The sequence below is a fragment of the Melozone crissalis genome, unplaced genomic scaffold (assembly GCF_028551555.1).
Source record: "Melozone crissalis strain CALT ecotype California unplaced genomic scaffold, PUWL_Pcris_2 ptg000004l_1, whole genome shotgun sequence".
In the NCBI taxonomy this organism is placed as follows: Eukaryota; Metazoa; Chordata; class Aves; order Passeriformes; family Passerellidae; genus Melozone; species Melozone crissalis.
In genome coordinates, this window is record NW_026535782.1 from 35,922,322 (window position 1) to 36,190,123 (window position 267,802).

The 267,802-nt window shown below is 41.1% G+C and overlaps 6 protein-coding genes across 8 annotated transcripts; 4 read left to right on the forward strand and 2 right to left on the reverse strand.

Moving 5' to 3' along the window:
• Window positions 1-15,731: 15,731 nt before the first annotated feature.
• NUDT4 (nudix hydrolase 4) lies at window positions 15,732-42,650 on the forward strand. 2 transcript variants are annotated; one of them, XM_054274621.1, is made up of 5 exons: window positions 15,732-16,015; window positions 29,548-29,658; window positions 35,540-35,584; window positions 38,001-38,088; window positions 39,126-42,650. In XM_054274621.1, exons 1-5 carry the CDS (start codon window positions 15,917-15,919, stop codon window positions 39,326-39,328), a joined length of 546 nt encoding a protein of 181 aa, XP_054130596.1. In that variant the 5' UTR covers window positions 15,732-15,916; the 3' UTR covers window positions 39,329-42,650. The 2 variants fall into 2 exon arrangements, with proteins under 2 accessions (XP_054130596.1, XP_054130604.1); XM_054274629.1 differs by having other exon boundaries at window positions 15,735-16,015; window positions 38,004-38,088.
• A 5,214-nt stretch (window positions 42,651-47,864) lies between these two features.
• UBE2N (ubiquitin conjugating enzyme E2 N) lies at window positions 47,865-67,145 on the reverse strand. The gene is made up of 4 exons (XM_054278385.1): window positions 67,081-67,145; window positions 49,503-49,749; window positions 49,180-49,320; window positions 47,865-48,549 (listed from the first exon to the last, which is right to left on the reverse strand). The coding sequence occupies exons 1-4, from the start codon at window positions 67,108-67,110 to the stop codon at window positions 48,509-48,511; spliced, it is 459 nt and encodes a 152-aa protein (XP_054134360.1). The 5' UTR covers window positions 67,111-67,145; the 3' UTR covers window positions 47,865-48,508.
• Window positions 67,146-76,404: 9,259 nt separating this feature from the next.
• On the forward strand, window positions 76,405-82,190 carry MRPL42 (mitochondrial ribosomal protein L42). The gene is made up of 5 exons (XM_054271840.1): window positions 76,405-76,553; window positions 78,338-78,401; window positions 79,311-79,395; window positions 80,653-80,816; window positions 82,060-82,190. The coding sequence occupies exons 1-5, from the start codon at window positions 76,472-76,474 to the stop codon at window positions 82,103-82,105; spliced, it is 441 nt and encodes a 146-aa protein (XP_054127815.1). The 5' UTR covers window positions 76,405-76,471; the 3' UTR covers window positions 82,106-82,190.
• Window positions 82,191-86,521: 4,331 nt separating this feature from the next.
• On the reverse strand, window positions 86,522-100,426 carry LOC128938972 (uncharacterized). The gene is made up of 4 exons (XM_054279654.1): window positions 99,931-100,426; window positions 95,106-95,221; window positions 90,881-90,973; window positions 86,522-88,997 (listed from the first exon to the last, which is right to left on the reverse strand). Exons 1-4 carry the CDS (start codon window positions 100,424-100,426, stop codon window positions 88,974-88,976), a joined length of 729 nt encoding a protein of 242 aa, XP_054135629.1. The 3' UTR covers window positions 86,522-88,973.
• Window positions 100,425-102,794, forward strand: SOCS2 (suppressor of cytokine signaling 2). Its single transcript, XM_054277701.1, has 2 exons — window positions 100,425-100,569; window positions 101,467-102,794. Exons 1-2 carry the CDS (start codon window positions 100,425-100,427, stop codon window positions 101,913-101,915), a joined length of 594 nt encoding a protein of 197 aa, XP_054133676.1. The 3' UTR covers window positions 101,916-102,794.
• A 10,664-nt stretch (window positions 102,795-113,458) lies between these two features.
• Window positions 113,459-194,186, forward strand: CRADD (CASP2 and RIPK1 domain containing adaptor with death domain). Of its 2 annotated transcripts, none has more exons than XM_054279043.1 (3): window positions 113,459-113,555; window positions 116,746-117,051; window positions 189,410-194,186. In XM_054279043.1, exons 2-3 carry the CDS (start codon window positions 116,754-116,756, stop codon window positions 189,703-189,705), a joined length of 594 nt encoding a protein of 197 aa, XP_054135018.1. In that variant the 5' UTR covers window positions 113,459-113,555; window positions 116,746-116,753; the 3' UTR covers window positions 189,706-194,186. The 2 variants fall into 2 exon arrangements, with proteins under 2 accessions (XP_054135018.1, XP_054135026.1); XM_054279051.1 differs by lacking the exon at window positions 189,410-194,186 and adding an exon at window positions 129,872-130,682.
• Window positions 194,187-267,802: the final 73,616 nt, after the last annotated feature.

Here is a 267,802-nt window from a genome sequence, read left to right on the forward strand (position 1 = left end):
AAACATGCCACCACAAAAATTCTGGATTAAAAAACCTTTTTTTTTTTTTTTTATTAGGGTAGAGGAGGACATTTAGATTTAATTGCACACAAATATAAAATAAACCAAGAAACAAGCAGCTTTCTAAAATACGACTGCAAAATGCATGCTGCTGGTTGCAGAAAGGACTATCTTCTTCAGTTTAAAAGTGAGAAACAATATATATCATACACTAACACATCTGTGGCTGATACAGAATTAAAAAAAAAAAAGATAGATGGCACACAGAAACTAAGGAGTCTTTGCTGTGGGTTACTGTCAATGGAAAGCTCAGCTTGACTGTCACAAAGAAGAAGCTGTCAGCAAACTCATCACTGCTCATGGCCAGAAGGCTGACTAGCATTGTTCAAACAATGGGTGGGACCAACATGAGAAAGGAAATGGAACCCAAAACGTGCTGTTTGATTCCATCCCATCCATGGTTCCTCCCAGTAACATTGTTCTGCAGCCTAGCCAGAAGCCAAACCCACATAAGCAGTGCCTTAAATCACCCAATTCCTATTGATTTCAATGGGAATCACGCTCCTAAATGCCTTTGTCAGTCTCAGCTTTACTGGTGTTGCCCTCCAACAGCAGTGAGAAGCTTTTATACTACCCTGTTACTGCTTCAACACCTTTCCAGGGAAAAGGAAGAAAAATACATGCATGTCTAAGGCATGATTCATGTCAGTTTTGCAAGGAGATAACCACCCAGCCAGCACAAAAAGAGACATCAGGAAGCATATCATTATGTATGGCTTTCAACAGTAAGTGACAGCAGTGGCTGGCTACCACTATATCAGCATACATTTTCCAGAAACTCTGACAGCATAGTCAAATCTTATGGAAATTCCTAATCGCCTCTTACTTTCACACATCTTTAACAATCAGATTTAAGACTGGGCTACTGTGTTATATTTAATAGCTATTTTACATGTAAAATGTTGGGCATAGTTATCTTGAACTGAAACTGTCAAGCAGTTTCATTGCACCAGTTTATAATACCACAAGGAAATGTGTATTTAAGGGGTGACTCTCTTTAGAGTTATGTTCTGTTGGTGTTCTATCCCCCTTATGAGAGATGACTGAAGAAAAAAGAAAAATTACATATGGCAGCTATTGCCAAAGTAAACACATCTTGTTCTGAAAACCTGCATGCTCCTCAGTTACTTTAAGAGTAAAAAGAGCTTTTAAAAAAATCAATTCCATTTATTGCCTCCTGGGTTTTGATTTTTTGTTTTTATTTTTTTTTCTGGCAATGAGACGTTGTTGGCATTACAAAGATCTGACATTCATTAAAAAAAAAAAGCAGCTGTGCTGGAAATCATGAATGTCAAAGAAAATTGAGAATGCTAGCACATGCTGAGTCTTATTCTCCAGCATATTAACAGAAATGCATTCCAAACAAGGTTTTATCCTCAGAAGCCCTGACCAGGGGTAGAAATCCTTCTTGCTATGGAAAAAAGAGATAAATGCACAAAATGATAGTCATTATTTATATTACTTTTAATGCTTAAAGTCTTAAATGGTTCATGGACACATCTCCACAGACATCACTTATTTTTGCATGCCATGTGTCATCACAGGCTGTCAGCAGTGACAGCTGACTGACAGTTTATCTCCTTTTGCATAAATGAGACATTGCTAGTGGTCAGACTGTCCTGCTTCCAATGGGAAAAAAAAAATCAGGAAAAAAAATATTTCTTTCTAGAACAAGGACTTGAAAAAGTAGGACTTAAAATGTCATCTGGTCCACTGCTCTACTCCAAGGCAGGACTGCTAGGGTTTAAACAGTATTCTGACATTTTTTGACTCCATATCTAGAATAGGCTACATCTGATTACAAGAAGATACAAATGAAATCAAACCTCCCCATCCCAGAAGAGGCTTCTACAAAGTTATGGAAAAAAATATGGAGACTGATACTCTAGGAGTTGCACTTTAATTACGTGTTCTGATTTCTGGCAGGCTGTTGTAAGCTGAGAGTTGTGCCTTGAAAGTGATGCTTTAAGTTTGAAAATTCCTGGACACAGGAATGCCTAGGTCAGCAGTCCTTGCCATTGGCTTACAACGATTTGCTACACTGTTAGCACATCAGAACAGTAACCAACCATTGTCTAAAAAAAAATACAGAGAATTATCACATTCATTTTCTTCATTTGTAAGAAATTTTGTACCAACATACTGATATGACTGGCTTGCAGGTGAGCAAGTAGTCCTTTCTCACCAGTGAATAATAAGAATTAATGTATAAACTATCAGGTGATAGAAGTGTCATCTAAGTACATGAATGTTTTGTGTTCCTCCTGAAGACAATGTGATTTTAAGCCTGTTTTCATAAGATGCCTTGAATAAACTTATTTCCCTTCTGGAGATATTTATATTTCCTAACTGCAATCTTACCAATTACTTCTATGTAATAAAAGTCTCAGACTGTAAAAAAAGATAAAGATAAGCACATTTTCAGAGTTGTTCTCCTGTTTAGTCATCACATTTTGGAACAAAATGTTGGCTCTTGGTTAAAAAGGAAATATCAGAAATACCGTATGCAATGAGGTTCCCAAAATGGTAGCTGGTAGCTGCAGCAAAGTGCTTTCACTGATGCAAAAAAAAAAATGTTAATCCACATGGGCAGATTAAGTACCATTTTTATTAACTGCAGCTAGTATGCACCATAAAATCATATTTGTTATCTTTTTTTATTTTTGTCATTCATATCTGCCTTACCCTTTTTTCATACCTGCCTTTCCCTTTCATTTCCATTCTTTTTTTTTGATGCTCATTCTTGTTGTTTTAGTTCTCAGAAATTCTTTCTATCATTTCACTTCAGTTTCAGTTCAGTCCAGAACTCACTGCTTGCATGTTCTCAAACAACAACCATTGTGTTCTTGAAAAGAGCTGAGGAGCAAAAGCAAGAAAACAAAACAAACAAAACAAAACCCCACAAGCTAATTTGCAACTATTTGAGTTTCACAAAGAGGGCAATTTGAAATGTTTACACTGCAGGAAGAGGGAGACTTTTTAAAGGAAAGTTTAAAATTTTTGTATACCATTTCAAAACAAAGTAAGAATTACTAGCTTTACTTTACTCTTGCAAAATAGTTCTCTAGTATTTACAGAGGCCAGTCTGGCCTAGATTACCGTTTGAAAATATTCCTTGTTCATAAAATCAGTATGGCAGCTAATCTGAGTCTACTTACATGACTCTTGATGAGTCATATAAGTTACTACTTAAGTCATTTTGATGCTCATTTCTGCACAAGATTGTCATTAAAGTCATAGAAATAATGCTGTTAGATAAGCCAGTGATCCAGTTGTTTCCAGAAGCACTTGTAAAAAAGAAAATCCTTCAAAGGATGTTATAAGAAACCCTAATGTAACAAATTCTAGAACTGTCTGCCCATGTGAGAATTTTTTTTTAATTACAGGAAATTAATTATTTTTACATCAAATGCTCAGACTTTATTTCAGTTATCCCAAGTTTCTACTTCCATATCCATATAGCAAAACATAGTATCAGAGACAGATGTGAGAATGTTGAGAATGTAAAATTTAATTTTACTTGAACTTTTATAAGACATCCACATTTACCTTACTAAGTGAAAATTGTTCAGAAATACAGATATAGAGATCATTTGAGTAGTATAAAACAGTGCAACATGTGGGAAAACCGCCATGGGCCAAATCCTGCAGGTTTTCAATTATGAAAATGAAAAATACAGAAAATACAGGACTGATTTATTTTTTTAGTAGGAGGTGAGGAGGGGAAAAGAATATTGAAGGCTTTTATGTGTGACAAGACACAAAATCCACAGTATTACTACCTACATCCATTTAATCTCTCTTAGGAGTCTTCTACTCCCTTAAAAATGCATACTGAAAATACTACTCCACATACTACCACAAATATAATTAGCACATACTATCAGATAAATATTTTATCTAACACCAGTAAAGAGTAATTACAGCATTGTCACCAAATTATAGAAAGTCACCAAGAGATACAATAGGAGATGAGAGCAGAGAGTAGATCATACTTCCCATCTCTGGACTGTGCACACAATCAATAATCAGCTTGGCTAAAATTCTTAGTGGGAAGAATTAACACAACAGATTTATACTAAGGCATACAGCTCACCAAAATGAGGCACAGGAGAAAGAAAACAACCATTTGATCACTTCTGCCTTTTTCAGTCAGAATTCAGCCTCCCATGCTCTGCAATGCCTTTACAACATCCACCAAATGTCTTGGAAGATCTCCTAAAGGGCAATGGACACCATTAACTCTGATCATCCGTCCCAGGAAAGGCGTTTCCACAGATTATCCTATCTCATCCTGTATGTTTTTCTACAGTGGAATAACTCAGACATAATATTATATTTCAAGAGAATATGTTTCAAGACTTACAATCTGTGTGAAGGAAAAACACTTGTACATCTTTTACAAGCTCATTCAGGCTATTCAGTAAAGCTGTTTGAAACTGAAGAGCAATGGAAGCCTCAAAAAAAGTGAAATGTAAACAAAATGCAAATGAAATACTAGACATCTAAATCAATTAGCATCTTCCTGACTTTTGGTTTGGGTTTTTGTTTTTGTGGTTTTGTTGTTATTGTTATTACTGTTGTCTGTTGGATTACAGTCAACTACAATAAAAGGTGAAGCAATCTTTGAGGAGACCAGCCCATCCACACAGCAGAAGAGTCATAACTGCCCTTCTATTAGGAATGGTTATGCTCACACAACTTCCTTGTTGCCAAGATAACCTTATCACTGTAGAAATAGGCATAAAGGGAAGAAAGAAGAGCAGAAAAGGAACCGGGAAACAGAGCATTCTTTAAAAGCAAGCATTCAGCTGTGTATCTCTCTGCCCTTAATAAAAATGCATTGCCCCTTCAGCACACCCAGGAAGAGTCACCCATTTCCTGGACAACCCTGTATACCTACTGTCAGGTTGGCTCCACACATTGCCTTACATGTTTCTGAGCACATTCTTTTCCCCACACTCACTCAATCACACCCTCTTCCTCCTCTAGTACTCTTCAGCTTTTACAGCACAAATATATTACTCACAAAGCTGAGTTTCAAGTTATGTCAGATATGGATGTATGAATGAGGAAGGTCAGTGTGTTAAGAAGTTTCTTCTTGTGGTTGCAGAAAGAAAATGTGGAGTATGCACTGGTTAGCAGCCAATGAAGTAGAGACATCCAATGGTTCAGATGAAAAGTCAAACATGAAAGAACATCCAGTTTGAGTTTCTATTATACCACATTGAACAGGTGCTCCAGAGTTCTTATGATGAAATAGCATTTTTAAGTAGCTGGATTCATAAAGTATTACTCAAAAAGAAAATATATGAAAGTATAGTTTCTTTATATCATTTTACATTTAAAATGAGGTAATACACTGTACATCCAGTTGAAGCTCATCATGTGGAAAATGCTCAATAGCTATAGACATGAAAGATGTCTTAAAATATCTGCCAAGGCAGAAAAATTATGGTCACATCTGTAGAAGTTTACAATCCTTAACATAACAATGAATTTTACAGTACCTTTAGAAATTATTCTACTGAAGCAGTTTCTCTGAATGAATCAAAATCATTGTAACAGGAAAAACAGTGAAAGAACCAATCTTACCTTAAAATAAACTACCATTTCTGTATAATGCACACAACACAGTATTTAAAAGCTGTTGAGAATGGGAAATGTCAGCATCAATTTTAAATTTTTATAATAAAGTACTTGCACTACATGTTCATTCTTTGTTATTTGCACTTTATTATATAAGAGGCCTGTACATTGAGTTCAACTGGGGACAAACTGAGTGGCAGACATTACTTCATAGTTAAAAGGGACTGCTCCAGTGTCATTGAACAACGAAAGCATGCCACTGCAGTCAACACAAAACAATTCATATCCAATTATTACTTATTTTCCAAGGTCTAGAATGAAATGGTTTTAAGATCTCTAATACTAGGGCAACACTACACATCAAACTCACAACAGTCTTACCTAGCATAATACCAATTCCACAACTGGATCAATTCAGGTCCCTTTCACATACATGAAAGGCCCAAAAGACTTTACAGACCTTTGACAAAGTCCACCTGGCAGCAGCTTTGATATAAATACTACATAAAACTGATACAGAGGATAACACTTCCCAAGGTAAAAGAAAAGATAAAAGGAAAAAACTTTGAGGTAATCAGAGAAAAGCAGAAAAGGAAAGAGAGGTAAAATCTAAAAAGCACATGCTCAGCATTTATATTACAGAATTTTAATTCATGTGGTCAGTTTTTATTTATTTTAGTGGACTTTGTTTGGTGCCACTTACAATGCATCTCTAGAAATTATCTGCACTTTTAGTCCTACTATCAAGGGAAAAACATTTGCAAAAATTCCAAGTATTCAATTGCAAAATCTGGTTTCAGCCACATTTCAAGGCAAGTATCTTGAGTCTAATAGATGATTTCAAAAGACATGTCACCACTTCAAATAGCAACAAATTTGCAGCTGCAAATACAACTGATCTTTTAGCATTTCCATAATCAGGATACGACTTGTGAAGTCTATGCCTTCAAACCAATCTAAACTAGATTTGTCCTCAGTCAAATTCTAAATCCTATTTCCAACTTCATTTAAACCACAATATCTTCATTTCCTTTAAAACTCAAATTGACAAGATCTGCAGTAAAGCACTGTCCTTGGTGGATCATTCTTACAAGCCTCCTGCTAATACGAGCAATCCATGGGATCCTTGGTGTTTCTCTAGGATTAGTGTTCATCATTCAGGCAGAAGGAAAGAGTGACAAACACCAAACTACATAAATCAGGTCTATAACTGTTATTAGGAAAAAAAAAAAAGAAAAGCTTGTTTGTGACATCTTTTACGCTTCCAGTAATGCATTGCTATTGCCAGAATTTTCTTTCCTATACAAAGATACCTTATCTAAACTCGTAAAAATAGTAACAGTAAGGTTCAGGAAATAATAGAAAAAAAATCATAAGAAAATTCACCTTTTTCCATCCTGTGAGAAATGTTAAAACTGGCTACTAAAATTAGAATAAAGATGTACCCTAAACCCTTATCCCAGAGTTTTCATTTATATACATGTAATTTACGGAGATAGACTGTCTTTTAAGAAATTTTACTTTTTTTTTTCACCTACCCTTTTTCCGCAGTGAAAATATTAAGTACTCATTCAGAAGAATAATTTTTAATTTAATCAGAAATTTCACTAATTTATTACTACTTTATCCAAGAAAAAGTAATATTAAAATTTACGTTAAATGGAAAATGAAGCTTTATAAAGTCAAATTTTAATTTAAATATGCATAACACTGCTAAAACGTTGTAAGCTCTACACTCCACTTGACCTGTTGAGAATGAGATGAACTCAGCAGCATCCCTGAAAACTCACATGCACAGTCACATAAGTAAGGGAGCATTGAGATAAAGCTGAAAACAATATTTTAGGAAATCTTGATAAAGATAGAGCTACAATGTCATAATGTAAGTCAACTAAGATTACATGAACAGTTCTATGTAATACAGAGAGTGAAGTAACCTTACAAAGCTTGCACAAGCATGATGGAAGGATGGAATTTGTTGCATTAGTTATTTAATTTAATAGGACAACAAATGAAGTAATACAGCAAAGGTAGAATCTTTTTTAAAAAGCAGACTTCAGGCAAGGCTATAATCTGAAGAGGCATTGTCTATCAATATGAACAACAGGCAGACCAGATAAATCCTAAAACAATAACAAACGTTTTCTTCCTGAGAAACACTTATTACCAGAATAGAAAACATTTTTATTCTATGGAAGAATCTAAAACAGCTGGATTTCATCCCAAATCAAGAAAATAGGGAACTTTATTAAAACAATGGACAAATCAATTCCTACTGTAGTTCATCTTTACAAGTAGTAACAATAGAACAGGTATTAATTTACAGCATACTTACAGTAAATACCACTGCCATCAATATTTTAACAGCTGTTACCTAGACAATAGTAAAATCTGAGCCCCATTGCACTGAAAGATGTGAAGCTGTTAACAGACAGCTCAATGACAAGTTGAATTACAGAATCAAACACCCCCAATCTTTGATTTGAAATTGTCCACATTTATTGTTTCTTAGGACAAAGTTCAGTAACCATTTACTCAGCTTCTACTGGAAACAAACAGCAATTATTATAAAGTAGTAACTAAAGCCTGATATGCTAACTTTGGAGAAACTCCAGCAGGAAAACTTGATTTTATTCTGTGCATAAGTGCATTTTTTTTTCTTCTATCTTCCTAAAATTTGGAAAATTGAAATTATTATTAAGCAAAATTCTATAATTGGTGAATGCTTCTCAAGACTACTGACACTCAAGTAATGGACATTTTCATACTACTTGTATGAGAGGAAAAATATTTACAAAAAGGAACAAGTTTGAATAGATAGTTATCAAAATATGCAATTTAAATAATTTAAATTTAAATAAATATAAACATTTAAATAATTCATGTGGATTGTGTAATAAAGGAAAGCACTCAGTGCACGTGTCAGAGTAGCAACTAGAAAATCCCGACTTGGCTTTTCCTAATTTGGAGTTTACTGGGTCTTAGTGCTCCAACCATCTGACCATCCTGATGATCTTTCTCAAGCACAGATTCTATCTCACGGGTACTGGAAAGTTTTCTGGATACAATCTGTCAAGATAAATACAATTCTTCAGTAAAATTGAAGTTGAAGCTGGCTAGCTCTAATAACATATTCATGTTTGAATCCATCCCCCATACCAATACCATTTTATTGTGGCCATACACAGAAAACATGTTCCACCTGCTCAGAAGTTGAGCAACAGAACCCAAAGCATATGGAAATCACTAGGCTAAAATCCAGAGCCACCAGAGTGACTTCCTACTGCTACCAACATGTACATTTATATGCAAATCTTCCATTTGCCCACAGACTGTCCTTGCATGATTTTCTGTGCACAAAAACAAACCAGGCACACATCTGTGCCTTTGACCTCAGCAGAGCCCTCAGGCACAGCTTAAATGCTACCTTCTGCTGGCCTCCTTATACCAGAAGGTTCAACTCTTAAATTGCAAACAGCTCTGCTGCATATATTTAGCAACAGTAGCCAAACCACAGTCTGAAACAAAAGCACTGAAATATAAGTGATAACACCAGGCCCCAGTGCAATTTGGTTCCAAAGCCAGTAACACATTTAGTCATCAACATTCCCGTAGAAACAGAGCAATGAGCAGCTTGCACGTCTGGATGTTTTCAAGAAGCCCATAATCAATCTTAAGAGTCTTGTAATGGGTCATAAAATGACTAACTATGATTAAAATTTGTGGGTTACCTATTATAAATCTGCTCCACCCATACTGCTGTACGTATCTATCAGCATTTTGGAGTATTTTTTAACCTAAATGATTCTATGATTTTATTATCATCTACTCTCTTTTAAAGGGAGCTTGCAACACAAAACACTAAGCCTGACTAAATGTATAAGGGTCAACAACCCTTAGAATTAAGTCTAAACCCTTGTGGATTTAAATCCTCAGATGAAAACATGGAGAGGAGCACTCACGGTTTTTTACTGCCCTCTCTGCCACCACACCTTTGCAGTAATCACTTTTTCCATTTACCTTTGAAATTCTACCAGATATAAGAGCAAAATTTAATAAGTGTTTACTGCTCATGTGGAATTACCTTTAGTAATTATCTCAAGTATTTCTTCAACTCACAGGTACACAAAATAACTTCCACTGCTATTTAGCACATTTCCTCATAAAACACACCTTGGTCAAGCCCCCAGTGTTTCTGCCACAAATTACATTTTTCTACAGTCAAAAAAGATGTGCATTGTCATTCAAACTCTTCTGCTAGATTTATGTAAAGTCATATCAGAAACAGACAGGGTCAAATAGTCAGTAACCTGGCTACACAAACATAACAAAAAAACATAATAAACAAATAACCTGTTCTATGAGACTTGAGTGCCAAGTCTAGCCAAGAAGACTTTTGTTAGATTAGGAAAGAAGATTGCGTAAATGACATTCTATTCTTCCATTTTTGATGCACTGATAATAATACAGCAACCCTTTTATTATTAACCTGGCTTCTAGTAAGTAGGTTCTGCCAGAAAGAGCTGCATGGTTTTGATGTAAGGCCACTATAAACTCTTTCCCTCAGCCCATGGCTGGAAAGCACACTGCACAGATTTAGCCAAACAGAACATGTGTCCATCTCTTGGCAACTCAGTTCATGGTCCAATTTCCTCTGTACATTAAACCAGGACACTGGAGCAGCTGGTATTTATTACAGGCTTGCTGCTGCTCTGGGATTGATAACATCTTAACCACAGGTAGACCTCCAAAACTATCTGGGTATTTTCATAGCTTTGAATAAGTGAAGTCCTAGCTTTCCAATAAGCCAAACTCCTCAAAACCTATACAAATTTTACCCTTTTCCTTTTCTATCCAGGAAACTGAATGAGGATCAACAAAGAACCCCATACTATCACAATCTTCATGGAGCCACACTTCTCATTTTCTTTGCACTTAAATCAGGATTTCATTGCTATCACTTAAAGGCATAACTTTATCACTGAACAAGCCTGTAAGTCATATAGTCTCTCCAAACTACACCCACTTGCACTATAAGTAGTCTACTACCAGAATTAAATCAAAACTTGAATTTTAAAAGTGTTATGGCAATGAGTTCATAACTAAAGAGGAGAAAATAATAAGGACCCTATTGTGAAATGCATTTTTCACGGGAGGAACATTTATGACTTTAAAACTAAACAACAGGAGATTCAATTAACAAAGCTTTATGGCCTTAGGAGCTTAACCCCAAATCTAAAATTACATAATCTCACAGAAAATCTGAAATACCTAACAGTGATCTTAATTTCTACTTATTTATTTCATGGAATTTGGACAAATCCTTTAGATTTTGTATTGTCTCTATGAGGAAAATAAAATAATTTTGTATTACTTCAAAAAAATCTTCAGGTACTTTGAATGAAGTTGAGTATTGTCAAAACAACCTTATTACAGAAGCCAAATAATATATGCTAAACAGTTCATAAAGTAGTACTTTTTCTATTTTACTAAAAGCTCAATTTTAAGCAAATCCAAATCAATCAGAATTCACTGAACACACAAAAAAAAAGCACAAAAAATAGGCAGCTCTCTAAATATATAAAAAATAAACATGCTCAGATGTCTACATTCGAATGAACATAATTGCATTTGATTCCCCCTTTCAATTAAATGGTGACTATTATTCATCCCCATTCATAAGCATTTGATATTAATCCCTATCTTTACTGGCAGGGTCACTTTTACCAGACATCAAAGCAGTGCAAACTATACTTTTTGATAAAAGTCAAGATTATAAAGCTGGACTGGCAGACAGTAACAGTGTAATTGCATGCAGTTCATACCTGTTGTTCAGCAGCAATAAACAAAAGAAAAAAAAATTTTTAGCATCTGTAGCAGTGGTCCAGATTCACCTGAAAATTAGGGAGCCCTGTGGATGGAGAATGCAACTCCTGTTATAATGAGCATGTATGTGTACTCGCCTCAAAGTGCAGCTGAAACAGCCAGGTGACAATCTGGCTCTGAGGGAAAAGATAATGTGGGACTTACTACACAAAACCTTTTTTATGCAGCAGAATGATTTAGAAATATGTAAGTGCTCCATTTTTCAAAGTTCTTCCTGTTCAGTGTTTACCAGAAGAGAGTGCATGTATGAATTGGCAAGCCTTTTGCATATTTTTTGGCACTTAAAATTATTTTAAGACTAATGCTGGCATTTTCATAACTGCTAAATCATTAAAAAGATAATATTTTAAGTCTGCAGGGAAGCTAGCTTGGCACAGTTCTCACTTGCTCGCTTACCTAAAGTAATTTTTTTCCTGCCAAATATCTAAAATCCCAGAAGGATCACTACTCCTTCCTATTGTATCTTGGTGGAGTAAATCAACTTAAATAAGAACTAACCCAATGAATCCTTACATTTTCCATAAACCAGATGTTCTCGTATTGAGACATGTTCAAGACTTTTTTTCTAGTTTGGGGAAAGCTGCTCACCAGTGTGGCAGTCAGGCTAACCTTTCCAGCCTCAGCACTGCAGTTATTGCAGCTTCTGCTGAAATGATGACAAGGCTGCAGCTCCAGGCAGCCTTTCACCTGGCCTCAGAGCAGCTGGATGAGGACCCATCATTCCAAATGCCCAGGCTATGCAGCACTAGAGGGATGCATTCCTAAGACACTGTTTGCTCCTGAACTTCGGGGGTTCTGTGCTGGTTTAGCTGTTGAATAACAAAAAAATGCTATAAATGTGGCAGAGCAAATGATCACCTAGAATAATAACTAAAGACAATGGTTTCCCTAACATAAAGTCATTAATTGGATGTGCTATTTGAAGAGGTGACAAAAAAATCTGAGGTATCTGTTCCTCTCCAGAGCAAATATTAAGCAGAGCACTAAAAGTACCTCCAAAGCAAATATTTCTTTTTTATTAACCATAATAAACTAAGAGTGGCAAAGAAAGTCACATAAAACTCGCCAGAACATAGTTATTGAACATTGCAGTTTCTAATCTCAGCAATAAATGTAGGTCAAGGGAACTGGAAAATCTAATTACTCTGTAAATTTTTAAACCTGTTTCTTTCCTCTCAAGGAAAAGAAAATTGTTCCTTTGCATTTAAGCAGACTTCACTTCAAAGTGTAACTACAGCTAGGTGATAAATAATTTTTGCCTGAATGTAGAGGTTTTTGAACCTCCTTCTTTGCACCTTGGGTTGTATCCTCAGGTCTGGTTCACACTTGTCCTCAAGGTATCACCACTTACTTCACAATTACTAGAGGTAAACCACAAAATCCAGAGACACTCATCAGAAAAAAAGCAGACAAAAAACCCCCATATTTGATTAAAATACATCTTTGGTACCACACTGCAGCAGCTCCTTTCAGCATTATATCCCATTTGATACCCACAATTCATGCTCTGCCTTAAGAAAATACAAAGCAATGCATTGTTACAAATCTATTATGAATATAAGTATCTGGTAGCATTGTAAATATCAATTATTCACTGATTATACGACTTTTTCACACAGTTGATTCTGATTTCAGTGTATACACAGACTATATTACTTGGATTTACAAGAAAAAAGAAAGAATTGAAAAAAACACAAAAACTTCGAAGATTCAACCCTCCTGATGACTAAAAACCAAGGATTGTTTAAGGATCACATTTCCAAACAAAAAAAAAAGGTCATTTCAGCCACTTCAGATGAACTCACAGCACAATGAATCTCAGCTTTTCTCTCTCAAAACAAAAAACAAAACCAAAATAAAACAAACAAACAGAAAGATTAGAAGCTGTAACTACAGCCAGCCACTAATGGGCTCGTCTCACAGAGCTCTGCCTTCCAGCCCTTACCTCTGCAATACGTGACAAGGAAACCAGGAGTTTCACAAGAGACAGATTTGTGTGTTGTGTTCTGATTTGGCAGCCAAATGTTTTGTTTGTTTTTGGGGGCTGGGAGGGGTGAGCTGTACAGACGTGGAAAACCTGGCCTAAGGTCATCTGATCTTTGGACAGTGCTCTCATTAAGTATAAATCCTATTTTTGAACCTCTTCCAAATCCATGAGAGGCAAAGTCTCCCAAACAAACAAAACAAAAAACAACAACAAAAAAAAGTTAATTCAGAAAGATCCTTGTGGAAGACTAAAAATGGGTTTGTATTGAAAGGTAAACCCTGAAACACTAGCTCAAGGAACCACCCAAACCAAAATGAGTTCTACCCTGGTCTGGTTTAAAAAGCAAAAGAATGACAAGATTTTTTTTTTGCTTTATGTACTTGATGAATGACATCTACCTGGTTTATAGAGATGTAAGATGAGTCTTTTAAACTACACAAGAATTCAGCAGACTACACCACACTCCCTGTGCTGTATCATGGACAAATTTATGAATACAAGCATCAAAAGCATTCCTCAGTATTCTGAAAGCCTTCCAGTATTAACTTGGTAACCTTTGAACTAAAAATTTCAGACACTAATTAGGTATTGGTCCTTCCCTCATTATTTACAAAAAAAAAAAAAAAAAAGAACTTACAAAGAATTTATCCTGACTGGAGATCCATTAAATTGCTAAAATCATATGTAGCCTGAGGCCTGACTGGTAACAAGCAGCAATAAATGAGACCTGGATCTGCACTGAACGAACAGAAAAGGAAGAAATCTTATCTGCCAGTCCATTTGCTAAGCGGCAAAAGTGGCAAATTGGCAGAGGCCTTCTTAAACATATATGTTTATACAAGTAACTAATGCGGAAAAGCAAATTAAATATGGAGTTTCTTAATCTCTTGGTGTTTGACTTTACAGCTTATTATAACTTTGGCAGAATAGTATAACTCATTACAATTGTGCTTTCTTTCCTTCAGCTTTCATGGTTCTGAAGCGTGATGTCACACTGATTCATTGCACTTCATATTTTGGAGAAGAGAAGGTCCAAATTTCACTAAGGACCAGAGCAACCAGTGATGACAACCCAATCTTCCTTCAATACATGCCATAAACAGCATACAAAAAGTCTGACTTGTTACAGATCAACAAAACTGTTAAAAAAATAATACTAGGGTGAAAAAAATAGGTGTTCTGTAACACCAAGAACCAAGCAGAATAGAAGTTTAAAGCACATTGCTCCACCCTAGAAGCAGAAGAGAGCCTGCTGAACAGCAAAAAGGTTCAGTTGAAGGAAAAAGTTTATGGAACACTTGAGATGGGAAATTTTTACAATCACACCACTAAAATAAGGACACACAACCTTCTGTCGGCCAACACAGCTGAGTAATCTTCCATGCGCGACCACTGAAGGCATTGATGACTTCTTGCAGTTGTCAGCAATCCGAGACATTGAAAGGAGTAGCGTTTTCTTGTTTTGATTTTGGATGGGTTTTGCGAGTTGGTTGGGGGATTTTTATGACAACAGTCTGACGATAATAAAAGTATGAAGCCAGTAGACTTCGTCCTAGCCTACTGGCACCATTGGGGAGGCCTTTTGTCCATCCTGAGCTCGCAAATAATATAATAGAAACGAAACCAAACCAGCCTGAGCTGCCCGCACCCTGCGTAGAGCATGTTTTCCAAAAACAAGTTATTTCCAAAAGGGGTTAACTTACAGCGGCAAAGCTACACTCTTGTTACAGCACCCGAGCCATGTGCATACCCCATGTACGCTCAGGGAACGCCGCCCCGTCTCGCACACCTACGGCGGGCTCGGTGCCACGGCGGCTGCCGGCACAGACCGCGGCCCTCCCGCGCCCCGCAGCCGCACCGGGCACCGGCCCAGCGGCCCTGGAGCGGCGCCTGCCCCGGCCCCACGGGGCCCGCCCGCTGTCGGGACCCACCCGCTGCCCCGGCCCGCACAGCGCCCGGCCCGCACAGCCCGCCCGCTGCCCCGGCCCGCACAGCGCCCGCCCCAGGACGCCGATCGCGCCCGCCGTGACCGGCGCTTCGCCTCCCGCGGCCCCGCCCCGCCCCGCCCGGCGCCTGCGCGGAGCGGCGCGGCGGGCGCAGGAATGCGCGTTACGGTTAAATAGTGGGGGCGCAGGGGCGGCCGCCGCGGGCGGGCGGCGGCGGCTCGGGGCGCCGGGAGAGCCTCCATGGCGCGGCGCAGCTCCCGGGGCGGCGGCACCAGCGGCAGAGGCGGCGCGGCGCTGTTGTGACAGCGGCTGGGACTGGCCTTCCTCCAGCCCCGCTCCCGAGCGGGGGCCCCGCGCCGGTGTCCCAGGGGCGCGGCGGCGGCGCTCACAGAGAGGAGCCGTGGCGGCGGCAGCGGCGGCCGGGGGCAGCCCGCGTGTCACCGCCTCTATGATGAAATTCAAGCCGAACCAGACTCGGACGTACGACCGGGAGGGCTACAAGAAGCGGGCGGCGTGCCTGTGCTTCCGCAGCGAGCGGGAGGACGAGGTGAGCCCGCCGAGCACGTGGGGCGGGGGGCGCCGGGCCCGGCCCGGCCGAGGATCCCGTCCCGCCGGCCCCGCCGCCGCATCCCTTTGTCTGGCCGCGGGGCGCGGGCGCCTCCCGGGGGACGCCCCCAGCGCCCACGGTCGTGCCGGGGCTGCCGGCACCCCGAGAGCCGGCAGGGGCGGCATGGCGGGGCTGCGGCCGGCCGGGGCCGGTGGCGGGCGGCCCCCGGGCCATGCCGGTCCGAGCGGGCCGGGGGCGGGGCGGGCGCGCCTCTCGCCCACCATCTTGGGGCGGTGGGGTGCGCGCCCACGTGCGCGGCGCCGCCTTTGTGCGCGGCCCCGGCCCCCGCGGCGGGGAGAGGAGAGCAGGGAGGGAAGGAAGGGAGGGGGGCGCTGAGCTCTCCGGGCGGGGCGGGATGGGCCAGGACGCCGGCTGGAACTCCAGGGTTATCGTCTGTGCGCCCGTGACACGCGGAAAGCCGGTTAATGTATAATGGCGCGTGGAGGGCAGGGCTGGTGTGTCATCCTAAGGCGAACCTCCTGCCCCTCCTGCTTGGGTGCGATAAAAAAACCCTGCGCTTGGAACACCTGGTTTTCCCACGGAGAGAGTAAAATGGGGCTTAGAAATATTTTTGTGAACGGGCTCGGGAGAGTTGTTGCTGCGGCTATGGTTGTAGCGGGTGGCGCTCCCCCGGAATTTTGCGTTGCAGCAGAGTCGGGAGGTGGCAACAAAGTTGTCCCGTGTTCCGAGCCAAGGTCAATGGCACTGCCCGTTATCTGCGAGCTCGCTGATGCTTTCATTGCACAATGCTTTTTAGATGGTCTCGGGCTGGACGCGTACCCTTTTGCGACTTCTCTTTTCATTTTCTTGTTTAGTAGCCATGATATAGCTATAAAGGTTAGTGTTTAGAGGCTTTTCCTGCCTTTATCTAGATGCTGGAAGATGCTGGTGCCCTTCCCAAGCTGTCAGTACAGCGAATGTCTTCCTTACAAATCTACTAAGTAAATACAATGCAGTGGGAAGAGGCCTGATCAAAAAATGCAGGCACTTTGGTTTTTATAAATATAACCTTGGGACCGTGCTGATGAGTTTTTACTAGTGTGAGGGAGAAAGGCACCCAGCAGGAGTCTTGCAAGGTCTTGTTATGGGTTACAGCTTTTCTTTGGTCTCTGACATTCCAACATACTTCACCATTTATGTGACTTTAATATGAATTTTTGGATGCAACTCCAGACTTATTTGGAGTTTGTACACTTGAGCCACTGTTACAACTTTTTGCACCAATTGTAGTTGGAAATTCATGGTTAGGGTCACCTTTATCAGTGATTTGTGTTCATTCTTCATTTCCTGATACAACTTCTTGTCATTCTCTTTCAGTCTTGCATCCAATGAGATCACTGGCTGCTTCAGAATACTGCTTGTGTATAATAACATCCTTTGAGGCTAAGGATGGTAGTAACAGCTTGGCTGGGCTGTGTGAGAAGAGTGGGTGCTGACCATTATTGCACTGCAGTTCCTTGTGTATTCTGGATGGAGTACTGGTATTGCTGGCATGAGGCTGGGCCTTGGCATCATGCAGGTAGACATACTTGAGGATGAGGTGAATGGGAGAGCATCAGATCGGATTTAGGACATAGATTTTGTCTGTGGAAACAGTTAAAATTGCTTTCTGACAAGTTATTTCCAGGAAAGCAGTGCCAACGGCTTGAACTTGCTTAGGAGCTGTTTCCCCAGTGCCAGCTTCCTCTGTGTCAGTACAGAATCTATTCATTACAAGTTTGATGCCTGACTGCTGTTTGTGGTTAGCTTCAATCATGAGCCATGTTCCCCAAACTGGGTGTTTGAGGCTTGCTTCTGTTTTCTTGAACACTTGTCCAGATGATTTCTCTGTTGGTCTATTCCATGTAAATGTCTTCAGTGTTTCTTTTCTAAGTCTTCAGAGGTTGCACCATCAGTTTTCAGCCAAGCTACACCTCCAGGGTGTTTAAGTGTAGGGTAACTTCTGCAGGAAAGGAACACAAGCATGGTATCTCAGTGGCTGGAGAAGAAGGGAACAGGAGACTCCTGCAGAAGTTATTGGGAGGTGGAGGGGAACTACAGGATAGAATAGTTTTCATAGTTATTTTGATTTACAGGATAAGCAAAGAGTTGCTTGACACTGGAGTTGAGAAAATAGAACCAGCAACTGAAAACAATTTTTAGCAATACATTTCCTTTTAGGACTCTTAAAAGCAAAAAATCCAAATCTCAACTTTTTTTTTTCTAGAGATACTGTCTGCAAGACTAAATTTGGTCTATTTTTCATCTGATTAGGTTCTCTCTGGAGGAATGAGTATCTATAGCAATCTTGTGATACAAATCTTAGAATTAACCTTTCTTTCTACTTCCATTCTGACTGTCCAAAAGGCTTGTCCCTAGCCTGTTATAGCTGAGCTTAAGTTTTTTTTTTTCCTCCTTTCTTGCACTTAGTTTTCTGACATATCTGTAGAGAGCATTCATTCCTTTCTTAGCATTTTTTATGAACTTTAAGACTTAAATCATCTTTTCTTAGAAACAGTTTTCTCTTTTGGTCATCATGGTAGCTCTTACATCTCCTTCCATTTGGAAAATGTATTTTTTAATGGGGGTGACACTTGTGGTTGCTTTAGATGGGATCATGCTGAGCTGTGTAAAAGGTTACTAACACTTCTCTAGCTATACCAGAAAAAATGTTGTAATAGCGCCCATCTCTACATGACTGTAAAGCTGTTGTGTAGTCATCTTGTGTTTTCTGGTGATATCTAAGTCTCTTACTTGTTGCCACCTCATGAACTCTAAACTTGTACCAGAAATCCACAGCAGTGTTCTCACCTGAGGTGATCCTTCTTCTGCAACTTCATGTGATGTGCCCTGTTGATATCATGACTTCTGGATGCTTTCTTGACTAAAGTCTCAGGCATGTTCAGTAACAGCTTTGTGTGCCCATTGACAAAAACTGGGCAAGTCACTAAAACAGTTAATATCTCTACTGTTCATCTAGCAAAGTCTGCTTGTTATGGCTTCCTGGTTGATTTCTTATCCATACTGCTCTTCTTTTGCTGCCTGTGCAGCCTCGTTGATGTTGATGTTACAGCTGAGTTTTAGGCACAGTGAAGTAACATGTCAATGGAAAAAGACTGGCCAAACCCATCCCTTACACTTCATTATACCTCTGTTTATTTTATTACTATTATTACACAACTGTTTATGTTGAGTTTCAGTTTGCTTCTTTATTTCTCAATTTGGAACATAGGTGTGCTGTAGAATACTGCTGAGGCAAAACTCAGCCTGGTGGTTCCTCCAAGTTCCTATTCCCCAGCTCCAGCCCCCTGTCCAGTTTGGCTTACTGCTGGACTTGCCACTCCTTGCTGCCAGGCTTAAAATTGTTGAGTCAGTTCTCCTGAGTGTTACAGGCTGCAAACTGGGCTTCCCTGCAGTCCTGCCACCTGTCAAAAGCTGCTGCTTTGAGAGCTGATGTTGAAGCTGAAAACCCGGACCCGAGATGACTGATGGTTGTTCAGCTGCACCACTGTGAAAATCATGTTTCTTCATCTGGAAGTGCCTCCACACAGAATGATTTAGTGCTATACAGCCCGTTTTGGTTTAGATTTAGTTTCCTTCATGTCTGTCATAGTGTATGATTTAAAAAGAAAAATCCTTTAAAAAGGAGAAAACCGAAATCGCCAAGTAAAGTGCCCAGTACTTTAACACCCAGAAAACCTTTGGGTTCTTTGGGTGTTAAAGGAGGTGGTCTCCTGGACTACTGCCATTAAAGTGTTGCCTGTTTTGGTCTTAGCACTATCATTTGGGCTGAAGAGAGAGCAAAATGGCTGGATAGGAGCTGAAGTGCTGCTTCCTTTTGTTCTGTAAGGAAATAAACGAGTAATTGCAGGGACTGTCTGCCCTTAGGAAGAAAAAACATCCTGGAAATGAAGCAGGAGAAATCCCAAAAAAAAGAAACCAGGCTGTGTGGGCATGCAGTGTGGGGGGGGTGCAGCCTTTCTGCATTGAACAAACAAGAAGCTGGTAGGTGTGTGCAAAAAGCTGATGGCATTCAGCAGGCAGGGATGGGCTGGCAGATTGGGCTGGGAGGAAATGCAAGTTTCTCTTAAGCAACTAGGAGAGGATGGCAGCTCTAGAATAAGCCTGCAGGAGAGCCCTCTTGAAGGGCTTCCACAGGCTGGAATTGTTTAGACATTCAGTGTACTGCAAACAGTGGTTTTACATAAAAACCCTCCTGTCTTAGGGTCTGCACAGAAGGTATGCAAGGGGATTCTTACTTTTCAATGCAGAGAACAAGGCATGCCTTTAAAGCAGCAGGAGCAAATAGTAATAAACATAATTTTTGTAGCAACTTGAGTAACTGAAATAATTTTAAAACCTAATTTTTTTTCCATCAACTACATCTTATACAAATAAATGAGTAGTTATTTTTAAGTATCTTGAATATAAACTTTGAGTACATTCTAATTACTTTGGCATCTGTAAGAGTGCTTTATGTAATCAAATATGGTACTGAAAGCCTTAGTTTAGTGTTCAGTCAGCAGTTGCTAGTGGCAGACCTAAAATAGTTTCATATGCAAAAAAAGTCTTCAAGCTTTTCAATTTTTAATTTTGAATTTGTTGTTCAGCCTTGTACATGAGATGAAAACAGATGGGAAGGTGGTTTTTTTTAATATTGAGACAGTGAGGAAAAATGTATTGTTACACACTTACAGGAAACGTAGAAAATTTTTTCCCCTCTGTAGCAGGGCATACACTTGTATGCAGTCAACTGTCAACTATTTATCTTGTGTCCTTGAGTTAAAAATTATAAGTTCCTAGTGTTATAGCTCCTTTTTGGTCTGATTTAATAACTTTATTTATTTGCTTGTAGAATGTCAAGATAGTTTAAGCATGGGTTTCTTATATCTTGTTATGATGGTCATAGTTTAATCATTTTAAAAGGTAGTGTTCTTTAGTTTTGTACAGATGTTGCTTTATATTAGCAATGGTTTTATTAAAGAAAAAAGCAAAATGTTATTTCTTTGTGCATTGGTTTAAATGGTCTGAAAGCCAGAAGGACCTTTTGTTATGCAACCTGATCCATAAAACCAGAGCCCAGAAGTATCACATAGCTACCCTGGCAAAATGGAGTGTTCGAGGAATTATTGTAATTAAACTTGCAGAGTCATGAAAGATATTCCATACTTGACATGGAATTTTTCATTTGGTTTCTTTATCCTTCAGCGTAGAGCTCTCAGGTGTCAACATGCAAATAATATGTGCTTTCAAATAACTTGGGGTATGACCATGGCACCTCATTTAACCCATACATAGTGGTATGGGTTACCTACCTTGTGTTATGAATGGTCTGATAGAATATAGACATATTTTAAATGACAGACAATACACATTTCACTGTGGACTTCAAGCACACTGTGGCTTTTATTTTCTCTGTTTCATGTCCCTGCCCTGCTAATGGACAGGAAGAGTAATTAACATAGGGTGATTGCTGCCTTAGCTTTTCCTCAGCATTTTCTTGACACTTGGATATTATCAGCCAGGTTGGATGAACAACCTGTTCTAGTGGAAGGTGTTCCTGTCTGTGTCAGGGGGGCTGGAGCTACCACATGATCTTTAAAGGTCCCTTTCAGTCCAAACCATTCTATGAATCTATGATCTGCATGCTGTAGAAAAGGGTATAGCTTGAAAAATCAAGACCTATAAACAGCTTCCAAAATGGCTCTTTATGATGTGTCTACAGAGGCAGTATTTGCTTATAGTGTATCCCTGCAGGCTCATATGGGGTTAAAGCTTGTGTTAATGTTAAGAAAAATTGAATGTTGTCAGGTAACCAACTCTGGATACAAGACACTGGTGTTTATTATGTCCACAGCAAAGCAGCTCTCTGCAGGTGTGGCATACACACTGTTTTCATGCTGGAATATTTTTCCACAAATTCCAACTACTTGCCAGCAGTGGAAGCCTGCAGGTTTAGTGAGGCTGTGGGAATTCAACTGTCCACCATGGCAAAAATCTTCAGTCTTCACTCATAAGTCTTCAGATACTGACGTCAGTCAACAATGATGGGGTTTTTTTTATTTTGAAATCTCAATTTTTTTTTTTCTATACCTGTGGTATTACTTTTCTATGCCATATGGATATGTTTAATGGGGTTGATAGTTGCTTGAAGAGGGCTGGGCTGAGGGGAGAAGGAAATATGGCTGAGGGGAGAAGGAAATATACATCAGGCTAAGATGTCCTGTAACAAAGCACTTTTTACCCTGTTTTGAAGATGATGTCTTTTTGAGCCAGTTATATTTATGTTAAGATACGAGAAAAAATATCCTTTTAGCTTACTTGCGCCATCCTAAGTCTGCTTAGGATTTAAACTGGTGGCAGAGTTTCTATTTGAGTTGCTTCAGTTAACTCACTGGGGCTCAAAACTTCCAAGTTACTGTGAAATAGCACTGGCAGACTTCTTCAGAAACGCATTAATATCATAGCTAGATATATATATGCCTATTTACATACACATATATGCATTCTTATCTCTAGCTAGAGTTTGTACACATGTTTTTTTAGACATCTTTTGTAGATATGTGAGTTCACAGACCATAGGTTGATGTGTATTTTTTTCCCAGTCTTGTTTGTAGAACTTTTGAAAAGCTTACTTTAATTTGTTGGCTTTTTGACCTAGTGCTTAAGCACTTCGGTGAAACCAGTTCTACAAATGTAAATACTTCAAAACAAACGTTAGTCTTCAAAGATGTATCTCAAAGATAGAAAAGGCTAAAAGGTAACTGGTACTTGTCAAGAAATAACCTTGTCAAATCTTTACCTGCAGCTGAGCAGCTCTCAAAGGCTTGGAGCTCCTGTTTCTGACAAGTGCTTGGAAGCTGATCCCTCAGTCAAACAGATTATGTTGCTGAGTAACCAGCAAAGCCCAGCTCCCCTGCTTGAGATTAGGACGTGGTTTCAAGTTAAAAAGAAATGGGCTGCAATATTAATTTAGCTCTTCCCCTGCTACCTCGAATTGTGGCTTTTCCCTTGGTCTGCATTAGCAAGCATAAGGGAGGAAGGTTGTTGGGTATAGAAGATTGGGGAACTGGCCCAGTGTGAGAAGTAAAGCTCTTGCTCAGTAAAAAGTAAAACTTTTATATAGGTACTTGTGGGAAGTTTCTTATTTGTTTGCAGGGGTTTTTTTCATTATTTCCTTTTGTCATATGTCTGGGTGCAAGATCTGCACCCTTCATCACACTGTGAGACCTGACACATCTGTTTTTCCAAAGCATGCTAAAGCTTAGGGGGAGATGGAGTGCTACAGGTGACTTGAGTCACTTTATGTGAGGAAATGTGTTCTGACTGGCATGCCATAGTAGTACAGTGCTGTTCTATTCCTGATATGAACACTTCAGCCAAAGAACAAATGAAGTATATTAAATAGCCAGAGGAGGACACTAAAATTCTGTGTCACTGTAACATGTTAACCAAATATTTGCGTTTAATATGAAATAAATTTTTATTAAATATTACAGCTGTAATTGCAAGTCAAAGCAAAACTTCTGAAAAAAAGCTGACACATCTCTCCTTATTGCTATATAGCCTTAAAGTTAAAAAGTCTCAAAGGAAAAATAGTTTTCAGATCTAATTCTGTAGTATTATATAATTATACCCATATTTCTTTACCATTCATCTTCAGAATGGAGGAAAAGTAGCACTGACTGATATCCAGGTGCTGTGTTGCTGCTTTGAAAAGGGATATTCAAGTATAGTTGGGAGGATATTTCAGACTTTAATATATTGTGTAGACAGAACCCAGATTTCTGAGATGCATTCAAGATTTGTGCCCAAATTAATGAGCATTAGGATTAATGTACTGCTAGTTAGCCATTCCTCTGCTGTTGTGCTAGCTCCTGTTCAGTGAGGCTGAATCATCTTTTATAGCCTCTGTCATAGCTGGGGACTGCTTTTCAGTCTGTGGCCTTTAAAGTACTTTAGTACAGGCTCTTGAATTAGTACAGGCTCATTTGGAATTGGGAGGCTGCAGTGGTGCCTTCCTGCCCCAGTTTGTGCAGCACTGCCCCTTGAACAGCTGTGTCCTGATGGGTGTTGTGTGGGCAGGCTGGACAAAGCTTTCATGGGGAATCTACTTTTCATCCAGATCAGCTTCCTATAAACTCATTATCCCAGTGTTAGGGGGAAAGTAAAGGTGTTGCAGTCTTGACTTTAATTAGCTCTTAAAATGCTGTCCAGTCTGATCCTGTGGTTTTGTTATTGCTTTACAATAACTTTGCACATGTCATTTCTCCATGTTTAAAAAATAAAGTAATTTTGAAAATTCTGGCAGTAACAAATGAGGACTAAAAGCAGTCACTCTCCTGAGAATCTTTTCAGGAAGGCAAATGTTCCTTACTAAATGCTGCCTGTGTAGCATTGCTATGCCAAGGTTTAAAGCTGCATTTTCCAACCTCATTGCCAAAAGGCAATGGCATTCTAGGACAAGGATACCACATTAACCTATAGGGGAACTGCAAAACTGTTTCATAACTACTAAAATGAGGCTGTGATTCTTGAAATAGAGGAAAAAAGTGTTAGATAAAGGAAATCTCTTTAATTACAGTAGCAGATTGATACATGCTCTCTGAAATGTGTGCTTCTGCCTAAAAATTTTTACAGTTAAATCTGCAAATATGATCCAGTGTTTGTAAGAGATGCTTTTCATTGCTTCTCAATAGTGTTCCTGTGTTGCAGCATTCAAAGTTGTCCCCTAGTGCTTTTAAGGAAGGTCCTGAGGTGAAAACAATTGGAAGTTGAAAATTTTAGGGAATAATAAAGCACTTACTGTTTGTATTCTTCCCTGAGCATCTGCTTAAGGCTGGTTTTAAACAAATCTTAGGGCTTGACTGACCCTTTTGGCTGTATTAGGATTAAACCATCTTTCTGACTCTTTCAGTTGCCTGTGACTTAAGCAGACCAACCATGTAGGCTGAGTTTCCATATTGAGTGTGTTAAATTATATTAACTCCATCAGAGTGGGTCCTGTCTTTTTTCTCCAAGTAGGCTTGGATGTTTTATCCTCTTAATGTTTCTGATGCCTATGAAAATGTGCAATACATCTTAACAGCATTTGGCACTGTTTTGTACCTGAGAGGTACCTTTTAATGCCTTACTGATCTTTTCTATGCTCTGACCTGTTTAAATCTTCTGAAATGATTTGTGTGTGCTCGCCTTTGTAGAGTTTGGGAGCTGAATCCTTTGTCTTCCTCACACCTGTCTTCTGAGCAGTACGCCTGGGCAGTGTGATGTTCTTTGCAGCTGAGTCACAAACGCTCAGCAGTCTTTTGGGAGTGAGGGGTTGATTCCTTTTCTCTTGGGCATTGCTCCTTCTAACTGCCAGCTTTGCTATAAAGAAGGGCAGACTTGACTCCATCAGGTAATTCCAACATTAAGCTGGACAGCTACTGGAGTAGTGGGAGCCATGAAAATGAGGTGTGCAGTGGGAAAGACAGGAATAGATGGGATTAGGCTGGGAATAGAGAATTTTGACATCTGATGACAAATAATTATTGTAAAATTGGAATGGTATATTTTCAACTTCAAGTTGGGGATCACTTTGTTTTGAAGTCTAAAAAATCCAGCTGTGAGGGGGTCTGCTCTAGCTAATTTAAACTTCAGTCTTGGTTTTTTAATGTAAATTGGTTTTTAATACAATTATTTTGGTAAAGTACAATGTCCTTCAGTTAAGAAAGGTAGAAAGCAATGATATAAACTTAAACCAGTTTCTACCTCTCTAGAGCTTAATATGAAAAAAATAAAGATTAATATCTGTGGTTTATAAAGATTTATGACTGTGGTTATAATTTATATTACTCTGAGCTGTTACCATTTTGGTCTTCTGAAATACGGGGCTACTAACTGTTTCATGAGTGGTTTTGACTTGAGAACACTAAAAAGGCCAAAACTTCAGCATCTTTAGAAATTTTCAGTTGTTTGTCTGCAAGCGTAGCATTTATAGTGACCAAGTCCCATGATGCCACCTGCCCTGTAATAACCTTTTTGGTTAACCATATTATGGTTATGTGTATTGATAGGTGCTTATTACAAGCAGGCTGGCTAGCAGTTTCTCCTCCTCACTACACTCAAAGGTCATTTCTATTCCTGGACTTGGAAGTGAGGTGAAACTTGGCTGGTAACACTTAATGGAAGAATTTTTCCTTTTGTTTCCTCTTAGCTGAACTTTGCAGCTTTACTTCTTCACTTGGCAGCATTACAGCATCTTTACCTTAGTCTTTGGAGTAAGATAAGCTCAGCTGTATAACTAGACAAGCATTGCACTGCAGTACTCTGTACCTTTTTTGAACAAGAGTCATCGACAGTAAGTCTTAGTCAGAGACATGGGAAAGGCAATGACCACTAGTAAGTAATGCAACTCAAATCGTAGCCCTTTTTCTGCATCTGGGGATACAGGACACAGACTTCTTTGCATAGGAAGTACTTTTGCTTTTTTTCTTCTGAGCCTAATGGGGTTTTGGTGTAAAATTTGGTGTGCATAAACCAGGAAAAAATACAGGTGTGTGAGATTCTGCAGTCTTTTCTTTTCCAGTAGACTATTGTAATCTGCTTGACCATGAGCCTCCTCAGAAAAGACTGGATTGTCCAGGCAACCTAGATCATATTTCTCCTAGTTTGATTATCTTCTATTAAGGGAAGGTGAATTGCTGCATTTTTGCTGCTGATTTTTGCACTTCTCTTGGCATGTGAGTGCAGTGTCAACCAACCACAGCTTTTTGGTGTCTTCATAGTTAAATCACATTTGTATTTACACTCTCATCATTAAATACTGGGAGATGTATCTTCTGGCCACTTACAGATGGAAATACCTCAAAACTATATGGAATGAAAAACAGCATAGAAAAAAAACCCAAAAACATGGAAGACTGCTTGATGCTATACTGGAAAAGTCTGTGGAATGCTTTTCAGCCTTACCACACAATCCTGCAGCTGCTAGCTATCAGGTCTTGTTGTTTGTGGAATCTGATTAGCACCAAGTGTGTTTTTGATAGCATTACCCCAGCATGGATGCCTCATGACCTAGTGGCTTCGTATATTAATGGTAAAAAAATTGTGCATCTGAGGATCTCAGTGATATATTTTAGTGATCTCTTGGATTCAGACTGTAAAAGCAGTGGGATCATAGGAGAATAAAGCATAGAGGAAAAGATGTCTGAGAAAATGCTTCAGTTCCAGGCTTATAGGTTTGGATGGTTGCTAAAATTAATTCCCAGGCTGTAACACTTGCGAGTTTATTGTATATGTAGCTGTAAACCCTATCTACAAGAGTTGATGTATTTTAATGTTGATTACTTGCTAGATGTGTTTGTTTCTGCTTTTTAAGAGGGTAATTTAAAGCTAATATATGTACAAGCCCAGCTTAATAGTCTATTGATCTGATTAGCAGTAGTCAACTACTAAATATAAAGGTGTAAAAAATCCTGGCTTTACACTACACTGCCAGAATGAGCAACCTGATTTATCCCATAGTAATAATTAAGAGTTTTATGTTTAGCCTTAACTAAGCAATGAATGCTGATTTTAAATTGTTCTACCAAGCTGGGAATGATTTAATGATAATCATCCTTTTGTTTATTATTGTTGCTAGCTTTCATGTGACTGGATTGAGTGTTAGTTTCATCAGCAGAAAATTATCTTTACTGCTTATATCTGGAACTCAGAAGTGAATTCATAACTTGATTTTTACAACTGCTTTTTAAGCACTGCTTAAAGTGGTTCTTTGTAGTGATATAGGTGCTCTGCTAAGTGTTCAAAAACATTTTCTAAAATTACTTTCAGTAGAGCTGTATACGCTTTGTGAATCTTTTGTTAATGTCAGAGGATCCTAGGAAACTAAAACCTTTGGCTGTAAAAATCAAGTTGAGATGCATTTGAGTCTAACCTTATTGCTTTTGTGAATATTCTTAGGTTTTTAGGTAGCTGAGTAAAGTACTTGAGTTGACTGAAAACATGAACTTTTAGATCAGATGCTAAGAATGCTTCTGTACTAAATGATGTCTCTCCTGTATTCCTTAGCATAGGAAAAAGCTTTTGGGGAAATTAGTCCTACCCTAAAGGATTCTCCACTGTACTAATCTTGACTGCACACAAGATAAACATTGCAGGACAGTATCTGTCAGAGAAGGCTCTTCCAGGTGCACCTCAGTATGCACACACATCATTGCATGCACAAAGTATGCAGCCATCTGAATTACACTCCCAGTTCCTGTAGGTGAACCTACAACCTATTTCCCTGAGTGCCAAAGGGACATGGTGTAAGTGGTAATCATCTCCCTGTTACTCTCATCAGAGTCATTTTCCTATTTAAGCCAACAGGGGTAAGTTTGAAGTCCGTAAAGATGAGGGCTGGGACGGTCACTTAAGTTGTCTGGCACCAGTTAAAACTCTAACCTTTAGACTTGAGGTTCTTGTTCTAGTCTTTTAATTGCTTTTCAGGATTTGAGCACTGACCCTGCCCTTTTACTCCCCACAGTTGTCCTTTGACTTCAGGGTAGGGTTCATGTAAGCAATGCTTAGAATAGAAAGTCTTTTACTACACAGATGACTGAGTATGTCTTGGTACCTGGGACGTGTCTCAAATATAAGTTAAACTGCTTATCTCCAAGGGGTCCTGAATCAAGGTCTTATCTTCATAAACTTCTACTGCAAAATTACTCCAAATACAAGGTATCATAGTTTGTTGGACAGGTAGCTGACATCTTTCTGCTCTGAATATTATGAAGTGCAGGTCCTACAGACAGGGAGTTTTAAATTGGTGTGTATCAATGACAGAACCAGGTTAGAGTCAAATTAAGTGAAATTAAAGCATCTTGGGGAAAAAAATGTTAAATTTAGAAATCAAATTCAATGTGTTGTGCTTTTTCCTCTTACATAAATGTTTAAAAGAAACAAAATTGGAAAAGGGCCAATGAAGTACTCTTGCTGTATCTTAGTTATGCAATAATGTAAGCATGTCATGCTAACATAACACTTCAGTAAGTAAAAAGAAGCTTGTTTCTGTCTAAAAATGAGAAATATTTTCAAAGGTCTATTTTTAGCCAGAAGATGCCATTCCAGAAGAATTAGTTTAACTTCTCTGTGATGAAAATGTCTTAATTTTCACACTTTGCCATCTCTATGATTTGAAGACTTAGGTCTGGAAAATATTGTTATTAGATTTTTGTTGTATGCCTTCACTCCTGTGCACATTATTCTGTATTTTCCACATCGTGTCTAAGCATCCAATGAAAGCATTTGTACAAAGAGATCACAATAACATTGTCTTGACTTAGTTTCATAAAACAGATCAGATGTTAATTGTTTTCCTCTTTTTCCAACTCCTGCTTGCCTGTTATGTTTTCTTTCTGAAGCCTGTAATCCATCTGGCTAGGTGAATAAATGCCTTGCTGGAAAAGCAGGTAATAGTGAGATTCTTGACTTGCAAGCTGTATTTAACAGTCCCTTGCAATTCTTTCCAGGTGCTGTTGGTAAGCAGTAGCCGATACCCAGATCAGTGGATTGTGCCAGGCGGAGGAATGGAACCAGAGGAAGAGCCGGGGGGAGCAGCTGTGAGAGAGGTCTATGAAGAGGTAACAAAAACCAAACAAAGCAAAAAATCCAGCTGATCTGTGCTGCTGTTGTCTTCAGATGGGAACCAAGAAGGAAGAGGGTATTACCTCCTTTATCCAGTACTTGACAGACCTTTGTGGCTATGAAATTCAAAGAGCTGCAGTTCTGTGTGTTAGAATTGGGGTATAGTGTGGTGAGGTGAACTAATCAATTTAGCTTCTTCTTTCATTTCACAGCTAAATTTCTGTCTGCCTTTACAAACAAGTACTGGAAGTAAAACTGTGACTTTATGCCAAATGGCATGTTATAGTGTTGTAACATTTCTCTGTGTGTGAAGAAAATGTTTGACTTGCAGCTCTTTTAAAACAGAGTGAAGGTAAACTAACCATTAACATGTAGCTGCATAAGAACAAGAAATCAGCAAACCTTTGAGGACATTTCAAATTAAACAGATTAGAAACTGATCTATCTGAGCAGCTGAGAATTCATATGTTTATGGCTGCCTATCTATAAAGAAAGCACTATGGTTATAGTCTGCCTTTCTATCTCTACCCCTATGACCAGGCAAAGCAGAGCTTAAATCATGATGAATTCATGCAGTTTCCCTATACTACAACACTTTAGTTTCAAATTCAGAATTCTGGGGTTTCATTTGCTGTTTATTTTTCCTAGGAAAATTGTGAAAAATATTAAGTGTTTCTTTAATATCTTAACAGCCATGTCTAAACCAAATAAAACTGCAAGAAAAATCAAAATATCAGACTTTGAAATAGAAGGTATATGATTTTTTTATAAATTGGATGCATTCTGGTAAGTGAGTGAACTGTAGGATTTCAACTAGACTTAACCAGTTTTCTCATCCCATTTTGCTATGGCTAATATTGTTGCTGATTAGTATTTGTAATGATTTTTTCTATTAGCTATACTATTTGATGGTTCATCTTGCTTACCCTTAAGACTGGTTCTGTTGTGATGTTGAGGCTTAGGAACTTGATGTAGATGTGACTTGCACCAAGCAGTGCCTGCTATTCAGTGCCAAAATGAGATCTTCTGTGAGCTGTGACTCAGTGACCCTTCTCCCATTTTCCTTGGGGAACAGACTGGTTCATTACTGGCTGCTCTCAGCAGCCTTCCTGCAGCAAGGTTCAAGCATGAATAAACCTCACTGAACCAAAGGTGTTTGTTCCAGGCTGGAGGAGCTCATCTTGACCCACACAAGACATACTCAGCCACAGGATACAGTCCATTTGAAAGGAGCAAAGAGTTTGGGTTCTAGCAATGAGTCAGCAAAGATTTAGGCTTCCAAGCTGTAGTAACACCTCTGGGGAGAGTCTTGTCTTCCCACTGTCACAAGTTCCATGGGTAGGATTAAAAAGCCCAGTCCTCTGCTCAGTATCCTTAGGAATGGTGGTAATTATAATTGCTGATCTGACTTACAGTCCAAGGTGAAGGATAGTAAAGTGTCATCTCCATGTTAAATTAAAGCTGATTAAACTGTAGTCATATGTTTGGGGTTTTTTCTTTGGTGGTAAAGAATGGATGATATTGAAGGGACTGTGCTTTTTGTGGTGTTTTGGAGTACAATATAAAATTCCAGCCGTGTTCTGCTTTGAGCTGTGCTTGCAAGTGCATGAAGAGTTTTCACAGACTAGGGGCTTTAATAAGCAAAAACAATTTGGTTACACTTGTTCTACTCCCTTAGAATTCCTGGGGTATGATAGCTTGTATAGTTGATCAGACTTAAAAGCTCATACCATAAAGTAAAATGTTCTTCAGCTACTGGCTAAGTCTTATATGCTTCCATGAGATTGCCAAGTGCCATTTTTAAAGAAAAAAGAATGGTATTTAGGGGTTTGAGCCATGGAAATTCATACTGACCTTTCTAAAGGTGGATGTCCTTTCTATTTTTATACTAAGGTCAATGTCACCTGGCAGGCTGGTTACAGTACAGTGAACTGTTAAGAGTTTTGTGAATGAATAAACTTCAAAGAAAGCACAGTGGTGCTGGTTTGAAATGTGTTTCTTCAGTATTGGGTCGTGCACAAACTAAGCATGATTCAGTATTTCTATTAATTTATTAAAATGGATAAATTCATAGTGGGAGTTATAACAGCATTTTTTTATGGTAGAAGTGTTGATAGCCCACTGGCTTAAATACCCTCACTTCAACACCAACAGTAGTGTATTGAGAATGTTTTACAACTCAGAGATCTCTGTAATGTACATGCATGGCAGTTGTTTCATTGTCTGCCTGTGTACATGACTCCAGGGGTTTTTTACTCTTCAATTCTGTTTGTGTTAGTGATAATGATTAGTTAGTGTTAGTGTTTCATTAGTTAGATAGTTAGTGTTTCATTTAAGGTTGTCTGACATTTCACAGGTTACTGGAAATTGACAGTTACCTTAATTATTTAGATGAAATAAACTTTTGCAAACCTGCAAGCAGAATACCAAAATGAAGTTACAGAATAAAGCAATCCCAGAAAGGTATTGAACCTTATCAAAATGAGGAGCTACTCCATTAATGAATTTGGAACTTTGTCTTTAATTGCATAGCATGAAAGTTTAAAATAAGTTGTCTGCAAAATGCACTGTTCAAAGAAAAATGACACAAATGAGTGGCAAGCCGATGATGCCCAGCCTTGTAAATGGAGATGTTCTGTGAACTGTGAACCACTCCCTTTTCTGGCTCCATCTCACAAAAAAGAGACTCTTGCTTTGTTTGCTTTAGTAGTGTATTGAAAGGCCTATGAGAAAATATGCAGCTTCCCTCAGCCCTGTGTGGATATAGTTTCTGAGAAGAAGAGGATGATCCTGAAGATCATTTGCTGCAACTGTGAAAATGACAGTAATATCATCTAAGACTTCTCACAGGAAAAGAGGAATTAGCTCCAATGAGCATCTAATATTTGAAAAATGACAGGGTGCTACAGACTAGAAGTAGTTAGACACTGCAGAAATAAATAAAGCACACCCTCAGCTGAAAGAGTAGGGCAGATGTAGTCAAGCATTTTGTTTTGTAAAAGTATGCAAAAATGGGGCAGGAGTAGTCTTGCCACCATCTCTTCCGGAGTGTAGCCGATAAAATGGCATCAATACTATCCTGCAAATGCCAGAGTTAAAAATAACCCAAATCTTTCAGATCTTCAGCAACTTTCTGCCCCGGTAGCTGTTAGCTTAGCCGTGGAACTGCAGCGTGGCTCTGGCTCCATCTGCAGGGCACAGGCGAGTCTGGCGCTCCTCTGAGGCCGCAGTGCCTCCGCAGCCCAGCAGGAGTGACCTCGGGCACATGATCGTGGCATGCAGTGCTGGATTCTCTCTCTTGTGGCCGAGTTAGACTAATGCTAAAATATACGCATAAGATTCGGATCTGAGGTCCTATTTGCAGAGCACTCAGACTTCCTTAGAGAATTGTTCTGGGCAATATAGCAATTAATTCAACAGCTTGTCTGTCAGAAGAAAACTGGGGTTTTTCAGGCTTTTTTCCCAAACTTTCGACGGCCTTACACTTACAGAAGCCTATAGGATTCTGTTTACATGAAGAACCATATTTTAAGAGCCATGGAAGTATGTTTTTATGAGAGGCAAAATGGTTCAAAGTCTAGAATTTAACCACTGTATTGGATTAGAAGCTTACCATTGAGAAAGGGAGAACTGCTTTTGATGTTCTGGGGATAAAGCTGAATTATTTCTTGGTCCTCTAGCATTTAAATTTGACACATTTTGAAGCACATTACAAAAAGAACTTGAAGGAAATATTCTTGTTAGTAAAAGCACTTAAAAGATGACTGTCAAATTCAAGGTACTTCTTCAACTATGAAGATTATTCTGTTGAATAATGTTTTTGGGAAAAAAATCACAAGACTTTGAATTATTATTCAGTTGAATATTATTTTCAGGAAAAAATCACAAGCCCTTGAATTACTACCTTTTTGCACTTCTGAGTGTAGAGATTTTCTAAATATACTGCTGTCTGCAGGGATGATGCTACATTTTGGAAACATGTCTATTTGAGAGTAACTAGGCATCAGTTATAGTAACCACATTTACATAGCAACATCTGGTTGCACCAAAGCTTCACTTCAAGCTTTGGGGAGTTGTTACACATGATCTAATGGAGTGCTTCTAATAGTTTCATTCAGAATTACTCAGCTAAGTGTATTTGTTTAAACCATTGATTTGCTTGGAGGGAGAAAAGAGAAAGTGTTAAGTAAATTCCACTTAGAGTTACATTGATAAATTCACATTGTGACTGTGGGATACCAGTAAGTTGACAAAAGTCCTCTATGAAAGCTATTCAGTATCAGTAAACCTAGCTGCTCATGGTGGTGTTGCCATGTGTTAAATATTAGTTGTCAGACTCTCACTTGAAGTGATACTGTAATGCTGAGGAAATTAGGACTGATCAGTAAAAAACATTTCTTCAGCATGTTGCTTTTCAGAAATAAGTGCTTTTTCATTACCCAGTATAAAGCACAAGCAATCTCTAGTGCCTCTTGTGGCATACCTTACTCTTTCAGCCCAAAACAAGGGCTTGTCACTTTCCTAATTAATGTGCTGCTTAATCACTTATCTATCAGGTCCAGTTGTTTATTTTGGCTTTATGAGCTCTAACAGGTATCTTGGCCATCACAGCTGACAAACAGAATATTGCATGTAGTTTTGCATTAACTTTTGCTCTAGCTCTTGCTCTAGATAAGCAAAATGCCTTGATAATTTTGCAGAGGTTATGATTGGGCTTTCTTCATCCAAATGGCTTAATAAATAACACCAGCCGTCTGCTTTCTTTAAAAAGGCAGTCACAGAAAACATTCACTTGTAAGACTTGGATTAGACTTATTGCTAAAGCCTGTCAGAGTTACTCATTAAAATGTAATGAAGATCCATATGGTCCTTTATATAAAGACATAAGACATCAATAACTGTCTTTAGTTAAGGCTGGAAGCAAAGACTGAAAACTAGAAAATGTCATCTTAGCACTAAGAAGCCCTATTTTAAATATTGGTTGTATAACAAGACAAAAACAATCTAAATATTGTCTGTCAGTAGGCAACATATGCCTTTATGTGTCAGGCATATGGACTGAGTTTTGTTTAGAATTAGTGGAGGATCGTAAGCCATGTCCCTTGGAAGAGGCATGATATATTACTTTTGGAAAAGCAAACCTCAGAGTCTTAGTAGAAAGTAATGACCACCTTATCTGAATTGATAAAAATCACAAAGCATAGGCTGATACAGGGATTATTTTAAAATATTGGAATAAAAGTCTGAATTGAAAGCGTTTTGTAATCGTACTAGCTAGAAAGAGTTCAAAACTGCAGAGAATTTGGGATGTAAATTTGGGGCTTAGATTACATGACAAAAGCTACTTGAGGTATGAAAACTAGCACACACGAAGTCATTATGCTGCAAAATCCATGCAACAACCTACAGTTGAATTTATTATTGTATTTTTAAAACTTGTGCTTAAATTTCTGTGTAAAATAGCACTGGAGTTTTAATGATTGCTTCTTTCAGATTAATTCTAATACTATTTGAAATTATTTTGTCCTTTCTCCTTTCCTAGATTATTTCAGTATTGGGTATGATTTATCTATTTAATAAAATACAGTACATTAAGAATGTGGGAAGTAATACAGGATTTTGGTCTGGATGGAAACCTTGAAGGATTTATGGATTCTTTGATCCACTCATTAAGACAAGCTTTTGTACTCTAATACTCAGTCTAAAACTAGAATCTCCAAAATTAGTGCAGTAGTATCTAATTAAAACTTAAGTTAAAACTCTTACTTAAATAACCCTAATAAGGAGGAGTATGCTAATGTAGGATGATGGTACAGATGCTTTATATTTTCTTATATTAATACCAAATGCTAACACTTTTTCTTGTTTGTTTTGTAGGCTGGAGTAAAGGGAAAGCTAGGCAGACTACTTGGGATATTTGAGGTGAGCTATTTCCTTTGAGTTCTAAAAGCAATGGCTGCTTTGTGAAAACTGATAAGCTGCAACATCACACTTAAGTTCATAAGTATTACCTACCTATAATTCTGCAGTGTTGCTGGACCTGCTGCATTAGACAGGACTTTAGGTGTTACATGATCTGTGAAGATTTGAATAGGAAGAGTTCAAGGTACTTATCCCAGTTTCACAGAATATTCTCTGTTGGAAGGGAACCCCAAAGATCACAGTGTCCAGCTTTTAAGTGCATGTCTTGTACAGGGATCAAACCCACCAATGTGGTGTTATCCAGCACCAAGCTCTCACCAGCTGAGCTACTCTCAGGTCATTTCGGACCTCTACTGGAAAGATTAAATTAGTACTTATGGAGAAAAAAAAATCCCTAAAAACCAAACCAGTCATAAAGTTAGGATTTCTGAACCATTACACCAGCCTCTTCTGAGGCACTCTTTTGACTTTTCCTCCCTGGTTAGATTTTCCTGAAGTAATTTGTCAACTTTCACACATGTAAATTGATGAGTCAGGATATGAATTCTCTTTATGGCTTTAATCTGCTAAAAAAAGGCCAAGGCTTTGGACAACAGATATATCAAACCTTTAGCAAACTATGTGGTTCAAAACATCTATTTGATGGTATAAACATCAGACTCTGAAGTACCAACAGTGCAAGGACACATGCTGGCTAGAATTCTATTTTAGTCCTGCTCGAGTTCTAGACCAGAACAGACTGTAGTTTAAATAGTCTTCAGCTCCTGATACATCCAGTTGTTACTATGTTGTGCTGTATATCAAGTCCCTTAGTCTCAGTGAGGTACAAATCTTCACCCAGCTTTTATAGGCAGTGTATTCCTGACAGGGATTTCCTGTGTGAGGTATTACTTAGTCATGTGTCCCAGGGTGTGAAGTATGGAAGCCATGACACAATTAGAGGAGCTCCTGAAGCTTTGTAGTTTTTCTGATATGTTTTGGGTTTGAGTTGAACTGGATGGTCCCACACATTAAGAACTTGGCTGTTTTAACTCTGCTGGTCAGTCTACAAAAGTTTTCTCCATTTCTCAGCTCAGACCAAAAAGCCCAGGATAAGCTGTCACTTTGTTGGCTGCAAAGCATGCTGATTCCTTGATAGTTCAGGTATATGTTCTTCTGAAGCCATTTAAAATTGGTTGTAACTTTTCTAGGTTACTTCTAACTTAAATCAAGGCCCTACTTTAATTTCCCAACAGGCTCCCACAAACTGTTGTTAATACCATTGAGGGGGCCACATCTTGTGACTTGGGGATGAAACTAAGAGAAGATGGAAATAAATGCTGCTGCTGAGTCCTCTTATTCTAGAACTACAGCCAGAAAGGATATGTGTTATAAATAAATGTATCTCATTTAATGGTGATACTGACAAAGAACTGGAGAATTTTTATTTCCTAGTAAAGCGCATCAGTTCAAAACTATTTTAAGCTTGTATGAAATAAAGTTAAGTGGGAAAGGTTATTTGCACAAGGATGCAGTCATATGTTAGGGCAGCTAGGCCATAACATCTCTTGGTTCTTAGTACAGTTGTAATTGCAGATGGTCCTGGTTTTATTAGGAGCTCAGTTATTCTCCAAGGGGAAGGATGGTCTAATGGGCTGGCTAACACCTCAAACACTGCCGCTGGCCTGCTTTGGAGTAGCAGGGAGCAATGTCTCTGCCAACCTCCCATGGGCTGGCTGCAGCATAGGGGCCTTGCCCTGAGCAGACAGCTCTGTGAGACTGTGTTTAACCTGCCCTGTGCAAAACACCTGCCTTTGAAACACATGGTGAGTGCTGCCATGGTGGCAAACCTGCTGAATGAGCAGATGGCAATGATTTTTGCATTTGGCATGACTGCAAGCGTAGGCTATTTAATTTGCTGCACTCACAGAGTGAAACTTTACAGCCAGCATTGTGTAGATGACATGGCCACATGATGCAGTGGCTCCATCTTGAAAAAAGTGCTTGGGTTTTTTTAAATGAACTTTCATCCACGAAATGTGTTGTGGAAACAGTTTTAGCAAATGTGGAGTACGGTGGTAATTTACAACATGTGTAAAAGATAAGTACTAGTAATTATCCAGGGCAGTACTAGTGGATAATGCTAATATTTAGCTGGATGACACTTTGGTCAGAACTTCACAATCTTCAAAATTGTTAGTGTTGTCTTTGGTTTGGCTCAGTTTTTTCAGTCTAGTACAAGAAAATAGCTGTTTCAAATAAAACTTTTGTTTTCCCATTATTTTGGGTCTCATCAGTACAGATGTTTGTTTAGTGAAAATAAAAGTCAGGCTTGCTGGCACCTATCCTTTAGAGGTAAGCAATTTCTATCTTGTAGTTGTGGTAAGTCTGTAAGTTACTTAGATGAAAATTTAAACTTGTCCTTCTCATATTCAAGCAGAACCAGGATCGGAAGCATAGGACGTACGTTTATGTTCTTACTGTGACAGAAATACTGGAAGACTGGGAGGATTCAGTTAATATAGGTAAACTAATTATCTGTCCTTATGTGCTACACTTGAAAATGTTGTGAGCAAACTCTTCATTTTTCTTAAGCAGTTTGTTTAATTCAGGGGTAATACTAATTCTGTTCTTGAAAAATTCAAGGCATGTGGTTCTTGTATACTTTAATACATAACTAGGGTTGCTTCCAACATAGTGTTACTCTTATTCTTAGAATACTCTAATTGTTATAACATTATGCCAAAATAAATATTGTAATTTTTAGAGGCCAAATACTATACTGCCAAATTGTTTTTTCCATAAAAAGTAGAATGTTTTACTGTCTGATACTCTAGGGTGTTTTTGAAAGTGTCCTTGATCTTAAATAAGTGGTTTATGTATATTCAAGCAGAGTATATGTAATGCTGTAAAACCAAAAAAAAAAAAAAATAGAATTCCTTCCATTTTAACAAGACCATCATTGACCTGGCTATATGTATTTTCAGAGAATTTGGATTTTAAAGGACCAGCTTGTAAAAGTTAAGATGGTCTTAAGTGATCTTAGTAAACTCTTGAAACTTACATAAACATGTCTGATACAAGGTATACTATTTTTTAAAACTCACACCTAACCTAAGCAACTCCATATGTGGATGCATATGGAGACTTTGAGTATGGAACATGGCTTTTGAAATCAGACCAAGCCATTCTCATGCATGCATGTTCAGTCTCAAGATTGGTTTTCTGCTGGGCACAACAATGTAGGATGGCAGTATCTAGTAATTTAAATAACATCACACTTTCCTCTAATGACCAGCTGGGGCTTTTGGAGCATATAAAGAGTCATATGAGTTTCTGTCCACTATCTGCTTCAAGAGAGTTACCTGAAATTCCTTCTTATGAATTGCATTTCAGTAAGCCTGAGTGAATCTCTTGGGTTAATCAGTTCTTTCAAGGTCTTTTTGTTCATTCTTTTGCCTGACAACTTCAACTTCCAAAGAACTGAGAAAAAGTGAATAACTAGATAGCAACTAATAGTGCTGTGAGCATTTTATAACTCTGTTCTTTCTTGTGGATTCAGGAAGGAAAAGAGAATGGTTTAAAGTAGAAGATGCAATCAAGGTCCTTCAGTGTCACAAGCCTGTTCATGCAGAATACTTGGAAAAACTGAAACTGAGCTGTTCACCCACTAATGGAAACTCTGTGGTTCCCCCTCTTCCAGATAATAACTCCTTATATGTCACTTCTGCACAGACTTCTGGGTTGCCCTCTACTGTGAGATAAACATTTGGATTACCTTTTTATTTGTGTCATCACAACAGGAGACATCTGTGATCACATGTAGGCATCTGTGTAACTGTCAGTTCTAAGTGAAATATGTGAATGTGTCATAATGTCAAATTTATTTGAACATGTTTTTCTTTCAACAGTGTAAAGTAGTATTTCAGCAAACCAAAGCCATATAGGGATTTTTTAAGATGCCTTACTAGGCCATTAAAAAAAAAAACTTGACTATATAAATTTATAAATTTGCATATCTGCTAAAATAAAATATGCATCTCAGTGGTGTTCAGCTTATTTAAAACTTGTGAGTTTTAGTCAGTAGTTAAAGCTTGAGCAGATAGTCTAATACTAAACTCTTATTTGGTATCCACAGCTGAAGTGCTAAGACTTTGAGCTGGCAGTATTTGGGTAAATGAATGTGTTGAAGGCAGAGGTGCACAAGGGTGACTACAATAAAGCACTAAACCACGTTCAGCCTGTCAAGAGCAAAGGATACCAACACTAAGCACTGCTTGCCTCAATTATCCAAAAGGTTGCCTTGTCCTATGCAATCTTCATGTAACATAAAACTAGGGCAAGAACAACAACTTTGTCTTGCAGCTACCAAAACTATCCGCTAGACTGTAGTTTCATCACTTGGTCAGCTGGTGAACTGTCAGAAGATTTGTGTGAAAAGCATTGTAGATCTTTCTTCCCTCTTTCTTTTCCTTCTAACCTTGATCCATGTTTCGTTCATGGTGTGGTTACACTGCAGGTTCCAAAAACTTCTTTCTTCAATTAGAAACATCTCATATAGTGTTCCTGCAGTCTGTTGCAATTTAAAAATGTTTGGAGGAATGTAAGATTTAACCAGGAGCACCCTGAGGTTGCAGAGGTGTCTCTTAGCAAGCATGTGTTGAGGTGCCTTGCCCTGCAGGAGCCAGGAGTGCTGCCCGCAGTGCTTGGGACAGGAGTGTTGACAGCTACTACACCAGGAGAGAAAAAATACTCCTTTGTCCTATTAGAAGGAGTGCTGAAACCCCAGTTTTAAGTTAATTCTTAAATCCTTCAGTTCTACTGTTTGAACATCAATTTCTTTAGATTCTTCAAATAAAAGCTGGCCTCTTGGTAAAAATATAGTTGAAATAAATGAGGTACAGCTGACAACCTCCCTGTTCTAATTATTTCTCCTGCTTTTCATCCAAGAAGATGAAAACTAAATCCACTGTTGGTCTTAATGTTTTTACCATAGGATTACTCTCTCTGTATGTGTGTGTGTGCATGGTTTCTTCTACAAGAACACAATCTAATTCACATGAACATCCTACTTCTGAATTTTTTCTAGGATTTAAACCCAACTGTACCTCCTTTATATCCAGCCAAAACAGGTCGAGGTAGACCACTACCTCACACGTGAAGTTTATTCTGGGTAAAGCTCATTCTCTTATACAACATTTGAACCTTTGTAAATAGTCCAACTAGTAAATAGTGAGTGTAAAATGGAAAATAAATGTAATTTAAACCTTTTGTTACTCAATACACAAATGGTTAACTTCTACTTTTTTAACACAAATTGTGTAAAATGCTGCTATGAATTTTTTTGTGCTGTTACACTTTTTTAGGAAAAAAAATGTTGTTGCCACAAGTTACTCCTAGAAAAACAATCTTGTGCCATATGTAAATGCAGTGAAACTAGGGAGATAGATGATCTGATCTCTTAATGCTGCTCTCTTTGAAGAGGCATAAATACTACTGACAAGAGGCATGAGCCACAGAGCTGAAGGCTTCTGAAACAGTGGGTAGGACACTGCTTTCCATCCCTCTTAGCTCCTAGTCCAGGTCACTTCCAGAACTGGAAAGAACACACAAGTGTTCAGGTGCACCTACAGGTGGAAGCATTGCCAACAGCTTGTCCATCCTTTCATGAGGTGCGAGGCCAGGGAAGGAGCGTTGCTGTTTCGGTAGTGCACACAGGGGAATCCCTATTTTACACTGACCCTCTTCCAGACTGGCACACCATTTGTTCAGCTCGCTACTTTAAACTGTTCTGCCAGGTGAAACAGGAGAAGGAGGGGTTGAGCATAATGAATGTCATATCTTTATTAAAATAATACTCATGGTGTGGAAGGGTACCTCTGGCTCCAAAGCTGCCTTTAAAAGAATGAATCATTTAGCTCCCTTTTTTGATCGCTTTAATGCTCACTTTTTTTGTTCAGTAGTTATTTTAACACTTTAAATTGAGCAAACTTGTATAGGTTTTCTTGTAACAAGATTATATCAAATCCATGAAAGCTAAAACAGAATCCAGAGTTTGAGGTTTTTATTCATTTAAGAAAACGCTCTGTCTCCATTTCAGATTCTTGGAATGAAATCAATCCAAGCTTGTATGAGATTTAGTGGTAATGCATGATCTTATTTTGTAACTCTTGAATTATGTATTTGATAATAATGTAAAATGTACAGTATTGCTGTTGCTAACAAACTCAGAGTTGATTGCCTATAAATATTTTTGGTCACACACATTTGAGCTGTTCAGTAGTGCCAGACAGATTTTTTTTAAACAGCGTTTGTTGTACAAATCTCTTCAGTCTCTATGCAACCTTCAGAATGAAGTTCTATTGCTTTGACTTCTACTCCCTTTCAAAGAGAAATGTTTTGTGAATTGCAGACGTAAACTGAAGACATTTCAGTTTTGCTACAGGGAACAACTGCAGTAAAGGGACAGCAGTATGGCTTCAGTACTAATGAAATCTGACACGGAACTCCAACAGAAAGAGCTGTAAAAATGGGAATAGGTAGGCTATAATTTTTCTACTACCAATCAATTTGAATGTTAGCATTTTGTTTTTACATGAATCTCTCTTTGATGGGCCAAACCTATTTCAAACAAAGCAAATTTGAGATTTCTCTCATGCCAAAAAATTCTGTACAATGTATCCAATTTGGTTCTCCAGAAGAAAAAGGGAAGAGACAGGTTGTCATCTGCAGTTGTTGAAGTCTACTTTGTACTGCTGCTTTTCCTGGCTGATGGTTTTGAGATTCTCATCAGTTACATTATGGTGGTATCAAAGAAAAAGAGCCTTAAAGTTTAAAATCTCATGGAGACAGAATTAAGCAAAATGGACATGCTTTTAAACACAAGAAATCTGAGGTATTGCAGAGAGGCTGTTCAAGTGAAAAATCTTATTTTGGTGCTTACTGCACCCCTGGCTTAGCCTAGCATTGTTCTGTTAACAATGTGCTGTGAAAAGAAACATGAGGGGCAGACACTTGGTTTACTTACCAGCATGGTTTGTGAAGTGAAAACTGAAAGGAAGGGAGGGGGGGTGGGAAGGGAATTAAGTTGTACACATTTTGACCTGCTTGCATGGATTTTCTTTAAAGATTGATGTAAGAATTTTGACTTTTTATATTTGAGAAATACCAGAATAAAATCTAAATTAGTCCTGTGGATGATGTAGTCATTCCATTGCAAACACTGCACCAGAAGTGATTGTGTGAAAGGCTTCAACCCCATCTAAACTACATTTAAGTTTCATCTAATGTTTCCTACTTCTTGCCTTGTCCCTGCACTCAAGCTTTACCAAGCTCCTTGTTCCAAAGAATCATTTCTCCTTAACTTGACATGACACTCCCCTTAGCACACATATCCAGTGCCTGTCCCAACTTGAAAACTGAAAACTGGTGGCAGTGCTCAGCCTGCTGCTGGAGCCCTCCCTCCCCTTACCTTGTTCTTTGAACCTGCAATCCTCCACGCTGGGAGGCTGGTGAGCAGCTCCTGTGTTTGCCCCTGTCAGTATGACTTGTGACAAGCAATTACCACAGCTCCCTCTTCAGCTTAAGGAGTTGTGCCATAGTCCTGTCTGGCTCCTATCACTGGATCTCCAAGGCATCCAGTGACATGTAAGACTCAAGGCAGAAGTGTGACAAAGCACGCACACGGCAAGTAAGGCAAGAGTGACTGACTTTCCCAAGACTTGGAGAGATTGTAAGAATCTTCAATATTGAACTGAAAAAGGGGTTTTTTTAAACTTAGCCTCTTTTAATACTCTTAGGGTCTCAGTACTGCTGTGGCATTAGGCAAGGCACTGCCTCCTTGGCTCAAGTGACGAACAGCACCACATCCCCATTAGGACAATGCTCCACATAAGGAACGGTGCCACCTCTTAACCTGCAGACTCAGCAATCACAGGCATTTTCTGCTTGTGACAGTCTGATTGCTATGTGTTATGCACCACCACCCCAAACAATGCTCTCAGACAATTTCCTTCCCTTAAATAAGCATGAAATACTGTTCAAATAGCCATTTTAGGAAGGCAGGAGGCCACTGAATGTGGCTGTTGTGTGATCAGCTGCTGCTTGCCTCACAGCCCACACTGCTTTCAGCAGCTCAGTGGTAGTAGCGCTGGTTCCCAGCAGCTTTCCCTCATTTTACCACCAGTTCTGATGGATGGGCAGTATGAAGAAGCATTACAGCCATGTATGATGCTGGCCAAACACCATCAGCTTGTGCACTTACCCTGCTGTTGGCTTACCTGTGGCCTAGTGCCCATAACATCCAGACAAATTTTGTAACAAGGTTCTTGTCCTAAGGGCCTTTTTGCTGTCATTCAACTGCTTCACTCTCCTAAATATTTCCTTTCCTGCTTTCTGGCTGTGACACTAATGCAACCTGTCTTTGAATAAGGTAGACGAACATCCACAGCAACTGAAGCAAGAAAAAACACCATTAGAATCACCTTATTGTGTCTTGTGAGATTAGTCTGCCCTTGATAATTGAGCATGGGACCACAGACATTCTTCCATAAATTTACCAGGACCCAGCCTAAGCCTTCAGATTAACCTGGAAGAACACTGTATGACTCATGAGTAGCTGATGGGAAAATGACAGCAGGTATTCAGGCTGAGACAAGCACACCCACTACAGCAAGCAACAACTGAACATCACACATGGAATGTTTCAGATTTATAAATGACCTTTCAAGCCTTAGTAGGCAGCTTAGGTAGGAAGGTTCAGATTAGGCCTGAACCAAAAATACTCCTTCACTCTAGCTCTAAAGGCAAGAACCCAGCTTACAGGAGTATCTGGAGCAACCTTGCACAAGTACTTCAGTCAGAGATGATTTTATGTGAAATAATTTATCTTCCTAAAAAATGAACTAACAAAAATGCTTCTGTTACATGTCACACTTGCATCCATCTCTTACCATGCAGTGTGGAGGTACCTGTGGTTTCTAATTCTCCTCCAGATAGAGAACTCGGTCTCGGTCAGTGATGAGCTGACCAAGAGTGACAGCTCTGCAGCAACTAACTGAGCTGCCCAGGTGTGTCCTCTTGGGGTACAATTCCCTTCCCTAACCCAGGTCAGCCAGTGGGTAGTTCCCCTGAGCACTTCACTGGAGCAGCCTTTCCCCAGACATACTCTACTTGCTCACCTAACCCTTATCTAAGACTTGAGGGGAGTTCATGAAAGCAAACACCACAGATAAGGCAGTCAAGCTGCTTGATGCCTCTTTTCTAATGCACTTCAGTGCAACATAATTAAATATTTGCTTTAAAAGAATCCTGCACACTTCCACGGAAAAGGCTGCAATAAACTGTACAAACTCCACTCCAGCAGGCATGTGATAATTAACCTTGTTAATAATGCAACACAGCCATGCTCATAATGCAACACAGTTCAGCAAAGCTCAATACATTTATCAATGTGATTGCACTAGAAACTGTCCAAACTTGCAAGTAAGTAGGAAAGCCTTGTACTAAACCAGACAGATTTGAACAAGCAGTCAAAACCCCAAAAAACAACAAAAGACCCCACACACTCCTAAACAAAACAAAATCAAACAAACAAAAAAGGGGGGGAAGCAGGGGAGGGACTCAACACATCCTCTGGGCTGTGTACCAGAGCAGTCTCCTCTGAGGATTTCTAGGACAGAAGTGCTGCTCTTCTCTCTACAATGTGAGGGGAAGCCACAAGCAATTGAAAAGTTGTAAGAGTAGTTAAAGGTTATCTTTCTTATTTTACCAGATGTTAAGAACTCTTAGGAAACTTGTTGAACACTGATGGCAGCCCACTGCAGTTAAATGAAGCTCAGTGCCTAAGTAATGAATAATCACTCTTCCTTTTATTTCAGTGTCATATCACATTACAGTCAAGACATGTTATTGACAAAACCTACCAGACATTTTATTTTAAACTTCAAAAAAAAAACCCCAAAAAAACAAAAAACCCAACCCAAGAAGAAATGTATATAAATAGAGATGTCACAATTTCTGATGTCACTAGTCCATTAAGATGGTCCACAATAGTCTCAATGTGTTAGAAATACAATTACTTGAAAGCTATCAAAGCAATGTTTCACTTGGTTTAGACTTAAGTCAGCTAAGATACAAAACACCTGTTCCATCAGTTCCCAATAATCATATACTTCATACCCATGACAGAACATGGCTACATGTGAAGAGACCACCACTGAATATTTATGCAAAACCAAAAGTCTTCCTCTTAATCTACAGGAAACTACTGCAAAAGTATTTTGCATGTGTGGTTATAGAGGCCCACATGATAATCCAGGCTCAACAGCTGCACAGTTACTACCCAAACACTGACACATAAAATGCAATGTCATCACTCTTGCTCAGGATTTTAGGACATTTGACACATAGCACCAGTAATGGTAGAGGAAACCCATTTATTTTAAAGTTGCTGTAAATTGATTCAATAGACACATACTAAAAATGGAGATAAAACTAACATTCCCTAAAAGACAGCTGCATTTGCTTATCAGCTGCAATGGTAGGTGGAAGAGAGATAACTGAGTTTCACATAGTTAAGCAGGTGTATATTCCCAGTTGCTGAGGAAAAGCTTTTATCTTACTGGCTTCAAAGAACTTAGCCTGTCACACATTCCTTGACACAAGCTGGATCATTCCCAGCTTGACTCTATACAGGGCTCTTAGAGGTTTAAAAGTAAAGTATTATTTAATATACATTATCTGGGTCTGGATTCATTCTGCCTATGAAAATGAAACTGTTTTAAGTGCCAGCTCAGGTCTTGTTTCTCTGCTGAAGGGAGGGAAAGCCACTCTCAAAGAGGATGCTTAGGTGGGTCTGACTGTCCTCTGGGGGTGCCACCAGCCCTTAGACTAGAGACAGAGCTGAGGAAAGCTGCATATGTAGTGTAAGATAAAGCATTAAGAGGTAGGTGAAGTGAATCCAGAGTCTACAGCACAGCTCACTTATTCTCAGCTGCCTGCCACAGAAGTTATCTGTGCTAGCAGCAGATCCAGGACATAGCCCAGCCAGCCCCAAACAGACATTTGTAAGAAGAGAGGGTTAATGGTGCTTACCCACTCTGAAGAACATGCTACAAGCCCCGGACCAACTTTGGTTTACATTCAACACAGAAAGTACTTTTAAAACAGTTTTTTTTATGACTCAGTTTGGTGAAAAAGTTGAATTCTGAACCATTCTTCAACCATGTTGGAGAGAACTTCGAGGGACAATAGCAGTTACTAACCACTGAAAGCACTGTCTGCTGGAAAACATAGTTTTAATAGATATGCTTCATCTTACATAAGAGCACAATAAATACACCACATTCTATAGAAATCTCAGATGATACTAGAGGAAGAAGAGGTGAAAGAGGGAGAATACCAACAGACTACACAATCATGCCCCTGGATTGCATAACAAAATACTCCCTTACTGCAACCACTACAAGATGTCATTTATGCATTTCAGGTTGGCCTTGCCAAAAGCTTTCAAGCTTTTTGGTTGCGTGGTTGGTTGGTTTTGTGAGGGAGAGGGCTTGGGGAAAAGAAGAGAACAGAGATACAAGAAATGAAGGGAAGCAATTAGATGGGTTCCCAGAAGAGATACTGCACTTCTAGACAGGATGCATACACAAAAACAAGGACAAGAAGGAATTTTTTCATCACTTTCCTTCCCTCCAATAGAGAAGCTTTGTTGCTATCTAAGCTGACCAGTTGCTCAAGCAAGTAGCTTAATAAGGCTTGTAGAGAGAAACCAGTGGTATGAGTTGCTAGCTGTAAGGGGCTAAGCAGACATCAGTCAATGCATAAGCTGGCTCTAACAGTGGTTCTACCCACTGGAATTTCAAGTTAATAGAGAGCAGGAATTAAAGAAGTTAGAAAACCGTGCTGCTATGCAGATACTCATAAATAGTGCTGCTGTTTGCTCTCCACCTCCTAATTCATTCTGGTTTTGTCCATGAAAACACACATCGACGCATTGCTAAAATTAAGGTTACAACTGTTCCATCCGAGACTTGTTTCTAAAAGTCACTCCAAATGCAATTTCATATTAAATTGGCCATGTAAGGTCACCCACATAACACAAACTAATAAAAAAGTCAGGAAACAGATGAAGAAAAACAAATAAAAACCCACAAAAAATCCCTTGTGAATTCCCCTTCTTTACTGTTAAATCCGTCAGATTGGTGAAGAAAAATTGTCAATTCTGGACTCAATTTTTTTAAATACGATTGTCACAGAGAAATGAAAACACAGCAAAATAAACTATACAAAGGCAAAGTAGAATAACAAAAAATATTTTACTAAAACATAAGATTTACAGGAGATTTTCCAGACAAGCCATACAAAATGGTCACAAGCTTTTTCTTGGAGGGATTTTTCTACACTTGACAGCAGAATCACTATAGTATTAGTGAAGGTGATGGATGTTTAATGTTCCCGTTTTTTGTTCAAACAATGAAGCTTGTCCATCTACAGCGTCTAAGTTAGACTGGGCTAGAGGGTATATTCTAAAATATAACTGGTTAGCTGCTTTTACCAATGCAATTAGCATCACCAGAAAAAGGGAGGAGGAGCCCACAAAATTAAAACAAAAAGCCCCGCAGCTAACCCTGCCTACCTTCATTCACAGTGCTTATACTTAAACCATGACGGGAAAAATGATTAAAAGCAGAGATGTGCTGCTGCTTTCAAACAATTTCACAACAATCCAGATGATACTTCTAGCCTCTGCTCATGCGGTACAATAGTGAATTAGGACAAGACACAGATTTGCTAATGTGCATTTAATCACCAAAGGACTGAAGATGTCTGGGCTTTTATTCTGTAATGTTTCTAAGACTGTGTCCATTAAATGCAAACAAAAAAAGGAAGAGGTCTTGGCAGAACAGGAGAAGTGATGCACACTTGATGTTCGAAGCGCATTTAAATATTATTCATGGCATATAGCCTAGTCCATGCTCTGGCTGTAAAGAAAAAGAAACATATTTTAGAAAAGATGCAGTTTTCAAGCTTGATTAAAGTAATTTTAAATTCATATTCTTAAAGATCTCTTTTACAACACTGCTGCAAGCACACAAAAGGTATCAGTTCTGAGATTTTTAAGTGCAATTTTGAATTCCAGCAGCTGTCAACTTTTATGTATTATAGAAGCAGTCTGACAGTAGTGGATTCAAAAGTGAAGAGGCATAACATAGCAACTCTTGCTTTCCACTATAGCCTGCAACAGATGCAATGTAGAGATGTACTTTCCAGAACCTGTTAATCCATTCCTTAAGCCATAGAGGACAAGCAGTAGAATGCTCCTTCATTTTACCAAAACTCCAAATTAGACAGACTACCAAATTAGGACCATTAGACAGACTAGCATATTAGGACCATCAAAATCCAAGATCAAACAGATCAAGAGAGTTTCTTCTTCTATCAGGCCTCACAGACTTAAAAATAGACCACTGCAGGCACATTCAGGGCACCTGGACTATGACTGTATGTAGTAATGTTTTGTTTCTTCAAGTTGCAGACATAAAACTAGAGGTCAGGCTTTACACACCATTCCTAAACCTAGAGGAAAAAAAAAAAGTTAGAAGATACATCACCTGTTTCTATGGCTTGGGCTTCATTGGTCTTCCATTGCTCAGCTACATCATTTGCTAGTGGATCATCTGGATTGGGAGCACTTAACAAAGCCTGGATTGATAGCAGAACTGTACGAATCTGCAAAGCTGGGGACCATTTATCTGAAGAAACATTTATAGCACTATGAAACACCATATTCACCACAGTCTACAGAAATAGCAAGTTTTTCCAGATTAAAGAAGAAGCAAGATATTCTTTAAACACAAGAAAACTCTTTTTAGGGTCAACTTACAAACATCTGTATTTAATATGGTAAGAAGAAAGAAAACATAGTACCACTTACCTTTCAAAATATCTAAACATATTCTTCCCAGCTTGTCTACATTAGGATGGTAAATTTTGGTCATGAAACGTACTTTAGGAGCTGCCATTGGATATTCTTCTGGAAGGAATAGTTCAAGTTTAAATGTCCCACCCTCAAAGGGGGAATCCTGTGGACCTGCAATGACCACATGAAAATAGCGTGCGTTGCTTTCATCTGGCTCTGCTTTTATCCCAGGGACTGGCTCTGCCAGCAAGCGCTGGGTTTCCTACAAGAAAAGGAGAAAATGAAACAAATAAAACCCATTTAAAATAAACATAGAAACCGTAAGACCCGTATAAACCATTTAAAAGCAACAAGCATTCATTTAGCCTATATTCACAGAAACTGTGTTACGTTCCTCAAAGTCAAAGAACATCTGCAGAAAGGAGATGAGGCAGGGGTACACTGGTACCCATCTCCTCTCAAATCCTCACCTGCTGTGTTTCTGTAACACACAGTAATAGATAACTCAGCTGCCTCGATTTTCTTAACTTTTGACTGAACCATTGCCAAGCTGCTGTGTTTTTCTCAATATACTTAAAAGCACTTTAAAGAATACCACAATTAAAACACCAAAAGCATTTCCCATTCTACCTTAAATAAAAACTCCCAGAAGTGAAAAGCCAAAGGGATTAATCACTCACAGAAAGTGTTCAAGGCTTACTCTTAACAAGAGTGGACTGGTTTATTAAGCTGAACATTTGTACTGGAATCAGATCCAACTTTGAAGAATTTAAAGTGCTACTCTTCTGCAACACTAAAGGTGTATTTTAAGGATGTTTTATATATTTAGACATATAGATGCATAAATAGCTTTGGTGTGAGCACGTTCAGCCTACATATAACCATGTTTACAGTCACCCTAACAGACAGTAGAAGACAGTCAAGATGTTCTGTAAACAGCAAAACAAGGAAGGCCAGTCTCCTACAGGGACCTGGTTTCTTTGTTGCTCCATTCTTCTGCCAAGCCTACCTCAGGCACCAAGCTGTGAGCACAGCTAAGAGCTGCCCACCCAGCTAATGCGCTGAGCAGACACACCAAGGCAGGTACATCCTCCTTTCCTCTGCTGCCTGCCTTCACAAGCCTTATGGACACCATTCCAGCTCTTATGAAAAAAAGACCCCAAGGCCAAAATGGGCAAAAGGACACTAGGCAGGGACAAAAAACTCCTGCTAACGCCTCATTTCCTCACACAATTTTAGTCCCATTTCCTCTTTCCTTCTAAGAGTGCTTTTACTGTGTACACTTAATTTTTTCACCATCTTTCTGTGTTGGCTTTCACAAAGAAAAATCATCCTGTTTCTACTGACAGAAGATGTCAACTTGTAGGTGTAACATTATTTTATTATTTCAGTTTTATAGCATATTTATTCCACATGTCTACAACAGCACTTCCAAGGATGGGGCATGCACAATTTCTCTGCACAACCTGTTCCACTACCTCACCACCCCCACAGTAAAGAATTTCTTCTTAACATCATATCTAAACCCACTCTCAGTTTGGAGCCATTTCTCTTGTCCTGTCAGTATGCACACCCTCATAGTCAGCCTCTCTCCAATACAGTAAGTCTCTATACAAGCACAAAGCACACAGATTACCTCTACTTAGCTAAATAAATTCTTCAAACCTAGCTGCACTGCTGCATTACTCTTGCAGAAATAAGTGTACACAGCATTAAGTGATATGGCTGTCCTGATGCAGTTAAATAACAACTTATTTTACAAAAACTGATCAATACATAAAGAAGTAAAGTCATTGGTAATTAATTCCAAAATCCAATTACTCATCTCTGAATTGTCAAGGTCCTACAAATTATAACATAAAATTTATTACTATGTATATTTGCAAACCTAAAACTAAATATAACTGGTGTGCTTCCTTGTTGCAACTACATATTGTCTACTTATCTGCATAGACATTAGATGACACTTACCTCACTAGAAGGCCATCCAAGCCTCTTAGAGATGTCTACATTTACTTCTGTGAGTATATTTACATTATAAACATAACTTTATAACTTACTCATTAGTATTCTGCTGGCTATTTACTTGTATACTAATTGAGTAGAAAAGCAGTCATAACAAATTCTGATAGTTTACATTCAATGGTATGAAAAGTCAGTAAGAAGCTACAGATAACCCCTGAAATGCATAAACCATTTTCAGTTTGTTTCAGCAGGCTGTCAGTATGAGTCCTGCCTCAGGTAAATGGGACAGTTTGGGTTTCTGCCTGTGAAAGACCATATACTGGTTGGACAGCTCTGGCAGAGGAAAGTGCCTTATGCTAAAATAAACTAATGTGAGCCAACTGAAAACCTAAAAATGAGGAACTTACAGGAAAGACCAATTTTTAAACTTTTTCACAGCTGGACTTTGCCAGAGATGTGTTTGTAAGGAAACCGTGGCTTTGGTTCTGATGGGCACGCTCAAAGACTATTTTTTAATATTAAGGATAACACACTTTAATAGCTGGGCTGATCTCAGCAGTCCCCAGCTCCCCCTCAGTCACCCCAGTCCCCAGACTGCATCCCTAGTTATGCCAGGATGCTGACTGTAACTAACTGGGAGCCAATCCTGGCTTAAAACAGCCCAGAAGCAGCAGCTCTCTGGCAGCAGCATCAGCACTTCTACCTGCCAGCAGATCCGAGGGAGCAGTCCCGGCTGCGAGCTGCACGTTCTGCCGCTAAAAACCACTTGTCAGAAAACAATGGGAGAGCCCAGAGATGAGAAAAACAATTCCTTCAGTGCAGGCACCCCATAATACCTAAGGGGCCGTACCACTGTGAGCATGTCACCCTGCTCAGAAAGCCCTTCATGCCTCCACATTCTGTCACTGTGGTCACCTCGCTATAAACACCCCAGAAAAAAGGGTTGCCAAAAAGAGTGTTTGCGCTGCATACAGCCACCCGAGTACTGAGCCTCCTCTGAGCCCACAGGGGAACATTAATATTAGATGAAAATTCCAAAGAGCACACCTTGCTTCCTGCACTGCACACAGAGCTCCGTCACTATCAGTGTCATTGAAGCTGTTTCCAAACACAAATGAGGATGAACACCTGTGAGGGAGCTGGCTGACACTCATCTCTCACACCTGCCAGGCTCCGCTGCAGCAGAGAGCAAGCACCAGGCTAAACTTCTCCAAAACACTCAAAATGAAAGGCCATGATCCCATGAACACACATCACTGCCTTTGTGCAAAAGCTTCAGAAAACACTTTTGTGCACAAGCTTCAGAAAACAGCTTTTTAGAGCTGTATAACACAGACAAGCTTGTTAGACTGCAATGAACACAGCAAAAATGCTGTTTATTGAATGTGCAATGTTTGTACTTAAATACATCAATACGTCCTAAATTCTGACAATAAATGACGGGTTTGTCCTGCAATTATGAAGACATTAACAATAATATCTTAAATATATTTGAGAGGACATCATGGAAAAGGAACAGAAAGGGAGAAATTAATCAAAAAGTTGCATTGTAAGGTCTAAGCATATAAAATGCTTAAATATACAACTAGGCCCAATTCTGAAGTGATTACAGGGACTCAATTTCCACATTTTAGGGCAAGACAGACAGTTGCAGACATGCTGATACTAAAATAAATTTGATTTGCCATAAAACTTGCAAAAATAAGTCATATTTGAGAAAAAAATGTGAGTATACAGGCAAAGTTATGCACCTGGTCACAACATACAATTTTAATTCTTTTAAGTGTACATTACCAATTAAAAACCCTAAATAAACAAAACAAAAAGAAACACAAAAAAAAGGCCACTGCAAAAAATAACCACCTACCACCCTGTACATCACCCACGAGAGAATGATGAGAGGTGGACAAAACAAGGAAATATTGAACTACACATTGATCTTATTCTCTAATTCCCAGAGGACGGCTACCCAATGAAAATAAGTATCCCAAACACATTTAAAGAAATAAATAAATGCTTAATTTCTTTTAATGAAACTTTTAATTTACCACCTTTATTAACTCATCAGGACAACTGAACACATGCAATACTTGACTTCCCACTTTTTTTAGGTATACTTTCTTTACTTACACTTTTTTAACTGAGGAAGTGAGTTTTATGCACTCTGTTACTTCCTCTTTTTCCCCCAAAACTGCCTTTAGCCCCCTTGTCCAATTTCAACTGTTCTGTATGTTTTGTAAGCTGTCAATGGCTAAGGATAACCAAGCTCAGTGCTACTGGAGAGGAAGACATGAACAGCTCCAGCACTACCACTGCTGTTTGGCCAATTTATTCCAACCAAGTATAACCCTTGCCCAGCAAAAATCTCTGACAATAAGGATAAAAAGAGCTGAAACACACAAATACAAACATGCTAAAAAGGACAAATATAAATTCAGAGAAAAGTGGGTTTTGCAGTTCTGCTGCTCACAAAAAATGTTTTTACAACAGAACAGTTAATTTTGTCTCCAACAAGAATACAAACTCCCATCGAGTTCCAGAATTGTATTGTGTAGTGGTTTTTATTAGCTCTCCTCTAGCATACTGAAGTTTCACAGAAGATATTTCAGCACATATTTCGAAAGCTCTAGAGCCTTCAGTGAAGTTTCCCATGCTGTCATAGGCAATTATCTGTCATACTCTGCAATGTTTTTAGATTGACATTTCTTCTCACTCCTGTATTTACTCCACTTTTTCCAATTCCAAGTAATGTAACAATTTCTATTGACTAAAATAAATTAATAAACCCAAAAAGATACATGCCAGTCCATACTTGAAAAAAACCACATCTGACAACCACAACTGCTTATGCCTCCCCCCTCTTTATGCCTTCCCTTTTTTATTTTTAATTAAGTGGTTAGAAAACACAGAAGTGTTGAAGGTGTTTTGACAAGCAAAAGCAAAGCTTTCCTTATTAACACAGGCGGCCTGAAGCAGAGTGACAGATGATACTGATGGCACAGATGGTGTAGCTGACATTCTGCACAGCTATTCTTCTATGAAGACATTAAATTGAAAACTAATTATACCTGAGGGGGAAGAAACCCTCAACCTGTTTTCACAGTACCATGTGAGGATAGGAAGTCGCAGGAAGAGAGAGCATTTGATCTTTAGAAGAGACCAGCAGAGCAGGAGGCAGGGGTGAGGGCTTTTGAGCTTGCCAAGACTAAGAAAAGCCACACAATGAGGAGAGATGGATCTGCAGGAGAGTTGGTTTCATTCATTCTTTGAGCTATTGCTTGGTTATTCTGCTTTCAGTCAAAGGGGGAAAAATGTTACTGAAAAGCAAACATAACTACCAGGATTCTCCTTGTTCATACATACAGTGTAAAACAGAGCACTTCTTTAAGGAACTAAAGGCAACAGCCTAGAAGATGCTTCCATACAGACATACAGGAAAATCAACTGCTAATGAACATGGAGGTATGAGCAAGCATACAAAGGAGGAATCCATTACAAATATACTATTTCAATCACTTCAGCCTTGTAGAAGTGTTTACAAAAGCCTCAAGCTGTCAAGGCCTTAGTCAAAACAACTAAAAAGATTTCTGTGTGCTACCCTTTTGAAAAACAAAAAGCTACTTCACAAGTCTTGCTTGCTATCAACAGACTAAGGCAGGACCAAACAAATAACTACAAATAGATAGTGCCAAAATACAAAAGCAGCAAATACCAGAATCAGAAGACTCACGTATGCAAGTAATTGCAAAAAACCCCCAAAGGTTATTTCTTACCTACCAGAGTCACTGCAGCTGAACTGTAAAGCTTCTCTGTCTGACAGAGACCACTACAGTACTGAAGGAACAAATTGTGGCATGGCATTAGACAATTTTACAAGCTTCTTCATTGCTTTTTAGAAAGGAGAACTATTTTTTGCTTGGAAAAATAGTGCAATTCTGTTCCCTGTGCTATGGCAATAGTTAACCAACACAAATTTTACACTGCCTGCCAAGCGACGTGGCTAAAACAGTTAGGAACAAATCAATATTGAACACCCACAAAATATGTGACCTTTAAGGCTACTGTGTGAATGCCACTAGAATTTAAGAGAAGTCTGCCTGTGAAGTCAGCACAAACTAGATCAGAGAAGAAATCCAAGCTCCATATCTCTAGACAAATGTGCTTGGCCTAGTAATTCAGCTACCTGCATTTCATTTCCCTGATACTCCAGTTTTTTTATTTCACACTCAATATTACTGCTATGCAGATTACTTTAATAAATAAAACATGTTGCTTATTAGTCCACTAATACTATGGTCTCAGTGAGTGTTACAATTGAAGGAACACACTATTTTACAGAATGGTCTTCTGGTCCACATTATCCTTTGATACCAACTGTGAAATCACCTAGTGAGCTTTGTAAAATCCATTAGAACACAGGTAGCTTAGAGAAATCATACCACCTTACAGGGTCTGAATATTCTAAGGCGATAAAAGATCAGCCACTGCAGAAAGGAAAGAAAAAAACCAAATTTGTGGTGCTCTTCCAGTTCAGCCTATTATGCACTTTCACTTTTGCCTATATAGCTATCTCTTGACTTCATGGTCTAACATAGCAAGTGCCCAATCTGAAAGAAAAGAAAAGAAAGGGGAAAAGTCATTCAAGAGAGAAGAGTCCCTGATGCAGTGCACCAGATGTTCCATGCAAACAGCTGTGCCAATAAAAAGCAGGGGGCAAACACATGCTCTCAGAAGGATGGGAGACGATTCCTTTTGCTGAAAGGGCTGCTTTAGAGAGCTGGGACTGCAGTGTAACCACAGCAGGACACCAGCGTAACAGATTACTATTCTGTAACCAACCTAAAAAGGAAATGCAGAGCCTTCCCTCCTCATTCCAAAGAAAGAAGCTTAACTACCAACTAGGCTAATTTCAGTAACAGATGGTAAACTACTAAATTAAAAGTCTTCACCCATCTATAAAAGTCTTAAACACCAAAGACTCTGCATATCTATAACAGTTATCAAAGAACCTTTAATAACACTAAGACTACAGAAATGCATCTTTATGGCTAGCAACTTTATGCTAGTACCTTAAAAAGAAATAATATCATTCAGAGGCTGACATATCTGTGATAAAATTATTCTGAAACTTCAAAACACAAAACATTACTAAAGGTCTCTTACATAAAGAGAAAACACTGCAGGTCTTAAAGCTATTAAATATCTGAAATGGCACAACACCACATCATTATACAAAGTCTCAGGGGAATGATTCTTTATTCATATTTTCAGTAACACATTTACTAGCTCAATTCTCTAAGCAGTAGTCAAGCAATTTTCCTTCCGTATCACACTCCTACAACTTTGTCAGGCCAAGGCAAGGCACAAGTCCTGTTTAATCTATGTCAGACACTGAGAAAGTGTAGGCAGAATCTACCCTTACTTGTAGGTTCAGCTAACTCTCTCTAATCTGAACAGATCAGGGAATACAGATGATGGATGTGAACTTAATCTACAACAGGAATTACAGCTTAAGTATGAGTGTCTATTGCTGCCAACCTGCCAGAAATTACCATTCTGCAAATCTACTGAGAAAGCACACCCTGACAGCATTCCCAATGCAACTCAGGAAAAGTGAGCTAGGTCTTCTTAACTAGATCTTTAATCTGAAAAATGCTGATTGACAACATAAACACTCTGCTGCCATCCAGCAGAGGACAGAAACTTCCAATAGAAACCATGGAACAGCTGGCACTGGCTGTGGATAAAAGCATCTCCCACCAGTACAAATTAAAAAAATCTGCACACCCCTTGACAAGTTTCTTCCACAGGTGCTACAGGAGAAGGTCTCCAAACAGCCAGCTACCAAACTTTTAGGTAACCCTGGCCATTTACAAAGGGAACAACAGGATGCAATGCAACACTGTAGGAATAATCCCAAAATGGCGAAAAAGAAGCGTTACTTGCAAAATTAAAAAGGCACCCCAACTGAGAGAAATCCACATCAGCTTACAACATTTTTTTTTTTGATTTGGTATGATCTAATTCAACTGCATTACCAATTGAGGACTTGTACAGGCTGTATGTATCAAGCTGCTGGCAGCAGAGGGGCTCCAGGGGTGACCTCAGTGAGGAGAGGCCAGGAGCTGTACCTCACCAGACACAGCCAGCTCCAAAAACATGCCAAAGGACACGGGTGAATCCATCAGCCAAGCTGGTGGCACACCTGGGAAAATGTACTTAAGAAAGGACAGAAAACAGCACCACACAGAGAGAACAGCAAGGGGTAAAAAAAAAAAAAAAGCGTGCAAAACTAATGTGAACAAGAAGGTCACAGAAGGACAGTAAGGACAAGCTCCAGGCACGGGTGCAAAGATTCCCTGCAGCCCATGAAGGATCACAGTGGAGCACACATCCACATTGTATCCCATGGAGTGGATGAGCATGAGCTCCAGAGCACAGGAAAAGTGCAGAGAGGAAGAACAGCAGAGAGGAGCTGCTGTGGACTAACCATAAACCCCCATTCTCCACTCCCTTGCATCCATCAGGGACAGGCAAGTTGGGGAGCAAGGAGTGAAGGACTGAAGCTGAGTACTGGAAAAAGGTGGCAAAGCTGCTGTTTTAATTTTGTCTTTGTTTCTCATCATCCAATTCTATCTTACCTGGAAGCAAATTAATTCATTAATGTGTCCCAAGTGGAACCTGTTTTGCCATGATGATTATCAGTAAACGATCTCTCTTTGTCTTGTTTCCTTCTTATTTTTTCCCCCCTGCCTAGTGGAGGTGGGGAGAGAGCATGGCTGGGTGAGCACCTGGCCAAGCTCAGCCCACCTCACCATAAACCACACAGTACTTTTTAATCTGTGTTTGAGATGTTGTATCCAGAACCACTTTTAGAGAGAATGCAGTAGGCAGTTTCACCTCCACAGATGATACCGAAAATTAAAAATTTTTGAGAAAGAGATGACAGACTTAAAATTAAAACCACTAGCTCCATTTCCTGCTACAGTTGAAATAATAACACTTATCACTTGCAGGATATCACACATAACAATTTATGTGGGAGAAAATGTGATGAGGAAAAAGAGAGATCTTTCAGTTTAACTGATTGCTCATCAGTTATTTCAGTATTTGCTTCCTAAGGGAGATCAGACATTTGCTGCCAAATCCTCCAGGAAGACTTCTAAAACAGATGAAAAGACACTACCAATAGCAAAAATCAAAGAGTTGTTTTTTTTTTTTAATTACACCTAAGTTCCACTATTTTTTAGTCATTGAGAGTGAAGTCCTTTGCTTCATTCTTCACTGGCTGTTGAGTTTACAATTAAGTCAAATTGCCTTTCTACCCACCATTTCAGCATGGTTCTCAGTTCTTCTTGATTAACTTCACTCACATCTGTAACTACCTCCACCATTTCTTTTCCTCACAAAATGCAAGTGTGCCCAAATGGGAAGCTTTAATTTCTCAGCAGCAGTGCTAATTTGAACAGTCATCATTCCACATACTCCCCTCATCAGCCCAAATGTTTGCAAAGTCAAATAACAGATGAGATCACAGAACTGATTTGGTTTAAGAAACAACCTTTACTGCAGAGTTCTGAGCCAAATCAGTTCCTCAGCCTAAGTTCACCTGAGTGGCACAAAAATTTTTGTGCCAGCATAGTCCAAGCTAAATCTGTTCATACAGTAAGGCTGTTCAATCTGAATCAGAATCACAGAACAGCCTGGGTTGGAAAGGACCTTAAAGACCACCTAGTGCAATTCTCTTGCCATGTGCAGGGACACCTCCCACTAGGTCAGATTGCTCAGAGCCCCATCCAACCTGGCCTTTAACACTTCCAGGGATGGAACATCCACAGCTTCACTGACCAACCTGTTCCAGTGCCTCACCACCCTCACAGTAAAGAATTTCTTCCTTACATCCAATCTAAACCTGCCCTCTTGCAGTTTGAATCCACTCCCCTTGTCCTATCCCTCTATGCCCTTGTAGAAGTCCTTCTCCAGATCTTTTGTAGGCCTACTTTGGGTACTGGGAGGCTGCTACAAGAATGAGCCAGATTGATCACTTCACAAACTTCTGGTTAAGCAACTTCACTAAGTGGTAACTTCTTCACTTTGTGCAGCTCTCTGCAAAAAACAGAAGTACAATAACCAACTGCAGAATTTCAACTGAGACTACACACTCAGAGTAGAGTTATTGTAAGAGAATACATTTCTTTCATACTTTCATTCTGATCACAGGTAACCCTTGCCAGTTACCAGTGTCATTACCTTCCAACTACATCCAACAGTCCAGATTCATTTTGGGGTATGAAATAGAGACTTAAGGCTTTAGTTAAAGCACTATATTGGCACAGTGACAAGTTATAATTACTTGCCAAATGACAATTCTTTCCTGTTTGACTGCGATAAAGGGGAAGATCACATTGATCTCCTTCACTGGGGAGTGATAAATTGCACACAAGAAGGTAAAAAAGCATGCATATTTTTGCTTTGATTTTTGAGGGGGAGGCAATAAGAAAAAGTGAAACTTATCAGTCAAAACTGTCTTTTACATATAGGGATAAAGCTGCCTCAGAAAACTACAAAGATTTAATTCAAAACTTAATATTGCATTACATCACATTTTGGCACAAATTCTTCCAGGGTCTATCAATTCATTAGCTACAGCTATGCAAAGAACCGGCTGTAACCAGCATTACTGAAATCAAATTGGTTACCTAAGCAGATGTCATATTGTCAGGGAGATTTAAGAATGTTTACATTAAAATTATGTAACTGTAAAAAAATTTCATTGAAGAAAATCTTCTGAAAATAACATTACCTTTTAGGACAAGGAAAAAAAGAGTTAGCAGCAAAGCCCATTAAACTGTAAAGCAAGGGACAAACATCATAAATAGGAGGCTACACTTTGGTTCACAAAAGCCAGCCTCCACATGAATTCTCTCCCCTGCCATACAATCCCCAAGAGTCAGCATTCCACATGCCCCCACTTCCTGTCCTCATTACTGACTACTGTCTCTTGTACATTAATGCTTCTACCACCCTGTAGATTCCCAGACTCTATCACTAGCCCCAACTGTATCCAACACCACCTCCCCAAAAAAGGCAAGGAAACATGTTCAAAGTGTCAACATGTCAAAAGCATCAGCTATAAAAAAAAAAAAAAAAAAGTAAAACAGTGGTACAGTAGATTCAGAAAACATTATCCAGTATTCGACATACAGACAGTTGTCCAACAAATTGATACTGCAGCTCTGCTAAGCAAGCACTGTGAATGAACTCTGGATTGCTCACAATCCTCTCACACACTTCTGGCTCTCTAAATCCCATCACCGCTCAATTTTAACCACTGCAAAACCACTTGCAATGAGATGAACACAAATGTATTCTAAGTAACAGTGCCTTCCCAGAAGAAAAAGAGAAAAAATCCCCAGAATCTACCCACTCTTGGAAGAAGACCTTGTAGCCAAGCAGCAACATGAAGAGGGGCATTTTAAGGTCAGCAGCACCTCTCCCGAGAATGACCTCATTCTCGAGTTTTCCACGGCAGATTACAGGATTTTGGAACTGTGAATCTGAGGTCCTATGCAAATTCCTAAAGGATTATCCATGTGATAGCACAGACAGAGCTTTTCACAGTGCATCTCCAGCTATTGTAAAGTAAAGCAGAAGTGAATTCACTAAGCTAAGAGTGTAAACCACTCCTGCAGTTATCCTGATGGAGCACATTTGCTCTGGAGGCCTGCATTCATATACAGTGCAGAGTCAACAATCAGAGTGTGGTTAGTGCACACAGTAACTCAGACTGAGCTTCTGCCCAAACGCTGTCTATACTGGGTGTGCATGGCAAGGGCCCGCCAGTGGGACAGGCCCACTGAGGTGCTTCTGTGAGAAGCTGCCAGAAGCTTCTGCCCTCATGCCCAACAGAGCCAGTAGCAGCCAGCTCCAAGACAGACAGACCTGCCCCTGGCCAAGGCTGAGCCCATCAGCAATGGTGGTAGCACCTCTGAGGTAATAATATATTTAAGAAAGGGAAAAAAACCCACAACCTGGGCAGCAGGACAAAGAAAAGAGATTATGTGAGAACAAAACTCTGCAGAACCAAGGTCAGTGCAGAAGGAGGGGGAGGAGGTGCTCCAGGTATGGGGGCAGAGACTCCCCTGCAGCCCATGGATGGCCCCGTGCTGGAGCACGTGGATGTGCCCATAGGATACTGTGACCCCATGGGAAGCCTACAGCAGAGCAAGCTCCTGGCAGGTCGTGGTGAGAGAGAAGGCCATGCTGGAGCAGGTTTGCCGGCACAAGGTGTGACCCATGTGAACTTGTGACCCACACTGAAGCACCCTGTTCCTGAAGGACCGCACCCTGTGGACAGGGCCCACAGTGCAGGAGTTCACAAAGACTGTAGCCTGTGGGAAGGACTCATGTTGGGAGAAGTTCATGGAGGGACCCCATGCTGGAGCAAGCAGACTACAGAGAGTTCTGCCCCTAAGGAGGACGGAGTAACAGTGAAAACGTGTATGCACTCAACACAACCCCCACTTCCCATTCCCCTGCACTGCTGAGGGGTAGGAGAGAGGAAAATCAGGAATGAAGTTGAGCCCAGGAAGAAGGGTGAGGTGGGGGAAAAGCTGTTTTAATATTTAGGTTTCATTTCTCATTAATCTACTAGGTTTTGATAGGTAATAAATGATATTAATTTCCCCAAGTCATGTCTGTTCTGCCCATGACTGCAATGGGTGAATGATCCCTCCCTGTGATTCTCCTGACCCAGGAACCTTTGGCTGTACTTTCTCTCCCCAGCTCAGATGAGGGGAGGGATAGAGTGGTGTCCAGCCAGGGTCAATCCACCACACCATCTATGCAAAATTTGCATCTTGCTTCTCACTATTAATTCACCAGTCATAAGTAACTTAAAAAAATGTGATTTTGTTTTGTACTATTACACAAAACAAATTTTGATGATACTCTGAAAGCCATCTAAACATTAACAGACATACTACAGTATAAAATAACTGCAGGCAAATGTAAAGCAATAAGAACCCATTGGTTTACTATAGGTTTGTGCCTTAAAGTTGCTCAAAATGGTCCAAACAGGATTATTGCCTCTGTCTGGGTTATTTGCTGGGATTTTCCTCAGTTTTTATTCTACAGAGTCTACTGAAATCTTCTTTAAGGAAAAGGCTGTGAAAAGTTACCAGTGTCCTCTGGAAGATCTGTTATTAAGACACCACACTTTCTTTTTAGACTAGACCTAACTGGAAGGTTTTCTCATCCTCTGGGTGTGAGCCTTTTTCTCAGCTTCCCTCCCCTGCCTGCACAAAGCACCTGTCCTGCCAAGCTGCAGCTCCCAGTACCTGCCTGCACGCTCCTCCCACTATCCCAGCCAGCCCGGACCGCATCGGCCACCTGGCAAGAAGACTCGGGGAGGGCTGCAAAACAGCACCTGTACCATCTTTCTGCACCTGGGGGGGAGGAGGGGGAGACAGGAGCAGGGAGAAAATGGTTTTAAGAAAGGTACAAAAACACCTCTGAAATTGCCAAAATTTTCACTCTTCTATCAAATTTTAAACACCAGATTCAAATGGCATACAAGATGCAAAGAGACATTACATTCTCTGATAAATGTCAAGGAACAGCATTCTTCAGAAGTAATGTTTTCTGTGCCTAACCACCATCCAAAGAAACACCAAACACCACAAAAAGGTATTAGGTTTACCTCAAGTCTTTGTTTTTTTTTTTTTTATTCAGGAAATAAAAAAGTGGTCAGACATGTCACAGAAATTAAAAAGTAGCAGTGACTTAAATTTTCATGTGGAGACAGAAGTCCATGCCTCAAAAATCCAAAGCTTTCAAGAAAAAGTAAGAAACTTCAAGTTGGCTGCCAGTAACACTTTTAAAGAACTTCTAGAAAGTTCCAGTTGCAGACTAAATGCCTGATTTATACAGGAAAAAAACCTCAAATATATAAGGCTGATTATATTGGCCTCTACTATAGAATGCTCTAAGAGCCTAGCATCACACACACCAAGAGAATCTCCATAAAAGCTCCCAGAAATTTTACATTTTGAAGCAGCATTTTGTAGCTAGCAATCCAAATGTTCTCAGAGTTTCAAAAAATAAAAAGCAAGCAGGAGTTCACTGCAGATAATGGAAATAGCTTCACACAGTAAATAGCAAGGAATGCATATCTCCGACAACACCACAGTATTGTGCAGGGGAGGAAATCAAAGCCTCTGTAATTTAACGCTGATAAATTCATTAGGAAAAAAAAAAATCTGAAGTAGCCTCAGCTACTGCTTCAGATGGTTACTTCATGCTAGGAGCAGCTGCACTGATTGTAACAGAAGAGTTAATAACAACTGGCTACAGTCAACTTAGAGACCTGTGCATCAAATCATGAATGATGAGATCACTGCAGCAATGAAAACAGCAGAGAAAAAAGCCCTTTAAAAGATGATATGGGACAGTATTATCCATTCCATTCACATACTCTGACTGCACTTGACACAGCAACGAGGTGGATTGAATGTCAGCCAAGAAAAAAATTCAGATGCAATTCAATTCCTTACTCGACTGGAGGTACGTGACTTTGCAACATGGGAAAGAATCAATGTAATAAGTGCTTGAAAGTAAAAGTCACTGGGCTTATTTATTGTCTGTTGCAAAGGCTCACCTTTTAATACTGGAAATAGTCACTTTTTGGAAAGAAGTTTACAGCATAAAAACCACACATCTGTGACATGTGCCAATAACACATTTTAATTTTATCTTACATTAATAGGTTTTTTTGGTCAAGATGATTCTCATAGGACCCTCGGCGTTGAACTACTGAAGAAAACAAAAATACCTCTTGTCTATTCACAAGACACAAGGTTTTCCAATTCTGATTACATCTTCAAAGATTCAAAACTACATCAGTCTTCTACTCACCATCTGTAACATGCTAACAGTCATAATTCTAAAGCAAGTAATCTTTTGAACTTACAGACCATTCCCACACATGCTTTATTAAAGTCCATTTCTAAGTAATCTGAGGACAGCAAATTGGGAATAATTCTGTATCTTCTGCAACAACTGCTTTACAACACCCCTACTGTCACCTTTTCATTGACTTTGAAGAAAGTATTGGAAACATAAACAGAGCTCTTGTCACTGCAAGGAAAGCTCCTCTCTCCTCCTGGGCTGGAGGACAGCCTGCGCAGAGCAGAGGCGCAGGCTGAGGAGCACAGGGCTGCAAGTCAACCTGAGCCCGGCCATCTGCCAGCAGTCGCTCAAGACAGGGAATGCCAACTGCTTCTGGAGCGGCCAGCCAGGCTCAGGCCTTCATCACAGCCCAAATACACTCTCCTAGCCCCAAGCAGCCATCCATGGTCTCTCCTGGATGACAACACAAAGGGGGCATGTGGCAAAAAGGGAGAAAGGTCTTTTCCTAAAAGTATCTACGCCATTTCATTATCATTAAATTTACTACTGCACGTAGCATGAAGATTTAATTTTCTTTAATGCAGTGATTTTACCGTTACTCAGCTATTTCCTATCTCTCTCTTCCATTTCTTTCCCTTATCTTTCAAATTCTCACTAGCAACTGAGTCCACTCCCTCCTCTCCCTCTAAGACATCCAGAATAGGAAATTTAACATTAAAGTCAAAATTGGCATGACAATCCTCACTGAAGACTCCTGAAGACTTTAGCAGGCATATTTCTGGGACTGCACCTCTGCAGCTGTGATATTTCCAGATATGACTTTGCACATTTTTGAGGCTGTAGTAACTAGTCAGACTCAAGTCCTAGATCATAGGCACATGTGGCAACCTAAGGCACGCACACAGCCCAGGAGCTGAAGAGCTGATCATCTAACACAACCAAGCCAAGATTTAATAACTCTAGGCTGGCTGCAGACAACTCCAATGCACACATGGAAATACCCAACCCATCATATGTCTAAGGGGGATCCTTCATAGAAAATCTGGAGTTTCTAGGACTCTTTTTAGCCCTTCATCTTTCTTCTTCAAGAGGCAAAGAAACAGTCCCACACATCTTTGAAGTGAATTGTGTAAATTGTGCCAGCGTTTTTTTCTAGAAAAGCATAAAGAAAACAAAAGTACCAAGAAAAAAATTTACGCACCAGCAGAAGTAGGTGCACTTCTCGACTGTATTCTGGGGAGGTGTCAAGAGCAATGAAAATTTAACGCAGACACCAGCCTCATGACTGAGCTCTTACTGCAACCCTGTGATAAACACCAGTTCCACTGTATTATGAATCACTGCTCCCTATCACACCTGAAATACATTCAGATTAGCATGCTGTGCACTCAGGCAGCTGGCTAGGTGTCAAAATCACTAAGATTGGCCTTCTTTAATTTTACTACTTACAATTCTAAGCACTAATCGTAGTTTAGCTCTGTTCCACAGAAGATAAATGCTACTTCTGCCTTATTTTACCTCATCATGTCTATCAGTTACTTGATAACTTGAGTTTTAGACGAAATAACTGTATTTTTTTATCCACTATTTAACACTTAATAAATTCATTTATTTACAATGGTTACCAACCGAGAGAGCTCCCCAGTGTTAAAAACTAACATCCACTCACTGTAACAAGTTATGAGGATGCTGTCATTTCCTGTGAGGGCTAACAAACCTTACTGGAATCGTCTAATAACTTTTGTAAAGAGAATGATCACCCATTCGAGGGCTTGCTTTCGCACCATTACAAATCGAGTAGGAGACAGCAGCACAGCAGGAGCACCCACGTGAGCTACAGGAGCGAGCTATGTTTTCATAGCTTGCAAGACAGCTACCTGTATCTCCAATAAGTGACCCCAAATTACTTATGCCTTAAGCTGGAACTGAATTCGGAGGATCTGCTGAAAGTACCCCAAAGTTAAGAACCCTTGCAAAGCTGGGCAAATCAAAGTGGAAACATGATACCGAAAGGCCAGCACGGCACGTTAATGGGTAAGGGCCCACAGCTCCGAGCAAGTGCAGCAGTAACCAGGCTGTCCCCAGCGTGTACCACCGGTGCCCATGTCCCTGTGGCCCAGGCTCACTGCTCGCCGTGCCTTGTCCCTCAGCGCACAGGAGGAAGCCAAGCACGGCGCCACCGCCGCCCTCCCCCGGCCCAAACCCGCCGAGAGCAGCGCGGGGAAGTCGGGGGCTGGCGGAAGCCCCGGTGAGAAGCCGCAGGGCGGGCAGAATGGAAGGGGGTGTGCCCGGTGTCTTTCGAGCTCCAGACCCCGGGGGGTGCGCAGATACCAGCGCCCAGCAGCACCGGGGGCCGAGAGGCGCCGCCGCCGCCCGGGCGGTCGCCGCAAAGGGCGCGGGCCCGCGCCCGCCGGGAGGGCCCGGCCGCTCCCGCCGCCCGCGCACGCCGACACAGCGGGCGGGGGGCCCCAGCGGCGGCGGCGGGAAGCGGCGGGGGCGCGGGCGGGGCGGCAGCGAGGCGCCCCTCGCCCGGCAGGGGCGGGAGGAGGCCGGGGAGGCGGCCCTGCCCTAGCGCGGCCCTGCTCCCGGGCACCGGAAGCGGCGGCCGGCGCGGCGCAGCGCTGCCCCGAGCGCGGGAGCCCAGCCCGGCCCGGCGCGCCCGGCGCTCCCGGCGGGGCATGGCGGAGCGGCGCGCGGCGGGCCGGGCGCGCGGCCGTACCTTGATGATCCTGCGGGGCAGCCCGGCCATCTTGTCTCGTCGGTGCAGGCTCGGGGCGCGCGCACGGCCGGAAAGACCCGCGGCGCGCTTCCTGCGGCACCGCCCTGCGCGCGTGACGCCGGGAAATGTAGGATAAAGGGATCGGCGCGCGGGATCAGCGCCCGGTGCGGCGCAATGGAACCGGCGTCAGGGGCTGTGTGTGCGCTGTCAGCGCCAAACGGCTGCCGGGCCCTGACTGTTAGCTGCCGTGAGACTCCCTGAACCTGCCTCAAGGGTAGCTTAGAACACCAGCACCTAAAGGACAAGGCGCTCCTGATAGAGTCCAGCAAAGGGCTACAAAGGCAATGAGGGGTCTGGCACGTCTCTCTAACGAGGAGAGACTGAGGGAGCTGGGCCTGTTCAGTCTAGAGAGGAAAAGGCTGAGAAGGGATCTCATCAATACATAAAAATATTTCAAGGGTGGGTTTCAAGAGAATAGAGCCAGACTTTTCAGTGGTGCCCGGCAACTGGACAAAGAGCAATGGCCATAAAATAAAACACAAGAAGTTCCATCTCAGCATGAGGAAGAACTTGAGGTAGAGGGTGGTAGAGCACTGGAACAGGCTGCCCGGGGAGGTTGTGGAGTCTCCTCTCTGGAGACATTGAAAATCCACCTGGACACGTTCCTGTGTCATCTGCTCCTGGTGACCCTGCCTTGGCAAGGAGAGTTGGAAATAGGATCTTCCAGCCCTAACAATTCTGTGATCTTTGTCTCAATAACACCTGATTAGTGAACCTCCTTCCTTTTCAATAGAAAGAGGAATATTGTAAACGTTGGAGTATAACTACTGCATGAGCATACTAGGACATTACTACAGCTTCATAGTAATAGTAACGTCAAAGAATGTGCATCATTATTTATGGGAAATAAAAGCACAGAAAATTGAACTAATTTCCCATAGATTACTAAGCAGGCCAGCAGCACAGCCAGGAAAAGAACCCTATGTGCATAGGATTCCCTGTCAAGTGTTTTCTTCCAGTTTGAAACAGGACATAATTTCTGTGTACTCTGGTAGAAAGTAAAGTTCTCTGGCAATGGCAATTCTAGGAGTAAGAGTCCCTGACTCCAACCCTTATTTAGATATCAAAGCATCTTCACTGGGCCATACCCTCAAGACAAAAGTAATTGGAAAATTATGTATTTTCTTACAGTGCATGCTAAATTACTTCTCTTTCTTTGTTTCTGCCTTCACCCCCTTTTTTTTTCTCTTTTACACTTCTCACAGAAGATTGTCCATTCAAGGACTGGCATACATGGAAGAAAACACGGGCCAAAAGTTCCTTGAAAGTCTGTGAGACACAACAACAGAGTGAAGCACAGTTGGCTCAAATAAATGCTCATCAGTCTTGAATTCAGTTGGTCCCTTTCAAGAGTCGTAGACCAGGAACCTTGCATCAGTCAGAAGCTGCAGCAAGTCAATCTGGCTTATTATGTTTAGACATCTTTTGTTGCACAACAAGTGGTCTGTCACATCCTGGGAGTTTTCATTATACCTCTCCTTCTGGCTTCTTTTATGAAAGGGCTTTTGAAGTTCACTTGATCAGGAGATGGCAGTAAACAAAAACATTGATTTCTGTTGTTATATCTACAAAGATTTAGATTGTTCCCCTAAGCCATTTTAGCTCCCAGAAGGACTGCTGCAGAGATCCCTGAGTACCCATATTGGGCTGAAAAAGCCATTCAAACTGGCTACTCCAGAATACCAACTGTAGACTGTCACCTGTAGTCCCCATTCAAATGGGCATTCATTCATTCCTATAGCCCAACTCCAGCAAGGCCTGCCTCCACAGTGGTTGTTGTGTGTGTAGTTTCTTGTCAAGGGCACACCACTTTTTATTTGCATTGCTGCTGCCTTCCTCCTATGCCACACACTGCTGTTCCCTCAGCTCACACCATGAGCGCACCTAAGATGAGCTGATCAAAAGCACAAATGGTTCCTCGGTGAGCTGCTGTGAACCACAGGCAGCCACACAGCTGTACAGGTGAGGCATAAAAAAGGACAAGAACTCATGCCTGAGGGTGTGAGGAAGGGACACTCTATAGTTCCCTGCATTAGGGGTAGTTTGAAACCATGTACTTGAAGTTATGTTAAACCAAACAACTGAGTCAATCTCTTAAAAAGAGGATTTCTTTCTTCCCCTCCCATCTCACTCCTACCTTCCTTCCTTCCACATGGCATTTTCCCCACTGTTCATTCTGCTGAGCTGATGCAGTACACTAACTTGGCAGAAAAACAGCCATTCAGTCTAGCCTCATGCTGGACTGGTGAATTGGTTAGTCTTACAGGGGGGTCTGGCAAGCCCCAGACAACAAAAGGTAGTGGGAGTGAAATTGTACCTGTAGTGTCCATGACTAATTAACTCAGCTTTGGATGCCCCTCAGCCTTTTGGAGAAGCTGCAGGCAGCAGTGAGGTCCTGCTGCCTTTCCCTGCCCTGTATTCCTGATCCACTCTTGTCATTGTGTCTAGTGTGGCATAAGGGGTTGTTGTTGGGGTTTGGTTTTTTTTTTGGGCTAAGTTACCCTTCTGACCAGCTCACTGAGGCATCAGAGCTGGCACAAGAGAAGCAGCAGGAAGCAGAGTAACATGGTGCAGGTGTAGGACCATCCCCTCCTGCAGCAGTGACCTGTTCTGTTGGCTGATCTTGGCCCACTGCACAGGCCAGGATGGAGAGCACAGTACTCCTCCCACAAATCTGTGATTATCACACCATTGCTGGGATTACAGTGGTTCCAAGAACAAAGCTAGGCAACCCCCTTACTCACCAACAATGCTACTAGGGTTGTACAATGCTACTATAGGCAGGGAAGGTAAGAAGTAATTGCAATTAGGCAATTAATACACCCTGAACAATTCAATACAGCTGCTGACCATCTTCCTGTGACAGCTTCTGCTGTCATCGAATTACCATCGAATTATTCACTGAGTGGGTGCATCCAGGCCAGCTGAGCCTGTGGCTGACTAATCTTATTTTCTCCTCCTAGCCCTCTTTGCAATCTTACGGAAGTTTTACTGTAATTACAGCTCTCTTTCAAACCCCAGATTCTTTATTTTTGCATAAAAGCATTTCTATATTTTTACCAAGCATTGTAGAAAATCTGTTCTACAGCAAAAACCAGATGGATGTATTACAGAAGCAGAATGAATATTCACAGTAATATCCAAATTTTATATTAAAAATGCTCAGTAAATCCCAGAGTAATGTCACAAGAGTTGCTATGATGCCCATGTACAAAGGGGGAAACTAAGACACAGAAGTGCAGTGTTTTTCATTTAGCAGTAACTTAAAGTGTCATTGGACAATTTCAGAATTATCTGAACTGGCAGGACTGGGTGAAACTGTACTGAGAGAAGGAAAAAACCCCACCAGTTATACGTTTTACCAACTTACAACATCAAAATGGGATGCTACGAGTAGGAGACTTCATTGTAGCAAATAATTTTTGATTTTCGTTAAGTGGCTGCTTGAGTAGAGACAGTGTTGTTTCCTTGAACTATGGTAATCAACACAAATTATTTAGGCTGCATATGACTGCTGAGGCACTGTAGTCTTGTCATCTGTTATTTACAGTTGCAGCTTCCTCCTTATCAGTAACAGAATGGAGCAGTGATGAGATGGTGTGAGATATGCTAAAGAATAAGGAGGGCCTACTGACATAAGCCTTGATGTTTACTCTGGGTGTTTACAGACTGGCTTAAAATAGAAATCTGTCTGTCTACAACATAACTTGAGAAAAATTGAGAATTAAGACCATAACTAAACTACAGTGTCTCATTAGAAATTTGATTTCTACATTTACAGGATATCCTCATAGAAATTAAGAGACAGCATTTCAGGAGTGGAGACCCATCCCCCATTGTTAAGACACGACCTTTGCAATGAAACACATCCATCCCTTCACAAATTCAGGTCCACTTCTAAGTATGATTGTGCAGTACCTTGCCAGTTTAAGAGGAAATAAAGGAAGCCAAATGCTTATTCCTAGGAATATTTTGAAACCTTGTGGTTTCTATGAAAACAATAAATGTGTATTATATTCAGTTTGCCAATGATCTAGCCTGAATGGTTTTCCTAAGAAGCAATTTCCTAAATATGTCACTGCAGCAAAAGAGCTGGAACAGCCAGGTCCTAATTTTCCATTTCTCAGAAGGGCTGTCTGTGTGTGTGTGTGTGCAACTGCTCACACAAAACCCACGCCAGTGCAGATGATATCTCTGATTTATAACTTGTTCATCTAAAACAGAGCCAACCAACATAGTGCTGCCTTCATCACTACATAGCATCTGCAGCCTAACTATAGCTCAACCATCTGATCAGCTGGAGATTTCCTGGAGAAGTTTGTAATTGACTGTTGGAGTAAGAGCAGGTTGATGGTTTATCTTCAGTAAGAGAGCAACCTAGAAACAAAACTTCCCAGGTTTCCAGAGACAGGAAGTCCCAGAGGTCTGGAACTCAGCAGCAGTGCCTCCATCGTATCTCCAGAGGAAACAGAAAGAACAATCTTCCTGCTGAGTGAATACAGACTGAGCGACTCTCCCCTTTGCTGTCTACAAGCTGCTGAGGCAGGCAAGGGCCTTGGCAGTTATTAATAACCCCATCTCCAGACATGCTGGGGAAGTGTGCAGTCACGCTTCTGAGCTGTCCTTAAGCAATTCCCATCTCCCTTTGGAAAGCTGTAATCTGTCAGAACATGCTGCTAAGAATACACTTGCAGAACATTATGCGTCAGGGAGGGGGTAGACCTCATCTACTATCTCCTAAATATCTTTTTATAGAAACTACCTAAAAATAGCCTGGAAGCCTAACAGGGTATGTGGTTCAGCTTTTAAAAAAATAAAAATAAAAGTTCTGTGGTACTTTCAATTGCAACTTTTCAGAAGTAGGATTTAAGTTACAAGATTTGTCATTACACAGATGTTCTAAAAGCGCACATTGCCAGAATAAGAACCTTACAGAAAAAAGTATGTCATTCAAAACAAGCAGTACAGACTGTAGCTTCAAATTAAAGCTTTTGTTGATCTTTACCATCTCGTTAATGAATTAGCTTCTTAGCCATTAACAACTCAATGCCACCGGCCTATAATATCCCACCATTAGGAGACTTGTTGGTCACATTCATCAGGAACATTGGAAACTCTACTTTTTCAAACTCGTGTCTGAGGAGAGCACACGTATCTGCAAGTGTGTGTCTGTATGCAGTCCTCAGGAAGTACAAATGGCACTGAAGAGTAAAATATTGTCTTTATTAAAGCAAAAAAATTGATGTAGGAAACAGTAATGTAGGAGCACCACAGAAGTCTTGTATTGTAATCATGACTGGTATACTCAAGCATATCAAGTTTTAGTATTTTGTATTGGGAGACAATTTCTAAGGGGCTAGGGAGGTTTTTAATTTTTTTTAAGAAGGTACAGCTCCATATAGAAAAGATTTTTAAAAAGTGTCTTGCACTGGAGAAAGAAACAGGTGAAATTTACAGTGGTCTTCAGTTGTGAAGGGAGTTAATTTCAAGTTTTCCAGTGCACAGCAAAGGATTTTTGTCTCCTGCATGATTGAACAATGTCCTTTTGAGAAAACAACTAAGAATCAGAGTTGTCAACCACAGTCATCATCATCCCTGAGTTTAGGCAATCTTTTAAAGAAGCTATGACAATTAAATCATAAGCATCTTCAAGAAAAGTCAGAGAAGCCTTAATTTTACTTAGCATTTCCTAGGAAGGAAATGAAGGCTTAATGTACTTTTCAGAGGTTCACACACAAACACTCACAAGTAGCACACATTGCATTTGAATACAGGTGTGTCACACTGCAGCTGACCAGAAGAAAGTGGAGAATCCTGAGCAGTTCCCATCCTGAAAATACTGAAATAACTCTGTTTACCCCCACTATGCTTATGGACAAAATATTCCTGAAGCTCACTCTTTAAATGAAAATTCATTCCTTTCTTTTAATTTCCAGAGTGCATTTGTTTCAGACAGTTTATTGCCATTTTATTTTTTCAGCACTGTCCTTGAGTTTAAAATCCTCAAAGCGTTTTATTTGTCCATCAGCAGAACCGCTGTCTTGCTTGTATTGGATGTTTGCTTCATTGTATAGGATGCTGCCCTCATCCTATACAGCACAAGGATTTCCTTGTGGGAATCATAAGCTAGTACAAAGCAGAAAATAGATAGAACTGTGTTCCTTCTGTTTGGTGCATGAGCCCAGATCAGATGCCTCTGTATCTGCACACAGAAACTTGCTGGAATTACAAAATGAGTTTATCTCCACAAATCTGGAGGAGCTTTGTAGGGGAGATGTGATTTCTCACCTTGGTTGCATCTCTCTAAGTAGTATGTAAAACATTTTGGCCCATCTGTGCCCCCTTTTTCTATGGTGTAATGAATCTAATATTGCAGGGAGACCCAAAATGGGGGTCTTCCATCTTCCTTCATATAGAAAAATACTCAAGAAGAAAGCTTTGTCAGTGCTGCTGGGAGTGATCAGCTCCTGACTACTGATTTCTGGCTATACTTCTGCTATACTGCTGGAAATTATCAGTGTAGCTACAACTCTGCAATACAGACCAAAGTTAAACATTGCTGAAATTGGGAGGCTTTCACTGATGACAACATGAAATTGCAGTACCTCAGTCAATGACCAGAAAAGATGCAATCCTTGGAAGCTTTCTGGAAAAGGTTGCTGCCTTTCAGGAGACAATAACCAAGAATCTCCAAAAGGGTAATGCTGTGACAGGAATGGAGACACAGTCTGTTGATGTGACTTAGAGGTTTTGTGGATGTGTAAATGCCTGAAGTGCTGGAGCCATTCCAGATACTAGAGCAGCAAGTCAGACAATTGATTTTTGTCTTTTCTTCTTGTCTTTTATCAATGTTGTGTAAATATAACCTTGTCTTTGAAATGCTTTGTGACTCAGTCTATGAAAGAAGTACAGCAGGTAGCCTCAGAGAAGCAGTGTGCCTGAGACATTCAGGTGAGTTTTCTGTATGCCTTGAATATTGAAAACATGCAATTTCATCTACATAAAATCCACAGGCCTACTCTATGGAAGATTGTTACAGGTACTGTGAAGATCTGGCTGGCTGAACAGAGGAAGCTGCTGCAGCCACTGTGTAATTTAACCTGAAAGCAAGCAGGCTATGCTTGCAAGCTTGTGAAACAACCAATAGAGATGTCCCTTTGAATTATGGGATTAGAGAGGGTTATTTTGCAGCTAATATAAGACTATGGCATGCTGGCACGTTCCCAGGACCGGCAGGTGCACTGCTGCCCGTTGCTGGGGCGTTGTGCCCCCTCCCGCAGCCGAACAGCTGCTGCCAATGCCGAGGTCGCCTCAGTGCCTCCACGGCGGGTTTGAGCCTCTCCCAGCACAGGGACCAGCAGGGTGAGCAGTCAGTGTTTGACCAAGGGTCCCTTGAGGAGCGCTGAGGGAGCTGAGGGTGTTTAGCCTGGAGCAGACTCAGGGGGGCCTCTTCTTTCTCTACAACTGCCTGAAAAGAGGTTGTAATAAGGTAGGGGTTGGACAACCTGTGACAGTGTTGTCCACAGTGGTTAATTATTGGCTTATTGCACGCCAGGTAATGAATCTGGGTTCTTGGGGACAGCAGCACAAGAGGAAGCGGCCTCAGGCCAGGGGAGGTTCAGGTTGGACATCATGAGGAATTCCTCCACACGAAGGACTGTTAAACACTGGAACAGGTTCCCCAGAGAGATGGTGGCGTGGCCATCGCTGGAGGTGTTCAAGAAATGACCGCACATGGCGCTTATTGCCGTGGCCTAGGTGTCAAGGTGTACAAGGATGGGCCAAAGACTGGACTGGATCATCTCAGAGATCTTTTCCAACCTAACTGATTCCGTGAATATGTGTTTGTGTGTCCGCTTGCTCCCCGGCCCGGCCAACCACGGCCCGGCCTAGCCCTTCCCGCATCCATATTACTATCCAGCGGCTGAGGGCTCGCTCCCGGTGCCGGAGCAGCGCTGAGGGCCGAGGGGAGGCGGCCGGTGCCGGTGCCCCCTCGCCGCCCGCACTACGAGTCCCGGCGTGCCGCGGGCCGAGCCGCCGCCGGAGCCGGAACGGGCGCGCGGCGCCGCTTCCGCCGCCGGGGCTGGTGCGGGGCCCGCGGGGGAGCGCCGGGCAAGGCCGGAGAGGCTCTGCCCACGTTCGGAGGCGCTGAACCCTGTGCGGCACGCTCAGGATTTCGTAACGGGTACTTTTTTCCTTGCTTTGACGGATTAGTGACTTGGTTTGTTTGTAGTGCTAAATATCTTCTTTAGTTCGGAGCCGCGGGTTTCGTGCTGCCGCGTGTTGCTGGAGTTCCCTGTGCGCTGTCTCAGGGATGGGGCTGTTCCCATTCAAACCGGAGCGGTCCTCGCAGTGGGGCCGGGAACGGGCTGAGCCCTGTCAGGTGCCTGACCCTGTCCTTGGACCGAGACCCGCCGCGTTCCTCCAGATCCTCCTCCTTCTTTGTTCATGAGCCTCTGAGGGCAAGTTATGAGCGCCTCTGTAGGTGTTGCTGCTCCCCTAACTTCAGCAGCATTGGCACAGATAAAAAGAATGCTGAATAATAATTATATGTCAAAGTTGGAAAACGCGCGTTTCTGGTGATGTTCTGAAGCTCAAAATTTAAGTACTTTTAAAAGGTTCTTGTTTCTTTTTTTTCCTTTCTTTTTTATGTGTTTGTCTTTAAACTGTTTCCAGTTACGTTTTTCTAGGTTTCATTATAAGTTTCTATTTAAAGCAGGTTTTTTTTCCTGTAGCAGTAGACAGTGAAAACATAATGTGTCCTTCTGCTTCTGTGAAATTTAGCTAACATTTAAGGTATTCTAAATGGTGTTAGTGAGTTTTCAGGTCTATTGCTGAGACGGATGAAACCAATTAACTGCATTCAAGAGTTTTTTAACTACAGCAAGTGTAGTTCATAAGTATTTCTATTTTTGTACGGGCTGATGTTATTTACATTGTTAACAAGAAAAGCATATTTCATAAGTAATTTTATGGAGTGTCAGAAAGAAGGATGCAAGTTTTAGGTGGGTGAGTACCAGTAGAAAAGCCTGTGAGAAGGCACAGGCATGGAAGCTTTTTTTTAAAGTTTAACCTTCAGTAAATAAAGTCTTGTGCTATTTTTGACTGTTAAGGAGACAGGTACCATTATCTCAAGTGATAAGGATTTATAAACAATTGATAATGAAGAATTATGTTGCACAATTTTTTCCTTAAGATATTCAAGAAGTTTAATTGTTAGTCTTTTGTATCCTGAATAGTTACAAAACTGGTTTCTTTCGGAGGGTGTTCTGCAGAGAAAAAGTTCTTTGAGTTCCATCTGTCCAGGACTGGTTTCCTCTCTGCTGTCACCATGGCAATGTCACTTAGAACTGCATGGCCCAGCCTCCTCTGGATGCGTTCAGCAGCAACCTGTAAGCAGGTCCCACTGCAGAGTAAGTAGTGATGAAATTGTGGAAGTCCTGTATTAAAATTTGTTCCTTGAGAACCTCTTTCCTGTAGGGTTTAAAGTAATGAAGCATGGAAGTGATTTTTCTATTTGAACAGAATCAAGTCTGTTAGTCTGTGCTCTAATAGTAATCTAAAGGATATCTTCATTTATTTTTTTCTTTTTTTATGCTTTGAAAACCTTCATGGTCCAAGTAGAATGCACCCCAAATTATTGATTAGCTTGTAAATACTACCCTCTTACCACTGATTATCATTGAAGATTTAAGTTGATTTTTTCAGACTTAGAAAAGTGGTGAGAAAAGGCTATAGTAAAATCTCACTTACTTAACATACACAGAGAACAAGTAGAAACAGGCAGTACTGTTTCTTAGATTTTTGTCCATGTTTTAGATGTCAAGAGAAAGAAATAGGGAAGATAGTAAAGGTGGTAGAAAATACAATAATGGAGAAAATAGAATAGACATGTTACCTTTTAGAGGTGAGTGGGCAAGGAAAGGAAAGAAATTTTGGGAAGACATACAAACTAGTTGCAGTTTACCAGAAGTCAACTCCTTAATAGTTAAGAATAGTTTAATTTGAAGAACTGAAGAGTGGAAGTGCTAACAGTAATTCTGAATTTAAGAGTTTGCATCTAAAATATTTCTGAGAGAACAATAGCTACACAAAAGTTTCTTCTTGGCTTTTTCAGCCTTTGCAGTCTTGACACAATGAATGCTCTCTCCCTGTGCTAGGAGCAGCCATGAAGAATCCTATTTGTATTAAAAGATGGTCTAAATAAAATAATGTCAGATAACGTTGAAACCTTTTTATGACTTAACAGAAAGCTCAGAACATGTGAAGACTTGTTTCTTGTGATCATAATTGTGTTCTAAAAGTGTAGTTGTTGAATAAAGCTTTACAGGACACAGAAACTTCCATGTGGATTTGTCTCAGGTTCTGGCAATTAGGAAAGGGATTCTCAGTGGAAGTCAACTCCAGGCACTTCCCAGGCCCACCTTAGGCCTGGATATCTGCTTTGTTGTGGAAGGCAATGCCTACAGGATGATTCCTGTGTGAGCGGCTATGAACACCTTAGATTAGTTGTGTTTGGACTCTGTGATCTTTAAAGTCTTTTCCAACCTAAATTATTCTATGATGCTATTAAAACAATGAGAATCAAACCATGGGGAAGGGACTTTGAGTGGTCTGTGATCCAAGCTCCTGCTCAGAGCAGGGTCAGCTCTGCAGTCATATTGGGTTGCTCAGGGCTTGCTGGGTCTTTGAGATCTCCAAGGACAGAGAACTCAAAAACCTGCCTGAGTCCCAGCCCCTTGGGACTGTCCTCATGAAGAAAACATTTCTCTACATATCCGGTCAGAGCCCCTCCTTTTCATTTTTATAATAAATATTGCTGTGAATGAAATTATGACCTTCCCTCTAAGTCTTAAGGTTCTTTACATATATAAAGGATATTTCCTAATGGTGACTTCTCTAGGTATTTTGTTCATATAGTGATTTTACTCAGGAAAACAATACAACTAGGAAGGTAAGTATAGGTCATAGCTGCCTGCACACTGTTTTTTTTTTTTTTTTTTTGATTGCAGTGCTAGAAAGCTGTGTACTAAAATGAACTTCTATTTAGACAGTATTTGGGTTATGTTAATCTAAAACTGAATATGATTATAATCCCTGATTAAGACTTGAAATAATGAAAATTGAAAATATAAACTTTCTTAATTGGGCACAGCTCTGCTTGTTTCTACATCAGAGTTCTTTATTTTTATTGCAGGTGGAGCTGTGTATCATGCTTGCCATAAATCTACATACTCAGTTCTCCCCGAAGACTACAATTGGTATGTAAATGTGCTTTGCTCTGTGGCCTTTTCATGTAATGTTTATTCCAGGGCTACTTTCTCTCTCTGTCCTGAAGTCATCATAGAATAGTATCAAACACATCTATTGCCAATATTGGATATATATAATAATTTCAGCTAAAGTACTGTCCCTGATAGTAATGGTTATGAAATTAATGTTTCAGTGTAATGAAAAGCCATGCAGGACTCGTTCTAAACATGTTGATGACTCCCAATACCCCTGTAGTTTTGTTTGTGGAAGAGCAAAGTTAGCTTAGAGTAGTAATTTCCATTGATGCTTGTTGTTAAGACAAGGTCCAGGTATTTTTGTGCTGCTGCACGGGGAATCTGTGTAGAAATGGGAAAAGATGGTACAAATATAGTGAGAAACACTGAATTCATGTCACCACAGTTTTAGGAAGCTAAATGTCTCATGGGAAGGGGAAGGAAGGTGAGAAAAGTTATATTCTCACAATGAAACTCTAAGTAGGACTTCTTGTTCAACATTTTTTACATAATAGAAAAGTTAGAACCCCAGAGTTTGTTTCCTGTTATTTCATTACAGATGCCATACATCTTATAAAGACATGCTGTCCTAGAGATCATTATCCCAATCTGTTTAGAGTTTTATATGGAACTATTTAAGTGTTTTAAGATTTTTTTTTTCCAACTCATATGTCCAGGTATTTTAATAATTTATTTTAGCCCTTTTTTCCTCTCCATGAAAAAAGAAAATGGAAGATGACTGAGAAAACAAAAACTTGGAGGTTTGGCTCAAATGTTTATGACCCTTATTTTATAGAAATTATGACAGATTCATAAATGCAGGGTCAAATCCAGTTTTCTTTGGGACATGGGCTGCTCAGTTGTTCAGTAGCTGTGAAAGTTATGAGTTTTTTATTTTTATAGCAAAGTGGAACTTGCAGTGACATCCGATTTGAAGACAATTGTCTGCTACCACCCTTCGCTTGAGATTCCATACGAGCATACAAAAGTATGTCCAAGTATATTTCTTACTCTTGTAAAGGCATTTAGTGGTTCATAGGTTTGAGTCTTTAGAGCATCTTTTTTAATTTGAAATTACTTCAGCACATCTGTGAAGTAAATGACTGATGAATATAGCTGCTGCCACAAGGAGGAGTTTACTCTTAGTTGAATTAAGGGCAAGTTGAAAAGTGAGAAAAGCTCAGGTATCACAGCATACAGAAGCTCTAGTTGAATGAAAGGCACTAAAACACTTGTGCACTACAGAGAAAATAGTGTCTGTCTACATAGGTACTACTCAGAGAGAATGGAATGCAGGTTATGGCTCACATGTCCTCCTGCACAAGAGAAAACAAAGAAATACTGCTGCTACTGTTTTCAACTCAAACTTTAAGTTCCGTTCAGCATTAAGTTCATAAAAGCCACAAAGAACTCTAAATACTGATTTTTATTTATCAGTAGTACTTTCAATGTGATCTTCACATTGATGAAAATATATCTAGTGTTGTGATTTAAAACCTAGATAAATTTTTCTAGTGTACATTTTTTGTTTGAAGTTCCTGTTCGCGTGTGCTAGTAAAATACTGCAGCTGGCAGCTGTGTTGCTGAAGTACCCAATGTGAAAGTTCTCATTGAAACCTAAACCATTTTAGCACTTTTTGCCTGCAAATTACATAGCAGTATTTTTAAATCTGTCAGTTGCACATACCTCAAGAAAAACAGGTGTAAAAGGCTAAAACAAGGGAAAATACTTGTAATAGTGGTAGTAGTTACATTTCCAATTGAAAGCAAGGAACTTGGTCTTACCTGTTGCATAAAAAATTAGGAAGTGACATTCTCCTCTAAGGTACATGGTTTAGCAAAGATTTTTAGCAGTTATGATGGTTGCTATGAATAAAATTCTGTGTGGGAATGGTGTGGATACTTCTGTGTTAGTGGAACTGAAGCTGATGATTCAGCTAGTGAATTGTAAGATTGAGATCTGCAATAATGACTACAGGAATGCTGGTTTTAGGATCACCAGTTGTAGAACCTAGAGTAAAAAGGTGTTTCTAGACATATCTGCTCCACAGTGGTGTGGTTTCATTCGGGGTGGGAAGGTGAGGACAGTAAACAGCCAGTGTAATTGCAGGTATTTTTCTGTATTTTTTTGGTTTCAGCTGTTAGATAGCACTACAGATTACTCTTAGTAGCTTGGCTTTTTTACTTTCTCAATTAAATAAAACAAGGAGAAACAGGACATACATATACATTACTGTTTTGCTAGCCCATACCACGGCCAGATCCAGTGAATAACAAAGAAGAAAACCTTGATCAAGTTTTAAAATCCAGATTGAATGAAAAAGAGCTAAAGAACAGTAGAGGTCCTACAATTGAAGAGCTCAGCAAAATGTTTTACACAACAAAACATCGCTGGTATCCTGTGGGACAGTAAGTATTTTCAATTTGTCTGTTCCTTTTGGAAGTAAAGGGAAATGCAGGAATAATTTAATGACCAGATTCAACCTAGGATGAGTCATGTCAGACAAGATACCTCTAGCATTTGGGCTAGTACGTAAAATTTTCAATGCAGTGTTGGGTGAATGGAAGACTGTATATAATGAGGGGTGTTTTTTACCACTGCTCCTTTGATAGCCTTTGCCACTTTTTTCTGTAAAATATGTGACAGTGCAGAAATTTCTCATACATCCTGTTAGCTACTGCTTTGAGTCATTTACTAAGTTGCATAACAGAATCTAGTATGTAAAATACCCTCAGTGGACATAACCAAACAAGCTTGGAAACATGCATTGCCTATTCCTCAGCAACCTCAGTGGGATGCTTCTCAGACTTAAGAGTAGTAGAGGTTTTTCATTTGGGATGGTGAAAAGTGCTGTTTGGTGTGCCTTGTATTCAGAAATGGAGGAGGAGAGGTGCGCATATACATGACTGAGCTTAAAGAGGAACTCTGGGCATTACTAATGTCAACAAGCAGCATTCTGGTGTGTCTTACACCCTTCCACTCCATGGTATGCTGTCTTTCAATAGCTGCTAATTTTGTAGCTATGGAGACATAATACAGGCAATTTTTAAAATTTTTTGGTTGCTATCCACAGAAAACTTTTTAATTAATGTGCTTTGGGAGTAGATATAATGAATGGAAAGATAGGACTTTCATGGCCAAAGGGTAGCTGTCACTTCGATGAAGATCAGACAGGATCTGCCTTGTTTAGCATGCATAATTATGAGGAAAGTGTGGTTCATTATTTGTTCAGAATAATTTGTTTTTTAGTTTTTCTGCAAAATATTACACTATTTAACATACAGTCTGGCACAGCTCTTTTTAACATCTTTGTTCTATGGCAATCATTTTAGCCAAAGGCAAGGCTGACCATATAATAAAATTAACTTCACACAAAGGATTAAGAATAAGCAGCAGCCTTTGTGCCCATTCAGCTGTAGAACTGATTGGATTATTGCGTGCTTGTAGCAGATGTAGCAACAGAAATGAGTAGCATTATGTAACTCCACAAACAACAGAGATGACATCTAACGAGTGGTGATGGATTGTGCTTGTGTATCTTGTATTTCACTTCCTTGTGTACCCTCGGATCACTCACTGGGGGCAGAAATGCCACAAAAATAAAGGCTGTCCACGGCTTGCACTCACTGCAGTGTGTTTTTTTTCTTTTAGGTATCACAGAAGACGCAAGAATCCTAATCCTCCCAAAGACCGATAACCAAGATAACTTCTTGTTCATCGGGACTTTGCTGTCAATTTTGATTGGAAATAAAAGTTACAGAAGGTGACATGTGTGGCTGTAACATGCTTAACTTGATTTGACTGTTATTTTCTACTAAAAGCAGCAAAATGGCACTGACAAAACAGGGAGTCAGTGAAGGCAGTTGTGCATTCCTGGCCAGCAAATGGACTGCTCTTAGATCAGGATGTAACAGGGATGGAGTGCTCTGATTAAATTCAAGAGGTCAGAGGCTTATCATTGGTCAAGTGAATCCATACAAGTCTTCTGTCAAAATGGAAAGTCTAGAAATGGATGTGTTAGGTTTTGGTGGTTTTGAGTGGGATAGTATTTTTTTTTTTTCTTTTAGGAATTTAGTAAGGTGAGCTTGAATATTGAAGTATTAATGAAATAGTTTTTATTAAAAATATTATGTGAGGTATTTGTGAAAACAAACTGGTTTTCTTCTTCTGTTACACTTGTGAGATACCTGGCTCCATATTTAACTCTACATCAGCCAAGTGATTGTAGTTAAGCCTGTTGTTGTGTATGGAAAACTGGCCAACTTGGTTAATTTTTAGCATCCAAGACACAGTAACTTGCTCTTCAAAATCATCCAGCATTCTCAGGTATCTACAAACTTCTGTGTGCATTTGTGGTTCATGGGGGTTTTTTGTTTGTTTAATCCCACCCGATCTACCACGCAGTGAGGATGCTGTGTTCATACATAAGCTGGAACAGCTGTATCACAGTAGGAGTTTGGTCTGATTCTACTTCATTGCTTTATCATTTTGTAGTGCTTAAATGTTCTTCCTCCTGTATATGTCATGTAGCTTTTTTTCCTTTCAGGAAAAGGGAAAAAACCTTTGTTCCAGTCTACAGTTTTAGGCGTCAGCCCTCTAATAGAAAGGGCTAGCTTGGAACATTATGCTGCTGCAGAGATGCCAGTGACTTCATAAAGCCTTCTTAGTAGATCCTTCTAAATAATCAGAAAATAATTGTCTCATGTACATCATATATTTTTATTGCATTTCCCTTCCAAAGCAATTTGGATAACCTAGGAAGGGTTTGTTTCTTCTGTTAGTCTAGTGTCATTTCGCCAGCATGCATTTTCTACAGATTTTGCTAGAAGTTGAGTACCACTCATCTTCTCAGTTGAGATGTAGAGAAACTACATCTCAACTGTTAGTTAGTTTCTAAAGATACTACTGAATAACCTTTTTTCCCTTGAACATCCTTTATTTGTGAAAAAAGCAATGTTGGATGTGTGTAAAAAGGCTGCCTTTAAATACTTGTGGGAATTTATACAGAAAACTAGTGCCAGTGCATTTTTAACTCCAAATGCTGGGTAGCTGATAATGGTTTATCATGGCAGAGCATGAAATCCTTTTGCTCCTTCACTCTGTTGTGCTTATAAGATATCAGAGTCTGTGCTCAAGCCAACATGAGCCAAGTGATTTTGGCTTCTTGTTAATGGTGTGTTGCTCACATAATAAGTCTGCTATTGTGAAGTAATGTCTGTGGGGTCTCTGTGAAGGATGGCTGCTTAACTCTGTAAGTTCAATTGCATGAACATAATAGTGGCTTTTTCTGCCTGGAATATAACTTTTTGAATAGATTGTAGCAATTTATAGTACAACAAATGTTGGTATTTTCATTAGTATGTGGTGCCTGGTGAGGACTCTGGTGAATAAGTGAGCTTACATCTTATGCAGTGTTTTATGTTCCAATGCAGAAAATTGAGTCCCTTTTATTTTTGGAAAGCTGAGACCTAATTTGTCACCGTTTGACTTCAGTGTAAGAAGATATATCCTTGGACTAATTTCAACTTAAAATTATTTTCCCCCATCCTTTTTCCCACATTTTTGCTTACTGCTGCCTAATGCTGCTAAGAAATTTTGCTTTACAGAGAAACCTTTGCAGTCATAACCTTCTGTTATGACATTTGTCTGTTCTTGCCTGTCAAACCCTGTTTGTGATCAAACATCCACAATCACTGTAGAAATACTGGCTTGCACAATGTTTCCCAAACATTTTGGATGCTTTTCAAGGCATTTTGAGAGCTAAAAATCTATGATGTGCTTGGCTGCTATCTTTAAAGTACTTCCTCTTCTGACCAGTGGCTGGAAACTGTCTAAAACACATGTTCACTACATGTACCCTGTGCCCTTTCGTTACTAATTCATAACATTGATGTTTTAAAATCTTTCCCTGCATTGTGATGCTGCTTTCAATCTTACTGTGTTTTCTTTTACTAAATCTTTTTCCTGGGTTACCCAAGGCATGACACAATTAAAGTACTACTCTCACAGTAATCTGAAGCTCTCTTCTTGGTTTTCTAGGTCTCAAACAACTGGCTTTGTTTCCCTTCACTTGGAAACTTGGAATTCAGAATTCATCCACTTGATTATTGTTGTACTTCAATGCAAAAAAAAAATTTTGAAAGTTAGTTTGGGATTTCTGTTTTCTGTTGCCCTTGTTCTTTGTAATTGAAAACTTAAGCTGCATGAAATTCGCAATGTTAAGTCTGTTCTGGCACTTTGTATCCCAGTTTGAGCACTTAGCCATTTGTTTTGTATCTAGTTGCTATTGAGTTGCAGAGCATCTTAGGCTCCTTGCTGTGGGTAGTAGACAGCTGGGTACATCTTACTGAGGGATTTTTGGTTTTCAAAAGTCTCACTAAAAGTCTCCTCAAGCCTTGCTTGGCCTGCATGCCATTAGAAAGCTGTTTCAGTCATGTATCAAAAATTTTGCCCTTAACTCACAGAATTGTTAGGTTTGGAAGGGACTTCTGGAGATCATATAGTCCAACATTTCTGCTAAGGCAAGGTCACCTGCAGCAGGTGACAGGAACACAGCCAGGTGCATTTGGAATGTCTGCAGAGGAGAAAACTCCACAACCTCCTTGGGCAGCCTGTTCCAGTGCTCCCGAGCAGGAATTCGGACCATTTAAATCACAGTTCAATTAATCTGAGTGCCTCAGCGAAAAGAATTATTTCCTCTCCTCTGATTATCCCCAGATTAAAACAGAGCTGATGCTTTGAAGAGGCTTTTTCCCTTCGGTGCGCGCCGCGGGAGCTGCCGTGCAGGCTGCGTGCGGCACCACCGGGAGGCAGCACCGCCCAGGGCGGAGCGGCACCGGCACCGGCACCGGGATCAGCACCGGCTCTGCGGCAGCTTGAGCCCCGAGAGGCGGCCCTGGGCTGCTCCCTTCCTGACACTCGGGAGCACTGCGGCAAAAAGCGCTCCTTAACACCTCCCAAAGGACTTGCACTTAAAGGATCAAAGGGTTTTTGCCTGTTTAACTTTTGTAGGGTGTCTCAGAGACAAAAAAAAGCTCCACCGTCCCAGCATGGGGAAAAAATGAGTCGATAGTGGCGCAGTAATAACAGCGCAAATTGGCAGCAGAGGGTTGTGCCAATGCCCTGTCCCTGCTGCTGTGCTCGTCCCTGTCCCTGCACCGTGGCAGCCCCAGGACAAGCAGGATCAGGAAGTGTAGCTGGTTTGCTGATCAGCCTGGCTGGAATGAGAGCAGCCAAGTGGCTTTGGCTCATCAGTTCCTAAACTGGTTTCCCCACCAGACAGACGGACAGACGCTGGGACTGGCACACAGGAGACAGGAGGAATGTGCTGCTGGGCATGTGACAAATGTCATGACTTTGTTTCGCTTCCCCAAGATTGCAGTGAAGGCAGCAGTTACCCTCCTGCCCATCTGCCCACCCATCCTGCCATCCCTCCCCCCCATCCAGCTATGAAGTTCTATAGGAAACTTCTCTCTTGCTGCTGCTATAATAGGTCTGAACTTCATCTGTCATGTCCAAATTCTGCTGTGCCACAATAAATCCTTGTGGCAGGTCATTATAAGTCACAGTACCGACTGCTTGTCAAAGCCAGCGCTGCATTTCTCAGTTTCTCCAATCTATGAATTTTAGCAGCATGCAATTTCTCACATGCTCATTCCATCCTCAAAGCCAATACAACGTTATAAAAGGGAGAGATAAAATAGATGCAGGCTGCATTCCTCATCTGTAATAGATGATGTATATTTTGTTTTAATGCTACAAAATATGCATATTTTGTTTTAATGCTATTTTGTTATATTGTATATAACAAAATTGACCTAGAGCAAACCCACTAGTCACCAGTATAAAGGAACAAATTGTGTACCTACGATACATAAAATTTGGGGTTATCTCCAAGATTGAGACAGATACTAATTAGACATCTAAACCTGAGTTAATCTTCAAAGGCTCCCCTTATGGCCAGTCAGCACAGAAAAAGTACATGCAACAGTCAGTTGATCTTATTTTAACATTTTATTGGCTAGAATATGTCACACAATTGTCCTCTGAAGATGCATTTTCCTTTTCTGTGAAGGGAGGATGAAGATGATATTTTTTTATCTATATTGGGGCCTTTCTCCTTTTTTTTTTTAATGTAGGAGCACAACTGTGCAAAATACTCTTAAAATTCAGATAAAACCATTTTTGATGTTTCTGTTAGCCTTCAGTAGTATGTAGTCTGTATATAGGAGCTCTTATTCTCTATATAGAGTAATTCACACACAATTTCTAAATGTACACTGTGTATGAGATTTTAATCTCTACTTTGTAATTAATCAACCCTGTAATGCTAAAAATAATAAGCTGTTTGGAGAAATAACATAATTACTTATTTATATATCTTTCTGGTACCTCTTATGAAATGAGCCTGTTATTTCAGCTGTTATCTTTTGGTACTTCTACAAAAGCAAACATGATGAATTATGATTTACTGGGCAATTTGCACGGAATTACCTGAAACTTTAAATACAATTGATACAGAATGTTAGTTCCACTGTGTATAACTACAGCTGTTGGAACACTGCAGATCAGACCATGGGAGGTGTGTGGAAGCTGCATGAACTAATCAGCATGTTTGGTCAGCAATTTTGCATCTCCTGGCTTCTGGGGGAGTAGAAGCTTATGGGCTGGCATGCCACTTTATTAAAGGTCATGATGTAGGTGTATGTATCACACAGTTCTTCGTTGTATGGAGACAACACAAGATGTTGGCACAGGCAATACAACTAAGAAGCTTTGCCAACTGGTCTTTATCAAACATAAATACAGAAAAAGGTTGTGCTTATATTCAGCTTTACTGCTTGTCAAGATGAAAAACAGTGTCAAGTCAGAGGCAGTTTACCTTTTAAATAAGACCAGTTTTGACTGCTACCAAAGTTTGATTACTCAGCAAAAGAATCCCCCTACCAGGAAAATGTGAGATGATTAAAAAATTCTGCAAGAACTGGTTTTTAGCATCTCTTCTGCTAAAACTAATAAAATGTTGACCATGAAAGTTACGGAGAAAACTTCAAAGAACGGTGAAAAGTAATTGCACTAAGCCATTAGCATGTTGAATAAAAATTAACCTAAGTAAAAGATTAAACTATTGAAGCATGACCCTCCTGTATAAACATGTATTTCCTACTCACTAATGGTAACAAAACAGAGCTTAATAGTTTCATCCAAAGATTAGTGTTTCTTAAACAATCCTAGTCATTAGCACCAAGTTTTTTAAACACTGCTGAGGTTTCTTGTCTTAAACACTGCTAGTTTCTCATTCAAATGTGTTTGATTTTTTTAAACAAATAATATGCTAAGTACTGTGTTTGTGAAGCTAGCATCTGGAGGAGTTACACTGCATCAGAGCTATGCTGCAGGAGTGGTCTTCATTTGCTTTAGTTAAGACAAAGTGATGATTTTTATTGAATAATAAACAAATGCTAGGAAAAAAAATTCCTGGACCCTTAATTATTTGGTTGTTATAAGTAACAATATTTGTTTGGTTGTTATAAGTGACATAAGGCTTCATATACTTTTAAAAGTTTATTATGTAATTTTTAATACTGACTGGCTTCAGTATAGGTTCATTTGTTATTTTCCAAGAACATGTGTTAACAGAATTCCCTTTCCCCCATGCCATTTTTCCTACAGGTAAAACCCTGGCATTAGTGATGGAGTAACAAAGTGGTGGCGAGTTCCACAAAATTTAGAACTAGATTAAGACAAAAGGATTTCCTATCCAGAGTAGAAGCACAGAGCAAATAAAATTCATGGAAAATTCCTCATAAGCAGAGGTCAGAAAAATGACAGAGAAATTGCCTTTCTAGAGCATATATTTGTATTTTAATACTGAAAGAAACACGCTCTAGTTTTGGCTGCATGGGGTTACAATTGACTGGCTTTATATGGCCATATTTGTTTGAGAAAGATTTGAAGTAAGACTGGTAAGGCTGAAAGGTGACACCATGGGCTGTGAAGAGAAGAGCAGCAGTGGTTAGTACCTGCACAGTGCCTAGCAGGCCTTGTCCAGTCCGGGGACAAAAGCTTGAATTGTTAGAACTGGGTGAGTTCTGTTTCAATACAACCAAGATTCTAACTCACGACTTTGTGGAAATGATGCAGGAAAAGCCGTGTGTTTCTTTGGCAGTGCTGCATTTATTCTGCAGTGAAAGTACCTGTGTGACTCTGGCAGGTGAAACCAGGGCCCTGGGCTTCACCACACCGAGGTGGCGCCAGCAGCAGGGACACCTTCAGGATCCCTCTGGGCACTTTGTTATGTGGCAGTCGGGGAGCAAAGCTCAGGCCCCTGCTGCTGCTGCTGCCACAGCTCCAGAAGCCCTCCTGAAAGCCATGGCTTCCCACTGCTGCAGGGACAGCACCAAGCACCACTCCCAAGGTCTCATCCTGCCTGACTTCACAGGGTGTGCACTTCTGAACCACCCAGGCTGGCTGTGCCCTCAAAGCTTACCGCATCCCAGGAGGTGCAGCACGTACCCCCCCTCTGCTGCCAGGGGAGCACCCTTCTCACAGGCTGAGCGACAGTTTCACACCATTGCATGAACTTCAAACTGAAAGGCAACACAGAAAAATCACAATTGCATGTTGGCTCTAGAGGGGCACCAGAAGGAGTCCAAGGAGCACTGTGGGATGTGAATACAGGAGTCTGCTCTAGAGGGAACTAGCACAGCTAGTGTGAATATAAGCCATCTATATTCCTCTTACCTCCCTCTTGACGTCAGGGACGTTTTTTTTAAATGTACAAAGACAAGCTTGCTCTCTGAAATCAGGTAGTGTGAACGCACAGCATTTTTAGAGATTACCTTATCTTAAATTACCATTGTTCAGAGTACCAAGTCTGAATAAGTCTGGCACAGGCTTATACACACAGCAATTCACACATGTAATTAGTATTTTCTAAACAGTTTCAGTCACCAGTCCAGAGTCTCCCATTCAGAGATGCCCCAGTTGAGGCTCCTGTAAAATGAAAAGGATTTTTCTTCTGAATAAACAATTATGCAGAGAAGAAAGTGCATTTCTGTAACGCCAAACAAAATCTGCATTTAGGAGTAAGCATCTTCTTACACATTCAACCTTGGAGTAAACGAACCATACCAAAGGTCACTAAATGTCATTGTTCTGTAATTTTCAGTCTTCACAGGATCAAAGAAATCTGAAGATTCAAGGTGAGACACCTGGCAAAATAATGAGGTGAAAGGCTTCCAAAGTTTTCTGGAGGGAAAAAACCCACAGTAATTGGACATAATTCTTAAAATGCTCATTTAGGCATTAATAAATACAAATGTGTATCCTCTTTAGGGTTCATGAAATGTCAACAAAAGAAAATAGTATAAAAATCAAAAAGCTGTTTTTCAGTTATTCACCGGGCATAAGGGGTTTGTTTATTCAAAGATCTGTGACACTGGCAAATGAGCTGTTCCCTTTAAATACCCTGCCAGGTGTTGTTTTTGTTTGGTTTTTTTCCCTGTTCAGCTTGTATGATAAATTAATTTTTCTAGAAATACACTACCATTTCAGAACAGATTTTTTTAACCATTAATCTCCTTACCTGGCATATTTTGCCCTGTTAGAGCAGCCCAAGGAAGTGATCTTAAAATGCCCAAGGAGATTAAAAGATACACTTCAGTCAGTTGCTGAAGAAGCATAACTGATCAGTCATTTGAAGAATTTCATTGTTGTTGCTGTGCCTTTTTGATCAGCCAGTCCAAAGGGATTTCATTAACATCTCGCTAGTACCTCTGACTAAGAAGAAATTTTGAATAGATTATGAAAGCCTCTAGAAATAAGCTATTTTTAAGTGCTAAGCATATAAATGCAAATTGAATAGAAACAGCTGTTATTTACATTCTGTGGACACATGATTTCACTCCCTGATGGATAGGGGAAGAAAAAAAGCCACTGAAAGATTGAAATGCCCTTAAAGAAATTGGGAAAATGGGGATCTAATAAAAATACATGGAATGAACCACATCGTTGGGTGGTATGAATTGGTAAAGCTTTCCAGGTTTGCCACCATAACATTACATAGCCTGCCTGCCAGGAGGACTTGAAGAGCTCTATGTATTTCTTGGAGAAAGTGGAGGTACAGGTTGAAGGAAGGAATATGCTGTAACAAAGCCATATGAACAAATTCCTGTTTCAGCCTGTTATGCAAGGGCTAGCTGATAACCTGGCATTTTCAAAAAGAGTCTCTCAGAAACAAAGCCCCCATTCACAGTAAGATTTTGCTACGGGCTTATGTTAGTTTGAGATTATGTTCTGAAAAAATTATAAAAGCTCCTGAAAAATGTAAGCAGCATATTCTTGACCAGTGTGCCTGAAAGCAGAGGACTGTGCTGGAGGGAAAAGAAAGCACAGTGTGAAATTTGCACCCTTCAGGAACTCAGGCTTTTTACTGGCCTGGAAGAGGCTCTCCTGTGTGTCCTCCGTTTACCTGGAGCAGGTCCCTGCTGTCACAGGTTCCACTGGAAAGCTCATGCTCCCTCCTGCCGGGCCTGCTTCTATTTGTAACATCACCAGCAAACACCTAGAGCAGAAAGAAATAATACTGTCCTAAGGAAAGATGAGGCTTGTTTAAAAATGCACACAAAATATGGCTGCTAATTTGGCCCAAACCCACTCATTTCAAATTTCAGCCTGGGACAGGGAGTTAAAGGTGGGATTGTTTTGCTGGCTTTTCCTTGTAGAAGGAAAAGGAGCTGACATACCCAACACAGCTAAAGCCCAAGCACTGCAAAGGCACTTCATTCTTAAGAGCCTGGGGAGTGATCTCCTCCAAGATTAGTCCTGTTTGACTTAGGATTGCTTTGTGCCTGCCAGCACACAAAAGCTCTCATAACACAGGCAAAGGTAGGACAGAAATTTCATTCTTGTTCCATTTTAGGTACACTCTTACCTGCTGTTTTGTGTTATGCAAAAGATATGTCCAATGGCTAAATGCATCCTTTCCTTCTTCCTCAGAACAAAGGCTGCTCTGCAGCAGCAGGTTGTGCAGCTTCCTTCTGTCTGGCATCATGTGGCATGAAATGCTGGGGAAAAATTCTGCTGTGCCTCAGGCATCTTTCCAGATCACATTTATTCACAGAGGGATAATTTATCAGAGAAATGAGCTCTGAAGAGACTACTAAAATTAGTGTTAAATTTTGAAATGTAGGGCAATGGCAATGAAAGTCAGAAAATATGTCTAGCCCAAACTCACACTTTATAAAATGCTTTGCATATTTTGCAATAATTATGGGTATTATTTCCCCTTCTCTGTTCATTTATAAGGACAGAGAGAATAACAAATTTAAGCAAATCTGAATTCGGTTACACAGAGCCATCTGTTAATTCTGGTATATGGCAGTAGAGGGCATCTAAGGACTTCGAGTCACATATGGTAAGGGATTAAAATCAGATGGCTGAAGGAGTTATTACTCTCCTCCCAAGCCGTTCACCCCACCTCAGGACAGAATTGCCATCTCAAGACCAAACAGCTCACGAGGCTGCTCCTGATGGATGGCAGTTTTGAAGCCCCACTGAAACTGGAATTGTTCTTAAAACACCAGTCTGAAAGCTGAAGTTGTTAAGGAGGAGATGCATGAGTTAATTTCTCTTCCCTGCTGCAGCCAGAGCTCTGTCAGAGCCACAGGATGGTTTTGGGTACAGTACAGGGGGACATGCTGCTTCAAGCAGCCTGTCCAATTTAATCTACTACTGTTTGAGCTTTAATTTCCACATACCTGGAAAAACTGCTTACAGGGGGAGCAAGCAATTCTGGGAATGGACAGGCTGTGCCAAGAAAAGGCAAGCTGTGGACCAATGCTCTTTCCTAAAGCAGAAAGAGTAGCCCTATGTCTGTTTCCCCTCCTGAGCCTTAAAACTGACAGCCTGCCTGGCCAGCATTTCATCAGGCTGCGTCCTCCCAGTGTGCCAGTCAGATACAGGACGAGGCGTGGAGCCATCCTGACAAAAAGCAAAAAGCACTAATCCTGACAAACAGAGAGAGGGTAGTTGGCAGCTAGCACTGTTTTCTTGTCATCTGTCCACGTTTGTATGACATTCCACATGCAGCCTCTGTACTGAAGCAGGGAAAGCAGCCATACCTATCTTGAGCCAAAAGAAGCCAACACGTCAGAGGCAGGTTAAGTTCATTACCTGACACTAACACTTAATGCACTGATCTGAAAAATGTATTTTAACCCAGCAGCATATTCACGTACAACAGGCAACCTATTTTCAATTAACTGGAAGAAGTTTAAGGTTATATAAATACATTAGTAAACATTGATTATCCTGTTATTCAAACTCCTAAGTACAGCAACACATCAGGCCTTATGCTGAAGTCTATTATAGCCTTAGCCTGAAATTTAGAAGTGGCTCATGCCCAAAAAAAGGTTCTACAACTCATTTAATGATTCACAGTACTCCTAAAATGATATTCATCTGTCTGCTCTCCATGGCAGCACTTTCAATCATAAACACTTAATTGTAGGAATTCATCCTCAAGGCCAAATAGCTCTGGGTGAATTAAACTATCCTTAATATAAGAACTAGAACAGTGACTTAAAATTAATCTTTTTCTGATGGGAGGCCATTTATTCAGAGACACATAACCCAGTTTCTACTTCACTTTTCACTCAAAAATCTCCCTTTTAGAGATAGGCACTGCATCACCTGTTTTAGTTTTCCTTATTAGTTTCAAAATTGACTTTCTGCCAACAAAGGAACTTTATTACTTATGGATTGGCAAAGCATAGGAGAGCTGCTTTCATGCTGTCTGTCAGGAAAACTTTTTTCACAGACATTACTTGCTCTCTTTTACTTTGAGGCGTAGGACTTGCAACTGGCAGAAAAACATCTCAAGCCTCCTCAAGCATAAAAGGCTTGTTTTTTCTGGCAGCATCTAGGACAAGAATGCAAGATTTCACAGTGCTTTCAGCTGTGCTATCTCTAGGATTTTTCTAAAAAAAAAAACCAAACCCAAGAGTGTATGTTTCTCTAAAAATCCAAAACTTCAAGGAGCATGGTTCTGAACATGTGTGTGCATAGATGTAGTGCACATATATACCTATATGCACTTTCTCAGCCAAAAACACAAGGTAAATAAATATTACAGTCACAGCATTTTATGCTATAATCTGAATATTAAAATCCATATCAAATATTCTCCTTGTAGTTGTTTGAATACTGTACCAAAATTGGTCCTTTCCTTTTTTCTACCTTGTTCGTGAGAAGGAAGCATGAATGGGAAGAAAATGCTACTAAAGCATGTATATTAACAACTTATTCTCCAATAACTTTCACCAATTTGGCTACTTTTAGTCAGAGTGAAACTTGATAATTCACAAAATAACACAGTGATAGACTAGAATTCTGCTATTTATAAGGAAGCCTAGCATAGCATAAAGTAAAAACTGCTTTGTAAATTCTCCTTGTTTTTTTATACTTAGTACCCTGTGTCACCATATTCTACTTTTCCTTTACATGCCTATTGAAAGTATTTTTATGTTAATTTGGTTTTATCCTAAATTGTAAATAGTAAATTGGAGAAACTAAGCAAGCACTACATTTAATTCTTTTCATTGAAGATCCCAAGTGGCTAGGTAACCTTTTACTCAATGCAGGTTAGGCCTTTACTTATAGACAGTAGATAGCACAGGATGAGATGAGAGATGGACTTAAATGCCACCTTTTTATGGTCAGTTTTGTGCTTCTCTGTCTACCTATCCACTGAACCAAAGGGAATGATCCTTCTTTTTATCAACTGTCTCTGAAAGAAAAGAATCCAGATGTTATTTCAAAGTATTACTCCCTTGATGCCATCTTTTGATGTTTGCTTTTAAATCACAAGTGCTGCTTTCCTTTTAGAGCACCCCTGATTTATAGAAATTATTCACTGAATTCTTTTATTATTCTCCTTTACCAAATGTATAATAAGAAAAGCAAAGCATTCACATGTGAATAGATAAAAATAGCAGGAAATAAGGTGGCAGCTGGTAAAGAGTAAAACTGTTTGGTATAAATCTTAATCTATTTCATCAAAACATGCTGTACCTCAGGCAGTTGGAAAGGGCAGGATGATCCCATACACTGAAATATTTGTTTTCCCTATGTTTTATTTATTATGTTTTAGGAACTCTTTGTGAAATAAGCAAACTTTTCTCCGAACTGCTAAGTGAGAAATCCTCAAAGAGTTCACATTGCAGACCTTTCTCGTGCTGTGGAGTTACAATTAACACATTCCAATCTGCTGGAGCCAAAGGCTCAATATTCCCATTTCTCTGCTCAAGAACCAGACTGCAATCCCAGGACAGGGAAACCATGGCAGCTGTACATTGTTGTTTAGACTAGTTCAGGTAAACAGTTGTCAAAATACGTTCAGTAAGTAGAGCTATGTGATAAGCAATAGCTGTCCTTTTAACTGAAGGGGATTTTAACTGACCAAATGGTATGCATGGATGACAGATATTCTGTGCTGCATCTTTGGGAAGTTAAGCATGCAGAGAGCAGGGAAAGGCCCCTTGTATTCTTCCAGGTAGCTAGGTAAATCTATCTTAATAGATCAGCAAATGTTTTCAGTGAATCAGAGCAAATTTAGCAAAATCAGCTGAGTCAAAATCACATTACCCCCCTCTGCTCACATCATATTATATAAATAAATCAGTGTACGAGCTCACCAGTAAACTTGGCGTGCTTTTCAGGAACAAAGTGAAAATCATTTCTAGTAACAGGCACTTCTCAGGGCTGTAAAAATGTTGTTGCCTCCTTCCTTGGTCATGAAAGGGATTTTTGCCTAAAGGAAAAATAAAAAATAAATTTACTCATCCTTCCCTGTCTTAAGCATATGCATTTGAGTGCATTTGAGCTCCAACAATATATTCTGCTTGTGATTTTCAAGAACCCTTAATGTTTATATTTTCACTACTAATACAAAACTAGATTTAAAATATCTACTATATGGATAATATACAGTCAGAACCAACATTCATGAATAGTAGTATCAGGAAAAAAATAGAGATTGCTTAAGTTGGTGCCTTTCATCTCCAGTTGGATGATAGGTCTCTAAAACTGGCTCAGAAGCATTCATATTTATATATGTACAGCAATATTTCTCCTAGAATTGCTACCCCAAAACAACAGATTAAAAATAAATAAATTTGGTTTGAATTGCACAAAAAAAATTTTAAATCCTCACTTGTATATAGTTTTTGTATTAGTGACTGTTTAGAAGAATTCCTGTTTGTTTCATGGCAGATTAAAAAACCCTGTTTTGGAAAACTAAGTTTTCTGAGTCTGCTCCTTCTTTTCTCTTTCTCCATTTCACATCTTTCTCCTACTCCATTCTGATTTTTATAAAGTAAAACTCTTCAGGCAGACCAAACCTGTATTAAATATCCCAGTGCCAAAAAACTAAAAAGTAGCTTTAAGTAGTTTCATAGACTACGTATAGCCCCTAGTCCCAAAAGTAATTTCATTTAGTCACCTTTTCTTACCCTTACAGTTATTTCTTTTCTCTCTTGTGACTGTATGGAAGACTTAGGCAGACAGAGGAGAAAAAGAGCAAGTAACATTGTTGAAAGAAACAGTAAAATACAAACATAGCCCACGGAGCCCATAGCACTTTCAGATGTCTCAAGCCAGAGAATAAAGGTGACTGTAAACCAGAGCACTCCTGTGAGGTGCCAGGATTGTCATTTAAAGATCCACTTGCAGTTTTTAAGTTGGAATTTCAATACTCTTGTAAGTTTATCAGATATTTAGTGCTATTTTTAAGAGACATTAGGTTCTCATGAAAAAAAAATTTAACAGAACTCTGTTTAGGAAAGATCCTGCTGATATACTGCCTATTTAATATTTATGCTAACTTTCTCATAACAATATCTGAAGTTTTAAGTAACAAACATTTATTACATTCTTCTGTTCTTGTTTCTCATTCACCACATAAATCGTGGTCTTCCTCCCTCTGCCTTTATAGCAGCCAGCTGTGGTTTTAGAAACAAATTATTATGACTTCAAGTGACGAATAAACAGCAGAAGCAAAGGAAGTCTTGAGATACTATCCACATAAAAATCCCATTAATAAAATAACACAGGGAAAGAGAACTACAGCAAAGCTGGAAAAAAGCAGCTTTGCATCTAGACAAGACGTATTCCTTTTCTCCAAGATGCATTAATGAACTTCAAAGAAACAGCCTTAATTTGAACACTATGATATCAGAACAAAATACTTTTTGAGCAAAAGCTGTGTGCCTACATATACAGAATTATTTTAGTAATAAAAATAGATCCATATTATTTTTTTATTATTCTCCTGAACATAGTGAAGTCAGTGCCATTCTGAAAAGTAATGGAGGTTCTTTGCAAGATTTTATGTCATGGGTAGCTGAACTGTCAACTAAATTTCTAGGGGCACAAACCCATTCTCTCCCCTCTTCACATCAATCCAACGAAAAAACTTAGTGGGAATTCCACAACTGTCACTGGAGCCTGGATCTGAAGCTATCTGAACTTCACAGACGAAAACAGGAACAAGAATGACCTTCAAGACCTAAATTGTTTTAAACCATTTCTGAGAATGCTTAAGAAAGCCCGTGTTTGTTCCTCAGACCTCATTTTAAATCTGTGCTGCTGCCAGTGATTAAAACCACCTTTTTTTCATAAACTGAATAAATTAAATTCAAAAGCACCCAGGCATTACAAACAGATGAAATCATGCTGGCCAATATTTCACTTAACAAAGTAGATTTTTTTTTCTCAGATGAATTTACTTAATCACTAAATACAGAACTTAATTTTTAAGATAACTATTAATTCTCTTATCCTCTGATGCTTAAGAATTATAAGCAATAACTGTTACAAAATCTTTCAGGATTTGTAATCCTTCCTCAGTCCTTTTTTTTTTTTTTTAAATTTTTTAAGAAACGTTGCATTTCAGACGGTACTGGGGAGTGCGACCCAAGGCAGCGTCTCAGCCTGGGAGCTCTCTCTGTGCAGGGGAGCTGCTCCGCTCCCTCAGCCAGACAGGGCAGCCTCATACATATTCATTACCCCTCTGATAACAAAGGCTCGCTCGCCCCTCCCGCCCCGATTTTTAAAGATACTATCTTTTATTATGCTATAGGTTTGGGCTTCTTTCCTGAAATCTTTAAAAAGACACACCTTAATCCTTCTGCCGTCAATTCTCCCTCCCAGATACCCCCGTACAATTTGCAGGGAGCCCTGACCTGCAGCCAAGGGCTGGAGTGAGACTATTACGGCTACTTTTGCTTTGTTTTCCTTCTTTTCTTTTCTCTCCTTTTTTTTTTTTTTTTTTTTTTTTCCCTTTTCCCCTCTGTGTGTGTCTCTTTCTAAAGTCGGCTCGGGGCAGCCGGGGCAGCGGCGAAAGGTGGCTGGTTACCGAGCAGCACCCAGGGCGCAATCAACCATCTTTACGCCGAAAAACAGCTTCGTGATTATTAAAAAAAAAATAATAATAATTTAAAAAAAGGGGGGGGGGGGGGGGGAGGGGGAGGAAATCGGCGCGCGCATCGGCGGGCAATGGCTGTTTGTAGCAACGAGGTATTTAGCGCCAGAGGGTGAAGGGGGTGGAGACCAGGGTGGGGTGTCCCAGGAGCTTCGGCCGCCGCAAGTCCCTGGCAGGGAGCTCCTGGCACCGGCCCCCGAGCGCTCCCGGCCCCGCGGGCGGGCCCCGCCGCCGCGCTCAGGTGCCCGCGGCTGCCGGCGCCGGGCGGGCCGGGCGCCCCTCGCCCCTCCGGCCCCGGCACGGGCGGCCGCGCTCGCCCCGCTCCCTCCGGGGTCCCGCCGTGCCCGCGCGGCCCCGCCGGCCCGGTCCCCCCGCAGCCCCGGGCACTGACCTGCGCGTCGCCCGCGGCTCCGCGGGCGCAGGGGGAGGAGGCGGGGGGGCCGCGGGGCCGCGTTCGGCGGCCGCTGCCCCGGCGTGACAGGGGCGGCGGCTCGGTGCGTCGGCCCCGGCTGGCCGCGATCGCGGCGGAGGCGCCGGAGCGGGTCCTGTCACATGATGCGGTTCCTGGAAAGTTCCTGGAAAGCAGCCTTTGTATGTAACCATCCCGGGAGGGGGGAGCGGCGGGGGCAGGATGCCCTCGCCTCGCAATCAAAGGCGAGCAGACCGCCCGCGCCGGGGAGAGGCGGGGGAGAGGAGGGTGTTGTTTCCCCAGGAGCACCATCTTCCTCCGGCAGCCTCTGTCCGCCCCGGCACAGCCTCGACGCTTCTCCCCGGCGGCGGGTGCCGTGTCCCCTCGGGCCCCCGACGCCGCCGGGAGCCAGAACAACCTGACCGCCCCACCTCCAGGCGGCGGCAGCGGCGGCCCCAGCCCCGTCCCGCCGAGCCCGGGTGAGTCCCCTTGTCGTCGCCCCCCTCCGCACGGTGCCGTGCGTCGCTCGGAGAGCCGGCAGCCCGCCGCTCCGCTCCCGGTTCGGCGCTGCCGACCGCCGGGATGGAGGCTCCCCGCAGCCGGCGGCGGGCTGCTCCGGCTCTCCTCGCCTCTGCCGGGGGACGCCCGGCTGCAGCCAGCCGCCACCGCCTCGCCAGCCTGCCGTCCCCACCGAGCTCCCGCGGCGGCGGCGCTTCGCGGCTCGGCGCTGCCGGAGCCTCCCTTTCACAAGGGGTCGCGCCCGGACACCGCTGGCAGGGCTGCTCCCACCTGCGCCCGTCGGCCCCGCGCCCGCAGCCCCTCCCGGTGACAGGCGCACCTGCGCCCGGCCACCGAGCCGGCGGCGGGAGCTTCGGCGCGGGGGAAGGAGGGATGGGCTTTGTCGAGGGGTTCCCGCGCGTCTGCCTACATCTGTCGGGATAGAAACCCGTCAGAACACCCTATCAGTTGCCACTAGAGTTTAATTTGGAAAAGTTTCTGAGCTCCGCCGCGGAACTTGTTGGGGGAGGAACCACCTCAGCATAACCCCCTCACCTGGCGGCTGCTGCGCACCCGCGGGCAGAGACTGCCCGGTTCGCAAGCACCGGCGGGGGGCTCCCGGTCTTCCCGCGAGCCCCGTCCCTTCGCTCCAGCCAAGCCAGCTAGGCTCCCCCTCTCTGGTACTGCCCGGCTTTGCGTCGCTCCTGATGTGGCGGTGCACCAGGAGAGAAGAGACTCTTTTTGTCCCTCTCGTTAGCTTCGGCCAAGAGGAAAGATTTTTTTTCCCTCCTTAATATCAGCATTTAATGGAGCGGGAAAAGCATATTTCCCGCTTCTCGCTAATTATAGCGCGTCCTCCACCGCGCTGCCCCTTCCGTTCCCAAGCGGCCGGCGAGCCCCCGGAGCCGGCACTGCCGGCGCACTGGCTCCGCAGCTTCTCGGGTACTCCGCTGCCCGAGAGGAGGTCTCCCATCCCGGGAGCATGGCCCACGCCGGGCTTCCGTTCCCGTTCCTACAGGTACGACTTCGCGGATGACCTTACTGGAAGGCGTCCGTACGCACCGCAGCGTGGAACCCGGGCAGCGCCGGGGCTGGGACCACTGTCCCGCTGGTTACCCCTCCTCTCCCATACCTTTACGCGCTCGGCTCTCCCCCACGACCTCCTCCCGCCCCAAAAGTCCCAGAGCCGCCGGCCGGGCTCGCCTGCCCCGGCCGAGGGAGCGGGGCATCAGCGGGTTCGCCTTTGCGACAAAGCGAGACCACCGTCTCGGGACGCCGCCTCCGCCGAGTCCCCGGCGGAGAGGAGCCGAGGACAGGCTGGGCGGCGGGGGGGAGGAGATGTCCCTCCCCCGCTCCGCCGGGAGGTGATCTCTCGCCTCGCGTCCCTCCTCTGGATGCTGGGAAGTTCCGAAGCGGGATCGCCAGAAACGCGCTCTGCGTCGGGAGCGCCTCTCGCGGGGCTCGCCGCTAACCACGCTCTCTCCCCGCTCGCAGGCGGCGCCCGGGCCGGGGGCCGGGACCATGCGCCCAGCGCGGCGCTGAGCCCCGCGGCGGCCAAGCGGAGCCCTCTCCTGCCGGCAGCCCCCGACCTGCGGGCGAGCGGGGCCGCGCCCGCCGCCGCCGCCCATGACCCTGCGCTCCGCCGAGTCCCTGGAGAGCGCGGAGAGCTCCGGGGAGCGCTGGGGGCGCCCCGGGGCGGCGGCGCCCGTTGCCGAGGAGTGCCGTGAGGCGGAGCAGCTGGCCGCGGCTATGGAGGAGCTGCGGCGGGCAGGTAAGCCCGGGCGGCCGGGAAGGGGAAAGCGCCCGGGGCGGCGGCGCTGTCCGGGGGGAGGCAGAGCGGCGCGGCGGGGATCCCCACCGGGCCGAGCGGAACCGGGCGGCGGTGCGACGCCTGGCCATCGCCGCCCGGCGCTGCGAGGTCGCGTTTCCCCGGCGGAGAGGGGCGGCGACGACTCCGACCCTACGCGGACTGCGGCGGCCGAAGCGAAAGCGCCAGCAGCGCCGCGCCCCAGCGGCAGCCCGGGATCTGCGGCCGGGAGAGGGCCGGGCGCTGCCGCCGGCCGGGGCGGCCGCATCCCCTCGGCCCCGCGTACCTGCGCTCCCCTCGGCGGCGCGGCGGCGGCTCGCCCGGCCCCGCAGAACGCGGAGCTTGCTTGCGGGAGGAGGGAAGGGCTTTTTGTCTTCATCGCAGCCGCGCCAGGACCGCAGCTACCTCGCCGAAGTTGTTGTCTTATCCCTTAGCTTTCGATCGCATTGAGAAAGCAGCAGCCTGCTCCGCGTTCCCCACAGCGGGCGTTGTGCGGGCTGCCGGCCCGTGCCTTGCTCTCCCGGCGGCAGAGCAGCGGGGAGCCGCGGGACGCGCCCCTGCCGCTTCGGGGGCGGCCCGCCCGGTCGGCGGCTCCGCTCTCGGCCCCGCAGGACGCTGCGGGAAAGTTTGTGCATGCGTATGCATACATGGGCAAATAAAAAGTGACCTGGAAAGCTCTGTCAAAACGAGATGCATTGTAAAACAAATGAATTTAAGTAGCAAATAAAAATTTACTGTGCCTGCAGGACTTTAGCTTTCAAACAACAAAAGAAATGGGTGACTAGAAGTATATCAGCTAGAGAGCAGCTTTTCAAACAAACAGGAATAAACAAATCCCTTCTTTTTCTCATCTTTTAACAGGATGGTACTGGGGCAACATGACTGTTGCTGAAGCCAAAGAAAGGTTACAGGATGCCCCCGAAGGGACCTTTTTGGTTAGGGATAGTTCGCACTCAGAGTATCTACTGACTATATCAGTAAAAACGTCAGCGGGACCGACCAATCTACGTATAGAATATCAAGATGGCAAGTTTAGACTGGACTCTATCACTTGTGTCAGATCTAGACTTAAACAGTTCAACAGCGTTGTGCATTTGATTGAGTACTATGTTCTCATGTGCAAGGATAGAACTGAAACACCTTCAAATGGAACAGTCCATCTTTACTTGAACAAACCCCTCTATACATCTGCTCCATCTCTGCAACACCGCTGCAGAATAGCTATAAACAAGAGCACAAATCAGATCTGGGAGCTGCCATTACCAACAAGACTAAAAGAGTACTTGAAAGAGTATCAATACCAGGTATAAATATATTTTCTAAATGCCTCTAACACAGAGTAACTTTTGAATGCAATTCTTAAAATCAGCCAAAGAACTGAGTAACCAGTTGTACAACTCGGCATGGAATTCACTATCAAAACAGTGGCAGTTCTAGGGGAAAGGTTTTTATTTCAGATGCTACAAAGGGGGACTTTATGTAAAATAATCCCACTTTGCATCCTTGGGGGTTCAACAAGGTGGCATGCTATTCTTGCAAGAGAGAGAAGTGAGGAATCTATCCAGATTGTGTTGCTTTGTCAATAAAATGCTGCACTAACTATCAAATGCTTTCTGAAGCAGTGGGACCGGGAGAGACTTCATAAGTGGTCAGAGACGTATGAGAGTTTACAAGTATCTCAGTTGTCTGATTCTAAGATTAATTTGGTGCTGGTGTTCATATAATCCTAAAAGCTTAACTAGATCACACACTGTGATAATCTTGCTAAAGTTATGCAACTAATCAAATCCAGTCAGAAAAATGATCGTGCATTCAGTTTTTATTGAACTACTCTCTTACTTTTCTGCAAGCAAAGGAGTACTGTAAGTAATCTGTCTAGAACATTGCTTTTCAAAGTTCTCTGAAAGCTGACCTTAAGAAGAAATGCCACATCTTTCACAGGAACCCAGTATATTGCTGATTATACAGACTGGTATCCCAGAATCCTTAATGTGTTAACATCTTCACAGCAGTGATGTATCCATGCTATTATTATTAAGCCTCTTTTGGTTGAGGCTTTAGAACTATATACTTCAGACTTGCAGTTCCAATGTCAAAACATGGGTATCAGCAGTTATGTGTGTCTTCTACAGTGTAGAATGTTTTCTTCAGCCTGTTTCCCAAAATATGGGGAAATACGATGTGGATTTTTTTTTTTTTATAAAGGGGTTGGTTTTCCTATTTCTTATTTTTTTTTATTTTCTTTTTATTATTTTATTTTATTTTATTTTATTTTTATTTTATTTCTAAACTTCCAATTCACCATTGTAGCTATCAGATGATTACTCAATAAAGTAAATCAAAGTGCACAACAATCTCCCAATCTTTTTATGTATGGATTTCCACCATTCAGGAAAGAGTGCTCTTATATAGGAACTTATATAATTTCCCAGCTAATACTCAGATAAATGCACATGTATCAGTGAGGATGAATAACCCTGCTTTGCCTTTGTAGTGCTGCTCAAAAGTATAGCTGGATTACATTCAGATTAGTGGCTTAGAGGCTGCCTGCTGAATTCCTGTAGTTGGGTATTAGCACAGGACATTGCTTTTTCTGTTTCAGTAGTCTTCTAAACAGGAAGAGGGGACTAAGACCTTCAGTATCCATTCATCAGCCCAAAGGTAAAGTATTTAATAGAAGAAACACACAGGATGAGAAAAATAGGAAAGCAGTAAGAGAGAAACAAGGACATAGACTCACCCTTAGTCAACAAATTAAAAGTTTTAATTCTTTCCCAAGCTTATTTGTTGATTAAAGCCAAGACCTGTGCTTGAACAAGGAGGGTTGTCAAGACTTGCTCTAATCTAGCTTTGCCCAGGCTGAAATAGAAACAACATAAAATAATCTTGTTTTCCTTGTGACTTAACTGCTCTGTTGTACTTTCAAGATGTTCTGTCCTTTCTCACAAACTCTGGGGCCCTGACCAGCTTAATTGTTGCATCTAAACTCCCAGTGTTACACACTCAGTTCTGTCTGTCTGTAACATCCTGGCAGAAATGAGTAGCAGAGCCATTGAGAAATAGAAGGCACCAAGAACATGAGGCAGAGTGGATGGTTCCTTGATATGACATATACTTGATATGTTCTTGTTCTTTCCATGGAAAAGGTGGGTTTCTCCTCTTCCATGGCTCAAATTTTCTGTCCCCATTTTAAACTCAAGTTTTATTATAGAAATAGGAAGAGTTTTTTTCTGAAAAACAAATCAAAATATTTTGTTATGTAAAATTTTCCCCATGTCTTGCCAAGATGTATTTGGAAGTCTTTCACATTATATGGTGGCCACCTTTTGGTTGCCATGCCCAAAGAGCTCTTGTATTCTAGGTATGTGTCATAACTACATGGTTCTTGTCATCAGTCTTGCTAAGATCTGCCACCCTCAGGCTGAGGAGCTTTTCCTGTGAGCAGAGCCTGTCAAAAAACTGTGTTCCTGGGAACAATTTTCATTCTGATGAATCTTTTCTTACAGTTCTTGCCTAGCTCTCTCCTGTGGTGAGAGAACTGCGGTATGGAATAACTTCCATCACAGTGACAAACCCTCTGATCTGCTGCTGTGTTAACATTCTACTTCTGTGCCTTTTCAGCCAGGATGATATACTTGGGGTCTCAATGGTAAACACATTCTGCTGAGGACCTTTAAAATAAATCCCTGGGGGTTTCACATCATGAATACCAGTGCTGGAGCAAGCAGACTGAGAAGATAAGAGCTTGGGGTGCAATGAGACTGCTATGCTGCAAGTATAAGAAATGATTTGTGGCTTGTTGGTGTGAGCAGTCACAGGCCAAGTGTAGCCCACAGCCGAGCCAAGCTCTGAGGAACAACAAGGGGCAGATGCAGGGAAGCTTGCTGGGTTTTTAAATAACGGTTCTCCAAAGCACAAGGGCAATTGGCAGGCTGAGAACAAGGAGTGCTGGCAAAGTGAAAGATGGTCATTCTTGTAACTTATCAAGTTAGTGTGATGTGGAATCAAGTCACCAAACATTGAGCATACTGACCTAGACTTTGTATCATTTGCATCAGATCCTGTGAGGAAAAGTAGGCTCTGTAAGTCTAGTGTGTGCTCGAAGCTGTGAACAATATTTTAAACAGACTGGAGGGGGAACTAGTCCTCTTTGTATGAAAGCACAGTTCTTGTCCTCATTAGGATGCCAGTCCTAGGGTGATGCATTGCACTAGTAAAACTAAACCACAGTTTAGCTCGCAGAAAGCTTGGCTTCTTTCTAATGCAGCACAGAGGAATGACTTGTTCTGGTACAAAAAATCTGATGATAGAACATGATTAGATTTCAGCAGTACAAAGATCTTGCATGAAGACTTTGTGAGTTTTCAGACATAAAATTTTCAGACATGTTGTTCAAACATTTAAAAAATTTTTCAGTGCCTTTTTTTTCTTTACCCTATAGATGTTGTATCTTGTTTGCAGCACTAGCTTTTAAATTGTGGGCCTTTCAGATTATAAAAATTACTTCTAACTGATATATATCATCTTGAATTGCTAGTACAGAGTGTGCACCAAAGCCAGTTTCACAGGTTCAATGCCCATGAGTCAAATCATGATAAGGACTTTATTCCTAAGCCTTTTTTCACCCCATGTACTGATTTGGTTTTTCTTTTTTGAGTCTTGGAGTTTCAGATTTTCCAGTTTATACCTGGAATGTTAGAAAACCTCTTCACTTTACTTAAATGAAATCTGAGAATCCTACAATCCTAAAAGGTGATGCTTAAAAAAACCAACCAAAATAAACACAATTGCAATATGAATGATGAAAATTGAATTGGTGATAGTATTTAGTTTAGCACTAAACCTAGCAGAATGTGAACTAGGGCAGTATTTTAGTTGTGTGGGTATCTTCCTGCTGGTAGTATCACTTGAGACAGAAAATGGTTTGAGTACAAGATGAATGGGTAGAGTGGGAATGTAACCAAGCAGCTGTGCTCATTGCATTAGAAGTAATCTTATTTTAATCTGATCTTGTCATCATTGTCCTAATTATATTTTATGTTACCACATTCTAGATAAACAGTATCAAATTATTAACAAGAAGAAAAAATTGTTCACCAGAATATGGAGGGCAAAGGAGTTTTTTTTATATCTTACAACAATGAGGAATTTACTCCCATAATGACACTAAATCTCATCACCTTGAGAAAACAGAATCTACATCGCACAGGGAGGACAGAGTTCTGTAGTTGCATGGATTTTGTACCTTAGCCAACTCTCATGTTTTAGCAAAATGTCCCTGCAGGTAAATTACCTTGTTAAAGATTGTTTAAAAACCTTTATTTATTTATATGGTCTTTTCAATAGTTTTTTCTTGTATTCTTGATAACAATCCTATTGATTTTTCCTTTGGCTATAATCTTAGGCACTAGTGGAAAGTAAGTCAAATGATATCAGGGCTTTGCTCTCCTTAAGCCAAAACATATAATGGAAATAGGAAGAGATATCTTTAGACATTGGTATCATGTCTAAGAATCATTTAAAATAAAGTAAAATAAAATTTCTGCCAACTTTGCAGTCATTAAAATAATTTTAAGTATTATATTTACTGCTAGAGGAAACAATGGCTTGAGGGGTTTTAAAAACTGTATTGCTAATTGTCAATAACAGTAAAAAAACTTTGTTGAAAGGAGAAATTTTATTTAAAAAATATAGAAATTAATGAAACTTTTACTATCTAAACCAAAGAATTTCTAAATAGAATAATAGAATTTAGTTGAAAGGTCTGAGCTGGTTAGTTCTGTATATAAAAAGGAAGTGGGAATGACAAGCTGCTGTGGTATCTCAGCCTAGCTCCTGAAAAGCACTACTCTATTAGCATTAGATTCAGCAGGTCTCAGTATTTTGCTAAGCCATTAGCATGACTGAAAATGCCTGGAAAGAACATTCCACTGACACATAACTGGTCTGTTTACAACAACATGGCCATTTGCCACAGCATTGCTAAAACTGGGTCGTTTCTACAACAGGCTGAATATCAGTCAAAGGAAGGGGGAGGCAGACTTGGTTCAGGTGCTGACCATCACTGGTCCTTATCTCCTGTCTTAGAGAACACAAGCCAGGTGAAACACAGCTGCCAGGAACAAGATGAGAAAATATTCTGCTTTCTGAGGATTACTTTTTCTGGCTTTCATGTCTGAGAAGGGACTAAAGGGAAAGGACATGGAAAAGCCAGCAGCTCCTGTGAGAGGTGGTACTTCTCACAAGATGTATCAAATAACTAACCACCTGGATGCTAAAAGGTGTACTCGAAGAGATTAAAGGTCATGGGGAATAACTAGTATCAGTACCGTTTGAATCCACACATAGACAAAGTCTGGCTAGATTGCTCAATTTTGAGAAAAAAAAATTAGCTCATGGCAAACTCAGTAAGTCCTGGTGCCAGGGTTACCAAGCAGGAGAGGGATTAACTGTGCTTATTGATCAGGTTATCTGCAGGGCTTTAAATTAGCCAGTGCCTCTGAGAAAGTTTACAGAAATACAAAAATATATCACCATAATTATGCTGATTGAGCTGCCTGATAAGTTGTGTATCTCATTCTACTTAGAATCTATTTTTAAAAAGGGATTGCACCTGTGTTTCATTTTGTTTTCTTCCAGAACTGGAGCCATTATTTTTCCAGGAACTGAAATACCAAAATAATACCACTCCTTTTTATGGTATTAAGGAGGAATATAATGCTGGAGCAAAAGCCATTTATATTAGCATAAGGAATGAGCTGGCATTTAGTAGGAAAAACTTCAAACAGGTAATATCCAGAAAAAGTTTAGTGGTGAGTGCTGCAAAGAACAAAATACACTAAAAAAAAAACCCAAACAAACAAATTCAGTGCTTCTGTCTTGATTTCTCTTTCACTGGAGGGCAGGCTTTATGTAAGTAAATCCTTTTGATTCCAGTCAAACTGTTCTGTAACTGATGTTTCATAGCTGAGGTTTGCAGCTTGGTGCACTGTTAGCTAACAAATAGTAAATGCAGAGGCATGTTAGACACGGGGAAAGATTCAAAGCCCAGTGCAAATTCTTCTTCTATTTGGGTCAGGTTTGAAAACAGGATTTTATGAAAAATAGTTGTAAATGTGGTAGCTGAAAGGGCAAAAATCCCCTTTCAAAATGCTTTGTTACAATTTAGCTGTCTTTAGATTGCAGCCCTGAAATAGGATCTGTTGGGCTGACTCACTGTACTCACACTCTGCCCCAGGGGGAATCTCCAAATTTGAGAGATTGCTCTGGACACCTTTTTAAACACATTTGTTTTTTTCTTACCCTGTTTGGCACATCTGGAGGGCAGAATATGTTGTGGATCAACTCTTAGTGTTCAAGGGATTTTGAGCTGGTTGATTTTATGTAGGAAGAGCACTAATAAAGACTGAGCTGCAATTTATCCATCTGTAAAGCAGTGGACTCAACATTCTGTAATTTCTCAGCATGGGGTGAAAAGTGGCTTATACTACAAATAGCATTGATAGGAACTTAAGCTGCAGCGAGGGCAATACCTTTGACTGGCTGCACTGCTAAAAAGAGAGAAATAAGTTAGGAAAGTGAGATCCTTGTCCAACTAGATTGCAGGGGATATGGCACAGCTCCTTCCGGAGCTGGAATGCTTCAGACGTGGTTTTTCTGTGAGGGAAGCTGCTTGTGAGAGGCTTTCTGGAAATTTATCTGTTTCTTTTAACTCCCCTGACGGAGGATGCAGTGCCTACTGCAGGATGCTTCACAAGCCTGCAGGCAGGCAGGTTTCATTTTGAAAGGGAACAAAATAGATGAAGTGAATTTTTAATAGAAGAGTATTTTTTGTTTGAAGCAGGATGCATGGGAAAGGTATAAGCAGTGGCAAATATCTTGTCAGGCTATCTGTAAAAACATTCCATGAATCATTGCTAGCTCCTGAAGTCTAACCTTACAGTAAGAACCATTCAAAATATAATATATGAGTTTGTCCAGTTCAAATCCAGGGAAAGCAATAGAAGATTGCAAAAAGCAATAGCTATTCTCCCCCTAAACATAAGCAACCTTCCAGTCTTTTATCTAAAATATTAGAAAACCATTTCATATGCTGTAATTTGCAAATAAAGTAAGTTGGTTTTGTGAAAAGATTTCAGACTTCAATCTTTGTTTAGTTTTAGTTATTTGCCAGTGTTTGATTTTCAGGTTAATTAGTCAATTTTCTTTGTTCTCATATTATTAAAATGGTGCTTTACATTTAAAAAATAATTTAATAAGTCTGGAATAAATAATAAATAATGAGAAGCTTGAAGTATTTCATCTGTCTCCTCAAAGAATCTTTAAATTAAACTTAAAAATAGAGAACTACATTAATTCATATATTTAAAGCACTACAGATTCTGAAAAATACTGAGTCATGCTTTGCAAGTATTAATTACACTTTTTTTTACAATTCACTAGATTTTTAAAATGAAATGTATACTAAAGTTTTGCAGTGGATGCCTGCTTCCTTTTTATAACTATTTCTCATTCAACTTTTTGCTAGAGATTATTTGTATCATGGTAAAAAGCACTAGGAATTCATTGCAGTACTGCTAATAAACACTTATTTTTATTGTGGAAACAAATGTAAATGTATAGACACTACAGAGTCACTTCAAACTCTATGTTTTAAGATGCTTTAGAACTTCGTGTGTTATATTTTATGTACGTGCTGGACGTGCCTTTTAATAAACTACTACTTTTGAGGAAGTTCATGACGTGTCACCTATATTTTATATTAATTCCTCTCTTTGATCTGCATTGAATTTAAAGTCTTTATTATTTAAATGAATGGAAGTTACAAAGTATCAGAACAATTACACAGCAGCCCAAGGGCTGATCCCTTTCAGTGATGTGCTTCAGTCCTGCCTATCATCTTTTTTAGGAGGGATAAGGAATAATTTTTCTAGTAGCAAAAGCCACCTGAAGAGCAGGACCCCTTCCCAAGTGACCGCCTAGTGCCCTCAAACCCTGCCAGCATCCAGCACAGCATGCCTAAGATTTGGTCTACAGTTTGGGGAAACTTTCTATCCCAAACCCTTCCCTTCCTTGGCACCAGCCAGGTTTTCAGTGAGTGGCACAGGAGATTTGGATGTTAGCATTACAGAGGGGAAAGCTGCAAAGGGGAGGGCAATGGGGGCCAGGGTGAGGAGGAAGAGAAGAGGGCGGAAGGGAAGGGGTTACTGCCTGGGACAGCAGTGGACAGCAATGGTTTTGCAAAACCCTCATCTGGCCTTCAGGCCACCCAGTGTGGCTCACCCTGACTTACATTTTACCACGGTTTTTGAGACGTATCACTTACAGAAATGTTTTCTGTGCTCTTCTTTCTAAAATTGACAGGCCAGCATACAAGATATGTTTCTCTTTTCCCTTCCTAATTTCTGAGGTTTTGTGAGAGATTTAACCAATTAGATGTGCTTTTAACAAACAAATCTAGAGGCTCCTATTTTTTTCTTTTGTCTCCAAAGCTCGAATGCTGTCCTGCAGACAATTGAAAACAGCCCAATCCTAATACATTAAATCTGTTTATGCCAGTTTTAAGAACACATTTGGCCTCTTGTTATCAGCAGAAAACAAACTAGTCTGTAGAAAACAAATTACACACGTGCCTGGATACAGCTTGACTCTAATTAGCATAAAGGATCCTCTCAAAAGCATTTCTTAAAAAACTCACTATTCTGGTACACAAATCTTTCTAAAAAGGTTTGTGACTTTAAAGTGAGCTTTTAAAAGTGCATAATAAATGTAAAAATCTGGGATTATGACTTGGAATAACCTACATGTAAAGTGAACAGCATGTCAGAAGAGATGCTGCTTAGCTTGGTTCCCACAGATTTGGACCTGTGACCCTGAATTCAGCAGTCCTTAAAAGTGTGGCCTGACGACCACTGATGGCCCCTCAATATGCAGAACCAGACAGAACAAGCTTTTAAGACAAAAAGTCTGAGGATACTGATGTGCAGGGCTGACTATTATGGTCCGTTGATCTGCAATCTAGGAAATGGCTTTTTAATTCTACATGGTTAGCTTTGAGATTTGAGCAGTTAGTGGGGCACTGAGTTGACACCAAACTGGCTCAAACAGATGTAAAATACATGTATGTATTTGTCCTTAAAACTGAAATAGAATCAAACCATGTCTCTGAAGTTTTGTTGAACTTGGACCAGAATGGAAGTGGAAGACCTTTAGTGAGGGCTGAACCCAAATGGGACCAAAACAAAGAATTTAAGGACTTTTCTCCTTGGATTTAAAGTATTAGGATTGTGTGTCTTTATCCTGTACCTGTACTATATAATGAAAACCTGGCTGCATTGCTAAAGATGAACTCAAAACACCAGTAGCGTATTCAGTTTCCACTAAATAAATTTGCAGCACTAGTTATTAACTAGTGAAAGGAAAAGGAAACACCACATTTTCCCTTAATGAGATTTGGACCTCTGGTGCTGTCCTCTTCCTTCCTAGGCCTATCTGTTTCCCTTCACTGCTTTCCTTCTTTCTATCTCTGTTCAGACTGCAAGCAAATACGTGACTAAATGCTGACTGTGTAGCTGCTCTAATTTCCTTGGGTGGAATCTGGAGTTGCTCTGTGCATATCCATATGTTTTGCTAACTTTCTAAGACATTCTTGGATAGTATAAAATTAAAAAAACCAAATTGCCTCATCTGGCAAAAAGATACAGTAAATGAAGTGATGTAACTGCTTGTTCTAATTTTCTGTTTTAAAATGCAGCCACATTATCTGCAATTAAAAGCAGCTGTCAGGATTGCAATGTTGAGATTCTCTGAAGTCTCCAAGTTTGGTCACTCCAATTCCAGATATAATACAGTTCCTTAGATCATGACTGAAAGAAATAAAAAAAAAGGCAGCAGTGACAATCAGAAGTAGGGGAAGCTGGGACAGGAAGCTCTCAGTAGCTGTGCACTGCTGTGCTGAGGAATGATTATGCAGACAGTTGTGGTGTCTCTGCTCCCCAGAGCTGCTCTAGACTGTTTACAAATGCATCTCCTCACAACTACTATTACAAACGTCATGGCAAGAAAATTTAAAACCACCTCATCTGTACTTTGGCTACAACAGCAGCATACTTCTTGTCTTGGAGTTACCGATGATGAGTTACTTGAGTGGCTTCCAGTGTTGTCAAATATGTTAAAGCATTGCTCTGAAACAACCCAGAGGAGCGTTTAGATATTTTTATGTCTGCATTCCTAGAAGACTAACATGTGCCTGAGACAAAAAAAAAATATTTACCTTGTTTATCAGATGTAATAAGATATTATTTATCAATTATTCACAAGCAATTTAAACCCCTGTATCCAATTTATTACCTCCAAATAATTGTAGATAAAAGTGTTATGTCATCAAACCAAAACACTGCTTTAAAACTGCCAAATAAGTAGCATCTCTGCAGAAGCTGGCCACATGATATGTGTATCCATTTTTAAAAAACATTTCTTAAAATCAGCGTACAAACTTTGCCTTTAAGGCTGATTTACATTCTGTGTCCACATAAATTCTCAACTGTCAGCCACAGGAAAATCAAAGGAAAAGGATTTAAGATTCCTGAGTGTGGCTGCCTATCTTTATGCAAAATCTTGTAGCTAAATATCATGTTAAGTATAGGCAGAATGTGAACTCTGCTCTTGGTTACATTTTTCCATGGCAAGTATTTCTTGGGTACGGTATCTAGGAAAGGCACGTAAAGGTTTCCACCACCAGCTTCCAAATACCCTTAAGTATTTCAAATACCCTTAAATTTGTACGATTAGTCTAAACAGAGTGTACAAATGGGATTCACAAGGTGATGACGTTTCGAGCAGCAGTGCAGCAACCACCTTTCCTGCTTTTCCAGAGGGTAGGTATTAGCACGCTGTGCAGACCACAGCCAGCTTGCTGTGCCTGCCTGCAGCTTCAAAGGTAGTACGTTCCAGCACTGGAAGATCTTTTTTTTTTTTCCCTTTCATCGCTATTGCGGTCCCGAGATGAAAGAAAAAGGGCTGACACCACTCAATCCCGTGTGACCACCTGACACCTATGCAAAGATGGAAAAAAGTTATTTCATGATGTGTGAGTGAAAGTGACACTGCCTCATTTTTACAGCGCTGTGAATCACCGTCTTCTCTTTTCTACTGTATTTCAGTTCCCGGCATCCGTATAAAATTAAGTGAATAATACAGTATTCACTAATAGAGGAATAAAACAACAAGAGCGTGCAGAGCAATGCGGTAGACACAGGCCAGCTCTTACTTGAACAAATTATTTTCATCGATTAAAGTTACTTCATTTTTAGGCTGTCAAGATGAAAGTAATGAAGCCAAATGTGTACAGTATACGATATAATACTGCTCTCTATTTGTTATGAGGATGCCAGCACCACGATGAAGTTCAGCTTACCGCATACTCAAAAATAGGAACCAGTGTGCCTAGAGAGTAATGAGATCAGCTGTTTCTAGTGTCATTAAAACTCCAATTTCGTAATTCCTAATTTAGTTTTAGACACAACCCCTCCCCTCACTAAACACCCCCACCGCCCCGACTCCTGAGAGCGCAGCAGGTCCTCCGAACTCCGGGAAAGGCGCCTCCTTGCCAGAGACACCTCCCGCCCCCGCCCCGGCTGCGGCACCGAGCGGCGGCGGCACCGAGCGGCGCCGGCACCGAGCGGCGCCGGCCCCGCCGGGTCCCTTCCCGCGGCCACCTCCCCAGCCACGGCTGCTGCCGCCCGGGCCCGACTGCCCGCAGCTGACATGGCGGCCGCGGGCCCCTCCCGCGCTGGCGGCCCAGCAGCGGCCGCCCCTCCTCGGCCGGCCCGCAGCAGGGCGGTAGCGGCGGCGGCTTCCGGCCGAGCCCTCCTGCCTTCAACAAAGATGGTGCTCCCCGCACAAGCTCCGCGGGCGCCGGCGCGTCCTGGGTAGCTTCCCGCTCCCCTCGTGTAAGTACGGGGCGGGGGCGGTGGGCGCTCCTCGCATACTGCTCGCTCCCTCGGGCGCTGTCGACGGCTGTACTCGGTTCGTTCCGTCCCGTCCCGTCCCGGCCCGCCCCGCCCCAGGCGCCGTCGAGGGGGAAGCGGGAGAGCGGTGCCGCGGAGCCCGTCGGGGGCCGGGGCAGGGGCCGGGCTTCGGCGGGGAGGCCGGGCCGGGGCGGCGGGGCCGCCTCCACTGGCGCAGCCCTGCCCGGCGGGAGACGGCGCGGGAGGAGGGCCGGGGGTGCTGCTGCCTGAGGGGGCTCGGGCGCCGTGCGGGCAGCTGGCCCTGGCTGCTACCGGAGGTGCAGCTGCCTATCCTCGGCAGGGAAAACGTTAAAAGCAAAAGCAAAACTTGCTGCTGCTTTTTTTTTTTTTTTTCCTCCCCGGCAGGGTGGGGGGATGTGTAAGACTTTTGACCCACAGGCTTGCTGGGGGTTGCCAGAATAATTCATGGGTTAGGCAGGTGAGTGCAGTGGGTGTTCCAGAAAAAGGTGAAATGCTTCTAGCAAGAAAACTGAGTGAATGTGCCTTTTTAATGTCAGAAGGGGTTCTTATCAAAAGTTTTGTCCCCATTCATGGACAGTTACTCTGTCAGATCCAAAAAAATGCAAACCTGCTTGTGTTGGTGTGGGGATGAGTCAAGGACTGTGCTCATTCAGCAGGTCGTGGATTATATTTCTTAAAATTTGGCTTTATAATGGAAAAGGTCAATTTTCAGACATATCTGGGGAATGCTTGAGTCATATTTTGGGTAAATGGACATCTCATATTTTTCATTTTCTGTAAAATTACTCGACTAAATTTAATTCAGAGCTTTACTTTGAACCCCTAGGTACAGGCTGTGATTAAAATGAATTTGTTAATTCTGTGTTGCACTAAAGCTGTTGCACTCTGTCCCAACGCTGTTACACATCAAAATCCTGATACATTTCCATATCTAGCTGCTTAGTTCCTAACTCAGACATTTGATTCTCACAGTAAACACATACAAAAAATCTTTATCTTTATCTTTAAAAGGACCATAGAAATCAGTATGCTCCACCCTGGAAATTTACCAGGCCAGTGCCAGGACTTTAAACCCTCAGTTGTGTGCACTCTGCAGTCAGCAAGGCAAAGGGCTTTTACAGCAGAAATTCTCCCTTCTGATTCCTGGCTTGACAGGCATTTCTCAATGCACAAAGGTGCAAACCTTTGGTTTGTAAGAGCTTTAATTTTGAAAAGTGTTGGCTGCATTGGTTGGGAAGATGAACTTGACAAGTTCTGTACAGTCATCCAACATGTGAGGAGGCTCCTGAATGGGGACTCTTGGGGCCCATTTAGAATGTGAAACACAAAAATTTTGTAGCTCAAGGGTGTTCTCCTAGAAGGAAGAAATAGTAGGATTTACTGCCTGAATTTTGCTCTAGTCCAGAGATTGCTTTCTGTAGTGTAAAGGTTCTATGTGTTGGAGACCAGAATCTTCAGCTTCACCTATCCAAAATTAGCATCCTAACATCAAGTGGGAAAATCCAGTTCTCTTTCCTGCCTGCTCCTTGTCTGTCTCCTTGCTTGCACTGCCTCAGTCCATGATGGAGTTTGATATTTGAACTGTGCTTGGCAAACTAGCATTTCTTAGGGACATGGGCTGGCATAGCAGTGTTTGATTCCCACATGATCCCTAGACAAAAGGTAAGCACCTTGAGATTCGCTTCAGTAGATGAGAAATGCACTGAGTAGCCCAGGAAAGATGGAGTCCTCCAGGAAGATGCTTTCCAGCAGTGCTTTTGACACTTGATGGAAGCATTTTTGGAAAGTGGCTTTGTCAGAGGATGTCACAGACAAGGTTTTCCAGTCTCTCTCTCATGACTCTGTGCTCTTGTGTTCTGTCCAAGGTGCCGTTTACATGCCAGTATGTTCTGTTGGTCACCCTCCTGGATTTTAACAACCAGGCCAACCACACAATTTTGATGGTGCCCTGGGAGTCAGCAGGCACCTCTGATGGTAAAAAGACCTCATCAGGTTTCATGCAAAAGCTTTGAAAATTCTGTCTCTCCTTGCTTGTATCCTCTAGCTCAATGAAGTAGAGTTTCTACAAGGTCTAGTGGTTCAAACAGCAGTGTCTAGTTTAATTGTGAGAAACCCTCTTGGTAATCACACTCGACACTTGCTGCTATTTTTTGACTTCATTATTTAGTAATGAGAGGGTATTTAATTGTGTTGTCCTGTTATTTTCTTTTTCAAATGCCATTAATGGGCCCAGGGATATGTTTGTCATTAAGGACTGGGTGAAATACTTTGATTTGGTGTGAAGGTCTGGCATGGACTGCTGACTTGATCTTGGATGAGCTGCTTGGTCTTCCTGGACCCTGGTTATTCTTTTGTAGAGTGGCTATAAAATGCATCTTTTTCAGTTTTTGTCTAATCAGAGTGTTAGTCAAGTGACATGGAAGCTGGCAGAGGGCATCTGATGCCTTCCTGTGAACACATTAGAAGAGAGGAAGAAGAGCTATTTAAGCTAAGGAACAGTTTTGGCAGAAGAAATGCCTATAAATAGAAGGGGATAAATTTGAGGTGGAAATTCAAAGAAAATTTCTTCTCATCAGAACAGCTGAGTTCCAGAGCTGTCTTACAGGATGATTCAGGGGTGAGAACGACCTGATATTTAAGGTATGTTTCTACCCCTCTTCAACTTGAATTGCATCTTGCAGGCCAAAGCTACCTGCTGCTTCTGTCCCTGCTGCTTCTGTACTGCTGCTGCTTTTGTAATTGTATCAGTGGTCAGGTGTGATATCTCTTTAATTTTGGGGGAGTTAGTGTCTCTTAAGGACTGGCAAGTCCCCTAGCTGCCTTTAGTATGGACCTAAACTAGCAGGACCATTTGGCATGGGTTTCACTCCAGCAAAGGACTGGTCTTTGCAATGCCAAATGTTCTATTCCTGTCTAGTATTTCCCAGAAACTGGATCATTTTACCTTGTGTGACAGTGAAATCTGAGTGGAAAGAAGATGATGGGGATCATTAGTAGTTTTGCCAGCTTGGTGATTCTGAGTTTGGAGTTTTCTCTGAAGGTTGACAGGTGTCAGACATCACTTTTGGATGTTCAGATATCACTTCTGGATGTCAAAGGTTGAAGTATTTTAATTTTCACACATTTCCTTACTCCTTTTTGCACACTCTAGGTTGCCAGATGGATGCCAGAGACAAGCAGCTTTTACGCTCCCTGCGCCTGGAGCTCTGCACAGAGGTGCTGGTGGATGGACTCGTTATTCAGTATCTCTACCAAGAAGGGATTCTCACAGACAGTCATGTTCAAGAAATAAAAGCCCAAACCACTAGTCAGAGGAAAACCATGATGCTCCTTGATATTCTCCCCACCAGAGGACCCAAAGCTTTTGATGTGTTCTTGGATTCCTTGCAGGAGTTCCCATGGGTTAAGGACAAGCTGATGCGGAAGCGTAAGGAAATGACAATACAAGATCCTTCAGGTAAGGCCAGGGTTGCTGTTGCTGCTATTGTGAAGCTTGTTCTCAAGCCATAATTTCAAAAGTATTGAATATACCAGTAATTTCAAGTTATGTGTCATGTAAACTCATGATACCAAGAAAAGGGAACAGCCTTAATTTCCTGGAAGCTACGCAAACACCAGGAAATATTGCAAAGTTTGAGACATGAATGGGGCTGAGTTTCAGGACACAAGGAGACAGCAGGAAAGGCTACCTTGGGAGAGGCTAGGATATAGGAGGTCTCATAATCCATTGCCTCAAAGGGAATGGACTATAAAAAGTAATTTTGACTAGCTGCAGAACAGTGTCTTTGCTATCCATATCAAATACTGTTTCATTTATGTATGTTGTACAGTGGTTTGTTCACAAATCATTTATATTTACAGAGTTTTTATGTGTTTACTTTTATTATGATTTTAAGGTAGTTTTTATTTAGTAGTATAGTATATGCTAATTTAGAATTACTTAGTTTACCATATTTATATAATATCTAGGATCATTACTTGCAAAATTACTAGCCATTGCTTATTTTTAAAAGAAATTTAGGAGCTAACTGATTATTTAGTATAATCTATGGCTTTTTGGCATTGAAATGTACTTCTAAAACTAGTTTTCTAGACTAGATGTTTGTTCAGATGTGATTTCTTTACCAGTTTATGCATGCAATTGCTGAGCTGTTTTGAAGTCAAGACAATTGCTTTAAATGCACATTTCTTGTCCCAGATTCTGGCAGCATGCACTGTCTGCTAACCTTATGTTACCAGCAAGGTAGTGAAATAGTCCTCACTCGGGAACATTTTTTCCAAGCAGTCTGATTAATGTTTCTCCAAGCCCTTCCCTCGTGCTGTACCCCCATTTGAGTGTGGTCGCACCTATTTTGATGCACATGACCTGTGATTTTTCCAGTGTCAGTGTGCTTTGCGTGAGACTGAGAGCCTGTGAAGAAGGGTGGCTAAGACCTGTTGACCATCATGTTCACCTGCTTCCAGTTAGCTGCATGTTCAAGAACATTTTGTCAAGATCTGCTGGACAAATCTGAGATGATCTTACCTTAGGACATTTTTAATGGAATATTCTGACAGCTGGTCTTTCTGTTGGTCTCTGTGTACGTTGGTGTGTGAGTGCTTGGAAACGAGTCAATAATTTTCAAAATTTGGGAATAAACGTCCTATGCTGCCTAAAAGTTCTCAGCATAATGCAAACTATGGCATTGAGCGTGCTGGAAAAGGCCTTGCTCACTTAAATACTGTCATGCTAGTGCTCTTTTATTTGCCTTACAAATCAGCCTCTTTATTTGATAATTGCTGCTTAAGCTGCTGAATAACCTTGTGTATGTTCCAGACATACACAGCCATTAAATACCGTCAGGATATCATGTAGTTTGTTACTGAAAAAATTGTCACCAGTTTTTGTCCTTTTGATTGTTTTGTGGATTGCTTGTTCCTGCTCTTGATCACTAGTGTGACTAGTGTGCTGGATTTTGCATATCAGGTTCTCTGGTTTTGAGTGGGCTGACAGTACTTGATAGTCCTATTGCCAAATTGTGTTAATTAGAAAAGGCTTCCAGGTTAGATCAAAGTTTACTGTTACTTTTATGGTGGCAATACAGAGAGCAAGAACAGGATAGGAGGCAGAAAGCCAAGTTTGTTTTAATATTTAGGCATGTTCTTTAGAAACCCAGGAAAGAGAGCACCATCTGTGCCCTCATAAATGCTGAGTGCGCCCTGGAATGAATTGGAAACTATGGTGGCAGCATCAGGGCTGATTACATGCAAGAAAATGTGGTTTGGGATAAAAAGCTTCGCTTTGCATTCTAACAACAGACTTGGAAGCTTTTGTCTTGGCCAAGTACACGAACATATGCTTAGCCTTAAGCGTGGAAAAAACCATTGGCTCTAATAAAACTATAAGCACATTTAAAATAAGTGTGTGCTCTAATGCCATGCTAGATAACTTAACTTCTGCCTTATTGGAAACTCCTCTTCTAACTGATTATTTGTCAATGGTAATTTGTTTTAAAGAAGCCATTTGTGGTGACACAAAGAAGCTTGCCACATATACACTATTCTTCTTTTAGATCGTAAAACTTTTAAAATGGAAGTTGGTTTTAAGTCCCCAGATTTTAATTTTTTTTTTCCTTTGGATCATAAGTACTATGGAAATGGAATACTTTCTGTTCACTTGCTTATGGTCACTTAAGATTCTGTTAAGGAAAATACCCTCTGTTTTTACAGACCATTTTGCAGGACTAAGGAGTGGTAGTAAACTGATCCTTGATGGAAGGTTTTATTTTCATCTTTTGTTTCTCTGAGGTAACATGTAGGATTTTTAAAGTTAGTAATTAAATAGACTATTAGATTATGTCTAATAGAACCTGAAAACTGGGATGTACACAGGGATTTTTTTATGTAGGCCTTTGAATTATTTTGCATTTTATTCAAAGAGATCAGGCTTTCTGTGCTTCCTACAGCTGAGAAGTATAGTTGGTTAAAGAAAATCACAACCATACTTATTTAGAAACTTTTAGTTTATTTTCTTTTCCTAGTAAAAAACAAGCCCAAACCAACAAATCAAACAAACAGTAATTTCAGAAAGAAAAATACTTTTGTTGATACTGTATAAATATGATCTGGTGAACCAAGCAACTGCAAAATGGAAGCCAAAGTCTGAGATCTAGGCAAGATGCTGCTACTGACTCATTGTGAATCTTTGAGCAAATTCTTTCAAGGCAGTGGATTTATTGATTCCCAAGTTGTGTAACTCGGTGTGATGTTCATGGGACAGCATAGAGTAGAACTGTAAATTGGCCCAGGATTCAACCCAGACTATGCTGTTTGGCTGCTTGCAAATAAATGAACTTTAAAACCTCTGATATCCTGAGTTTTATTGCTGAATGTCAGTTGACTTAAAAATAATAGTTCTGTATTCTGTCATCTGATGTATGTCCATTGAGCACAGAAGACCTTAATCCTGCAGAGGACAAGGAGTAGTTTTTCCATGAGAATCAGGAGGGTGATGTGCAGGCAGAGAGGGCCACTTGCACCTGTGTAACTGACGCAAAGAGACCCAAATTTCTTCCCCTTGCTTGTTTACTTCATGCAAGGACAGCCTTTTGCCTAGGGTCCCCTTTCTCATAAGGGGACCCTCATTCCTTTTTCATAAGCTGCGGAAAGCATAGTTGTAAAACTCCAAAATCTCAAGAAGGGAATTTAAAGTCGTGCTTTTGGAGGTAAGTATTTATGACTTGAATTGATTTAAAGGTGATAGGGTATCTTTCTGGCTTGTATAACAGCCTGTGATATGCCAGTTCACCCTGTGCAGAGCGGCATTGCATGACTTAATCATTATAAACATCAACCACAGCATGAGTTTCTGGTTTTGAAGATCAAAACTTCTGCCATAGTAAGAGTTAACAAAAGTAATGTGTGTCTGTTTCATTGGGAAATGACTGTTCTGGTTTTTCTGCCCCTAGTTTGGATAGCTTTATGCCTTTGTCAGGAGCATAAATCTTCAATATAGTCTTAGAATTCCTATGAAAAACTACAGCTGTTGGCAACAGAATTCCCCTCTTTCTAGGAACAGCAAACAGCAACAGTTACCCAATATATTTTGCACCGAATAAAAAAAAAATACAAGTTTTGATGGTGTTTGTTTATCGGATTGTTTTTCTGATCTCTCTCCGCTTGGGAATTTCTCAGCCCAAGTATTCTATTTCTCTCCATAATACATGTGTTGTAAAATAATTTACTTCTAAAAGTGTTAGTACTGCACCTCTTTGTAGTATAGATGACTTCTTCATTCCACAGGAAATTGCAGCATACTGAGAACAAAAAACTGAGATATGGTGTTTGCCAAAGGAATCCTGGAGCAGCTGCTTCTATCTGGCAAATGCTAGTGAATTTAGGGCATCAGAATTGCCATGGGAAAGCTGTACTCTCACAACTAGGCAGGGAACATTTTCTAATGCATAATTTTGTTGTGGTACCTGGTAAACATTAGCGTCCTGCTAGACTTGGGTGTTCATTTGAACAAATTTTAGTCTGGTTGAGGTTTTTCCCTGGATGTGTGGGGAGTGTGTGTTGTCCTATAGCTGTAGAAAGCTTCATGTTGTGTAACCCTTTGGATGAAGCATGCAGACACAAAGCAAAACAAAACATGTACATATCCCAAGAAAGCCAAACATACCTCCATCCCCTCCCAGCTTTCCCAAAGTCCTTTTTCCACAGCTGGGTTGTGGATTTCTAAGAATTTGGATTCAAATGTGAAAGCATTAGTACATAATTTTAGTATCTCTTCTTACCTTTTGTTGGCTGCTTCCTGCCTTCTTCCCGTCCTGCTTCCTCTCCCATCTAATGCAGTAAGGAAAGAGCCTGATCTCTTGCCTTTTCCATTTAGATGTCAGATAGGAAAAGCAGCTGAGGAATCCCTTTTCTCTCTCTGAAGTGGTGGACAGAAGACTGTAGTTTTTTTCCTTCTCTTTCCCTCCCCTCTCTTGTATAGTCTAGTGGCAGAAGGGGGAGTTTCCTCCCCTGTATGTCTGAAGGAAAGGGATGGGCTTAGCAGCCTTGGCCTCACTTGGTTGACCTGGAGATGAATGAATGCCCTTGTGCCATTCCTAATGCCTGGAGGCTGCAGGAAATGTTCTCTGGTTATCTGGAGCTGTTCAAAGGCATCCTCATAGGAGAATTTCCCAAACTCTTTTCCACATTCCCATCTCCCCTGAAAATCGGGTGTTACATTTATGGCTTTGGCTGTGTTCCTGACCGCAGCGAGATCTGTGAAGTCTGGCAGTAAAGGTTTGTGCACACACTCAATGTGAACCGTATGCATCACGACATGGACAAGTCATTGACATCTCTGGTGCTGTGGAGCATTCTGTATTTGTATTTTTGGTTTAAGATGTGTATAGGTGTTTTTTTTTTCCTTCTTTTTCTTTCCATTCAAGTAGCATCTGCTTGCTTTCTTTTTTTGTCATGTTCATAAGTAGCTGGCTTTATGCTGCTTATATCTTACTTTTTCACTTTGGGAAGCCTGAATCTTAGGCATCGCTGTTAGGAAGTCTTGTTTCAAGCCTCAAGCAGTTTCTTTCAGGTAAGTTAATGGAAAGATATACCCATACTTGGTGTTGTACTCAGTAACACAAACATGTGAGGCTAATAATAATAATATAGATTTAATAAAACCTATAGACCTGGAAACAAGAAAGGAGGAGTGAGTTCTGGCATGAGAGGTGTTTAGACCAGCTGCACTCAATCAACTGCTCTTAACCAGTGCCACTAAGAGGAAGCAATGGGTAACTGGTATTGAAGACTCCCTGGTGTAGGAAGTGCAGATATCCATGTGCTGACCAGACTTGATGCATTCCGAAGTTTGCTGCTTCCCAAAGGACTGGATCACAAAGGTTGCCAAGACCTGGCCAACCTTCAGACTTTGCTACTCTCTCATATTGTTATAATACTTCAGCAGATTAAAGATGACTGTAGGGCTCAGTGATCTCATATTAAGGAATTGATTCCAAGCAGTGTTCTCCACAAATCCATGGAGCTGGAGGGGATATATCTGAGGGAGCCAGACAGTGTCTTTGAGAGGCTGTTTTCTGTCATGTTTGGTAGGCTGTGGTAGGGCAAATGCACAAAATGCAGTAAAGTAACAAGGAACAGCCACCTTGGGTACACCACAGGTAAAACAAGTTTAAGCAACTTGATTCTTGCCTTCTATCATAAAACAGCTGCCTTTGTGAATAACAGCAGCTTTCATTTAATTGATTTCAGCAAGGCTTTCAGCACACTCTTGTAGCATTCTTGTGGCTAGCTGGGAAAGTATGGACTGAATGGGTGCCCTGCACAGTGGTTGAAAGGTTGGACCACTGGTCTAAGAGGGTCGTGGTTGCAGCTTCAGTGTCCATCTAACTGGTGGCTAATCAGGAATTATGTTTCTCAGGGCTGACAGTGGGGCCTGTTGTTGTCAGAGATCTGATGGGATCTCAGAGGGTGATGGGAGTGACTATATCTTCAGAATGTTTGTAGGTGAATTAGCTTTGTTTGCTCACTTGTCACTTAGTGTTTCATGACCTTCTGAATGGTGCCTGAAGCTGGAAAACAGGATAACTCCATACCTTGGGGATAATTGGATACAGAAGAGTGGGTCTGCCTCTCAGAGGGACCCCAGCAAGCTGGATGAATGGGCCAGCAAGAGCCTCATGATGTTCAGGAGAAGGAAGTGTGAAGTCCTGCACCTGGGATACAAAATTCTCACAGAATAACACAAGATGAGCACTGACTGGCCAGTTGCAAATGTAGATAAAAAACACTGGTTGTCTTGATAGACAGCAGGTGTGATGATGAAGACTAACCACACATGAGCCTCTGTCAGCCAGAGCAAAGCCAGCAAGCAGGCTGAGGGAAGTGATTATTCCCCTATACTTGGTATGAGAAGGTTGTATTGAAAATACTCTGTCTAGCTTCATGCCACCAGTACAAGGGAAAGATTGATAAACTAGAGTCCTGTGGAGCACTACTGAAGTGGTTAGTTCAATGTAAGCTAGAGGGAAAGGCTGAAACAACTGAATTTGTTCTTGGAGGATAGAAGGCCAAGTTGATTCAGGAAACATGGAGTCAGACTCTTCCTGTGGGTGTGTTGCAAAAGGAAAAGAAGTGGCAGCCACAAGTTGTAGTGAGGGAAAGTGTGATTGAATCAAATTTTAAAAATTCACATGACAGTTAAGCACTGGCCATGAGAGTTTGCAGACCAAGTAGGATTGCCCAAAGAGGATTTGGAATCTCCATCCTCAGAGACATCTAACACTCAACACTACAAGACCTTGAGCTTTTGGGGGATAGAATGTGAGAAAATAGAGATAGTGCAGAAGGCAATCTCACCCCTGAGGAGTTGCAGCTGTACTAATTATCAGAGATTAGGAACAGGCCTGCCCTTAATAGGCCACAGCTGTGTCCAGTAATGATGAGTGCTACAAAAGAGTGGGTTAGCTGGGTGAGGAGAGAGCTGGAGTTTGTTGTCTGTACTGAGAAGAAGGAGTCAGTGCTGTGAGGAGGTGACCATGAGAAATCACCACGAAGGTGTGGAACTTTTGCAATAAGATGACAACATTGAGCTACCTGATCAGACTTTGAAACTGGCCTTACTCTGAGGTTGGACTAGATGACCTCCAAAAGTCCCTCCCAACCTGATTTTTTCTGTGATTTGTAACTTTGATATCAAACTCTCTGAGCTCAGTATATGCATTTTATTCCAAATACAACAGCTGCTGATACAAGGTACTCTGTATGTGTATGTGTGACTTTGAGTTCAGATTTGGAATGTGTTTTTTAAGTGAATGAGAGTGCTTGAATTAGATTTCTTTCAGGCAAATCTAAACTGGAAAATGGTCTCTGGGTGCATAGGACCAGACTAGAACCAGTTAGAGGTGGAACATTCCAGCTGTGTGTAATCAACACTAGATCCTCAGCATAATCTGTATCAGTGTATAGCTGCTCTCCTATTGCTCTGTACTGCTTGCTGATACAGATGCAGCCTTCTCTGGCCGAGGAATGAGGTGTTTTTGTCCATTAATGGAACCTGCCATCTTGGAATCCTTTCTTCCCACAATTCTGTATTCATGCATCCCTATAGATGTAGATGAGCATCATATCAGGGATGCAGCAGCATGCAAATAAATGTTTTGGTTTTTTCTCTCTGATTTTTTAGGTATTCTATTTCCCAGAATTTATAGTACTGTTTCTCATCTTGGAGTATGTCCATTCCAAATGGCTTGCAGAGTTCACTGCCTGTAGTTTTCTATTAGACAAAATGCCTTAATTCTCTGTCGGTATTTCTCAATATGATAAAATCGTTCCCATGTTTTATATTTCCAAAAACATGCATAGATGCAATCCTCTATGATCCTTGAGATCTTTTGTTAGTTGTTGCCAACGCCCCACAGTTGGTCTTGTTTGCAGCCGTTGAAGAAGCTCTAAAGACATAGTGGTAATTGTTTTCTGGAGCAGACTGGAAACTTTCTTGTAAGGACTAGATCCTGCAGCTTGATAAAGCCACTTGTAAGCATAAAAAAAGAAGATGCAGTTGTTATTTTTGCCTTATGTCATCAATATAGGCATCCTGTCAATACTAATTGATGGCTCTTGTGGCCCATGCTAGTATGTGTTCCAGAATAAGACTTTCTAGTTAGATTGTCTAGGCTTATTTTTATGAATTTTTTTCTTCATTAATATTCTTCTTCAGAGCTGAGCAGTTCCTCTTTTAGCACCTTCACAGTTACCTTGTAGCATCATCTGAAAATGTTTAATTTTTGTATTTTTATTGCCCTGGAAATTCTGTTGTCTTTCATAAATTAAGTCTGTGCATGGTGTTTAAAAAGCAACCAAGCAGACAACATATTCACCTTATCTGGGTTGTGGGGTCTGCATAACTTCCTAAAGTCAGTAAAAATGCTAAGTAGCATCTCTCAGTAAATGTCTTGACTCCAGTGAAGTCAGAGGCCAGACTCCTGTTGACCAGAGCAGGATGAAGGCCTTGCCATTGATGACTAAAATGTTGTCTTGGGTGAAAGAATGGGTGCTATGTTGTCTTCCCTGCAGCATGGCTTGACCTTCAAAGAAAAATAGCTTCCACATCTGGAAAGCTATTTCTAGTTTAGACTCCACGCTCTTTTTGTCTGTTGGCTGAGAATATCAGCAGTAGTGACTTAATTCTCACCAGGAAATGTCACTTGTATGGCAAAGGTCGGGAGGTTCCTCTAGGATACAGTTAATTAAACATGGTTGGAGCATCTTGAAGCCCTCCCTGCACTGCCATATGCAACTAAGTTTTCATTCCATATCTGTTTACAGTCATATATTTGTTTATGTGAAGGAGAACTAGAGCACCCAAATATCATTCATTACCTCTTAGTGATACTGTTTACCTTGTTAGGACATTTATTGTTTTGTATACAAGACTTTTAAAGCCAATTTTTATCTACTTTGCAATCGTGTAAATGGAAAACCAGTCTTGTTGCTTCTTTTTCCCATTAGGCCATTGTTTCAGTATAATGTCAATTTCTTTTTTTCTTCCTGCTCTTGCTTTTTCTGTGAATAAATTTGTTGATGCTAATTAATGTCCCTTGTGCCCCTCAGATATACACTAACACATGCTCCAGAATACCTGAGAAAACTTGTAACTGAGTAATTCATTCTTGGGAATGAGAAAACCTCAGATATTGATGTATTGGTGAGGACTGGTACACGTGTTTTGACTGTCTCCACTGCTGCAAGCTGAAGTGAAGCTTCAGTGTTCCTTCCAATTTACATTTAGAGAAGGAGCCAATTTGATTTATATAAGGTGGTTTGTATGTGCAGGAAATAGGCATTAATGTACTGGATCAAGGTAAATAAATCCATACTAGTGCACCACTTCTTCTGTCAGCCTTCTTAATCTTACTGTTTCATCACTTTGCCTGAGATTTTCAAAAGTACTCATCGTTAACCCAAGCTCACTCAACCCTTCTCCTGTTGAGGTCAAGGGTAAGCTCCCCTTGGCTTTAAAGAAGGCAGTTTTAATCCTGTGCATGTGCTTTGAAAAGTCTTAGGTTTCATTAGTAGTTAATGATATGCTGAGTTTTTTAACAAACAGCCTATTTCAGTTTTTGATTTTTCTAATAAAATATGTGCTAGGAATGAGTAAAAGGACTTCAACAGGTGAAGCCCCAGGGATCTCTGGCTGGCTCTGGTGGCAGGTAGGCTCCCTCCACAGGCAGATACTGCCTTTAAGCAGGGGCATAGGAATCCTTGGCAAAGTAACCACTGAGAAAGAAAAACTGGAATGAAAAGGAAAGCCAGTACTTTTTAGAATCTCTATGCAAAGAATGTATTTATTTAACTGTGATTTTATTCACTGTAGGCAATGGCTTTGTTTGCTCAGCTTTTGAAACTGACATGTCCTTTATTCATACTCCTCTTCCATTTAATTAAAAAGTCATTTATTTCCTTGTCATCCAGTTCTCCTACATCCCACATAAAATTAGTTTAATATCCATATTCTTGACCAACGATTGCTGCAGTTAGGGTGGTGGAACACTCTTACATCATCCCCTTGGTTAATGTACTCTCAGTGGATCTGGTGAGTACATCTGCAAAGTGCTTGTTTTAAAGGCAACTTCAGGTTATAGGTAGAAATGCTATCCAGCTGTTTGCAGTAGAAATTAACTCAGGATTCTCAGGGCATTCCTCTTGCAGGCACACCTGGATTCTAAACGGGGAGCCCTAAATTGTTCCCCAGCAAGCTGCTGGTCATGCCTTCAGCCAGGTGCCCAGGCACTGCAGAGCACCCCAGACACTGCAGAGCACCCCAGGCACTGCAGAGGCTGCTCTGGGCAGGTCCCAGGCTGCCTGTCAGCCATGCCAAGCAGTGCAGTGCCTCTCTCATCACTGCTGGTGGATGCATGGCCAGGCCTTTCTCTGGCCATTTCACCCACGGTGCTGAGCCCTGTGGGTGTTTGCAGCACACTCCTGGCAGATAGGGCTGTCCTGCCAGTGAGGTGCAGCTCTTCACATGGAATAGTGTCATGTTGATATCACCCCACAGTGTGACAGGTAGGATACCTCCTTGTGACTTAATGTCTTAGACACTTCCCTGATAAGCTCATCTATGGTTTATATAAGCAGTGCCCCCTCAGCTGTGTTTGTATATATTTTGTGGAGGCACAGCTCCAAGAGAGAGCTCATGTATTGAAATTTGGGTAAAGTCCTTTCCAGTAATTGAAAGAACTTTTTTAAGTCCTAGGAAGAGATAGGGTTGAGTTCCTCTCCTTTTTCACCTGGGCTAATTAAGGCAGCTTCTGAGTGCGTGCTGGCCTTTGTGAATCCCCTCCTTAATTCCCCTAAGTTTCCTCAGAAATTGTGCATGAATTTCAGCAAAATAATTTGGACCTCTTCTGGGCTAAGGGGTTTGAAGATAAACCTATGTCTCTGCCTTGCACCTGAATGGAGTAGAATTGATCCTGTAACTAAGAGTCTTGCTGGCGTTTATCACTGTTTGTGTTTCATTCATCCTAGTTCTCACACATAGCAATGCTAAATGGATCTTTATGTTGTTTACCTGAGTGCAACACTGCTTTCCCTGTGCAGAGGGTAGATACACACACTTCACTTGTCTCTTTAAAGTTGTTACGTATGTTAGAGATTGTGCAGCTGCCAGTATGACAAAGGAGTCAAATATAGAAGAAGAAATTATTAATACCAATGTCTATTGTTTATTAGAAGGCTGTTACCATGCTTCTGTTGAGATAAGATAAAGTTGTGCAGCTCCTGGCATGGCACTACATTGATCTGATAACCTTGCACAAGACAAAGTCCTGAAAGGAGCTCCTCAATCTCCGGAAGGCAACAGTCATCTTGCATACTGTCCCTATTCCAATTAGTGGAAGCATGTGCCCTGCTAAAATTTAATTGGAATAGCTAATTTTAGAGATCTGAGTTAATATATTTGTATTGTCAGACTCAACCTGCAAACATTTGTTTGTGTGACTGTATGCTTGTTAGCATGCTCATTGGCCTCAGTGGGATTGCTTGCTCCAAGTTTACTTTAATTAGCCACAGAATTGGGCTATAATGTGTGTATAAACAGAGTCTGTAGGAGTGAAACCAACTGTGTTTCCACTGAAGGAAGCACAGGGAGTCCAGGGGAATATTACAGGGTTGTATGTGTCTTGTTTGGGTTCTGTTAGCATTTTTCTTTTGTTTTGCAATTTTCCACCTACAGTAGAGTAAAGAATAAACATCAAGTCATTTTAGAGAAAAAGTGTGGTGCCTTTCTATTCAGACTAATATCATGAAGCACTGGAGTGTAACTCTGCTGTTCACTTGAGTGTCGTGTTCTAGCCTGCTGCATGACAAGGTGCTTTCCTGGCTAATGCTGATCAGAGACATTCCTAGTGTGATTAAATGTCCACTCCAGTGTGCATTTTGCCATTGGTATGTGCACCCTTTTACAAAATTCTTGGCATACCAGGCTCTGGTTAAGAGAATTTCTCCCTGGTTTTGTTTGGTTTTTATTTTGTTTTGTTTTAGTTTTTTCCCACAAAGCCAGATATGAAGGGAACTGTGATTTACTGCCTTGAACTTATGATTTAACAGCTTTGGCTTTCACTACTCAGTACACCTGGTAAAATTCCTCCTGTACCAGAGTATTTTTGTTGTCTGATTAAAAGGGCCTTGTTCTGGGGTTTCCTTCTCTTCTTCTGGATGCACAAATATATTGTTTCTTCCAATTCCAAACTTCTTTGACAAGTGCTGAAATTACTTAGGGACTTGCCGAAAAGTAATCTTGATAACTATAGCAACAGTAATCCCATTACTTTCTCTGTAAGTCTTCTGTGTTTAAATTACCTGTAAGTGTTAGGAAAGGCAGAACTAGCTTTTTGCTTTCTTGTATAAGCCTTTTACGTAGGTCTTAGATTGTGCATTTGTTAGTGTCTAGCTCTGGTAATAGTGCCCCTCAAGACCAAGTACACTAACTACATCTTGGTTTTTCAACTTCAGCATGCTTTTGTTAAATATGATCAGATATTGGGTAAGTTTTGTCTGTGAATCTTCAGAGCTCTAGGTTGAAGAAATATATAGAATGTCTATGTCTTGTTACTGTTTTCATGCCAACTGGTTCCTCCTGGTAGGGTTATGAATTATTTGTGCAATCATCATTCCTAGTACTTCTTGTACTAAATAGTATGCTGCCTACTTAAAATTGCAAACTCTCCCATTTATGTACATACAGACAAACACTATTTTTGTGTGTTGTCTTTAACTCATAGGTTCATTCTGGGACAGTTGTCATGTCAGCAGCATCATCTGGGATACACATATCCACACAAGCCTGGAGGTCTTCAGCTTCATCACTGTCTTGCATTACTGCCTGTGGGTTAATTATGAACTCTTTCCACACACGGCTGGAAAATACCAGAATTTGGGAAATACTGGAATTTGGGATCTTATAACTTTAATTAATTAATCCTGGAGCATCAAAGCATGCCTGTTCTTGGTGGGAAGAGGAAGGTGGTAAGAGATTCTGTACTTCGAGGCATTAATTACCCTTCTGATTTGGCACCGGCTAGCATTTGTATACCTCTCAGATACATACCAATAAACAAAATCCTTTTCTCCTGTTCTGTGCTGTAAGTGTAGCTTTTTGCTTTTATTATTGCTCAGTTTCTGTTGACTCTACAAGCTGTTGCCACAACCCTTTTTCTTCTCATAGAGCTCTCACTATTTTGTTACTCAGACTCCTAATTTAATCTTGTGCATAAAGAAAAGCATTTCTATCATCATGTTAAAAATGAAGAGCTACTCTCTGAATGGATTAGGTCCTGTGCTTATTGAGTAAACTAATACAGGAGCAGGATATAAAATCCTATACCCCTTACATGAATGTTCTCTTTACATAAATGCCCCCTTACATGAATTCTTAAGAGCCTCCTTTCTCCTTACCTGATTTCAGTCATGCCTGTACCACAACTTTTGAGCCTTTTCTCCATTCTAGATAGATTTTTCTTTCTCAGTTTGCTCTTTTCCTGTTCATAACCATTTTATATATCAGTCAACATTTTAACATATAGTTGATTTAATTCTGGCATGCAAAGCATATTGGTCATGCATACCAGAGAAAAGCTTAATGCAATTTCTGTGAGTAAAATGAGTGTCATTGTATTGCATCTTCAACGATCTGAAAGCAAAGTCATTAACTGGATCTTTCTCTAGGATTGCATGTTCTGCCTTCATAAGGATATTTGGAGTGAGTACATTATTACTTCATGTTCTTTCTTGCCACCTTCTGAGTCCAGTGGTATCACAAGGTATAAAAAAAAGTCAGTGACACATAGAATATATAAAGTATGAAGAGCTGTCTGCTTTGCCTCACCATGAGGTACTGCTGTGAGTTATTTACATGGTTATTAGGAAATGACACTGAAATGGGATACTGTGTTTAAGTTTTTGGATATTATTTCTTCCTTGTGGGAAGAAATAGCAAATGACCCTGAAGTAACCTTCTACAAAAGTGTTCATCTTTCTTTTGCAGGGTGACATTCAAGCTTGTTGAGATGATCTTTTATCTCTTCCTGGATGTTATATATCAAATGCAAATTCTAATGTACTGTTACAGTTACTGCTTTTTTCTTACATCATTGCAGCTGATACCCACTGATTCTTGACCACAGTTGATGGGCTGACTCCTCATACTATGCTTTACAGATTTCCTCATCTTGGTTTTAAAGAAAGGGCTTTCTCCAGATGGAATCCTTATCCTATCCTATCCTTGTATAAGCAGCATTACAAACTTACCAGTGTTTTTTGCCTTGCCTTGGAGTTGTAGGGATGTATAAGGCTTTGATGATATTTCCCCATCTGTAGGATCTATTATGTTATTTGTAATATTCCTTCCCCTATAGCAAACTTGCAGTTGCTCTGAAAACTTTCTTAACCCATCAGCTCTTAGCTGTAAAAAGATGCCTGAGGTTTTGTTCAGCATTTCTGTGGTATAACCACTGGGATGAGAGACAGTGAAAGGACTGCCATGCTGGGTCTGTTTTGTTTAATACACCTGTGATGTCAAGGAACCTGTTGTTAACCTTTGCCAGGCTCTGTCAAGCTGAATATGCACAGAGCCATGAGAGGGAAGCTTGACTGGGGGAATCCTAACAGTGTGATAGGACCTCTTTCCACTCCATTTTACTGTCCTGTCTCCAGACAGAAAAATGGCATCAGAGAGGCCTTGTTTCAAACTCCCCTTTGGCCCTCTGCTCTTTCAGTTTTTGAACACCTTGACCCTCAAGCCTCTCTTTTACCTTGATAGTCATATGCAGTAATTTTCTTGGTTTCTCCTACCTGTCCCAGGTAGGAAATCCAGTCAGGACAGTAGTCTAGGAAAGGATAACAGGAAAATGAGCATTTAATCTCAGTGTTTTCAGTGGCTGCCTTCTTAGGCATAGGTTTTCCTACTCGGTTTGATTTTTTTCATTTGACTGGAGGTAACTAATAAAAATTCTGTCTTTTAACATCACAGTCATAACTATTTTGATGCAAAGTGATAATACAATATGTATGTGAACAAAATGCATATGCCACATCTGGAACACCAAAATTAATTACCTCATGTGTAGAGGCAGAGGACAGTCACTCCAAACAATGTATGATTTAGGATTAAGATATGGGAAATGTGCTATTACAAAGTTTTCCCCAACCATCTCAGATTTATAAAATAAATATTGGCATCTGCAGACAAATGCCAGAGAGCATGTAGCAATTTGACAGAACTGCAACCAATTCTACACTTGTTTTTGTCTACAAGTTATGAGGAAGTGATGAAAGCTGTTCTCAGCTTTGAGTAGGTCACCCTACTTTGGTAGCTTGAATTCACAATGTGAATACATACCTAAGTAGTTTATTTCCTGTGGAAAAGGCATATATTTTAGTAACTGAAATTAGGCTGTTCAAGAGAATTGATGCTTCTGGCAGACCACGGTCCTCTCACCTTGTGGTGTACTAAGGCTGGCTGGTGACCCTTTGGCTATGGGAAGAAAAGCAGCTGAATCTGTTGCTATTCCTGGTGTTTTCTAACGGGGAAATCTGCATTAAGTGAATGATATTCAGTACTGAAGAAAGGTAAATGGCTTTTCTTTAGAATTATTTTGCACCACTTACTTTTTTCCCTCTGTACAAGTTGGATGTTTTGCTTTTGGCAGCACCCTGGTGGGCATAGTCTTGCACTTGAACAAACAGTACATAGCAGCTGGAGCTTTTTCCTGGTAGAGAAGGTGTGTGTCTGTTACATTTATACTGTAAAATGCACCAGAATTTAATTTCAGGGTAGTTTTCTTCATGACTAAATCCAGAGGAAAAGCTGAAGTTTGCCTGTTGTCTGCAGCTGTTTTGTAGAGTTAAAATTAATCTTCAAAGCTCAATAATTGGTGTAGTTTCATTACAAAGTCTTGAAATGGAACTTTAAAGGATCTTTCTTGTTTGAAGATAAAGCAAGTCATAACTCTTCTGCAAGTTGAAGATTTGAGTTTTGGGTTGTTTTTATTGCTTTTTTTTTTTTTCTGAGCACAAATGAACCATTTCAAAGGAAGATTAAGGAAAAGGTGTTCTTGATATACAATGTTCCTATTTTCTTTTGTACCGTAAGCAATATGAACCACAGGTAGAAAATACCTGTTTATCAAAGTTTTTTTTGGTAAATAAACACATTTCTATGAATTAAGCAAGGCTGTCTTTTTGTTGCCCCTTTGTTTTTCCACAATATGTTTTTCTGCTTTTGTTCTTACTGTGGATGAAAAGGTAAATTTTAATCTGTAAAGGAAAATAGTGAAGGACCTTTGGTTGGTGACATGAAAAATCTTTTAATTTGCTAATAATTTATTTAAATTGTTGTAAAGAATCTTGCCTCGTAAGTAGAAGTCACTGCAGCATCTGCTGGCTTTTATTATGTATATCTTAAAATGAAGATGCTAGTTTGCAGGTCTGCTCTGTGGCCTGGCCAAAGGAACAAATATGGGAAATCTGAACTTTAGAGCGGTTAGTGTTAGGTAACATCTCAGAGTAGAAATGTCTCACATTCCCATCAAGCACTGGGACTAGAGAAGGAGCTCTTGTTAAAGGAACATAGCTGTCAGGCATCTTAAAGGCTAGCAATGATGTATTTTTTTGTCAGGTACATAAATATAAACCTTGAAAACTTTGATCTTGAGTAAGCTCTTTATTGTTAGGCTTTGAAGCTTTTACAGTGGTTTGTGTTTAAAACTCATAAATGAAAATACAGCTGACTGCTATAATACTGAAGGTCCTTGGGACCCAGGGGCCCTGAAGCATGATGTTTCAGAGGGTGTGTTTTCTAAAGATTTGAATTTTTCTTGCAAAGCACCTCTTGCTGCTGGAGAGGAGTTTTAACACCAGCATGAACCCAGGTATTCATTACTTACCACCAAATCTTTGCTAACGGCAGCACAGGTTTTCAAAGCTTCCAGAAGATTATGATCAACACCTTGTATTGCATTGGGAAAAGAGGAAACTAGTGTGACATACACATTGTCATTCTGCTGAGCTCATGGTTTCAGTAGCTGCTTAAACCTCCACTTTCTTTACTCAACCTATTTTGATTTGTCTGTATGATATTGCACATTATCTAAAGTTTTTGTCTTTCCCCCTTCTTCTGGGACTGAGATAAGATTTGCAGCTGGTAATGTCTGGTTGTCATGTTCTGTCTTGAATTGGTTACTAAAACTGACAGTGCATAATTGACTTTTCAGGAATAGTTGCTCTTTTAAAGGGTTTCAGTTTGCTCTGTCAACAAGTATCATTGCTGCTTTATGCTATTTTTTTCAGAATTTCTGATCCAACTGATTTATGACAGATTAATTTTCCAAACTAATCTGTAGTTTGTGTGGCTCTTAATCTTTGTCCAGGACACAATGACTATCCATAAAAATTGTTTGAAAAAGGAATTTCCGCTTTTAAGTCAACAGCAAAAAATGATGTAAAAATGTTCATTGTTTGCTCTGTTCCCACGGGTGGGTGAGATGGGTTGCAGTCACACATGCCATCTTATTGTTCTCCTCCTAAAAATATTACCAAAGAAAATGGGGTTTAAATGATTGTTCACATGACAGTTGTGCCTGCAGAAGAGAGATTTAAATGGGGAACTCTGGTCCCAGTCTGGACCATGACTAAATTTTGTCTAGGTGCCAAACCAGGGTCCCAGAAATCTGCTCTGTGCTGAGGCCGTGCATAAGACCAGTTGCCTTTCTGCCTGGCATGTCCTGGAGGGGTGTTTGGAGCAATGCATGGTTTAGTTTCTAACTCTTGAGGGTTAACATTTTCAAGTCACCTCTGCCTTTTCTCTTGGTGGAGAATGTAGGGCATTTTCTTCACAAAAATCAGAGGCAGCCAAGGTGTTTGGTAAAATGATGCTAGGAGCTGGGCATTAGGCAGAGCAACCAAAAGTGTTTTTCCTATGGAGAAAGAGCTGCTGGTGCTGGGTCAGTAGCAAAGGTGAGGGTGGGATGTGGACAACACTTTCTAACAGAGGGAGTCTGTTAGCTCCCTCTTCAGACTGCAATCCTGCTGCCCCAATTCATTCATCCCTTCCTTGACATGCAGATCTCCATTTGTTTGTGGTAAATGAGCAAGATTTGTGTTCTTTAAAGGATCTGGTAGCTCTGTGCATTCCTACTTCTTGGCTCTCTCACCCAGGCTTAACTGTGCCTTTTACATCCCGTCTTGCAGGTCACAAGCCATCTCCTGACATGCTGTTGTTGAGTTGTCTCTGAACCCTCTTTGTGGTCTCATCTACATTTTGATTTATGTTTTAGCTTCATCCAGTGCATTTACCCAAGTGCCATAAATCTCACACTTGTAAAGACTGATTGTCACAGTCTGAGGACACTACAACTCCCTTCTCCTTTAAGACTGATGAATTTTGTCCCTGCTCTTATATCACTGTATATGGTCTCTCCAAAGACTTCCTCCTCAAGCATCAAAAAACTACCCTAAGAGCCTTTTGATTACACTTTCAGTAAATGGCATTTTCAAACCACTCCCAGATGTGCCATCCATCCAAATATCAAGCTGATTAGTTTAAAGCTTCTTGAGAAACATGAAAGAATGCCTGGATTACTGAGTTATGAATAAAACTTCACTAAGGAAAAACTCCTTCCCTGCCTTCTTAGGGCTAACAGTTGCATTTTAACTGTGGCTCTTAAGAAACCTTGTTTTAGTATTTAAAAGAAAAAAGAAAAGAGGAAAAAGAGGAAGAAAAATCACTTTGTGTGTTGGTGCCCCCTTGGTATCAGTTTAAGCTGTGTTGGTGCAGGACATAACTCAGCAGAGCATTAACTGGGTGGGAGGTTGTTTCCTTTAATCATTCACATTTGTTGCCTTTTCACTCTCAGTATATATTCCCTTTGTAATGGATTTAAAGATCACTCTGAGTAGCATGCCAAGGTGTTGAAACAACTCCCTCCGCCTATTGCACCAGTGACTCCTGTATATTTCTAACCTATATTTATAGCTCTGATTTTCTGTATCCTGCAGATGTCTGACTGGGGCATGCATCTGAGCCTTGCTGTCTCTGTTCATTTCTGTCATCCTTTCAACTACTCTGCAGCTCCTTTTCACTTCTAACCTTACTGAGTCATCCTGGAGAGCTGTGTTCTGTGTCTGTGGGACTGTGTACATATATATACATGTGTGTGTGTTTTCATACAAACACATGTATATAAAGAGTACATGTACTCTAAGTAAAGAAGTGGTTACTGTTGGCCACGGTGTGCCTGCATTTTTCTTGAACTGGTGTGCACATAATGCCCAGGGCTTTTAAATTACCCACTTTTCTCTGGGGATTATCAGCAGTCCCATTTTAGGTGAGTGCTCTGATTGAGCCCGAATGCATTTATTTGGCTGTTGTTTGCTTGGTCACAATGCTCCTGTCTTGAAATAATTTTCCCTTTACACCAAACTGTAAATTTTGTCTGTGTGCTGCCTTTTTTTTTTCTTTTTTTTTTTTTGTGTTGAGATTCACTGAATGGTGCCTAAACCAGGAAAGCAGAATGATTTGGGAATCTTATTCGCAGTTCTAACACTGATTTAAAGCATTGCCTTGGGCAAGTTACTGCTGGTCCGCTTTCTCTTACATTCACTGGAGGCAATGATTTTCATTTATGCATCTCCTGGAGCTGTTTAGCTGGGCTGTGAATGCACAAGGTGGATGAACCCACAGGACCCATGGTAGCTAGCTAGAGTGGCTGTCATAGAGTGCTTCTTAATCACTTTCTATATATTTTATTGTCCCCCTCCCAGACCAGGTGGATTTGAAAGTTATAGTTTTGAGAAACTGGATTTCTTAGCTCATGCTATATGGCTTTTTTCCTCCTTCTTTTTTTTTTTTTTTTTATATCAGTATCTAATTTAATAAAGGATTCAATCAGCTGATATATGTACTTAGGAAAGTGGAATAAGGCAGAGGCTTCCAGAGATGCCAGGCGAATGAGCCAGCTTTAGGAGAGAGAAAGAATGAGAGAGCTGTAAAATAAAAGATATCTTAACAGTTAACATACAGCTACCATCATAGACAAATAGTCTGCTTCCTTTCTTTGTCATGCTAGAATGTCATGGTGTTTCAGACCCCATTACTTCCTTACTTCAATGGAGGATTAATGCTTTATCACAGGTGACCGGTTTGATGACATCTGTTTTACTCAGATTAAGGGAAAAAAAAATCCACCTGTTTCTCCTTTTATTGGGGGACTGCAAAGGGTTAAGGACTTTGAATGCAGACATATATGGTGCTGTATTGATATTATGTATGTTGTAATAGAAAACAGAACTTTCCAGGTCAAATATCAATAACATTCTATAAGCCTTTCTAGGAAAATATAATTAAAACCATTCAAAGCTGTTTCCCATAACTGAATTTACTGTGTTTTATTGATTTCAGTCCCACATCTACATTGGGATATTATTATTGACTTTGAGCTCTGCCTTTTTAAAAAATAAAGAAAACACAAAATCAGGTGGTAGTATTCCTTTTATTAGAAATCTTGTCCTCCTTTCTCCCTGAAGCAGGTATCATATTGAATTGTTTGAACAAGAAAATGGTGGGGTGGGTCTTCAGCAGGTTTAAATTGTCTTAGTCCCACTGAAAGCAGCTAAACAAGTGGGCCATCAACTGAGAATCTGTCTAGGTTCTGCATTTAAGCCATTTATTCCTTTGCACCCAAGGCCATCAGTTACAGCACTATCTCTGGCTTTATTGCCAAGCTTTATTGACTTGTTTTCATATTCTATACTGTGAGTAGGATTTAGACTAGGAAGCCACTAAATTGCTTAAATATTTCAGACAGAATGAATTTGCTTTTGTAATTCAGTCACTCCCTGTCCTTAAAGCAAATATTTTGTCATGTCATCCACATTTAAATCGGAAGTATATTCCTCCAAGCATATTATTTGCAAAATAAACATATTTTGTATATTTGTTAAGTTTTAAAAATCTATTTGTTAGCACAGCCTCTTTATAAAAAGAAAAGCATAATAGTCTAAAAATTTGAATGTTTATATAAAATAGCTAATACTGTACCATATTCATTAATCATATTTATTTTGAAGAGTTTTACCAAATATTTAGTATGTCTGTGTTTTTACATAAATCTGTCAGTGGAATATTTTTTAGCTATAAATATTAAAAATATGGAACTGTTTCTGCAAACATTACAAAAGCCTAAGAAAAATGCTTTCTGAGAATAGTTTTATTCTTGTTGGTTGTGGGTAGCTTGGCACTTAGGTTAATCACAAAATATCTGATCAATATTTAAGATTTTTTAAGAAATCAGACGTATGCAAATGTCTAAAATAGATTTGTGTGCACATCTAACCACATATATATCTCTATAAAGAAGTGCATGTAGAAACTTACTAAGAGTTTAAAATAATTAATTTCCATAAAGTTCAATATACTTGTGTAATATTGGTCTGATGTTCCTGAAATCCAAAGTTCCCAGAAGTTTATAGGGATTGCATTCTAGAAGAGAGGGAAGAATTCAGACAGCTTCCTTTCTATTTGAATTGCGACTCAGAGTACCTAGATTTAACATTAACTTCCTTTAAAAACGTTCAGACATGGATATTTATTGGTTGTGACAGCCTGGCATATTTTTAGTCCATTAATGGCTTTTTCTAATGCAGTTGGGACTTGGTTGTTATAATAAGGAGCACCCCTCATGTCCCAAGGCAGACAGTGGCAGCACTTAGAAATATCTGATGGTCAGTGGTAAATGTATTCTGAAGGAGATGAAGTAAAAGAAAATAAGTCTGAAAGTGTTAAGAGCTGAACAGGCATACTGTGTATTGAACAACAATAAGTATTTTTTTTTCTCCTTCAGCAAGTACTTAGTTACTTTATAATAAACTTTATATATACATGTGCAGCTGGGAGACAGAAAGACTTCTGTATGAACCATAATTATTCCTTCTGCTCTCAAAATTACTATAATTCTGTGCCCGAGTTTTAAAATTACATTCAAAAGATAATATGTGCTATTGTCCTTGTTGCTGTTTGATTTGAATACTCAAATAGGAATTCATTTTGGTGAATAGTATCTTAATTTATTTTTCAGGTCATTTTAAGTCACCTGCAAATTGCAGGCAAGTCTGAGCAATAATTTTTGTATTTCATTTTTTGAAAAAGATCTTAGTATTTCAGTTGAAAATGCTGAAACTTTTTCACTTGAATTATTTGTTTAATATTGTAATAACTGTGTGTTTGGTTGTCTGTGTTTTCTGCTCATGATATTAGAAACTACATTAGTATGTAAGAAGAACCAGAATAAATAATTTAAAAATCTGTAGAGTTCTTGCGTCATTTTCCTTAGTTAGTCCATGTCATTTATATTTTCTTCCTGTCTAGCTTAAAAATGGCTCGGCAGTTTGATTTTAGATCGATGCATGTCCTTTTTTAAAAAAGGTAGTGGTGGTAGAGTATTTGTCAAGAGGAATGTATAGGATTTTTGTGGACTGTCCTGTTGTTCTCTTACCTTTAAGCAAAACTGCTTATAAACACTCCAGAGCAGACTGGGCAGTGGATATAGATTTTCAGTCACACAGCTCCCTGTTTTTCAAATCTGTGCTGTCCTGTGCCATCTCAAGAAGGATTAATGTTTATGTGCATTATGGTATCATTTAATGTTCTTCATTAAAAGCTCAGTGTTTTAGCTTACAGGTGGCATCAGGAAGATGAAGCCAAAGAGATGCATATTATTAAGAGACAACAGGAAAAACAATCTGATCCTGACCTGCATCACTTGTTTTCACTGCAGCTTCCCTTCGTCCCCCATTTTTCACACAGCCATGAATACTTAGAAAAAGATATAACTAAATCAAATTTTTACACACATATGTAAATTTGGCAGAGTCCTGCCACTTTTATATTTTTAGCTCTGATCATGCTTGCCATGTGAGAAGCATCACTGCAGTATGCAGAGAAATTGTAATTGCAGTAACATATGCAATGGAATATTTTTTCCAGCTTAAATTGATTATTCTCTTTATCTTTAGAATTATTGTGAAATGCTACGATTTTATTATCAGGCCTCTTGGGGTAGTTAGAATATTGTGTAATACTTCTATGAGTTCAGAAACCAGACTTTACTGTATAAGAGCGGTTAACGCATATGGATACACCCCCAAAGTTTCCAGTAACAATTACATTCCAAGAAAGGTGCTAAATATATTGCTACCAAGAATCTCCTGGATTTTTCCTCCCTCAATCTTTGATGTCATTTTGGAGAGCCAAGAATTTTCACTTCACCTACTTAAAACTTTTAAACGTGAAATAAAAATTCGCTTTAGATTTTTATCCTATCCAGGAAGCCTGATCCCGTAGCTATCACCTGGCAGAAATTCCCACTGTATTAAATGCGAGTCTTCCTTGTCAGGGCTGCAGGCACAGGGCTGCAGTTACAGTCAGCCGTTTGTGGGGAAATTACTCCGAGTCCACACGAGGCTGCTGATGTTGTTATTCTAGCTGAAAACTTCACTACAAAGGCACAAACCCTTGAAAATAAAATTTGCAAGATTCCTTGTTCACATTTTATAATTCAGAGATGTAAACTAGTTGGTAACGTTAGGATTACTGTTTGTTTTAATTTAGAGATATGTTAACCTTCTAAGGTTGGGGATTTTGTTGGGAAACAAGTTCTTAACATCATTTTTTTATATGCCCAAAGCAAAAGCTGTAAATGGATTTAAAATCGTAACATACTTCTCTAGATCGGCGTTATACTTGCTACATGGTTTCTACCCACATTACTTTACAAAGTGAGAGCAGATGATAATTGGGGTAGTTTGCAGGCAATAACAACCTGCATTTTCTCACAGGAGCCTTACTAACCGTGTGACATAAGGAAGGTAAAAGCAAATTGAATTAGAAAAACAGCAAACATTGTGTTTTATAACCCAAAATAAAATTCTTCAGCAGCAACTAGTCCTGTAATGTAATCCAATCTGTTTTAATACTGAGATTTTTCCAAGAAAGCAGGAAACAGTAAAGGGTAAGGCTTTCAAACCTCTGCTGTTTCGTTTACAGATCCCTTGTGTTAATTTAATGCTTCTAGGGAACTGGGGCTCTTTCTTTTTTCTCAGAATCCCTTCTCTAGGAAATACTGAGTGGTGTGGTGCTGAGAAACAGTCATAGTTTACAACAGATAAGCCAAAGGACCTGGCTTCAAATTCCACACTTCTCTGAGAAAACAAAACACTCCAATGCGTGCTTCTCTCTAAAACGGACAATTTCTTCCTAACAGGCTACAGAAAATTTACCTTAGAAGGACCTTAGCAGACAACTTACTGGGCCTTGACATTTTTCCCTTCTCCTATCCCTCCAGTGCATGCACCAGCATCTAGCAGTTCTGCGTAGTCAGGCTTTTTAAGCATAAAAGATAAATATTTACAGCTATTACTTTTGGAGCATTACCCTGAAAGTTTTACTGGCACAAAATTCACAGTCCTGCTGGTGTGACTCTGCCAACTGCAACCCAGCAGATGCAGCATTCCCTTCCCACACCCTGCCAGTGCGTTTTCCCCATGCTTAAAACACCCCCTCTCTTTCCCCAAACCAGAGATACCCACCTGGATAACTGGATTTTGAAGCTAAAACTGATTTTGTCTGGAAAAACCAGAATGAGTTGCTTGCAAAAGCCCAGCCTGGCTGATGTCAGCCGTGTGTGTTAGCAGCCCAGCTGCTGCAGCTTTCGGAGATGCCTGGGCAATGCGTGTTTTGGCCTCTCGCCGTTTCTTTCCCTTATTTTGCTGGTTCAAAAGAAGGGCTCGCAGTGTGATTTCTGAAATTACAACAACCCTGGCTTCTGGGGTTTTGCTGTCAGTGGGGTTTGGGGTGTGAGTTAGGAGCTTTGAGTGAGGCTGTGGGGTGCCCCATGGAGGGTGTCAGTAGGCAGCCCCCACTGCCAGGCCCACCTGTGCTTGGGGAAGAGCAGCTGCCACAAGCAAGCAGGAGGACACATCTGGAAAGGGACCATCACTAGGGCCACGTCTGTGGGACCACTCCTGGTCCTCAGAAGGGCAGGAAGAGCAAGATGTGGGGAGGAGGAATAATGGAGGTACAGCAGAAAGGAGTAGCTGCCTCCCCCAGCTGCCTGTGCTGCTTGTCCTCCAGCAGACTGAGGGTCATGGAAAACAAGGGAAATTGAGGCTAGGAAGGGGGAGAAGTTAATCTCCTCCTCCCCCCCCCCCCCCCTTCCCCCTCCCCCACTAATATCTGAATCAGTAGAATTTTGAGTTAATTGGCAGTGAAATGAATTATGTAAAATTCCGAGCATTGGGACTGTTTTGCTTGCCAAGAGGAAAAGCAAAGCAAAGATTAACAGGATGCTTTATAACCAGGAGGCTCTTCTGTTTTTTTGTCTGTAATTTGCCTGGCATGGCATGACATTCTCAGGTGTTTTGTTCTTGTGGTACAGAATGCCCTGATAGACTAATACTTTTCCTATGATCATTGCTTTTTTCATTACTATGAAAAGGCAGAGAGAATATTCAAGGCTGAGCTGTATCTTCTCCCAGGCCCAGGGTAGGCCAAAACGATCTCAGATTGACATGGTGGGAACAGACTGAAGAGAAGAACATTGCCCTCTGAAGAGAAGAACATTGCCCTTTATCATAGATTCTTGGTGCCAGTCCTACTGTTGGTGCCATACAGCTTAGAAAAGGAAGTTTAGCAAGCAGTTGTAGGTGTGCCAGCAAGAATCCTATTGCAAGCTAGGGCAGGTGCAGCTTCCCTAAAGTCATGTTCATGGTTTAGGCTTATGGCTGTGAAATTAAGTGGTAGTTCATGGGATTAGCACCAGAGTGGGATGTTGTGGCGCTCCAGAGATGTCCCAAAATCAAGGAAATATTTTGAGAATCTTCTTCTGATTACCCCCATATAAGCAGAGGGAGAGAAGTCTCAATGCTGCAGTAGATAAAACACTGCCCTGATTTTCTTCCTAAACCTTTCCTGAGTTTTGATGTAGGAGGGAGAGCTCTGCATCCTTTTCATCAGCAGGTTCAGTTTACACTTGCAATCTTCATTATGTGAGCTAATATTGAGGAACACCAGAAGAGAAAAAAACCCAAGGAAATTCCAGTCTTAGGGGGTATAACATGCTGAATACTGTACTGATGCAATTTGTAGCAGTTTTAGAGCTTAAATTTCCTATGGCAAAAGAGCTTGAATCCTGCAAAGAATTCTTGATAATGTAAAAATATCACCCCTACCAATTATGGAAACAAACTTTGAAAAACAAATTGGCTAGTCAAAAATTTGTAAGATGAACTTCCTCTTCTCCCTCTGCTATTTCCAGATTTTTATTTTATTTTGTCATTTTGTTTGTAAACCCCTCGGGGTTGGCAGTACTTTGTGAAGTTATCACTGATTTCTACTAAACCATGTGTTGACTCTGAAAAAGCATATTGTATGTCTATTTTTTGTGTGTGTGAACAGACTTTGAGAAAATACAAACATAAAAATCATAGAATAACCATGGGGTTGGAAGGGACCTTAAAGATCATCTCATTCCAACCCTCCTGCCATGGGGGCTCGTGGGGTACCTTTCACTAGACCAAGTTGTTCAGAGCACCGTACAATCTGGCCTTGAACACTTCCAGGGATGGGGCATCCACAACTTTTCTGGGCAACTGGTTCCAGTGCCTCACTACCCTCTGAGGAAAGAATTTCTTCCTAATAAATAAATGTTAGGAAAAGTGTTTGCATGCAAACATCTTCTTAAACCTAAATCTGCCTTCTTCCAGTGTAAAGCCTTTCCCCCTTGTTCTGTCACTATGTGCTCTAGTCAAAAGTCCCTCTCCAGCTCTCTTGTAGCCCCTTTAGGTACTGGAAGGTGCTATAAGGTCTCCAGCAAGTCTTCTTTTCTGCAGACTGAACAGTTCCAACTCTTGCAGCCTGTCTTCATACAATTCCAGCCCTGTAGTGATCTTCATGGCTCTTCTGTGGACTCATTCCAGGAGATCTAAGGATGGTCATATGAAGGCAGACCATCTGTCTCAGCAACTTGTTTCCAGTTAGGATTGTAGCCCAATGGCTGAGGGAAAGCTGCTAGAAGACCTGTCCATAGCAGTAGGTATCTGCCACGCCTTTCCTGGAGGCTGGAACTCGGAAGCTTCATGAGCTGCGGTTTATATCTTGGTGTTGCTTGGCCTTTCATGATTTTTTCCCTCCTTTAATTTGAGAACATGCTTGTTGGAATCTGGTGCCTGGAGATTGTGATAGATTTAACTTTTGATCTGCTTTCCCATTGAGTTGCGTTTGATGCACTTCTGTTTCCCAAACATGGTTGACTTAAAAGAGAGAGATTGGTGTGCTCTCACCAAGGCTGCTGCCTGTGGTGGCCATGTAATAAAACCGTCAGCCTTCAAAGGCAAATTCCAGTTGTATAAAGAGCTGTATGCAGGAAGACGCTTTCTCTTTAGTCTTCATCTCCTCTTCATTCATCAGCATTCTTCCCAGGTTCAGGAGACCTATGTGAACTTTTTTTGCTTTTAGGATTGGATCTGTAAAGTCAGGAATGCTTCTGATGAAGAATAATGGCACATGACTAGCTGAAGCTGTCAGTTTGGTGTTATTTACAGAAAGCCTTGCACAAAGACCTGAAGCATTTCCTTTGGCCTGTGTGCAATGCATGACAAACCACCTTCACATGCAAAAAGGCAGTGTCTATCTGTCTGTCTCCCTTGTATAAAACAGTCTCCAGCAGTGTTACCGTGAGTGGCTGCTTTCTGATTTGCACACTGTAAGCATTGTTTGTTTCTTTGCTTTTCTGCACGGGATTAATCTGCACCGTTCACGTAGCCATTGAGCAGTAACCCAAAACAATGTGTGCCCTGATGTGAGCGTTGTGTAACGTGGGCAGTCTTCCAGATCTATCCAAAGAGCTGCTTCATCTCTTCACTGGATTTTTTGGCAGAAGGAAGATAATAAAGCTCTGCTCTCTGCATACCAGATAGGTACAATCTGTCCTGCATCATATTAAGTAGGGCTTATTAATGCATAGCTGCTGGGATTTTTAAGTGAAGATGAAAGTTTGTAGGTGTTCAATTCATAGGAGATATAATGGGTTTCCTTATAGGTTGTAGAAATAATAATAAGCAAGAGAATTATGAAATTCCATGGCAAAATATGGACTGAAACAAGTTAACCTTTATGCAAATGTGAATTTGCAAGGATTACCTTGTTTTTTCACATAAACTTCTTCAGACATGCAGCAAGGTTTTCTGCTTACACTGAAATCCTTGGAGTTCATCCCATTTCCTTTTGTTATGTTGGTGGGAGATACTGAAGTTGTATAAAACAAGCATTAAAAGAGACATCTTAAAATATAGAGTATATTCTATGAAAAGATATTAAAGATGTAGGTAATGTTTGTTTAATTTTTTACTTAAATCTAAAGAGTGTGACTGATCTGGACCTTTAAATGTGAAGACTGGAGTTATTAATATGAGAGTTTTGTGACTGACAGTGTGAGGAGTGGTTATAGTTGCACTGTCTTCCATTTACTTATTATTCATTTACAAGCCAGAGCTTTGATATTTCAGGTTGATATAGAAAGGTTGACTTCTGTCATGGTTGGATTCCAAGTTGTAGTGTGATTTTACTTGTAAAAGCACTGCTCAGTCTGTTGCTAGAAGCCAGCACAGTGGGAATAAACCAGCAGAGCCAAAGTCATCCTGCATGATCGATTTGCTGGTCACAGTAACATGAGAAATGTAATATGAGAACCAGCCCTGGTGTTCCCAACAGTCACCATCTCCAGGTGTGGAGACCTTGATATATATTGGGCAAGGGAAAAGAAGATAATTATTTTACTTTTACAGCTAGCAAATTAAGCAGTAGAATGAATGGCTTCCCTAAAGTTTATGTCAGGTTCAGGAACTGAACTGTTAACTCCCAGTCCACTGTCCAAACCACAGATGGTTTTTCCTATCATCAATTTTACTAAAATACATAACTCCAGAATGCATGAATTTTGGGCTGTTGCAATAATCCTCATTTTTATAGTTATCACTGTTCCTAATGAATTTGCTGCAACTTATTTTAATGGGCTTTCAGTATGCTGGCTAGGATTCCAGGATACTTGTTGTTTGTACTTCATAAAAACACCATGTTGTCTTTCAACAGAAAGGTTTTTCTTTTAACAATCCTTTTAAGTGCATTTCATGAAATAACAAAGACAGCCATTAAAACACAGCACTGAATAGCTTCTGCCAAGTCTCAGTGAACATTTTTTTAAATTTAAATTAGGAATGGAAAACATTTCCTGATCCTAGCATTTGTTCTCTCACTATTCCAGGCAACCTCCTCCTGCTATGCCATTTGCAAAGTGATCAAAATCCTGTTAAGTTCTTTGTCTTCACTGCTGTCATTAAAATTATGTTCCAAAACCTCTGTGCAGTCAGGCTAGAAGCTTTCTTCTAATTTCAGACTGAATTTAATTGTGGCCTGTTTATATCCACTTGTTCTGAAGTTAACACTGTTGTTTGGCTCAAATGGCTCTTTTACTGCCTTTGCAAAATATTTATGGAAACAAATCTTGTAGCTCTCGTAGAAGTCTACCTCTTCCAAGGTTAACCAAGGTTCCTCTTCTTGTCTAGGCAAAGCTCATCTGTTCTTTTGACCACCCTGGTAAGCTTGCTCTGCACCAGTATGAGACCAGTTTCCTTTAATGTGGGTAATGAAAACCTTTGCTCGGTGGTTGAGCTGAGCTCTTGACTTGTACAGCAAGAGCACTGCAGTGACCTTTGTCTAGCAGAAGCACATCTGATCCACTTCAGCAGTGTCATTGTCTTTTATGATTATATCAGGGCGATATAATGTCACGTAATATTTATATATATATATATATATATATATATATATATATATATATATATGACTTTATCTGTACGATTTTATGAGTTTCTCTTTGGTATTTCCAGCTTACGGGTTTCCAGTTTATAGTATAAATTTGGCTTTCAGTCCTTCTGTTCTTGGTCTTGCTTTTTCAGTTGTAGTTCTGTAACAATGTCTCAAGACCTGAGATAGTTCTTCCCATCTGATACCTCCTCAGGCCAGGTGAATATTTAATAAACTATTTTATTTTAGTTTATCAAAATTGCCCCTTTGAAGTCCTGAACTTTTATTACAAGGATTTTAATTATCCCTCTGTTTAGTGTAAAAAAAATCCCAAATAATGGTCTCACAACTCATTATTTTCTTAATCTAATTGTTTTACAGAAAACTTTGCTACTCCCAAAATCAACCTTAAGAAAACCCACGATCCTACTTGTTTAACTGTTTTTAATGAAGAACATAGAATCTCACATCCAGAGATAACTGGGCCTCTGCTGCTACTAGATCCATTTGTTTTGTTATTTCTAACTCATAATTTGAAATCTCGTTTCCTACTATGAATTGTCTTTTGAGTGTCAGGTAAAAATTTCTTTGGGGGAAAAGAGGAAGAGATATGTTTCAAAGGAACTGAGAATCTACTGCACAGTGTCTTCCTTCTAAAAGGATTTTGTATTATTTATTCCTTCTTGTCTCATTGCCATTATTCATGTTCAGTTTTTGTTCACCATTTTTAGGGTTTTTTTCAGCTTTCCCAAATATAGTTGTCCCCCAATCCTGATTGCATTTTCTGTTATTCCTGCAATATATTGCTTCACATTTAGGATCAGCAATTGAAATTCCATTTTTTTTTCTCTTCTCTATGACCTAAGCATTGGTACACAATCATTTCACTTGTTTCTCACTAACCACATCCATTTCCCGTACTGGATTAGGCATAATCCTGTGTTTCCTCTCAATTACTGCACTCTATAGTATTGAATCTGTGCTCTATAGTATTGAATCTGTTTTCTTTCTCATTCTTTTTTACTCACTAACATTCCTTTGCCCACTGCCATATCTTTTAAGGGCAGTGTTGTTCAAAAACCTAACTCCAAATTCCATATCCATTTGATATGCCATTCTTATTTACAGATCCAGTTAGATGACAGGTTTTCAGCTGCTAAGGACAGCCTCCCATCATGTGTAACTCCTTCCTTTGTACAAATCCTTTGTCTTCCATCTTTTCTACTGTCAGTGGAGCATCCTGCTTGCTCATGTTCCTTCTTTTTCCCCTTTTACCATTTTCCTCATGTTCCCCTTTCCCTCTGCTGCTCATTCTTTGCCTACATGATCACCTTTATTTAGGAGATTTTTCATACAATCATGGAATCATTTAGGTTAGGAAAGACCCTTAAGATCACCAAGTCCAACCATTAACCCACTACCATCATGTTCACCACTAAACCATGTCCCTAAGCACCACATCTGCATGTGTTTTGAGTACTTCCTGGGATGCTGATTCCACCTTTTTTCTGGGTAGCCTGTTCTGATGCTTGCCCACTCTTTCAGTGAAGAAATTTTTCCTAATATCCAATCCAAACCTCCGCTGGTGCAACATGAGGCTGTTCTGTCTTATTCTTGTTACTTGGGAGAAGAGACCAACTCACACCTGTCTGCAACCTCCTTCAGGCAGTTGTAGAGAGTGATAAGTTCCCCTCTAAGCCCATTTTGCTCTGGGCTAAATAACCTCAGTTCCCTTAGCTGTTCCTCATAGGGCTTGTGACCCTTAACCTTCACTGCCCTTCTCTGGATGCTGCAGTGCCTCAATGTCTGTCCTACAGTGAGGGGCTCAGAACTGGATACAATACTTGAGGTGTGACCTCACAAGTGCTGAGTACAGAGGGACAATCACTGCCCTGCTCCTGCTGGCCGCACTGTTGCTGACACAGGCTAGGATGCCCTTGGCTTTCTTGGCCACCAAGACACATGTTGGCTCATGTTCAGCTGCTGTTGGCCAGCACAATCAGGTCCTTTCCTTGTGAGCAGTTTCCCAGCGACTCTTCCCCTAGCCTGTAGTGCTGCATGGGGTTGTTGTGACCCAAGTGCAGCCTTGGTCTGTTGATCCAGCCTGTCCAGATCCCTCTGCAGAGCCTTCCTGCCCTCCAGCAGATCAATCCTCCTGTCTAACTTGGTGTTGTTTGCAAACTTGAACGAGGATGCACTGTCCAGGTTAAATTCTAGGTGGGCTTTGACACTCCTAAGTTTCTCCCTGCATAACCTCACAGCATCCTTGTAATCCTCCTTAGTTGCTTACCCCTTCTTCCAAAGGTCATAAACTCTCCTTTTTTTTTCTGAGTTCCAGCCAAAACTCTATTCAGCCTGGCCAGTCTTCTTCCCTGCCAGCCAGTTGCTGAATTGCTTACTAGAAAGATTTAACACTGGGCAGTTGCACACAGCATAGTAAAAGTTGATAAATTTATATTGTTTGCTGTTGTATTAAAGGAACATCTGACTACAGTGCATACCAAAAACCCCCAGCATAGCAGCACTGCAGGAAAGCATTTTAGGATTTGACTGTGTGTATTAACAAGCTGCAATTTCTAAGAATATGTTCCTGAAAAATGAAGATCCTTCTGTAAATTGACTTTTACTGTCTGAAGTCTTCAAAAAGTCTAAGTAATAGATGAGGGCAGCATATTCCTTTAATATGATTAATTCTAATATGATAAATTCTCATTGGGTGTTTGAGCCTGAAGGTGAAGGAAATGATCAGAATTATTTCTTAACATTCATGCAAATATTTTACAGTAAGTGGGAAATTATTAAAGGCTATTTGTTGATGGAGTCACGGAGCTTTAAATTTTTATTCTTTCTCAAGACTGAGAATTTTTTTTTACTGTAGAATAGAAAAGTTTAAAGCTTTTGAATAATTAGTGGATGATCCTCCCTCCCTAGCAAAACCCACATTAAGAACATATTAAAGTATTGATGAACTGTTTCAGTTTGATAGTTGAGTGAGAGACCAAAACTTCTGTTACAATTGCAGGTGTTTCCTGCAGCTGAGTACAAAATTAAGTAAATTTTTATTAAGTTACAGTTGCTATTTGTTGAGCTTTTGCTGTTCCTAGTTTTTTTCTTAGTTACAGTTTTCCAGGAATTCTGGAATTAAGAAATGTTCTACTTAGAATTTGAAAACATAAAGCCATCAATTCATTGAGTTTATTTTTAAGCATGGAAAGCAGTGAAACAGAGATTTCTAATTTTTTACTCTATGTATTATTTCCAAATTGTTTAATATGGTTTAATTATACTTCATGGGGCAAAACCCCCACAAACAGTAATTGCTGATTTGTTCTTACTACATTAAACAAACAAGCACTTCCCTCTGAAGGAGAGTGATTTTACTAACAAAACAAAAAAAGGAAGGGATAAGTAAATAATTGAAATTGAATTTTTTAAGATACAGAGATTAGGTAATAGCTTGTTGCCATTTGCTGTTCTTCTGTTAAACATACTGGCTTTTTCTTCTCACTGACTTCTATGAAAGTAGAATGTTCCTTCTATCCTAATTTTTCTAATTACTTTCTGCATTAAGCAAGCCAATCTTTCTCTCATTTTATACTCTTACCTTTCCAGATCTTTCCTTAGGTGTACTCTGTCTTTAGTCCTTTTGTGCAATTTTCATATTCTCTCCACTCTCATTGTTTTTTCTCAGGGGCTAAGTCCAGTGGTGCTCAGTATTCAGAGGAGACCATGGCAGTATTTTCCTTAAGCTTACACTTCCCTATCCTGCTCTTAATGAGGAAGTCAATCGCTCTGTCAGTCACTGGAGGCTGCAAGTAGAGATTTTTTATTATTGCCTACTATTTTACAAATTATTTTAAATAAAAAAAAAGAGAGAGAAGAGGGAAGGGAACACTAGACTAGTAAATGTGAAACACAAGAAAATATCACATCAGCAGAATTCAAGCTTGTTTTTAGGAACTGAATTTCACTTGCTCTGTTATCTCAGAATGTGTGTCTCAGCTGCCAAACCTGTCTGGTTGAATCCTAATACCCAGTGTAGCTCTCTTTCTCTTTTCAGAGTCACAATAATAACTCCTAGGAAAAGCTGAAATAAGAGGCCGATGAAACTAAATGCAGTTTAAGGTAAATAGTCTGGTTCCCACATGATGTAAAATGATACAGCTCTGTTAATCCTTCTTGGGATTACAATAGTTTCTGCCATCTGAGAGAAGGGAATAATGTCTTTGGTGGAAGACTCTGAGCTCAGCTTAATTGAGTGGTCAATCAAGAGTACGAGTGCACTCCTGGTAGTCAGCCAGTGCACAGCAACAAGTACTTCATTTATTATAGTCCAGGTTTATTTTATGAGGTAGAATTATTGATGTGGGCAAAGAGGGTCTTTTCCAACAGTATCTAAGGAGAAAGCAGGTCCGAAGCAGACAACAGCTGATAGTGAAATCAGCTCTTCCATAGCTCTGCAGAATACTCATTATTTCCTCTGCATCAAACCTGGCTCTTGGCAGCTTATCCAGCATGCACAGGCCACTGCTTTGAGCCTGTATCTTGCCTCCCTGAAACAGCCTTCAAAAAGCTAAGACTTGCTGCTTCCCAAAGCAATACCTTCCTGCTCCTTTTCCTGGCAGGTATCCTGGGACACATTTCACACTTCTTCACTCAAGGCCCAATATCATAGGACACATTAGCTGTGTGCTTTTAGCCAAGCACATTGTAAGTAAGCAGTACATAATTCCTGCATTTCTGCAGAATACCTTCAGAACCAGATGGATCTACAACCCATTTGAAGATTTAATGCTTGTTCTTTTAGACTGATGGGCCAGAAAATTGATCTTTCTGCTGCCTTCCTTTTCTGTTTCCTCACTTCAGTTTTCCTGGGTCAAAGCTATTCCTTTTCTCCAGTGGTATTTCTTCAGTGCATTCTAATGATACAGAAAATATCCTTTTCAATAGCTGGTGTTTACTTTATGTCAACCACAGTAAATTAAATTATAGTTTCAATGCTGAGAAAATGACATTGCTGACAATATGCATGCCTTTGCTTGTCATGGTGCCACTGGTAGTTGTGTGTAGAGACTGGCTTGGGTCCACCCTTTAGCATTTACAGGTGACAGGAGTAACATCCCTTTCTTCACTTCAGGTAACAGATAAATTGAGTGAAGCCCTGTACTTGTAAGGTGTTTTTTCTTCTAAACCTGCAATTTCTCCCTTTTGAGGAACAACTGAGTTGGATTTTACTGCAGACTTAGTTTTAATAGAGATATCAGTCGTGATTTTGCTTTTTTCTTCAGGTTCCCTTTGAGAACTAAACTTCTAGTATTTGACATTAATTATTTAAACCTTAAGAGTTTTTTCACATACCATGATTCTATTTGGCAGAGTTCTCTGGCTGGCTGAAATGTGTAAAAATAGCAAGAAAAAAACCCACCAGAACCCAAGATCCCTCTAGAAAAATTCTCTGCCTGTGCTGCTGAAGTCAGGCAGTTATGGTAAACGCCTGTGCTGTCTTGGAAAGCAAATTTTCATTGGACTGATTTATTGGTAGATAATTGAAATTATGAAAGAGTATTTGCCCTGATGATGAAACATGTTTTAAATGTCAGGCAATCGCACAACATCTTTCTTGAAAGGAGGGGCATGCTGAATCCCTGAAGCTGTACCACTCCAAAAGTGCCTCATGCAGGACTCGGTGCTCGCTGTGGTTGCCACAGCCCTGCTGGACTCACAAATACATCAGGAAAAGGCAGCAAATTCTACCCTTATGATGTCCCTGCTTTTGCTGGCACATACTGGACTGTCTCATGCTTGTCATCCTCTTCTCCCTCTGAAGCCTCTTTTTCTTGGAACACACCACAGCTTTTTCTCCTATTCAGCTATGCTGACCACAAAGGTGGGTAAGATAAACCAAAGAAAATCTCATAACCCAGAGATGCCTGGTGATTTTTCATGCTGCCTATCCTCTGAATGGCCACCAGCACCCCAGAACATGCCAACAAGTTCATCTGCGAATCACTTCAGCTAGTGGGCCTGTAAGGAAGAGAGACCTCTTTCCTGCATGTCAGAGGCTGATTTAAAGTTGTATAATGAAGTTCATGTTGCATCCAAAAAAAAGGCAATGAGAAACTGCCTTTGTCCTCCTTAGTCTTTGCCTTGTACGTAGTGCAAATTCATTGATTTAGCAGAATGGTGAATCTGACTTCAGGACTGTGGTGTGTTCTGCTGGATGGTGAGAGCTGTGCTAGATCCTGATCAGCTGTGTCTCCTCCCTCTTGGTGATGCAGTGTGCCCCCAAACCCACCCAGGTACCCAGCGTGGAGCACAGAGAACATTTGTATGTGTTACATTGTTGGCCTAGAGAGCAAGACACTGACGTGATGTATATGAATATGTTTCAGTGCCTTCCTTAGAGAATCTCCCCATTTCCCCCCAGCTGTCACATTCTTTGTGATTTTTCTCATAAAAACCTCATGCTTCAACTTTCTGGTTTCCAGACCCTCAGTCCCTTCTATTAGACCTGAGTGTGGCTAAGACCCCTGTCCTCACCTATCATCCTTTCTGGCCCCTCCCAACAGCATGCATTTCACTTTCCAGCATACACATATGCTGCTACAGTCTGGTGGATCTTTTTGCTGTTCCTTTCCATTGCTTTCTGGAATTAGCTAACTGCTTGGCTCATCAGTATTTTGTGTATGCTTAGGGCTGTTCCCAGGCTTCAGGAGGGAACTAGCACCTGGGTTGTCTCAGTGCTTGGAGCAATGTGCAAAAGAAAATTCTGTTTCTTGTCTCCAGAATGAGGAATAGCCACTCTTCTCAAAAGAAGCTTCCCAGAGTTTCTTTGTGCACAATAAAAAATGAGCTTTCTTACTTTTTGCTTAGCTGAAAGGCAGGCCTGGATGGTTGGGGAAAAATGTGGTCACAATCCTACATAATCCTTTCCAGCTCTTTTGAAGGAAGATCTTTGTCTACTTTTTTCTCTCTCCTGCTGTTGCTGTGCCTACCACTCAGTGCCTCACCTGGACTCAACTTTGCTTTGCAGCTTTTCCCTCTGAATCTTCCTCCTCTCACACACCAGCTGCCTATCCTCTCATCCAAGCAGCTTTTCACACCATATAATGTTTTGCTGTTCTCCTTTCCCAGTGATGCAGCTCAGTGGCTTGCCAAGCCAGGACACACCTCTGTCTGTTGGGGAATTTGGGATACACTGGGGTGGGGTTGGGGAAGGTTGTGCCTTGTGTGCTTCAGAGAGCAGAGCAAAGGGAGCACCAGGAGGAGGTGGCTAGGGCAGGGCTGGTGGAATTGGGGACTCTTCAGCTCTTTGGGGAAGATGAAGGAGGAGGGCAAACACAGCAAGGAGCATTGTGGGAATAGTGGCCAGTCAGTACCAGTCTCCAGCTGTGGAGGCTGCCAGCCTACCCTCCTCCAGCTGTGGCCAGATCTGGGTGCCTGCTCCTGCTACCTCTGCGCAGTCTCTGCTAGCTGCCCTCCCCATGGTTTTCCTTGCAAGAGCAACCTCTCCCTCATGGGGCAGCCTGTAGTTTCCCATCTCTCCCTTCCTTGTTTCTCCTGCAGTCAGCCGTTCTCCATCTGGCTGGGAAGGCAGGACAGGACATAAGGAATGTATCCCAGGATCGCACAGAGGAAAAGATGTTGAAGAGCTGCTGCTGTAGCTCTCATTATCGAGAGTGGTGTGACGGTGAGCTGCTTATGACTTGGTGGCATGTGTGTCTGGGACCTCTGCCAGAACATCCATTTGGAGAGAGCTGTGCGTGGTGGGGTGATACAAATAGCAGAGGAGATCACAGAAACCAGGCACTGCCAGCTGTATTTGCTGCTTTGCTTTTTATTTTTATTATACAACATGCTAGGATTTAAAAGTGACTTGAAGTACATTTTTTCGGTAATAAATCAGAGCTTCCTAAATACAGTATTGGTAAAAAAATCCTTGAAACTTAGGTGCACTTTATGAGGTTTGAGAGACTAGAGCAGGCAGCTTAAATATTCAGAGCATCTCCCCATTCCTGAGATTCATTTGCTTATTTCAACAGAATCTGTTTATCAAGGCCAAAATATGGAATTTCTCTTTTTATCTGAATTGCAGCTTACTTTTACCAAAACATAAAGGGAACTGGAGGCCTCTTGGGGCCCTTTTTTGTCTACAGTAGATGAGGAAGGTTGATCAGTCCTTTCTTTATAAAATTTACTGGTGTTTGATAAGGAACCTGAGCTGCATTTTTTAATTTTTATGTTCAACTTCAAAATAATCTTGGGGATGCCATGTCTTTTTTCTGTGAAGGAGAGCAAACAAGCAAGGGAGAAATTGTTCCCTCCCATATTTCTTTTATTCAATATAATAATAGAAAAGAATTCTCCAAATGTTCAAGATAATAATAAAAAATAACTCTGAGTGTCGTTACGTTGTATTTATTCACTGGCCTTAGAGGAAGTGATATTTTCTGAGCAACATAAAAACACACAGCTCTCAGGTGTGTTGAGTTATGAGAAAAGCAACTTGCACATCCAAAACAACACAACAAACCTAAAAATCCAACACTTCAAACCACACTGCAGCCAGAGTGGGAATCCCTTGCAACACTACTTATTCTAAAATTTCCTATCTCCACATTACAATTTTATTTTCCCTCCAAAGTATCTAAATTAAAATGAAGACAGGTTGTCAAGCTAATTTATTAATCAGCAATGATGAAACTGGTTAGATCTCTCTTGTCCTTCTTCCTGCAGTCCTCTTGACCTTAAAGCACAATGCAAGATACTCTACAAATGTAGAGTACAATAAGATACTCTACAAATCTACTTTACAAATGTAGAGTATCTTACATTTGTGGTAGCCTGGTGCCCTGTTTCTGCTAAGAAGGTCCTATAATGAAGAAAACAACTTGTACTTCCATTATGGTGTGTTGTGCATGTCATACATGTCCAGCCTGTTCTGTCTGTCGTATGACTGATGCACATCAGTGGCTATCTCAGGATGATGTGCACTGTAAATCCACATGTATGTGTGAGAGTGACCTCAGTTTCTGATAGCAAAGCTTTTGGGCTCTATCTGAACATGTCTAGGAACCTTAGTGTCTTTTTCTAATGTCCATGTTTAGGAGTTTGAAATGAAAATAATTTCCTAAGAGCTTTATGAATGTAGACCAAACTGATTGTGAATTGGTATCTGTGGCATAGAAACTCTGTGTGTAAATAAGATGTAACTTTAGGGGTTAGTGGGTATATCTTTATTAGTAGGGATGAGCAGTGAAAAGGCAGCCCGGGATGTCTGCATTTATTATAGTCTGGCTTGTTTGGCTGATTTTGTTGCTCTAAACTTTGTCCATTTGCTGAACAGAATTCAAGGGGCTTCTTTGCATGATACTCTGACCCTTGTTCAATGTTCTTAATCACAAGCCTAACTTCAAGCATATGAATAATTTCATTTATCACAGGTGTTGACAAATCCATTTCCGAGAGTCCATTTGCTGTCTTCTCTAAATATAACCACTTGTATTTTCTGTTAGCATAAGAAGTTCATCCAGTATTATTCTCCTCTTCCTGCTTTTTCACCCTGAAAACACATTATGCTCTTTTAGACTGGAAGGATTTAATTCCTCTTAACAGAGTGAATGAGTTATGGAAAAAGAAATGTTTATTAAAATGGCCAAGAGAACAATTCTACAGATCATGAAAGTTTCAAAAAACAGTTTGCAGTGAAAGGCAAGTGATTGGTCAGAGGGGAAAAATTATATCTCTAATGAAAAGGGTTTCTATTTTCACATGCATAGTCACATCATCACAGAATGGTTGAAGGTGGCAATGACCCTTGGACATAATCCAAACTAACGCCTCCTGCTGAGATCACAGCCAGACAGAACATATTGCTCAGTACTGTAAACCATCAGATTCTGAGCATCTCCAAGGGTGGAGACTACACAACCTCTCTGAGCAGCCTGGTCCAGTGTTCAATCACTCTCTCAGTGAGAAGTATTCTTGTGTTTAAACTGAGTTTCCTGTATTTGAATTTCTGCCTGTTGCTTGTCATCCTGTAACTGGACACCACTGAAAAGAGCCTGGTTCCATTTTTTTGCTTTCCCCGTCAGGAATGGTTAGGCTGAATAGGATGCCCTTGAGCTGAACACTGCCAGCTCTCTCAGCCTCTCTTCATTTGTCAGATGCTCCAGGCCCTCTCAATCTTCCTGGTCCTTTGGCTGACTCAGTTCACCATGCCTTTGTCTCTCTTTTTTGGGGATCTCAGCACTGGACCCAGCCCTGCAGCTGTGTCTCAGCAGGACTGAGGAGAGGGGAGGGATCATTCCCTTGACCTCCTGGTGGTGCTCTGCCTAATGCACTGCTGGACACTGTTGGCCTGCTTTGCTGCAGAGGTGCATTCTTGGCGCAGAGCTTGTTCATCAAGATGCCCAGGTCCTTCTTTAGGGAGCTGCTTCCCAGCCTGTAGTAGTGTTTGGAATTATTCCTGCTCAGGATGTGGTATTTAATTTTGTTGAGCTGCACAGTGTTTCTGTTGCAAGGTTTCTGCACAAGGTTTTCTGCTGAATTTCTTCAGTATGTCCATGTGTTTCTGGATGGCAGCAAGGTGATCTAGTGCATCAGACACTGCTCCCAGTTTTGTATCATCTGGACTTGCTGAGGGTACCCGCTGTCCCAGCATCCACATCATTGATGAAGAAGCTAAATTGTCTTGGCCCCAGGATCTTCTGCTGGGGTACTCCAGCTGTGTCTTGCTAGGCTTGATGCTGCTAACCTCAACCTGTAAAGCTCAGCAGGTTTTTTTGTAGTCAGTTTGTCTCCCTGTCCACTTATCTGACCAAACCACACTGCTGGTCTGCTGGGTTGTTGTGAGAGACAGTGTCAAAGGCATTGCTGAAGCTGAGATAACATCCTCTGCTCTCGCCTCTCCACCCAGCAGTCATCTCCTTTGAGAAGGCCTGAGTTAGCAGGTTGTTGGGAAACCACTGAGGATAGAACAGCTAATACCCTGTTGCATTAGTGTCTCAGCCAGTGAATTTGCTAACTAGCTGCTCAAATGTCAAATCTCTCAAAGCTGTGGAACTCAGTTGTAATTTTAAGCCTGAATCTAGCTACTTTTAAGATGAAGAAACATATTTTCAGTTAATTTAACAAATAACCAGTAAAACTTCTCAAGCATTTTTTATAAGTTCTAGTTAAAAAAAAAAAAATCAGTGCAAAAATAATTTTGGAACTTTGAATGCAGCAGGTTAGCAATAACATGTGAAATCTCGAGGCATTAAAGGGAGGAAGGCCTTCCTCCCAGGTAACATTGGAATCTTATGGCTCTTCAAATATGATTAAATTTTTTCTTACTTCAAGTTAAATCAGAATAAAATCTGTAGTTTATGATTTTGCATAGTTTTGCTATTCCAGTTGGGGTAATTTTTGTTTCCTTTTGTTAAAACTAAATTCTTTAACTTCCATGCTAGTTAATAATTTGTAAGTGCTCAGTGCTATGCTAGATTTACAGAGAGTAACTTTGTCTCACTGCCTGCATAAGTAGTGCTCTTTTTCCCCCTTTCTATAAAAGCTTGAATGTGTTGCAAATCTGTGGCCTCTATTGAGTCATGCTGTGTAACCAGGCCAAGCAGAGATGTCTTGCCTATTTCTGTCTTTCTAAGGATATTTCTAACATTTGGCTCTAATTAAGAGAATGTAGAAATGAGGGACAACAAGATATTTTTTACACGACCTCCAATTACTTAAGGAGAATGGTAAACTTAACATTTGAGTTCTCTTCTTAAAATGTAACTAGTGTGTTGGTCATTTGTAACATTTAAGTGCTTTCATGAGGAGAAAATATGTGATGCAAAAATAAGGGGTTACTAAAAGGTCACTTTTACAGGAACAGAAGGCATAACAGGAGTCAGTGGCTAGAATCTGAGCCCAGAAAATTTCAAATTAGATGTAGGGTTCATATTTTTAATAGGAGAGGTCACTAACCTCTAGAGGAAACTGCTGGTTGACAAATTAAATATTTCTATTTAGTAAAGACTGAAAGATCTCCTGGTAGATGCACTGTAGCCAGACATAAATCTGTCCTGTATTCCAACACAGCTGAACCTAGTGCAAGGGCAGCAGTCTGTGGTAAAAGAGCATGTGATAATGCAAAATGCTAGAGAGAGCAGGGGGGTTCAGCATCAAACTCTAATCACATGTGGCCCCTTACCCAGCCTGCCACCCTCTGTTGCTGTAGCACTCATCCTTTGTGAGATGGGGTAAGAAGCAGCCTGCCTCTGGGAAGACTGGGGCTGATACTTAGGACAAGAAACTGTGGTCCATCCTGTAGACCACTTTACATCTGCTCCTGAGGTTTGGCCAGAGAGCCCCTTTGGTGCTGGTAACCTGTCCCCAGGTCCCTCTGTCCAAGGACAGTGGAGAGTATGAGGAAGCCCAGCTGCAGCACTGCTAAAACACCAACACTGGTGCTTGGAGTTAGTTCAACTAGTGGCACACTTGTCTGTTTGTAGTCTGGGATTAGATAGGGGAAAATGCTGAATAGGGCAAACCTGAATACAATGATTTAGACAGACAAAGGGATCTACCCACAGAGAAAATCTGAAGACTGGAAAATCTGCAAAGAAACTCACAGAGAGTTGCTGTCACTGGAATAGTGCAGCCATACAGGAATGGAGCTGAGGAACCCCATACTTGCCCTTAAGAGACAGAAAATGATCCAGTGATAAGACCAAGGCAGAAAGTGTCATTTTAAGGCTGGGGTTAACAGGAGAAATAGGGAGTTAAAAGGTTCTGTTTAACCTGTCCTCTCCCATTGTGGTTCTGCATTCTGCACAGTAATTCTTCTGTGAACCTCATAATTTCTGTTAAACTCAGTCATACTTTTCTGGAAAAACAAATACAAAAACCAGAAGTACTGTACCTCTACATGTCATTTTGTAAAATACAGAAAACATTTGGCTGATTAATAAAGGCATGGCTGTGTGGATGTGGTACTCTCTGATCCCCAGATAGAAGGCACAACAATTACATATTGTTTATTTCTTGTGATCCTGGGTGTGGGTAAGTCTTGAAGGCGAGTCAGCTGTGAATTAATAATGTGTGGAGAAATTAAGAAACCCATATAATTTAGTGAAATGATATTCTTATGATAGCAGAAAATACACTTAGGCTCCTGTAGCCAGGTCATAGTTCTGTCACTGCTTATGATCCTCCCACTGAAATCACTGGAGCAGTGGCAGTGTTTGACATCATACTGAAATGTGTCCATAGTCCCATGAATCAGAAATAACAGATTTGTGAACCAAGTCTGAGACTTCATAAAGCGTGTCTGTGCATTAGGGTTCAGCTCCCGCTGAACTCCAGCAGCCTTCTCTAGAAATCTCAGGCAGATTACCTGCTGACTTACCTGTAGAAACTCCAACTATGAGAAAAGTTGTTTATTCAAATACCTCTCATAAAAATAGCATTAATAATGTATTTCAGAAATCAGTCAATTATAATTCCTAGAAACATTTGTTCAGGGCACAGGAACAGCTCTGATTCTCCTGCATAGAGCTGGGAAGATGATAGGAATGAATACATTGCTGAGAAAGTGGTATTTGTTGTGAGGTTTAGTTTTTGACTATGACACATAGCTGTAAGATGTGTGGTTTTGTTGTTATTTTTATTATATGCCTTTTATTATTTGCTTAGGGACTAACCAGGGATCATTATGCAAATTTAAAACATCAACTTCATTTTGCAGATGGTTCCTCTTCCAAGTCATACTTGGCATAAACTCTCCTATCAAAGAATAAATAATTTGATACCTAAAAGCAAGTTATTCATTTATGTAAGCAAAAAGTTCCTTTGTTACTAAAATCAAAGAGAAGATTGTTTAAATGGATAACTCCACCAGTGTTTTGAGATCCCTTTTATACTTACTTTTTGGATCATCTTGTTGTGTTGAGATAAAAAGATAGAGTCACCATTTTGGGGGAAGCTCCACATACATGGGCTTTTATAAGCCATGTAAATCAAACCACTGGATTTGATTTTTATTATATGAACCCTGCTTTTATTACATGTACCCTGCTTTTGGATTTTGAGTATAATTAGTGTAACAATAACCCTACAAATATCTTATCCAAACTTTTTATCTCATAATATCATATCCATATACTTTCATCATCCTATACCACATCACCTTCCCCTCCTTCTCATTACATTTTATGCTGCCCAGCTGCATATGTAACATTTCATTGCTTCATACCTAATTAGCAGGAAACAATTCTGTCTCCTGAGTTATGAAAAAAATAAAATATTTCTCTTTTAGGCCATCTAACAGAAAGTCTGCTGTGCCTCTCAGAAATCCCAACCCATGTTTACTTCACTTCAGTTATTTAGCAAACAAACCAACCAACCACCGTGCTCCACAGTGCGTTATAAATGTTATTTGTCTGCATGATGGTAGGCCCTGAATTCAGCACCTCTGTCCTCTGAATATTGCTGAAGTTTTGTAGGCAGCATACTAAAGGGGAATTTTGTAGAAAGAGTTGGAAAATTATTATCTGAAACAAATAACAGATTTTTTTCTCCAGGTTAGCCAGTTCCTTGGGGAATGGATGCTATCTCCTAGAAGATGCTGACTTAGCCTGTTAATGGAGATACAGATTTCTAAAAGTACAAACATTCTTTTAATTAGTCCACATATTCAGATCCAGACTTGTATCTCTGAATTAATTTGTTTCTTATGTCACAGTGCATAATATTGCAACATAGCCTGGTGGGGGTGTTTAACATGAACTTGGAGTACTGTGGAAGCTGAGACAAAAGGGTAGGATTTTTCTGTGAGAGCTTAAGATCAAACGATGGGAAGTTGTTTTTTTGGTTTATTGTTTTGTTTGTTTGTTTGTTTGTTGGGGTTTTTAATGGGAGGCTGAATTTAAAACATTTCCTCTTTGTCAGAGAGACTTGAAAAAAGACCTGAGTGCGGTGTTCTGGAAGAAGCTGGTAAGAGGTACTGATGGGGACATGTAGGTCTTCATTATGTCCAAAGGCTGCATTTGGATCACTGTTTTGTAGTCACTAGAGACTGTATATCCTGTTAATATATCTAATCTGTTTTGAACTCAATTTTACTTAACCTCTAGAACTTCCTGTGCCTATGAGTTTGGCAAATTGTAGAGTGAGGAAAATGCCTAATTTTTTCCTTACTGTGTTCTCTTTCTAAGCAGCCTGTTGAGGTATGTATGGTAAACACCTGTGCTCAAGAGTGGTATGCATCCAACTTTCTTTTCCTTTGTTTGTAGTGAGTGTTGCTGACATGGTGATACGTCCTAAATATAAAAGAAGAAAAAATTACCTAGAGGGGAGCATGAGGAGAAATAATAAAGAAGATTATATATTATCTGCACAGATGGTGGCTCTTAATGTTCACAGACTCAGTTTCAAATAAGTTAAGAATGTACTTTTTTAAATGACCTTTTGAAATTTACTGTAGCCCACAAAGCAGTTTGAGATATTGCTGTTGTAAACCCACTTGGTTTTGTATAAGCAATGCAATATCCTGTTCCATGGTGCTGTGAAGCTGGATTGGACTGTTTTAGTGGTTAATGGGTCATGTTCCACCTGGAGGCCTGTGACAAGCACCGGGTCTGTGTTGGGACATGCCCTGTTTAACATCAGAGACCTGGTGAGGAGACCAGGTGCACATTCATCTGGTTTACAGATGACATCAAACTGGGGGAACCAGTCAGTGTGCTGATGCACAGGGTTGCCATTTGGAGAGACCTGGGTAGGCTGAGCCAACAGGAAAGCAATAGGGCCTGTCATGATTTAGGGATGGCAGCTCCCAATTCAGTGCCCCCAGCCAACCCAGCCAACCAAGACTCTCTCCCAAACCAGATGCTGCTTGCTCTCACCTCCCACTTCCCCTTTCCCTTCCTGATGCCCAGACAGAGTTGTGAAGTGGAAGCACAAAAAGGTGAAAATTACAGGTTGAGATAAAAACAATTTACTGGAAACAGCAATGAGATAAGATAATGAACAGTAACAGCAACAATATTAAGAATAAAAGGTATAAGACAAAGAAACTATTTGCAGTGAAAAAAAACAAGACAAACTACCAACTTGTTCCTCCCCACCACACCACACTTTTCCCTGTCCTCAAATGAGAAAGAGTCCCTTAGTCCTGTCCATTGCAAATGGCATGAGATGGTATTGTGTAGCAGTAGGGTCTGGCCATATACCCTTCCTGGTTACTGTAAAAAAATTAACTCTGTCCTGGCTGAAACTAGGACAGGACCAAATGTGCAGTCCTGCACCTGGAAAAGAAGCAAAACAGTTGACTGACTGTGAGGGGAACTGTGTTGAAAGGGATTGTAAATATATTATAAATAGCAAACAAATATGAGCCAACACTCTTCTGGCAGCAAAGATGGCTGACAGCACCCTGGGCTCTTTTAACATGAGTGGAATTAGTAAATCAAGGGAAGGGATTCTCTCCCTCAACACTCATGAAGGCACATTTAGATAGTGTGGCCTGTTTTGGTCTCTTGAGCATGGGAAGGACATCAGTAAGCTGGAATGAGTTCAGCAAAGAGCTATCATGATGGTGCATCTGCCATTTGAAGAGAGGCTGAGGGACCAGGCCTGGCTCACCTCAGAAAAGATGGCTTTGGAGGGACCTGACATCTGCCCCTCACTGCTTATGTTGGAGTGATGGAGGAGATGAAACCAGGCTGTTCACAGTGATGCAGAGTCATAGGGTAAGAGTTAACAGACATGTGTTGAAATGGGGACTTCAGGAGAAGTGTTTTCTCCACTAGGATGGTTAAGCAGTTGTTGTTCAGAGAGGCAATGCAGACTTTGTTCTTGGAGGTTTTCAAGATTCACCTGATCTGACCTGACAGCCTGGAGATTTTCTGAGGTCCCTTCTAGCCTTAATTATTCAGGGATCATAGGATCCTTCAGTTATGCCAAGATTTCACCCAGGGGGCATTTGTATATGCCAGGCAATTGCAAGCTTGATGTGTTCTATGGGCAGGTTCCGTTCATCATGTGTGCTCCTTTGGAAGCCAGAGGCCAGATTGTTTTTCCTTTTCTTATGTGTTACTGTTCCATCCTGATGCACACCCATCCACTCTGTGTATCAACTCGAGAAAACTCGAGTTTGTTTAACAGCATTGTTTGTCCATATCATTCTTGTTCTGTGTATCTGCTTCCTGTGAGTCCTTCCAATGAGGATATGAAAGAATAAAGCAAATGTGGTACAACTTCCCTTTTCTTTCACTGCCCGTGGCAGTGAGACGAACCGAATTACGTATCCAACCATTTATTTTTATTAGACTTCAAATTTGCCCTTTCTAGATTTGTTTGTGAATGGATTATCTTTTTTTCTCCTTTAATCTAATTTTTGGATGTTGCAAAATAAATAAATTAAAGTACTAATCAACTTCTTCTACTAATCAAGTTTTGTATATGAATCCTCCACATGGTTTGAAATGTAAAATTATTAAATTCCTACTGTCTTGCAGTGTGGGAGTTGGAAGTTCTGCCCAAGAGAAGGAAAAGAAACTGGAAATAGCTTAGAATATGTTATCTTCTTGGGGTTTGTGCTCTGTCCTAAAAAAAATGCAGCAATGTCATCTCTGATGCAACCAATGACGACAAATTGTCTAGGAGCTATGATAAACATGATTAAAACGTGTTTTTGTTAAGGATTGTGGACATTTGTGCTGCATGGCCTGAAATAAAATCCAGTTAAGGATTATCTAGATATGCTTTGATGTGCTGTAAGATACCTCGATATTCATGAATGGGCTGCTGTTTGCTAGATGTTATCTTTGTTCCTTAGAGCTCTGACTTCAGTGCACCTGCTCTTTATTTTAACAGCAGATTTGCAGAAAAGGTTTCATGTTGGTTCATGTTCTGTCACTTGACAGATGAGTTAAACTCCTGCAGAAAGTTTTCCTTCTTAGCTCACTGGCTCCCAAGTTGAGGATTTGATCATTGATATTTCCAGAATAATTTGGGAAGCTTAGTAGAGCATGTAGTTTCTGATGTGGCATTTTGAAAACATCACATCATATGAATACTTTGGAACTCTGAACCATAAATATGGTACTTACTTATGGTTCTTACTTTTATAAAAAATGCACAGTAGAGACCTTGATGGACATTGTCTCTGTCATGCTTGACATGAAATCAAGTAGATGCCTATTAGTTTTTCCTCTGGAAACATAAGAGCTTTCAAACCCGCAAACTTATGCTCTCTGTATGGACTATCTCTGCTAGCTGTTCACTCTCAGAAATTAAAACACTTGTAACCTTGCAGAGTAGAAGAGAAATTCATGAGTAACTGATAGAGCTAATAGGATTCCCCGTGATGCATCTCATTGCTGCCAAAGGTGCCAATAATAGCAGCATTTTTATTCCAGGTGAATGAATTCAGGGACATTCATCATTGTCTTGTTGCTTGTGGTCCTCTCTTTTCTCAACCAGTTCCCCTAGTCTCCAACAGGATTTCTTAAAGCCGAAGAGAAAGTCATGACTGCTTTCAGAGATGCAAATTGGCTGTGATAGAGTTGGCAATACCCTCTATCCATTGAAACTTCAGCAGCTGGTGCTTGCTTCACAGCCTAGTTATATGTCAACCAGCAAAAGTAGTTCCACATTCTTTACAGGAAGTATTGGTTATCCACATGGTCATTGTTACTAGTCCAGCTTAGCCAGAACTCCACAAAGTTATGACCAAATGGATGATCCTAAGGTTTGGGCAACACGTAGCCCAGTGTTGGACAGACTGCTGCTGTGGACAGGGAGTCTGCCCTCCATCCAACTTTTTCTGTCCAAGGACATGGAGGAGATTTGTCATTTGCTGTTCAAGCTGTGGTCTGAGACTGCAGATCCTGGAACAGGACTCTTCATCTTTCCCTTCAGGTCCATCAGTGTCCATCTCCATTGCACAGCCTCTCTCTACCTCTGCTCAGGATGCTGTGGTTGCTCATGGCGTTGATACAGAGTTATCCACCAGCAAAGAACATGCCTTGCCCACAAAATCTTGAAACTTCTCGGAGTTTGTTTGTTTCTGTTTTTTGGGGTTTTTTTTTTTTTTCAGAATGCTGAAATGCATGCATAGCTATGACCTGTTTTCTATTTGGTGTCACCCTTTGCTGAGTTATTACCTACACTGAGCCTGACTTTACTTATATTTCCCTGTTCTCTTTGAATGACTCTCTCTGTGAGTGTCTTGTCCTGCCTAGTTAACTACCAGTGTTAGTAACTGAATCAGACAGCACCTGATTTTTCAGCTTCTGGGCAGTCAATCAAGCTAAGAGTTAAGAAAAGACACCACCAAAAAAACCACCCCAAACCTATTCATTGTAAATGGAATTAATTCTATCTGGAAGTTACTAAGATGTAAAAGATGCAAAATTTGAATGTGGTTTCAACAAGCCACTTTCCAAAACAAATTTCTTTTTGAAGCCTCAGAATGGTACACATGTTTGTTAAAAGCCAGCAAGTACAAATATATCTTTAAAATTAACAAGGAAAAAACAAACTATTTCTGGTTATTCAGAGGAAGGAGCAGAATTCATAAATCCCTGCTCTGTACTAAAACAGACCTCATGAAAGGGTTTGGGTTGCTAAGAAAATTATTAAAAATTAAGAAAATGCTGAAAGCAAAATTGTCTTCACTATTTGACTCCTCATAACTGTGTACTCTTGAATTATACCACAATATGTATGTATTTTCAGCAGTAGCACTGCATCATTACAGTGAAATGAATATTGGAACAGGTGAGGAGCCTTCACTTAGGTTTCACTTAAGTCTTCCAACAAAGACAGGCAGTTTTTAACTGATATTTAGTTTCCCTGCAGGAAGTACACTTACCTTTGTGGTGTGGGCACAGTACTCTACAATGGCTTTTCAGTGGGTTGGATTTTTTTCCTTGTTTTATTCTATAGCTAGTCTTCACACTGAGCTGAGGAAGGGTAGCATGTAATTTAATATAATGATGGTTATTGCAGAGGTAATTGTTGCGTGGCTGATATTAAAGGGACGCTTTGCAGCTGATGAGCACTTCACTTCCCATTTCAAAGCTAAAAAACCCTCAACACAAACACACAAAGAGAGAGAAACTGCATCATTTAGACCTTTCTTTCAGAGAGCATTAGAGCATTCTCCAGTATGAGGAATATTCATTAGCTGTCCTTGTATGTGATTTGCAGGCATAAGCAACAAAGGAAAATAAGAGAAAGCCACAAATGCTGTGATTGAAGATGCTATGTTACTGGCATAGTAACCACTTTCTGAAGTTTGGGAATAAATGAGTAGATATTTTTAGACCTTTTTTTTCATAATGGAGACATATACCATAATTAACATTTTCCTTTTTGTGATTATTGTTCATAATCCTACTTGTGTGCTGGCTGGCCTGTATGTCCCTTTGTGAGAGTATGCTCTGCTCTTGGATTAATAATTAGAGTTTAGCTGTATTTTGCTCTTCAGTTTGGACTAAGGTGTGTTGTGTTCATATGTGCATTGCTTGACTTGTAAGGCAGCTGTGTTAGGGGGGAGGTGTGAACTGGGAAGAACAGCTTCTAGCTTCTTGGCAAGGCCTTCTAGATTTCCAACAAACCTGCATGGCTGATTTGCTTAACATGCAAACTACAGAAGGTGATTTCAAGGACACAAGCATTCAAAAGCAGAGCAGAAGAGGGCAGAAGTGCTGTGATGTTCATATATGCTTTAATGGTTTTAATAAGTGGAACAATCTGTTGCCTGCTTGCAGAGCCAGGTCATGAATTCCCTATCTTGTAAATCTCTTCTGAGACTGGGAATCTTAGTAGAGCTAAGCTTCAGCCTCTTCAGCTCCTGGGGCTGACTACAAGTCCCACAACATTTTCTGTAAGAAGTATAAATTCAAAGCAATGGACAATATAAAATTATTTAGATTTTAGAACTTCTGGGGGAGTTTAGGTTATCAGAACATATAAGATGGCAGTATTTATCTTTGCTTACCACCTAGATACTTTCCTGTGTAGGAATTGCCAGTTTTCAGTTGCCAAATAGTAATCCAGATTAGAATGAATTTTAGTAACAGATAAAATGATTCTTAAACACAGCTTGTGTGTACACCCTTTTGAGAAACACCAAGGACTTGTGTAAATGTTTTCTGTAAAGGTAAAGTATTCAGGTCAAGTATGTAGTATGCTTCTGGTGTCTTAAATTTAGGAATTTTCCTACACTTCAGCACTGCCTCTCTCAGTGAGTCAGGTTTGGAAATGAGACTGATAGCCAACTGGCTTTTCTTTTAAGAAGATTCAGAATGCTTGAACAAACAAGTTGTGAAAGGTTCCAAAGGGAAATTGCCCAGACTGGAGCTTGTCTGAGGAGAGTTTGTCATCAAGGGGAATTCTTTGACATCTAAGAAATCTTTCACCAGCAGTAGACATCCCTTACATAGAAAAAACACTGCCAAGGACTTGTGGAAATATTTGAACTGGAAATGACTAACTAATTGATTACTGGGCCTTTTCTACCACAGCCTCTTTTTTTCTTCCTTCTTCATCTTCTTTTCACTTGTTTGTTTGTTTTTTTTCTTTTTCTTTTTAAATCATGCAGTTAAGAAACCAAAGGCATTCCTGGCCAGGATGGTTTCCTCAATTGACTGAATATTCCCATTTCCTCCCTTGCTTCCACTGGCCCCACTGGGACAGAAAGTTCTGCTGCATGTGGCTCAAGACTCATCTCCTTTATCAGTTCACATTGAGAGTTTCACTATTCATTTACAGACCCTTGATCAACCACTGGCTGTCAACAGAGGCAGGAGGCTAGAAAGCCCTACAAGCCCTTGGTGTCTGAGAGCAGCCAGAGGAACTGCTTAACTGGAGGGACAGAGAGGTCAGTTCAGTCTTCTGGAACTGAGGGCTGTGGTTTCAAACCTCCTTGTAAATGAATTGTGAGTGTAGGGGTGTTGTGTGAAGGGTGTCAGCAAGCAGCACTAGTTCTCATATCTCATTGCAAGGGCTATGACATTGTATGCTTTTGAAATGAAGTATTTATCCAGTTCTGGAAGAGAATTCTAGGCTGCAAACCACGAGTGGAGATAAACCGCCTTGTGGCCCTGTGTTTGGCTTTTGTGTTACTGAGGGGCTCAGCATTTCTCATTGCTTTGTTTCTTGCTCAGTCTGCCAGCTGCTATGGACCACGCTCTCAGAAGTCTCATTCCCTCTATGCACAGCAAAGAGGGAGCCTCAGCCTTCAGGAAAGCATCTGGAGGTCCCATGAAAATCCAGTCTTTGAAGTCTCCCATGTTGTATTTACCACTTTTCATTTGTTCAGACCTCTGTGGAACTTTCAGCTATTTGAAGGACTCTTCTTTGTTTCTTTTTTAGCACACAGCACAATACCTTTCATCAGCATCTTTTCCCTGGAGTGTTGTTTGCATTTGCCTGTTTCTCTCTAGAGCTTGCTTACTTCTGAAGCTTGAAGTGCTCAGCTTGCAGTATTGGGGCAAGTCTCCCACTCTGAGTCAATTCCAAGATACAGAACTAGTCTTGTCTCATTTTTTTACCTTTGCTACCTTGTCAGGCTACAGCATTTCCTGCAAGATGACACATCAGAGTAGATAGGTGACAGCTCCCCTGACTTCTCAGGGGGTTTCCCTTCAGCTTCCTGAGCCTCAGGAAAAATTAGCTTTTCAAAGCTCCTCTCAGCATCCTTTGAGGCTGTGTCAGAATTTTACTCTACAGCTTGTATTTCTTGCTTGAATGCTTCAGCTGCTAGTCATTTCTTTCTCTAGTAAGATCACTTCTTTCTCAGTCATGCTTGACAAGAAGCTTGGAATTGTCTTCTCTTGAAATTGTCTTATCTTGATGAAGATATTTAGTTTGCATGGGCCTCAAGTGCTCTGTCTGTCAGGCAATTTAATGCTTAATCCTCTGGTTCCCCTTTAAATGGCACACATCTCTGTCTCAAAGAGCAGCTGGAGAAGAGAGAAAAATTTCCTTGTAGGCATTTTGTGATCTTGATAATTTGACAGGCATCAAGGGAACTGCAAGGGCTGCCTGTGAGAATCTACTGGGACAAGATATGACTGCTTTCCATTGCCATAGTGCTCAACACCATCCTTCTCTTTTTCCTCAGCGTCTTCAACCTTGAGATCCAGAGAGAGGCTATAAATGAGAAATGAACTTAGATGAAAATGACAATGCAGTGTCTGAGCATTATCAGACATTGAACCAGTTACTTTCCTTCATTTGGAAGGAACAGCTTAAGTAAAGTGAGGATTCATTTGTGTGTGAAACAGACTGGTAAGATGAACTTTATTGCTATGAAATATTACCAAGGCACCTGCCCCATACAGGTTTTTTGATATTGCTGGCAGGTGGTTTTGTGGGAGAACTTTGCTGAGCTTCTCTGTCTGCAAGGAGGCATCTTGAGAGGGCTACAATGGAAGGTTGAGGATAGTTTGTAGTATTTTAAAGTGTCAGTTCCCAACTGAAATATTTTAATGTAAGCTTACTTAAAAGCAGTAGTACCAGTCAGGAAGAATTTTACAAGCTGAACATATATTTTTCTGTTTGACTTCCCATGTGTAGGTTGCAGTATTAACTGATGTTCAGTGATGGTACCAGAGCCCAAATTTGGTTTTTATCACAGAATTTGCATTTTATGGTCACAAAAGTTGGAACTTGGAGGGAGACCTTTTACAAGGACATGTTGTGACAGAGCAAGGTTTCAAACTGAAAGAGGGTAGGTTTAGATTAAATATTAGGGAGAAATTCTTAGTAAGAGTGATGAGGCAATGGAACAGGTTGCCCAGAGGTGTTGGGGATTCTTCATTCCTGGAAGTGTTCAAGGCCAGATTAGATGGGGGTTTGAGCAACCTGGTGTACTTAAAGGTGCCCCCGTCCATGGCAGGGGGATTGGAACTTTATAGTCTTTATGGTCCCTTCCAGCCCAAAGCATTGTATGATTCTAACTAGACGGGCCACTTTCACTTTCCTTTTTAGGGGTTATTTTTAAAGTGTTTCACTTTCTGGCTCCCCTCCATTTGACCTGTGGTGTAATGTTTGGACTAGAGATGCTTCTGGGGAAACATTAAATCCAAACAAACTCCTTTCCACCCTGTTTTTCATGAAATCTTTCTTGGATGGTCACTAAAGTTCTATTTTTCCATTACATTATTAAACACAGACACGCACTAGAGATCTCATGGTTAATAACTTTCCCAAACTAAAGCAATTTTAAATGCTTTTTTGTTTGTTGTATTTTGGAAGGCAGTTAGAAACACTGTGGTGCTTACTTGTTTTGTTTGTTTAATTTTTCTTTGTTTTGGGAATTTGGGGGAGGATTGTGAGTTTTTGGCTTTGCTTTGTTTTTCCTGAGGATGAGATGGAAGAAGTGAGGAATTGGAAACACTGGAAATCCTTGGCAGAATAAATTTTTCCCCTTGGTAGTATGTCTGGAAATGAGAAGAGACGAGTTGTTAAAGGATTGGTGTGTTATACTGTGATTTATGGAAACTTTCAGCAGTGACAATGCCTTCAATCATACCTAGGGACGTATGAGTTCCTCCTTTCACAGCAGGCTGATGTGTTAGGTGTTCCTGCAGTCATACAGACCATACAGATGCTACACAGGCAAGCTCTGGGACAATTTTGAAGCGATATCTTTACTTTTATAGGGTGTGCAGCAAAAGCAGAATGAAATATTTAGATCTCACTATCAGGAATTTAATAAATTAGCCCTCGATTACTGAGTCTTCACTAGATATGTTCCAGTAAAGAAGCAATGAAGGTCAGGAATGGAAGAGGAGAGGGGACTAAATAATATGGGTGGAATTGATGTGAAGATTTGCTGTGGCTGTGATCTGCCTGAACCTTTGCTGAAGCCTGGCTTCCCAAGAAGTTGCATTGTTTCTCTATCTTGCTTTATCCATGCTTTATTAATTTATTTCATGTCTCATAAAATCATCAGCTCAGGATGCTATAAAATCTCTGCTTGCTTTGCCCGTGTCTAACATATCTATCATTTTCCTCCCCACACTCCACACCTGGGATAACATGACAAGGGGTCTCCTCATGTCTTCACAGGCTGCCTTTGTGTCAGGGTCCTTAAATCAAATAGTTTGCTTTGTATCCTATTGTTGGATAAAATATGTATTTCATATGTTGCTTTGGTAGTGCAAGCATCTTATGAGACATTCTTCCTGCTGGACTGTTTTTTCAACAATATCTGGTTTGAGTTGATGAATCTGAGAACTATAATCTGTATTTTTATTATGAGCTTCTTGGCACTGATGTGTAATAAATTTACTTCATTACCCCATCCAAGAGAAATACTGCTAAGTTGAGGGTCATGAATGTTTCATATCAATATCCTGTCTTTAATAAATCCTAGTAACTTCTGCAAAAAATCTGTCTGCTTTCTGTTTTGGGATATTCAGGAAGAAAAATATGGAAAAATGAAATATGTTAGTCTAAGACTTCCTAGCTTTTCAGTGCCTCTGTCTCCTTTGTCTTCCTAGTTGATAGCTCCAGGATGTTCTAACTCATCCTGGCTGGAGCTGAGCCTGGGGACAGAATGGGGTTGATCCATCCATACTTACTGGGACTCACTTGCTAAAATGCTTTCCCTTCTAGCATTTTAAAACTTCTCCTCTCTGAATCCTAAATTATTTATATATAAGAGCTTCATACCCAGTCAAATATTTTCTCTCCATGGCAGTGGCAAGCAAAAGGCAGTATGAGACTGGTAGGCTTGTGGGGTAGTGGCAGAAAACCTACGTGATGGGAACCATGTGGTGTGCCTGGCATGTGGCACATGATGAAGCCTGCAGGCACTGCTGGTGGGAGTAGTAAAAAGACTTTCTCAGCATAACATTGCCTGGCCCTTAGACTCTGCTAGTATTCCCGTCTTTCCAACACGCTGACATCTATGCTGGCAGCTTGTTCTGCTTTACCTTGTTGGGGATAGACAAACAACCTTCAGGGTGAGCTGATGACTTTGCAGTGTCTTCAGTGTCTAAAGTGTAAGAAAGTAGATTACATAAGAACATATTAAGACTGTATGGTTTTATTCTGGTCCATTTTGGGAGATGATCCTTGTGGCCCCTGCTGGTACAAAATCCTGGTACGGGGGAAGATTACATCTTGCTGTACATCAATAGGTGTAACACCACCTGTTATCCACACCTAAAACTCAAGCTATGTTCTCATAACAAATGAAAGCTATGGCACAGTACTTTCCAAAATGAGCTGTGATACCAAGATTTCAGTTTACTTTGGAAGATGGGACCAGGATGTAATTTCGTAGGTGGGTTTTCTGGACTGTTGTAACTTGTCAAAACACACTTCAATCAGTCAGATTACTGGAATTCCCTGGGGGAAAGCAGCCTTCAGAGGAATTAAAAACATAGTGTAGCAGCACAAATAGTTTCCTTGCCTGTTGCATAATAGGGTGACTTGCTTGGTTATTCCATGGTTGGTCCTTTCCATGCTGAAAGAAGTATTTGGAAACAATCATCTAGACTACACTTAATGGCCTGATCTTTTTTTTTGAAATCATGTTTCCAAGTGAGGGAAGAAACCAAATTAAGGTGAGCATAGGGAATTTCCTAATCATCTCGTACCCTGAAAAAAAGGTTTGCTGTTTATGTGGAAGACAGGAGGCATGATTTTGCAATTACAGCATATGATAAAGGCTCCAGAAATCTTGAGTTTTTAGTTCCACCACAGATCTGTCTACCATTCCCTCCTCTCCCTGCCCTCTCCTTTTTTAAAATTGGTCTAGGAGGACCTTGGAGTCTTGTGAGGAAGGAATCACGTTGTCTGATGTTGCAGAATATCAGGACCCATTGTTTTTGTTCTGCAACACACCTAGATTTCCTGCCACGAACAACAGTAGGGTGGATCTAGAATCAGACCATTGTGTGGGTGGGGATGCAGGACACTTCATGTGCTGTATAAATAAAGATATTTCGTGTTAGTATTGCTTCAGACAGAAGATGTCTACAGTGCTCATAAACTACCCTTTGCTTTGGGAAATGGGACTGACACCAGATATTAAAACCTGAAGCTCATGACTTTATCACTCGTGGTTTGGTTTGCTTTTCAGCTCACCAAGCAATACTTTCTTGCTCTAAATACAGCTTACACTAAAAATCAGTGCTGCTATTGCAGCTGCAGTGACAGCCCCTGCTTTGAATGAGATATTCCATGTGCAAAGTAGCAATTCCACATAGCACAGCTCAAGGCTCACTGAAGCTAAGGAGGACTGCTGGCTTGGCTGATGCATGCTTCGTGCTGCTTAATTTGGGCTGACACCATAACATCTGACCCAGTGGTGCTTTATTGCTGGTGTAGGGTTGCTGTGTTCCAGCTCCAGTTGCTGGATCAACATTTTCTGTTGGTCTGCTGAGAGGTGCATGTGTATTCACGCAGTTGGGGTGTTCCTTCCGCTATTTCTAGGAGCAAGCAAACACAGAGGTGTGGAGGAAAGAGGATGCTGGTTGTTTATTCCCAGAACTCATCGTGTTTCCAAGAGCTGTATTTGTGTTGGTTTGTCTGGAACTTGCACCAACGAGGTCACAAGGTTGGATTTCCACTTGTTTCACATTTTGTAGATAGTTGTTGAGTTTCAGGAGTTTCACCCTGCTGCTGCTCAGGGTGGCATGGAGTTACAGCTTGCTGTGCTAGTGAGCCCTGCTGTGCTGTCAGAAGGGGGGATACCCAAAGGAAGCTGTGCTGCCCTGTGGTCACAGCACAAACTTGGAGACTGATGGAAGGGTCCCAGTCAGCTAACAACCTAGCCTTATAGGACATTCCTGGACAAAAATATATGAAGAAACCCCAGCTGATGAAGGAATAAACTAAATAAGTATGTGTTTCTGTCACTGTCTTTTCTGGAACAGTCTTGCCTTATGTACTTGCTATTGCAAGTGAGATTTGGAGTTGTTTCTGTGTCAAAAGCTTTTTTTCATGGGAGATGTGGTACAGCTAAAGTGATAGGTCACCTTCTACACCTGGTAATGCAGGCTCTGTGCTGAGTGAGTTTTTACCTGGGAATTCAAATTTTCATGGTAGTCTCAAAAAGCCCCCAGCAAAACAACCCTTCAACACCACCAGTTAGAGCAGGAGGATGGTTGTAGGTAGATAATTAAAAATTGTGTCATGTTAATTATATAGTCTGGCTAGGTATATGCTTCTGTAATATAAAAAAATAATACTTTGAAGGAGGAAATTAGGGAGATGGCTAAGACTCCCTAAAGAGTCTCCCTAAGACTGCTAAAGAGAGCAGCAGTCTGAAAACAGCTGGGGGCTGGTTTGGCAGCAAAATCTTAACCCAGCAGCCATCATGCTTTGTCATCTGCTCAGACAAAGCCCACGTGAAACAAGGCTGACTCCTGACTTGTCACCAAGCCAGTGTGTGGTACATACAGACACTGTTCTTGTCAGTGACTGAAGGGTCCCAAACCTGCTCAGAACCCTGCCCATCAATGCCATTGGAAAATCAGTGGCCTCAGCACCTTTTTCTTACCAGCTACACCCATCTGACATGCTCTCTCCATGCATGGGAAGCCCCTGCAGCTTTTGGCTGCTCTGGTCCTCTCCTTGCTCACCAGTGCTTTCCTCCCTCCTTCTCAAACATGTGGAGGCAGTGGGAATTAACACTGGGAAGTGCAGAGCCAATTGACAGGAGGAAAGCCTGACAAGCTGTGCATCTACACTGGGATTCAAGGTTTGATTTATACAACTGAAACCCTGAAAAGAGGTTTGAAAAAATACAGCTCAAGAGAAAAATTCAAGCTGACCTCTTGCCACACAGCTGGAATCTGTGCTACGTGAAACAGAGGTACCAGGTCTCTGCTACCTTCCACACAAAATGACAGTATTAACTGGATCCTTATTTAGGAAATTTTAAATTTAAAATATGGCTCTGAACCTTACTGGGCCAAAACAAAACAAAACAAAACAAAAAAGCAACCAAACAAAACAAACCAGTAAAAGCTCCCTCTTGGTGGAAAATTTTTGTGGGTTTTTTCTAACAGAAGCTGAGGAAAGCATTATTCTCTGTGTCACTCTCCTTCCTGCTCAAAAAATGGGGGAAGGAGAGAAAAAGTTGGAAAAGGAAGAGAAAAAGAAAAAAACAAATGGGTTTTTTAAAAGTAGGAGGGGATTTTTGTCATGGAAAAACTTGCAACATAGCTTTGACAGACAAGTCCACCTATCCAGCAGGAGGGCTGCATGCCTGCCCAGCATGGGTTGGGGAACAGACCAGCTGCCTTTCTCTGGCAGGCAGATGTGGTGGTAGCACATTGTCCCAGCTCCAGAATCCTCCAACAATTGTAAAATGAGGCAGGGAGGAGAAGAGAGATTGAGAAGGTGGCAGAAGGTGGGAATAGACTAAGTCAGTGCTAAGAATAAGAGGCCAAAAGGAATCTACATTGTGAACTGTCCTGGAAAAACTATCACTTTGTGTAAATGCAGACATCAGAATTTGATTCAAAGCTGTGTTTTTCCGTATTAAACCCAATGCCTTAATATTCCATGTGAAGCAGCTGGTAGAGGTGAGGGGCAGATATGTACCTGTTTCCATAACATTTCGGCCTTTCTAGCTCAAATAGTACATGACCCCTTTGGTTGTCTGCTCCCTTTTTTTATCTGTACCTTAGTGGATTTCCATATTCCAGTATGCTCAGTTCCTTACTCAAGATTACTTGGGACAATCTATTATTTACCCTTCTGGGACCTGGTCAATTAAGTCTTTGATTAAAACTGCAGAGGTGAAGCAGGGCTCCATCAGCATCTGAAGATGGGCACCTTTCAAAGCTGTGGTCATGAGTAGGAAATCCAGGATAGATGAGCTGCTGGGCTGTTGGCTCCTCTGGTGCTCTTCCTTTTTCACCTGTGTAGGCCCAGCTCTTTGGAGTTATTTGAGCATAATCCTGGCAAACTCTGTGTACATAACCTAATACATACAAAGCCTTTTTCACAGCCCACACCTGAGACTGCAGACTCCCCTCCCTAAGTGTTTGTGTTTAGCAGAACATCTCCCCTCCCAGTCACATGGGGAGCATGCAGACAGTACAGTGTTAAAGCCATAAAAGACTGTAGTTCACATACAAGAAAGGCTAGGAGGCTGATGGTTCAGGGTTCCTGGAAAGCCTGGGATGCTGTATAAATGAGGTCATAACTACAACATCTTCAAATATGTTTCTAAAGCAAATGTTGCACAATTAAATTAAGGCTGCAGAGGAATACAAAAGTTGAGATGGATTTGTTTTTCTGTTGAGCAGCATAAAAATGTTATATATAATGATTCCCATAGAAAAATGTGGACTTCAAAATTAAAGCCCCAGCTGTGTTGTCAGTCAAAGAAAGTATATTGGATCGGGACATACAGAGCTGTAGACCACTGTGTAAAACCTGAGGAGTTCTCACCTTCTCTTTCTAGCAGAGATATGTATTTTCCTGGGCTTTCTGGTTTGGTCTAATGTGGACATTCATGCAGTAATTATCTTTTTTCTCAGGGTCAGTGACTGATAACCACTGGAGCTGTGCTGCAGATTGCTTCAGCTGCCTCCTGCTATCCCTGCATGTGGCTCTGATCTTACTTGATAGATATTCTCAAGCTGTGTTCCTTGGGATCTTTAAAAGAGTATTGTGTGGGTTTACAGAGCTACAATTTTTTTTTTCAGTTGTGTCTCTGAGACATTTCTCTATGTTGCTTGAAATTCCTTCACCAAGCTTTTGTTCAGCTGTTCCAAACAGACTTGCTCCTTGTAAAATCTGTGCTCCTGCTTTACTTAGAGACACAGGCATCTTTGGTTGACTGAGTTTCTCTACTTTCATGTGGAAATACTTGCATGACACAAAGAACCATATTAAAAATGACCTCTACTTTCCTTGCTTGTTTTACAGAGGGGGTCTGTTGAGTCTCTTTGTCAAATGCTTTAGACTTGGATTGTTTAAAAAGGAGATGTGGCTTCTTGAGGTAATCTAAGGATACTTGTCCCAAGTCTCACAATCTGCCTGCACAGAGCTTCCTGAAAACAGTAAGGCTTTTTACAGTTTTCAGCTTGACTATTCCCATTTACTTGGCAATTTTGACATGAAAACCTTTATACCTGTGTAAATGCCAAGATGCCTCAAGCAAGGATTTTCGTGGGGTGCCTGAAGTTCTCAAATGTCTCAAATACAGTATAAATATCAGTATGTAATGCCTAGTGAATAGCATGCCTTGAATAGACTGAGTTGTAGCAGTACCTTCATGTTCTTGTCAACCTCTTTAGAGTAGATAAGAAGTCCCCATTTTCAGTCAACAAGACTGAATAAAGATACTTAAATAGGTCAGTCTTGTGGCTTTAGCATTCAACTCCCAGGCTCTGTAACAGACTTAGAAAGCTTGAATCTCCTGAGATCAGAGAACACCAAAGAATTGCAGCCAAATTTTCATCTGTCTTCTGCACTTGGTGCTTGTAAACTTGCACATGAACCCTCTGTCATTAGGATATTTCCACACACTAAAGTGCAAATGGAAGGCCCAGTTAGGTGGGTAGGCACTGTGTGGTTTCTACACAGCACAGCTGGATTTTCATATGCTAAGGAAGGAAGGAAGGAAAGAAGGAAGGAAGGAAGGAAGGAAGGAAGGAAGGAAGGAAGGAAGGAAGGAAGGAAGGAAGGAAGGAAGGAAGGAAGGAAGGTAGGTTGGTTAGAGTTGTGGTGGTAACATTTTCAACATTATGGAAAAAAAGCATCTTGATTTCTTTGTTTCTGAGTTTGTAGAACTTAAAAGATGTTTGCTCAAGCAAAGAAAAAATCCTTTTTTAATATTTGCTTTCCATTGTTACCTCTAAGAGGTTCCTGTGATGTCAGTTGTTAAGGAAATGACAGCCCTACTGTCTTGTTTGTGGCAGGATTTCAGTTTTAGTTCCTTCAGGGACACAAACATCACCTGTATTTCTGCATGTCTGGGACAGAAGAGATTTGTCTAGTATTTAGTTCTGCCTTTTTGTTTTGTTTCAGCCTTTCTTAGATTAGACATAGCTGTGCAAAAATCCCAAACCAAGTAAAACAAATCTTTTATGGTCTGCTGATCTTCCAGCCTTTTCATTCTGGTGTTAAAACATTTTTATTTCTGATTTGTTAGGTACAAAAGCCAAAATGATTGACATTTCAATTCTGGATCAAAGTCTGGCAGCTAGTAGACTACAGAACTATGAGGGAAAATGTTCTCTATGCATGAGACATGAAAATTAATTGTTTAAGCAAAATATTTTTTCAGATGTTTAGGTTTTGCATATGAATCATCCCACTAATACTAGCATAAATCTTCTGCAAATAGCCTAAGTAATGCAAATATTTGCCAATACCTTGTTTAACTTTGAACTTACTTCAGTTCCTTTGGCAAAGTGCTATTCCTCAGTGAGTAGAAAAGTAATTGGGTCCTCAGCCCTCGAGTGCATGGTTGCAGCTGTGAGTCATCTCCTTCCTTTCCATGCTGTCTTGGGATCTCTTATGACTGCAGAGGATCAGCGTGCTGTGTCACCCGGCACCAGCCATGTCACAGGGCAGCCACGAGCCCTGCAGCTGAGCACATGCTGCAGGGTGTTATGTCACTGCTGACTCAAGCGGGGAAAGAAGTGCTCATCCAGTCCCTGCTCGTGTAAAGTGCTCTCTGAGTTAGGACCTCGCTTTTGGAAATTACCCATGCTCCCCTTTTCACCCTTTTCATACCAGGGTCAAGTGACAGATCCATGACTTGAATTTGTAGAAATGAAATTTTAAAAAAGGAATGAATTTGACTTGCTTGTATCTAAGACTTTCATATAGTCTAATTAAGATTTGGAAAAATTAGCGAGATTTGTGTATACATAGATACATACATACATACTATATATATATCTATATATATACATGTATGTATGTGCACACACACAAATACATTCTAACATTTGCTTTACAGAGAACTAAAAGTCTTGTGGCTGTGACCTTCTAAAATTACAGCCCTATTAGACAGCTAAAATTGCTGTTGGACAGTATGGATCTGTTGAAACCAGCCATGAGATTCCAAATTGATTTCTTGCATATCTTCAACTGACTTGGCACTTGAGAGCACTGGTTGTGATGCCAAGCCTCCCATTCATCTGAAAAGGGAGAGAAGCAGGTGATGCCACCTCAAGCCCTCCTTCCTGACACTCGTGGAAAGCGCTGTCTTCTGACTCAGGCTGTTGAACTGCATTTGGCAAGCCAGGCATAGCAACTGATCATAGCTGAGCATTGTATTTTAATACTACTACCTTTTTTTTCTGTGGATTTTGAAATGTTAAAAAGCCTACTGAAGTTCATAAGCATTTAGAGCACTGATACAAAAAATGGAAGAAAAAAAGAAACCAGCAGGGATCTACGTCTGTGTTGCTTATGGCATTTCGTGGAGTCTTTTACACCTATGCAAAATGTCTTTAAAAAGACACTAAACAAACCTGTTGCACTTTGTTTATTTGTTTTGCATGGATGTAAGTGATTAAATAAAATGCCAAGCAGTGGAGGATTCAGCAGAATGATAGTACTGTTTTAGCTTGCTCTGTGTGGCTTTTTCTATTAATACATGTTTGTGGTCAGAAAGGAACGCAGTCTCACTTCACTATAATATGTGCAGTATTAATTTTGGTTTGACACCTGCCAGGCAAAGATCCTCACCAGCCAAAGGCATTCTTCACAACCAAGCTCCATCTGTTGTGCAGATCTTTGATATTTCTAGTGACTTGAGCCAAAGCAAAAAGAAGAGCCAACTTGAAGGAAAAAAAATCTTGAGGAGAAATGAATAGTTCTATCAAGGCTAAATATAATGGCTTGTTGTCACATTTGGTTTAAGTCCTGTGAGGGAAACATGTGTGATTACTTTTGTTTTAGAAGAAAACAGTCCTTCATACTAGCAGTGTCATTGTTGTTGTTGCATGAAAGGAGTACTGATAGCTGAAGTTCAAGCACATGATTTTATTGCTGAAATGTTGTAGTCTTTAGAAAGATTTCTTGATAAAAGTTGCTAGTAAAAAAAGTTTACTCCCTTATTGTACTCAGCAGATTAAAAGCCTAAGGAATCTTTGATTCTTGTGTGCAAAGGAGCAGCAGGATTAACACTTGCCTCAGCTCTTTGAAAGACAACTCAGGCTTTTTGAAATAAGCTTTCAAGTATTGTCTGTCAAAAGAAGATAGCTTCCAATCCCTTGACAAAAGTTGCATGATGATTTTGTCACCTCACTGACAAAACAATCATTAATTGCTCCAGTTAGCTTTGTTTTTCACTTAGAGTGGGTGAATTAATCTGTCAGAGCTGCCCAACCCACAAGGGTAAACATTTGCCTCCTGTGATACCATGAGACATCTACAACAAATATGAATGTGTTTTATGATCATCACAACTTCATACAATCACCTGCTGATCATTTATTTTTATTTGTGATAGCGTGGAGAAGAAACAACTTGACTAAGAAATTATGGCTCTGTGGGCTTCAGATCTGTAATTAGTGGTTGAAAGTTCTGTATTATCAAGCACCATTCAATTCATTAGGAACTGCAGAGCATTGAAAACTATATAGAAATGCAGTGACATACTTCAGAATTTGATTTTTTCAGCATTGTTTGTAAGGTTGTCTGTTGCTGTAACTGCTGGCCTGTAAAACAAAACCTCTCATCTCTACTCTTTCAGACTAGCAAGTGTCTTTGTGCTGTCTAGTAGTTCCTGAAAGCTTGAATGTTCCACAGAACCTAACCATTCAGTAGGTATTTCTTTTTTCCCTTAGTGTATTGCTGCATGATGAACTTGTTCATGCATTTATATCAAAGGTACACTGCAAAGATGCCATCATTAGCTGTGGTTTCAGTGCTCATGCATATTACTCACTTATGTATGACAATATAGAAGTTAATAGGAAATATTAAGCAAATTTTACTTCTACTTCAGTGTCTAGAGCAACATCAAATGCAAAGTATAAAGCCACAGTATGATTAAATCTAATCCTGACTGTAATGTAGGTCATCCTGCCTGAAAAGAGAGTAAACATTGTATTGTGTTATGTTTCTGTTTACTTTGCATAGGTGCTCTTTTCCTTGCTTGCATCTGCAGCTGCCATTATTTATGAAATTAATTATTTGATCTCACAGTATATAGTAGTAGAGAAATACTGTGTGACGTTGTAACTAATTTCTTTTCATGGAAGGCAAAATAACATCCACACTATTAACTGCTGAAACTTCCTCCCTGCTCTTTCCAGTAAAATGTGAACAAAAGTGTGAAAAACCGGATCTCTTTCAGTTCCTTAAACATGGGGATTGTTCCCTATGGCTTGAAAAGGATGGAAATTGAAAAGAGAATTAATTCATTTACAGACTTCTCTGACAATCTGTTTAATATAGATTGTACTGAAGATTATCAGTATAGCAGAGATCTGTAGAGTTACAAAACCTGTAGGAAAGATTAAAACATGTTTAAGATAACTGTGTAGCTACTGAAACTGAATAGTGGGAATACAACTGAAAACTTTGTCATGAAATCTGAATGTTTATGTTTCAGATTTTAGCAGTCTGCTTCCACATCTGCAGCTACTAGGCAACCCTTAGCAAGTGATAAAGAATACTTGAATTAGCTGCTGGTACTGAGCCAAAATAGAAACATTTGTGTTCTTGAATTGCCTGTAGATTTACAAAATTTTATGCTGTTTTTCTTCCCCTAATACCCAAAATCTACTTAATGTCACAAAGTGTGGTGTTTTAGAGCTCACAGAGGAGAAGAGCTGCCAACAAATGAAGATATATGTACTTTTTAATTACACCACCAATGCAGAGTCCCAGCAAGCTTTTGGCAGGAAGGAGCTGAATTTGGTACCTCGGGTGGATTGTGCTTCACTTCAGGGAAGTGCCATAGATTTGGTTACCAAAGGATAATGGTCACAGTTTATTCTGCATATTGGCTGTCATATGCATGGTAGATTCCAGTTTTTTAAAAATAAGACAGAGAACTTAGTATCTTTTAATTCAAGTAATAAAAACCAGTACAATGAGGAAGAATGCAGTCAGTCTTAAAAATGTATTTCATATTTGCGTTCATTTTGATTCGTGCCTTTCGTAAGTTAGTTAAGATACTTGGAAATGTAAATTACCATGACAGAAGTATGCTTAAGTGTGTTTTATGATCACTAATTGACAGAAGTTGGTTTTATTAATGTAAATTCCATATATAATGTTTGCATTCATCAGAAGTTACCAAGTTACAGAGACTATGAAGCACGACTACTCAAACAAACATAAAATTCTCCTGTCTGGCACTCCAGTCATTTATGGCTACAGGCTGGCTTATGAATTTGAATGTGACATAGGAAGAGGACAGGCATTTGCCTGCAGTTTCACCTGTTAATATAGTGTTGGGCAAGTACAGCTGAACAAAAAAGCAGCAGAGCAACTGTACTAATGGAGACCTACTGTAACCTCCCATCTTCTTTTCTAATGAATCAAGCCAAGCCATCCCCTGCAGTTACCCAAGAATTTCTCTTTATTCCATCCTTCTCACCAGGATCTCCACCATAATCTTGTGGTTTACTTCAATCATCTGTTGCACTTACTGGGATCCCTCAAAATGCTTCTTTGCTGTCCCTTTGATCCAGCATCTCTGGCAGCTCAGGGCAGTTGCAGCTTCTAGAAGTCTCCATTCTCTCCATTAGTGGGAACATTACATAGTGTCCTTCAGTTCAGGTTCTGCAACCCCACCTTGCTGCTCATGACAGCCTGTCCCAACCTCATCTGCCAAGGGTTATCTTTCTTCATGACACACTCTCACTGTCTTGCTCACTCCAAGGGGATTTTACTCTAAGGCAATTGTACCTGTTTATGTGCACATTGTTTACTGTTGTGACATTCAGTCAGTGAATAATTTCTGTAACATAGCACGGCTGCCAAAACACACAGCACACAGCCTTGGCAACCATGCCCATTCTGTACCCAGTGCTGGTTCTATGGCTCAGGCTAGTTGAATAAGTGGGCTGGAGGGAAGCAGAACCTCACTACATTCATTATTAGGGATGTTTTCCTTTAGCCGAAGTGCCCTACATGCATTGATGGCAAGCTCCATGATGGTTCTGAGGAGCTTCAGAGTCCCTTTTTCCTTAATTTCTTCCCGTAACCAGGGCCATGCACTCTTCTGCTGTGGGGTGTTGTGTGTATGCATGTACCCCCTGGTAGCCTCTGAACCTCTTGTCCAAAATGAAGAAGCCTGTCTGTTTACTGTTGAGTAAAGGAGCAGTTTCATGAGTGTCTTGAGAATAGGTAAGCAGCTGGAGAAGACCTGAAGTCAGCTGTAGGATTCACATCCTGGGGGGGAACTGAGGCTTGTTTGGTTTGCTGCTTGTAGAACCTCTTAATCTAACTTTACCACTTCTCAGGGATGAACTGTTCTCCAGATGCCAGAAAAGATGATTAAAGAGGGCTCTGAAATGTTTGCTTTGAACTCCTCAGAAATCATGATGAGGATCTGATAAGAGGGTTAAGTGAAGAGCAGTCAGCGTCTTGAGTCCAGATCGCGAAGGACTCCACACACCTAGCAGGGAGATGCTGAGGCCAGATGCATGCCCAAGCAGTTACTCCTCTTTACAGTCCCATTCTAATTATGCAAGGTCTGAAGACCAGACTCTCTGACATGTTTCTGATGTGATTATATAAAAATTAGAGTATTTTCCTAGTATTGTTCCTGCCAAGGGCTCTTGCATGCTTCGTTTCAGCATACTGCTTGATTCGCAGGAGGGTTTTCTCTCAAGCAGGTGCTGTACTGGAGGCTAGGAAGCATTCTTGACCTTCGCACGGAAATCTTTATCTTTTTTCTATAATGATTTACCCAGAGAAATGGACTGTGTCTGTGCACCTCAGCATTAGAATGTGCAGCTCAGAGATAGCTGGATTCCCCTTTACTCTTCCAGGGCTCCTTCTGTTTTATCCAACAAGTATGTACATGGTCCTTTAGGTGGATAAGATACAGAGGAAGTGCTGGAAGCAGAGACCAGTCTGCAGAAACACCTTTCCCAACAGACAGATTTATTAGTTATTAGATGAAAGATGGGTCATGATATATCCCTGACTCTTCAGTTGTCTCCTGAACTGCCTGTGGCATTGTTCTTATAGGATTAGGCAGCAACTGACTGAGACTTTTTCAGTACTTTCGATTCAGGTGCAATTTCCATCCAAGTTCCTTTTACACAGCAGGGACCAAAAACCAAAAAGTTGAGTTTGTGTTAAAATCTAATGACTTTGCAGGGGGGAAGTCTCTCTGAAACGCCAGCAAATGCTTTTGGTCATACACAAAGAAGTCACATGTACATGGAGAAGGGTCCTTTAGCTAAAACTGTAAGGCACTTTGGGCCCCAGCAGTTCTAAGGGATCAGCTGGGTACTTCACAGATCACCCAGAAATGCCTCAGCCCCTTTGGCTGCTGTCTCCTGTGTGGGCCTTATCTTACATCCTCCCATTTGTGCCAAGTGGGACACAGCTGAGGTGAGTTTGTTTTCTGTCCCCCTGATTTTTCCAGTATCTTCTTGGTGTCTCCTACTTAAAGATACAGAGGTTCTGAAGAAAAAGAAATGCAAAATGGTGACTGTCTGCCTTTGCCCCATCTGTTTTTTGTATCTTTGTTATTTGGGTGACTGTTTTGTCTGGTCTATATCTGTGATACTATTTATATCCAGCTCTGTTTCCTGTCCACACTCACCAGCACCATTGTAACTCTTGGTTTGTCCAAAGGCCTGGAAGTACAGATGTACGCACAGGCCACAAGTTGTCAACATCTCCTGGTTTTTAACTGGAACAATTAGGATAAAGCTCAGTGTGGATGAGCTTCCTTCAGCAGCCTTGGGGAGAAGCACATTCCCTCATGCTACAACTTTGACTAGAAGGAGCCACAGGTCTTTCTCTGGGTCAGTTTCAACTTCACAACCCGTGTGGAGAGTGTCCTTCCTGTCTCCAGCCCTATGGAAGGGGATTTTCATGGTCCCAAGAACCAGGTGGCTGGTGGTCCCAGGAGAGCACCAGGCTGTCTCTCTCTCCAGTACAGAGCTGTTGGCTCCTCATTCCTCAGGATCTTAGTGGCTTCAGCATGAGCAGCGAGCCTTCAGCCTGTAAATCTCTGCAGCATGCGGCCCTGGCAGCCCGCAGCCTGGACCATGCCCACAGCTGGACGGTGGCTGGACAGTGTTTCACTTGGTGCTCTCACCGGGGGCAACAGCGGCACAAATTGCCTTCTCCAGAGCAACCCTCAACACCCTCTGGTGGTGCCCCAAGCACCCACTGCTCCTTCCACATCTTCCCATTTTTACCAGCGCAGTCCTCATTTTGCTAAGTGGAAGCGCATGCCTGACAGAAGAAAAACTTGACCTTTTTTTTTTTTTTTTTTTCAAAAATGAGGTCTCAGTATCCTAAAAGTACCTTTCAAATGCAACTGCAGGATCTGCATAATTGAAACTTTTGCTCTAATCTCATTACCTCCCTCAGGCAGTTCCTGACAAGTGGAGATTATAAATGAGAGTTTGTAGTAAACATAGTTAAAAAAAAGGTATCTTTATTATTTTTGCAATATATTCAAAGCAGTTTGGGCATGAGCACAGAAAACTCATTTCTATTTCACCTCAAATGCCGTTATGTTTATTAAATTAGGAATAGCGTTAATCCTAGAACATATCGAGATCTTTTTTTGATTTTGCATTTATCATAACTGAAAGATTTCACTAAATATTTCTCTATACCTCTAAATAATATTGCCTGTCATGTAATATTTATCTCCAATTTTCCTCAGTGTTTTTGTATCAGAACTGAAAATCAGCTATCACAGAAAATAAAATGGGACTGAAATACCAGTCCTTTGTATTAAATTTCACATTTGGCTTCTGTCCCAGAGTTTTCCACATCCATATTAGAATCAGATGGTAGCGTAAGATGAAAAGATCTCCTGGATAGGTTTTATTCTGATCCTTATTAAAGGGCTGATAACAGACTGAAGGCAAGATAGTTGTTGCAGTAAAAAAGCCTGCTTAATATCAAAGGCTGGATGGAGAAGCTGACATGTATTATTATTAGGCCTTCCTGCCTGATCACATTTCAGTGTCATAAAATCATTCTGCTAGTGGATGTGACGTATGAAAACTTCAGTGTGAGAGCAAAAAGCCCAGGCTGGCAGGTATTGCTGCTGTGGGTGCACAGTAGCTGACCGTAAGCCAGAGAAAGGGTTTAATATCAAAAAGTATTGTTGGTGACAGGACAGTGTAGCTATATTTATTTTATTCTCAGCTATTTGCATTCATGAAAGACACTGCCTTGTCCTGACTTGCCTGTGAAACTGGTATCACATCTGGTGTGACAGCATATGGCAGCCCCACAGGTATTGCTCAGCCTTCTTCAGAAGCTGTGCATCCTCTGCCCTATCCACAAACCAGCACTTGTCCCAGATTCCTTTGGCTGTCTGGGGACAGAAAGATGAAAGAGACCTAAATATTCTTCAGAAAGCAATTTTCTCTTTACTCAAAGCAGCTTTGTATAGTTCTTGTGTATTATTTGGCTGAAATTGTACAAACATTTGCAGTCTCTGGGTCTTCTATGCAAAAACAATTACTTGATAAAATGAAGGAAAGGTGCTTTTTGGAGTTTCTGTTCTGCTGTAGTGGAGACTGTGAGCATGATATTGGAGCTATAAATTAGATTTTGCAAAGCAACATTTCTGTAGGGAGTCTGCTGCTTCAGACCAACAGGCTATAATCAGCATTTTTCAAGGGGGTATTTTGCCTGTGTTTTGTTGCAGTATCTTCAGCAAGAGAAGTAGAGCAGCAATTGCAGACTGCATTGACTCTTTGTTTCAGCTTTTGATCACAAAGGCTATCAAAGAACAAATATGCTTTGTAGGTATTCTGCACTGCTTTTCTAAATGCATCTTTTTAAAGGCTGGCATATGGTTTGAACTTACAGGCAGAGAATCATTTTGCTGTCACTGGCTGTTTACAGCATCAACATCAACATTTGAGCTTGTACCTAATGCTCCTTTTACAATCAGTGGAGAGAAATGTGCACATTTAGAGGAGTTGAGTTAATTATTCTGATTATTTTAGACATCTTCTTTCCAGTGAAAGAGTTTGTATTTTAGAAGAGTCTACTTAACTTCCCAGCAGTAATTAATCCTAGCATATTTAGTTCATGAGGTGTTACCTGTTGTTAGGTGAGCTGGATCCCACACAGCATGTTTCTGAATACTATTGTATTCTCACTTGACTGCTGACACTTTTTTGTATTAATACTTTTGGGGTTTTATTTTAATTATCAGATTATGCTAGGGAACACATAAAGAGATCAGTTGTGTATGCAAAAAAACTTCATTCAGTCCCTACAAGATTTTTACTGCTGATAATTACAGCTATCTAATGCTTCCTATGAAGGCTGTTTTGGTAGTTGCATTGATCCTGTCCTCCTCAGGTACCAGTTCAATGTGAAGCTTCTCTTTGGATGAAGAGTGCCTTCTTTTGGGTACGTGGACAATCCTAAGGGACTTAACATCAGGCAAAAATCTCTGAGAAAAAATGGGACCTCCTTGCATTCTCCTGAAAACATCCTCAAAGAGGTCAGATGAGTGGAGCTGTAGCACATGCATGCCTGATTTCAGGAATGTTACAAGCTCTGACAACAAGAACTGAGGGATAAGGAAGCATAATTTGTGTTTGTGAACAGTGTTGATGCCCTGTTCATTTGGGTACACCTGAACCATGCTTATGGCTTCATTCAAATAGAGGAAAAGCCCTCAAGGCTGGTCTCCTCAAGATGAATTTGCCGTGTGTGACGGGGCAGAAAGGGTTAAGTGATGTCTTAGGACAGACTTTCCTGCAAACAACCCTCTGAAAAAAACCAGTGTAATACCTATTAACTAAAGAATCAAAGTTATTTCTGAAGTGTATAAATGGAGTCCCGGAATAGGAGTAATAAGGTATTATTGGTCCCATGTTTGTCACTTGTCACTGTATCATACTTGTGCAAGCACGTTGAGGATGATGGCTGCTGGAAACAGGTTCCCTGAAAACCTTTCTTGTTCACTACCCCAAAATTTATAATTACTTTTGGAAGTCTTTGCTTTGGTGTACAGTTCTGATGTCTGGGTTACTGACATTGAAACCCACAAGGCTCCCTAGTATGGTCTACTGAGCATTAGTTTTCCTCTGATTAATCTTCTGGTTGATCATGTAATTAGTTTTTCTAGGTAAATATGTATTCTGTTTCTTTAATTAATTAACTCTTTTGCCTCAGCTTTGCTCATGCTTATTCCCTCCTTTGTCAAGGTCTCCCATTAACTCTTGCAGCATTGCCTAGTGACATACAAGCTTTTTCTTTCTCTTTTTTTTTTTTTTTCCCTCTTTTACAGACTTCCCTGAAGTTGCACCGTGCATTTTGAAGATGTCACCAACAGATCAGCAGCTGAACAAGCTGGCAAGGAGGCTGGGACCTGAGTGGGAGCATGTAGCTCTGTGCTTGGGTTTGTCCCACACTGACATCTATCGATGCAAAGTCAATCACCCTCACAACCTGCAGTCACAGATCGTAGCTGCATTTGTGCTGTGGAAACAGCGCCTGGGGAAAAAAGCAACAATCCAGAGCCTGCACTCCAGTCTGATGGCAGAGGAAGTGGATCCTTCAGTGATACAGTACATGATTGAGTGAAGCCATGCCATTTATTCAGAGCCTCCATGGATTTCGTTCAATTCAGTGAAGAGGATAGAAATGTATGTTGAAGATTGGATGCTTCAAGCTGTAAAAAAAAAATGGGGCTGGGAACTGCGATTTTATTAAGCTTAAACATTCCAGTTTTCTGTGACATCTTGTGAGTTGTAATTCTTTTCATGCCAGATTAATTTTTAGCAGGCATTAAAAAATGGATCACTCTTTCCTGTTCCCTTTTGTGCTATTTCAGTGGGGATATAGGGTGACAAAGTTCTTGCAACAGGCGGGCCTGCAGTGAGTTCAGCAAGGTTTTCGATTTCACTGAGGGAGTAAGACTTGGTTTAACTTATTTTCTGGACTATTTAGGAGCCTTTTTACTGCTGTTTCATGCTACTTCCCTGATATTACAGCAAGAAATGAGACTAATCACCATTACTAATTTAACAATTTTACAACAGTTATTGCAGGTGGCTAATTTCACATTTATAAAAGTTTCAGCATGTAGAGTTTCTTGCTAGGATAGATGGTTGGCACTTTGGTCTGCCTTTGAAAAAGGCCCTAAGTGGAAGTAGCAGGAATGTAGTGTGCCTGTGAGGGTTTCTGCTGTTATAATTTAATGGGTGTAGGTTTCTGCAGGCAGGCCCTATGTGGATATGCCTTGTCACAGGTGGGAAGTTCTCAAAGACACACAGTAGAAAAGTGACCAGAAGCAGGCAAGAACCAGGTAAACTGTGCAAGAAGCAGCCTAAAGAAGGAGACAACTTTTAAGTTGTCCATGTTTGTCTCTGCTAATGAACTGGGAGACCACAGGTGCCTGCAGAATCTTTGAACTGTGCTCAGTAGCCAGGCAGCCTTGTTTCATGGTGAGCTCAAGCACTCAAGCATCCACAGACACATTGCTCTGACCACTGCACACCCAATAGGGTCGGGAATTCTGCAGGTCCTTGCTGGTCAAAATGAACTTCCCAATGCTCTCCCTCCAGCTTCCCTCCAGCCACCCACCAGGCTCATTTGCTTTCCACCAGCTTTTCTGCACCTAGTGGGGGCAGCTTTGACACTGCTATCCTCAGTTCTTTGCAGGGTACTTGTACCACCAATGAAAATAAGATTTTATGCAGAAAAACAGTGAAGCTTATGTTCTTCTCCTCCTTCTCTTCTGTCATGGAGATTTTATTCCTGCTGGGAAAAAATACTGAGATCTTTGCTGACCAGGCAAGGGGGGATCGGTCTGCAGGATATCCAAAGGCAATGGGGGTGACCAGATACTCTCTGAAGCCTATTGATAAGAGGCAGAATACATTTGAATTCTCCCTGAGCAGTTTGCTGTACAGTAAATGATGAACAGAATTTTGATGCTAAATTTCAAGGTCTATTTATGAGCAAGTTACTTTAGACTGTTTCATCTACAGAATCATTGCCAAAGAATTTCCCATCCTGCAAAATTTGCTCTAATTTCGCAGCTTAACAGCCTTGTCTGAAGTTTTCACTGGGGCAAGAATGAACGTCACTGCTTTTCATTTAAAAAAATTTGTTCTTTTTATATGCAAGCTTTGAAATACATGGGAAAGTAGAAAAGACAGAGTTTTTAAAGAAATCCTATATGCCTTGGTTTTTAGAAGCATGGAAACAGAAAATATATTCTGTCAGGATCTGGCTCCTGCAGGTTCTGAAGCAATCTGCTAATATTTTAGTTTTAATCTTTTGTATAGAGTTCTGACCTTCAGTAAATTGTGATACTGTTATACCTCACTCAGATCTTAACTAGGCATATTCTACATCCAGAGATTAACTATATCAAAAATTCCAGATAAACAAGGTAAATTAATTTAGGGTTTGAGTTTTATTTTTTCTTTTTCATGATGCTTTAATGCCAACATGTTCTTTTTTAGGTGGAAAACCATCCCAGAGCAGGTGTACAGACATTTGGCAAATTCATATGAGCACAGCCCAGTACAGGGAGTGGGATGAGAACTTTGAAGCAATTCTGACAGTGAGATTGACAGGAGCATGGTTTGCATATTAGGGAAGAGAGGCAAAGCAGTCTTCCTGGCAGCAGTTTGGAGGAAAAAAAGCTAGAGATGGTTGACAGGAGGAACTACTGAAAATGTGATGTAGAAGAAGAAGTTGACTCTCGGTGTCATAAATGTAAGTACCTTATCTTGCTCTGAACCAGCAAGAACCAAGTCTGAACACAGGCTGCCTTCAAGGCAGTTCATCCCCAGTTAACCCAGAATGAGTACAGTGCTCCAAGGAGGCAACCAGTCTGGGCAGTAAAGCAATGTAATGGGCACACTCACATGACCCTCATACCTTCTTCTCTGGGTGAACTTTGCACTTCATGTTCTTCATTTAATGAAATCATAGGATGGTTTGGGTTCAAAAGGACCTTCAAGATCATCTAGCTCCAGGACATTTACCATGGGCACCTTTCCGTTACACCAGTTTGCTCAAAGACAAATCCAACCTGACCTTGAATGGTTCCAGGAATGAGGCATCCAAACATACCTGGGCAGTCTGTTCCAGTGCCTCATCGCCCTCACAATTAAGAATTTCTCCCTAATATTTAATCTAAACCTATCCTCTTCCAGTTTGAAGCCACTCCTCCATGTCCAATCACTACATGTCCTTGTAAAAAGTCCCTCTCAAGGTTTCTTGTAGGTCCCTTTTAGATAGTGGATGGTGCTATAAGGTCTCCCCATAGCCTTCTCTTCTCCAGGCTGAGCAGTCCCAACAATCACAACCTTTCCTCATAGGAGAGGTACTCCAGCCCTCTGGTCCTCTTGATGGGGCTTCTCTGGACTCACTCCAGTGCTTCTATATCCTTCCTGTATGTGGACTCCAGAGCTGTTAGCAGCACTCCAGGTGGGGTCTTATGAGAGTGGAGAAGAGGTAGAGAATCTCCTCCCTCAATCTGCTGGCCATGCTTCTTTTGATGCAGCCCAGGATATGGTTGGCCAATGTCAGGTTATCCATAACTAATATACTTAGAGTCTTTTTAATGGTTAAGAAAGCAACCTTCAGTAGGTGTGAAATTTCATGCCAATAAGGCTTCCTTTCAAGCCAGGTATCTGTCTGAGTATCTGCTATGGGGCGCTGGAAACCTGATGGGTAAGTGTCATATCAGGTAATTTCTCCAACTTCTTTAGGTGGGCTACATGGTACAACCCTTGCACCTGGTACTAAAATTATAGGAGCCACAGCTAGACAAGGATTATAAAACCTGGCCTCTCATATTGTAGAGCAAAGCATATAATTAATAATTTATAGTTGCTTTCACATCCCAAGGGCCTAAATGAATGTTGTAATACTTGAGTTGCAAATATTGAAGGGAGAGGTTTACTTGTTTTATGAGATTGTTTCCATTGTTGATATTTTAAATTCATGGAAATGTTCCTATTAGACTCTTCATTTTTATTAAAGCTTGTTTTTGCACTACACAAGTGCAGGGATACATTTAACTGACAGTAGTATTTCTTTAACCCGGTGGGTTTTTCCATCCACTTAAAAATATTTTTCTTCTGTATGTAATGCTTTATTTTGCACAAGGATGCAATTAAGACAATTTAATTCTTCAGATGTATAGTACGGCCTCTTATTCTCTCATAGAACACTCAGAAGATCTTAAAATGTTTATTCTTTTCTGTTAATTTAAGACCAAATGTTATTTATTTAAATCTCGTGGGCAAGCCTGCGACTTGAGTGTTGTTCAGGACTGAGGCAACTCAGTGAGTTTCCCTGTCTCTCCCTTTGCCTGAAACTCCTTTGTGCCAAAGTTTAGGTGATGACAGGAGACTTGCACAGGGGCTCCTGTCCTCCCTGCCCACTGTGCACCCAGGACTGGTGCAGGGGAACCCCAGTTCTACCACTTGTGGTGAGGCACGCAGCCCCTTTGGGCTTTGGGATGGAACGTGAGTTTGGCCAAGGTGAGCCAGCAGAAACTGCTCTCTGATGTGTTCAGGTTTCTTAACCAATGTCAAAAAATCCTCACTAGTGAAACTGGTATTATTGGTATCTACTTATTTGGGGCAGAGTTTAGGAGCTGCAAGACAGGAAAGCATAAATGTGGCCATTGCTGGAGCTTCCACTGAAACAGATGGCATAACTTCCAGTCCTTGGAAGAAGTCGTCATTGATTTTCTTTCTTGGTCTCCAGGGAAGACTTTGACATCCCATTTAACTGTTCTAAGATGTAAAGAAGCTCTATTAAAAATCTAAAACTAAAAAAATCTGGTTTGTACTCTGGAAGTACAAATGAACTCTTAGCGTGGCAATAGGCAAGAACTAAGAGCACTAATTCTCACCTGCATAAGCTGTATGAATGATCACAAAGGAAGGATCTTCTCAGGGTAAAAGCATGTCAGACTGCCAGCATTTAAGAGTGGCTAGAGTGTAAAATGAAAATGCAGTCATCTGTGAGCCACTTCTCCCAGATATAGTGGGGGAAATTTCCATCTGGAGCCATATTTTATGACAGTAATTGATATATAGAATAAAACATTTTGCAAAAGTCTGGAAAAATAAACAATGTCATATTATATTCAAAGAAAATAAAAGGCATGCTCATCTCATGCTAAATGTGGTCATGCTGCCAATTTTGTTTCTTATTGGAAAGGGAAACAGTCTCTGAGAGCTAATCTGTTTATAAGCTTCCATATTCTCCATAGACATAGGCCAATGTCAAGACATAGTAGAAGCAGAGCTAAAAGGACAGTTGACAAAACCTTTGTCTGTTTACAGTGAATATTCAAAATCTTTCTCCAGATTTCCCTAAATGAAAAGAATTTTAACTTTCAAGGTGCCTTACTGCCACCTAAGATCTAAAGATCTAAAAATAAATCCAGTGATTTGGCTTCCCCCCCGCCACCAAATGTTGTGGTTTTTTTAAACTGATGACCTGAAAAAAATGAGCATTTGCCAGAACCAAAATAAGCAAATTTTAAAAATTAGTATGTGTTTTAGCAGAATCCACTTCCAAACATAGCATTTTAGTTGTGAAAAAAGATTAATTGCATTTTCCTTTTGAAACTGGTGGGTAGAGCTGATGATGGCTGAGGAGGATTCCTGTCTCTTCTGCAGGAAGAGACTGCATTTGAACATCTGTAGGTGATGCAGGTACCATTTCTGAAGCTGATATCTGCTCCAAGCCACAACAGCAAAGAGATGAAAAGTCTCTTATTAACTTTAGTGTACTTTGGATTAGGCCTTCTTTAATTGGAACCTGCTGAAGCATGGTTCTAGCATTTACTATCTCCTTGTGAAAAAGCAGCCTTTTTGGATTTGAGGCAATCAAAAGGAAAGGGAGTTTTGTGGATGTAGTGGGAATTCTAGGCTAGGGGGTCCTCTTTTCACTGCCACAAGTACTGCTTTGCACTATTCACTTCCAAGTAAGTGCCATGAAAAAGGAAAAAAAAACCAAAAAAGCACAACCAGAAAAGTGGAGCCATGCAGCAAAGGATATTGAAAATCTCCAAAACCAAGATAATGTTGAGTTTTGGAATGAGAATAATCCCATAAAACCTGGGATTTGGTGGCTCAGGAGACTATTAATACATTTATGGAGTTTTCCACCTTGAGATCAATGTTGCAAAGCCACTGCTGACCCAAAAGAAGCACAATGTAATAGAAATCTGTGGGTTTTCTTTCTTCTTTCTTTACAGCTTTGACATCTGACCCACACTGAACCAGCCCTTGCTGTCAGACTTGGGAAAGGGCAGGCAGGATCAAATGAGCCAAGTACCTGAACTGCCTCAGGCCATGAGAGGGACAAACCCATTAGACCCTGGGGCAGAGTAGGTACTGTGCTTTGCTCTGGCTGCTGAGATTTGTGCAGAGAGGTCACTGGGTTCTCAGGATGACAGCCAGGCCTTCAGCACACCAGCAACAAGTTCATTCACATGAAGAGGATGCACAGAGACCTCCTTAACAGCTCCTTGCAACATATGCTCAAAGGCTGTTTCACTGGCTGCTGAGTTACTTCTGTCTCTTGTGAGGGCTGTCCTGAGGAATGTGTGCCAAGGCATAGTATTCAAGTGCCCGGGGTCCTGTTTCTGCATGACAGAGTCACCTCCATGAACAGGCTCAGGGCAGGTAAGGACAACACCTTAGCTGGGAGGGAGCACTGCTCAAGCTTAGTGCCCATCAGCAGTGTTCCTAGTTGGAGATGTAATTCTGGAGTTAGGATTAATTTTTGGTTAACAATATCACTTTTTTTCTTAAATTCAGAATTGGTCCAGCACTTCCTCTCTGGTTTGGGTTCTGTGCTGGTAGAGGAAATGTGTCCCTGCCATTGGGATGCTTGTACTTGGTCATTTGGCAGCTCTTAAGTAAGCCTGCCCAGTGGCTTGCAGCTCAGGTATGGGCCTCAAATATTGTCCCTTCTGACTTTGAAAATGTGCAATCATTCTACTGTCTGTGACTTCTGCATGTCACGGTTCACTGTGTTCTTAATCATTAGCTATTTTACTGTTATTTATTATACTTGTCTATCTTTGCACCACTAGCTTTGGGTTATCCTGAAGACAATCATTCAGTTCTCCTTGGAAACTAGAGTGGGGTGTTTCTGGGGTTTTTTACATGTACACTGAACACCATTCTCTAGGAAGCAAGCACAAAGAGATTCCTACACTGCTTCAATGTTTATTTTTAGTTGTACTTTCTCCATCAGGAGAGTGAATCTTCCCAGCTTCACCTTGTGAACTCCAGGAAGGGGCTGTGAATGTTTCCACTTGGTTGAGACCAGTCAGGATGAGTTAACAACCACATCTGCCACCATGGCACCTTAACAGGAGTAGTGCTGGGGACTCATGGCACAGTCATTGCCCTTGAAAGCCCAGCACAGCACCTCTGTAAAGAAAAAGGATATAAATACATACTAGCAGGAAAATACAGCATTTAATTTAATTATCTCGAGGAGGCACACCTCAGTGAAACTGCCTCTTATGAGGTGCTTTTATTTTTATGGACATATTTGATAGGCTTTATTTAAATAAGAAAGCAATTGAGTAACTAAAGCATGTGAAGACTTCTGATAAGGATCAGTCTTTCAGGTTATTAAACAAACTGCATAGCAAGTGCTCAATTATTCTTCGAAATGCTTAAGCAACACCTTTGGTTCAGATTCCCATCTAGAATTACCTCCCAGTAAGTTGCCTCCCAGTAATTTCCAAGAAGCAGTACGCAAACAGCACACACCCGTGTTCTGGATAATAAAGACTTCTGAGAAAAATCTCAGGATTAATAAACAAGCCACAAAGGGACCTGGGAAAGCAAACCTTCTGAAGGAATTTTACTTGCCTCTCACTGGGCTCTCTGCGGCATTGGGTCTGATGTCTGCATGTGAAATGAGCCTCAATAATTACATATTCTTTCTCTCCATTTCTGGCCCTGAATTTGCAACATTTGAGAAACCACTTCAGACTGCAATTTGTAGAGTGATGCAGACTTTTGGTGAGCAAAGTTCGATGAAGGCACAGTGAGCCTGAGATTGTGCACACTTAGGGTTGCTGTCAAAGCAAGCAGCCATTGTTCAGCGAGCAGGGGGAGCCCCAAAAACCTCTGCAGAGCAAAGAGGAGCTCTGAGGAGCATGGGTGTGCTTCTCAGTCATGGTACAAAGCATGTCAACGTGGGCCTTGGAAGAGGCAACCAGAGTTTTACGTCCTCGTGATACACTTAGGTTTTCTCACCCACTACCAAATATGTGGGTCCCACAGAACTCTGAAAAAAGGAAATCCACTAAACCCCTGAAACTAGTTATCTAAAGCAAGAGCCACCTAATATCAGCAGGCAAGACTAATAACAAAGATCTGGAGAAAATCACAGTGGAAATGCAGTTGTGAGTCTGGCTGACCAGTTGGCTGTGAGTTTAAGGTCTGTGATTTCTCTGTTTCAGCTGCAGACTGGGCTCCCTGTGAGGAGTTGTTGGTTTCCCTGCTTCCATGTCATGGGCCTCTGGCAAGTCAGCTGTTATGCATCTGGTAAAGGCAGGGAATAACAAGCGGGTCAGAGAGGGACGTGTGTGCATAAGCATGTAGAGGACAAGAATGAAGGGGGTCAAGAGAGGAAGGGAATATGCTTCAGAACTTCCAGAGAGCTCTCTCCTAGTGCTGCCCCAGGTCCCTACCTGCTGGTCCCCTGTCCTTAGATGCCAGCACATGCCTCTTTTTTCCTCTTCCGAGGTGGGCACTACCAACACATCAGATTTAATTCTGGAATCCAGCTGACAGGGTGGCTCTGGCTTTAACATGCTTTCCTGTTGGAAGGGACATTGCTCACAGAGCACTCAGCTGCAATTTCCAAAAGCTAATCCCACAAGGCATGTATGCTGGCAAGGTGACAAGCCATGAGTGATGAAGCACCAGTGGGCACTTGGCCAAGCACAGGCAACAACAGCAAACACTTCTGACCATGGCTGCTGCTCACCCAGCAAGAGCCGAGGGGTGCAGGGCCACCACTGTCCTACCACACAGGGGACAGGAGTGCTCTGCCAGTATCAGGACATGCACCATGCAGGGCTGGATGATGAGGCTTGGCCATCCCATCCAAGTCCTGCTGATGGTTTTCACACCATGGGTTGGAGACAGGTCTCAATGCCCAAGCTATTGGATGCAGTTCTGGTGGAGCTGGAAGGTGTCATGGCTCCACTGGCTGGAGAAATCTTCTTGGTTTGAGGCTGTGAGGGGCTTGCCCTGCCCTACCCAGGTATGGGCCTGTGAGTCAAAGCACAGCCTTGCTTCAATACACTGGCAACCAAAATAGCTGGTTCCTTGGGAAGCAAATTAACAGAAGTATCAGCTGCTTCAAAATCTCTCTCAACTGTCCCATCATAGAAATGCAGGTTGTTCTCTGAAGTTTTATAAAATTATAGAATTGTGGAATAGTTTAGGTAGGAAGAGACCTTTAAAGGCCATCTAGTCCAACCTGTTGCAATCAGCTGGGAAACAACTAGACCAGTTTGCTCAGAGACCTGTCCAACCTGGCCTTGAGTGGATTGGGACATCTACCTCCTCCCTGGGCAACTAAGGGATGAGTGCTGGGCCCAGTAGAGAAGATGTTTTCCTGCTCATTCCTCACAGCACCTCTTTGCTGCTCGCCCAAGCTGGGCCTGATGCATGGTCAGTACCCCTGTGCCTCCCCCACCATGGGCAGTGTGGGTTTGTGTAGACCCTTAGGGTGAACCACAGTGGCTGTGGTTCTGACAAGCCCTGCAGAAATCCAGCAGTTGAGTTTAAGCCATCCATGCAGTGGTGAATGCCACTTCCCCAGCAAATGTTTCTCAGATAATGCCATTGTGTTCTCCTATGTGAGCATGTTGGTGAACACTTATGTTTTAAGGGCTATTAAAGCAACAAAGTGGGAGTGCTGCACAATAGCAAGCCAGAAGTGCAGCTAATCAGAAGAGGCAAATACAGGGTTGCCACATTCACTGCTGTGACCTCTCCTGGGATCATAAGCTTGGTAGGAGAAAGAGGAAAAGAAGAGTAACACCATTTGACAGTGGCTATAACTAACATGGTAGGGAAAATCCAGACCTAATGTATGAGAGATGATCATATGGCATAACAGAATTGCTCATCTGTTAAGCATTACTAAATGCTTACTATACTAAGCATTGCTGATCTCCAGGAAATGTACCTAGGTGAAGCTGAAGATTTTTAAATCTAAAACTGATGGCATAAATCAAACTCTCTTTAGGCTCCTGCAATAAGAGGAGAAAAGGAAATTGCTTTTCAGCCCAGAAAGCATGCTCCTGGTAACTGATAAACTGGCTGTGACTCTCTGCAGAAGGCATGATGAATAGTGAGAAAGCAAATATCAGAAATATAACAAGCCTCCAAAATGACCCAGGGAATGACAGCAACTCTTGCTGGAGAAATCTGGGGCCACAGGACGTCCCCATGGGAGGGATCATTGGGAAGGGGAGCTGCACCATTTGTAAGGGACCAGAGAGTATCTAGTTTGGAGCTGCTCATCATCCAGGGGCTTTCCTGTGTCACTGTAGCTGCTTATCCCTGGAGGCAGAAAAGATACATGAGGAAACGCAAAGGTACCAACACATTAGTGCCATGCCAGCCAAAAGATGAGCTGTGGCCCTACTGAGGTCGAGAATGAGGAGGATGTGAGCTTGAAGAAAAGAAACCCTACAAGATGGAGACCTGACATCATCCCTTCAGCAGCTTCACTGACTTTCAGCTAATGATCAGGCATGTCTCCTCCACTTCTCTTATGGACAGCAGAATGAAGATGGGCCCTATTGGCAGGCAGTTCAGCCCCCCTGTCAGGTAGAAGTGCTTGACATCTTCTAGAAGGATCTCTTTCTCACAGACAGTTGAAGGAGTGTAGCTTTGGCCAAACATTTAGTGTTATAAAGCCAAAGAATTTGCCTAACTTTAGACAACTCCCATAGTGACAACTACATCAGAGCTGATCCCTGTCACATCCTTTTACAGTCAAGGGAGAGAAGGCAGTGCCTTTTGGGTGCAATTTGTTTACCTTTTCTTATTTTTCCTAGGATGAGTTCTCACCCCAGTGACTATAGTTGATGCCTAGATCATCCATAGGTTTGTACATTAATTGAGATCCCATCCCTTTTGTCAGATTAAATCAATGCCCCCACCCCCCACCAAAGTACTGATTTTTCACACAAGGTGTTTTCAGCTCCTGATGCTTCTGGCTGCCAATGCTGATGGCTGCTGCATTAATTCTGCTATCTCACCAGCTGTGGACGTCCTGATAAGGTGAATTTCAGGGAGGCTTTTCTGAGGGTAATAATGGGTTCATGTATCCAATAAAAGGAAATTGAACCTTGGTAGACAGGCTTCCTTGGAAAAATACCTACTCTGTTTGTCTAAACAGTTCATGCACAGCAAGAGGGATTCTGGAACAAAATGCAGCCTTGTAATCGAGTTCTAGTCCCAGCTGTGTAAAAACACAGAGTGGATCACTGCTACAAAAACAGATCTTTCAGAGGAAACCAGCAAAGATGAGGGTGCCCAACAAAGGTGATAAAATGCCCAGCAATAGATTGTGTCTATTATTTTGACCAAGATACTTGACTGTCTGCTTTGCAGCACTCCTGAGCAAATATGTTCCATTTTTTGCCTTGTGAGAGGTTCAGTGGCTTGGCTTCACCCCACCATCCCGCCACCCCCTATACCCTTCGTTGCTAGAATTTTAAAAGCTTGAATTTGGAATAGGCTTGCTTTTCCTCATGTCTGTGTGTCTCACCTCAGTGCCATTAAAAGTCATGACACATAACAGAGAAACAGCTGTGCAGGAAACTTCAGGCATCTGTTTAATATTAATTGCATGTATTCCTAAAAAGTCATAGCATGTTTTTAAAATTTCACTGCACATCTGGTGCGTCACTGCTAAGGGTTTTTTTATCTGTGAGTCACTGAGAACTATTCAGCCACAAGCTGTTCAGATACTGAGGAGATGCACAGGCAAGTAAAATAGAAGAGATGTTTCTAAACAGCTTCTAAAAACCCTCACCTCTGACTAAAATGACAAAGCAACACTGACTGTTAGCTGATGTCTGCCCATCAGCAGACACCAAGCTATAAGAAATCTCGATTTAGGAAAGGATTTTTTGTTAGTAAACACTGTGTGGTTTTAAAGATACATCTTCCATGGGAATCTTGTCCCAGACTGTAGGCTAGAATCAATTTTTCAGCTAGAGGACAATCAGTTCTCCTGCAGTTACCCAAAACCCCGCAACTTGTCCCCTTCTGCTGTACCCCTTCCCCAAGTCTTACCCTGACCTATGGCTTTTCCTGCTGACTCAGCAAGTCTTGCATAAAGAGAGTGGTCTCTAGAGGATCAGGGGAAAGGTGTGTTCTTCAGCTGGACACAGCTCTGCCAAGCATGTCCTTGTAGGAGGCCCTCCCGCTGCTCAAGACTGCACTGGAATGGAGGACCATGGAATTGCAGCCTCCACTGCCAGGGTAGGAACCCCAGACTGCAGGGAAGGCATGGCAGCTAGTCCTGCTGGCATCCATGCGTTCCTGAAAATTACATGGCCTTTGAGAAGCTTTTTAAGGGTAAATGAATGAAAGAATGAATGGTTGATAAATGAATTTTGTGCATTTTTCTCTATATCCACCCCCAAAAAGTGTTGCTTTGAATGACTCATTCTTTATTTTAGAGATTTCTTCTTTTTTTCCCAAGAGTTCCTCTTGCATAGTGCTCATGAGAGGGTGTTTCTCACTGTCAGCTGTTTGAAATACTGAGTGGTGACAACCAGTAATTAAGTCAGTAACAAATTATGATTTGAAATGTTTATTAATGCCTCTAAAAAAGCACTAGAAGGCATAGATTTGGAAAAACACAGCTTTGCCAATGTGGCAGAGCAGGTGCACCCCACAGTGAGCTCAGGGTCACCCCCCTTGCACCACTCACCAGTAAACGGGGTCTTGATATTTTTACAGATATAGCTGAAATTTAACTCCTGTCAGATTGCAAGTACATTATTTGTGGATAACATTGAAGTGGGACAACATAGAACCTGCAAAGCATTGTTTAAAAGTTATTTTATTTAACAGCTACATTCACAGAATGCAGAAGAAAAATAGTATTTAACCTGAAGAACTGCCACAGCCCAAACGCAGAGCCAAGGGCAGCTCTTTGTGCCACATCCTAGTTAGACACCCAGGCTGTACTTCCAGGGCTTTGCCCATCTCTGTGTATTGAGGATTGACATGAAGACAAGCCCTGCTTTTGCTCCTCTCATTGGACAGGGGCAGGGAACATCACATGGCTGATGTTGGTGGTAACAGCACATACCTTCTGGGTTGTGCTGTTACAGAAGAAAAGATCCTTCAGCAAGATAAGGAGCTATCTGGGCCAGAATTAAAAGCATCCAGCCATTCTAAAACTCTCTGAACATGGATATAAAATACCTGTTGTGGGCAGAAGGGCAAGCCTGACCCTGGAGTTCAGATGCAGTGGAGTCCTGAGCTCTACCTCATCTGCAGCCAGGCTGGTTGGAACACTGCAGAGCCAGGCTGTGGAACTCTGCATGGAGCAAATTTAAGTGCTTTTCTAAAATGAAGCAACTTTCCTCCTGATTGGTGCCCTGAAGGCACAATCCTTGGCAATTTCTACATGCCAAAACTGGTAAACAGAGGTTTGAATGACTGTCCCTGCTCCCAGACCCTCCCCGTTGCTGCCGGCGGGGGTGTCTTGGCACAAGGCAGCACTTCTTCACCCTGGGTGGGAGTGCCAGCAAGACATCTTGACCTGCCCTGGCCCAGGTTGGGCCGTGATCATTGTCCAAGACCTTTTCCTCAGTTAGCAGGGGATGCCAGGATCCGCCCCAAAAGCAGTGAAGGGAATAGATCTTCCTTGGCAATTACCACCAGAAGCAGGTTAAACACAGGAGAAGCTCAGAAGGAATCACCCAACATGGATCTTGTGTTTTTCCCTCACCAGAGTGCCTCACCTTAAAAAACTTTCTCCTAGCATGACCCTGAGCTTCCTCTCTGCTGGCAAACAACAGCATGACACAAAAGCTGATAGCCCATCTCTAGCATATGCTTGTACTGGGGAAAAGCAGGGGCAGCACAGTCGGACAGCCAATGTCCGCATGCCACGCACACTCCCCTCTCTGTACGTGCACAAGATTTCCAAGGCACTGGTGCCTGTGTGCAAAGGGCGCAGCTCTAGAATTTACAGGCTGGGGACATTTGCCTTCATGCAGCAGCAATTGTTCTGGCAGCACAAGACAACCACGGCACTGCTGCCAGAAGGGAAATACAGTTCCCAGCACACTGAATCCTGTGGCCACTTTGGTGCAGAGCAGGTTAGACCCTGGCTAGTGTGCCTCTGAAGCCAGTGGGTGGGCAGGCCAAGGCAGTGGGGGGCCTGGGCACAGAGCAAAGGCAAGTGCCAAGACATCACAAGAGAGGGAGCGAGCGGTGCACAGCATGCAGAACAAGATCTGTTCAATTCCATCAGTCAGCACTCTCTTCCAGAAGATGACCTATTGAACATTTCCAGGAATAGCTGTGCCAAGGCTGTCAACTGTTTCTTGGAAATACACTCAAGAAAAATGGCTTCCTTCCAGTAGGGATCTGCAGAAAGCCTGGACTGGATCAAGGCTGCATTCAGTTACTGAGGTGGTGATGCTGTTGCATCAGCTCGTTCAGGAGCAGAGGATGCAGGGGGCCTGGAGGAAAGGCTGCCTTTTCTCCCCCTTCTCCTCCTGCTTTCACATCAAATGGTAACAATGGGTAGAGAAGCTGTGATTTCTTTTTTTGCAGATTGCCTCAGCTCACTTGTATGCTTATCCTTATTTGCAGTCTCCAGCCGTTAAGCAGATAGAAAACCTGCAGTGCTGCACGTGACTGGGCTGCCAGCCCAACACACAGCCTACCTGGGCTATTTCATAAGCAATCACTAGCATCAAGCTGCCAAGGCTGACACATGGCCCCACAATCATAACTCGCACCCAGCACAGTATTCTTGGTATTCCCTTATCACATTATTGCTTGAATTAACACAAGAACATAAAGTTATCACTGTGGTAGAGAAGTTTCACTCCCTGCACCAACAGTTGTGTGGGTAGTGGGGCGGGGAGCTGGGTTGAAACATGCCATGGGACAGTCCTGTTGTGGTGGCCCTGTGCCAGCTGAAGGGTCCTGCTGGCTCAAATGGACCAGCAGGGAAGGGGTTGCGCATCGCAGGCAATGGGGTGTACCCGCTTGTATCTGTCACCGTGGTGCACACCTGCCACTGCCAAACCCACCCCTCTTCGGCCAGCTGCAACCAGCAACGTACAAAACAGGGCTGTGCACTGACCAGAGCTGAAATTGAAGGTAATTGTCATGCATTTACACCTCGCAGCTTTGGTGCGGCAGATGTTTTTTTTTGGGGGGTCCAAGTCCCTCTTCATCTCTCCCCAGTCTCTTTCCACCATCGCCCTCCAGCATGCATCTGGGTGAACAAAACACCATGGAAATGAGTGTTTCCCCACTGTAGTTTCTGCTTTGCCCTGTGAGAGAGACTGTAGGGATGCCTTTCTGAGTTTCTCTGGATTAACTCCAGATCTGGATTTTCATTGGGTCCTTCCTGACGGATTACAAATAAACCAAAGTAATGGGCTTTGGCATTGCTTGGCAGACTGTTAATAGGATATAGAGCCTTTCATTTCTGGATCATTAATTCAAACCAGCCCAGATCAGTAGTGGTCACATTTTGTTGCAGTGTAATAGCTGTATAATAACCTCTCTGAACAGAATTAGGGAGTCCATCACCACAATTTATATTAATGATAATAACTTTTGTTGGCTTTCTCAGCAAAGGAACCCAGGACTGATTATGCCCCGAAGTTGGGGCTCTCTGGAGGAGCAGGGGCAGGTGGTAGCTGTTTCTGCATCAGCCTAGAGCAGTCCCTGGGGCTGTTCCTCTGTTCCATTTACAAGTGAACCTCCCCAGCATGCAGAGAAAGACCACCTGAGCAGTAAGCATCTCTGTGGCTATTAAAAATCAAGCTCCAGATGTAGCCTCCAGCTTAAAAAGTCCCCACAGTGCCTGCTTGAGTGTGGAAGTGTAGGATTGCTCTGCATTTGCTTTCTTTCCTTATATTCTTTACAAAGCATCTGTTGGGTAAGTCTCTGAGTCAGGACACAGGGCTGCACAAGTCTCTGCCAGGCCTGTGTTTGACCTAAGAGGGATGTTTTTTCTTTCATTTTTTTTTAACCTTCTGATATTCCGAAACCCTCAAAGGGGACATTAATGATATGCAATGTGCTTGTCTAGAATCTATTCACACTTTTACCCCTAAAGTCACACATAGAATTGTATATATTGCACACATCCATCATTTGTCTGCATTTTTGTAATAGCCCAATAATTAAAAAACTGAATTATTTATAATTTGCTTCTGAGGAAGGAGGGCTAGACTGCTTTCTTTTTCTCTTTCTGTGTCAAATCCAGTTAGCTGGCTACCATGTCATTTCAAAAATTAACTAAAATAAGCTTTCTGTTTTCCTGGGAGGAATATTTTCATGTTTCTTTCTGGGTGTGGTCAGAATTTTTGGCAGCACTTTGCTGAACTGAAGCAAAGTGTCTGACACTAATGCAGCAAACAGGCTAGCACATCATGCCATTTGCAGAGATTATTCATTTCATACCATCAGTTCACATAATTTGTAATTTGTTGTAGTGATTACAGAGAGCCCCAGAGCTTGATGATCAGTCCACTTTACATGTAAATGTTTTCAACACAAGACAGAGGGCACTGGGAGGGAAAAGAAGAATACTATGGAAACATATATAAAATGAGAAGAGGAGGAGGGACTCCTCTACATGAGTGTCAGGAGTTGATAAAGGAATTTATCTACAAGGAGAGCTGTTCATTAATGTTCTGTCTGCAGCAATCTGTCACAGCTGATTGTTTTCCCTTCTTTGCATCACTAGCTGTGCCACTCCAAATCTCATTTTGGAAAAAAATATCATTATCAAATTTGTTGTTCCCTTAAAAAAGGAGCTGAGGTCCTTTCTTTATGAAATGTATGAATAGGACCATGGGCAAATGCTGGATAACTTGCCAGTGTTCTTCTGGGTGATCATAACTTACCCACCATGATGTCTGCCAGTAAGAGCTGCATTTATCCCTTGTTCTTCAAGTTTTCCTGGTATAGAGGTGTAGTTTTGGGTATCAATTTTCACCATTATATTTGGGTGTTCCTCAAGTCTTGCCCTGACCTCTTTCTCCTGCTTTCTACAGTTGCTGACTACCCATTGTGGACCCAGCCTTGAGCTTTAGCACCTGCAAGTGAGAATCAGAGAGCTGAAATGTGATGGAGGAGTAGGATTTGAGCCATGGGGACCCTCTTTTGAATACAGGGAGATTTAGAGACCACTTGTTTCCCACAGAGCTCCATTCTCAGTGCATTAACAATACAAGGGTGTTAATGAACAGCCTGGCAGCACAGGGGACTGTGGTTTTGAAGGCCAGCTTTTCCAGACAGGGACAGTAGGAAGCACTTTTAGTTGCTATATGCAAGCAGTTTAAAACTGGACACAGAATCAATAAGATCATTTGCAAACACTTCAGGCACTGGGTGAAACACTTCAAACACTGAGTGCTTGAGGAGCCATTGGAGTAGCGACCACAGACGGTATTTGGGTAATACAGAAGCTTATGTGTGGCACTATCAACTGGGATAGATTTTGGAAAAGCATACCCAGGAGCTTAGGATTTTGGAAACCAGAGGTAGTAAATAAAGTAAACAACTGGAAACCCAAGTACCTGTTAAAGCCTGAATTTTGTAAGGTGTATAGACAGATCTCAGCTCTATTTAGACAATATTCCACATGTGGTGACAAAGGACAAATAAGCCCTTTGATGGACAAAAGCAGGGTTGCAAAGTTATCGTGGTCTATTTTGGAGCCTGCCATTTGTGTGCCATGGTCAGGACTACAAAATTAAGCTGATAGGAAGCTTTCCTGGGCAGTAACAGCAAAATCTTCTTGCAAAAGCATGAACAAAGTTACATCAGTAGCTTAACCCATGATTACATAAAAATTCCTGTGCATGCTTATTTTTGGAAGACCATGCTGATTCCAACATGGCATGTGGGGTACTGGGTCATGTAGGGCTGGAGCACTGGTAACTAAAGGGGTGGGGATGATGCTGGAGCATGAGCCTTGCCTTGGAGCAGCCCTGCTCCATGTCTGCAGTTCTGCAGGGCAGGTGTGACAGAGGAGGCTGTGCCTGACCCCAGCATGAGCCCCAGCCAGGCAGAACAGCAGCTCTGCGCTAGGCATGCACAAGGCACCTCGGAGTGGGCCAGCGTGAGGCAGAAGGTATCTGTGAGTGTCACACATATCCATGAGATGTGACTGCTCAGATATGGCTGGAGCAAGGCTGAGGTTGGATGTTGAAAATCAGCATTGGTGGCTGCCTGTTATTGCACTTCCAAATTCTTTCAGCAGCCATTTCTTAAGGGTACAGGAACAATACCCGCCATGACTCTTCAAGTTTTAGTCTGGCTTACTTTTAAACCGTGAGATTTTAGTGGGAAAAGGCTCAACACAACCCTTGGGCTAATTTCTGAAGCAACCAGCAGGAAAGCTAATTGTGCTGACCTTGGTGACAGTGTTGGTAATTTGAGAACTTATTCTCTAAGAAGTGCACGGACCTCAGCAACTTGTGTCCCATGGGTGATGAAACAGCCATCCTGGGAGACAAACTTTTGGTCACCACCAACAAATCTTAGCTTTCAGTCCTCAATTCTGCCATCTGGTGACATGACATTGCCAAATCCTCATGGGCACCACAGGATTGCTCTGTACACAGTCTAAATGTTGTGTAGGCGTATCTAGCTAGGTCAAAAGAGGTAACCCACAAAGGGTAACATCCATGTCCCTTTCACCCAAGCCTTTCTCTTGACTGTACAAAATACCACCTTTGGTATATTGATCAATCCCCATTTAGGAAAGATGTAATATGGAACTCTTCCACATTTCCAACAGCTCTTGTGCAAAGCAGCTGTTGCATATCTCTCCAAAGATGGTACATTTTAAGCAGAGGTAGGAGTGCTCAGCAAGCTCCAAGGCATTTTGAGATCCTCAGCTGATGCATACTATGAGAATGGACTGTATTGTTGTTATTTGAATACAGTTATAAAAATTGTTTCCTTGTACAAGTCTGCTGGGCTAATCAGTTTGATGTTTCCCATCATTTAAAGGAGATTAATTCTTTTATTCTGTCTACACCCCTGCTTGGAATTCAGACTTTATCAGTCTCCCCTGCAGAAAACCACAAAAGCCAGATTGCAAATTCTTTGCAAATGAAACCAGTTTCTTCCTTTTATGACTAGCAGTAAGATCTTTTGTAGGTGGATTTCGTATGGTAATTTCATTTATGGAACTGTGGAATTCCTATGTGTGTGTCCCCTTCTTCATCAATTTGTTCAGGTTGATTGAATTCCACCAAATTTTACAGTGAGGTGGAATGTCAAAGATCCTGCAAGTATTGGAATAAAAAGCAGCTGCAGAGAGGAAGGAGCTTTTAATTGCCTTTTTGAAAGGAAAGCTTCTATTATCACAGTGGAACAATAATTTTATTGAAATTACAGCCTAGAATCTTCTGTCCAGGTCAGAGTGGTGGGACACTGAAAGCAGTAGGTACAGGAGAGGATAAGGGTGTGGGAGGAGCGAGATATCTAGGAGCTGTTGGAGGAATTGAAAGTCTTGTAGCAAGGTGTTGTCACTGGCACTTGAAGCTGGGTGCTGGATTTGCTGTGATGCAAGGGAACAAAGGTGGAGGAAGGGAGACAGAGAATGGAAATTCCCAAGGAAGTGGCATGTCCTCTGTTTTGCTGCACCTGGAACAACATGTGCCTCTGACACCCTTTACACTAATTTTCCACTCTTCACCTTCTCCCCACCAAGCAGCAACTGCCCAACTGATGATGACTCAGAGGATTATCTATTCATCTCCTGTTAGCACAGTTTGCTGTTTTCCAGACACTCCTGTGTCTACCATTGACAACAAATCACCTATACACTATTCTGTAGACCACAGATATAATTGTTTTACCTTTCTTCTTGCTGACTGTGACATTTATGAAGTCCTCTAGGTCCACATGCCTGAAAGAAGCCCTGTTTGTGCATGCCAGCAGTTTTCCTTCATCCTTTTAAAGAGGACTCCTCTCTCTGTGCTGCTGCTCCTTTCTGAGCCATCATGATTATGTCTGCATTGATGGTGTGAGCTGCTGCAGGGCTTTTCTCAGGACCAGACTTGCCTGTGGTGCATGTGAGACAGCAAGAACAGCAGCATATTGTGGCCAGGATTCCTTCTCCAAAACTCTCCTGCCTGCCTGGCAGACCAGGGAACCTCCAGCTGACAATGCTTCAGAGATCTGGCTCCTCTCAGGAGCTAATCCACTGAACATCTCATGTTCCCAGTGCCCTTTACTGTTCCTCATAAGGAAGTGCCTTAATTAAAATCCCTTAGTTTAGACTGAGAGACTATTTTTTAAGGAGTAACCACTTAATTCAAGCTTCCTAATCAAATAACACTTGTATCGACAGTGCTAATGGAACATACTGGACTCACATAAAAAAACATGAACTGCAGCATAAATGGCAACTTCATGCCTGTTTATGTGAAAAGCACTCATTTTTGTCTTCTCTTTCTGCTTTTTTTATGTGGTTGGCTTGAAGGGTAATTTTGAAAATCAGCTGTCTTCTGCCACACTCACATAAGATATTTCTGTTTGAAATATCTCAGAATTGCAGAGATGACTTTATAACAAAAAGGATTTAAAAAACCACAAGAAAACAACTATAAAAATATGGCCTAAAACCAGAGAGATTTGAATGCTGTCAACAAGAAAAAAAAATGAGTTTCAGTTCTGAGACTCGTTTCAATGTTTGCCATATCACATGAGACTAAGTCTGGGTCTGGAACAAGAGCTTGATTTCCCAGGAGGCTTTAGGGATAAAACCCTGGGAGATGGCTTCGAGCTTTCTGTGTCCTTTATAGCCCGTGGTGTTTTGGAGCAGCATAAGGACCTGAGCAGATGCTGGGTTGTGATGTCCCACCCTGGCCACCCACTCACCCTTTGCACAAGTGCTGGAGTGGGTGGCATGGAAGCACATCCTGCCTGGGGCCCGTCCAGGTGCCTTGCAGGGGTCCAAGCACTTCTGTCTGCCTCTGTCATGTCCTGCTTGATGCAGAGGATGCTGTGCTGAAATGGCTGCTGGAGGCAGTCCTGAATCTTCTGCAGGTCTTGCTGCCTGGTTTTAGAAAAACACATTACCAGAGAGGTTTTCTTGTGAAATTTTATTATTGAGGGTGGTGTGCATATGCACACACATTACCACAAATGGCCACAGAAAATCACAGACATCTTATCTGAAAAATATATGAGGTTTTTTTGAGTTTCTAATTTCTTGAGATTTTCATGTTTGTGGCCCAAAGAAGATGGCATCTTCCCATTTCAAGCTACTGACAGCCACAACACCTGTTACTCCCCTTCACTTAAGCCCAGGTCCCCACCAGCTGGTTTCTTTTGTCTCTCTCTTCTGCTGCTCACGCTGAGTAGCTGCTTGCTTATCTCAAAATTACAAAATCTGTGCCTTTACTCACTGAAGCAGGTACCTGAAACAGTAAACACAGCACAATGAAGTCTTTCTCTGCTATGTTATGGATAAAGAGAAATTAAAACAAGATTGACAGAGACAACACACAAGGACAAGGCAGTAGCTACTCCCTTAGCAAACATAAAACACACTCAGAGAACATGGGAAGTTTTCACAAACTCTCTCTCAGAGAAAGTCTATCTGGCTTGCTCACAGCCTTCCCTCCTGTCAAGCATGGAGTGCACCTTCTCTCCCCACAGCCCTACATATGGATGGACCCACAGAACCACACAGCCATGCAGGGGATCACACTGGACTCCTGATGCTTACCCAGATAACCTGAAGGCTGCAGCAACTTCACGGAGTCAAAGCACTTGTCCAGAGTTCTTAACAACTCCAAGGGTCCTGCATCCCCTTTGCAGGCACCTGTAGAGATAAAAATTTAGAACAGCATTTATACATGCTGGTGAAGATGTGAAGCTGCCATGCACAAAGGCTTTCTACAGCGCACGTTGCTTGGTTCCTCATGCATTTGGCAGGGAGCCTTATGCTCTTTTTCTCCAGGAAGGGAACACAGCAGTTTTGGTAGCCTTATTAAGCAAGAAGCCAAAAATTCACACTCCTGTTCAAGCTTTTACAAACATACAAGGAAGAAAGGTAGCTTGTGGAAAAAATAACAATCAGGTGAGCCAGTCTGACAAGCACCTGCCCAAGTGGTAGGCAACAAAGAGAAATCTGCAGTGATTCTGTGGAAACCACCGAGACACAATGACAAGAGAAAATGAATCCTTAGAAAAGCAAAGTTCACCTCACAGAGTGCATCTCTGCCTCTACCAAGCATGTCTTCACAGTCAGGAACAAACATGCAAGAAAGTCCTTGTCCCAAACCCCATACCAACATAGACCATATGCTGTATTCTGCAGTCCTAAGCCCATTCCGCCACTGCCATAATGATGCTTACACAGCTGTCTCACACCTATGGCAGAGGAGTGGGAGTCTCCTGCTTATCTGACAGACCTGGTCTGGAGCAGGGGTGGAGCCTAACACACACTGGGACTGCTAGTGCATAGGTCTGTTCTCTTGTTCCACCACTGCCTTTTATTTCCCTTCTGTCCTGACATGGCTTTCACCCAGGCAGGGCTGGTTTTGGAAGGGGCATGGTGGTAGCAAAGTGCCACTCCTTGGTTGTGGCTATGGAGGTACAAAGAGCTGAGAGGGGGATCAAAGGGCCTCCTGAGTGTTTGGAAAAAAGCCCATGTTGACTGTCTTGTAGCTCACACCTGGGGTGGTCTCCATATTTTCTGTACAGTGGTCCTCACTACAATAATTAAATAATCCATATTCGTTTTAAAAAAACCAAAAAGCACAAGAGACAAGGATCACAGCTGCTCGTTTGTGGGCTTGCTGACCTTTGGGAGAGTCTTGAAATGTGGGCTGCATTTGAGAGATACAGGTGTCCCAGGGTGGTGCAGTGTCTCAAGGGAGAAGCTGCAACCATCAGAGATAACTGCTCGAACAAGAATTCCCTATTCATTCCCAAAACCTGCTGGCTGTGCAGAGAACAGGAATGTTTGCTATCACACCCAACAATTGTCTTCTCAGATAACACTGTCAGTTATGCAAAATTGCAATAAACATTTTTTCTTTTAGTAAGTCTGTAAAAACTGATGCTTTCATCAGACAAGCTCCTCTATTTAAAGCTAGTGCTAGTGAGGCAAAGCTAGCAGCATCATCAAGTAGCAGTCTGCCCCAAAACAGTTTTGCTACCTCTTTCCCATCAAAGACAAGGTGTGGTTTTCCATTGTGAGCTTTTTTCAAGCCTTGAGTGTCATCCTGCCTTTGTCCTACACAGTCTCCAGCCAGGCAGCTGACTGTGGTGGGCAGCAGGAGCATCCCCATCCCTCCCATGAAGTCTGATTCCCATCCCCACTTAGGGCTCCAACACTTCCAAACCCATCAGAATCCACGGGGATTCTCAGGCATCTGCCGCCCATTTCTCAGTAACTAAAGCTCCTTCAAGTGCCATACACACCATGAATTAGAATCTCTGCCCATTAGTCAGTGAAGCTGTGCACTCCTCATGGTTGCAAGTGTGGTTTCAGTGAGCAGCTCTCTCTCACTGCCCTCCACAGCAGGTCTGCACGCCAGCAGCTCTGAGATGGGTTTGGTGCTATAAACATGTCATGTGTAATCATTCAGAGCCATATGTGGGTCTTCTTTACTGTCTATCCCCATCTTGCACAATATGATGAGAAGTGTTTAACTACCTCCCAGTCCAGCTGCAGCCTTAAATTGGGGTTGCTATGTGAGGAAAAGCAGCAAGGAGCAGTCTTCTCTGAAGTGCAATGTTTTGCCTGCACAAGATCTCTTTGGAGAAGTACAGGAGCTGCTATGAACACACTTTCCAAAAAGCCACCCTTTTCCTATGGGCTGGAGATGAGGCAGCAGCCCAAGCCATGTAGGAGAGGGGTCTCTGTAAAAGGGGACAATCTAATGGCTAAAACAATCTAATGGCTTTGAATTATCCCTTTTGGGGAGAATGGAGTAAATAGCATGTCTCTCAGGAAAATCCAGTACTGATTTCAGCCCAGATACTCTTACACAGCCACTGTCACAGGGTATGTCCATTGGTACTGGAACATTAAATTTTAGGATGCTTTGATGATTAGCAGCCTCACAGGCTCTGGGGCTGCTGGCCCCCTTTCCCTGGCAAGGTGGGTTTTTGCCCATGTGTCCAGAGGAAAGGCTTATGAGCTTTGCCAGATGCAAAGAAGGTGTTGTGTTTATAGCTGTGAAATCTTTCCAGTGAACCAAGGATGTTTCCTAAACACTAAAATAATCCTTTATTTCTTTTTAAGTCCTTGGGAACTGATATTTTCTCTCTTTTCCTCTGAGTGGAAATGCCATCTATTATACAAATAAGACTACCAACAAGCCCTCTTGCCTTCCATTAGATGCCAGCAATTGTGTATCTCTTGTCACATGTCAGACATGCACATCAGGAAACTGGAGCTGCAAAACAAAAGTGGGGAACAAGTGTATCTGTATTGGTTGCTCTAGATTTTGCATGGTCCCTGAAGGAAAATGTGGCCTAGAAGCTGCAAGCACAGCTCCCTTCCCTGGACCCATGTCAGCCTGGACAAACCATATAATCCCTGGTCTATTGAGCAATTATTTGAATAATTTGAATAATTATTTGTCTTGTGTGTTTAAATTATTAATAATAAATATCCATTTGTCTCAAACCCATGCCCAAGTATAAGTAAAGAAGTTTTTCTTCCCTTAAAAGCTTCTGGTTTTCCTGTAATGGCTTCACATTAGATTTTTAACCCACTAGATTGAAGACTTCCTCCATGCAGCCTGGAAGAGAAGAAGCAATTGTCATATGTCATGGTCTGTGTAAAATCAAAGAGAAAACAGGATACATAACTCCAAACTTAATTCCAGCTTCTGTTAAATCAGAATGGCCCACTGTGCGATTGCTTGATGATATTTGAATACAGTGCTTTAACATAACTTCCCAGTGTCATCTGTTACAGTTCTAACACTCAGGCGATTTTTGAACAATAGTGATAGGGTGTGATTTGGCAGTGAGAACCTCAGGAAGCCATATATTTCCCCTAGACACAGTATTATCTAATATACTAGCTATCTCAGGTTGCAGCAGCTCTGAAACCTAGCAGAGGGGTTATGACTTAACAGAAATAATAAAATTCATTTATTGATTATTAGACATGAAGCAATAACATTTTTAGCATTCCACCTCCCTGCTCCTACTACAGCCTATCCTGAAGAAGGGAGAACATGCCACTTGAGTTTAGGGCTCTTTGCTGGTGCTTTAGGAGCTCACTTTATGCTGGTGGCCATGCTTGCTGCAGTTGGCTCCCCACACACCATGGCTTGGCAGAGAGCCCTCTGCCCAAGCGCAGGCTCCAATACTGCTCTGTCTGCTGTAGCAGAGGGAGGTGCTGCACAATGCTCCCCAAACTCAGCCATGCAGGATGCAGTGGGGAGGGTCCCTGGGGCTGAGCAGAGTCTGGATAGGGGAGCAGCCCGTGCTGGGGAGCTGTGGGGCAGCAGAGGTGGGTGGTGGGCAGCTGGTGGCTCACTGGCTGGCTTGCCTGCAAGAGAGCATCCTCTGGGACGTGATGCTTGGGGCACAATGTAGCTGTTAGGACTGGTGTACACAGCAACTACAGTGTGGTCTGGAAGGTACCAACATTTCTTGTAGAAAGTCCATTTTAGGGGCAGACACAGCCTGTGGTGTTGATGTACTTTCTTTTCTCAGTAACCTAATTAGTGTTGTCAATTACTGTAGAAAACCTTCAGGCATGTCCTATGATTGCTTTTAGAAATTAATTGAGGACTTTAAAATACTGTCTTTGAAGTTATTTCTTTCTCATTGCCCATTTTCCTTCCTCTATTTCTGAAAAAATCTTTCCATTTAATTTCCTCTCATTTCATCACCTCTGCCTTAATGGATATTATGTACCTGTTACACAAAGCCAGTTGATTTCCACAAATTTGGCATTTGATTGTTTCTAATGTTGAGAAAGAACCTGAACATGAAACAGCGTGGGTGCTGCTGCAGGACAGATTCTGCTTTCACTTACACTGACATAAATCAAGTTGGTTTATGACATGTAGTCATGGTATTCTGTATTTACATCAGATGTGAGGTCTGTTATCCTCTGAATTCCATCATAATGTCAAAGAAATATGCTTTTGAAGAAAACATCGATTTTTTCCAAGTAAAAAATATTTTGAAAATCATATCAGAATTTAAAAATATTTTATGTACTTAACAGCACTGTGATTTTTAATTCAATATTCACAATGTCCATATATTATCTGGCAGCACTGCCTCTTGCCTGTTACCACAATCTTCACCCAGCACAGAAACTGTTCACAATGGGATTTTCCTTTGACTTTAACCCCTCAGATTTCCATTCACATTGCCACACACAGCGCACATTTAAAATGCTATAAAAGATATTAATAATGCCTGAATCTACAAAGCAGAACACAGAAAGAGAAAGGATAGAAAAGCAAAACATAATTCTCCCTGTTGAAATTTAAGCAGCACAAAGAGATTAATTCTCCAGCTCTTTCCAGAAGCGTCATGGGATCTTTAAAGACCACAGACAGACGGGGCCAAGGTCTTTAAGTCCCCTCAAGAGTAACGCTCTCTTCACACCAAATAAACCGTATAAAGGAACCAGCGAGGGAAAGCCTCCCAACAATTCACACAGCTGTGTAACCCATAGCCTGGCACGGGAGGGTTTGTGTGCCCATGCCCCCAGCACATCCCCTGACCAGGCTGAGCGGTGTGCGGCGTGTTCCTGCCGAGGACAGACGGACGGATGCGTGGCCCTGGCAGCGTGACGGACGGTGTGGGGTGCTGCAGCCGGCCACGCCGGGGGAAGCTGAGCAGGGAGAAGGCTGTGCCTCATTATGGCAGCCTCTTGAGCAGGCATTTGTGACTGCCCAGGCTGCTGCAGATGGGTTTAATGAGATTAACTCTCTTCAAAAGAGATGTACGAACAATTGCCTGTGTTCTCCTCTTAATGAGACACATCATCTGCTTGGGATGGAAATAGAGGCACCCCAGCCCTGCCAGCCCCAGCACCACTGACACAGCAACTGTTTCTCAAGAACTCTTTGTTTTCCAAGTTAAACACTGTGAATTGAGCTGTTGTCCTTCCTCACCCCTGTGCCAGAGCAGGACACAGCCATAAAGGTCCTTCTGGAGCACAGGGTCTCCTCACTTCTGCAAGGCTGAGGTGGGAAGTGAAAGCTTTTCCAGAGCTTACAGGAGAAGCAGGGGTTCCATTCTGGCCAGCAGCATACCATGGCCACAGTGCCCTTGCTGCCAAGGTCTATGGGTCCCCCCAGCCAGGAGGGGAATTAGTGGCTGTGGGTGATGCAGACACAACTCAGTACTGCTGCTGACAAAATGCCAACCTGAGCAAAACCCAGATATGCACAGCCTTTGGGGAGAAAGAGGATGCTTATGAATGCCAGGAAAAGTGACATTGCCAGATTGATGGCAAGCTCTCTGCAAAAATACACATCTGCAGATGAAAAGGAAGGAAAGTGAGTAGAGAGAGAAAAGAGCCCAGCAGCAGGAGAGAGGCAGTGGCAGGGGAGTTCAGCAGCCTACCCACAGGCTGGAGAGCTTACATCAGCCCCAGAGAAACAGTTTCCTGGATGCAGGTTTTGCATCTCAGAGCAACTAGGCCAGGAGCTAGCACATCAGATGGAAGGCTAATCTCCATTCAGTCTTAATTAACACACAGCAGTTAATTCAAAGAAAACAACAGCAGCTGAGTATTAAATAATTTGGGACAACCATACAATTGGACTCAGAAGAAAAAATGAAACACTGGAAAATTACAGTGCTCTGGTAAACATTAAAACATATGATGAACAGGTAAGCAATTTCGTTTAAAAGGCTTTAAAATTAAAATAAAATCCCTAAAATGTCACCTGTCCAAAACAGTTATACTACTCAAAACAGTCAGAAGATATGCATGGGATTGAGTAAGAGGGAACCAGGCACAGCACAGGAATGCCAAGTCCCAAGATTTAAGAGGTAATTTGAGCCAGTCCTTCAGCATTTAGAAATCTGACCCTACTGAGGGCAATAAACAGGATTATAAATTATGGTAGGTGATAAATTACCAGGAAATCAGAAGGATCAACAAAGGCTTCAAAGGGATATAACTTTAAAAAAAACCCACTACAGATAAAAAGAAGTTTTCTTAAGTCTGTCGAATGTGATAGTCATTGGAAAGAATCCACAGGACTGCGGGAGCACCAGGGTCCAAAGGAAGCAACTGAAGGAGCACAAGGCAAGTTATATTTCAGTGTAAGTCTTCACCTGTGTTAATTTTGGACCTGTTCCCAAAGAGAAGATGAAGCTGTTGGGGAAATAACACAACTGAGGTGTTGGAGCAAACTGAAGAAGGTGGGAGCTGCTAATTTGAGATAGTCTATCCAAGTGGGAAGATGCTCCCCTCCTCAAGCAGGCTGATGAGCTGAAAGAAAGTAAACTCACTGTGTGCCTGAGGACTTCAAATGGAAAGCTTATCCAGTGTGAGCAGACATAGGGGTTAAGATATGGCAATGATCAGTAATTGCTGCATTCATGTCTCAGAACTGGTTGAAACTATCATTGAAACTAGAGCAATGTAACATCTGAAGGCAAAGTAAGTTGTTTGAATTTCTAGTCAGGTATCACCCCTGCAGATAAATAGTGAGTAAGAGTCAGAGTACTATCATGACAGGAGGCAGAAAGCAGTGGGTAGGGCTACAGGCTTATTTTCATTACAAATATATGGTGAAACACAGAAGATCTGGAACTGGTGCCTGTATTACAATGTTTATGAATAATTTGGGAATCAGTGTGAGTTGTAAGATAGCAAAATTATGGGTGATTCAAAGAAGGAAGTAGACAGAGTTAAATACAGTTGATTCTTGGCAGTTGCTTACCTGATCCATTTCTAAAAGCCCAGATAGTGGAGATTTCACTGTTGCCCTTTTCCAGTCTGCTTCAGTGCTGCACAGTCCTAACTTTGCAGAAATTTTCCTGGTAAAGCAGTAGCCTCTTTCCCTTGCTGTGATGTCTGACATTACTTTTCATCCAACCCTTTGCAGACATTGAGAAGTTTATTCCTTTCCAATGACTTAGCTTTTGTATACTTAAAGGATTATTTTTACGTTTAGTAACTTGAGTGTGTCATTTTGAGATATTTAAGGATTCATCATCTGTCACAGGAGCCTCCTCCAAACTATCCCAAATTCCTCCAACCCTTCTCCCTAACAACCCCTAAAGGAAAAATCCATCTTAAGTCACTGTGACCTAAGTGGAGCACAACCTAACCAACACCACATATAGCAAAATAATTACATCATATTTCATGGACTGGTCATTTGTATCCATCATAACACAGCTGTTGCTTATTTTGTGTCTGAATTCTTCACTTGTAGTGAATTTGCAGACTATTATACCCCCAAGCTGCATTACCCTGCATTAATTGGGCATTCTCTTCCAATGTTTCTGGAGTTTGCTATAACTATTTAATTATTAAAACCTTTAATTTAGCCTTTTCCAGTTGCACCCTATTTCTTCCAAACAATTTCTTCAATTTGTCAAGATCATTCTACCTTCCCATCTTGTCTTCTGTCATCACTGCAGCTTCTCCCAGTTTAGTCATTTATATAATTAAAAAGCATATGCCTGCTCTCCATGGAAGTGTTGAAAATCTGGAATAGTGCTGGGTGCAGTACAGATATTGCTGAACCTCAACAGATACTTTTTGTGAATTTGAGAATGAAGTGTTGAGCACTAATCTCTGATTACATGCTTTTAACCAGTAATGGTTCTTCCTAACATTTATCTACTCCTTTTTTTTCTGGGCTTGTTTGTGGGAATGTCATGCAAGGCGTGTTGAAAACCTTAATAAAATAAAGGTATGTGCCATTAACGTCCTCCTTCTAAGTCACAAGCCTCCTGTTGCCTTGACACAGAAAGAAAATTATATTTGTTTGACATGACAGATCCTTGTTAGGTGTAATTTATCTGTTTTTTGTCTTCCAGGTGCCCCAAATTCTGTGATTTCTTGTTCCAGCATTTTTCTGTGAACTGAAGAAAAGTTAATTGCCTTGTAATTCCCCTGTTCCCTTATAATGATGGGAAATGCACTGACCTTTTTTTAGCCTTGTGATTTATCCACATTTTCCTCTGACACTCAATTCCAGATGTGCTCCTCACTAGGATAGATCAGACTTTTACTGTAACATTCAGGGACTCTCTACCTTCCCTTAATCCTTCCTCTCTTACATTTGTTTTCTTTGTTGATCTTGCCTGCTAGATCTCTGAGTAATTTGAAGACTGCTTTCTTAAACCTATGCTCTTTATTTTGGTCTTTCCTCATTCCATTTTTTCGAAGAGTTATAGGATATGTCGTATCATGGTCACACTTGTACAGGTCCTCTTCCCTTCCATGTTCTTGTGTACAAGCAAATGAAGAAGATCCTCTCTTCTAGTTGCTATCCTCATTCTCTGCATTAACAATGCAATGCTATTCCTGGAACAGCCCAAAATCTTGAGGACTGTCTCTATACTGCTATTTTTCTATCAGATTTCTGTGTGGGAGTTAATCTCATTAATACCACCTTTTGTGTTTTGAGTGGTTTTATTAGTTGCTAAGAAGTTGCATTCATGCGTTCCTGCTATTGCAAAATCCTACTGTGCTCATGCTTCAGTAAATCTTCTCCTTTTCTATTTACTCTGCAACTTGATGTCTGTGAAAGTAAAACTGAGATCTGGATTATTTACATTAGGTAAATAAGATGTGAGTAGTTCTTTCTCCCTTCTAATAATAGGTCACTGACTCATAAAAAGCAAGAAATCTGAGATGAATAAAAGGAAACCTTTTCTTCCACAGACTTATTATTAGACCATTCATTGCCATGGGAACTCTTTTTAGCTGAGATATAAGATTCAAACAGCCACATGGGGTATGGATGTGGATAGAGTACATTTCCAGAGAGTATGTGTACTGAAAACAGCATTGAATTGAGCAGCTATACCTTATTCTCCAAAACTCCTGTCAGTCTCTAACAATACAGTGCCAGGGTGACTCATGTGCTGCTGAAGTGGCTTAGTCTCCCAAGCATTTCTTATGCAGGAGCTAAGGAACCTTTCTGAGCTCCCTAAATCAACTCTGCCACATGTGGGGCAATGCAATGGACTGTTCCTCCCAACCTGAGCACAGCTGCAATTGCCACTGCACCCATTTACGGCTCTTACACCTTCCCCTGAAGCATTTGCTGCCAGAATTTATGGAGGACATGGCAAGATTTTCAGACTGAAACAGAGCAGGAGCTGCTCTCCTGTTGCTAAACTTCAATAATGTTTTGGCAGCAGTTTCCAAACCATTTTACTTACAATCCCATTTCCTGTGTCATGCATCTACTTTAGTTTGCCCTTCTGGACTCAAGAGCTCTTCTGCCGAAACTGCTGGTTTATGGCATCATGTGCTCTCCACATTCCCTTCCTCTGCATCCATATCTTCCTGTACTCCTACCTCACCCTGCCACTCCTGTCCCTCCCTCTCCAGAGCTCTCAGTCTGCTCCTTTTATCTGTTCCTTTCCTGCGCCTCCACCCTGCAGATGCTGCCACGCTTTTTTAATTTGTGTTTGCTTCAGGTACCCCATTTCCCCACCAAAACTCTGTGAAACTTTTGCTGCGTTTTCAGAGTCCTTCTAGATTTCTGTTTGCCTCAGTCCCATATCCGTCAGTGTGTACTCCCAAACTGTCCAACTCTGCTTTGGCATTGCACTGTATCATCTATGACAAAACTTGCTTGTGACAGGCCTCAAATTTCAAGAGGTGAAGAAGTTCCTGTCAAAGGAGCTGGGATTTTCCCGGATCATTCAAGAAAACTGCAGGGAATGAGGAAGCTATGGGGATGGAGAGCTACATTTGATAATTTATTGGGAATTTTGCTGTAATGACTCATATCTGTAGGACTGGATCTAAATGCAAGTGGCTTCTTCCTGAGTGGGACAATGATGGCCATGGTGTCAGGGATGGTGCCTATAAATTTCCTTGCTCCTACCCCCTCACTAGGTCCCCCTCTGCAAAGAGTAAAAATTCGGTTTTAGGGAAAGGAAGGAATGGGATTATTTAGAAAATACCGTAGAGAAAGAAAGCTTAGAATGCATTAAAATTGCTTTTGCTGGCTCTGTTCATTAAGAAGAGAAATTTTATGGCCTAGAAACACCTACAATGGCAAAGAAGACAAATCTAGAAAGTTACTGGAAAAAATATGTAAAGAAGACACTGATTAATTTCCAAAGTAATTTTCTGGGAGATTTGTCTTCATTGTCATTAAAGGTGTTTTTAATAAAGAGCCTGATTAATTTCCAAAGTTAAGACTGCCCTTGTTTAGACAGAAAATCATGTTTGCCATGTTTCCACTCTGGTGATTTACATTTTTCACTTTGGGCATAGGCCAGAAGGATTTACAGCTTGAGAAAGGATCTTCCATCTTCCTAGGAAGTTAAATCATTGGCACTGTTTCAGCTTTTCTGTATAAAGGAGATTAACATCATATTGACGTATAAGGTTGAGAGAACCACAAAACAGATGTTTGGATAGTCAGCTGAACCCAATGGAAAAATTCCATTTTGATCAGTTTGAGGTAGGCCTAGTCGTCTTGTGGCTGTGCAGGATACTAAAATCTGGACTTTATAAATGAAACACTCATTAAAAAAGAATAAAATTCCTGGAGAAACACAACTGCTTCAGTTTTCTTGTTTTATTTTTTTAAACTGCAATAATCTCTGACATGGCTCATCTAGCCCAAGTGGAATACATTAACATTAGTTATTCTAATAATCACAGATTTTCAGGTGACAGCCATCTCCTAATCACAACATGTCCCCATTTAAAATACTCCTGCTGCCACATTGTTACCCCTTTTTGACTTTTCACAGAGGTTGCTCTGGGAAGAAGGGGGGACACCCACTGTGAAGGGGTGTTTCACTGTTGGATGTTTACTTCATTCCCAAAGAGCATTGTGAGTGACCTCAGTTAGAGCAGGGGATAAGTACTGGGATTAGCCATGGCCAGTCTTTACCAATCACACACAGAGCGAGCCATAACACAGGCCTGGGCTGCTCAATCCCTCAGCACAGTGATGCTCTCAGGTCTTTACAGCCAAGCAGCCTTAATTAGCTGCTGCTGCTGAACATGTGATTGCCCTTTCTTGTGTTTGCTGTGCTTTACTGGCATTTTCAGACAGGTATTTGAATACTTTCCATCGTTATGGTACACAGCAAATTTCCTTCCTTTCCAGGCTAGTCTGTTTACCAAGGAAGACTCACTGGCTTTTTCTTACCTGAAAGGGCATCACAGCACTGACGTTTTTTAATCTCACCTGTGGGGTGAAGGGGAAAGTATGGCCCCTCTACCACATTATTAAAGCCTTTGTTTTAAGCACACTTATTATTGTTAATTTTCTCTAACATAAGGAGTTCATTTGTCAGAGCAGCAAGAGCAGTAGGGAGGCAAGCAGATCTGTAGTGTGCCTCGGTCCTCCTGTGTTGGGTCCAGCCCTTGCTCACAGCCTGTGTAGGGATGATCAAGATGCTGCTACATCTGCCACTCTTTTGGGCAGATTTGGTCAGCTAAGTGGTGAAAAACAGAGAACCAGCAAGCAATAGCTTTTTTTACCAAGAATTTTTTCAATATGCAGTACTGCATATACCAGTGTGTCTCTGATTACATCTCAGACAGATTGTGTTTGTTAAAGGAAACCTGGAGGTGAATCTGACCTTAAACCATTAGTAAACTGGATAGGGGAAAAAGCCCAAGTTAAGACTCTTAAATGGAGCAACTGAAGTGGGGGTTTTTTAGTAATTTGATCTGGCAATAGCTGTATAAACAGAGGAAACACATGATACACATTGTGATTTTTTATTAAACCTCAGAGTTGTAGCACCATCATAAAAAAATAGTGACTTTGAAGTATCTCGATAGACTGAAATACAAGGCATGTGGTCTGTGGGGTGGAGATAGTCAAAAGTGAGTCTGCCTCTACCAACAGTGCTACCTCTGAATTCTGTTTTAATCAAGGACATTCATTTGAGGCCTTTCATTATCTACAAAATTTGCAGTTATGTTGACCCTCACTGATAACTGAATTACTCCTAGGCTTACACCAGAGATGAAGATGGATCTGGTGTGTGCAGAATCCTTTGTACTGTTCTTCCTTCTGTACTCCCCTTAAGATGAGATTCATCTCCCCTGACTTCACATGATTTAGATCAAAAGAAGGAAAGAGACACCAGCTATAGGGTGTAATTCATGTCACTTATGCTAAATTTCCTTTCTCACCACCCTAAATGCAGCTTCTTGGAGTGACTTGTCCCCTTCACTGACTTCAGACAGTAGTTCTGATTAGGCTTAAGGTAAATTTGATTAATGATCATGCTAATGTTCATGATCACTCTGCATTTCCTTTTCCCAAAAAGTCAGAGAGCAGAAAAGGAAACAAGCACTGCCAATGGCATCGAAGGTACCCAAAGCATAGCTCAGTCTGTAAGGCCCATAAAGGGAATTAATTTTTGCTAATTCTCCTCCTTCTGCACTCTTTTTCTTTGAACTCTGCCAAATTTTACTCTTTAAATTTCATGTTCCTCTTCATTTTTGGAAAGAAATACCTGACCCTGGGCTGGAGACCAACCATGGTTTCCTGATAAATGGGTCCTGCTTAAACAACCTGTTTCATCATCATCTAATTTTGGTTTCAACTGTCCTTTTTGTCTCTCTCCACTTCAAACACTTTATCAAATATGCTTGTTAGCCCAGCAAATATTTATTTTAGGTCCTAACTGGAAAAGTTCCTTTCCATTCCAGGGATATTTTGAAAGTCTGGAGGTGAGTTTGGGCATGCCTACATGGATGAGCCCAGACAAGTACACACATCTGCCCTGATCTGATTTGATCAAATGGGAGCTGGTTTGGATCTGGAAGTCATTGAGCCATTTTCTTGCAGCTCTGTGCCCAAGCTAACATACCCCGCAGAGGAGCCCACATCTGTCTGCACTGATCTGTGTAGACATGCCTTATGCATATAAAGCACTTAATTCTGGTTCACTTCCTCCTGCAGGTTGTTACTCCTGATGCAGATAAATGTGTGTGCACAGTCCCATTTTGTATACCTATTACAATCTACAGGAACCCGAGGGGCACAAAGATATCACATGAATTATTTTTTGCCTATAAAAAACTATCCCTTCTGATTGGGGAGGCAAATGAAAAGCAGCCTAAATCCTCTCTTTCTGGAATGATATACTGGCAGATAAAATAGATGACCTGGTCACACGTTCCATCTCTCATTTGTGAATTGTGATGTAAGTGAAATTAATTGAAAAGTTGGCACTTGTAAATGCTTTAATCCAGGCAATATATTCCAGAAGGAATCAACAAAAGAGAAGTTTTAGCTCAAAAGGCAATCTTTTCCAGCTACATCTGAATTTAATGTTCACTCTCTGAACTCACAGACTGTATTGAAATGAGCAAAGGGAATACAGATCCTGAATTTATCCATGTGCAAACAGCAGCTTGCTATGCAGATGCAGACCGTGGCCTGAAACCAAGTAATGTGTTTTTTTACAGCCCTTGCTGCCCCTGAGTCCTTGGGGAACTTCTGGCTGGTGCAGACTTCCTGCTGGAGTATTACAGAAGGCAGGCTGGAGCAGTGGGCTCACACCATCCTCAGCGAGTGCTCCCCTGGTGCTGCCGGAGCCGCTCCTGCTGCCACTGGTGCTGGCACGCCTCCCACCCTGCCCAGCTGCCACTGCTGCCCCAGGGCTTCTGCAGGCCTGCTGCTTGTGACTGGGCACAGCTGCTTTGTGGGGCACAGCTGGGATGCAAAAAATCTCCTCTCCTTTTCCCCTTTTGCTCACATTAGTGGAAAAAGAGCCTTGAGTAAGTGCTTGAGAAAGTACTTCTCCACCCAGTGCTCTCACAGGCTGTGGAGAGCACACACTGATACGTGAAGTGGATGCCTATGGATTTATTTCTGCGGGTTTTGGCTAAACAATCCAAATGTAATGGATGCCTTAATTACTAAATTAAGTAATCTACTCCAATAGCCAGTGGTGTATTTACCCCCATTTGTTTGCAGTGACCATGAATTGCTTCCTGATCTTGCAGCATTTAAATAAGCAGCTCTGCATTCATACTGGAGGAGGTACCTCTGCTGCTAAGGGCTTGTCTCCAAAGGAGAGGCTAGTGTGCATTAAGTTAGGGTATGAATTTACAGTGCTCTTGGGGTATCCACACGTGATAGAAAAGCTATAAGGATGGAAAATGTCAAATTATGCCTAGTGGAATGGTTTGTTTAGCTAAACCTGGTCTCACTGGGGATAATGCCTTATTCAGATGGCAAATTTGGTCACCTGGCAGATGTACATACAAGTTCACATAGCTTTTGAATAGTTCCACATCTTCTCATCCCATTTTTGAGGCATGATTTCCATTCTCTCCAGTCAGTGTTTTTCTTGGCCTTTTTCCAGATGTGAGTGATTTGATAAAATCCTTGTTCAAATGTGGAGTTTCTGCAGTTGTAATCACTTTTGGCAACCTGCCCAAGAAGATAAGCTGATCTCCAAATATTAAAGAGATCGGACTGATATGAAGCTTTACTCCATAATCCTTGAAAAATCAACAATACTCACCACTCCATGAAGGGCTGTTCTTGGAAAAATAAGACCTGATTTTTGATACAGAATCTGAGGTCAGTAATAGAAACCTTTCCTTTCTCTTTATAACATGAGTGATGCCATGATTCTGTATTTTTAAACCAAAATATCCCTTTAACCTTTTGGTAGGTCTTATAACTACTTCTGTACAAAGACAGAGAATTAGTAGATGTACATCAGCATTTGTACATCACTCCAGCATTCTTTGGCAGTGTTATTGGTATCTGCAACATCCAGACTTTGCAAAGCTGCTGCCTTCCTGAATGTGCACATAAAAAGGCTAAAAAGAGACCCTTAGACTCACACTTACTCAGTGTGTTATGATGGAAATTCACTTGGCTTCAATGATCATAATGACATAGATGATAAAGAACCAGGTAGTTTTACCAAGTTAACTCTTTCATATAATGAGAGTACCATGCAGGCAGCAAAGGACCTCAGAAGGCCTCCAGCCTAACCCTCTGTTCAAAGCAAGGTTTGGTGTAAGATTGAATCAGCTTGCTCAGGAATGCAGCCACTTGGGACCTTTAAACTTTCATGGATGGAGACTGCACAGCTTTTCTGGGCAGCCACTTCTTGACTGTCCTGATGAAGAAATTTCTTCCAACATCCAGTCTTTGCATTGTAGCTCAGTCATGAGTTTTCTGGTTAGTCAAGTCAATTTCCTGTTATACCTGTTTGTTTTTCTGTACACTCGGGACTATTTTGTGCTTAGAAGAGTTTGTCAGTAAAGACCTGCCACTTTGCCTAAGCTTTTTTGTCTTCAGAGATGGTTTCTACATGATACAGACCTCAGTGATTTGAAGAATCTGAAGTCTGTGCTCTCCTGAAGTCCATGGTCTTTAATCTGCTACTTGTCTTCTTCATTTCCTTTAGTAACTTTAGGTCCACTCTTTCAGTGTCTCCATGACCAAACCTGCTTTGTTAATACAGGTCTAAGGTGTGTATGATCCCAGCTTATCTAGTATCTGTGTGAGGCAGTTGGCACTGACATCTTCTGGAAACCTCCTGGCTTGCCTATATCCCTCTCTAGTGCTCTTCCAGCATACATCTGGGAAGTTAAAATCTCCCAAAAGAAGCAGAGCATGTGATCCAGAAATATCTTCAAGTTCTTCAAGGAAGCCTTTGCCTTCTTCCTCAAGCCAGCTTAGTGGTCATTAACAAACTGCCACCAGACTGAAGCAAATACTGATTACTTGTTCCAAACCACAAGTTCTCCCCTGGCCTGCTGTCCGCCCAGTGAAGAATTCCTTATATCAGAGCTGCTCTGTCACATATCCACACCCCCTTGTCCCATTGTCTGTTATCATTGATGGGCTGGTATCCACCCATCACAGCACTGCAGTTGTGTGAGTTGTCCCAACAAGTCCCAGTTACTCAATAGTGGTGCAGTTCCTCTTCACCAGCCAGACTGAGGAGACATAACCACCTGGGCCTCCATGCCCTTAGCCAGCACCCCAAAATCCATGTCATCTCCCCAGATATGCTTGAAGTCCCTGTCAGTAGTATTTGTGCCCATGTGGAAGAGCAGCTAAGGTAACAATCTGATGCCAGACAATCCTAGGTCATCTCTGCCAAGTGCCAAATGCAAGAATACATCAGGTTGGCAGGCAGAGATTTCTGTATCCTGCAGCAGGATGTCTCCAGCTTTGACTGATCTCCTGTTCCTCTCCATGCAGATGATTGGATGAGAGCTAGCCAGGCAATGACACTCTCCTGAAGTGAAGTCATCTCCCCCAGTCCCAGGGGAATGCACTGGATCTGTACCTGCAGAACACCAGACAAGGAGGACCCTTCTATAGGATTCCTGAAATGATGCAGCCTCCTCAGTCATGCAAACTTTCAGTTCTCCTTTCCAAAACCAGTGTTTGGGCTCTTGGCTCTGCAGAGTTTCTACAAAGGCTCTTTTCCTCTTTTCCTGCTCACCCTCACCAATGGTGTTTACCCATTCACCTCTTCCTGGCACTTTTCCTCAGAGGCCCATGAGGCACATGACCCATTCCTTCATCCAATACTGACTTTGTATCAAGAGTTTCTAAGAAATATCCTTTTCTTCTGCATGAAAATCTTGTCCAGATGTGAAAAGATAAATCTGGCCAAATATAAAGCAGCTCAGTCAGAGTAGAAACATCATTCCATGTGCATGCAGTAACCTGGATGTATCCAAGAAAGGTAAAAAAATCCCAAAAGCCTTTTCTATCCCTCAACATGAAGCATGGAGAAGCCTTGGGGTTCCCAGCACCACAAACACTGTAGGAGGTAAACTTGGCCCAGATCAATCTGACCAGTGGACCCTGGGCTGGAAGAGGGACTTTGGTCACTCAGTGCTGCAGAAATGAGGCACAGCCCCTCTGTGGGGAGAGCTGTTCATGGGCATCCTGCTATCAGTATGCCAGCCCAGACAGGGTCAGCTCAGAGACATTGGGATGGGAATGCACATGGTGTGCTGTAGAAGGAGCGTGATGGACCAGCCCACAAGCTATGACATGCTTCATGGTGATGAGAAAACAACAACAGCACTTCTGAACACCAGCACTCTGAGAGCTAAAAGGATCCCTGGTTTCCTCATCACAGCAGGCTTCCTCTTTTTGGACTCTTTTAGTGCTTTTATATGATCTTGTCTTCATGCCAGAAGCACTGGTGTGAAGTTTTCCACATGTGAATTTGTCTGCCTACAAGTGTGTGGTGATATGGAGGGCTGGTGCGGCAGGTGGGTCAGGCAGGAAAATGGTGGCACTCACCCTCATGGGAGCAGGGGCCTGAAATCTCCACAGTGCAAACCTGGAGAGCCCAGAAGCAGGGATAGCTCACCCTCACTGGTAGGACCCCAGACTGGGGTGCCTAGGGGGGCATAAGGTCTCCTCCAGACCCTAGGACATGCACAGAGCCCATCTGGTCTGGTGATGTCTTCCAAAGCTGTAGGGAAAGGGTATCAGCAGGGCTAAAGTTGGTGAAGAGATACAGTCAAAAGCTTAGCCTTCCTTTGAAGTGGAGCAATACAAATTATTCACAACCAAAAGCTGCATTTGCAAATCTGAGGGGATTTCTACCTAACAAAGTAAACATACGAGAACAATTCAAACCAGTGGGATAGAAAGGGAGAAAATTATTATATATAACACCATTCATGTGTGATTTATTTATTTTGCACACTTCTCCATCAGTGATGGAAATGCCATCTATGCCTTCAAGCAATGTGGAATTTCCTTCTCATGAACCCCCTCCCTGACCTCTGTCTCCAGAGAGACAAAATGTCATGGCCTGAAATCAAGCAAGCAATTCTAATAATTATCTGCCACTTACAGTGCCTCTTTCCTGCACAGCCTAGTGGCACCCCATCAGCTTCATGTGACAGCTGGGGAAACCAGAGGAAAGCAAGTTAAGTGATTGCTCAAAGTCTCACCAGAACTGGAGGGTAAATGTCCTGCCCTTCTGTCCAGCCTTTGTCCCTTGGGCCATGCTGCTTCCATCAATGATTTGGTAGTGAAATCACAGCACTGGTATGCCCTAATCTTCTATGGTTTTCACTTTTTTTAGCAATTGTAAACACCAAATCACTATCCTCGTTATCTTAGCTGAGATGGTGGACAAAGACAAGCGCTCAGAAGGAAAGAAAATAACAGGGGTGCGTAGTGTGGCTTCAAGAAATCACTTAATGACAGGATGTGGAGAAACTCAAAGACAAAAATATCAGAAGGAATGACAAGAATGGTGCCACAGTAAAGGGCTGCTGAAATGCAGCGAGCAGAGTGAAGACCTAAAAAGGCAGGCTTGGAGAAGGCTCATATAGCATCACAGAAGACATTGTTGCATGCCACACACCAGAGAGATTAAATGAATGTGGTGTTACCCTGACGTCAGGAGAAAAGCAGGATGGAGCACAGGCAGGAATATGAGGGAGTGAGAAAACAAGAGCAAGTGTACCTCACCTTTATTCCTTGCTGCAAGTGCTTTTTCACAGTTTGTGGCAACCTGCTGCCAGAGAGAAAGCAACACAAACTGCACAATGGAATGTGTTACCGACACACACACCATGAATGCCAAAGTATCGGCAGCTGCCCTTTGCATTCACCCATAGTATGCACATTCTACCTTCTTCGAGTAAACAAGCTCTGAATCAGAGGAAGCAGATTGCATGGGGAATCTCTACCCCTATTATCAGCACATCCCTGGTCCAAAACTCTGAAGAATCCTGGGGCTCCCCAGTGGGGACTAAAATTAGAAACTTATAACAAAAATAGAAGGGTGTTTCTTTTAATAGCCTAGTTTTGTTTTGAGATACTCTTTAGGGAACACCCCACTGAAATGTGATCAAATGCCAGATCTTTGACTACATAAAAGTTGTCCTATTTGTGCAGATGATTTGGTGACTTATTTTTTATTTTTATGTAATAGATGATCATTAAAAAATGTATAAAAATAAGCTGCCATGATCTGAAGAGGGTGTCAAAGCAGAGTGCTTGGGCTATTAGCAGTAAAGGAGACAGCAACTTTCCTCCTGCCCAGTGCACACAGTGGCAGCAGGCCCCAATGTCTGCTCAGTGCTGAACTGAGATCACATACCATGTGTGGAAATGTCCACATAGCTGTTTCAAGGGAACCTCAGGAGGGGATAATGCCACACTGAAACCCTGGTAGATTATTGACTGCTCTAATTTGTTTCCCATGTTCTTACTAGTACAAGCGTAAGAGCTAAATAACAATGCTCTTTGTTTAAGTGAGCTTGATACACTTTAGTGGAATTTTTTCAGCCCTTTTGTTATTGAAGTCACAGCGCATTACCAAGCCTTCAAGTCGCAAATTTACACAGATGCATTTCTGGCCATTAGCCAAGTCATAAGATGGCAAAACATAAGCCTCAAGAGCAGCAGGCTTATGAAAATATACCATTTACAACCCCTACTATGAAGTACTCTCAAAAGCCTAATTTTAGATGTGCACACTGGAATCAAATAGCAAAGGGATTGGTGGGGTGACGAATAGAGGATTTTTTTATTCAAATGTCAATTATAGTTAACCTAGAGCACAATATTCTTCTGTCCCAGGGCAATCATGGTGACATGCAACACCATTCTTGGAAGCTGGCAGGACATCCTGAGACGTTCCTTGCCTCAAGAAACAAAACCACCAAATGTTTCTGCCAATGCTTGTCCATGAGTCTTGCTTTGGTGTCTGTGCATCAAGGGCTGGCCTTGGGCACCAGCAGACCAAGCAGCTTCCCTTGACTTTTCCCTTCCCACCACCCTCTTCATTGCTGCAAGGCCACCTCAGGGGCATGTTCCTGCACCACCACCCATGTCATCATCTGCCTATTTCATATTGCACAATTGCAAATTGTCTGCTCAGGGAGCAATTGCTCTTGGTATGAGAAGGAGCAGAAGCTCCTGGTGCTTGGGCTCCAGGAGGCTCTGAAAAAGCAGGAGGCAGTGTCAGTCCTTTCCCATGGGAATGGTCTCATCACCCACATCCCTGGTCCTCCCAGAGACTGGCTGTAGGATGCCAAGTACTACTACTGTGGTCATAACTGGGACAGTTGTGCTCATCCTTCCTTTCATATTTTCTTTTTCTCGTCTCTTTCCCTTACTTTGGGCAGGGGGTGGCAGCCATCTGAGAGACAAGGTGAAGCCCCTTCAGCAGCAAGAGGAACTGTCAGGACACTGGTTGGTTGGGGTATTTTTTGGTCTACTTGTGCCATAATCTCTTCCCAGAATCAAATTATTTTGCTGTGTTTTGCCAGTATACCACCTAGTAAGACAGCATCAAACCTACAGCTGTGTTGTAGCAACTCATACATAAAGCCTAAGGCCAAAAGCTGCAGAATCTGAAACCCACACTTTGGCTTGTGGCATAACTATGTACGTAAAAATGGGAGGATCCCCATTCCCCACTCCACTCCAGTGGTTTTGTGCTAGTTTAACGCTCAATTTCCATGCAATGAGGCTGTAATAAAAGAAGTGTAACGGAGTAGAATGGTGTGTGTGCAGGTCTCATTTACAGGGAGCCCCTGTAAATGAAAATTGTCAGGTCACTGTAGAGAGTGATAAGGTCACCCCTGAGCCTCTTTTTCTCCAGACTAAACAACATAGCTCTTTCAGCTGCTCCTCATCCAACTTGTGCTTCAGGCCCTTCCCCATCTCCACTGCCCTTCTCTGGACTGGCTCCAGCACCTCAGAGTCTTTCTTGCAGTAAGGGGCCCAGAACTGGGCACAGAACTTGAGGTGTGTTCTGTGGGCCTCACCAGTGCCGAGTACACAGGGCTGATCTTTTCCCAAGTCCTGCTGGCCACACTGTTGCTGATAGGGGCCAGGATGCTTTTGGCCTTCTTGGCCATCTGGGCACATGCTGGCTCATGTTCAGCTGTTGTTGACCAGCACCTCCAAGTCCTTTTCTTCTGAACACCTTTGTAGTAACTCTGTCCCCAGCCTGTAGTACTGCAGGGGGTTGTTGTGACCCAAGTGTCACACACTTGGGCACTCAGCACTCAGCCTTGTTGAACCTCATGCAGTTTGCCTCTGGTGATGTCACCAACTGTATGTAGCTCCATCCCCTCTCTGGGCCAGGCCAGCCAACCAGGTTTTAATCCAGCAAAGAGAGCAGCTGTTCAGGCCATGAGTGGGAAGGTTTTACATTAACTTCTGGTCTATACTCATCGCATAGTAAAGCTACGTCTCAGGGAGCTCGTTCAGGTGGCTTTATTGGGAGATTGGTACTTTGGGGAACAGAGCAACCAAACCACACCAAACTAACCCACCATGCACACTGGAGAGACAAGGACTGCCTGGATTATTCCCTGTGATATGCAGGGCAATGACTGAGATCCCATAGGAGCATTTCAAACCCAAAAAATATTCTTCAATCACAGCAGAGCTGCGAAAAGTCAGAGCGTTTGACTGACAAACCAGCAGAGGTTTGCTATGAAGTGCCTCTTTGTTTAAAAACCTTAAACAAACTCTGGCAATCCACTTTGAACAAGTTTCTTATCTATAATTGCAGGAAAGAGGGAAAGCAGCAAGTCTGGGGCTGAGGCAATAACAACATGCATCCAGGGAGCTGTACCTTCCTTGGTAGTGCCTGGGCTCCTCTCATTGATTTATACTTCTATTTGAGTATAGAAAGCAATAATGAAATGTTGTGGTCTTAATACACTGAAGACTTGTTCTTTTATCGAGAACAACAATCTGGCATCTCATCTACATGTGTGAGCATAGGGTTTGGGTTGCCATCCCAGGTAAGAACATATTGGTGTCTGTCCTGGCTGCTGTAACAGAGATCTTATTATCAGGAAACAATTAGGCCGGAAAACATGGGTAAATAATTTATTGTAGCATATAAATGCTTTCAGGAGATGGAAATACTAGCTACAAAAGTGCTCTATGCCTAAGTGGGAAAAGGCACAAATTCAGTGGCTGGAAGCCAAAACCATACAAACTCATATGAGATATAAAATTTAGATTTTGACCAATGAGGTTGTTTAACAGTGGACCACAGGCGTTGATGAAGTTCTCATCTCTTGATGTCTTCATATCAGAAGTGCAAAGCTTTGCAGAAGCCATGTTTTAATCAAGTGCTTACTGAAGAAACTCCTAAAATTGATAGGCAGACCAGAATGAAAGGGTTTGAGATGGACTGAGGGACCAAGTTAGGCAACTGCTTTCAAGTCACTCTATGACTCTGCGAAGCTAGCTGTCTATAATGAAACTCAACAACTCACTCCTTTGAAATCAATATATCTTCCAATAACCCCATAAAATACAATTTATTTCTTTGTATTTGTACTAAAGTTAAGTCCCAAACTGACTTTTCTAATATCTAATGGTCTTTGAAGGCTACGGAATCTTTAACTCAGTTCTTGGCTCGACTGTATCTTCTGGTTATTTCAGGACCAGCAGACATTATACAGAAAAAGTCAGAAGCTTTGCTGGCCACATGTCAGGCAGGGAAGCCCCACTCCTAGGCAGGCTCTCCAGTGCTCAGTCAGTTACAGGGCACATCAGTTTCTCTCTGAACCTGACCTGCTAATGACTTCTTGGCCAACAAGAGACCTCTTGTTCCAGGACAACATAAGATTATTTGAAATAACTTAGTTTTAGTCATAAATAAAATACTCCTCTTTGATTTTGGCTCTCTACTCATATTTGGATTTTAGATTTATTTTTCTACATGTAGACTGATTCTCACAGGTTGATAGCTATTAAAGTAGCTTGGTTTGTTGCTAAAAGTAGCCCATAACTATAACTGGTATTTCCTTTTTGGTAGCAAAGATGATATACTATATACACACTAGATACATAGCATAAAAATGCAATACTTGTGCTGAATGAGCCAGAAAAGTTTTAATTGGAACAGGCTACACATTTATAACAAATGATACCTTAGACAAAAAAGCATTATTCATAGACATTTAATCAGAGTAATAGTTTCTGATCAGTATGATTTTCAGCATTTTAGAACTAATAGATGTCACCCTCTCACACCTCATTTTTATAAATTGGAAGAGGAAAGTTGGCTTTTTTCAAATCTCAACTGGTTTCTCAAGTTCTATTGCAGTATTGAAGTAGCTATTGGATTAAACACATCTGATAGGAAGAAAATATCCTTTCAGTAGAAGAGACAACAGATGGCCAAAAAGAAATTTCATGCTTTAGCAAATTCCATTTCCAGAGTTCAGATAGTGATTTCATGAGTAAATTGACTTTTACATAGATTTCATTTAAGCAGATATATAGTGGCTAAATAGTGTTATTTACATAACCTTAAGTTTTTAATAGTGTAATATCAGGGGTCAATAGTAAATAGTGTAACCACAGGTCATTATGATTGTTTATTTGCATGAAAACTATTTATAATAAGGAAAATAGCAACTTTTTAACTTATTTTATCTAATTGCCTGTTGTTATATTCAAAGATCCTTAGGATCTTGAGATTTTTGCCTGTCTGTGGCTGACAATTATCCTATGCAAACTACTCAGCCTTGTCACATCCTTGTGACTCACTTCTGCACTTGGATCATGAAAGGACAACTAAACAAATGCAAGTTTAGCAAGACAAGAATCTCTCCTTGACTTTGAAGCACCTAAGAGTTGAATTTCACAGATTCAGGGAGTTATACTTCCCCTTTTCAGTCCTTTGCTGGTTTTTTTTAACTGCTTTTTCTCCTCCCTACCATGCTAGATCTTCTTTCATGGAGAATTTTGGAGCATTTTTTTCCTTCCTTATATATGCAACAATTAGTCTCACACTTCACAATCTTCAACACTTGAGTTTAAGGTATTGCCCTGAAAAACAGTTTTTGTCTTTAAAAGAAAACAACAGTCTTTCAACTCCCTAAATATAAGCGAGATTTAATTTACCTTTGCATTATGAAGGCATATTGCCTGTGAAAAAGTGTGGAGTCCAAAGACACATAGATAAATGAACATATATATTGTTAGATATTTATCAAAAATACATATATATGTACATGCACAATTTGTGCAAGATTAGCCAAAAATGAGGTAAATCCAAGAACAGATTAAATAAATTGCTATAAGAAAATTGACATCTGGAGACGTTTCTTCAGACTTAGTATGAAGCGCCTGGAAAAAGTTTATTTCTTTTTCTATTCTCCTTCTCAAAGGTATAATTAGTGGTTTTCTGTGTGTGAGGGCCAGCACATGTATTATATGTGTGTTCCTGTATGCTTTACATCCACAAATGTGTGTGTGTGGGGGGGGGTATATAAATGTATATACACACAGATATTTTAAATATTGTTTGTCATTAAAAATACGTTGCAATTGAAAGTAAACAGGGAAACAGTGAAATAATAATTATATGTATTATTTCTGTTTCTGAACTGAGGAACTCTGATAAGAATGTGAAAAATTATTCCCACTGGGAAAAGTAACAGCACTGAGATGAGCTCTTACTGGCAGCGAGGAGTCCACCTTCCCCCAGGAGCCCAGGGCCAAGCAGGACTCCATGCTGGTGCAGGTTCTGCCTACTCTGAACCTGATCAGTGCACAGCATCAAGGCCAGAAGAAAAAACTGCTCTGCTGAAGTCAATGAAGCTCTCAAAGCAATGTTTTAAAAGTAAAGTTCTGCTAGGTAGCATGCTTCTCTGGGACGCACAAAAGATAAGAAAGGGAAATGAAAGCAGTATCAGGTGTAATTTGCATTAGCTTGTGCCACTGTGATGTGGCAACTTCCATTGGTCTTTCCTAAAATTTCTAAAAGGTGCATCATGCATTTCTAATGGTGTTCAGCTCTGCTATTGCTGTTGGTTGGGTGGCCTTATATATGCAGTTCAGATTTTATTAAACAAGGTCATACAGTGGTCATGGAGAACATTTTAATTTTTACTAGATAGGTGAGAGCAGTCAAATCAGAGAAGAACAAAGACACTTCATCACAAAGGACTGTTTCTGCCTTTAGTTTTACAGTCCTTATTATCTGCCTAATGTAATTCTTGCATTGTTTTGCAAGTGAAAAGAAGTTTCATAAACTTCACTTGAAAAGGTTATACATACCTAGAAGTGAAAGAAAGATGAAAAATCAACAATCACACCCAACCTAGGATGATTCAGCATCCATAGAGGAAAAGATAAAATCTCTCTTTTCTGGAGAAAGAATATGCAAAAGAAGTCCGTAAAATCATTGAGCAATATTGAAAAATAAATAAAGCTGCAATCAAATGGAACATAAAATGAAAATTAGATTAAAAATGTACAGTGCCGGTAGGCAAAAGGTAATGGTCAAAAAACCAGTCAGATGAATGGAAATACTTGAGTCTAAATGAAGACATTGTTACAGGATATTGTAACACGAACTAGGAGAAAGGAAAAAAATTAGTGTAGCAAGAAGGTAAAAATCATAACAGAAAGCGTAGCTGTCTCTTGGTGGAGAAACTGTGTCTGCGTTAAAGAAATTTTTGGCAGTCAAATAATATGATTAAGTCATCCACATCAACAAGTCCTAGGGTATCACTCTGGATTGAAATTGTGGGTTATAGGTTAATTCTGGGGCAACATCAGTGAGCACAGTGGTGACCACGGCCTCCAGGATCAGAAACAGAACAGTAATGGAAAATTTCAGTCATTGCTTATCCCCTTGACAATGGGGAAATGTCATTGCAGGCACCACACAGAGACAGAAGTTGAAGGCATCATAAATGACCGTGTTTTCTCAAGAAAAGTGAAAAGAAACAGTCCCCAAACTGGTCTAGATGAATACTATATATATAGGGAAAAAAGCATTATACCAGATGCAGATCAAGATAGAATCATAGAAAAGATACTCTGTAGTGTCTAAACTGTGAAAGTTTAATGCTCTAAAAGGAGAAAAATGTTAAAAAGTCAATTACATTATCACAGCACTTTAAGAAGTGTGGCTAACAAAATCAGAGAAGCTTATTAAGAAGGAGAAAAAGAAGAAGAAAAAAAGAAAAAGAAAAAGGAGAAGAAAAAGAGAAAGAAAAAGAAAAAGAGGAAAAGGATTCTTTGTGTCAGAATTCAGCACAGAGAGGCTTAAGGAAGTTTGCACAACAAGTCTTTATTTACAGGGGTGAGGCTGAGGGGTTATGTCAAATTGAACTGTCAGTAGAGAGGGTTTTGAGCAAATCAATAAAGTGAGTCACTACACATTGCCAGGCACAGGTAACAATCACTTCAGGGATCTAAGGGAATTCAAATATAAAATTGCTGAACTTTTCACAGGAGTGTGTAACCTATAGCTTATATTGGCCCAGGTTCCAGAGTAATGGAAGGTGGCAAATGTGGCCTCAATTTTTAAAATAATCTCCGGAGGGGAGCCAGGAAACCAGAGAATGGTAAATTTGACTTCCTGCTGAGGCAGACTGATGGAAGTTATAATAATGAGCAGAATTAGTAGACATGAATATATACAGCTTACTGGAGATAGTGGACAGGGTTCATAAATAAAGAAATTATGCCTCACAAATCCTGTACAGTTCTTTGAAAGGATCATTGCCCTTGTAGACAAGGGCAACTTGAGAAAAAAAATTACCTTTGGATTCCTAAACCTTTCTAAAATATCCCTTCCTAAACAATCTTACAGAAACCTAACGTCAGGGGGAGATTGCTGTGCATTAATAACTGCTCAAAGGAGATGGAGCAGCAGGCAGGAATAAATGGTTGCTATTCTTCCTGGGGCAGTAACTTGGGGAATCCCAGGGGGATCTGGCTGGGAATGGTCACAAATCACCTAGAAAAGTTGAAGAAAACATTGAGAGGGGAAAGTTTGCTGGTCTTTTGGAAGTAGTCAGAACAACTGAAACAAAAGCATACTGATGAATTTCAAAAGTTTTCATCAGGCTGAATGGGTGATAAAATGGAAGATAAAACTAATTCCCAATAAACATGAAGTAATACACACATGGGAACACAGTCCTAAGCACACTTTGACAATTATCAGATCTAAATTCACCTGGTTTTGTTTGGGAGATGAGGGACAACTCAGGACGGTTGTCCAAACACATCTTCTTGACAACCTTTCATTGTCAAAAATTTGAACCACTCTAGGGACAGACTAAGAGAAAGCAGCATTATTTTAATAATGCTGTCACAGCTTAGAGACAAAGTTGGCTTCTGTCTCAGTCTCTGTCTCATAAAGGAGGTGGAAATTATAAAATTTCAGAAAGAGAGGTAGCAAAAATGAGCAGAGGCTTCTGTGCAAAGTGAAGCTTTATATATGAAGACTGCTAACACAGAAAAAAGATCCAAACAAGACCCACCTAAGGCGTATAAAAGTCTTGAATGATATGGAGACCAGGAGGACCAAACAATTCTGCTTTTTCCGATACAAGAATTGGGATAATTCAGCAGAAAGTTTTAACAGCACACCTAAACCAAACAAAAATAATTTTCCACATAGCACACAGAAAATTGTGGAAGTGACAAAGGATGCCATGGAGATTTAGCATATGAAGAGTTTTAAAATAAAATCAGTGGCTACAGAGTGAGATATTTGAGTGTTAAACAGCAGGTCCACTCAGCAAGCCCCTAATCCTTGATTTCTAGAAACTGGGAAAATATAACAATATAAGGATTATAATCAGCCTCTTTCTCATGGACTCTGCTTGCAGCTGCTGTGGCCAGATGGGATAAATGGACCCTTGCTCTGACCCAGCATATCATCTTTAAATTCTCTGTGTGCTTTTGTTCACTTTAGCAATCTGCTATTTGGCAGTGCTGAAGAAAGAGAGAGGTGGCCTGATGGTTGTGGTGAAGCTCAGTTGCACAGAAAAGCTTGAAAGAAAAGAGCAATATTCTCTCACACTTCCTAACTGCCCAAAATAGCTGATAATTCTCCAAGCCCAAAGTCTGTCACGTTAAAAGGTAGTAACCCCTCAACCCTAAATGTTGCACAGGTAGCAGGTTTGGGTAGGTAACAAGAGTATGCTGTAATCAATGGGAGGAAAATTAATAACATATGCCTCAGCTGTGAAGTTCTAATGGCACTGAAAGCTAAGTGGCAGGCACGCTCACCAGGCACTTTGGGATTCTCCTGCACCATATCTAGTGTATGAATTAGCACTTTCCTTTCTGAACTTCAAAATTTCACAGACATGGAAATCCCTGAAGTAGGAATAGGGGAAAGGTGTGATGGGCTGGTCTACCACACATGAAAAGTATTATTCTCTAAAATAATCACAGTTGTTTTTAGTAACACAAAATCTCATTTATAAAGTAAAAGGGCTTGTTAGAAGAACACAAATTGCAGCTTTTTTTAACACAGATTGCAGCTTTTTTTCGTACAACAAATACTGTGTACAGTGAAAGCTGCTCTGCTGGCTGACAGCTCTTCAATTCCTGGGAACTGCTGCTCTCTGGTGCTCATCTTCCAAACAAAAATGTGGGACAAATTCCCTTTCATTCACTTCATACTGCTTTCAATGTTGCTACTGAACTGCCTCATCAAGAGAAGAATCAAGATGCAGTAACTCATGTTCAGACACACATCCTTTCTAATTAAGTGCTGGGAAATAATGTGCACTTGAATTGTAAGATGAGTCTATGCAATATGTAAATGAGATTTGCTCAATTTGCAGTTTGGGCTTTGTACAGCATGGTGTCTTCTGTGCATGTGACATAAACGGCAAAGAAATTTCTAATTTTGGTAGTGGTGGTAGCCTAGTTTAAACATTTTCAACAAAGCATGTCTGGACTCCTCATTTCAAAATTATTTTCATTTTGAAATTGATGGAGGCATCTTGAAAATAGGGTTAAATAACCTGAAAATGAAACAAAGCACTCCTTTTTGCAGCTGGATGGTTGATACACTGTTTTTCAAGGAGACTGTTTGCTTTAAAAGGAGTATAAATCCTGTGCTGGGTCCCTACAGTCACAAGGACCTTTGATGCATGTTGCAAGTGATGGCTTAATTTCTGTTTTGATTTTATAGTAGAGAAACTACATGGGTGAAATAATGAATGATTTGGTAATATATCTTTCACTATTTATTGCTTATTTTCATCACGGTTCTGCCATTTTTATTCCTTCTGCAAGCCAGTACATCTTCCTCAATGTGAGAGGCTGCTGAACTAAATAAATACAAAGCAGAAACTGTCTGCAGAAAAATGTCTATTAGAAGTTCTCTCCTTTCCGTTTTAGATAATTATGTCCTATGAACTGCACAAAGGAAATAACAAAGTCAGCCAGTAAATCAGAGGCAGTAAGTAGGAAAAAGGACTGTTGACGGTGTCTTTAACTGCTGAAAATGGATATATGCATGAAACAGCAATACTTTACAAAATCATAGTTATTTCTGACTTTACTGAAATGCCTGCTGCTCATTACAAAGATTTAAGAGATTGATGCTGGGAAGGGTAACAGTTAAATTTAATGAAAGTTGCAGAATCATGCTCTCTGAGCTACTGCAATTATATTTGACAGAAACTGTAGAAACATTTAGTTCACCTTTAGCTGATCATCACAACATCCTATGTTGTTGATCTTGGTGATTTCAACATCCACTAATTGTCATAACTCTCTAGAGGTTTTCGTAATACTTCTATTTCCTATTTGTGCTGCTTTGTTAAAAATGCTTGTCTTTTAATATTATATGCACCAATTTCAGCTACAGAAAAATTGTGTAAATCTACCTACCTATACAATAAGAAAGTTAAGGAGTTTAGAGGGGCTTGTGCTGGCAAAATTTATGCATACTTCTAAAATTTTAAATATACGCTTATCATGTATTAACTGATAGTAAAATGTTTAGCAGAGGAGTATCCTGTTTTATTTGATTTTTATTTTTTTTTAATGTACAGACACTTAATATAAATACTGCTTCTCCAAACCATCCTTACACAATCATTTTTATTGTATCTTTGCATTATATGTTCTGGGATATCTATCTCCAAAATATTATTATTTTCATACCATTTTCCATGTACAAATGTGAGCTACATTTTAGCTGCCAACAACTCAGGAATCATCTGTAGTTAAATGTTCCAGCTGAATACTTCCAAGGCATTTATATGTTGTAATAGAATTGTTCTTCAGATCATCCTACAAAATTAGGAAACTGTGAGGTAATTTCCAATAAACAATTACCATATAATTAACTGAGTGATTGGGGGTGAGGGGAAAGTGGATGCAAGGAAGCCCTTGTTTCTTGAGGATTGTTATCCCTTAAATGAGCACAAGGTAAACTTTGGTGAAATGGGTAGAAGAGCATGGCCTGCAACTAACCCCCAAATACAAGACAGAGATACAGAGACAGTGTCTAGGAGGAAGGAGAAATTAAATCAATGGAAATTGAAGTTTGAAAAGATGCTGAGGGCAACAGAAGTTCAGACTCATCATTAAGGTTCACTGGTGCTGCCCTGCTGATGAAGTTACTGTACTAGATACATAACTTTTCACAGTTTTTTGAGTTTATGGACTCATATAAATCATCTCTTGTGTATCTCCATGTTCGGATTTGCAGCTTGAGGGTTTATAAGGAGGAGAGGGCTGTTGATATCTTGGCCTGGTCTGTCCTGCACCACATCTGGCTCCAAAGCTTGCAGACATGCTGTGACATGATGAGTGAGGTCTGGCATCATTTTGTATTCTCCATTTCCTGCTTGCAATTTTTTCTGCTGTGGTGTGGGCCTGTGGAAGCAATGGAAACAGAGGATCTGACCTGGATAGATAACATGGGAAAGGTAAGGAGCAAGGAGATGAAAGAGAAGGGGAGAGAGGTTAAGGTCTGAGAAAGCCCAAGAAGTGCTCCAAAAAGTGAGGAGTTTAGCCGAATGTTGCCTTTCATGTACTCCCCTTGGGCATTCATTCAAGTGACCCCACATTTACAGATTGTTTTGTCATGGTCATGGACAGGTACTGGAAAAGATAGAGTTCTGCCAAGATTAAATGATTAAGAAAATCCTTTTGCTTCTGATCAAATTCAAGAAAAACTGGTGGCATAAAAGATTCCCATTGAACATTGACTGCTGTCTATCATATTCTGCTACTGCAAAAATGTGATGGGACCTGCCTGGAGAAAAGCAGACTGCTGTTTGCACAGAGCCAGCAGAAATGTAGCCACTAACTGATTGAAAACATTTCTTGTGCTAAATATTCAGCTTTGAGAAATAAGGCCTTAAGTGCTAATGTAGTTTAGATGGTTCTGGATTTGGCTGAAGCTCAGAAGCTTGCTTTCTGTCTGTACAAATAAGGCACTGAATGTCCAGTCAAGACATTCCTAAAACAGAGCTTCTTACAGTTTAAAATTAATTGCTAGTAATAAGTCATTATGATTTTATGTAATAAACTAAAGTTCTTAGTATAGTTCTGATAGTTGCAGCCAATTCTTAAACTTCCAGGAACTGTGCTGTGGGATGTAATGTTTCTATAGAGATTTTTTAGTTGTGCCACAAAATAGGTCTGCAAATGTACAGCAGGGTGTTCCCTCTTCTGCAATCTCTTTATCTCTCAACTGTATATTACAATGGTCTTTCAGAAAACAATTGTATGTCTTCCCATAATTGTCTTTCCTGAAGATGTCTTCATGCCTCTCAAAAAGATGGATAGTAGAGACAGAAAAATAAATGGAAATTTTCTGTTTTCAGAGAAGTAAAATCTTGGCTCTACTGTTGTTGCTTTTGCTTCTCTATATTGTTACTTCTATTCTGCCCTTTTGCTCCTGCACACACAACTTTATTTTATGTTCATATTCAACTTTGGGTTAGAAATAATCTGAGATTTAGGAAGGAGAGGTTATTAGAAAATATTAATATAGTATTGTTCACTCCATTTTAAAATAAATGGGAAGTTACTATAACACATTAAAATGAAAATAAGTTCTTTTTTTTTAAATAAACCATTTTTTGTTGGAAACTCAGGGAACTGGAAGGGCCTAATTAGTAAAGCTAATTTTTTAAAAAAATAAAAATGAAAGGAAAATTACATATGGAATAGGATTATTGATATACAATAAATATATAATGAGCTATCTCTTCAAGCTGCTAAAACCAATATGAGAAGCTTTAAGAATATTCCTAATGACTAAATTTCTGTACTCGATTTATTTTAGTGGATTTCTGTAGATGTTATGCATATTCTCTATTAAAGTAAAATAATATGTAAAAATAATTTTGTTGGAGAGAATTTTTAAAGAAACACTGCAATTCCTATTGAAACTACAAAACATTTTTCAAAATAATTTTAGATGTATAAACATTAACTCTTGTTTTGAAAATCTGGCTCAAAGGACTGAGTGGATTGTGAGCATAACATTTTTATTCTGAAAGACGCAGTTCAGCAAAACAAGGAATTTTTAATTAATAATTTAAAACATCCTTATCATTTTCTACAGAGCAAGATTTTTTTTCTGCAAATTATAATAATAAGAAAAACAAAACAGATTCCACAACTTCTAGAACAATGCCTTGACAAATTAAAGATTTCGAATTCATGCAAAGAGCATTACTTTGGTTTTTTTTCCTTTTTCCAGCACTACTGAGGAATATTGTTTCTGCAAAGAAAAAAAATGAGGCAGTTTCAGAACACAAGAACTGCTGAATAAAAGAAGCTAATCTTGCAACATGTTTGTTGAGAAACCATTAATATACTTCCCTGTTTAAGACCAGCTGGAACATCATAGAAGACTTTTATGAATTTTCTGATTTTAATTAATCCCTCAGGGTTCTCCATTGACCTCAGGACAGTTACACAAGGATGAGATTTGTCTTCTTGTTAGAAACAATTCTGTTTATAAATATGTCTTTAATTTTGGTAGGAGCTGGGTGGATTCTTTACTCTTTTTCAGTAGAGCACTATGAGTACAAAGCTATTTGTCCTTGTTTGGCTGCTGCTTAATTAGACTTTTAAATTCTAACCAAGCTTGTTGTGGAGCTCACCTGATGCTGGGCTTTTGTCATAAACCCAGCTTTCATCACAGGCTCACATGCTCCTGCTTGCATCTGCCACAGGCTTTCTAGGGTTTTCTAGGTAAAAGAGCCCAAATTTGTGCCTTTCAAGATGTGGGTAACCTAAGGGCAGAGTCTCATGTGACTTCTCTTTTTTTTCAGCTGTGATTTCTGAGTTCACAAAGCTGGGAGCTCTCAGAGAATTGGAGCTGGGTCTCCATGGCAAAATTAGCTGGGAGCAAACAAGTACAGGATAAGATCACAGTTAACCCTTCCCTTAAAACCGCCCATCTTTGCCTTGCCCATAAATCTTCATGTGTCACCCTAATCTTTGATCATGTTCACAGCAAGAAGCTGTGGTGGTACAAAGAGCCTTCTCAGTCACTTAAGGAACAAGTAGTGAGTGCTGTTGAACTTGTGTATTTACATAAATTCCTATCTCTGTGTCAAGAAGCTTGTTCATGTATCAGTAAGGAAAGGTGGGGAAAGGAAGGTAGGACAAAAGCTACACACAGCTACACAGAAGGTGTAATGTCAGCATTACACCTTCTCCTTCAGGGGAGGGTGAATCAGAAATGTTTGCCTTCCATACAGCCTTGCTTTGAAGTGGTTCCTTTTGGCTTGATTTGACTGCACAGGAGGCATTGCAAACCAGCCTTTGTGCTGATACTGTCAGCCCTCAGGTAAGTAAGGAATCTGGTGCAGCACTGCCTAAAACGTGCTCCAAAACATCAGTCATGGGGATTACACAATGTATTTCACTGCTGTTTACATGCAGAAACCTCACCATTGGGGTTAATCTTGTAGAAGCAAGTACAATTAGGTGATATTTTGTATGTATGATAAAAGCTGAGCCACAGGGCTCTGTGCCAGGCTCCATTCTCATAAATGTGTAAATCCAGAGCAACTCCCCTAACTTCATCAAAGCTGAGCTTGAATTCATATTCCAGGTTCTCACTGCCTACACACAGCCTACAACATTGCCTAAACTGATCCCTGGCTGCCTCATTTCTGGCACCTTAAAGGGACAGTTAACAAATATGTATATAAATATATGGGGTTTTTTTTATTATTATTACTATTATTATTATTATTATTATTATTATTATTATTATTACTTGCATATATACTCATATATATGTACTCTGAATTATTATTAGCTGTGTTGGAAATAGAAGCCTGGCACCAAGAATTTTTTAATATGAATTTTACATTTTAATAGGTGCACATGCACCTATGTGACATTCGCACAGCCAGCAGAATTTATAGATGCATTAGCCAAGAAGAAAGGGAGGAGAAAGGAAACTTTGTCAGAACAACAGAGTGGAAGATAAAATGGCAATTTCAAGGTTAATGTTCCAAACTTAGAACCCTGACAAGCAATACTCAGATGACTACACTGGAGAAAATAATCAAGTGTTATATAGTGTGTTTTGGACCTTTGACAGAACTTTTAAGTCAGTTTTCCCATTTCCTAGAGTAGTCCTTTAATGAGGATATCCTGTGGCTTGGGTAGGCCAGTCCCACAAAAAGAACTTACAGAGAAACTATTTTTAGTCAAATTTCCTACAGATATCTGGCTGTTGACATGATTACAATGCCTAAAGATCCATTTGTCTTTTTCCTTGTCCTACTCAGTGATTTTTGGCCGGTTGCAGCCATATCAAAAGAGAGTTGTAGAATCCTTAAATTAATTACATCCCTACAGGTTTTGTGATCTTTTGGGTCTGGGTGGAGAGGAGAGACCTAAGGTAGTACTTTTGCTATGAGCTCTGAAAACTACTACAAGATATTAAAGGAAGATACCCAGGGGAAAGGAAGTTGAAATGTTCCAGCCACAGGAAATGCTTCCATCAGAACTTGCACTGTATGAGGTGCAGAATGTCAATAGTCACTGAGGCTCAAGTAATCAGAGCTCACTGGAATCTTCTGCTCAGGGACCTGCCTGGTAAAACAATGCGAAACATGATGCTTCCACTGCATGATAAGGTGTAGAAGGATAAAATCTAAACACAGTTTTAAGACATTATTCTAGTTTTCTAATAAATCACTAGTAATTTTTTAATTGCCTGTGACCCTTCAATAGCTACTTTAAAAATCTGTTCTAAAATGATGTCACTAACTTGTTTCTGTGTGTGGAATTCTTTAGGGGGCTTCAAAATTTTGTGGCAAATGGTAGAACCTTGCAGAAGATTTGTTGCCTTTGGGTTTTAAATCTGGAGCTTTCCAAGAGACTTGATGATAAAATATTGACTTAAATACGATTTCTGTACTCCACACTCACCTTAGCAGATACAACTCACATCTCTGGCTGGGGTGATTCCTGGGAACTTAACCACTCTATGTGGAAGCTCCCTGTGCCCCTTGCATCCTCCACCATGGCTCAGTATTCACTGAAGATGAAAGGAACAAGCTAGAGCAAAAGATTTGGAAGAAACTATTGAAAATAGAGAACCCAGATCTTGACTTTGCAGCTGTCTGGAGAGTGGATGGGAAATAAAAGCTCCAATTTCGTGCCTCCTTGCAGCTGTTAACTGTAAAGTTTAAAGCTGACACATTAGGCACCAAAGACAAACAAATCATGTGTATGTAATTTATTATCCCATGAAATAAAATTGGAGTTCCTATAGTGCATCTTCAGATGGGAAAACCAAACCAAAACCTTTATTTTTAAAATGCCAACAAGTCTCCCACAGAATGTGTATCCAAGTATCACAGATGGCAAGCACCACACTGTAAAGTATGCAAAAGTACAAATTCATCCACTGAATCCTCCATGAGAGGGTACTTGGAAAAGAAATGTTCAATTAATTTCCAGGCAGTCAAACTTTCTAAACTATACAACTATTGATACAAGCTTAATGTTTCTAGTCAATACTGATATGCTTTCTTGGCTACTGAAAGAGACCCTTTCACTTGGCTTAGCTGCACTTCCAGAGAGCTCTCCTTTCCCATGGGACACGCCGTGCCCCCATCCCTAATCGCTGCAATCACAGAGTGGATGTTTCTGTAAGGCCTTTCACAGTGTAGCACGCTGCTTTACAGACCTGCTTTCTGCCCGTGCTGAGATCCCGTGGAGAAAGGGGGAAAGGTGGTTCCTTTGAAAACAAACACAAAAACAAGCAAGCAAATAAAATGTCCTTTGACACCTCCCCGTGCCTGCGCTGCGTGTGTTTACTCCCGCGGGCAGCACCACAGCTCAGCTGGCTAAACCAGCCATGCAGCGAGCTGAGCCGATTGCTGTCCTACCAGCCTTCCCAGAGCTGGCAAGGGGCCAAAGCCTGGGTCTTATCTCCTGGACCCTGCCCTCCACAACCACAGCAGATGGTGAAGTTACCATTTCCCAAAAGGCATCACATGGGAGCTCTCCCTGCCATCCTCACCCAGCGGGCTCCAGGGCTGCAGAGCTCCCAGCACACGGTGACCTCTCCTTAGAGCCCTGCACGGTGACCTCTCCTGCACCCCACGGTGACCTCTCCTGCACCCCACCTTTGCTGAGGTGCCAATTCTGGGCTCCTTTAAGCTGCCCCAGTGCCAGGACAGTGCCCAGCACTGCCTGTGGAGCAGGGAACAGCAGCGGCCTCTCGCGTGGTTGGCTGCGGTGTTACTCATTATTCCAGCCGGATGCATGGCTGCAGTTACAATGATTTCTACCAGCTTGAGAATAAAACCCTAAATGTGCAATTTCCTGCCCTAAAGGCCTTGAATTTCAACTGTATTTCAAATGTGGGCCTCTCATTTACCTGAAAAAGAATAAGTGCCTAAATCTCACTCAGGTACTGGTTTTAGATTCTTCTCATCACTTTCCAAACAATTCTTAAGCCGGGAAATTTAACAAAAGCAGGCTTATTCAATTCCATCCACATAAGCCAAGTAAAACTGGAACCGAAGGGCAGCAGTAGAAGAACTGGGGTCTGGAAGGCAAAGGCCTAATTAGCTGTGGTGTGTTAGAAAATCTGATAACAAATACAAAGCAAAAGGGGTTTTAGGTGATCTGCACTGACATGGAAGACTCCTGTTGTTTCCTAACCGAGCAAAATGGTAATAAACCTTCTTGTGTGCTGGGTTCATTAGGACTGGAATGCATTGTGGCTAAAGAAAATAAAAGCAGCTCTGACACTTTTAACTGATGAGAGCTTTTTTAATGAGACTAGCTGGCCTGACTTCCAAAATGTTCAATGGACTTCTCTGGACTGAATGAAAGTGGCTTCATAATTGTAATGATATTGCAAAATAAATGCAGGCTAAGTTGAACCAGTCAAAAGTGATACTCTGAGTTAACTGTGGAGTTATACTTGCAGACTACATTTAATGAATATGGAAATTGGTTGATATGAGATAAAAAGGTGTTAAAAGAAGATACCTTGGAGCTCCTTCTCAGGTTTGTGATTTTACACCTCTACTTTGTCACCTTGTGCCTGCCATGCCAGGTTTCTCCAAATGTGGAGATTGTTTGAATTCTGAGTTTTCTTAGAACTGATTTTAATTTTATTAATAGAGTTCATGTGGATTTTTTCTGGATTCTGCTGTGCTAAAACACAGCTCCAGGAAACCACCAGTTTTCTAGTGGAAGAACCTAACAAAAACTATCAACATTTACAACACTTACAACACTTAGCATTTACAACAAACAGAGCAGGAATGTCAGTAAACATTTAGGATCCTGCTCTTTATTATCTTGGCAGCGAGTCTTCTGAGTTAAAGCAGGCTGAGCGCAAACCCCAAAGTAGTTTATGGAAGGTGTCCATAAACTGTAGTCTTTAAATAACACTTAAAAATCTATTTGTAATCTAAGGTCCCTCAGAGTTTTCTCCTTGTTTTGTCCAAATTTTTAGTTCAGTTTCTTAACATGTAAAATTAAACCTTCTTGAAGAAATAGAAAGCAGAGGGAGGAATTGCTCCATCCGTAACCTGGCATCTCACTGGAGTTTACTGGGTGCAGTGACTGTTTTGATGAATTAGGAAGAGGCTTCTACAAAGACTGCCATTCCCCACCTCTGCTTTCTGCAGGGTGGCTCCACCAGCCCTGGAGCCATCAACATCTGTGCCAGCTCATGCCTTGCCCAAAGAAGTTGTTGACAACCTTTACTCTTATGATTAATCCACAGACAGAGCTTGCAGGGGATGCACTGTGAGTGCCACTCCCTTTTCACTGGTTTGACCCTGGGGAACAGGCAGAGATCACCTGCAGGAGGAGAGGGGGTGCCCTCACTGTGTGACAGAGGCCACATCGCACACTGCCCACTGGACACAGCACAGAGAGCTGGTAGCTGCCAAACTACCTGCCCTTAGCTGTCCTGAGAGGCTTCTAATGAAATGGTTACTTGTGGAAAATAACCTTTTTGTTGGAGTGCATTCAAGCCAGGAGGGTTGAGGTGAGAATGCACATCCCATTCAGTGAGAATGCTGTTTCACAGGGTCAGTCAGACAGTGCCCTGGAACAGACAGGTTGCCTGCAGCCCCATGTCCCCCTGTGCACTTGGCCATCCCAGTGGGGAGAGGAGCCCTCACCTTCCAAGCCCTGATGCAGCAGAAAGGCACATTTGATGTGTTTATTTGGGGTACAAAAGATTCCTTATACCTTGACAGCGGGGCTGCCTTCAAAACCCTCATTCAAACAGAGCTGTGTTTATTGAATTCCTCTGCACTGAGTATATACATGCCTGAGATTTTAATTCTTTCATAACTGAGAAACACTTGGTCATATTTCTATCTGAGGTATCAGGATGAGAATTATTATATATTTGTGTGAATTTTGGTCTGTTTAGATCAATACTGGGCAAGAATCAAGTATGTGGGACTTCAGAGGTTCCCCAGGCAGAGAGATGGGTGGAGGGAAATCTCTTCTCCCCAGTGGCCTGTTTTGTGACAAAGTATGTCATAAAATCTCAGACATGGAATAAAAAAGCCCACATATTGCTTTTGATAACTACTCACCCTCAGGCTTTCCGAACAGATGGGAGCACTAAACACCAAAATTCTTCAGCTTACAAACTGGCAACAGGCCCAGCAGCACTGCTAACAGAAGGAGTTGTATGAGCTCTTCATTATTTACAAATTTAAATTCTTCTGGAAAGAATTACTGTAATATGTAGGACATGATCCCAGGGTTTTGGCAAAATGTATTAGTAACATGAGCTCTTGATCCTAGGAATTAAATTAGATCTTGGAAGGTTAAAGTGTGATGTTGTCTAATGTACCAGGAACTTTACATCTAATGGAAAGTTGTTTACACCTGTTGCGAGTGCTTTAGTTAATACATGAAAGTTGGTCTTTCCACAAGGGAATTGACTGGCTGTTGCTCTCAAATGTTGCCTTTAGAAATCAGGTGAGCACTTCTGGGCTGATAGCATGATTATAATACCAGTGCCTCATGACCAAAATGCTACCTATCATTTAGCTCCTATTTTTTTGTCAAATGCAAATTTTGGTCCCAAGTAACTCATTGTAGAAACTTCCGGCAAATAATTTAAAATTTAGACACTTGTTTTTTGTAAACAGAATATTTTAAGAGGCGGTGGGTTTTGCTTTTAGGTATTATCATCATAATTTACTTTTAAGGATTCAGCTATATCATATCAAAGTAAACCTCCATATGTACTACTGCCTTTGTAGCAGGTAATCAAAGAGGGCCTGGAAGCACTTGAAATAAAATGGTGGGAATGGAGGGCTGAGCTATACAGAGCTGTTTCTGTAATTTCAGGAAACTAAGGAGGTTTGGGTTCTGGTGCCAGTGGGAGCTGGGAGCTGCCGATTGAGGCAGCATTGAGGCAGTGAGATCTGCTAGGAAGGGAGTGGGAAGCATCGTGCAGGCATTTCCTGCTTTCCAAGGAGTCTCTGCCAACACACTTCATCTTCTAATTTGGTAAGGGACAATCCATCTGGCATATCAGCTTTGAAGAAAGTATGCCCGCATTTTATGTTGCAGGCAGCAGCTCCTGAGGGTCAGGACAGTGAGAGACACCCAGGCAGAGATTCAATGGGTGGTAGTTTCCTGCTTGCCATAAAACATCCCTCCCCAGAGGGTACCTGCCCATCAATGGTGTGTGGATGTACCTCTCTCCAAAATACCTTCCTCACTAAACTTTCACTGCCATTTCTATTGCTTCCTTTAAGTGTTTTGGTGTTGACATGTTGTTTTGTTGGAAAATTCCTGTCTGTCTCTGCTCAGTATCTCCTCCTTCAGTAAGCTGTCAGCGCTTTTTGATTTGCCAGGCTTACGGCAGTCGCATAACAAGGAAACTTGCAATATGAATCAGTGATACATAAGTGTCTCCCAGAGGATGCAAGTGATGGAAATCACAGTTATTGGTTATTATTGGACCAGTGGGAGCTTAGGTCTGGAAAAGAGATCATCTTACCAGTTTCACTGTAGTAAAAAGAGCCCCTTCTTTGTTCCCTTGAAGCCACTAATTGCAATGGCAGTTACTTTCGGGCCCCAGTTTTGGGACCATCCACATGGAGTAAGTGAGACTGTTTGAAGCATAGGGATTATCCTGAAACAGTTCTTGTTGGTTTTGAGTCGGACCATATCTCCAGAAGCAGTCAGACTATGATTACTGCAATGCATTTCAGGAATATCCGAACCAGCTTTAGCCAAGATGCAACAGCACTGATTCTTTGCAAGAGTTGAAGAGAGCTGAAGGCTGCTGTTGTTGTGCCATGTTCAGCATAGTGGGAAGGAGGCTCAGAACCTGTATCCTTGGATCACAGCGAAGGCAAACTATTTATTCAGCTGTGTGTGTGAAGGTGGGCAGGCTCTTCCCCTGCTGAGAGGTTTAGTAGATCTCTCACTGTTTTATTCTTCAGCCTTCTCTACAGAAGACCATGCAGCTTTTTTTTTTTCCCCAGGAAATCTTACATTTCAGTTCATGCCAATTTGCCTGCAGGGGGCATCAATAAAAAGTAACTGACTGAGTCAGGCCTCCTTCCATGTATTTGCACTTTTGCTCCTGTCAGATCTTCAAAAAAATACACAGTTGTGTTTGACCAGTGCTCTAACCAGAAAAACTCTGAAGGACAACAGTTGTTTTTGTTTAGCACAAGGATCTATGGTTTATCTACAGCTATGTGCTGGCACGTCCTGTGGCAGTTGGGCTGTGGAACTCCCTTGTCCCCCATCCTTCTGTCCCCTACATTTTCTTCATTAGCTTAATTCTTTAAATGAATATCATTCTTCCCCACCATCGTGGATGCAATTGTCAATCTGCCAAGTGCCTTAGCAACTGGAGCCCACATGCTAAGACCTGCAAAAGCTAAAGGTGCCAATCCAGCCTGCTTTTACACCAGCTGCAAGCAGGCAGGTGAGAAATGACACAAGCAAAGAGATTTTTATTTAAAAAATGGAACATGGTTATTGTTCTGGGAAAACACAACACCCATTACGCTTAAAAATGGAACTGAGCACCGTTCTTCTTTTCCAGTAATGGCCAGTACTCTCCCAGTGCCTATCTAGATGCCAATGAAACCAGTCCCCTGCACCAAGGTCTTCACAAGGGAGAAGCAAGAGGATGCAGAGGCCTGGAGCAGCCACAACAGCTTCAAAAGCTGCTGCTTGCCCCAACATATGGGGTCTGGAGGGGCTTTCTGTTCCCTGGAACACAAGGTCAGGGAAAGCAATAATGACGTCACATGCTGTTGGTTAACCTGTGAGTAAATAGCTCATGCAAATAAAACCTCATTGTAGCATTTCTCTAGGGGGAAAAAATGAATTAAGATGGTGATTGGACTTGGCAAAGTAACATGAATGTGTTAAGAAGGAAATGTTAGTGTTTTGGAGGATGTTTTCCTCCTGTTGGGGAGCAGATATCAAAGTGCTTTTTGTCCTTTGAAAGGAGGTAACTACCATGGACTGCTCTGGTCCAAAACCAAAGGCAATCCAGCAGCTGAGCAGCCATGGAGTAGGGCAGGAGAAGGATTGTGTCTACCTGCATGTGCGTATTCACACACCCATTAGGCAGGAGACTGCTAAAGCTTTCTCTGAACGATTTCAGCAGTGTTTTGACTTCTACAGTCTGACACATTCCAGCCATTTAATGAGAATCTGGGGATTTTTATTGAGCTCACATTTAGGGAATTGAGCAGACCATTTTCCTGTGGGAACATCAGATCTGTACCTTGCACAGAAATGACATTAAGTCACTCTTAATTCCTTTCCTTTAGTTTCTTAAATCCAGGATGTGGGAGAATATAAGGGGAGTGAAACAAGGTGATATAAAGCTAACAAAAAAACATGAAATTCTTTTCAAAGTCTTGACATTGAAATGCATGCCTGAAACTCATTCTTGCATAAGCTAATATCAGGCAAGTGAAAGCAACTGGCTATGAATAGAGGTAAATTTCTTTTTAAAGGATGAAATTCCCTCCACAATCAAGAACAGCTCTCTAAGGTTATTTGTCAGGCCCTCACCATGCTGCACTATAACGAATTGATTTCAGGCAGAGAATCAGTGAAATGATATCTGACTTGGCCAGCTGCCAGGAACATAAAAGAGATTATGATTTCCAAGAAAAAATTTATGATTTCCAGGATGAGGAAATGGTCTCTATCACCTGCAGAACCATGAATTGTAAGTTAGTGGCTCCCAATGTTTTGTAGGAAAGGCTCACTGCAGAGAATTGGTAGTATTATAAGCCTTTCCTTGGCCCCCAAAACCCTGCTGCTGTGACAAAATCCTCCTGTCCCTTGTCCTTTGGGCTGCTGCTGTCCCCACTCCCCTGTTCTCTGGCCATCCAACACAGGACTCCTGCCATGTCCCCCCTTCCTTTTGTCATTGCCTCTCAGAGGAGAGCTCAGAGGTAAGTGCTTTGTCAGTGGTTTTAGCTGGCACCTGCCCAGGTGTTGCAGGAGAAATGACTCGACAGCATCATGTTTTCTTCTTTTATCTGAAGATACAATGAATATGGGGTTTTTAGTAAGTAGTTGCATCTGTTGAGATATGTGCTTTTCATGTGCATTGTCATAACCACTGAGGACTGCAAACAAATATTCCCAAATCTAAATATACCATTAGACTACTGTGACAGTATTGCATTTGTATTCAGGAGTTCCAAACAGAACAATGGCCACTTAAAATAGTGAGGATAATGTGAAGAATCGGTTTGAAAAAATCTGCAGTTGATTAAAAGCATACCTGAAACCACACTTTTCTAATGATGGTGGAGGACATGGCAGCAATTTGGAATAGGATTAATCGATCATCTTGTTTCACTAATACTTTTTATGAGTTTATGTAACAGCAGAGATCCATGGTTTATTTTCAGCAAATTCCTCTCATATCATAAGAATCAGGTCTTTTAGCCCTCTATAAATGTTTGATGTCTATGAAACACTTCCTAAAATTTTCTTTTAGATCTTCTTGTTGTTAATCCTGCTCACCTGTCACTTGTACACTTTAATAAAAAGCTGTTCCATTACTCTTTTGTGAGGAAATATCTTGCCTGCAGCTGACTGAAGCCCACTGGCAGCTCTGAGAGAACGGTTATTCTATGAACCTTTGGATAACAACAGCCCCACAAAACCTAGTGTCTCAGGCTAAGGTAAATCCAGGCGTGCTATAAAAATTGCAGTCTTGTATTTGGAGAAACTGGTTTTGACAAGTGATTTGGTAGCGGCACCCAGTGGCTAAAATACACACTGCAAAGTTTACTAGCCCCAAAATTTCCCAACTCCGTTGTGTTCGTGTGCATCCGGGAAAAAGCTTCCAGCTAAGTTCAGGGAGCTGCAAGCCAGGGGAAGCTGTTTCCAGCCTCTTTTGCGAGTATTAAAAGTGTTAGATGTTAAGGTATACCCTTGGAATATGCTCTTTTGCGCTGAAACATCGAAATATACATAATATTTTCCTAACATTTCCTTGCACAAATGCTGCAGTTGCCATGGGAGGATTATATAACGATTTGTGGGAAGGGATGTGATCCTCATAGGAAGCAAAATATCTTCAGTGATTTCCTATATATAGTCTGTGCTACAGCACACTATAACATTCTCTGCCTTTGACACTACATTTATTTCTGTTTACACTTGTATGTGCACCTTGCATATAATTTTTTGTATACGTTACACATAATGATGTGTGTTTGCACACATATTTTGTAGGAAAACAAATAGGCAGACCAAGAATGTTGATATAAAGGGTCCACTATCTGCTGGTCCATGGTTTACAATTTGAAGGTTGCCATAAGGCTGCACAGTATCAACACCTCACAAATCAGACAGGTATCTTCATGTTTGTGGAGGATGCACTGGGGCTGTACTATTGGCCCCCTGAAAGCTTCCATCCACATGGCATACAGGCAGCTGATGCTCCTCTCCACTGCAGATTTCATGGCCCAGGTCTGGGTAACAGGAGCAGCAGAGCTGCAGGGACACTGGCTGTGACCTAGGTTAACTGGAGAGGTGCTGCTATCCCTAAGTGTGTGTAGGAAAGCTCCTGCTGCCATATCATCTCTGCTGTCAGCAAAAGTCTCAGGGACTTCCCCAGGACATGGGCTTTTACTGCATGGCCTTGAGCCAGGGGACTGAGCCCCAAGACCCTTTCAGGAACCCTCAGGGCTGAACCTTGGGGTTTTTGTCCATAGAGGGACAACTACTCTGACAGTAGCATCTGGAAACCTCTTGCTATAATAGTTAATATATTTGTATATTCTCACTTGAAGCTCTTAGTGCACCACATAAAAGTAAAATAACATTTTCAAGGCAGTGTAAGGTCAGTACAAATATGAAAAGTGCCAGCACACCCTTCACAGGAGATAATAAACTCAGGTGTTGTAAGGTGCAGGTGGTTACCAATCTGTGGCCAGCTGTGGCAGTTCAAAGCAATAACTTTGCGTGCAGAAAGCTGGGAAGCAGAAAGCATCATGCAATGTTCAAAAACTGAAAAAGCTGGCTGATGTGAGAGGAAGTGAGAGTGAGCACTATCTGAGGCTTAGCACCTCACCTGCTGGCTTGTGGTTGTAAGGACAGATGACAGATCGCTGCTGCCTTCTCAGACTCATTTGTGAAGCTCAAGGGGAAGCTGCCAAGCACTCTCACCATAAAGTGCCTAAAAGATGTTCACCATGTGCAAGTGCCATGTTGGTCTGTTCCTTGTGCACCAAGAAAAATGCCTGGCAGGACAGTTTCCAAAGTGGTTTCTCTTCCAGTTGTTCCTCTTAGTTGTCACTTCCTACCACACCAGACTTTAGCATCAGAGGGAAACACACCTACCACTCAAAATAGTTACAGATGCAATTCTCACTTTGGTGAGCTGTTCCTCCTCTGGAAACCACTGGCTGAGAGAACATCCTGCTGTCCAAACATTCACTTCTCAAGTGGAAGTTGTTGGAGTTAGGAAGAAGCAAACATCTCCAACTCCCACCTCTTTTCCAGGGTTTCCTCCTCACACAGCAGAACCAAATTCTTATCAGTCACCCATCTTTGTGGATACTTTCACAGGCTGGATCATGAGCTGGATTCTCCATTTTTAGTCTCCTGCTGCTGGGCAGACCCTTAAAGAGCAGGATGAACAGGAAACTTACAGGGAGAGTTTCCTAGAGAGCCAGAGAAGACAGGTTCAGCTCATGCATTCAGGCTCTGCCTGTATGATTAATGTAGCACAGAAGCATTTTGAGAGGCAGGAGATTCTTCACCACCGATGACTCTACAAACAGGAGAGATAAAAATCTCTTGAGAATTATTTACTTGTAGCTCTTCCTCCATTATGAGAGAGAGGATGACTAGAAGATCTCTCAAGGTACTCTGCAGCCCTATTTTCTATGATTTCTAGTTGTGACTGAAATTTTCAGTCTCTAAAGTTCTCTGACTGACTTGAAGGGACTTTCTACACTGATTACAATCCCAACCAAAAAAAGAAAAATAAAGAAAAGGAACAAAAAACCCCTCCAGTACCCCAAGAACTGTGCTATTTCTTACTAGCAAAAGGTAGGTTTTATTCTAAGTCCATTAAATGCAGAAAAATATTTGCTGATTAGTTAAAGTCAGTTCAAAAAGTACTGATTAACATATGAAGTTTGTGTTGCTTTTACAATTGTACTTTAATGATGATTCACATCCGTTTTTCATGTTTCAGTATTTGCTGTCTTTCATATTTGAGATAATTCTTCTGCCTTTAATCAACATGTATTAGTGAAATATTTTCTCCTCAGTTTTGCAAGGCAATAGTTTGCAAATGTTCTACCTCCAAAACCTTGACCTTCTTTTGCCTTGCTGAAGCTTAGTGGTGTCTGCAGCTGTCACAGCATGAGGGAGCCTTCCCTTTTCTCACAGTGGTTACAGAGGCCAACATCCCCAGGTGGACTTTCAAGAACCTCTTCTTAATCCCTGTAAGATGCAGGAAGTCCCAACAGGATGAGAGAGTGAGAATCTCTTTTCTCACTTCCTCACCCTGCAAAAAAGCCAAAACAACAGTTTGAATGGGGAGGAATGATTAACACAGGAGACTAACAGAGAATGAGACAAAAGAAAATGCATCATCATCCAGAACGCTTCTGGCTGGAGTTTGTGATAAAGATATGAAACAGGAACATATCTTCCCCAATAAATGCTGTCATCTCTCTTCCTCTTACACACTATTTGTGCCTGTCTCAGGCCCAATTATTTTCAGCTACTTTGAGTCAGAACACCAATTGCAAATTTGGTGGGACACTGTGGGACCACCCAGGCAAGACAAAATCTGCCTGCCATTCCTGACCAAGGTTTACATTCTTAAATACTGCCCAGTGACTGATCCTTTGAGACTTCACTTTCCTGACATTTCCCAATGTCAAAGCTGAACCTTACTCACTGTAGTTTTCCTGTCATGCCGTCAACCGCAGACAAGGGGAACAAACAGTTTCCTTTTCTGTTGCACAGTTGAAGATAATTGCAACCCTCCTTGGTTTATCCTTTTCTCTTTCTGGAGAAAACAAATTCAAGCCAATTCTAATGAATCCAGTGTTGTCTTCAAAGAACTATTCTGATTTTTGGCTGGTTCTTCTCCTCCTTCAAAGAGGAGAAGCTCAAAAATTGAGACAACATGTCAGCTATAGCCTTGCCACTGTTGAGTGCTCCTGTAGGCAATACTTCTGCTTACACTGAATTTTTATCTCTAAGTGTGATGCTGTTGACTCTTATTGCAGCTTGTGATAGGCTGCCCTATGGGCCATTTGATGTAAAACTGTGGGTTACCATGTTTCTCCCAAGCTTTTGCCTGCAACACTCATTGTTTCAGTGACATGTGGAATCCTCTGCTTTCAGGGAACATTGCTATAGCCATGGATTTTACAGCCAAAGAAATTATGTGGGTTTTTGTTTTCCTGTATTAAATTTTGTTCTTTTTCCAAGCCACTTCTCCAATTTTAAAAGAAAATTTTTAATTATAATTCCACCCTTGAAAATTGCAAACAATGACCCCAGGAGACTTTTGTACACAGCTGTTAAAAGCAGACTTTTTGCTTTCACCCATGAGTCAGTTTTGAAAAGTGCTTGCCTTAACCTGGATTGAGAGACTCTTAGTACCTTGACTAGAGAGAGACTCCATTACTTCATTACTGCTACTCTTCTAAAGGAAGTGACATATGGGCTGGCAAGCAATGTTAATAAAGAGCAGTCCTGCAAAGATTGTGAATTTTGCAGCTCTTCCTGTTGTAAAAAGTAAGCTTATTATTTTGCTTTTTGAGCCACTGTTTGACTTCCACGTTCTTCTGTAACAGATCTATTTTTTGCACTGTCTTTTTGAATCCTGGCCTAACTACATGTTCTCTTTTCATGTTTTTAAGACAGCGATCCAAGGGATTTTTGTGCACATTGACTAGTCACAGAAGTACTTAACAGAAATTCTTATGCAGAAAACTGGTTCTCACTAGTATACATTTTGGATCAGGATGAGTTCTTAGATTCTGGGTCATTATCACATAATTTATACTTTTACAGAGTGGCATTTTATTAAATGTATATATTTGTTTTAGTGTTATGTTTTCTGGAGGATTGGATGGGAACTCTTGCAATGGATTATTTGGTAAATTAAAGAATATAGAGATTATGAGATAAAATTAAAAGTTTATAGAAATTATGGAGATAATGAGGTATAGAGAACACCATCACCTTTCAGGCTTGATTTTGCAGATAAACAAATTTTGACTTTTTTTTTTCCATCAATTCAGGCTAAATATTCTTGTTTGTTTCAGATCCTCCTTTGGGATAAACTGCTCTTGCTTCATTGACCACAGCAGACTTGTGACATTTTATACCAGCTAAGGACTTGCCTCTGGTATATTTCAGCTAGAATATTAAAAGCAATATACTTCTGACAAAAAACCAAACAAACAAAAACCCGAAAAAGGAACAACATCTGGTGTCCTTTCCATGTAGATTAAGTAATGAAAGGTTTTAAAGCATGGGGTGCTTCAATTTAAGCTCTATTTCAGTTTCAGACTGTACAGTAAACATTTCATTTCATATAAGTGGTGTTATTATAATACCTAGAGGGCTATTTGGATAGGAGATTTTCTGGCAGATTATTTACTGAATTACTGAAGTTAGAGGATATGGGCAACATAAGGGATCCTGGATGCATTTGTTGGTTATGAAAAAAGCCACAGTTACTTGTAACAAGAGAGAAGGGATGTGAGACCTTTTTGCAGATAATAAATAAGCTCAATGACATTTGGAGTTGGGAAACTGACTGATCTCACATACATGGAGGTTTCTTGCTTCCACTGACCTTCATTCAGGTATCAAATCCACTGTCCCTTCTTTCCTCTGACAATCCAGAATCCTCTGGCTTCACATTCACAATGTGGACTTCATTTGAAAAAGAAGGCAAGTAGGGCATGGAGCACAGGTTTATTTTTCCAGACCTGGCACTGAACAATGTGCTACACTGAAAGGAGAGGAATGGGGGAATCTGTGGGAACTTGGTCATAAAATGGGCTGTAAACATCTCCCAGGAGAGAAGGGATTTGCAGGGAGCATGGAGCATTTTTATAAACTTGAAGATAAACATGCCTGAAATATGGGATGGTTAAAAAGGGGGAAAATAATAGAAGAAATAGAAATAGAGCAAGAAGAAGAGAAAGGGGGGAAAAAAGAAAAAAGAAAAGCAAGGGGAAAAGTAAAAAGAGAAAAGAAAAAGTAAAAAAGGAAAAAGAAAAAGAAAAAAGAAAAAGAGAGAAAGAAAGAGAGAGAGAAAGCAAGAAAGCAAGAAAGTGGCAGAGCAACCTCCTGTCTGTTGGACTTTTTGTCACGAGAGTGGCAACAATGGAAAGACTGAAGACAGGCTTTCCAAACGGTATTCCAGATTGATGTACAACAAAGGCTGAGCATACAATAATGTACAATGATGGTTGGGGTACAACCATCCACTAATAGGCTCTTCTTAGCAAATTTGTTGGCAAATCATCAGAGACAATGACAATTCAATTAGATCCTTCTCAGAGTGAACACAGTGAAGGGAAATGTTAGGAAAAAAAAAGAAACAACATCAAGCAATTCATATCATATTCAGTGGTTTGTCCCTTTTTCTCTCAGAGACACCATTATTCAACAGCATTCAAAGGAAGGAAGCTCTTGCATTATAGTACATGTTACTAATTAAGAACAATTCTAGTTGTAATTAAAATAATTAATTCCACTGCTCCTTGGTGGCAAAGGTAGTTTACATCTTGGGTCTTTCTATTAACTCAGAGTACGAACACTAAGAAGATTATTTGACAAAAAATGTCTTTGTAGCCTCTGGACACAAAACTGAAAGATCTCTTGGTTAATTTCATTAGCTTAATTAATTTGGCCAACTTAATTAATTAGATGTTCATTAAAACCAACTAAAAAGAAACTAAGTACTGCTCATGTGTTGATAATGTTTTTTTTTTTTTTAAGGGCTCATTAAAAGATTGTCCCTACCCAGAACACTTTGAAAAATGTTCTCTATAGAAACTGAGGTGTTTAATGTACCAAGCTTGACTTTCATTCTGTTCCTTTCTGATTCTTCTTAGATGACTTTAGAAGAAAAACCTTATCAGCTGGCTGACCACAGCCTGCAGGCACTAAATATCCTGCAGCTTGGGCTAATTTCTCTGCCTCTAACATCCTGTTTCCATGTCTCTTCAGGACAAACAAAAAGGGGGAAGTGAGACAAAGATACACAAAAATCAACTGCCAGAATAACAAATAAGGAGTTAAACTTGGGTCAGCTTTTACTTTTCCTTGAAGACTTGCTCGTGGAAAGCAGCAGCCATGGTGTCAAGGAGGGAAGGTCAAGCACCAACAGTGAGAGATCAAAACTGGTCTGAGCACCAGAATAGCTTTCAGGTTACCCCCTGAGTGGAACCAACCTCTTTAATTTCCTTCCTAAACACAGCTAGATGCAAAGTTATTTTTCTCTGATAAACCATCCATTTCACAGCATAATTGCATAATCTTTAACTTTAGGAAACAATGCAGTTATTTTTCTTTCTCTCACCAACAGGATTTCAAAATATAGTAGTCAGTAGGCAAGCAGAAGTAGATACATATGTAAATAGATGCTTAGTTACACAGTTCCTTAAATGAATATGCATTTGGAAAAACATTTTGTTTCATGTTTCAAAATCAATTTTAATTCCATTAATCTCTCTGCGTTAACCTATGTAGTACCATGCTTTTGTTTGCATCTTTGCTTACAAAAGAAAAATCCAAGATGCTTTTCTGCAGACATGTTTGACCTTTGTTTAATATAGGCAAGTGATTTAATTTGTTAATATGGATATGTGGAGGCATGTATGCTTGGTAACAACTGAATGTCATGGTCTATGTTTCAGATGGGACCTCTCCCACACTTTGTTTCTGGGCTCTGAGGGAAAAGGTACATGAAGGGAACTCTAATTTCTGGCATACAAGAGTCTGTGGAAGATCCTTCTCACAAACTGCCCTGGCAAAGCAGTTTTGGTAAGCTGTCATCTTATAGTCAACCTACTAGAAAGTAAAAGATGTGACATCAGTGTTACACTGTTGAAGGGTGGGTTTAGAATACTCACTGAATTTAGATCCAGCTGGTGCTAGTGGGCTTAATGGCAAGGAAAAGTAAGATTTCATATTATAAGTGACTGTCAGGATTAGTGGAAGGGTATTTTAATACTTTGAAACATATATATAAATATGGCTTGTTCCTTTGTTCTTAATATCCTTTAGTACTCTTCTCTTAAAGTTAACAAACTCCCCTATCCATCTGCTGCAGTGCCATTTATCTGTAATCTGATTCAATTCCCAAGTAATAATTTTGCTTCAAGTTATGGAACTCTGGCTGTGACCAGACTGAGGACCACAGCCAAAAGGCAGGTTTATAAATAAAAGTGTGTTTACTCACATCTGCAGTGGGCTTACACTAAATTGGTATCATTTGGGGAAATTAGAGAAAAGGATGGTGGAAATAAATAGTAATTGATCCATTCAGAACCTATTCTAGTCCTGGAGCATATCAGTATGTGATAATGCTACAGTGGATGGCTCTTGCAACCAGTTCTGTAATTAAAGATGATTATTCTTTAACACAGTCATTTGTTTATCCTTGAGGAAGATTACAGCATTCCCCAACTTTGAGCACTTTTTTTTTTCAATATTGAGTGAGTATTCCAAGTTTAATTTCAAATAAATTTCATTAATATATTTTAGCATGCATTTTAACTTTACTGTGACCTGAAGGTTCTCAATGGAGTGACACAGACTTTTCAAATTGTACAAGTGAAAGTTTATCAAATTCACATGCAAAAATTTTTTAAAGTTCTCACTAGACTTCTGCAGTAAAAATTCTTGATTTAGTCATTAAATGTTGTGTTTGTTAGAAACTATTGTTGTTTAGGAATGGTACTCCCCAGTTCAGTGCCCCCACTGAGGTTCTCCAAACCACATGCTGTTTTCTTGCTGTCCTGCTTTGCCCCTCCTTCTCCCCCTGCAGTGGGCTGGAGGGGAGAACTGGAGGCACAAAAGGCAAAGATCATGGGTAGAGATAAGAACAAGTTACTGGAAACAGCAATGAGATAAGAAAAGGAACAGTAACTGCAACAATACTAATGACAGAGGGTACAAACAGAGAAAGGATTCGCATGGAAAACCTTCCCCACATTCACTCAACCAGAAAGAATCCCTTCTCCCTGGAACAGACTCTCTTCCCCATTCCCAGAAACTATGTGAGGTAGCAGTCCCCTCCTGACTACTGCAAAAAATTAACGCTATCCTGGTGAAAACCAAAACACAAATTAATAGGATGAGGACAAAACTGAATAAGAGAAAGGTGTCAGAGACAGGAAAACATCAAGGATTTAGGCAGATGGTGACTGCGAATGGCTGAGCTGATGCAAAGCGCTGCTATGGAGTTTTTGTGCAATAACAGATAATGTGTTTTTAATAAAAAGGTCAACTAAGAAACACTCAAAGAATCTGTGAAAAGGATGTATGCATTTCACAGCCTCAATTCATATCACTATCACCTTAACAGAGATATACCCAGACTCCTTGGTGGTTCGTCCACCATTTCCTTTGCCACTTCTTGGCAGCTTAACACCACAACCCTCTGCTCAATTTGGCTTTCCTTCAGATCTGCCAGCAGGAAAACCTACACAAGCTCTCCTACAGCTGACTCATTCATATTGGATGGGCTGGTTTAGACACCTTAAATAGAAAACATATTGACCAACTAGTGGTTTAGTAAGCCTTCAGATGAGTATCTCCTCTGCAAGTGTAAATGTGCAAAGGGGAAAAACAAAGAGGAGTTTAGAACAGATTCTTGATAATTTTCCTTATCTACTGGCACAGATAGATGCTGCAGATTAAATATCTCTTTGACAAATGGTATGTTTCCCTAAGGCTGAGGAACTGAGTTGATGCAGAAGTTTCTGGTTTGTATTTTGGCTCATACAGGAAGGGCCACACCACTGTTTCTTGCTTCATACCTTGCTCTAGGTCTTAGGCTCCTCCACTGCTTGATTATTATCTCTGACTGAACACACAGCCAGGTCAAGAGCTTAAGTTCTTTTTAAAAGTAACCAGAAAGCTCCTCCAAGGCTGCAGCTGAATCTCTGCATCCTGTGAGCCTCCATGGGCAGCAGGGGCACAGCTCCTTCACCACGGTGTGCATCAGGAGCTGCAGGAGAACCTCAGCTCTGCTGCCTGGAGTACCTCCTGCCCTCCTCCTGCACTGATCTTGGTGTCTGCAGAGTTGTTCTTCCCACATATTCTCACTCTGCTCTGCTCTGAGCACAATTGCATCTGTGCAAAAAGGGGGTTTTTTTCCTCCTTCTTAAATATGCTATCACAGAGGTGTTAGTATCATTCCTGATGGGCTCAGCCTTGGCCAGTGGCAGATCCATTGTGGAGCCAGCTGGCATTGGCTCTGCTGGACAGGGTGGAAGCTGCTGGCAGTTTCTCACAGAAGTCATCCCTGTAGCCCCTCCCCACTACCAAACCCCAGCCACCCAAGCCCAATATACACTTGTAACACACTGTTCCCATGAAAGGAAGCATTAACCAGCAGCCAGAGAATTTTGCTGTGTCAGAGATGTCCAGGAGTTGTGTGTAGCTCCAGCATTTCATCACAAAGGAGCATCTCCCTGGGCAAGTGGATCAGATGCATTAGTGGGAGTCCAGCAAAGCAACATTTTCCCTGAAGCCCATGGACATATCACTGCTGGCTGCTGCTGATAGCATCCCATACAGATCCCCAAAGAGTTATAACAGCATAGTTCTGTTCCTGAATCTGCCATCTCCTCATTTTGAAGACCCAAAAAAATGCAAAATGGTCAGTAACTTTCAGACTAAACAAAAATCTAAAGCAAAAAAAATCTAAACAGAAAGAAACAAGACTGAAAAGCAGAACTAAAATCCAAATCTGCAAACCCAGTTTCAGTATTCAAATGCCTCTCTCAGAAAAGGAATCCTTCTCAGAAAAGCTTTTTAAAAACTGCCCAGCATTTCCTTTCTATTTTGTCAACATGCAATTACAGTAGTAAATTTTCTTAATTATGTAATGAGAAAAACAGTTATTTTATGTATTACACCAAAGATAAAAAGCCTGTTAACATTAATGCTACCTATTACTACTTTGTAAACGAAAGGTTATTTACCCTTTGCAAAAAACATTTCAGAACTAAGCTAAGGTAACCACATGGATTTAATAAACAGAACCTTAAATAAATAAAACCTTAAATGGTCTGGAAACTTCAAAACAGGAGAAATATCAAAGTGAAGCTACATAAATTAAGCATAAAAAATAAATCTCATTTACTAGTAATATTTTGTAAGGTTGCCTGTGGATTCATAAATTCAGAGAAATTTAGCATGCAGATGAAAAATAAGGAGGAGGGAATCATGAACTGTAGTGGAAAAGCAATTTTAATTTAATTTAGGATGTGTTCTGCCTAACACTGTTGAAGATCAAAATGAGAGCTCTTTAAATTGTAGATGTAAAAACAAGTCCTGGTGTGATTCACATTCTAACTTCAGATCTAACATGACATGCCGAAATACATAAATGTTGCTTAGGATAGCAAAGGAAGCTCAGTTTGCTTCCCTTGGTTTTTTATAAATTTTGATTGGGGTGCCAGAGTTAGACAGCAATGCTTTGTAAAGTCTAACATTAACAGGCAGACTACCTTGTTTGCCCTCCCTTCAGTGCCTGAAAAATAAAACACAGCACAACAACAGGATAAAAATACCAGTTATGGAACTGACAGCCAAGGGAATCCAGTAAAATGATTTGCCATTTTCTGCTTAAATTTTATAGAAGTATCATTGAAATAGTTTGGGTTGGAAGGTGTCTTGGAAGATCATCTAGTTCCAACATGAGCATCAGTTCAGTCATGAACTGATTATGCTCCTTTCTGGTCTGCTGTGTTAATAACAAATATTACACTCTGAAGCAGTACAAAATAAACCTGTAGCCTCTCTATTTCCATAACACCAGCAGAAGCTCAACTTTTCCAGTAGCCAAATAGGTGTCTCTAGAAGAATGTGTTGAAGATAGAAACTCCTATTTACTTCAGGGGCTTTGAAAGGAATTGGGACTACTTTGCCACTTCAAGAATTGGGTCACTCCTGAGCAAAACTCCATGCACTAGCTCTCAGAGCAAAGCTGGCTCTCAGAAGCGTATGCAGAATTAAACACTGCAAGATGAGGCTCTGGTCCAAGCTACTCCTTGCTGGAAAGAGAGAGGAAAAATCAGAAATAGAAAAGTGACAGGCAGGGAACAGTCTGCAGAACTGTGCCCTGATGGCTGTCCCTGGGACAGGAGGAATATGACATCCCATCCCATCCCACCCCATCCCAGTAGAACCTGCTAGCCCACACAGCTAGGCTGTTTTCACATGACAGCCACCGTATGCAGTTCAGTCCTCCCAGGACAAAAACTGAAGCAGAACACTACTTTTTGGCAGTTTTGGCAATCAGAGAAGTCTGCAGTTCTAGGAGTGGTTGCTATTGCCTAAGACTAGAACAAGCCTGGCCCCACTCATTTAAACAAACCAGTCATTCATTGAAGTAGATGAGGCTTATTTTAAACATAAAGCCTGACAAAGAGGTGTCTGCAGTCCATGCAAAAGGAGGGATGTTTGCAGAAGAGGACCTGTTGCTGGACACATTCTGTGGCCAGAATAAGAGATGTCTTGCAGTTAGGATGCTGATATGCTTTGCTGTTTAGCCTCATCAGTTCAGAGCAAGAGGAAGATCACTGACAGTTTCATATTTGAACTGAAATTAAACTAGAAGGCAAGGTAGTGTGTAATGCACCCCAGCATGACATGTTCAGCCTCCTTTGCAAAGATGTATAAATGACATTTCTGTACACAGCCTATATTGGTGATATGGGCATGAGGATTCACTTTGCCTACATGCTGACTAGAAGTTCAGTCCTCCACGGGTAGCTGCAGGCAGTGTGAGCACATAGAGCATCTCTTTGCATCTGGCAAGAGGAAAAATTGTGCAATGACTCTCTTCCACATCCTCGGCTACATTTTGCAGATTTTGGATGGGTTTTGGAGTCACTGTACAAGAGATAGGCAGATGGGCTGTGGAGAGCTCTGGATTTCATGGGAATATTTGTCCTAGACACTTTTTACTGGAAAATTATGGAATATTTTTGCTGACCAGAGCAATATCAATTCTTGCACAACAACTGCTGCTGGCCGCTGTCGTGGAGAGAGAAACAAAATTTGTTAACATTGTTGCAATTCCTACTTGAAAATGTTGCACTTGACTGATTCATACAGAGGTTACTTTTGTTCTAATTTTTACAGTCCCACTTTTTCCTGCTATCAAGCTATTTCGAGACAAAAGCAGTTTAAATGGAGGGTCGGATGACATCTCAGTTTTGAACATCACATCCTTTTCTCAGCAAGGCAATTGGCCCTACACCCATCATCGCCCAG

Coding starts and splice junctions, on each gene's coding strand:
- SOCS2 (XM_054277701.1), top strand. CDS start 100,425: ATGACCCTGCGCTCCGCCGAGTCCCTGGAGAGCGCGGAGAGCTCCGGG. Junction 100,570..101,466: donor GGAGGAGCTGCGGCGGGCAG/GTAAGCCCGGGC, acceptor ATCTTTTAACAG/GATGGTACTGGGGCAACATG.
- LOC128938972 (XM_054279654.1), bottom strand. CDS start 100,426: ATGGGCGGCGGCGGCGGGCGCGGCCCCGCTCGCCCGCAGGTCGGGGGC. Junction 90,974..95,105: donor AAAGCACGCCAAGTTTACTG/GTGAGCTCGTAC, acceptor TTTCTGCTCTAG/GTGTTTGCTGGTGATGTTAC. Junction 88,998..90,880: donor ACAGCAGGGACCTGCTCCAG/GTAAACGGAGGA, acceptor GTTGCCTTTCAG/TTTGAAGTTCATGCAATGGT.
- NUDT4 (XM_054274621.1), top strand. CDS start 15,917: ATGATGAAATTCAAGCCGAACCAGACTCGGACGTACGACCGGGAGGGC. Junction 16,016..29,547: donor GCAGCGAGCGGGAGGACGAG/GTGAGCCCGCCG, acceptor AATTCTTTCCAG/GTGCTGTTGGTAAGCAGTAG. Junction 38,089..39,125: donor GGAGGATTCAGTTAATATAG/GTAAACTAATTA, acceptor TTGTGGATTCAG/GAAGGAAAAGAGAATGGTTT.
- MRPL42 (XM_054271840.1), top strand. CDS start 76,472: ATGGCAATGTCACTTAGAACTGCATGGCCCAGCCTCCTCTGGATGCGT. Junction 76,554..78,337: donor TAAGCAGGTCCCACTGCAGA/GTAAGTAGTGAT, acceptor TTTTTATTGCAG/GTGGAGCTGTGTATCATGCT. Junction 79,396..80,652: donor TTCCATACGAGCATACAAAA/GTATGTCCAAGT, acceptor CTGTTTTGCTAG/CCCATACCACGGCCAGATCC.
- CRADD (XM_054279043.1), top strand. CDS start 116,754: ATGGATGCCAGAGACAAGCAGCTTTTACGCTCCCTGCGCCTGGAGCTC. Junction 117,052..189,409: donor GACAATACAAGATCCTTCAG/GTAAGGCCAGGG, acceptor CCTCTTTTACAG/ACTTCCCTGAAGTTGCACCG.
- UBE2N (XM_054278385.1), bottom strand. CDS start 67,110: ATGGCCGGGCTGCCCCGCAGGATCATCAAG. Junction 49,321..49,502: donor ATGTTTAGATATTTTGAAAG/GTAAGTGGTACT, acceptor ATGTTTCTTCAG/ATAAATGGTCCCCAGCTTTG. Junction 48,550..49,179: donor AGCCCAAGCCATAGAAACAG/GTGATGTATCTT, acceptor TTTTCTTTACAG/CCAGAGCATGGACTAGGCTA.